Source organism: Pituophis catenifer, unplaced genomic scaffold (genome assembly GCF_029215685.1).
Source record: "Pituophis catenifer annectens isolate HBS135680 unplaced genomic scaffold, rPitCat1.0.hap2 SCAF_9, whole genome shotgun sequence".
Lineage (NCBI taxonomy): Eukaryota > Metazoa > Chordata > Lepidosauria > Squamata > Colubridae > Pituophis > Pituophis catenifer.
Window position 1 is genome coordinate 10,709,059 of NW_027256889.1, and position 241,648 is coordinate 10,950,706.

At 41.1% G+C, this 241,648-nt stretch overlaps 7 protein-coding genes and 1 long non-coding RNA gene across 12 annotated transcripts; 3 read left to right on the top strand and 5 right to left on the bottom strand.

Moving 5' to 3' along the window:
- Positions 1 to 7,130: 7,130 nt before the first annotated feature.
- ZMPSTE24 (zinc metallopeptidase STE24) lies at positions 7,131 to 18,030 on the top strand. The gene is made up of 10 exons (XM_070949504.1): positions 7,131 to 7,312; positions 7,990 to 8,136; positions 9,094 to 9,180; positions 9,604 to 9,720; positions 11,542 to 11,694; positions 12,367 to 12,508; positions 14,060 to 14,247; positions 14,959 to 15,063; positions 16,214 to 16,357; positions 17,209 to 18,030. The coding sequence occupies exons 1-10, from the start codon at positions 7,190 to 7,192 to the stop codon at positions 17,431 to 17,433; spliced, it is 1,431 nt and encodes a 476-aa protein (XP_070805605.1). The 5' UTR covers positions 7,131 to 7,189; the 3' UTR covers positions 17,434 to 18,030.
- Positions 18,031 to 22,431: 4,401 nt separating this feature from the next.
- KDM1A (lysine demethylase 1A) lies at positions 22,432 to 54,136 on the top strand. The gene is made up of 20 exons (XM_070949637.1): positions 22,432 to 22,780; positions 24,843 to 25,008; positions 32,520 to 32,579; positions 38,816 to 38,949; positions 40,998 to 41,076; positions 42,595 to 42,687; positions 43,440 to 43,546; positions 44,131 to 44,212; positions 44,824 to 44,918; positions 45,381 to 45,523; positions 45,853 to 45,943; positions 46,316 to 46,450; positions 46,595 to 46,668; positions 47,295 to 47,406; positions 48,193 to 48,325; positions 49,428 to 49,615; positions 49,863 to 49,977; positions 50,616 to 50,743; positions 51,669 to 51,815; positions 53,539 to 54,136. Exons 1-20 carry the CDS (start codon positions 22,448 to 22,450, stop codon positions 53,722 to 53,724), a joined length of 2,601 nt encoding a protein of 866 aa, XP_070805738.1. The 5' UTR covers positions 22,432 to 22,447; the 3' UTR covers positions 53,725 to 54,136.
- Positions 54,137 to 60,875: 6,739 nt separating this feature from the next.
- Positions 60,876 to 126,094, bottom strand: LUZP1 (leucine zipper protein 1). The gene is made up of 4 exons (XM_070949433.1): positions 125,841 to 126,094; positions 71,997 to 75,257; positions 63,454 to 63,629; positions 60,876 to 61,875 (listed from the first exon to the last, which is right to left on the bottom strand). The coding sequence occupies exons 2-3, from the start codon at positions 75,153 to 75,155 to the stop codon at positions 63,465 to 63,467; spliced, it is 3,324 nt and encodes a 1,107-aa protein (XP_070805534.1). The 5' UTR covers positions 75,156 to 75,257; positions 125,841 to 126,094; the 3' UTR covers positions 60,876 to 61,875; positions 63,454 to 63,464.
- Positions 126,095 to 141,703: 15,609 nt separating this feature from the next.
- On the bottom strand, positions 141,704 to 142,837 carry HTR1D (5-hydroxytryptamine receptor 1D). Its single transcript, XM_070949702.1, has one exon. It carries the CDS (start codon positions 142,835 to 142,837, stop codon positions 141,704 to 141,706), a length of 1,134 nt encoding a protein of 377 aa, XP_070805803.1.
- Positions 142,838 to 175,764: 32,927 nt separating this feature from the next.
- Positions 175,765 to 177,886, bottom strand: LOC139321153 (uncharacterized). The gene is made up of 2 exons (XR_011600756.1): positions 177,506 to 177,886; positions 175,765 to 175,988 (listed from the first exon to the last, which is right to left on the bottom strand). It is a non-coding gene; the product is annotated as an uncharacterized lncRNA (long non-coding RNA).
- Positions 177,887 to 191,007: 13,121 nt separating this feature from the next.
- HNRNPR (heterogeneous nuclear ribonucleoprotein R) lies at positions 191,008 to 211,121 on the bottom strand. Of its 5 annotated transcripts, none has more exons than XM_070949391.1 (11): positions 211,047 to 211,121; positions 204,023 to 204,188; positions 201,966 to 202,084; positions 201,511 to 201,618; positions 199,990 to 200,103; positions 198,783 to 198,959; positions 198,225 to 198,360; positions 195,514 to 195,719; positions 194,401 to 194,550; positions 192,823 to 192,944; positions 191,008 to 192,305 (listed from the first exon to the last, which is right to left on the bottom strand). In XM_070949391.1, the coding sequence occupies exons 1-11, from the start codon at positions 211,119 to 211,121 to the stop codon at positions 191,693 to 191,695; spliced, it is 1,986 nt and encodes a 661-aa protein (XP_070805492.1). In that variant the 3' UTR covers positions 191,008 to 191,692. The 5 variants fall into 5 exon arrangements, with proteins under 5 accessions (XP_070805492.1, XP_070805491.1, XP_070805493.1 ...); XM_070949390.1 differs by having other exon boundaries at positions 204,023 to 204,191; positions 211,047 to 211,102; XM_070949392.1 differs by lacking the exon at positions 211,047 to 211,121 and adding an exon at positions 210,141 to 210,770.
- Positions 211,122 to 221,673: 10,552 nt separating this feature from the next.
- ATP5IF1 (ATP synthase inhibitory factor subunit 1) lies at positions 221,674 to 223,912 on the bottom strand. Its single transcript, XM_070949692.1, has 3 exons — positions 223,782 to 223,912; positions 223,512 to 223,624; positions 221,674 to 221,923 (listed from the first exon to the last, which is right to left on the bottom strand). The coding sequence occupies exons 1-3, from the start codon at positions 223,872 to 223,874 to the stop codon at positions 221,779 to 221,781; spliced, it is 351 nt and encodes a 116-aa protein (XP_070805793.1). The 5' UTR covers positions 223,875 to 223,912; the 3' UTR covers positions 221,674 to 221,778.
- A 2,246-nt stretch (positions 223,913 to 226,158) lies between these two features.
- DNAJC8 (DnaJ heat shock protein family (Hsp40) member C8) lies at positions 226,159 to 239,551 on the top strand. Its single transcript, XM_070949495.1, has 9 exons — positions 226,159 to 226,264; positions 228,103 to 228,204; positions 229,337 to 229,393; positions 230,474 to 230,540; positions 230,744 to 230,838; positions 232,008 to 232,079; positions 233,334 to 233,425; positions 235,878 to 235,953; positions 238,775 to 239,551. The coding sequence occupies exons 1-9, from the start codon at positions 226,196 to 226,198 to the stop codon at positions 238,895 to 238,897; spliced, it is 753 nt and encodes a 250-aa protein (XP_070805596.1). The 5' UTR covers positions 226,159 to 226,195; the 3' UTR covers positions 238,898 to 239,551.
- Positions 239,552 to 241,648: the final 2,097 nt, after the last annotated feature.

Here is a 241,648-nt window from a genome sequence, read left to right on the forward strand (position 1 = left end):
TACCTAACACTGAAGAAGGAACTTAAAAAGCAAAGATGCCAATGTATATTTGCCCCAGCTGGCATTAGCCAGTCATAACCTTTGAAGACAAATGTTAGCTTTTCTTCAAGGAATTGTAACTTCTTTTGTTCAGAGCACAATGATTAATCTGCTTTCTTAATCCAAAATCTGTTCAATGTATTTGTCACAAATTACATGGCGCTTCCGGGTCCAATCCATTCATAGGAATTTACTAGCTTTAGCATAATTACTCAATATTTGGGCAACACTCTGCTTTAAACCTGATTATTTTACCTAGTATTTCTACGTAAAACTTTCCTGTTTATGAAATACTCGGCTACCAAATTACAGGTCATAAGGTTGAAAAATAATCGCCGTAGTACCAACTCCAAAGTCATCAAACTATCTTTTAAATACATTATTTCACAATGCATTCATCCGTTTACTAGATGACCTTGATCTGAATGCAAGAAGGCTTTTTCCTAGAGAAAGTTTCTTTTCTCGTCTACTTACAGCTGGTTCAACAACTGACTTTTCCCCTGAGAATTTCTGGTGTTTAAAGGTAACGTTGAACAGGCAAGATTGCACATTGGGAATTATAAAACAGAATAGTGGACTTAATATCTAGGGAATTTGACAAGAATGTTCCCAGTTATAGTCTCAAAGGTACAACTGCTGAAACGCCAACAGCTGCACTTTATATTCTTTAAAACTAATACCGACATATAAATATATCATTTGTTTAATATAGCACATAATTTTTTAAAATTTCTAAATACATAAGTAGGCATCTACTTGAAATGTGTGGATGGCAAATATCCCTGATAAAGTGTACATAATTTAAATATGGGTTTTCAAGATCTATTCTCCAATAGGCCTTTTGACAGGAGGCCAAGTTCTAACATAACTTTTAAGCAATTTTTAATTATTGTTTATAGCTGCCTTTGAAAACATCCTTCTTGCCTTATCTTATATCCTTGTCTGTAGTAACTTGTCAAAATAAATGCACTATTGGTGCTCTCTAAGCTTGGTGATTTTCTTGCAGATGTAACATTACCAAACTAGGCAACATCATCAGTGCTACTATCTCCAGTTAATTGCTTAGGATAAACTTCCACTACATTAGATGATATCCATTAAATTATAATAATTTTTTGTACTGATGTTCAGGCCTGTTGGTATACTTTTTGGTTCTCTCTATTTTGCACCTATTTTGGAAGTACTGTATTTAGAAAATAGCAGAAAGTTAACTGTGCTACTATATCATGCGACATTCTGAAGCAACTAAATAGTATTTAGTTGAAGCATGGGGCAACCCAGATTTTAAAAAGAAAAAAAAAAAGAAAATGGGGTTAAGCCAGGGAAGTATCAAGGCTACTGTATGTAAAAACGTACATAGAATGGAAGATTAATTTATTGATGTAGTGATTCATCTGGAATATGTTTTTTTTGTATTGCATAATTAACTGCTATGCAGATTGGATTTCAATATTTGTAACCTTACGGTTTTGTGAAGGTTTTTTATCTGTGCTGAAAGAAAAGGGGGCGCAAAAACTCTGGGCCTCAAATCTGTCAGAAAAATCCCATTCTGTATTCGAAGTCATTTTCTTAACCCATGATAGAGTTTCTCTTCGTAACAGGTCCTGAAGAGGTAGACCCACATCCTAGGGAGTCATCTTTCTCCTCAGTGGGGGGGATTGCTGAACCATTGTGGACATTTGTTTGAAGATCACCAATGAAAGAGAACATATCACTCCTGGCAATCCTTTCTGCTGCTTGACAGCTCAAATCTCAGTAAATTCTTCCTAATATCTAACTTGAATCTCTTTCACTGTAGCTTCAATTCGTTAGTACTGTTCCCACTTTGTATGGCAGCTACAAACAAGACTGCTTTCTTCTTTATGGGGCAACCCCTGGATCTTTTCTTCTGTAGCAAAATAGGGCCAGTTCCAGGGGTGGGCTTCAAGAAGTTTAGCAAGGGGTTCTCTGCCCGGTTGCTGAGTGGGCGTGGCCATGGTGGGCGTGGCCATGTCAGCCTCCTGCACCACGGTGTGGGACATTTTTGCCCTCCCCGGGCTCCAGAGGCTCTTCTTGAGCCTCCAGGAGGACGAAAATGGCCTTTCCAGGCTCCAGAGGCCCTCTGGAGACCCGTTTTTTGCCCTCCCCGAGCCTCTACATGTGCCCTATAGTTACCTGCATCCAAAATGGGCCACGTGGGAACTTTTGGGAGGGGAGGGGTGGGTGGGGCCAGCCAGGAGTGGGATTTGGGGGTTCTCCAAACTGCATAGAATCTTAGCTAGAGGTTCTCCTGAACTCCTGCGAACCCCCAGCAGCCCACCCCTGGCCAGTTCCTTTATCCCCATTTCAGTTTAGAGGTTGTATTCCAAGTGGGCTGAACAAGAAGAATAGGTTGAGAGAATTAACTTGTAATGTTCCGGGTTTTGTGTCTATTAATACATCCTCAAATGTATTAGCAAGCATATTTGTCTTTTTAGCAACTGCATCACAGTAATGGCTCATGCGCAACTCATAATAATCTAAGTAGAACAACATCCAGATCCATTTCTTCCTGTCAAATCAGGCCTCTCTAACCCCTCCTATCTTCATTCTCAGAGGCAGGATCTGCATTTCACCTTGATAAAATTCATCCCATTTGTTTTGGTCCTTCGCCTAAGCTTATCTAGACCTTTTGCATTCCCCTTCTAAAGGGTTAGTAGCCATTCCTAGTTTTTGCACTGATGATTCCCTCTTTCGGCCAAGTCATTCATTAAAATGTTGAACAGCCCTGAGTCCAGGGAGTAGACTCATATATGAATAATCTGAGGGTGATCATTTAGGAATTTTTGGATGCAGCTAACTGTTATAACTTAACTATATTTTACCGTTGCATTAATGGCATGTCATTGAACATTAAGGAGACTGAAATATTTAACTCTTGATCATTTTGCCCCCACCCCTTATGAAAAACTACTGCCCAGAATTGCCACTGGGAATGTCATTTTGCAGTGTTTTAATTTTATAGGGCTGACGAGATAGTGGTCTGACAGCTTTTGCTTTAAAATACTAAAATCCCAATGCCAATCATTCACAAAGCAACTCAGGATACCAACTAGGACAATATTTACATACCAGCAACTGGACTAGCAAAATAAATAAGCCAGTAATTATTTTCTCTCCGTCCTATTTCCCTAAACTTTTGCTGCTTTAACTTATAAAAGTGGTTCTATGCCTGTGGCTTATTTGGCATATATTTTCATCCTGATGCTCCAGAGTTGGGAGAGGGATCTGTGGCAAAAGATGTGCTTTATATTGTTGTCTATCCATCACGCTTCATTGAACTGAAGATATTTTTCAGAGCTTCATACTTAACTATGGCTCTTGCTTTCTGCTTTAATCTCTTTAGTATTCAAGGAAACGGAGTGCCCCGTTTTTCTGATGCAAAAATCCTGAAGATTTATAGTTGACGTAGTAAAAATGCATGTTGCCTCTTACTGCCAAAGTAGAAAAGTCTTTGAATGGAGATGCTGAAAGATTGCCTTAAAGAACCTCCGCTTTAAAAACAAATAGAAAATCATTGAGGTATAGGAGATCCTAGATTATTAGGGAATTTTTGTCTATATCAAAAACAGCTTTGTTCTACCAGAGAGTTTCCAAGTAAGTTAGTACTCATTCTAGTTACAGTTCCACCTTTGGGGATATTTCAAAGGGTAGATTTTGGGATGTATTTATGGAATGATTGATTTAAGTGCCCTCAAGTTGTTGACTCTTAGCAAACATATAGATTTTCTCTGTTGACGATCAGTCGTTAACCTGGTCCTTCAGCTCTTCCAACAGTGCCCCCCCCCACATTGCCACCATAACTGAATTCATCCAGTTGGGCTGCCCGCCCTCTTTTTTTTTTCCCTTCCACCTTTCCCAGCATTAGAGCCTTCACGAGAGCGCTAGGTTTTCTACATAATGTATCTGAAATAAGATCATTTGATCCTTTTCATTTGCACCTTGTATGACAACAACTCTGGGGTGGTTTTTTCAATGGTTTAAAATGACTTTGCACAACTCGCAAAATCATACGTCAATTAAAATCGGAATAGTTCACATGAACTAAGTGAACTACGTAATATCTGAGTGTGTTGTATAAATCATGCAATTATATATGATGAGTTTTGTATTGAGTGAATTCAGCTACTGTTGTTTGTTTTCCATGGTATGAGCCAGTGGTGAAATCCAAATTTTTTTACTACCGGTTCTGTGGGCGTGGCTTGGTGGGCTTGGTGGGCGTGGCAGGGGACAGATATTGCAAAATCCCCATTCTCCCCATTCCTGAGGGAAGGATATTGCAAAATCTCCATTCCCACCCCACTCTGGGGCCAGCCCACTCTGGGGCCAGCATTTGCCGATTCTCCGAAGTACTCAAAATTTCCGCCACCGGTTCTCCAGAACCTGTCAGAACCTGCTGGATTTCACCCCTGGTATGAGCTAAGCAATTGCTGAATATACTGAATGTTCTTTTTTTTAAAAGATATAGGCTCCCCCCACTCCCCCAGTGGATACTCTTCAGAGACTCTGGGGCTGTGAATTGTGCCTCTTATAATTCTGTTAAGTACTACTGAGTTTGTCATAATTTTGTCCAGGATAAATCTGATTTCTGTGGAAAATATCCTGATGAATAAATAACCTCTGTCTGGATAGGATGAACCAGATCCCATCCAAGACTTCCCTTCTGTTCATGCACTTCCTGTTTGGGTTTAAGTATAGTTCAGAAATATGAAAGTAAGAAATATTTCTATTTTCTTGAAGGTTCACATGTGGACTGAAAATGTCACGTGGAAAAAAAATTCAAGAAGATGGCAGGGACTCTGCCCTATCTTTCTGCAGTTAAAGCCAATGTTTTCCCCAAGAGGAAGTGAGGACGGGATAAAAAGCAAGATGCAAAAATAACAAAGTCCTTTGCTGTAAGCTCTAGGGGAGGAAATGTGGCTCAAAATAACAACAGCAGCTAGATTTTCTCTCCTGGAAATTGTTTATTCTACTCACCATAAATTAACTCTTGGTAGCCTGTAAGCTATATAGTCTTTTTAAATTGCGATTTCCCTTTTTAATTAGGAAAGCTACTCAGAGTTCTTAGGAAGTTAGCAGCCTTCCAAGTCTTTAAAAAAAAAAAAAATACATCCACCCAGGTGGCTCTCAAAATCCCAGGATCTTGGTAGGTTGAAACCATTAGGTTTCAAGACTGCCATGAACTTAATAGACGTAGTCCTCACTTATTGAAGGTAATTGAAACTGTCAACTCTTACTAAGCAACATGATTTGTAAAGTGTGATGTCACACCACTGCACCAATGACAGCAATTGGGGCAATTTCTACTCGCTATTCTTAATTTAATCCCATGCAGAGTGGCCAGCAGTTGTGAGATCCATCACTACTTGAGATACGTCACTGTTTCCCCATTGACTTTGATGGGACATCAGCAGTGAAGGTCGCAAATGATGTGACTATGCAATTTATTATTTATTTATTTATTTATTTATTTATTTATTTATTTATTTATTTATTAAATTTCTATACCGCCCTTCTCCAAAATAGGACTCAGGGCGGTGAACAGCCAAAGTAAAAAACAATACATACAAAATTTAAAAGCAGTTTAAAATAATTAAATATTTTAGCCGTAAATTAAAACAACCCAATTTAAAATCAATTTAAAATTAACTCAAGCCAGCCCAGCTAGTTGAAATAAATGGGTTTTCAGGGCTCGACAAAAAATCCGGAGGTCTGTTATTGTACGTATCTCTGGGGGGAGGTTGTTCCAGAGGGTGGGCGCCGCCACAGAGAAGGCTCTCCCCCTGGGAGTCGTCAGCCGACATTGTCTGGCGGACGGCACCCTGAGGAGGCCCACTCTGTGTGAGCGTACTGGCCGGTGGGAGGCTATTGGTGGCAGAAGGCAGTCTCGTAAGTACCCCGGCCCTAAGCCATGGAGCGCTTTAAAGGTGGTCACCAACACCTTTAAGCGCACCCGGAAGACCACTGGGAGCCAGTGCAGCTCGCGCAGGAGAGGTGTTAAATGGGAGCGCCTCGTCGCCCCCATAATCCCCCGCGCGGCTGCATTCTGGACCAGCTGGAGCCTCCGGGTGCACCCCAGGGGGAGCCCCATATAGAGAGCAATGCTACAATGTCATAATTATCACACCTAGATGACAAGAGCCTAAATTGCAGTCAGTGACTGGAAACTATATGACCACATCTACAAGCACCTGTTGCAAGTTCCTCTGGTTCAGCCCTGGATAACTTCAAAGTGTCTCATAATATTGGGGAATCCTGGGAGTGGAAATCTGCACATCTTTACAAGTTATTAAGATTGAACAGGTTTTTGGTAAAGAGCCGGTTTGGTGTAGGGCAGTGTTTCTCAACCTTGGAAGCTTGAAGATGGGTGGACTTCAACTCCCAGAATCCCAGCGCTGCTGGCTGGGGGATTCTGGGAGTTGAAGTCCACCCATCTTCAAGCTACCAAGGTTGAGAAACACTGGTGTAGGGTTTTAAGGCACCCAGTTAAAAACCAGGAGATTCTGAATTCTAGATCTTCTTTAGGCATGAAGCCAACTGGGTGACCTTGGGCCAGTCTCAGACTTTCAGCCCTAGGAAGGCAATTGGCAAACGACTTCCAAAACCTTCCCAAGGAAAGTACAGGGACTAATCCAGGCAGTCACCAGAACAAAACACTGACTTGAAGGCAATTTTTTTTTAAAAAAAATGTTTTATAAACGGCAGGCTACAAATATCTAAAATGCCACCCCAAAAAAATACTTTAAAAAATATTTAAACCTTTAAATTATTTTAACCTTTAAACTACTTTAAATTTAATATTTAAATTTAAACATTTAAATATATTTAATATTTTAATATTTAAAGATATTTAAATTTAAATATTTTTTATTTTATTTAAATTTAAAAAAAAAATACTTAAACCCCTTCCCTCTCCTCTCATTCCTCCCCTCCCCCGCACATGGCGGACTCTCTGCCTTTCCGGAGCCGGAAGTGCCGCCGACGTACAGAAGGCGCTTGCCCCGGAAGTTCTTCAAGAGGAACTTCTTCCGGAGTTTGCTCCGCTTGTGTCACTGCAGCCGGAAGCCGGCTGAGAAAGGCTCAAGCGTGCTGGCCGGCGGCTCTGTGGGAGAGCGGCGGATCGAAGCCGGAGATGGCGATGCCGCTGCTGGGCGATCTGTGGGCCGAGAGCCCCGTGGAGGACCGGATTTTCCTCTCCGTGCTGCTCTTCTCCTGGGCGGTCTACCTGTGGGAGGCCCTGCTCGCCTGGCGGCAGGTCAGATCCTTCCCGCCGAAGCCCGCGAGCGCTTGACAGCCCCGTCAGGTTTAAGGCCGGGACGAGACGAGCCGGGTCATCCCCGTCGCCTGGTGCTGCGGCGAGCGGTCCTTCCGTCTGGGGGTGCCCGGGTACCTTTGGGGACTCTGGCGGGGGATCATGGCAGGCTCGGTTTCTAAACCGGCGGGCAGCTCTCCCGAAGCCTCCGCAGGTGGCCGCCGATCTCGACGTGGGAAGCGGCGCTTTTATTTATTTATTAGTTCAATTATTATTTATTAGTTCAATTTATATGCCGGTTATACTGGTTCTACAATGCCCCTCGTCCTCTTTCCCCCCAGCAGAATTGCTAGGTGTCTTAACTTGAAGTACCTCAGAAACAAACTTTTGATTGGTTTTTCCAAATAGTTTTGCCCCTAAGCCTTAAAAGAATTGATCAGATCTATTCAATAAAAGCTATCAAGTAAACTGAGGAAGATTCTTTCTTTATCCAATAAGATAATTCATAGAACTTGGATCCATTGATTTAGAGCTGTATTTATTAGTGCTTTTGTAATCGTATCATTAAATGATCATATATTTTAAGAATCCTTGTGCTGTTGGATATTGAACTTCCAGTGGCACATGAAAACATTTTTGAAAATGCAAGCTAAATGACTGCTTATTTTTAAATATTTCAGAGGACTGTCTACAAGACAACCACCCATGTCCCGCTGGAATTAGGGCCGATCATGGACTCAGAAACGTTTGAAAAATCCCGTCTTTACCAATTAGATAAAAGTGCATTCAGCTTCTGGTCAGGACTATACTCAGAGTTAGAGGGCACGGTAGGTATCTTTCATCCTCTTTGATTTCGTGTATTTTTTTTTAGTGAGTTAGAATGTATTCTAACATTTGTGAGCATGTGTGCATGCATGCACAAGAATATTGACAAAGGAATTGTACAATAATAATGCTCCATTTCTTTCTTTCTCTCTCTCTCTCTCTCTCTACAACCTGCATACAATTGAGCTTTAGCTCAGAGGTTCCATGTCCCTCTTTTTTCTAATGCTTAGAGAATGGGAAAAAAAATCAGTGAAAGTAGTGCTCAGGTGATTAAACTGCAGTATGAAATTATTTGCTGGTACACGAATGAGCTTTGGGCTCACATTAGCTTTGGCTGTTAGTTGACTGACACCCAGAAAGGTTTACAGTTAAATAAATGCAGCTTTGAATCTGTACCTCTTTGATTTCTGGAATCCCACAATTAAAAAGGTTATATCAGGTTAGCCTTTTTCATAAAATTGTTTTTTTGTTGGTGCATTTTTACAATTAAACAAATCTTACATCTTATGCGTAACTGTGACCATTTGCATACCATAACATTCCAATTCAAATACATTCTATACATTTTTACTATACATTTTAATTCTACTTCTATTTTGTCTATTTCTTTTCCATTTTTCTGTTCTCAATCCAGTCGTACCACTTCTCCCATATTGCGTAGTAATCCGAATCTATTTGTCCTTTCAGTTCAATTGTCAACTTGTCCATTTCTGCGCAAATATTTTTTTAATTACTAAGCCTGCAGAAGGTATCTTTGTATTTCTCCAGCATTGTGCGAAAGCTATCCTTGCTGCGGTTATTATATGTAAAATGATGTATATTATTCTTTTGTCATATTTCCTTTTTAACTATCCCTAGGAGAAATAGTTCCGGAATGTATTCTATCTGAAGTCCTGTTAATTCCTGTAGCCCTCTGTGTATTTTCTTCCAGTAATAAAATTGTATTTTTATTCTTACAGGTAATTCTTCTTTGTGGAGGAATTCCTTTTCTTTGGTCTGTATCTGGAGACATTTCAAATCGTGCTGGTTTTGGACCTGAATATGAGGTAGATGTATTGGTTTGCTTGATTCAGATGATTACTAATCTGATAAAGCACCAAGTAATCCCTTAATAACATTTGTTTAAACAAACGTTTAAACTTTTAGGTATGTAAGAAAAGGTATGCTAAAACAAACCAAAGAAATATCAGGTTTAGATGGTGGAATAGTATTCCCATCTAGTCTGGATTCCCATTTAGGATCTCTCTAGCTAGCTGTGGTAGTATCTAGATTGGATAGTAATTCCCTAATCCCTTTCAAACCAATTTAAAGAGCTATGGTGGTGCATTGATTAGAATGCAGCATTGCAGGCTAACTCTGCATTTCACTATCAGGAGTTCAAGGTTGACTCAGCCTGGGGAATTCTGGGAGTTGAGCTAAGGATAATATTTATCTGTAACAATTCCCCTCTTCATTATTCTGATGCACAGATTGTCCAGTCATTGGTGTTCCTCCTGCTTGCTACACTTTTCAGTGCGGTCACAGGTCTGCCCTGGAGCCTCTATAATACTTTTGTCATTGAGGAAAAGCATGGTTTCAATCAGCAGGTATTACATCATTTCTACCTTCTCTTCTCGATAGAATGCAGTATCTTACTGTGGGTGTTTTAATGCTGCATTTGTTTGAATTCTCCTACCCATGTTTTATAGTTCCTTATTGTGGATGTTTCATGCTGTAAACTATCATGGGTCAACTTATTGAAATTAGCTGTGGAAAAATTTAATAAATAATAAGATATCCATGACTGACCACTCTGCCTAATGGCTGATGGAAACTATACTCCAGCTAATCTTGAGAAATTGCTATCCTACATCTATTAACAGACAAGAGCCCTCTCGGCCTGTAACAATAATAAGATAACCTTTATTGACATTTACCCGTATCAGTGGTGGAATTCAAAAATTTTTACTACTGGTTCTGTAGACATGGCATGGCTTGGTGGGCGTGGCAGGGGGCGTGGCAGGGGAAGGATACTGTGAAATCTTCATTCCCTCTCCACTCCAGGGGAAGGATACTGCAAAATCCCAATTTCCTTCCGATCAGCTGGGACTCGGGAGGCAAATAATAGATGGGGGCAGGGCCAGTCAGAGGTGGTATTGACCAGTTCTCCGAACTACTCAAAATTTCTGCTACCAGTTCTCCAGAACTGGTCAGAATCTGCTGAATACCCCCTCTGATCCGTATACCCTGCAGCACACATTAAAATGAAATTCCAATGCCCCGCTCTCGAAAGAAAGAATGCCACCTACCAAACAATGTCACCATCCCAAGGATAGGAAATAATAATACTATAACAGCAGCATCACCAAAAATGCTAAAAATGTCACCAAAACGTCTTATTAATCACAGTCCACTTTGAATGCATAGTGGAAAAAAGAGTCTTGAGAGTTAACACAGTTGATATTATATGGAACTGAGCTGCTACAGAATCTAGTGGTTCTGTTCCAGAGACCGCAGACTCTCCTTCCCAGAAGGCAACCATGAAAATGATTAATTGCTGAAATAGGAGCTTCATAGAGAACAATCAAAACATTTAGTGTACTTTGCCTGTAATCTCTTTAAGGAGCCCTAGGTCCTTTGCAGATATCTGTGGGCGTTGCCCATGTCTTTTTTTTTTTTCTGTTTTATTTTAGCTATTTCCTGGTTGCATGTCTAAGCACATTCTCTTTCAATGCCATCTTGACTAAACGTTTTGTGTCTTGGGTTTTTGGATGTGCTGCTTTGTCATATTTGAGAAAGCAGTAGTAGTACTTTATTGTCATTGCACCTCGTACAACGAAATTAAATGCCATCTTCAGTGTACATTATACATAAGAAAACTATAAAAATAAAACAAAAACACACATCCTTCACATTCTATGCAATTGAATTGAAAACCCCTGATATTGCATTAATATTGCACTATACAGTAGAATTCAATATAGTTACTGCTCTGGGATAGAAGCTGTTTTCCAGCCTATTTGTCCTTGTCTTTAATGTCCTGTACCGCTTGCCAGAAGTTAATAGTTAAAAAAAAAATGGGGTGCCCAGGATGAGATGGATGTTTTGAACTTTCTTAAGGCAGCAGGAGCTATAAAGCTCTTCCAAAGAGGGGAAAGGGCAACCAATGATTCTCTGGGCAATGATGTTAACCCTCTGTAGACGCTGTCCTATCTGCCGCTGTGCAATTGGCAAACCCTACGCAGCTGCAGTAAGTTAAAATAAAATGAAAGGGATGTTTTTAATGTTCTGTCCATTTTAGCTGCCTCGGCAAAATGGCTGGACAACTTTGAAATGTAACTTAGGTGCACGCAGTGTAAAATTTGTGGTATTTATGGAGTCCATTTCAGATTTCCCCCCAGCTTATTATGTATGTTTCTCTTTAATAGACCCTGGGATTCTTTTTTAAAGATGCCATCAAGAAGTTCATTGTGACACAGTGTATTCTCCTGCCGGTGACCTCACTCCTGCTTTATATCATCAAAATAGGTGGAGACTATTTCTTCATCTATGCCTGGCTTTTCACTTTAGTTGTTTCCTTGGTGAGTTCACAACAGCCGGTTGTTTTCTTTAGAATTATTCAAAAATGGTCTCCGCTGTTAAGGTTTTGCTCTTTATCCCTTTGATGATAGTGATTTTCCTTTTTATAAAAAAAAATAAAAATTGAATTTTACAATAAAAGTATGAAAAAAAATGAAAAGAAAAATGAGAAAAGAATAAGAAAAAAGTGAAAAGTGAAAAAGAAAGAAAATGTAGAATGTTGACTTCCTCCTTTCTATTTAATAAGAATCTTATTCTTTCTCCTCCCTCCTAAATCATCAGTTCAGTCTTTCATTCTTTCAGTAGAAACTCCATTATGAAGCTTCTACTTTTTAAAACAGTCTTAATTGCTTTTTCCCTATACCAAACTGGTCAGCTTTGCCATTTCTATGAGCGCCATCAATTTTATTATCCAATCTTATGCTATCTATGTTTCTTCCAACTTCGTGCATATACTACTCTTACCTCAACCACTATATAAAAAACATTGTCCCCCATGTTTTTTTTTCCTAGTTCAGCATCAACAAAATCCAATAAAATAATAATTATGACTTCACTGATAATGTCTTTCCAACTTGCTCTGTAAAAGTGCAAGCTGGATTTTTTTTTTAAGTGAACAGCAGTATCTTTATCATTGTAAGGGATTTGTGTTCTATCCTTTTGCTCCATTCTAGGTTCTTGTCACAATTTATGCTGACTATATTGCTCCGTTGTTTGACAAATTCATTCCACTTCCCGAAGGAGAGCTGAAGCAGGAGATTGAGGCAATGGCAAAGGATATAGACTTTCCACTCACCAAAGTTTACGTTGTGGAAGGTATGAGAATAGAGTGCTCAGGTTCTGATTCTGAAGACAGATAGTCCTTGTTATGTCCTACCAGCGGCCAGCAGAGCTGGCAGCAGATTCGGACAGTGTGGAGGTTGGGGAGGAACATGGGCCAGTCCTGGAGTCTGGGGAAGGCTCTGATGAGGGCTCTGCGTCGGAGACAGAGAGGGGGCCAGGGCCGTCTGACAGTTGTCAGTTGCCTTCAGAGTCAGATATCAGTGAGGCAGATGAATAGCTGGAGCCTATTCCCAGTGTGCGTATGCACAGAGTTGCCAGACGGAGGGAATAGCTAAAGAACAAGGGTCGACTTGGGAGTAAGGCCACAGGTGGACAATGAAAGGCCCCTCCCAGAGGAAATAAAAGAGGAGCGAAAGGGGAGTGGAGTTTGTAGGAGACAATTAGTTCATTACTGCATTCTTGCCAAGTACTGTGGGTCTGAAAGATATCGGCCTGGCCACACTCCAAGCCTGATAAAGGTCGGTAATTGTGTACTATCTTGAAAGACTGGGTGAGGAAAGACTTTGCTGGAGAGGAATTCACTATAAATTAAATAAAGGGGGTTTATCGGGACGAGGATTCAGCTTCGTGCTGCTGGGGAAGCCTAGGTCAGAACAGTCCTTGACTTACAACGGTGTGTTTAGCAACTGTTCAAAGTTACAACAGCACTGAAAAAAGTGACTCATTTTTCACGCGACGGTGATCATGGGATCAAAATTCACTTGGCAACTGGCATGTATTTATGACAGTTGCAGTGTCCCAGAGTGATGTGATCCCCTTCTGCGTTGGTTGTGTGGTTGGGTCACCAGCTCCGTGCATCTGAAACAAGTGAAAAGTTTCATACCCAGGCAAGTTTACTGGTTGTTGTGGCCCGCCGGCAGCCAGCGGAGGTGGTAGCAGAGTCAGACAGTGAGGAGCTTGGGGAGGAATATGAGCCAGGCCTGGGGGGCTGGGGAAAGCTCGGATGAGGGCTCTGCGTCAGAGGCAGAAAGGGAGCTAGACAGCAGTGAGGCAGAGGAACAGCTGGAGCCTGTTCCCAGTGTGTGCATGTGCAGAGCTGCCAGAAGACAAGAAGAACTAAGAAAGCAGGGTCAACTTGGGAGTAAAGCCACACCTTGGAGGTGATTGGCCCCTCCCATAGAAAACAAAAGAACGAACAAGGAGTGGGCTTTTTCAGGAAACAATTTGTTCATTCCATGACTCTGAGAGACTCTGCCAAGTTTTGCCTTGTACTGCGTTTGGAAACTAGTTACCTTGGCAGCCTTCCAAGCGAGATAAGGTCTGTGTTGATAAATATTCCTTTGAAAAACCGCTTGGACAGGCCTTGCTGACTGTGTTTGAAAGGAATTCACAGTCGTGTAAATAAAAGAGGTTTTGCCGAGATCAAGACTCTGCTTCCTGCTTTTTAAGGGAGCCTAGGTCAGAACACTGGTCTCTAACAGGAGGCACTAGCTGATGCTGAAAGCCGAATACTCTTAAGCCTCTCCCTCATAAAATCTAGAATACTGCAATGTGACTGAATTTTCCCCTACTCTTTCTCCCCAGGCTCCAAACGTTCTTCCCATAGCAATGCTTATTTCTATGGTTTCTTCAAGAACAAACGTATTGTGTTGTTTGACACGCTCCTGGAAGATTATTCCGCCCTCAACAAAGAGCCTTCCGAAGAGCCTGCTGTGGACACGCAGGTAGCCGGAGGAAATGAGGGAGGACCCGAGACAAAGGCTAAAACCAAAGTGAGCCCTGATTTATGTTATTATCGACAGACCTGATCCAAAGTTTCCGAATAACAAAGATGGGTTGCCTAAAAGGAAAGCCCAAGCAGCAATTACAGGAAAACCAGCATGCACACCCTGAATCTTTGGTTATAAAGTGATAATGAATTACCAAGAAACAAATTTCAATGTAGTTGATTATTTTTGGATATATATTTGGATATACAGGTAAAGTGTGTATGTGTGTATGGATATATAACATATCATACATATCTATATCGAGGGCGGGGGAGAGATTGATTGCTTCCTACTCTAATCCTGAGTTTAGAGAAAGTTCTTTGTGTCTATACAAGGGTAGGCAGCGTTTCTTAGTTGAAGGCTATACCTTTTGTGCCTTAGTTATGCCTTAAGATTGGTGGGAATCATAAGAGGCATGACCAATTAAAAGGCAACAGATAGATAAAGCTGAGAATTTTGGCCGGGGTTTGGGGAAGTGTAGTTTTAAGTGGTAAAATAGCTAATTCAACAGTTTTATGTACCTGTTTATTTCAACTTTCACCCATTTTTAAAGGAGCTATGAGCATCTTAGGTCTTACCCCTTTAAAATCTTTTTTAAAAATCCATCCAGACCTGGCAATCCAAACCAGAACATTGTGTCCTATCCATTTGTTTTTGTGTGTGCATGCCCGCGAGTTAAAAGAGATGGATTTATATTTTTCTCCACCCGTCTAGAGTAAGAAGCAAGGTTGCAAAAATGAAGAAGTTTTGGCTGTGCTGGGACATGAATTGGGACACTGGAAACTTGGCCACACCATTAAAAATATTGTCATTAGCCAGGTATGTAAGAAATAATTGGGTACCTATCTACTATCACTATTCACTCAGAAAATAAAGTGGTTCCATTTTTCTGCTTGCTTTCTGCTTGTATCTTGTATAATTGAAAAAAAAAATGGAATGAGGAGATATACAAGATTTGGGCAATGTTGTTAAAACAGAGTAAATGACACATGACGTAGGAAATCTGAATCTTTAACCTTTTTTTTTATAAAAAAAGGTTATAAAAGTTATAAAAGCTACCCTAGAGAAGTGTACAATAGGTATTAGTGGCCTGGATCAGAGCTGAAGAGAGAATGGTTTTATTTCTTTATGTTTTAACCTGCCTTGGTTGTCATATAGAAATAATAATAATAATAATAATAATTTTATTTCTATACCGCCCTTCTCCCGAAGGACTCAGGGCGGTGTACAGCCTATTTAAAAACACAAAAAACACGACAACAATTAAAATTTAAAATCATTAAATAATTAGGCTCCAATTAAAATCCCAGAAATTTAAAATACCCCAATTTAAAACATTATGTTAATAGCCCTGCCTGGCGGAACAACAGGGTCTTCAGAGCGCAGCGAAACACCCGGAGGTCGGAAATCTTTCGTATATGATTGCAATAGAACAACCTGAAAGATTGCTGGCTCTGAGTGAGGTGCATAGCCAAACAAAATCGAAAAAGTCCCTCTGGAGTTTGGGAATGCTTCCACATTCTATAAAATAGTATATCTTTATCCATAGAAGTGTGCATTCCAATAGGAGAGGTTCCTGTCTTTGCAGACTCAGAAAAAGCTGTGGTAGACCAGGCCAAATACTTCTCTGGTCCAGCATTCAATGCCTGTGGTAGCCAACCAGATGTTCCAGGAGTACAGTATATCCACGCAGCCAGGATATAAAGGATGTAACACCCAGTTCCCTCTTGTGTTACCCAGCATGCGATATCCAACCTTGATATGAGAAGATAAAAATGAAAGATTCGCTATTAATAATCACCCGTTCAATGCACCTTCATACCTTTGTGTACTCCACTTGCCAAAACCAAACCAATCATCTCAGCTGCAATGTGCTACTGTTGCCCAACTCATTTATTATAGATCATTTTTACTATAACATTCAAGGTGGTTAACAGTTCCTAACATCCAATGTCTTGTTTTCTCTCAGATGAACTCCTTCTTATGTTTCTTCTTATTTGCGGTGTTGATTGGTCGAAAGGAGCTTTTTGCTGCCTTTGGATTCTACGAAACCCAGCCTACCCTGATAGGCTTACTGATCATCTTTCAGTTTATTTTCTCACCTTACAATGAGGTAAACGTCCGTTTTGATTGGCACTTTGCTCAACTTATAAAAGTTTGCTCTCTCCTGGCAAAGTTGCCTGGGTTCAGGGGAGAGATTCAGCTGATTCATACCGGGTGAACCGGTAGTTGAGACCTGCGGGTGGGCCTGCCTACTCGCCCTGGCGCTATGCCGTCCTATTTAGCTGCGTTTTTTAAGCCGTGCGCATGCATGCAAGCACGCACGAGCAAAGCACATATGCAGAAGGATGCACGGAAGGCACGCATGCAAATTTTTGCTGCTGGGGCGAACCGGTTGTTAAATTATGTGAAGCCCACCTCTGCCTGGGTTCCGTGTGGAAAGTTTGGTTCCTAAATTACTGTTAGATTGTATAAATGGGTTGGATCCTAGCATCCTCCCACAAAAGGAGATGAGGAAGTGGACTTTTCTGTTCCTAGTTCTCCCTCCAGACCTTTGGTCTTCTCAGAAATGTTTCTCCCAGTACTTCCTTCCGATTAGGAAGGACGCTCACAAAAACACAGGAAGTCTTCTGCCTCTCACCTCTCTCCCAGAGGTTCTTCTCTGAGGTTTTCCAAAACCCTTCCATCTTCCATGCTATAATCCAATTCATTAAGGTGACTCCTTTCACTCTCTGTAATATTTTTTTTGGAGGGTGGCATCTGGAGCCTGACAGGAAGGAGAGAGCGCTAGTTCCTTTCTGTAAAGAAATATCTCTACTTAAAAATTAATTCCAAAATGTGGCCTACTTCCTCCTCCCTTTTAGACTTCGGAAGGTTTGATGAGATTTGGAGAAGTGGTTTTGAAAGACCGCGAAACTCATTCTGAAATTTCATCCCGTGTCATCCTCTTGTTTTCCACTGCAGGTGCTTTCCTTTTGCTTGACTGTATTAAGTCGGCGATTTGAATTTCAAGCTGATGCATTTGCCAAGAAACTCGGAAAGGCAAAAGATTTGTATTCTGCATTGATCAAGTTGAACAAAGATAACCTGGGATTCCCCGTTTCAGACTGGTTGTTTTCAATGTGGCACTATTCCCATCCACCACTGTTAGAAAGACTTCAAGCACTGAAGGAAACTAAACAGGACTGAGGGAAAAGAACTGAGGAAGCCCAGAGGAGAAAACTACTCTCTCCAAATTGAGTTTCCAGGTTTTTTTAAAAAAGAAGTATATACAGTATACCCATTTCATTCCTAAACACAACATCCTGCATAGCTCTATGCGCTGTTCACTTGATTTGAAACGATCTCCCCGAAGTCCTGTTTCTGACTAACAAATGAATTGTAATCAGGAATTGAGGGAGAAATGTAACGTGTAACATTTATCTTAATCACAAAGCCATGCTTGAAAGGAAAAATAATTTGTCACAACCGACATGTCCATGCTTGAATCTGTGAAAGCTTTGAATGTGACTTTTGTACCTTTTAAGCACTTTGTCCAGATGTTCTTAAGACAGTATGGGAAACTCTTACTCATCTGTGGCAGGGCTGGAGGATAAAGATCTGAAAAATAATTTTTGGACCATTGGGATTTGACATTTCTAAACCCAGTCGCTATCCGGATGGGAACAGTGGAACTTTCTTCCACAGTTCAAGTTCTTATCTGCAATGAAATTACACAGGTGATGAAAACACCTCTTTCCCCGAATAGGGGAAGCAGAAAATAAACAGAATAAATTACAAATTATATATACCTTAGTTATGTGTTCTATATATATATTACTATTACAATGGTTTGGAATTTGGGTTGCTTTGTCTCCTGTACCTAATTTTTCCTGGTAGCAAATAATCGCAATGTGGTTTTCTGGGTGTCCCAAATACCACATAAGGTGTTGGCATACCTACAGACGCCCCCTTGGTTTCTGTTGTCTGTCTTAGAGCAATTAATATGATCAAAGTCCTGGAGACTAAACCATATGAAGACCAGCTGCAGGTTTTGGGTCTGGCTAGTCTAAAGAAAAAAAGAATTAGGGGTGACATGATAGCAGTATTTCAGTATTTGAGGGGTTGCCACAAAGAAGAGGGGGTCAACTTATTCTCCAAAGCACCAGAGGGCAGGACAAGAAACAATGGTTGGAAACTAACCAAAGAGAGAAGCAACCTGGAATTAAGGAGAAACTTCCTAACAGTGTGGACAATTAACCAGTGGAACAGTTTACCACCAGAAGTTGTGGGCGATCCATCACTGGAGGTTTTTAAGAAGAGACTGGACAGCCAGTTGTCTGAAATGGTGTAGGGCAGTGGTCCCCAACCCCCGGTCCGCGGACCGGTGCCGGGCCGTGGAGTACCTGGCACCGGGCCGCGCAGCGGCCGGGGGACATGAACGCTGCAGCGCAAAGGCTCCTGGGCCGTGCGCAAAGGCTCCAGGGAAGAGAGCCCTGCGCAGGTACGCCCAAAGCCCCCACCCCTGCGCGCGCTCAGCGGGCCACGGTAAAATTATCAAAGGCTGATTGGTCCGCGGCGATAAAAAGGTTGGGGACCACTGGTGTAGGGTCTTCTGTTTAAGCAGAGGGTTGGGTTAGAATGTCCCTTTCAGCTCTGTTCTATTCTATCCGACTTTCCATATAAAAATGGGAAGCTGACACATTCCAGATTGAAATTTCAACCTCCCTATTGTATCTGTTTCCAAGAAAATCTCTTCAGACAGTCGAGTCTTTTTCTGTTTGGAGGCTTTTGTAATGAATCTGTTGAGGGGAAAGCGGACAGGCAAAGGTTTAATATGAGAAAGGATGTCTATTAAAGCCAAGTTTTTAATAAAAACTTTTACTGTAAGGAGTGAGTGAGTGGATGTCACCCATTCAGGACTAGTACTGTATTTCATACAGTGTTGCTGTTTTTTTCCCCGGGGGGGGGGGAACCAATCCAAAATGAATCTATTTTAACATAATCCTTAAAATGGACCAATGTAGAAAATATTTCTTAACACAAATATTTGAGAAGTATATTGTATGCTGTCTCTGGCTTCACAGTCATCCCTTTGCTACTCAAGCACTAAACCACTGTTTCTCAACCTGGACAGTAAGATAGGCATGCTGGCGGAGGAATTCTGGGAGCTGAAGCCCCATGCATCTTCAAGTCGTCAAGGTTGAGAAATACTGCACTAAAAGTCTGTAGAGATACTCAGTCATCCAGGTCATAGTTGTCCCAAAGGTGCTTTTTCAGGAGGCCACTGGACTTTTTTCTTTGAATACGTTTCGCTTCTCATCCAAGAAGCTTCTTCAGCTCTGACAGGATAGCAGCGAATGGAAGAATTTATATTCCTTGCAGACAGCTGGTCATTTGCATCCTTTTTAAAGGTCGTTGAAGCACTTGGAGGTTTATCTGTGTCCTCAGGGTCACCCGAGTAATGCTTAATGGTACCTGTGGTCTGCAACCTTTCCGAAAATCCGTTCATACTCCCACACCATTGGAAGGGTGTTCATCCCACATTGCATAGCTATTCGATAGATATGAATCCTTCCATTCCCCACTACCATCAGGTCAGAGCTGAAGAAGCTTCTTGGATGAGAAGTGAAAGGTCTTCAAAAGAAAACCAGAAAGTCCAGTTGCCTCTTGAAAAAGCACCTTCGGGACTAACTAATTTTTTTTTTTTATTATTATTATTATTGAATTTCTATATCGCCCTACTCCCGAAGGACTCAGGGCGGTGCACAGCCATGAAATAAAACACATAGATATACAAAATTTAAAATTGAATAAAATAAATTAAATAAATTTGGCTGAATTAATACCCATAATTTAAGATACCCATATTTTAAAATACATTAAAAATTTAGAATTTACACTTAAAAGGGAGAAGATTTAGGCGAGGCCAGCTTGATGAAATAAAAGCTTCTTCAACTCGCGGCGGAAGGTGCGCAGATCCGGAATCCTCCGTATCTCTGGGGGGAGCTCATTCCAGATCGTCGGTGCCCCCACAGAGAAGGCTCTCCCCCTAGGGGCCGACAGCCAACATTGTTTGGCCGACGGCACCTGGAGGAGCCCCTCTCTGTGGGAGCGTACTGGTCGGTGGGAGGCTGTTGATGGTAGTAGGCGGTCCCGTAAGTAACCAGGTCCCAAGCCATGGAGCGCTTTAAATGTAACCAGAACCTTGAAGCGCACCCGGAAGACCACCGGGAGCCAGTGCAGCTCGCGCAGGAGAGGTGTTACATGGGAGCTCCATGTTGCTCCCATAACCACCCGCGCGGCCGCACTCTGCGCCAGCTGGAGCCTCCGGGTGCACCTCAAGGGGAGCCCCATGTAGAGAGCATTACAATAGTCCAGACGAGAGGTGACGAGGGCATGAGTGACTGTGCGTAACGAGTCCCGATCTAGAAAGGGACGCAACTGGCGAATCAGGCGAACCTGATGAAAAATCCTCCCGGTCACGGCCGTCAAGTGCTCTTCTAAAGACAGCCGTGAGTCCAGGAGGAAGCCCAAGTTACAAGCCCTTTCCGTGGGGGCCAATGATTCGCTCCCAATAGCCAGCGATGGCGCCAGCTGACTATATCGGGATGTCGGAAACCACAGCCACTCGGTCTTGGATGGGTTGAGCCTGAGCCCGTTTCTCCCCATCCAGATCCATACGGCCTCCAGGCACTGGGACATCACTTCAAGGGCATCGTTGGGGTGGTCCGGGGTGGAGATGTACAGCTGGGTGTCATCAGCGTACAGATGGTACTTCACCCCGAAACCACGGATGATCTCGCCCAGCGGCTTTACATAAATGTTGAACAGAAGGGGCGAGAGAACCGATCCCTGCGGCACCCCACATATAAGGGGCCTCGGGGTCGATCTCTGCCCCCCTGTCAACACAGACTGCGACCGGTCAGAGAGAAAGGAGGAGAACCACCGTAAAACGGTGCCTCCCACCCCCAACCCTTCCAGCCGGTGCAGCATGATACCATGGTCGATGGTATCAAAAGCCGCTGAGAGGTCTAACAGGACCAGGACAGAGGAACAACCCCTGTCCCGAGCCCTCCAGAGATCATCAACCAACGCGACCAATGCCGTTTCCGTGCTGTACCCAGGCCTGAAGCCCGACTGGAACGGATCTAGATACGACGCTTCATCCAGGTACTGGGGTAGCTGTCACGCAACCACACTCTCAACAACCTTCGCAACGAAGCAAAGGTTGGAGACTGGACGATAATTAGCCAATACTGCCGGGTCCAGGGAAGGCTTCTTGAGGAGAGGCCTTACCACCGCCTCTTTCAAGGCGGCGGGAAAGACACCCTCACCCAACGAAGCATTTATAATCCCCTGGAGCCAGCCTCGCGTCACCTCCCGGGAAGCCAGCACTAACCAGGAGGGACACGGGTCCAACAAACATGTGGTCGCGTTCAATCTACCCAGAATCCTGTCCACGTCATCTGGGGTCACAGGATCAAACTCATCCCAGATAACAGTCTCAAGACCTGTCTCTGTCACCCTCGCTGGATCTATCCCGTCAGAGTCCAGACCTGCCCGAATCTGAGTGATTTTGTCATACATGTCATACATGTTAATGTTCTCAAATTACTTACATCATTTAAAATCCGAACCCAATTTTCCTAGTGATTCATTCATATTCTCTCTCACACACACTCTCTCTCTCCTGTCTCTGTCTGTCTGTCTGTCTGTTTCTCAATCTGCTGGTGGAGGAAAAAAGAATTATTTTTCCATTTGTTTTGGATTTGCTTATTTATTTATTATTCATTCATTCAATTTATATGCCGCCTTTCTCCGGAGACTCAGGGCGGCAATGCAATTAAAAAATTAAACTGCAATGCATGTAGTATCATCCCCAGCAGATGTCCAGTTGCCTCCTGAAAAAGCACCTAAATTCTTTGGTTTCCCGTCCTCATCCATCCCGGTTGCAGCGGCATTTGATGAGCCATGGCTTTTGCACGTGCTGCATTTACCTGGGACGGAGGCTACGGCGCGCGCGAAGGGACAAAAAAAAAAAAAAACCCTCCTCGTTTCGCCACTCCCGCCCGCTTCCTCGACCATTTCTCCCAGGGAAGGGAAGCAGCTTCGGGCGGGGCTTAGAAGGACGGTGACGTAGCTCGCGCCGCGGGGGGGGCGGGGCTTCCGGCGCGCCCGGCCTCCTCCGAGCGGAATCGCCTTTGTCTCTCCGGCTGAGGCGATGCTGTCGTCGAGCAAGAAAGTGGCCGCCGCGGAGGCCCCGGGGAGCGGCGCGGGGAGCGATGGCGCTTCCGAAGCGCCGGCACCCCCGCCGCCTCCGCCTCCTCCGCCGCCTCCGGCCCTCTCCGCTTCTTTGGGGGCCGCCGCCACAGCGGCGGAGGCCGGCGTCGCCTCGGAGCGCACGCCTCGTAAGAAAGAACCGCCGCGCGCCTCGCCGCCCGGGGCTTTATCCGAGCCTCCTCCCGCCGGCCCGGGCCCCGCCGTGGGCTCCGAAACGACCGGCATCGCCGAGACCCCCGAGGGCCGCAGGACCAGCCGCCGGAAACGGGCCAAGGTGGGTTGCTGCCTCTGGGCTTAGCCTGCCTGAGGGAGGCACGAAGCGGAGGTCATGGTCGCCTCAGGCGGACCTCCTCGCCAAGCGCCTTTTCCTGAAACTCCTCGAAATATAAAATTAGGATTGTGTGTGGGGGGGGGATGGGGGGGTGTACTTTGGTGACCTTCATCTTGACCTTTCAGGCAGGCCTGCATTGCAGGGGTGTTGTGAGGGCAAAAATTGGGCGGGAGAAACGGCATTTCCTCTTTGAGTCAGTCAGGCCTATATAGGGCTTTCTTAAGCCCCTGCAGATATTTTCCCTCAGAATGTATTTCTTATAAACCATTCGGTGCAAGAGGAGCGCTTTAAATAAAAGTGGCATTTCCCTTTAGACCAGAGGTCTTCAAACTTGGCAGCTTTAAGATTTGTGGACTTCAACTCCCAGAATTAGCTGGCTGGAGAATTCTGGGAGTTGAAGCCCACAAGTTTGAAGACCTCTTGCCTTAGACCAGTGTTTCTCAACCTTGGTCGCTTGAAGATGGGTGGACTTCAACTCCCAGAATCCCCCAGCCAGCAGCGCTGGCTGGGGGATTCTGGGAGTTGAAGTCCACCCATCTTCAAGCGACCAAGGTTGAGAAACCCTGCCTTGAACAGAGATAAACTTGTTTTATTTTCTTACTGTTGAAATAGTAGGAGCTCTGGTGGCTCAGCAGACTAATTAACATCCACTTACATCTGCTGCCTGCAATTACTGCAAGTTCAAATCTCACCAGGCTCAAGGTTGACTCAGCCTTCCATCCTTTCTAAGGTAGGTAAAATGAGGACCCAGATTGTGGGGGCAATAAACTGACTTTGTATAAATATACAAAAATATGAAGGCTATTGCTTAATGCATTGTAAGCCGCCCTGAGTCTCCGGAGAAGGGCGGCATATAAATCAAATTAAAAAAAAAATGCTTGAAAGCTTACGTAGCAGTAGTAAAGCTTAATATTTGAAAGCTTAGTGTTGAAAGCTGTACATGGAAAGACTTGTTTTGCAGTTTAAGTTTTCAAAGGGCTATAAACCACATTTCACCGAAAGCAAAATTTATGTTTGCTCAATATAAAAATTGTATTGCATTCTCCAAAACTATTTCTGCCTTTTGGGTTGGAGAGAGGGGCTGGCCTGCTATATACCCATTCTAAAATCCTTTAATGTCCCAAGCTCTTAAAGAGATGGACAGAGAGTAGGATTTTTTAGTTGTTGGATTCTTCTTTAACTTAATCGCTTTATGGGCGGAGTCATGATATAGTTGTTCTTCCCTTCTTCCGTTTTCTTTTTCTTTCTTTCTTTATTTTTTTTTTTCCATTTGCCATTTTTTTTTTGCCAAAATATCTTACAGAATGTTATTGGATAGAAAAAAAAAACTTGGGAGCTTCTAGAATTCTTCTCTTCTTCCTAGGAAGACAAATATGACTCTGTTTGCAAAATTACTGAAATAGTTCTGAGAAATTACATAATTCCATATTCTTTTGATATCTTGTGCTATATCTCTTATGATTTCTCACCAGTTTTCCTCTGTGCCAGGTTTGAAGGTAAAGCTTAGTTGTGAATGTGAGGTAGAATGTGTGAGAATATGACAATTGATAATATAACATGAGAAGGGAGTGACTGTGTATATTATCTTTCATAATATTAAACCCCGGTCCTAAAATTAAACTCTGTTGTTGAACATGGTTTTGAATAAATATTTCAGAATTGTATAGAATATTGAATTTGCATATAATTGTGGAATGAAATCAAATTCTATATCAAAAAACACTGGTATTGAACAGTTTTGAATTTGTAATCAAATTACGAAATTTCTCTTGCCCTGCTTTGGAATCTGTAATGACCGTGTGGATTTTTTCCGGAACACATCATAGGGTTAGATAATCTTATACAGATAACACTGACTTTTTCTATGATGTATTGCATCTTTAATTTGAAGCCTGTTCAGTTTATTCAGTACAATTTGCGTTCATTGTTTTTGGTATTAATCACCTCTCCCACAGCAATTTACTTGATTGGTCAACATTTTTTTTCTGGCCAACTCCAATTACAGGTGGAATACAGAGAAATGGATGAGAGCCTTGCTAATCTTTCTGAAGATGAGTATTACTCTGAGGAGGAAAGAAATGCTAAAGCAGAAAAAGAGAAAAAGCTACCGCCTCCCCCTCCTCCTCCACCTCCTGAGGAAGAGAATGAAAGTGAGCCGGAAGAACCATCTGGTGAGTGGAAGATCTCCATCCAGCAAGGCAACAATTATGTTACTCCTGATATATTTGTGTTTTTTTCAGGACAGCACAGAGAGGCACACACTCAAATCCTTGAGTTCACCTTAGATTATGCTGTGAAAAAAAGAAAAGAGGTTATTTCTATTGATTTCCTTTTTTCTCTTTAAATATAGTCAGCTATATCTTTTAAATACTGCACGTTATCATATTTTAGTTACTCAGCAAGATAGAATTGTTGGACATTGTTTAGTACAGGGGTCTGCAACCTTACACACGCAAAGAGCCATTTGGACCAGTTTCCCACAGAAAAAAAAAAAAACACCGGGAGCCACAAAACCTGGGTAGGGGTGGCCAACTTGATGTCACACTCCCACCCAGTCACATGACCCCTCCAGCCACGCCTACTCAGCCACAAAACCATTTTCTCTATGTCTTATCCCCCCTCCCTATCATCCCCTCTCTCACCCCCTTTTTCTGTATCTCTCTGTGTCTCTCCCTATCTTCCCCCTCTCTGCCCTCTCTATCTCTCCTCTCTCCCCCCTCTGTGTGTCTCCCTCTCTCCCTCGTATCTCTCTCCCCCTATCTTCCCCTCTCTGTGTATCACTCTGTATGTGTCTCTCTGTCTCTCTCACCCCCTCTCTGTATCTATGTCTGTCTCTCTCTCTCCCCCTCTGTGTCTCTCTCTTCCCCTCTGTCTCTGTCTCCCTCCCTCCCTCCCTCCCTCTCTCTCGGAAAGCCGCTGCTGGGCCAAGCCAGCAAGCTGCTCTTGGGGTGCTTCACTACTCCTTTTATTTCTTCTTTTTGGAAATTTGGGCTGGCTGAGGAACGATCGCTAGCAGCAGCAGAGGCTTCCCTTTGGGCGACCGTCCTCCTCTCCACCTCCTTCTCCTCTTGTGACCCTCTGGCCGGCTGTGGCTGAGCCTGGAACATGCGCACATGTGGGGAGACTCTTTTCCAGCAAGTGCCAAAGCGCAGGAAAGGCGCGTGCGGGGTGGGGGGGGGCGGTCGCTTAAGGAGGGTCTTAACAGGACACAGTTTCTCTCCTGCACTACGGCTCCAGCCATCACCTTGCCGTGCCATCCCCCACCACCGGCAGCTCTTCGGCCGAGCATGGAGGGTGCGAACTCCAACCCAAAGTGGCAGGAAGCGAAGGCTGCTTTACGCACAAATGTGACATGAAGGCAGGTATAGGGCTGCTTCACTCCTGCACTCTCCAGCGACCCTCCTCTTGTGGCCCTCTGGTCAGCTGTGGCTGAGCCAGAAGCGTGCACGCGTATGGGGAGACCCTCCTTAAGCAAGCACCAAAGTGCAGGAAAGCGCCACATTTGCCCGTAAGGTCCGCTTCCTGCTGCCTCGGGCTGGAGTTCGCCCCCTCAGTGCTCAGCCGAAGAGCTGCCGGGGGTGGGGGACGACACAGCAAGGCGATGGCTGGAGCTGTAGTGCAGGAGAGAAGCCGTGTCCTGTTGGGTCCTGTTAAAACACTCCCGCCCACCCTTTGCATGCCTTTCCTGTGCTTTGGCGCTCACTTGAGGAGAGTGTCCCCACTCATGCGCACGCTCCTGGCTCAGCCACAGCTGGCCAGAGGGTCATGGGGGGGGAGGAGGAGGAGGAGGGTCGCCCGAAGGGAAGCCTTTGCTGCAGCTGGCTATCGTTCCTCAGCCAGCCCAGATTTCCAAAAATATCCAAAAAAGAAATAAAAGGGGCGAGGGGCAGGACCAACCAGTATGGGACAGGGAGCCGCAGCAGAGGGCCCAAAGAGCCACTTGCGACTCCGGAGCCGCAGGTTGCCGACACCCAGTTTAGTATAATGGTTCACTTGTTTTGCAACTAGGACTTTTATATAGTCTTGATTTTGTAAATAAAAAGTTAAATTTTTGTGAGAACTGTTTATAATTTTTTTTCCACTGCACTCTATTAAATAATGACCAGATATTTCTGTTTCAGAGAAAGAGTCATCCTGTTTCTAGCATCTTGTTTTGCTAAGGTCCAACTACATGTACAGTATAGTGTTAACATTGTGTCGTGCCTTATGGAAAAGGCGTTGACATCTGCCTTTTTTAAAAAACACAGTTAATCTTGCATGGCACATGGTTGGTATATTTTCAATTAAGAAGATGGCATCAGGTGAAAAGGTATAATTTAGTAGATACCACAGTTTGGTTTTAGACAGCTGAATAGATCCAGGTTTAGCCATTTTTGGATTGTTGAATAGATCCACTTGGAGTAAACTTTATAAAATTAGATAACAAACCAGTTTGAGTGTATTTGAAGTTGTGTAAGTAGGTTAAATATTAGTTTTGTGTTTCTTGACTATATTATTTGTGGAAGAGACATGGCTTGGTAGCATTTCTAATCTATATATTCTCTAACTTTCAATCTTAATTTGCTGAATTGTGCTAGGATTGCTATTCTTAATTAAGAGATGCAAGCTTTGGCTTTTGCTGCTAGATATTTTTGCCAGTGTTCTCTGAACCAGAAATCATTTGTATCCTTTTTCTATTTAATACTTAAGTGCTGGGAATGTTTTCCTCTGATTCAGAAAGACAATAAAATTTGTCAATTTATAGGAGTGCAATTATAAAGATAGCAGAAATGAAAATCCAGTTATAACATGCACTTATTTGGGTGGTAGATAAATACAGTTTTCTCATATAAACATTCATTTCAGGGTCACCCAAGCTCCTTATTTCAATGTGTAATATAGGGCAGGCTATTGGGAAATAATTGAGATTCTTGCTGATCTGTTGCAAACCTATCAGATCTGTCAGTACCTCCAGATCTGTCTTATTCTCATCCATGTTCTTTGTATTCTGTGTTACATATGTAGATATTTCAGAGAGAACAAGAGGGAATACAGAGTTAAATCTGAATATTTTGAAGGTGCAGATGTATCTCCAAATTGCTTATCTAGGAAGGAATTTAACATTAGCATTATTTAATAATTTATGTACTGTATGAATCACAGAATTATACAGTTAGTTTATTTGAATTCACTTCTTTACCTGGAAATAAAAGGAGGCACCATAATTGCATAAAGCAAATAAGTTTCTGCTAATAGGAAACTTTCATTGACAGTTTAACTTAAATTTCATTAATTAGGAATTTCAATGTTGGTCTTTGAAAAATGTTTTTAACTACAGTGCATCTGGTGCCTTACTACTTTGTCATAATCTTATTTTTTTGAAAAAAATAATTTCTATTGACTGCAGAGTTAGCAAAACAGTACACTGGCTTCAATTTCAAGGCTACAAGGTATCTAGTTTTTTATCTTTATTCATTCTTTAGCATTTATTTTCAATCTATTTCTGCTGTCAGCTTGTTTATGATACATCAGTATAAATATATCTTTCAAATTTTGTCAGCATGCGTGTTCCTTTTCCAGATCCCGAGTATTTGTTTCATTGATTGCTTGCCTTTTGTTCTAGAGCTCAGGGCACTGTGCGTAGCATTTCCTTCTCTCCTTTTTCCCATAGCAACACTCCTGTGAGGTAGGTTGGATTGGGAGGCTGTGACCAGTCCAAATTCACTCAGAAAGCTTTTATGGCAATTAGTTGATTTGAATATGTATTTCTCTAGGGCTAATCCAATGCCCTAACCACAGCAAGGTCAGGTTTTATTTTCACTTCTGGAAAAGTTTTATTACTTCCCTCAGATCCATACCTCTTTTTTTCAGTTTTTTGTCACAGATATTTACGAGTTTAGTACAAGGTTTAGAATGCTTCTTGGTTGTTTTCTTTTGAATCTTTAGAAGAAGATTAAACTGTTCATTTGCCACTTTTTATAGGAAGTAACTTGATACTTACCAATCTTAACTGGTATAATCAAATTTCACTGGTCTTTATATTGGGTAGCAATTTTATTTAAAGTGCATCTTCAAGCACATTTATCTCTTCATATAAGACTTAATTGTTTTACAGATTGGTGGGACAGCAAGGATTTGATAAATTAATTTTTCATAGCAAAAATCTGCTTTTGAATTGTTCAGAAAATTGTACCAGAATATCTGAATAAAACATGTTAAATCCCCCAATTGTCATTTCTGTGATTTTTTTTTTTAGATTGCAACAAAATAAGAGGAAACCTTTCAATTAAAAGAAATTCAACAGCTTTGAATATATCTCTGACCCATAAATATTTCATGATCTCTTCCTGCACATGAACACTGGTTCAGAGAAAAAGGTTCTACTACTGTTTTATTTTTGTCAGCAAAGGAGAAGAGTGGTGGTAGGGCTACATTAAAGAATGTTGTTTTAATAATCTTGCCATAGAAAAGGGATACAAAATGAAATAGGAAGAATTACTTTCAAATATCTTGCAGTACACATCGGAGAGGTTATGAACTGCACAACACAAAAGACTACTGTTTTGAATGTATTTTGTTGAGAGTGAAAATAACAGCATGTAGAAATGTAGGAAGAGAGAGCTGAGTTCAAATGCAGTGAAATGCCCTGGTCGTGAATTAAGTAGTGTAAGTGCCGTGCAAAAACACAGTTTGAGCATTGCCCTCAACAGCAAAAGAAGGCAATTTACATGCCATTTACCCAAAAATACAGAATGAATTATATATTTTTTAATTCATCTGCAAGTGGGTTACAAAGAATCAGTACGTGTATAATTCAAAATCATAATCTTGAGAAAAAAGGGGTGTACCCATTCCTGAAGTTAAATTACCTAAAATTGTCTTACAAGGAAAAAGATGGGCAAAAGGCATAGTACAAAAGTTATTTAATTTAAAAAGAGGCTTGAGTGTCTCTTCAGCCGCAAATATTGTTCTAGCACGCATCTCTATACATTATCTGTTTAGCAATTAAATAATCTGTGTCATATTTGAAAAATATGTTTTAGTTCAATGTACTCTTAATTCTTATTTATACAGTAATCATACAGCTTTATGTTTTACTGAGGTTGCTGTAAGCTGTGAAAGGGAAATTGATATATGCTAATGTTTTTGTTTGGAGGAAGTATAAAGCTTAATTTTCTTACAGTACAGATTATCTACTAATTTGTTTTTCTACAACAGAAAGGGTTTACTCTACCAAGATTGAGAATTTCTACAACTCTCGTCATCCCTCATTGCTGGCCATGCTGATCATACAGTTATACTTAATCTACATTTAGAGGGCTGCAGAATTCCCAGCTGTGTCACATCTATCCACTAAATAATTCCATGTCTTTGTTGATAATTAGAAACCTTGCTATTGTACAACCATGTCCTTCCAGGTCTTAGCCATTCCCTCAGGTTTTTGTTCCTTTGTAGTACTGTTAATTGTGCAATCCCTCTTTCCTACACATTTCTTGCTTGCATTGTCCCTACTGTAGCACCGTATGGTGTGCATTATAGGGACATAATGTTAAAAAACGCATGCCTTATCGCATCCCGCCTTTTAGATATTATAACATACATATATAACCTTTCTGTTTTCTTCTATGTCCGTTATCTAACACTAGGTCCCTCTTCTGTACCCCAACTCCTGTTTAATAGCTATGTGAAAGTTGACTTTTTAATAGGACACAGATGAGCTTCAGTAAGCAATTCATTTTTCTATAACACTCTTAACTTCCCCTGCATCTTCAGATGAAAAAGTGTTTCATCCCATATAGGTTGCTCCTTTTTGCAGATGAAAAGAAATTGGGAAGAATTGAGGGAAGATTTCTTCAAAATAAGGCAAATTTTGAAGAAAGTTTTTCTTAATTCTCCCTTAGTAAAGAGGCTCTGCTGGTTATGTGTTCTTTAAAGTTATTTTACTCTGAGTTAGGATTCCCCCTCCCCCCCCAAAAAAAAAATCTTTACTGCTAATGAGGAAAAAGAAAGCTAATGGCACAAGAGGGAAATTATCTTTTTCTGTTTTTTGGCTTTATGGCAAAAGGAATATATTATGCCTTTTGTTTCCATTTGCTTTTTGGAAGCGGCAGTAAGAAAGTTGGTGCTGCTTGTTGAAGCTCAACTTGTTGCAGGTGGAAAAACCTCCTTTTTCTTTTATCCAATTGAGCCTATTACTTCCTGAAAAGTCCTGATGGGAAAGAAATTAACAGTTCAAGTACAAATGATTCCTCCTTCTGTTGGACATGGCATAGGTTTCTGGAAAGCATATATTTTTGGGGCTGTTATAACAAGACAAAATGAATTAACACAGTACAGTGTGGTATATTTAATGTAAGATAGTTGTTAACTATTGCTAACAGTGTTGCTCTATAGCCCTTAACTCAGCAAACATGGGCGAGGTTATATTGTGTTCTGGCTGGACCATAATCACTGGCTCAGTCCTCATAGTTTCTTGTATTTATCAAGAATGCTGTGCTTGAGTCTCTGACAAGACTGGATAGACCTTAAATTATCCATAAGGGTGGAGCTTCTAGTGTAAGACTGCTTTGATAAAGACTACTAATAAATAGCTGAATTACCTAACTATATTTGCATGGGAATTTTTTTTATTAAGGTTTATTATATTATAAAATACAAATAAAAATTTGAGAAAGTTAGAGAAGAAAAGTGCAGAAAGTTAATTATGTTATATTAATTATATTTGCAAGTCTTCTCTTCTGAAATGGGACATACGGTAGAAGAAGCAGTGCAAGTTTTTTTTTTTCAGATATACTTACAGTTTAGCCTGTGGAAAAATAGGAGGAAAGTCTGTTAGGTATGTTTGCCCCCTCCAGTTATTTATAAAAATAATAAAAATGTGATACAAATAAATAAATAGTATTCTGTCCTGCAAAGTGAAAGTCTGATTTATTGAAACAACCCAAACATTACTTCTTCAGAGTTGCTTCAACAAATTATTTCGTGAAGTATTCACCATTATTTTCTTCTGGTATTGGGGAAAAGTGGAAATGAGAGTAGAGGGAAGATTAGGACTTCCTTCAAGTGTATTTACTTCCTGCCTCTTTCTCTGAATAGGTCGAAAGATTTAACACTAGGATAATTCAGTGATGCTTGAATACGACAGCATTGTATATAATGTGAATTCTAGTAAAGGTTATGTAGCATTTAAGTACTTGAAGATGCACAAAGTCAGTCTTAGAAAGTAAGAGATTATGGGAAAGAAAAAAAGTATATCAGATTTCTGGCCCTTTAAATAATATGTTTCCAAGGACAGCCCAACCAAGACTTTAAAAATCCTTGGTGTTTCAAACCCTTGGTTAGACTACTCATCTAAATGGTCTTCCTAATTATAATGGGAAGTATATTTTTTATTTTGTCATAAACTGTTAATATACTGGTTCATGCATATTTACCCACCAGGTGCCCTGAAAATACTGTGTATATCTATCTTTTCCCTATAAGAGTCTGACAAAGGGTTCCAACAACAAGGATGAAGCCTTAGAAGACTGGAGAGTATGTGAAGCCCACGACAGATTTCAGGATTTGGAATTCTCAGAAAATGTTTTCCCTCCATTAGTTGGTGAACTTCTAAACTTGAATCGCCAACTATCAGGCCTTCCTGTCCCCAATTGACTTGAATTTATGGAGAAAGGTCCCTGAGATCTCCTCTTTCCTTCCACAGGGCAAGCAGGAGGACTTCAAGACGACAGTTCTGGAGGGTATGGAGACTGCCAAGCATCAGGTGAGGGTGGCGTTTGATGCTTGCCACTTAGTAGCAAGAGCCCCCAAATCAGGGATTGATGCTTGCAAGTGCATGTGGGTGGGTGGGCCCAGACTTAATTTGAAGTACAAGGGACATGCATTTGCCTGTTGAAAAAGAAAAGTAAAACTTTATATCCCAGCTGGTGAAGACATTGGGAAAGAAAGCATTCTGAAATTTTTAGGCAGAATTCCCAACCCTCTGCTCTTCCATGAATTCGATGGAAATCAGAGGCGTATGTTTATACAATTTAAAAGGCAGTTTCCCTCCCTCCTTTTAGAGCTGTAGGCCTTTTCCATTACATACTGTAATTCTGCATATAAGTCTCAAGCACAAACAACTCCTTAGTTAGATGCCCCACACTTTGACCAATTTGGCTTACACTTTCTGGTTATATCCCACTGAGAGTTAGACTTATTTTCAAAGAAATATACATAGAATTCTGCTTTTAATTTAGGGATTGATCACAAATCTGTCTTAGTCTCTTGCTTTGACAGCCTTTTTGAGAACTTTTGATACAAACGATAATCTCAGTTCCAGTTTATGCATTCAGGCTAGAATTTTTGTATCTAAGGACAGAAGTGGTCAGTTTAAGGTGTAGATTATTTGTCTTTGGTCTGCTTTTCAGAGCAATTTATCCTATGTTTAATTTTTTGAAACCTTACCTGTTTAAGTGAGTGGTTATTTTGGATATACATGCTGAAGAGATTAAAAGTATAGACCGTGAAATAAATTTATTTGGCATGTCTTATTATTTCAAAATATGGATTGGGTTTGAAATTATAAGCAGACAGCTCTGTTAAGTGCTGCAATGAAGAGGAGTTTTGGCAAGTCTGACAAGAATTTAAGGTCCAACTAATAAGTCTTTATGTACTAGTATTAGACATTTTGGGTTTCGGTCATCTTTTTAAAAAAAATTCAAGAAGATGGTAGGTATATATGTTCTGAAATTAATTTTATTTATCAATGGTTCTGAATTTGTGATTTTTATTTGTAATCTCTTACTTGAAATAATTGCCCAATTCTGATGCCCTCCAGATACACTGAGTAACAAATGATCCTCAGTCGTCATGGCTGTTTGGATGGTGGCTAGGAAGAATGAGACCAGTGATGAACATTTGGGTGGCATCAGTTGGGAAATATTATCTTAGACAGCGTATCTAGATTTTCCAGCCAAGCTCAGGTACTCGGGAAGCCCTTTATAGCTTAAAAAAGTGAAGTATACTTTTGTATAGTTTTCTAGGCAACTTTGGGAAGGCAAAAATTCCAGTGGTTAATATATTCTTATAGTGGGACCACAAGAGTGTCAACTTCCAATCACTATATTCAAAGTACTGTACATTTGTGTCAGGGACAGAGATGAAGGTTTTTCCCACTAAGCCCTAAATCTTCCTTTCAGCATATTTTCAGTCCACGACTGTGTTTTTATGGCCTGTATTTCCTTTGAAAAGAATACAGTTAAGCTATTAACTTGGAACCCTGACAATTACTTAATTACACTTTGAATGACTTGTGGATTATTTACAGTAATGATATTTTATTTAGCTGTCTTTCTTATACCATTAGGCGGTCATTCTCAGTTGAAATGGGAAAGCTGATCATTCTATAGGACAACATCTAGCAAAAGATGATTTGTCAGACAAATCTATTTTTATTTGTACAATTGGCAACATCTATCTTACATCCAAGCATTATGTAAATGTCACTACACTTAAATCAAATATGCAGATTTACACTCATACATATAATGCACATTTCAGTTTCTACCTTATAATTTCAAGCTTTTGTCTACAGAAGAGCTAATTATAGAAAATAACATTTGAGAGAGTCAGATTGTTACATGCTATGTCATTATTCAGCTCTTGCATTCATACTGTGGCTATACAGAGCTCTAATATTTGTAAGAATATGCATTATATCAATTGTGTTTCCTGAAGGTATAAGTTGTAGCTGAAAGTGCTGCTGGCAGACTTTTGTGAATAGGAACAATTTATAGAACAGAATGCTGGATGAATTGCTCCATGGATTTGGTCCAGCCTAAAGCTAATTTTGTTTCTATAAAAAAAAAATTCATTACCCCATCCAAACTGCATTTGGATCTCATGGTTTGTTTTAAAAACTTAAGATTTATTTGCACTTGTTATGAATATTTAATCAATTTGTAACTGCAGCATGAACATTCCAAGGGCAGTTCAGGATTTATGTTTTGCCCAAAGCAAAAATCCAGCAGGAAGAGAAACATCAGTGCCCTAATTCTCCCATTGGTTGCTGACCATAAATAACGGGTAATATTAACCCCGACCGCCATTTATGCAACCTCAAGCCTCCATTTATTCAATAATAATTGCAATTATGCACATTTGTGGACCTGTATTAGAGTTTATTATTGTTGTAGATCAAGTATCACAAATGAGCATATGTGAAACCTTAATGCTAGGATTTGTACAGAGATAGATGCTGCTTCAATATAATCCTCCTATGTTCAACTCTAGTAAGTGCTCAGGCAGAACTGTTTTCTAGTGATACATAAATCATAATTTCTGTTTGCTCCTGTTTTTCCAGTGCAACTAAAATATGAGTGGTTTTCATTCTAAAGTTCTAGAATTCCTCAAGGGTTAGAATTTAAAATATACAAGCTTATATATTAGGCATGTTGGCATCTGATATTAGAAATCTGATATTTCTTTTTCAATAATTGGGCTTAGTGGACACATTTAAAAACGTGAGAGAAGTAGCCAAAAATAGGCTTGGGTTTTTCACCCAGAAGCTAGAAGGTGGATTAAAAGTCTGATTTATATAGCACGTGAGGAGCTTGTGTGACCCTGTCTTGATTGTATCTTGCAAATTATCTTCTTGGTAGCATGCCATAGAAAGATACAATCTATATTTAAAGGGAGCAGCTGATAAAACATTTCATTCTATTTGAGTGTGGCTAATATTTTAGGCATTCCTGAAAGTAATGTTAATATGCTTTTATTTTGTAACAGTACTTTTATGTGACAATGAAATCCCAGATCTTTGCAAAACTGCCAACCTCCTCCTTGTCTCTTTTCACCAGCTTATTTTTTTTTTTAGCATGAGATTCTCCCATGCTATGTATCATATTGGTCATCAAGGGATCTCCAGTATTTTGGGAGATGTCTTCCCCTGCTTAGATTCTTGAAGTTGTCTATGAATGCTCTTCGCCATGTATTTCGAGAGTGTCCTTTGGTCATTTGACATTGGGGGGCGGTCCATCTCATTGCTATCTTGGGAATTTGGTTGTTCTCCATACGGAGTATATCACCTGCAAGTTGGCCGTTGCCCATCACAAGCCCAGATGAAAAAGGAGGAGGGTTGGAATCTCAAGAAATTTAGTCAACCAGCTTATTGGGCCAGCAGAAATTTATAGATAGTCCCCGACTGGCTTTCCCATTGACTTTGCTCATCAGAAGATTGCAGAAGTGTTCACATGACCCAGGGACACTGCAACCATCGTAAATATTAACAAGTTGCCAAGTGCCCTAATTTTGATCACATAAGCATAGGGAAGCTGCAATGATCATAAGTGTGAAAAATGTCACTTTTTTCAGTGCTGTTGTAACTTTGAACAGCATTAAATGAATCATTGTAAAATGAGGATTACCTGTAGGAGGAAAGGGAGAATTGTATGGGGAAAGAATTAGTGTCACTGTCGAAATGCTTCATCCTAAAACCCAGGCTAAATAAAGGTTCCTTATTAGGTAGGTGTGTCCTGCTGTGAAATCCGTGTCAATCAGTCAATTTTCTGTATCCTATTTGGATGTTAAATGATGTGTAATATTAAAGCATCATTATAGTTCCAAATGTCATTTATTCTTTAAAAAGAATAAAAACGGAATAACATGAGAAAAGCAAGTAGAGCTGGAACTCCATTGCATATTATATCTCATTTCCTTTTTCATCATTGGTCTAATAATGCTTGCTCGCCTCAGTATTTAGTGATCCTGAAGATGAAACCATCAATAGGAACATATTCTTGGATTTTTCAAAAGAGCATTATGGAAGACCTTTTGCTTCTGCTCCAATGAAGTCTTCTCAAGGCCAAATGCGATCAAATACAGGCAGCTAGACAATATAATTTTAGGCTCAAATCTAAGATCAGGAAACATAGGGAATTATTAGTAAAAAGAGACATGGTGGTGCAGTGGTTAGAATGCAATATTGCAGGCTAATTCTTCTCACTGCCAGCAGTTCGATTCTGACCAACTCAAGGTTGACTCAGCCTTCCATCCTTCCAAGGTCAGTAAAATGAGGAGCCAGATTGTCGGGAGGCAATATGCTGATTCTGTAAACCACTCAGAGAGGGCTGTAAAGCACTATGAAGCAGTATATATAGTAAGTATAAGTGCTATTGCTGTTGCTAAAAACGAAGGCAGAATTGGAGGCAGTAGCACCACATATATGTCTTTTATAGAAATCAATCCAGTCTCCTGATGTGACAAACATATTGGAACAAAGACTTTTAATAAGGTGTTAGAAAGTTTATAATGGGCTAATTTTCTAAAGCTGGAATCAGTGTAATTACACATCTGTGGGCCTAATAATGAGTGGCCGATTACTCTTGCTCTAGAAATTTTTATTGCAGTGGGTGCATAATTGGTGCCATTATAGTACCATAATACAAACTTACGTTTCCAAGTTTGTGGACTTGGAAAGAAAAGGTTGTTAGTTCTTTCCAAACTACTGAGGATTGAAAGAAAGTGTCCAAGTAATTTTTCAATAGAGAATACATTAATTTCCCAAGAGGAATGGCACCTGCCTGGTCTTTTTCAAGAAACAGTTTTTGTTTTGTCATAGCAATTTATGTCTTCTCACTTTATAATAGAAGGCAAATGCTTGGAAACTCTGTTTCGAGCCCACATGAGTTGTCAGGTGGATAGCCTTATCATTAGTATAAAAAAGAAACTGAATCAGGGTTACTGGCTAACTTTGGGAGGATGAAACTCAAGATTTTGTCAAGTTGAAAAATGAAAAATGAATATAGAAATTGAAAAAGGAAAGAATCTTTGTTCTACCCCTTTGTAGATGGGAACTGAAAGGGAAAGAAAATAAGCAGTGCCACAGTGGGACAGCATAAATATATTTTCGTGAAAATATTGATTAATAGAGCTGACGGCTTCCACCTTTAAATCAATAAAAACATAACATATTGAGAACCTCAAGGGTAATTGATCTAAAGGTAGTCCTCAGCGTACGACCACAATTGAGGCCAAAATTTTTCGTGCTGAGACATTTGTTAAGTGAATTTTGTCCCACTTTACGACCTTTCTTGCCACGGTTATTAAGTGAATCACTGCAGTTATTAAAACTAGTGACACAGTTGTGAAGTGAATCAGGCTTCCTCATTGACTTTGCTTGTCAGAAGGTCGCAACGGGATCACGTGACCCCGGGACATTGCGGCCATCATAAATATGAGCCACTTGCCACACATCTGAATTTTGATCACGTGACCATGGGGAGACTGCAAGTGAAAAACAATCATAAGTCACTTTTTTCACTGCTGTTGTAACTTTGAATAGTCACTAAACAAACTGTTGCAAGTCGAGGACTACCTGTAATTTTGTTTATTTATTATTTATACTTACTTATAATTTCCATTTTTAAGGCCTGTACCCAAACATGAATGTCTTTGTGAAGTATTGCCTGCTGCTTTTAGCAAGCCTCTTCACTTATTAGCAGGATCCTGAGGGATGATTGACTTGGTATACAAATACTTCATTAAGATTGCCGTGTCTGCACGGAAGCTCAGGAGTACATCTGACTAAAGATGTCTAAGACTAGACTGTATGCTGAAGTCTCAAGCTTTTTAATAAGTTTCCTGAGATAAGAATCCTGCTTCTAAGTAAAGTAGGGTAGGTGCACCCTTGCAAAAAAGTGGAATAGGATTTAGGAGGATTGTCATGCATTTAATTAACAAAACTCTGAGATATTGAATTGATTTTCATTGCTCAGATAACCTTGCAGCATTTTCCAAGGTCTCAACCAATAGTTTTAAAGAAAAAGACAAGTTGTATTTAAGAATGGGTTTCAAGTGTATTGTCAATAGTCATTAAGAGATGTTCTTTCTGTGAAAGAGCAAATAAAACATATCATCTAAGTCTGCCTATTTCTGTAGTTTTTGTACCGTGTGTGTAGCAAGATCTTGTTGTTTCCGGTACTTTTGCATACTTGTCACATGCTTGTTCTTTCATTATAGGTGTGGAAGGTGCAGCTTTCCAGAGCAGGCTTCCACACGATCGAATGACATCACAAGAAGCAGCTTGTTTTCCAGATATTATCAGTGGGCCCCAGCAAACTCAGAAGGTTTTTCTTTACATCAGAAATCGAACGGTATGCTAATTATTTCAAGCTCAAATACTTTTTTCCCTAGGATGATAAGATTTTCCAAGTACCGTATTTTTTGGAGTACAAGACACTCCGGACTATAAGATGCACCTACCTTTTTTGGGGAGGAAAACAAGAAAAAAAAATCTGCCTCTGCCTCTCAACAATTTGCCTCCTTGCAGCAAACAGCTGATTGTCGGTTGGATCGGCCTCCTGAAGATCAGCTTTTTCAGGCTGCAGGGATTGCCATTGTCTATTGCCGCCTCCGCGCACCCCATTTTCTGGGAGGCCAACTGGTGGGCAGGACTACATTCGGTGTATAAGACACACCCAAATTTCAGCCAAATTTTCAGTGGAAAAAGATGTCTCTTATACTCTTAAAAATATGGTAGTTTTGCATCTCTCAAACATGCACTTCGTAGTTTTTGTGTTTACTGGATTCAATATAAAACAGCTTTTTAAATACGAGTTCTGATGGCACATACTGAGAAATTTCCCTTTGTTAAGAGAAACCATAAAACAAGGAAATCGAAGCCATGTTTTAGCATGTAACTATTATATTCCACAAATGTAGCCACAAACATTAAAACTCCACTTCTCTTAGTCATTTTCTGTGCTCGTTCTCTTTCCACAGAGTTGAAATTATTTTCTGCTGGCAATTTTGCTTGGTTTTGGTAACACTTTGAAATGAAAAACCTACAGTTCTGTCATTTAATAATAGGGAATGAGTTTGGTCCAGTGGTTAAGGCTCTAGGCTAGAAACTGAGAGATTGTGAGATCTATCCTGCCTTAAGACATGAAAGCCAGCTTTGGGCTAGTCACTTTCTCTTAGCCCAACTTATCTCAGAAGGTTCTTGTTGTAGAAAAAATAGGAAGGAGTATTAGGTACATTTTCTGCCCCGAGTTATTTATTAAAACAATAAAGGTGGGATATAAATAAATATATAAATTCAGCTGAAGATGTGATTTGATGATTGGTGGCTCAAAAGCAAATTAGAAAAAGTATTTTCCACAATAGGGACACAGTGCTGTGGACTTTAAGGGTGCAAATAAACTTAAATTGTTGTTTAATGACGGTTTAAATAAATAAGTCCACCCCTTCTAATGTTTTCTTCCTCTTCTTTGATACTCACAACTTCCTCTTAGCCACCCGGACTTGTGCCTTGTTTGCATTTCCCTTTTTTTGGGGGGAGAGGGGGGTGTCTTAGTTTTTCTTCCAGTTTCAACTTAGGGTGCCAGCTTATATAATGTACAGTATATATTGCTTTTCTGATCAGTTGCTTTGAGAAAGAAGAGGTGAATTTATCACAAAACTGTTCAGGCTTGGTTCACATGAGCTTTCTCACAGCCCATTCAAGCTCTTTCACTGGAATGATCCTGGGTTCAGGTTAATGAATATTTGGTTTGAAGGCCAAGTTAATTTCTGCCATTGTGGGCTACATACAACCTCTACCTGAAACAACTTTTTGCAGCCTTGACTATTCTTAAGCAATTTGTTTCCACTTTTAATATTCTACAAGAATACAGGTAGTCCTCAACTTACAACAATTCATTTAGTGACTATTCAAAGTTACAACAGCCCTGAAAAAAGTGACTTGTGGCTGTTTTTCACATGCCCATTGTGGCATCCTCGTGGTCACGTGATCAAAATCCAGGCACTTGGCAACTGACTCATATTTATGACGATTGCAGTGTCCTGGGGTCATGTGATCCCCTTTTGCAACCTTCTGACAAACCAAGTCAGTGGGGAAGCCAGATTCACTTAACAGCCGTGTTACTAACTTAACAACTGCAGTGATTCACTTAACAATTGTGACAAAATGGGGCAAAACTCACTTAACAAATGTCTCACTTAGCAAGAGAAATTTTGGGCTCAATCGTGGTCGTAAGTCGAGGACTACCTGTATAGATGGATCCTCGTATTTTAAATATTTCTTTAATGTTAAATGCATGTAAAATTGTAATGCAAACTCTACATTTAAAATTGTTAACCACCTGTATTAATGTCAGCCTAGATATTGACAACAACATTTTGTGTGTGTGATTAAACACAGTTGCAGCTCTGGTTGGATAACCCAAAGATTCAGCTGACCTTTGAGTCAACACTACAGCAATTAGAAGCACCCTATAATAGTAAGTTGCTGATGTGGGGGATTTGAGTATGTCATAGATAGTTCTTTGACTGGGGGTGATAGAAATCGAAAGAGCTCAAAATAATAACAGCAGAAACACTGAAGCCAAAGAGATGTTTCATATGGCCACATCTCCATTCCAGCTTCTTTTCCTTTGTATCTTCCTCCTGCCATTTTGCCTCTTACCTTTTAACTTACTGATGTTTGTGCTTTGGGCTGTGACATGCTGCCATTTCTGTTCCTTCTATACAGGACGGTACTTATTTCATTCATGTTTTACAAAACCTCTGTGCCAAAACAAGAGATTTTTCATACTGCCTGCAACTTAACAGAGGCCAGTTCTTACATTTGTGGAACTTGTCCCATTTCTGCCAGTTATAGGAATGATCAAAGAGCAGCAATAGGTGCTAATATACTGGCTGCTGGATAGATGACAGACTCCACTTCCCCTCTCCACCCCCACCCCTACCCCCACTTTGCTCTCTGCTCTCTCCCCTTCTATGGCTTTCCTCTCATGCTGGTGTATTCTCAATATTGGTGAATTATTTTTCATTTTCTATTGTTCTATTATTTCACTTCTGTTCTGTTTACACTCTTTTCATTTCTTCCTTTTTATTGTTGTAAACTGTCTAGAATAGTCCAACAACAAGATAGGCAGCAAATAAATGTAACAAATAAATAAATACCACAAATCCCTCTATTTCTTGAGGTTTCACTGTGTCATCAGTTCATTTCCAGACGTTGCTGTTTAGCGATTCTCCGAACTACTCAAAATTTCTGCTACCAGTTCTCCAGAACTGGTCAGAACCTGCTGAAACCCACCTCTGGTTTAAACCAAATGGAAACATAAAGAATTTGCCATCGCCTTGGAACTGGCTCCCACCTGTCTGTTGTAACACTTATCAGACCCTGTGAGCCCCCTTCTTTTCATCTTTTTTTCTTTCTCAGTAAGATGATTATTCTGTTTGACATTAAGTAGTAGAAAGGCAGGAAGTAGCCCAAGGTCTATTAGTTATGAATAGATTGCATCGTCTAATTAATACTTATGAATACTTATGTCTGCATCTTTTTCCCCCTTTCCTGAAATGTATAAATATTAGTGCATTTCTTTTGTTTGCAGGAGTGACTCGATTTGGTAGGGTCTTTTTCAGTATTTACGGTTTATATAATAACCACTGCAGTGAGCCTTAATTGTTTGCTTTGGGTCTTGCGTCCTTTTCACACAGGGTTACTGGAGAAAAGGGCTGTGTTAAAAAGTAAAAGTCACGGGTGGACTGAAATATTTGCTTGTGGAGATTTTTAGGGAAAAGGGTTTCTTGGTTTGCTCTACTATGACACTTTTTTCATTAACTCAGTAAATCCCTCTGACCCTTTCTTATTTGTTGGACTTTGTATCGGCTATTAATGTGGAGCAAATGTGTAATTAGAAGCGAAGACTGGAGTGACACAGTCAAGTCCTATAGAAATACACACACACCCCTCTCCATAATGTCCATTAAAAGATATTTTGTTGTTGTAGGTGATACGGTACTTGTCCATCGAGTACATAGCTACCTGGAACGGCATGGCTTAATCAATTTTGGCATCTACAAAAGAGTGAAGCCTCTACCAAGTAAGAACTTAAATTTTTAAAAAAATTTCAAGATATATCATTTCATCTTTTAAGTTAAGGCCAAGTGATTTGTATCATGTGCAAACAGTGCTCTAAAACTGAACACTTTTTCTATATTCTTCCTTTTTTTCAAAGAAGTAGTTAGGCTCACACATCCTTCTAAGCCATGCTTGCTTTAACATGGTTTGGCACACAGTTTATATTAAATGCCAAACCATTGCCTGTAAAACACTGTAGCTAAATTTGCCTATCAGTAGCTCAGAATGAGACAAACCGTATTGCAGCCAAATGCAGTGCAGATAGCTGAAGGTTTGAAGTTTAAAAGAAAGACAGGCTATTGAATTGATAACTCTACCCACTGAACATGGTTCACTTGTCTGTCAATACTTACATCCCACTTCAAAATAACAAAACAAATATAGTATCCCAGTAGATCAAGCGGCGTGGTTGATCACTTTCGAAATCAGGGAGTGGTCAGATGGTATTAGGGAAGAACAGGGTAATGTCCAGTTCCTGGGCTTGAGTTAAGCAGCAGGATGCCAGGCTACCAGTCAGGCTGGAGAATTCAGCTCTTGTTTAGGTATATTTTATATTTTATTATGCTTTTATTGCATTCAGAGGATCAGCATTTCTGGAAATCTCTGACCCTTTCGGAAGGATGATTTGTTTAGCTCGTATTCACTCCTTTAGTCAGAAGCCAGTCTCTCTGTTCAAATGCTCCCTAACGCAATAGCACTTCTTGATGTTTCTAGCCAAGAAGACTGGCAAGGTCATCATAATTGGTTCTGGAGTTTCTGGGTTGGCAGCAGCTCGGCAGCTCCAGAGCTTTGGAATGGATGTCACACTGCTAGAAGCGCGGGTGAGTGGGCAATGCCAAAGTGTGTCAACCTTGTAAAAAGTACACTCTTATAAGCCAATTTTCTCCATTAATTGGTGGCGGTGGCGCAATGGTTAGAATGCAGTACTGCAGGCTACTTCTGCTGACTGCCAGCTGCCTGCAATCTGGCAGTTCAAATCTCACCAGGATCAAGGTTGACTCAGCCTTCCATCCTTCCGAGGTGGGTAAAATGAGGACCCAGATTGTTGGGGGCAATAGGCTGACTCTGTAAACCGCTTAGAGAGGGCTGTAAAACACTGTGAAGTGGTATATAAGTCTCAGTGCCATTGCTATTGCTATCTTGGCTGGAAGGACTCACAATGCATAAAGGAAAAGCTAAGATTTTTTGTTCCCCTGCCTAGATCTTCACTTTGCATACTAATTATGTAATTTCCAGTTTCCTTTATTTGTCTTTTACAGAAGCGTAAGAATGAGGCTAAATAACTTCCTTAAAATGGCACATATTGTATGAGGTTTTCCCCTTGCCCAAATTGTAGTATGCTGATATGTTTATAGTGAGGACCCTGAGGTTGTCAGTCTTAAACATTGTGCTTTTTTTTTTTAAGGATCGTGTGGGTGGCAGGGTTGCTACTTTTCGCAAAGGAAACTACGTTGCAGATTTAGGAGCCATGGTAGTAACAGGACTTGGTAAGTCTTACCTTGAAAATGTATGTGAATTCAATTTCCACAGTCACATACTTGTGCAAAATATAACCTTTAGGTTTGATATTGTTTTTTTTCACACAGAATTAGAAGTTGACTCTTTCTAACTTCCTCTTTCCTTGTTCTTTCTTCTCAGTCTTGTGACTTGAGATCTCTATTGCTTTCACATCTGTTCTATATAGTAATAAATCTTCCCAATAAGAAATGAACATCTTGGTTGCAAAGTCTCCCCTTTTGGGCCTGATAATTTGATTAAAGCTCAGAATGTACTGCAGCTTAGCACATGTTTTCTACAACCCCACTGCTTTTGCAGTTGTCAGAGTTCAGCTACCATTGGCCATCCTGGCTGGGATGCTAAGAGTTGCAACTTAGCATGCCTGGAATGTGCTGGTTTAGGAAAGATTAAATTAGTCAATTCTCTTACAGGAAAAAATGTGCAAAAAAGCCTAAGGAAGACATGACTATGCCACTTCGTGCCCAGTACACCACATACATGTTATCTAACTTTTGATTAAATGCTTGGCTTTGATCATTATAGCTCTAGGTACTTCCAGATTTTGAGCCCTTGTTTTGTTAAATTTATTTTTTCTCTGCAGGTGGAAATCCAATGGCTGTGGTAAGCAAGCAAGTAAACATGGAATTGGCCAAAATAAAACAAAAATGTCCACTTTATGAAGCCAATGGTCAAGCGGTAAGTCTAGTTATTTTTGGAAAGCAATATTGAGGAAATGGTTTAGTTGAAAATACTATAATCTTTTGACTGGGTGCAAGAGTCTTTGCCAAGGTGGTTTCCAGTGTTAAACTCCCTAAATTTCCATGTTGCACGCAAAGAGCAAATATTTTCCCTAATAATGTTTAAGTTTGAACTAAATGTTATTCTCATATCACATGCATTTTAGGAGCTGATATATTAAATCTGATGTTGGAAATGGCTGGGCCATAGTAACTTTCTGAACCTCAGTGATTATTTAGTCATAAAACAGAAGTTAAATCTTACGCAAGTCATTCTATTCTGAATGAGTACTAAGAATAGGTTTCTGGCAGGGTTTGAAATGTTCATTATATGGAAAATGCCCTTTTAGGTTAAGGGCTTGATTTAACTTCTCCATTTTGAACTATCTGCACCTGTTTACTTCCCCTTGCTAACCCACAGGTTCCAAAGGAAAAAGATGAAATGGTAGAGCAAGAGTTCAACCGTTTGCTAGAAGCTACCTCATACCTCAGTCACCAACTGGACTTCAATGTCCTCAACAACAAGCCTGTTTCTCTTGGTCAGGCCCTGGAAGTTGTCATACAGTAAGTAAAGCTAAATGTCACATCAAGTGACGTGCCAAGCGTTAAGTCTCCATCCAAGTGCATCCATGTTGTGGTGGTGGCACTGTGCGTTACAGCCTCGCACACAGCACATTATGGCCTAGGTGCTGATAACAGCTTCAAATTCCTCCTTTTTATGCCTCCATAGTTCATTGGCATCTTCTGTTTCATTTTATTGCACTTTTTTTTTCTACCTTGAGAAGATTGAATAACCAAACGTCTTGCACGCTCTGGAGAGAATTGGCATATTTCCGTGTAGTTTTCCTCACTGAACTATTGCTAAAGGTTGCTGACTTCTTTCCTTTCCATAGATTACAGGAGAAGCATGTCAAGGATGAACAGATAGAACATTGGAAGAAGATAGTTAAAACTCAGGAAGAACTTAAAGATCTTCTTAACAAGGTTAGCATTGTTTTGATGCATGACTTGCCACCGCTTTTTTAATGGAACTCCAAAAAAGTTAGGTTACTTTAAAAAATATTGCCAGATGGTGTTGTGCCTATACTTGTGCAAAATCCAAAGTACTTTGTTTGAAATCATCTTTGAAGTTTGCACAGTCCTAGTATTTGTGAATGCAGATTAACCAGTGCATTAAAAAATGGGCTTCAGTAAGTAAATGATTCTGCATCGTCTGTTTTTATTTGTATTTGGCTTCAGTTTAAAAAATCTTAAGATTTAAATTTTAAAAACGCTATCCTTTTCCTTAAAATTCCGCAGAGGTCAGGAAATGCTTTGCTTCTCTCCATTGACCAATGATTTCCCTCCCTGTTACAGATGGTAAACTTGAAAGAAAAAATAAAAGAGCTTCACCAACAATACAAAGAAGCTTCAGAAGTAAAACCACCTCGAGATATTACTGCAGAATTCCTTGTGAAGAGCAAACACAGAGATCTTACTGCTCTTTGTAAGGTATGAAGTAGAGGGTCTAACTGGCTATTATTGAAGTGTCTAATTTAATTTACACTATTCTGTACACTTAATAAGCAATTTCTACAAATACTCCCTTTTAATAATCATCTCCATATTTGTGTCCTTGCCTTATTTTGTGATTAGGAGTACGATGAGCTAACCGAAACACAAGTAAAACTGGAAGAGAAGCTCCAGGAACTAGAAGCAAATCCTCCAAGGTAAAATCTTACGAAGGAGACTGGATGTTTTATGCTGATGGTCAAATAGATCAATGAACTAATTGCAAAGGAAGACTACATTGATGTTTAATCTACAAGTACATTAATAAATTGTGCTACAATTATAATGCCGATAAATGCAATCAGAAGAGTTGCAGATTCCTTTGAAGAAGTTTTCACTTCAATTCAAATGCAATGAATTAGATTTTAAAAATTGATTTTTATCTCATGTGAGAACTCCCTTGTTCTGTAAAATTCTCTCCTACATGGTCATCTTGCTAGGGAATAGCAATGAAGAACTAATCCAGTACTCAGATTTCTTGCCAGTATTATTCATACTAATTCATAAAGAATAAGAAGTTTTTAATATAGGTGGCCCTCCTTTAGCAGTTGCTTCGTTTAATAATCATTCAGTTACATAACCATTTTATGGCCAATCCTCCTATTTACAATCTACAGATTAATCTCTATTGCCTTGCAAAATAATTAAGAACATTTTTTTTAGATTAGCTTTGGGTGCAGGACATTTAAGTAACACTGTTAAAAGTTTAAGGAAGAAAAAATGATGAGAGCATATACTCAGTGTTTTGTTTTGTTTGGTTTTGTTTCCTCTCAAAAATGTGCAGCGATGTGTATTTATCTTCAAGGGACAGGCAGATTCTTGATTGGCATTTTGCAAATCTTGAATTTGCAAATGCCACACCACTTTCCACTTTGTCATTGAAGCATTGGGACCAGGTAACTATTCTTTTCCCTCCCCCCCATACTAAAATTTCAATGGGGCTAAATGAATAAACACAAATGTCAGGGGAATTGAAGCATTCTCCTCCACCGAAGTGTACAAGTGATACAGCGAGTAACAAGGCTAAAGCTAAAATTCAGAAAATTCAGCCACAGGTTTGCATGTGCTGCACTAAGTTGAACTGATCTTGCACAAGCAATCCAAAAGGAAAAGTAGGAAAATGAATACTGTGATGACTTTTAAACATTAGATGTAACTGGCCTGAAGAACTATTGTCGTAGCCCCACATAGCTATTCTCCATCAGCAAATTCAAATTAGAGGCACCTGGATTATCCAGAAAAAACATCAAGTGATAAATACTATAATTTACTTGATAAATACTTCTGAATTTTTACAGGGGGGGTACAAAATTTAAAAAGAACATGGAGGGGAAGAGAAGACAAGTAGAATCACTCTCTTGTTTGCCAAAACAGGAACGACTATGCTCTTAATGATGGAAAGCTAGGGAGGAGGGATTTAATTGGGCAGTCCCCACAATTTCTGAATGTTGGGAGACTCAAGGTTGGAGAAAGTTTGACCTGGACTCTGTAACAACAGATAGATGGACTTCTTCTCCCATTGGCTGCCTATATTCAAGCAGTATCCTTTTGGCCTGTCACCCATGGAAATTACTCACTTCCTTTACCCGTAGAGAACATGGAACAATATGAGGGAGAAATTACTGACTTGTTACAAATGCTTTGTACTGATGGGTTTTCTAAATCTTCTCCCCCCATTTCAGGATGATGATTTTGAATTCACAGGCAGTCATCTGACTGTGAGGAATGGCTATTCTTGCGTGCCTGTGGCTCTGGCAGAAGGATTAGATATCAAACTGAATACAGCCGTTCGGCAGGTTCGCTATACCGCTTCAGGTAAGCAAAACTTAAGAGTTCTCTCTGATTATCCTGTTGGCTCAAATGCCTCTTTTGGTATTGTCTTCAGGCAAGAGCCCTGGCTGGATTTGAACACATGTTCACACACACACGCTCGGAGGTTGTATTTTCTGTGGTTGCAAAACTGATATACAAACCTGTTTTTCTCATGGATCTCCCAAAATAAATAAATGCAAAAAAGGGAACGGTCAGATAATGGATGCACGTATGGATGCAAAATTAATATTGAATAGACTAAAGTATTTTTATTTATGGTGAACTAATAAGTATTAGCAAAAAGTAAGAAGTCTGAAATAGGCCAACTTGTTTGCACAGGAAGTCAAGATGTGCAAGTAAAATATGGTGCACTTGCTTGGCATTATTGAAAGCTTAGTAGAAAGTAAGAGGTAGAATTAGTAGAAAATAATAAAACTTCTGAAGTGGTTTTAGACAAGGATAATCAGGGATGTAGTGGCTCAGTGGCTAAGACGCTGAGCTTGTCAACTGAAAGGTCAGCAGTTCGAATCCCTAGTGCCGCATAATGGGGTGAGCTCCCATTACTTATCCCAGCTTCTGCCAATCTAGCAGTTTGAAAGCACGTAAAAATGCAAGTAGAAAAATAGGGACCACCTTTGGTGGGCAGGTAACAGCGTTCCATGCGCCTTTGGGGTTTAGTCATGCCAGCCACATGACCACGGAGATGTCTTCGGACAGCGCTGGCTTTTCGGCTTTGAAACTGAGATGAGCAACACCCCCTAGAGTCGGGAACGACTAGCACATATGTGCATGGGGAACCTTTACCTTTACCTTAATCTGGTTCCAGTGGGACAGGCATTTTTGGCTGAAACAAGGAAATCAAATTAGGTTTAAATCTTTGCAATGCCACAGTGTTGTATTGGCCAAGTCACATGGAAAAATTTTCAACTAAAAGAACTCTAGATGGGAATCATGGCATTGAGAACTAGTAGAATTAGAAACCATTTAATTTTTAGAAGCAATGAACTGAAAACAGAGAGGCACTTAGGCACTTAATTCAGCCATTTATTCTCCCTCCATCATTTCCTCACATGACAGTCTCTTTTTTTCTCCATTGTTTCACTAGGATGTGAAGTTATAGCTGTCAATACTCGTTCTACTAGTCAGACTTTTATTTATAAGTGTGACGCCGTGTTGTGTACCCTTCCCTTGGGAGTGCTGAAGCAGCAGCCTCCAGCAGTCCAGTTCGTTCCTCCTCTTCCGGAGTGGAAGACATCAGCTGTACAGAGAATGGGATTTGGAAACCTTAACAAGGTAATATGAAAAGCATGAAGACTGTTTATTTAGCATAACTGGTCAACTTGTGCATGGTCAGCGTGACTATGCTTGTGGTCTTATCTATGAAAAAGGCAAAACACCTTTATCAATACCTGAAGTATTTCCTGCAAGAATAAAAAAGGCATACCTTTTTTGAAGTTCTGTCATCTGTTAAACCTAAACTTAAATTCCTAAAGTAGGAATACTTTAATTGCCGTTCATGTTTTCCTCCTTTGCTTAATAGGTTGTTCTGTGTTTTGATCGCGTGTTTTGGGATCCGAGTGTGAATTTGTTCGGCCATGTCGGCAGTACGACGGCGAGCAGAGGAGAGCTTTTCCTGTTTTGGAATCTTTACAAAGGTAGTTGTGTGAAGGCGTGTAACATTCTCATGTTCCAAGGAGCAAACTTGAATCCCAGAATACATAAGGTCCCATACCGGGATTCTAAACTAAGTGCTCAAAGTCCATAAAATATTAAACATTGATACTTGTTTAAAGATTGAGTACAAATTTATTGAGCTTCATTTTAAGAACTGTGGAGCCTGCAAACCTGAGAAGTTTGAAGTGGCAGTAAATTTAGGACATGCAAGGGAGGTCTTCAGGTTGCATTGGCCTCAACGGAAAGAAACAGAACTATATTAAGTGAAAAGTGGTTTCTTGATCCCTGAACAACTCTCATTGGCTCCCTGACCCTCCATAACTGGGAACGCCAATGTCAGCCAATGTTTCAGCATGCACTTTTGGCATAGTACGAGAGCTTTTCTTAAATCTTTCTTTTTTGGACAGACCTGATTGAACAAAATAGATCTAAGTTTAGCTGCTTTCAAGTCATTGGCCTATTCGGCATCATCATAAGACCATCTTAACTTCAACCGTTTACATAGCTAGGAAATCTGTTTCATTTCTCGGCTGTTTGCAAACATTCACAAGGTGGGTGGCGTTAACATCTCTTGGACTTGCTGTCTGTTAATGCCCCATTAACTTCTTTCCCTAAACAGCACCAATCCTTCTGGCTTTGGTGGCAGGAGAAGCAGCAGGAATTATGGAGAACATCAGCGATGATGTCATTGTTGGACGCTGCCTTGCTATCCTCAAGGGTATTTTTGGCAGCAGCGCTGTCCCCCAGGTATTGTATCCTTTATAATGCAGAAAGTTCTGTGTGATGCGTAGCTTAGAAGCCTTTTGCCTACATGGTTCCCCGTCTGTCCATCATAGCAAAGCACTGCAGCGTCCTTCAAGGGATATAGCAATATATACCACTTTACAGCCCTCTCTAAGTGGTTTACAGAGTCAGCCTATTGCACCCAACAATCTGGGTTCTCATTTTACTGACCTCAGAAGAATGGAAGGCTGAGTCAACCTTGAGTCTGGTGAGATTCAAACTGCCAAATTGCAGGCAGGCAGCAGAAATAGCCTGCAGTACTGCATTCTAACCACTGCGCCACCGTGGCTCATTTGCTTCATTAACACAGCCAACTTTGCATAGCCTTAATCTTCTGAGATGTATAATATAAAACAGGCAGGGACTGGTTCGAAAAAGTTATTTTGATTTCACCACCCTCTGCTATCAAGTGCAAAGAGTTCTCCGGGGCTGGGAATTCCCTTCTCTGCTTCATGTTTTATGGATCTAAAGAAAAGTCCTGGTTGTGGAATAGTCCATATTTTAAATGGTTTAATACCATCCTCATTGCTGTATGTTGTTAATTTGATCAGTTTTGAGGTCTTAGAGCAAGAGGAAAGTGAAAAATCCTAACAGTCCATGATTATGGCTTGGCAAATGTCTCCTTTCCATTTTGCATTCTTTGTGAAGGAGGTTGTTGACAGCAATCTTACCCCATTGCTTGTCCTCTCTTGGGTGTTAAGGAATCTTAAACCTTTTGTGTAGGAACCTCAGAACTTTTCAGGTTTTTGCTGCTTGCAAGACTTTTACATTTTGTTGTAAGCTTGATTTTCCTATTCATCCATTCTCACCCAACCCTTATCCCAAGGACTTCATAAAAGCCTTACTTTGGCAGCGTTCCCATTGAATTTCTCTTCTGCTTGTCTCTCAGCCCAAAGAGACGGTGGTTTCTCGATGGCGGGCTGATCCCTGGGCCCGAGGCTCTTATTCCTATGTAGCAGCTGGTTCTTCAGGAAACGATTATGATTTGATGGCTCAGCCAATTACTCCTGGACCAGCCATTCCAGGAGCTCCCCAGGTGAGTCTAAAACAACCTTTTGAAGAATAGCCAAGTGTAACCATATGTTGCTAGGATGTGACTAGCATAAGGAAGCCAGCGACTTGGGCTTAATCACTTCCAGTGATGTATTTTACTTACTTGAAATAGGTGCAGATTTGCTTCTTTACATGGCTAATGAGGGGGGATGAAGTTGCCTTTATGGTCTTACCTCAGTTTCTCTTCAGGAGAGTCCACATAGCCCTTGACTTAGGACCACAACTGAGCCCCAAATTTCTATTGCTAAGCAAGGCAGTTGTTCATTTTATTTATCAAATTTCTTGGCCACTTAAGTGAGTTTTCCCCATTTTATGACATAGTTAAGTGAGTCACTGCAATTGTTAGTGAATCATGTCATTAAGTGAATCTGGTTTCCTCCATTGACTTTGCATGTCGGAAACCAACTGGGAAGGTCACAAATGTTGAACACCAAGGCAGTGTAATTGTCATAAATACATGCCACTTGCCAAGGGCCCAGATATGATCCCGTGACCGTGGCAAGCTGCAACCGTCATGTGAAAAACAGCTATAAGTCACTTTCTGGAGTGCTTTTGTAACTTTGAATGGTCACTAAATGAAGGGTTGTAAATTGAAAACTACTTGTACTGTTTTCTACTTGAGTCCTTGGATCAACTTCCCCCTCTTCCAACCATAACAACTTTTGAGTTCATATTAATTAGATGCAGCCAAACTTAGGGTTGTCTTGTCCCTAGAAGTCATCTGTACTCTGCTCTGCAACCTTACAACACTCCACTAGAAGATAGTAAGCTGGGTAATTTCTGTGTTGGGGAAAACCCAGCCATTGCCTCATACTGTATGGATCAGGCCATCATGCTAAACAGCCGTGTTTTATGTATGTATTGCAACTGTGTTTTGTTAAGTAAGGGGGATGGGGTTTGAATGAACTCGGGCATTAAGGAATCAAGGAATTATGCCATGTGGGAACAAAGAAAGAGATTGTACTCACATGGGGCCTCTAGGAGTGCTGTGTTAGTCTATGATGGCAGAAAAATTAGGTATTTGGTGGCATCTTTTCCAACTAACAAACATTTTATTAACTGGCATCAGCTTTCATGATTTGTAACTCAAATACACAAGGTGGCTAGAGCAATATTTCTCAGCCTTGGTGACTGAAGGTACGTGAAGTTCAACTTCCAGAATTTTCCAGCCAGCATGCCGGCTGGGGAATTCTGGGAATTGAAGCCCATGCCATCTTCAAGCTGCCAAAGTTGAGAAATACTGGGCTAGACTAATGTAGAATTTAAGGCTTTGGTGTAGGGCTCTGGGTAAATTCCAGAAGGAAGATGGCAGGCTGAATGTCTGTCATCCTGTGGAGGCTGACGTTTGTTATTTGGTTTGGAAGCCAGTTATGAGTCCCCACATCTTCCAACCATGCTTTAAAAAGTTTCTGATCTCATCATGTTTCGAGGTTCACCATTATCATTTGCTAAATTTAAAATCTCATTTTTGTATCAGAGGAATATTATTTTCCTTTGCCTTCTTCATCTGTGAAATAAATGTGTGACACAACTTTGCAATTCTTATTGCTGCTTCTGCAAAATTTGCAAATTATTCTCCCATCTAGTTTCCATTTCTGGGGACTTCACTAAAAACAAAACTGCCTGACCATCTTTATTTCACCAGAGCCCCATTACCTTCCTCAGAGGGTCTCAAGTCATTGCCCACTGCTCTTTTTCCCCCCCAGCCAATTCCTCGCCTCTTCTTTGCTGGAGAACATACAATTCGTAACTACCCAGCGACAGTTCATGGAGCGCTGCTAAGTGGCCTAAGAGAAGCTGGGCGTATTGCAGACCAGTTTCTTGGTGCGATGTACACTCTCCCTCGCCAAACGACCCCTGCGGCAACAGCACAACAGACACCTCCTATGTGAAGATGCCAATGCTAGAAACGGTGCAGTGGGCTCAGAATCCTTGGCATGGACTGTTACAAGCAAGTGGAATTGTGTTCTGTAGCACTACCCCTTGGAGGGCTTAATCCAGAAGTTGGAAAACATCTGACCCAATGGAGAAGCCCTTTGAAGGTATCCATCATTTGAAAATGCTGCTCTCGATTTGCCAGCCCAATTCAGGCCCAGCAGAGTAGTGTTCATACTACTCAGAAAATAAACTGAGCCTCTCTCTCTCTCTCTCTTGAGTTGGAGCATTTTAGGTACATATGTGGTTTTGGTTAACTTTCTTCCTATGGTTCTTGTAAGATAGCTGTTAGTAATTAAGGTAAGTTCGTTTTACATGGATTTGGCTTAGAAAGCAAAAATAAAATCTTTTTAATTTTTTTTTTAAAAACTCCCAATGTGTTCTTTTTTTGTTTGAGGATGGCATGCTGTTGTGTTGTGGGGTCATTGGTGCTCTCCGAGTCTGGTTGTTTTCTTGCAAACATTTCATTATCCAATGAGCACTGATAATATTACCTAGTTGGGTAATGAAACGTCTGCAAGAAAAAAACGATCAAGCTCAGAGGGCCCCACAGTTCAACCTCGAGCTACAAATAGTCTCTTCTATTGGGTTTCCTTTGTTGGTTTAAAACGTTAAAAAAAAAAACTCCAACTATGGACCCAATATGTTACACGGAAGGAGCTGAATTTTCTTTCCCCGTGGAAGAAGCAAAAGGACTTTTCTGTCTCACAAGTTGCATTAACATACAAATAATTTTATTGATTATGTACTGCAGAACAGATAGCATTAGTCAGAAGATAACATGCGGACAAAAAAAATGTATTTAAACATAGCATGCAGACTCATTGCTCTGTGTAACCGGCAGGTTCCCACTGCCTGCTGTCCAGTGCATAGGCGAGTTTGGGAGGTGAACGAATGGGGAGCCTTTCCCCAGCCAGCATGCTAGTACTCGAGGGCTTCCTTGTGGGTCAGGGGGAGCATGACCTGGATAGTGCTGGTCATTGGCTGAGCATGTGGCGGGCTGGGAGCCGAGGCGCTCGAGTGGGCTTAAATTGCACTTGCTTTTTTTTTTTCCCTTCCCCTTCCCCTGAAAAGGCATAGAAGGCAGGCGATGCCCATCTGCCTTAGAACACATAACATTGTCTGGCTTCTGCAATCCCTTTTCCACCCCGTCCGGACATTTAGCAAATAGAAAAAATATATTTTCATCTCTTAAAAATACATTCCACAGAAGTTGAAGGATTCTCAAGTGTTTCATACGGCAGGAAGACCAACATGCCTCTCCCTTTGTGCAGGTATGGAAGGCGGATTTGGGGCTTCCAACAGCCACAAAAAAAAAAAAAAAAAAAAAGTAATTCCTTTGGTCTCTAACCAAGAAGACAAAAGAAGGGGAGAACTTCTGCACAGCAGTCTCTCCCTGCTCTTTTCCTTCGTTGGCCATCAAGTTGGGCTTTTAACTAGAGCAGCAAAACGCAGCCTCCTCGTTACGTAAATGTGAGTGGGCAAGGGAAGGGGCATCATTTCAGTGCTTCAGGGGCACTGCCCTTCTGCTGCATACATACATGCGGGGGGGGGGTCTTTCTGACCAACCCTATGGCTAAAACCCTAAGTTCTTGGCACTCAGATATCAGCATTTTATCACTAAGTCAGTCTTGCCTCTTAATGGCATACTGAAGTACGAAGCGAAGTATGCTGAGTACTGTCTACTCTGGCTGGCAGCAGCTTGCATACAGTCTCAGGAAGTCAGGACTTTGTGCATACAAAACTCTGATTGGTCAACAAAATGCCTGGCTCTCGGATCAGAGCTGCAATGTTGCTTCAGCAGTGATAGGAAAGGAGCAAGAACAGGTCATGTCCTTGTTAAGAAGCTCCTGGTGGGAGAAGTTGCATGTTTTTTAAGTTTCTTGAGTTAAAAGAAAGAGAAGAAAATTCACGTGCATCAAATACAATTACAATGCTGCATTATTTTTTGTTCCTTTTTTTAAAAAACAACCCACAATTTTTCAGCATCTGAAAGTCTGGGGGTGGGGGAGAGGGATTCCCTATGGTAGTTACATCTTACAGTTTAAAACACAAATTAATTAATTCACCCCAAACATTGGCAAAATATTTACAAATACACTTTACAGTTGTTTTTCGATAAAAGTGTGCAAGCTGAGCCAATCTTCATGAAATCCTCACTTGTGTTCACAACTACAATCAGCTCTTATTGCACCTCAGGGTTAGCCATTCTATAGGGTTTAGAATCCTGATTTTACGCAGCCATTCACTGAATAACCCTCCTTCCCCTCTCTGGCAATAAGGATTATTTATTGCTTTACATCTAGTTTAATATAAGATTATTGATGGGGAATTGCAAAACTGAGAATGGAAAGTCGATTCCCTGATATATAACAGCGAAGACATGGTCTTAATATTTAATTAGGGGAAATATATTTCTTCTGCAGAATCTGATTTCTCCCTGTCCCCCCAAAATCCCTAATAAGGATTAATACGGTAGCTATCAATTCAATGGATTTTGTAAATACAGAGAGCAGAAGAAAACAAGGACAGATTTATGTCCCAAACTGGTCTCAGAAAAACCTACTTTTCTTCCCAGCTGTTCAAGTATATGCTAAGGTAGGGGTGCCCAACCTTGACCACTTTTAAGATCTATGGACTTCAATTCCCAGAATTCCCCAATCAGCTGGCTGGGGAATTCTGGGAGTTGAAGTCCATAGGTCTTAAAAGTAGCCAACCTTGGACAACCCTTGTTCTAAAGCCTATGAAATGGAAACAGATCATACCCACACCCCCAAAATAAAGACTGCAGTAGTGAGCCAGAGCTGTTGGCAACTTGATAGAGCTAGGAAGGAAGGAAGAACTGAGAGGGTCTCTACTAGGGGTATACAAACACTTATACTGGGGCTTGGACAAGTTACCTGAAGACAGCTCATTTTTCACTAGTGAAAGCTACACAGTTGTGAGGTTACAGAGTTAACTGAAGTAATCTTGGAGGGGGAAAAGAGATTGTCTCTGCCTTGTTGAGTTAAAGATTGAAAATCAACCCTTTCAGGGGCTGTGTTTGCATGTCATAGTAAACTGACATCAACACGATGAACCTGGTTCCCGAATTAAGCTATTTTCTGCAATTGGACAATGCACTGAACCGTAATTTAATCCAGGGGTTTGCAAATGGGAGTTGAGCCAGCCCAGTAAGGAAAGGATTCACATCTTTTTAGAAAAAAGAGTTATAATCTTTTTAACAAAATCAGTCTAGCACAGGTAGACGGATTAAAATTTATTCTGCACCTTTGCTCTTCCCTTCCTCTGTATGCCGCAAAGTTTATGACTGCCTCTGATATGCGGGCTGACAATAATTCAAAGTAAGCGGAACATTTATTTCTTGCTGAACCCTACCCTCAAGTTAAATCAATTATTGGGAGAGGATCTCTCAAAAAATTCATTTATTGTTTTTAGGAAATCACTGAAAAAATGGAAAATCCCTGAACTTGGATCCAAAGAGACTTGGATCACACAACACCCTCAGCCCAACCAACCACCATCAAGTTTAAGACTAACTGAGCTTTGCATGCCACTAAATGGTGCTAAGCTTTGCATAATTGACTGGGTTAAGTTATCTAGTGGGGCTGCGGTTGATGAGGTACGAATGGAAAACGACCACATGTTAGCCTACAATGTTAGCTGATTGAGGAACAGTAACACCTGAAATTCAGTGGTTAAAAGGAATATGCTTTAGGGAAGGAATTGAAACACCCTGTAGGAACCGGAGTCCTTAGAAAGAGAGTTAAATGCTGCAATTCCCGCCTGGCACTGCAGCATCTCTGACCCAATTGAAGGAATGGCTCAAATAGCAGCAGAATCATTGCAGGTTTAATTTTCAAGTAGCCTGAGATCAAGAAGAATGGAACTGTTTAGATCATGTTTTATACGTTAAAGTGCTTTTTTTTAAATGCATGGTGGAATGGCTTCTTTTGGGAGGGATGGAGGGGTTGTTTAAAAAAAACATCCTTTTTTTTTGGGATTAATCCACAAGCCTCATCTTATTACTAGATCAGGCACACAAAGCACACACCCAAAAAAAAACCCTTATTAAAATGGCTACTACAGGTTGGTTTACCACACAGACCAAATAAGACTTTCATGTAAACTTGGCACCCATCAACGGACACAAATCGATTTAAGTTTTTTTTTTCCCCCTTCAGTCCCCACCCCCCATTCCCACAAGCTGGAAGACTAGCCAAAAATTGAAGAATTAAAAATAGTGTTACATTATGGACAACCATCCAAAAAGTGCTGGAACGTGAAATAAAGGCTTATTAGATCTTTAAAAAAGAGGGGCAAAATTTGGCAACCACTCTTTTGGTGGTACTCCATCAAAGGCTGAGCCGGTAACTTAGTAGGGATGTGACGTATAACTTCAGAATTGCCTTTAGCCGATTGAAGTAACCCTGGTTATGCAAATACAAAGCGCAGAAACGTAGTTTTGGAAGGAAGGCATTCGGTCTCTGGAGTACCTCCTCAGATTTCCCTTTATTTTGCTACAAGAACCAGCACTGACACCCTTTTTATAAGCCAAACCAGCAGTAGGTTGCCTCAGATTCAGGTCTGAATCCCTAGCAGATGGTAGCCCACAAAGGTTCCTTAACATGCCTTAGGCTTCCTAGACTTTTTGCAACAAAAACCGAAAACCTCTGCACCTCCTTTTATTCCTGTTGCACTGCAGAAAACGTGACATGCAAAACGGGAGAAGCTAGGAGCTTCCACAACGAGCATCGGTTTAGGTTCAAAATATTACAAGGTAAAGAGATAAATGCTCTTCGTGGTTCCAGAACCTGGTTAGTGTTGAAACCCTCAAAGGCTACCTAAAAGGCTGGTTTTTCAACAGAAATGAAGGAATGTCAACACTTGGTGGTGTTCCTATGACATGTGCCCCCACCTGGGGCCCCGTTCTGGTCATGCATGACTTTTTAAATAAAGTCTGATTGTGTTATTCAAATCCTTGTTTGACGTAAAGCAGAACTTTGTACATGCAGCATACTCTGGCTATAATCTCCTGTTTCTGTAAGTCTTAACATGCTAACAACTCCAGGCATGGCTGCCACAGGAAGTCCAAGCTTTTCATTAAACTCGTATGCGGTGGGAGTAAGATGGCAAGGAACACAAGCACTTATCTATGAAAGAGACACATGGAGATGTGGGCTCTTTTCTCTTGAGCAAAGATATTCCAATGGAATTTCCTCTTCTGTATGGTTGAATAGGGTGACTTAGAGCAGGGGGTCTCCAAACTTGGCAATTTTAAGATTTACAGACTTCAACACCCAGAATTTCTCAACCAGTCATGCTGGCTAAGGAATTCTGGGAGTTGAAGACCACAAGTCTTAAAGTGCCAAGCTTGGAGACCCTAGCTTAGAGCAGGGCCCCCAAACATTTTCATTCATTACCCAAAACTGCTTATCAAAAAGCCTTATCAAACTTTTGAGGACCTGTTGTAACTCCCTTCCTCCAGCACCATTGTAACTTCGAACCGTCACTGAATGAATGGTTGTAACTCGAGGACTACCAGTATTATACAAAACAATGATCACTGAATGATCATTTCAGCAAATGATTACCAATTGTAATTTTATCAACCTTCGTCTTAATAGGAATGCTTTGGGAGATTTTTTTCAAATATATTTTAGTGCATGTGGCAATCTTAAGTCAATCCAAATGTCCCTATTCTGATTGGCAATGGGGCCGTGTGTTGTTGCCCAAAGGAAAAAAACCAGTTTTGCTCAGTTTTGGGTAATGTCCTCACATTTGGGAAGCACTGGCTTAGAGGGAGGCAAATCTTGTTGAAGTGCACAGTGCTACATCCTGAGGGTTAACACCATCAGACAGCCATCAAACGATTTTGGAGGAAGAGATCGATGGTAGATGGTGACAATAGGCGATGATTGACAGTGAGGAGCTGATGGTAGGTGATAGTTGACAGTGAGGAAGCGACAACGGATACAATTCTCCCCTCTCCCCCCTCCCCAAAAGACAGCTACTACCGTGTTTCTCTGAAATGAACCTCCCCCGAAAATAAGCCCTCCCCGAAAATACTTAAACGCATGCACAGCCAGTCCCCGCCATTTCCACTGGTTAGGTTTAGGGAGACAGAGCTAGAAATCAGGTAAGACTGCAAGAAGAGCCCCGTCTTGCTCCATGCACCCCAAAATAATAAGACCTCCCCAAAAATAAGGCCAAGTGCGTATTTCAGGGTTCAAAAAAATATAAGACAGGGTCTTATTTTTGGAGAAACACGGTGTGCATCTGAAGCAGAATGACAGCAGAAGGAATGTAAGACTGTTCCTGGGTGTGGGGGGAGAGAAAGTGACCAAGTCTGAATATAAACCTGGTTTTGAATGCCAAGAACATCAACTCCATGTTTGCTTCCCAATATGTGGGTGAAAACAACTTGCAGGAGAACGCAGGAAAAGGAGAAACAAGGTACCCACAAATTCTCGCCCCTCAAAACTTCCCCATGTTTGCTCCCAGCTATCCAGACAACACAAGCTTTGCAGGTAGTAGCAGGTGAGGGAGGTGTGCAGGTGAGCAGACTCAGCAACCCACTGGCTGATTTCTCCTCCCTCGACCCCATTATTGTCATCCGAGCCACACGGACTGGCTGCCATAATAATTGCATTTTTAATTAACTCTTGGAACCCATGCATATCTCTTTGTCAAACAGCCGGAGGCTGGAGGGGTGTTAACTTGCGAGTGTGGATGACAACCCACAGCTCACATGCTCTATAGAGAGAACCTCTAGACTGGTTCTCATCATTCTAGTGCTCGGCATGATTGTACATGCGCATGAGAGAGAGAGTCCTTTAAAAAGGGAAGAGCAGCTAATTCTGATCAGTTTTTTTGAGTCCCCACCTTGGCAAAACAGGGACAGAGGCAGGAAAGAAGACTTACAATGGAGCAGCATCTGAACAAGACGCACAGAATGCGATGAAAAACAGACCTGGGGCGGTGTGTATGAGGGAGGGGGTCTGGGATGACTGTGTGAACCAAGTTCAATTTGCTGTTTCAGAGGTGGAAGAGGGCAGCCACTGGGTCTCTGGATGATCCTACGCTGGTCCTTTTGTCCAAGCAAGTGGTGAGGTAGCAGAAATAAAGGAATGTGTTGCCCGCCCCCCACAAGGATGCACTGAGGTGCTGGACAAACCCAACACCTCCCAACTGCCGGCCACTCTTAAGTCTTCTAGGGCTTAGTTCAAGTGACATCAGAATAGCCTCACCAGGCATGCTGGTCCCTTTGGATCGGGGTGCGATTTGATGGGGAGCAGAGCGGGGAGGCTTGTCGATGGGATCTGTCATTGTATCCCCCCACCCCCCAAATGTGGCTGGGTTTTACAAGGAGTGTGCTATGCCAACAGGAAAGGAAGCGGCTGTTTTGAGGCCAAAGGGAACCCACGAACCTTCGCTGCTCCGGTCCCTGCCAGTGGAGCAGGAGACGGTGGAGGAGACGCATCTCAAATTTATTGCTTCTCTAGATGGCTCAGTCAAACATCGGTATGAGCGGCCAAACGGTTGCAATGCGGGTGGAGGAGGAGGAGGAGGAGGAAAAAGAGATGCTGCTACTGATAAGCAATGGCCTGTGAAACCCTGCTAGGCTGTTCTTCAAGAGCTGTGGCCAGGAGGTGTCAGGTAAATGGCTCTCCAAAGCTGAGGACCAGCAGACCCAAGTCCAAAGTGGTTTTCCATGGGACTTTCAAGTCAAACCAAACCAAAAGCTGCTCCGGGAATGGAGTCGATTAAACACCCAAGCCAAATATCCAAAGTTCTTGGATGCTTCCAAGCAAGTTGCTAGCTGAGGGTCTCCATTGATTCGCGCTCGGTAAAGTTCCAGAGTGGGATTCCCCTGAGCAAAATCTCCACATTCCTCCTTCGTGGAGGAGAAGGAGAACGCAAAGCCACCATTAAAAGAAAAATCCATCTGAGGGGGGGGGGAGGGAAGAGGGAGAGTACTTGAGCACTGAAAGGGGGTAAAAGGTCAGGCACCGAATCAGTCCCCCATGGTGGACTGGCATCAGCAGCAGCAGGAGAACGATGCTGTTCCAGGTCTGGAAGTCATGCAAACTGCAACAGGAAATAAGCTGGGGATACAGAGAGAGAGGGAGAAAGAAAGAAAGAAAGAAAGAAAGGACAACATCAAGTATCAGTTTTAGAGCTACTTCGGTGTAATAGTTAAGATGCTGGCCTAGAAACCAGGAGACTGTGAGTTCTAATCCCGCTTTAGGCATGAAAGCCAGGTGCGTGCCTTTGGGCCAATCACCAGGAGACTGCGAGTTCTAGTCTCACTCTAGGCATAAAAGCCAGCTGGGTGACTTTGGCCAGTCATTCTCTCTCAGTCCAACCCACCTCACAGGGTAGTTGTTGTTGTGGTTGTAGGGAAAATAAAAAGGTGTAGTATGAGTTATGTTTGCTGCCTTGGATACTATACTTCAGTCACATTGGGAAAAAAAAAACCTCAAACCGACATTCTGAGGTGAATCTCTTCAAGAACTTCAGGAGGTCATTAAGTGACTTTCCTCCACACAAAATAACCTCCGTTCTGTATACAGGCCAATTCAAATGCTTACACACGAAGGTCTGAAATTTGAGAACTGTATGCAATGTAATTTCATTTTAATGTATGCCGATTAGTGTACATTCAAAGTGACAATAAAGTTATTCTAAGTCTAAATCTCTTTTTAAAGCCATATATTAAAAATTCTTTGAGGGACAATTGTGTGAGGGTAATCTAGGACGTTTTCATGTAGATCCATATGATTTATGTATCCACTGAGCTCCATCAATATGTTAAGCAACTAAATGACTGACATGATACCACCAGCAGCAGCCTGCAAGAAATCAAAATGAGCCCACCATTTGTCTAGCTTTATATCATTTTACCGTCTTAGTACACCTCCATATTTTGGTATGACTTCCAGCAATTTCCAAGTAATTAGTTTAAGAGTTAACAAGGGCAGCCCATTTCCAATCAGAATACAGCTGGAAGGGACCTTGGAGGTCTTCTAGTCCAACCCTTCCTCAAGCAGGAGACCCTATACAATTTCAGACAGGCAGCTGTCCAGTCTTAGAAACCTCCAGTGAGGAAGCACCCACAACTTCTGAAGGCAAGCTAGTTAATTGTCCTCACAGTTAGGAAGTTTCTCTTTAATTCCAGGTTGCTTCTATCCTTGATTAGTTTCCATCCATTGTTTCTTGTTTTGCCTTCTGGTGCTTTGGAAAATAAATTGAACCCGCGCCCCTCTTCTTTGTGGCAGCCCCTCAAATACTGGAACACTGCTATCATGTCACCCCTAGTCCTTCTTTTCTCTAGACTAGCCAAACCCAAATCCTGCAACCGTTCTTCATATGTTTTAGTCTCCAGGCCTTTGATCCTCTTAGTTGCTCTTCTCTGCACTTTTTCCCCCCAAAGCCTCAACATCTTTTTTTGTAAGGTGGTGACCAAAACTGGACGCAGTATTCTAAGTGTGGCCTTACTAAGGATTTAGTACCGATACTTCACGTGATTTGAGATAGTCTTCCTTCCCAATCCAACTTGCAAGGTGGTTGTGACGAAAAGGGAAGAAAGGAACACTATCTAGGCTGCCCTGAACTCCTGAACCAAAAGACAGAATGAAGCCAAGAAACAAGGTTCAACCGGTGAATGCAATTCCCAGCCTTACCCTCAGCCACTTCAGTGGGCTTCCGAGTGGTCTCTGGACCACCGCCTCCGTTCCTCAGCCCTGCTGCTCGGAAGTTGGCGGGGCAGTTCCGGCTTGACCTCTGGCCTCCTCCTTGACGTCAGTTGCTCGGAGGAAGAACTGTATGCTTTTCTCCTGGGAGCAGAATCTTTCTCTTCCTGTACCAAAAGCAGGAGGAAAGAACTTTTAACAAAGCAGTCCCTTGTGAGTCACCTATTCAGGTAGTTCTTGAAGTACGACCAAAAATTTTAGCCCAAAATTTCTTGTTGCTAAGCGAAACATTTGTTAAGTGAGTCCGCCTTGTTTTATGACCTTTTTTGCTGAAGTTGTTAAGTGAATCACTGTAGTTTTATGAAAAAAAAACCCTCAACTAACATTGTTGTAATGCTCATTTAATATATAAAAAAACAAAATTTTATATATTAAAAACAAATTACATTTTACTATTTTCTACATGCATGCACAAGGTTTCTTTTATTGGGGGGGGGGGGAAATGTCAGATAATGGTTTCCTAAATTTGGTGTGTGTGTGTCTTTGAACTAAGGAGAAAGGTGGTCTCTGATTTAATATTTCCACAGTCTGAGAGGGGAGGATGGTCCCTTGAACTCTTTTCTCCTGCTGAACAACCAAGTTTTAAAATGATATGAAAATGACAGTGAAGTTACTCCTTGGAGATCAGGTCTGGGTGTGCTTTCAAATTTAAGAGGATCAAGAGTGGGCTACAAATACAAGTTGTGCTTTAGTTGTTAAATGAGTCAAACTGTTGTTAAGTGAATCTGACTTCCCCACTGACTTTGCTTGTTGGAAAGTCGCAAAATGGATCGCGTCACCCCGGGACACTGCAACCGTCATAAATATGACTCAATTGCCAAACATCTGAATTTTGATCACATGACCGTGGGGATGCTACTACGGTTGTAAGTGTGAAAACTGGTCCTGTCACTTTTATCAGTGCCATTCTAACTTTGAACGGTCGCTAAACGAGCTGTTGTAAATCGAGGATTACCTGTAGTCAAGGGCCAACATAGCCAGAGATGGTACAGACAGAGATATAAAACTTAAAAGACATCAGACGGGAGCAATATGGGGATCAGAAGAAGCCGGGAATCTCCAATTAGACGCAAGGTTTGCTGGGTGACTGCATCAGCGTGATTTACAAAACACAGTTGTTCTGGTTTCCCACAACATTTGGAACCACAACCTATCAACTTTCTCCTTTTATCCTAGTTGAGGGTATGGTATGAATTTAACTTTTCTGTTTCTTTGCCCAGTCTAATTTGCTTCTCTGAACCATTGGGCTGGGCTAAATGTTCTCTAGAGTCCCTGATTTTAAACTAGGGGTGTCAAACTCTAGGCCCAGGGGCTGGATCCGGCCTGTGGGGTACTTAGATCTGGCCCGTGGGGCCGCCCTGGAAACAGCAAAGGACTGGCCTGCAGTGCTTCTTTCAGCAAAAACGGAGCTCATGAGGATGGCATGCAGCCCTTCTGAGCTCTATTTTCGCTTGGAGAGGGTTGCAGGACGCCATCTCAGCCGAAAACAGAGCTCGGGAGCCCATTTTCGCTGGCAGAGTGCTTGGGCTACCACAGGCGCCCCCGACATGAGTGATGTTGAGCTGGCCACGCCCACTCTGGCCCCCAGAAGTCAAACACAACCCTGATGCGACCCTCAATGAAATTGACTTTGACACCCATGTTCTAAACTGTTAAACCAAAACATTCAGGAACGTTTTGGTTTCCTTCAAATAGTTCTTTCTCTTAAGGAGCCGGTAACTCTGGAAGTTCTCTTCCTGCAGGCTTATCTTCTGAGCTGAAAACAATTTCCTCAAATCTCTGGTGGTTTTTAGCATGGAGTTTTGATTTTACTTTTAATTGTTCCACTGCTGTGTTTTAGACGGATCTACTGGCTGTGTGATTTTTAATCCATTAAATAAATAAAACCTTGCCGCACGATCCTGCACTTTCAGGCTGATGCCAGCAGAGTGCATTGCATTACAAGATCTAAATTCCTTCAAGCGTTCAAAACTATAGCTCCTTTCAAAAAAAAACAAAAAAAAAACCCTGCCCCTTTACACATTTTTTAATTGCCCCCTTTCTTGTTCCATGAGCAATGGAGGATGGGGGGGGGGGGTGAGGAGACAACCAGGCTCAGCTCTCCCTTCCACTCCTTGCCAAAAAAAAATTTGCATTTGATGGTTGTTTTGCTGAACCAAACTGCTTCCATAAATCCCTCATCCAGAGAAGTCACTCCTAAGCACCAGGGACGGAGAGTCTAGCCAGTTTCACCTGTGAAAGACGGACAGGGGGAGGGGGGGAATCCATCTGCAGAGAAAAAAGGCCTCCTGGTTGAACCTTAAGACTTTTTCAGTCAGAGAATTACATCTGCAACTCTTGTTCTCTACCCAGACTTTGCCTTTGGTGGAATGGACCGCCACCTAAATTTTTGTGTGTGTGTGTAGATAGATAGATAGATAGATAGATAGATAGATAGATAGATAGATAGATAGATAGATAGATAGATGACAGACAGACAGACATGGGACGGGACTAGACTAGACTAGACTAGACTAGATGTATAGATAATAGGTATAGATAAGGTACATATAGCAATAGCTACAGCACTTATTTATATACCGCTTCACAGTGCTTTTACAGCCCTCTCTAAGCGGTTTACAGAGTCAGCCTATTGCCCCCAACAATCTGGGTCCTCATTTTACCCACCTCGGAAGAATGGAAGGCTGAGTCAACCTTGAGCCTGGTGGATTCGAACTGCCAAATTGCAGGCAGCCGGCAGGCAGTCAACAGAAGTAGCCTGCAGTACTGCATTCTAACCACTGCGCCACCGCAGCTTATATAGAAAGATAGAGGAATGAGATGATAGATAGATATGAGAGAGAGAGAGAGAGAGAGAGAGAGAGAGAGAGAGAGAGAGAGAGAGAGAGAGAGAGAGAGAGAGAGAGAGATATGCATAGATATAATGATAAATATAGCTAGCTAGCTAGCTAGCTAGCTAGATATTGAGAGAGGGAGAGGGAGGACTGTGTAAATTACTAGTGCATCAGAAAAAGAAAACATTTTCATCAGATACCTATTGTTGGTACTTTATGGCAGGAACCAGAGTAGGGTGAGGAGAAATTTGCTTCCCAAGAGTTACCCCAAATCAATTGGTAGTCATCATCCGCAACTACATAGGTTGCAATTGATAGGTCTCTACTTCTTGATGGGTTATAAAACTAACTAGAAAGTCTACAATCGGCAGGTGGTTTCTAAAATGGCATTCTGAAGGTCAGTTTGGACCGCGGGTCTTCTTGGTTGGGTATTCTAACTTCCGAGACAAGATTTTTTCTCTGGTGGGCAGGAGGGAAGAGAGAAAAGTTGGAAAGGAACATGGTGGAACAAGAGCGCAAGCCATGACCAGCTCTAACCATCTTGTGAATTTTGAGGACAGAGTTAAGACTCTGCCAAGTGGGTTGAGATTGTGTCGCTGGTGCTCAAGACATCCTAATGGTTGGCAGGCACACCACCGGGCAGGGCCCTATCCTCCCTCAGAAGCCAACAGTCACGCTATGCCTTTTCACTGACAGTTTATCTGACTCACGCAACCATTCAGCACAAATAGAAGAGGATTTAATTTAGATCTTTCAGCATCGAAGAGGCAGCTTTCCAAATGCAATTAATAAATAAAGGCTGGAGAATTTACAGCTCATTTGGGGCAGTTTCCATTGAAAAGGTTTGGCTTGGGAGAGGCAGCGCGAAAGGGGAACAAAAATGCAAACCTGGAGACCAGATACTATGGTGGCTTGCCTAACCATGGTCTATGGGAGAATTTCTCTCAGGGTTCTTATAAGTCCCCGAGAGAAATTCACCCATGGACCATGATCAGTTGAGACATTCAGATTTGGGGTGGAAGGCAGGCCGTCCTTCATCCAAGTTTTTACAGAATCCGAAGCGCTGACACATTCTCAAGGACAGGAAAAAGGGCCAAGGAAATGCTTATTGCTGTGAGCAAGTAGCACACAATGATGTAACAGCTAACGGAGAGTTGTGGTGATTGGGGACAAGAAAATCCTCCCCCGGATTCTTGGGAAATCAGCAGGTTATAAAATGGAATAAACAAGAACCTTCCTAACAATCATGGGATTTCTCAACAGGAATTTTGCTTCCTGTAGAGCTGTGTGGGACATCCTTATATGGATTAGTGGTGAGCTGCATTGCACCACGTGCTGTGGGCCAGTGGCCTTTTGAGTGTCATGACAGGAACCCATCCTGTGAAAAGCGAACACGGCCAGGACAAAAGAGCACGGGGAAAAATAGTTTTAATTCCATTAGATTTTAATTACTTTTTTTCCCTTCTGTTCAATGGTGTCCGATTCTTGGAAACTGACTGGACTAGGCCCTTGCAATTCATTTGGCAAGGCTTTTCAGAAGTGGTTTGCCATTGCCTCTTTCCTAGGGCTGAGAGAAAGAGACTGGCCCAAAGTCACCCAGCTGCAGTGGTGGGTTGCTCCCGGTTCTGTCCGGTTCTTGCGAACTGGTAGTAAAAGCGGCAGGAGGCTCCGCCCACCCACCCAGACGTCATCATGGACGATCTGCGCATGCGCACACGTGCTCCCGTTGCAAACCAGTAGTAAAGATAAGTAGAACCCATCCCTGCCCAGCTGATTTTTCATGGAACTAGAACTCAGAGTCTCCCAGTTTCTAGCCTGATTCCTTAACCTCCACACCAAACTGGCTCTCTTTTAATTAATTAAAATACTGTACATTTAATGTGACAACTCCCAAATCTTTAAAATTTGAAAGCAGCTTCCAAGCACTCAGAAAGAGTTTCTGGAATATGGGATTGCCAGCCTGGGATGCGAGGTTGGATATATAACTGACCCCATAAGCTGAGCTGTTAGGCCTTTCTATCTGTTGCAATTTGATTCCAGTTACACAACACAAACAAAGACAGACTTCGGAATGTGCTACTTTTAGAATCCTGGCATTGTTATGTTTATCTGATTCGGCTGGTTTTCATGTAGCTTATTTTTCAAAGTCGAAGTTCTCACTGCTCTTATTTTATTTTTACCATCGTCCAGCATTAAGTCAGTAAGTTCTAGGGATCGGGAGGGAAAATAAACACTATAAAATAAGACGGCATTGGTAGGAACTCTTGAAAGAATCAAAACACATCCAATGCAGAGGGGCCAAAATAGGCAACTACAAGCATTTTGTGATGGACTTAAAAGTTAATGGATTTAAGTTATGAGCCGTGGTGGCGCAGTGGTTAGAGTGCAGTACTGCAGGCTACTTGTGCCGGCTGCCTGCAATTTGGCAGTTCAAATCTCACCAGGCTCAAGGTTGGACTCAGCCTTCCATCCTTCCGAGGTGGATAAAATGAGAACCCAGAATGTTGGGGGCAATAGGCTGACTCTGTAAACCGCTTAGAGAGGGCTGTAAAGCACTGTAAAGCGGTATATAAGTCTAAGTGCTATTGCTATTAATAAAAGTGTAAGAAATAATGGCCGTGCCTATCTTGCTTAAATTCTTCTGTGTCAGGCTTTCATCCCAATAGGGCAGTCCAGCTAAAACTTTGTCAATCTTGTGCTTCGATTTGGGGACCCCAGATATCTAACTCAACCAACCAAAGGCATTCTCTAAAGAAGATATCCTATTTTTAAAAAATGCCACATACAGTCACCCTGATCAGCCATACCATATCCCATCTCCCAGATTCTATTCCCCTTTAATTACTATTTCTAATCCCTCCCCATTTCCACATCGCACTATAAATCAGCAAGTATTCAATACTTTCTAGGCATGCTCAATTGTCCCACATGGAAATTGAAGAATCATTCCCAAAGATCCCAAAGGATCTCTCTGTCAGACACTCACATATCGTCATATTGTCACCGCTATCGGCTCGAGAGAACCGGGCCGAACCGGAAGGATCCCACCACTGATGCAAGGGCAATGCATTGTTGCAAATCCAGAGGGAAAGGGGCACTTTGGGCTGTACACCAGCTTGAACGTGGCCCCTGATGGCAACTCTTTAAAATAGCCATGATTTCCCCTGACTGCCCTCTGCAAAACCCTGAGAAAAGACACACCCTACCTTCGCACCTCCATGTGCTCTAAACCAGGGGTCTCCAACCTTGGCCACTTTAAGACTTGTGGACTTCAACTCCCAGGGTTCCTCAGCCAGCAAAGCCAAGCTGGCTGAGGAACTCTGGGAGTTGAAGTCCACAAGTCTTAAAATGGTCAAGGGTTGGAGACCCCTGCTCTAAACAATCTTTTGCCCTGAGAATCTGAAAAGCACAAGTAACGGTCCACATTCAGAAAAGAAGCTTGAGCAAACTGAAGCAAGGATGGCTGACCTATAACTCATACAAAAAGGCAGACGTTGAGTAAGATGTTCAGAGGAAACCACTGACATTTATGTACATGTGGATGTATTTATTAGTCGGAGCACAATGGGAGGGAATTTGAAGCCAAGTCATTTTTTTAGGGCTGCTTTTCTTCAACTTTTTTCTTTCTCTGGGTTTTTTTTTTCCCCCGTCGCTCTTTCGTTTTTGTTTTCTTTTTAAATGATCACGTCCGTTTATCCTTTCGATAATGACAAATAGTCGGCATATTAATATTATGTTCAGGATTTTATAAAGTTCCCCATGGAGTTGTTGTTGTTGTTTTTTTTTAAGATGATTGAATGAACTTAGTTCGACACCATCAATGAATTAATGAAAATCATGAACTTCAAATTTCATGACAATTGTAAACTTCCTTTCTGTTTACTATTTTGTTTTCTTTATCCGCTGTGTTTATTTTTATTTTTCTTCTTTTGGTAGTTATTTATTCTTTTTAATGTTTCAGTAAATGACTCGAAAAGGAAAAAAAAACTATCTAGTGCTAAAACTAGAGCCCAATCCAAATCTGTTTCCAATATGCCCTGCCATTAAAACTGAAAGAAATATGTACTGTATCAGAGATATAACAAGATCCATGGACTAATTCCTTCTGGCTCTTAATATAATTGTGGGGAAATTCCAGACTATCCATGGGAATATAGGAAGGATCCAAATATCTAGAGATGAATCAAGGGTTACTGAGATGTCAACTGTGGGGCAAACCCTTTTACTGCTATTCAGTTCTGTCCCCGTTCCAAGCACAGTGCAAGATTTAACATTTAAGGAGAGAAAAATCAGCAGTTTGCAGAAGAGTTCTGAATGAAAATTAACCACCAACTGTTGAGTTTGAGGCACAAACAAAGATGAACAGATTGTTGGAAAAGGCAAATATCTTCCCTTCCCTTTGTGGTACACAGAGATCTTGCTGCCCCAGCCCTTTTTAACTGTTCTGTGAAATTGTTGTAATTCATATTGTTGTCAAAGTTATGTTGCAGATGGAACATAAGGTATGCAAATCTAATGGATGAAATTGCAGAGTATAAAAAATAATGTTGATGTACATGGATGGCCTACATAAACACCGCCGTCAAATGCAGGGTAGATATGCCAAATCAGCAAAGCACCCAGACTCCGGGGCATGAAATGGATGCTGTTTGGGTAATTTCTATCTAATGGGAGTTGTACAGACCCATCCTAAGTATCTCTCATATACGCACATGAATTGCATTTAATCTCTCCTAGGGCAAGGGGAACCACGCTAATAGAGAAGTTGAGAAATTTATAGCGTTCAATCAGTCAGATGCATACAAGCCCATACAGGTCGTCCTCGACATACGTCCACAATAGAGACCAAAATTTTTGTTGCTAAGTGAGACATCTGTTACGTGAAACAGGTCCTGTTTTATGACCGTTTCTGCTACAGTTGTTAAGTGAATCACTATAGTTTTTAAATTAGTGACACGGTTGTTAAGTGAATCTGGCTTCCCCCATTGACTTTGCTTGTCAGAAGGTCACAACAGGCGATCCCATGACCCCCGGGACACTGCAACCATCATAAATATGAGTCCGAATTTTGATCACATGACAACAGGGATGCTGCAACAGTTGTAAGTGTGAAAAGTGGTCATATAACTCACTTTTTTCCAGTGCTGTTGTAACTTTGAACAGTCATTAAACGAACCGTTGTTAAGTCGGGGATCACCTGTATAGGTGATTAACTCTGATTATTATCAGAAAGGATGGTAGGATGGTTGTCTTGTTTAAAGCAAAGCTTCTGGCCCCAGAAAAGGATAATTTCCCCCTTTTTACCATGTTTCCCCAAAAATAAGACCCTGTCTTATATTTTTATGAACCCCAAAATAAGCGCTTGGCCTTATTTTCAGGGAGGTCTTATTATTTTGGGGCACGTGGAGCAAGATGCGGCTCCTCTTGCTGTCTTACCTGATTTCCAGCTCTGCGTTTAAATATTTTCAGGGAGGGCTTATCTTTGGGGGGAGGCTTATTTTAGCACATGCGCTCAAAAGCCCGATTGGGCTTATTATCAGGGGATGTCTTATTTTCAGGGAAACAGGGTATATAAACATATAAACTTCCGCCTTAATTTAACAATGCAGTTATTTCAGAAGAAAAGGACGTCACACTTACTGGCATTACTGTGCAATTCCAAGAGGAAACGGTCACAAGATCATTGACGCAGCTTTTCTGGTTTAGCATCTCGGATGCACTCAAGTTACTTTTGGTCCTTCTCGAGTCTAATTCTGGAGTATTCCAAGAATTCGACCCGGCACTCGCCCTTCTGGAATTCTGCTCAATCGCGTAGATGCGTGCCGTGGTCCCTTCCGGTTTAGAAGGGTCAGTAGATGACCTACATGGAGTCCGAGGATTTACATGGTCAACCTCTTTGGCTAGAGAGTCTTCCAAAGAACGCAATCCTCGCCTTGTCCGCCATGAGCTTCTTACTGTGACGTGCTTGGCCTCGGAGGAGTTTGTCGCCAGATTGCTGTGACTCTTCCAGCTGACCGTCTCCATGGGCGGTTCGCTGTTTCTTTCGGTGGCGTCCGAAGGCCTTATTGTAATACTACTTTTGGAAATGACCGTTTCTACTCTGCTTCTCAGAACAGAGTCTCCATTTTTATCGGTCTCTGGTAACTTTAAGGTTATGCTGCTCTTGGTAAGTGAGAAGTCGTTAGGAACGCTGGTTGCATCTGCTCCTGGGGACAGTTGGCTTGGAATGGCTTGAAGGGTTGCATGCAGCTGTTCCTTTGTAGGGTCCATGAGGCTGCCCCTTGGAGTCATTGGCTCAGATGGGTAAATGGTGATGCTGCTGGTCATTTTATGTGCTACTGTCTTACAGGTGGGGGGCTGTTTTTCACAGGGGGTTTCCAGACCGGAACCCACACCACCCATGACTTCCTTCACGTCTTTCTCCACAATTGCAGGTTTGATGATGGCTTTGGAGCGTAGAGCTTCCCGTGGACTAAATGGCCGTCGGGATTTCAAGCCTGACATCGCACCGGCTGGTGTCATTTTGGATGGTCGACTGAGGTCTTCTTCGCTGCTGGCATGTCTATCATTTTCAAAGGAAGACGTATGAACGGATCCCCGGGAGGTGGTGAATTCCCGGGAAGCGTTCTCTTTTCTTATTCCTAAGTCTAAAGTAGCGGAGATGTTTCCGATTTTGCTTGACCCTTCCTCAATGCCGGATTTCTCGATCCGGCTGGGATTGGCAGCTTTGGACCGTGTTGCTTTTAGGTCCAAATTGTTGCAGTTTACAGTCGAGAAAAAAGTTTGGTCTGTTTCCCCTTTTTGAGGAATTGGATGATTCTGCGAAGTACCTTCTTGGCTTTTCGGAACGAGCCAAGGCTTCGATAAAAGAGAAGGTTTTGTCGTTTCAAGTGGAAGGTCCACGGGCTCTCTATTTTGGAAGTGGACTGCCTTTTGAGAGTCCTCTTCCAAGGGCTGCCTGCGAGCTGAAAACGTAGTTTCCGTCTTCAAGCTCACCGACTCAGAAGTTGAGGTTTCTCCTGAGGGATGCTGCCCATAGGACAAAGCAGCACCATTGGGTGGCCCACCGTTAGCTTTGGAGGTGCGAGTCTCCGCTGTGAGAACCAGCGATTCTGCGGCATGCATCTTTAGTCCCTTTTCAGAAGAAGGCCCTGTGAATTCTGGTTTGCTGGGCTGGTCTTCAAGTTCATCAGGTTTAACGTGATGAGCATCGTTCAGTGGTTGGGGTCCTTTTTCAACTCTATTCTTTGTTGTATTTTCATGCTTGGGTTTTGGAGAAGCCTTCCAAGATTTATGCTCCTGGGCTGCAGGTGGATAACGGCTAAGCACTGAAGGCTGTTCCCTAGACTTCTTCACTTCAGTGGCAGAGGTGCCATTGTCTTTTGATAGAGAACTGTTCACGCCTAAGGTGGATTTGTCTTCTACCCGTTTAGCATCAGTTGATAAAGAGTCTAATACAGTATATGTGCCAGATGTTTTAGCAGCCCTTCTGCTGTTCATATTAGGGCTTGTAACTCGCTTGCTACTTTGGCCGTAACTTTCATTATTCAATTCTCGATTGCGTAGCCTCTCCCGCCGGTGTTGAGGTGAAAGTTCCCGTGACTTATGTTTAGAAACCGCTGACTCGGTTGTAACCATTCGATGCTTGGGCCGGTCATGCTTAATTCGGCTGGGCACGTTCACTTCCTCCATCTCTGCTTCACCATTCTCCAGCTCTTTCTGCTTTTTCATCTCTGTTTTTATTTCTTCCAGCTGGCCCACGAGGATCTTATTCTTATTCTGTTCGCTCAAGTAGTTGTCATGGAGGTCATTGTTTTTGGCTCTTAGGGTTTTCAGCTCCTCTTCTAAAGACTCGAAATGTTTCATTTGGGTCTTCAGCTTCTCAATTTCTTGATTGAGGTCCCTCACTTTGTTGTCTTCTTGGTTTTTATTCTTCTGGTTTTCCGATTTGTTCCGAGTTTCATTTTCCACATGTTTTAGGTAGTCCAAGCTAGCTTTTCTCCTGGTTTCTTTTGAGGATAGTGCTGAAGTTGTCAAGTCAACCTCAATCCTCAGGTCATTTCGGTCAATTATACTGTTGGATGATCTCTCCAGGAGGTTTGATGTATTGCGCGTTTGGTCAGCCCGATTGAATTTATTATTCTGTTCCAGCTTTAGGGTGAGCTCTTGTATCAGCTTTTCACTCTGCTTCTCCTTTTCAGTGAAATGTTTTCTTTCGTTGACAAAAATGAGGGCTAAAGATTTCAATTTGTCCAGTTCACTCACTAAGCTTTGCTCTGTTTTATCCAGCCGGTCTTCTGACTGTTCCAGTTCTTTCACTTTCGCCCGAAGAATTTCCAATTCTGTCGAAATCTTCTTGGTCAGGTTTTTCTCCTCATTGAGGCTGAGGCAAAGCTGAGTACAGTCGTTCTTACTCCGACCAAAAGCCTCCTCCAGTTTCTCCAGCTCAGCCATTCGCTTCTGGAGCCTCTCGATTTCAGATTTCAGTTCTCGGGTGAGGCTCTCCTCTTCTTCAAGCTTGGTCTTCATCAGGTGGCAGAGCTCCTCTGCCTTTCGGATCTCCTCGTCCTTACCTTCTATTTTCAAAACTCTCTTTCTCAAGGTTTCCACATCAGCCAACATGCTGGAGTTGCTGCCTTCCGCCTGGATCACTTTATCCTGCAAGTCTAATAACTCATCCTCTGCTTTCTGGAGATTTCTTGTTGCTTCTTCTAACTCATCAAGGCGGCGGCTGAGACTCTGAAGTTTGAAGCGCAAATGCCGATTGGAAGTCTCTTTGTAAGACGAGTAGTCGGCCATGTTTGCCGCTCAGTTTATTTCCCTTTCCTAGGTCTCAAATGAAATTTGATGGTTGGTTGGTTCTTCTCCTTGATTTCATAAGGCTTCGTAGAGAATCAGCACCTTAAAAAATAAGCAAAAGCAAAAAGTCAGTACAAAGATTGTGACTTATTTTGTTTTTTCTCTTCAAGTTCCATGATTGAGTTTGCTCTAATTGGAAGGACAGTAGCTCATCAATGGTCTCAGGAGGACAATTCATTACATTTCTAAGATACGACTGACAAAAGCTAAATCAACAGTCAACTTGATGGCCTTAAGGCAGGGATCTCCAACCTTGGCACTTTTTTTTTATTATTTATTTATTTATCTGCCGCCCTTCTCCGGAGACTCAGGGCAGCTTACAATGCGTTAAGCAATGGCCTTCATACTTTTGTATATTTATACAAAGTCAACTTATTGCCCCCACAAACTTTTAAGATTTGTGGACTTCCAGTTCCCAGAATTCCTCAGCCAGTTGGGAATGGAAGTCTACAACAATTGCTACCAACCTGCCTTCCATTGAGGACCTGTAGACTGCACGAGTCAAAAAGAGGGCTGTGAAAATATTTACAGACCCCTCACATCCTGGACATAAACTGTTTCAACTCCTACCCTCAAAAGGACGCTATAGAGCACTGCACGCCAGAACAACTAGACACAAGAACAGTTTTTTCCCAAACGCCATCACTCTGCTAAACAAATAATTCCCTCAACACTGTCAAGCTATTCACTAAGTCTGCATTACTAGTACTATTAATCTTCTCATCGTTCCTATCACCCACCTCCTCCCACTTATGACTGTATGACTGTAACTTTGTTGCTGGTATCCTTATGATTTATATTGATATTGTTTCCTGATTGCTTATTTGTTCCCTATGACTATCATTAAGTGTTGTACCTTATGATTCTTGATGAATGTATCTTTTCTTTTATGTACTCTGAGAGCGTATGCACCAAGACAAATTCCTTGTGTGTCCAATCACACTTGGCCAATAAAAAAAAATTCTATTCAAATCATAAAGTTATCAATGTTGGAAACCCCTGCAGCCTGGAGCTGCTGCAGCCTGTCCCTTTAAGATACTTCAACCCCTGGGAGGGAGGGGGTGAGGGGACTATAAAGGGAGCAGCAGCTCCGCTGTGAATGGACGGAGAAAAGTTCAGATTCTCTCTGACACAGCATTCACTATGAGCCCTTCTGGTGCTCATACACACAATTTTTCCTACCAGGTTCTGTGGGCGTGGCTTGGTGAGTGGGTGTGACTGAGTGGGCGTGGGTGTGAGTGACATTGGGTTGGCCACGCCCACTCAGTCACAGGACACCCCACCAAGCCACACCCACAGAACCGGTAGAGAAAAAATTTGAATGTCACCACTGCATAGTACCATATATTTCTCCCTAAGCTTGGGCCCAATTCTCAGAGACTTACCAAAAGGTGCTATCAAACTGACATTTGCAATACTGCAAGCGGGGAAGATTATGAAAGACACAACTGCAGAATACTCATTATAGCTGTACTTAGCTAATAAGTACATGACAAGGGCCCTGGTCTCCTCCATCAATGGGGAAAGCTCTCCTCTTCGGAACATAGCTATGGTGCTCCAAAGCAGACAGTGTGACGTATTGTGGAACAGTGTCCTTTGAGCGCATACCAGGGAAATCCCAGAGGCTTTCCATATGCAACTCCATCATGGATTGACTATATAAATAGTTTACCTTTGAACGTGTAAATAGAGCTAAATAGTTTCATATTCGCTCATTGAGAATGTAATTGTGATGTGCTTTTTAACATTTTCACCATAGGTTAAATAAATAAATGGAGTTAGCTTTGATTACTGTGATATTAAATGAAATTAGACCCAGTTTTTGTTGTGGCCCCATCCATTTTTTGGCATGGGTCCTGTGACCCACTACACAGAGTCCCAATATGGCTCCTGGCATAACCAAATAGAAGCCCAACTACTGTATTTTTTGGAGTATAAGACGCACCTTTTTCCCCCCAAAAAAGAGGGTGAAAATCTGGGTGCATCTTATACTCCGAATGTAGCCCTGGAGCATCAGAAACGAAGCTTCAAAAAAGAAGCCCCCAAAGCTTCAGAGGCTTTTTTTTCTGAAGCTCTGTTTCGGAGGTTTTTAGAGGCAGAAAAAAAAGCAAAAAAAAAAAAAAAAAAAGCAAGACACAGAGCTCACAACCAAGGATCCTGTTGCTAAAATTCACCTCTGGGAACAGCTGATTGGGGGTATTCCGGGAGGTCGATCCACCTGCCAATCAGCTTTTTTCTTATTTTCCTCTCCAAAAACTAAGGTGCGTCTTATACTCCGAAAAATATGGTAATTTACTCTGCAGCCACTGAGGTAGCATAGACACCTTACTGTGTACCAATTTATTATGTTCCAACATAAAATCCACAATGCGCATGAAGGTTCAGTGGGCCAGCATGCTGTGAGACCTCCTTGGACATGACTTACGTCATCCGTGTTGTACACTGAGCAACAATGGCAAAAAACAAAGGTCATATTAAAGCAGGGCAGGCTGTTTCCTTATAGTCCAAGACATGGCTTGCTTTCCGTTGCCTCTTGCCATGTCCAGCTGGAATTTCAAGAGACAACAGGGGGACGAGTGCACCCCATTTGGGAGAAAAAAACCCTAAAGCAGCCTGCATTCTCGGAGCACAACCTTTGTAGGGGTGAGCAAATGGTACCCTGCTATAACCCAAAGACAGAAATGATGGCGTAGTGATCCTAAGAGGGTCAAGGATGAAAACGAGAAAAAAAAATCAAGTTGATGATCTCACACACTTAAACGAGCCAAAAATATCCTTCTGTATCCTCTTCTCCTTTTTTTTTTTTTTTTTAAATTTGATTTATATGCCGCCCTTCTCTGGAGACTCAGGACGGCTTACAATGCGTTAAGCAATAGCCTTCATACTTTTGTATATTTATACAAAGTCAGCTTATTGCCCCCACAATCTGGGTCCTCATTTCACCTACCTTAGAAAGGATGGAAGGCTGAGTCAACCTTGAGCCTGGTGAGATTCGAACTTACAGTAATTGCAGACAGCTTCCTTGGGAAGCCTGTCCCTCTTCAGTTGAATCCTGATGCCAACTGGTTGCAAGGGAAAGCTCTTTATACCCCAAACCTTGTGATATCTTGTGATATGAATCGCTCACAGTACTATTAGACGGCTCCCACCCAACAGATGTCCTTTCCCAGAGAGTTAGTTCACTTCCTTTTCCTTTCCTACTGCTGAATTACTCAGCCTTGTAAAAAAAATGGGCAAAAGAGCATTTTGTAGATTTGAGACAAGGAGTCCAACATGATTTGGAGGCTGGGGCTGGTATCTCCGACAGGGGCTACCCCTAAAGAAGAGGGAGTCAAGCTATTCTCCAAAGCACCTGAGGGCAGGACAAGAAGCAATGGGTGGAAACAAATCAAGGAGAGAAGCAACTTAGAACTAAGGAGAAATTTCCTGACAGTGAAAACAATTAATCGGTGGAACAACTTGCCTTTAGAAACACTGTTCTAGATCTTCCTCATTCCATCTAGGTCTTCCTCACTATTGTGCAAAATTATCCTTCTTGGGCAAGAACTTTTTTTTTTCTTCTTTTTGATCAGCTGTTTCCACAGCTTTTTTTGCAGCCTTAGAAGGACCAGAAAATTGCACTAAAATACAAATCGTCATGCCCCACCCATTCAAGTGATGGGTTCTCCATTTTCCCCACTAACTGCATTCCAATCGCAGGGTTCCAATTGTTGCAGAAAATTTAGGGTTGAAAAGGGAACAGGGCTCCTTTTATCATAAATATTTATATGTTGCCTTCGTGTGGAGAAAAATATTTAACCCAGAAATATTCAAAATAAAAAGGAGGGCATGGAGATGATGAAAGCTCAGAGGGCAGGAACATTGTAAACAGCCTTTCCCCATTCCCTTTTTTTAGTTTTATTTTTCCGCTGCTTTTTAACATTCTTTTTTTATTGGGACAAACCAAACATCAACAAAACATTCAAGATAAAAAGGAAAAAAGGAATTGTTAAAAACAAAAGGTGGGGGGGGGGACAAGGACTAAAAGCAAACACTGGAGGGGGAAAACACAGCTGTGGGTATATGGGAACATACGAACACACATTAAGGAGACACACAAAAAATTAAACATCTGCATCCAATATTTCTATCTGGAAAGACCCTGGCACAGATGGAGTTTATCTACTAGAACGACATTATTGCAAATAATAGAAGATTTTTCTTTCCATTCCTGAGATGGTATTGCTGCTTTTAAAATCAAAATGATAGCTGAAGGTCAACCTGACTTTGCCTCTGGAGTGTTATTTAGCAGCTAAGACCATGGCCACTCCAGATGTTTTCTTCCCTTTTTAAAGGGCAGGCTTTCCTGTCAATCAGACGGGAATAGGGTTTTTTTTTCCCTCTCTCTCTCTATAAACAGCAACCACGAAAAGTAGCTTTGGGCTAAGTTAAATTAAAAATGTAAAATGGCCTCTCCCAGCTCCTTAGACCAGGAAGACTCAACATCTGATGTCCTCCAGATGTTTTGGATGACACTTCCTCCAATGCTTTGCCATAAACTATGCTGGGTTGGAGCCAATGGGGACTTCAGTCAAAAACATCTGGAAAATACCAGGTGACCTTAGAATAGTCTTCCTTACCCTGATGCTTGGAAGGTACTTCTGTAGTTTACTGAAATGTCTTTGTATTGCAAAAATGAGAAGATGGAGCAGTGAGAGGCAGTTTGGTCTAGTGGTTGAGGCGCCAGACTACCGTGTTTCCTCCAAAATAAGACCGGGTCTTATATTAATTTTTGCTCCAAAAGACGCATTGTGGCTTATTTTCTGGTTAGGTCTTATTTTGGAGGAAATACAGTACTAAACGCTTTTGTCTGCTGACAATCTTAACTCGGGCTTATTTTGGGGGTAGGGCTTATAATTACAAGCATCCTGAAAAATCATGCTAGGGCTTATTTTCCAGTTGGGTCTTATTTTCAGGGAAACAGAATAGAAACCAGGAGACTGTGAATTCTAGTCCCGCCTTAGGCATGAAAAACCCAATTGGATGTCTTTGGGCCAGTCACTCTCTGTAAGCCGAACCCAACTCACATGGTGGTTTGTTGTGGGGAAAGTAAGAAGAGGAAGGTGTGTTAGTTCCCTGCCTTAAGTTATTTGTAAATAATCAGGTGGCACACAAATAAATAAATGACTTTCTATATGGCCTAGATCAGGGTCGGCAACCTTAAACACACAAAGAGCCATTTGGACCTGTTTCCCAAAGAAAACACTGGGAGCCACAAAACCCTTCCCGTGCCTGACTATTTCCTGAGCGGCCACAAAACTTTATTAGTCCAATTTATTTATTAGTCCAATTTATATGCCGCCCTTCTCCGTAGACTCTGGGCGGCTTACAATGCATTATAACAATAGTCTGCATACTGTTATGTATATACCTGCTTATTAGGGCTTTCAGCCCCCCCTAAGCAGTGTTGTTCTATACAAAGCTGGCTTATTGCCCCCACAATCCGGGTCCTCAATTTACCTACCTCGAAAGGATGGAAGGCTGAGTCAACCTTGAGCCTGGTGAGATTTGAACTCGCACTAATTGCAGGCAGCTGGCAGCTAAGTGCTAGCATTTAACAGCACTAGCTGTTGTAGTTGAATTAAACGTTCTGTTTTCTCCTGAAACTTTTCTTTTCTTGGATTTATCCATGGTTGGCCTATCGGGGGTTGAAAAGCTTAATAAATCGTGTGCCGGCAGGTGTCGCACATTGGCAGTTGTGACGCATATTTTGAGCAAGAGGGAGCCGCAGCAGAGGGATGAAAGAGCCACATGCGGCTCCAGAATTGCGGGTTGCTGACCCCTGGCCTAGATGGGTGTTTTTCAAACTTTGCAAATTGAAGATGTGTGGACTCCCAGATTTCCATACTTTTCAAAATTGCTTCCTTTGAAAAACATTGCTCTAGGATTTAATAATATGCTAAAGGTTGAGCTAAATCTGTATTAATTATGTGAGCTTTCGTCTTTAATTTTTGTTCATTTTAATTGCTATTGTGTATTTAAACTTTTCTGGTTGTATTATCATGGTATTGTTTAAGATAGATGATAGACAGATGATAGATAGAGAGGGAGAGAGAGAGAGACAGACAGAGAGACAGACAGACAGAGATAGAGATGTAGATAGAGATATATAGATATAAAATCAGAAAATAAAAATCTAAACTCCAGATATTACACTTTTATAGGTCAATCAATGGTTGTATTAGTTACAAACTTTCTAGTGCCTTGAAAAACTTCTTCATGATAGTTTTGATTTAATTATGTTGCTTTGCTGAGTATTCTTCTAGTCCTCAAACTTATCACCCTGAATAAGAGAGTAGAGAATTTTAGGAATGTAGACATATGCAAAACTAAAGCTCCTGGGTGTTTCTGCTCTCATCACTTCCCAATTCTCTGTCCAGTAGCTTTGTTTCTCATACACTTAGCTAAATTCAATAGCTTCTGCTGACAGCATTAAGCACACAGGTTTATTAAGATTCGAGCAAATTTAGAATTCCTGATGATTTGCTGACCTTCTAAGCTCAGGGAAGCAAAACAAAGCAAATAGAAAAATAGAAAAACCATTAACACACTATGCAGATGATGTGTTCTGCTGCAGGAAGAAATTATCTTGTTTCAGCATGTCAACGTAGGCAAGAAGAATAAGGAACAGAAAAGGGGAGGGAACATTAGAGATAAAAGCTTTCTTCTTTCTATTCTACTAGTAGTAAATAAAGTTTTTATTAACCCACACATACAAATGCAGAGGACTAGAAACATGTTTCTACAGACTCTTCCTTGTGATCATTTCTTTGTTTATCTGCCTCTCTTTCACCAGTTCAAAGACTCCAAATGTCTGGAACAGGCCATATAAGGCACAGTCGTGGCCTCATGTTACCTTTGCAATGAAAAATAGCATGGGTGCTACCTAAGCAATAGATAGTGAGTTGTGGTGGTGCAGTGGTTAGAGTGCAGTACTGCAGGCTATTTCTGCTGACTGCCTGCAATTTGGCAATTCAAATCTCACCAGCTCAAGGTTGACTCAGCTTTCTATCCTTCCGAGGTGGGTAAAATGAGGACCCAGACTGTTGGGGGCAATAGGCTGACTGTGTAAACCGCTTAGAGAGGGCTCTAAAGCACTGTGAAGCGGTATATAAGTGCTATTGCTATTGCTAAGCAGAGGGAAAAACACATCAGAAAGGCTCCAAATACTCACATTAAGCTCCTTATGTCACTTTAGATTCCAAGAAGAAAACATCTTTGTATGCCATTTTTATTGAAACTCTTAAACAAGATTAAAAAAAAATACAAACGAATATAAAGTAACGAAGAAAAAAGAAATAAAAAAGCAAAAAGTGATCAAAAAGAAAAAAAAAGTTGAAGCAAAATAGAAAAGAAAAAGATATAAAGGAGTTAGGCTTCTAATATTCTTCACAACAATTAAAAGTAGAAATATATTTTAACTTCTCTCTCAAAAGTTACAACTCATTACTCTTGTTTCCATACCCTATCCTCTCCAATCCTCAGAACCATATATCAAAAGTTCTTTTTTTCCCCTCATTTTTATGCAGAAAGACCATAAGAAGCTGCCAGACGCCAATAAATGTTAAGTAATATATTTTCCTCTAATCAAAGAAGTCAATTTATCCATTTCAGCGAAGCCTGACAAGTTCATCAACCATTCCTCCATAGTGGGCAGTGCTGAATCTTTCCGCAGAGAAAAATGACAATTTCATCGCCACCAGTGGTCATTAGTCAAGTGCAACCCAGAGAGGAAAGAAAGGAAAAATTCTGGACTCTGAAAAAATGCTGACCAATCAAACTGTGAGCCAGCTCAGTCTGTGGCGGATAAATCCGTGCAAGAAGACAGCCTGAAATGAACTCTTACAGAGCCGGGTCTGTTTAGGTCACTAAGTGCAGATCTGGGGCAAAGAGAAGATTGGTCACTAAGCAGCATACCAAGAGAAGGTTGGTCATTAACCAGCATACCAAGAGAAGGTTGGTAGCTAACCAGCATACCAAGAGAAGGTTGGTCACTAACCAGCATACCAAGAGAAGGTTGGTCATTAACCAGCATACCAAGAGAAGGTTGGTCACTAACCAGCATACCAAGAGAAGGTTGGTCACTAACCAGCATACCAAGAGAAGGTTGGTCGCTAAGCAGCATAACAAGAGAAGGATGGTCATTAACCAGCATTCCAAGAGAAGGATGGTCATTAACCAGCATGCCACGAGAAGGTTGGTCACTAACCAGGATACCAAGAGGTGATCTCTAACCAGCATACCAAGAGAAGGTTGGTCATTAAACAGCATAACAAGATTTTTTTATGCAAAGCGAGGAAGAGAGAATTATCACCTGGATTTATATATTCCAATAGAAATTGGGCGATTTACACGTTAGTCCTTTCCCAGAGTCTTTGAATGAGACACAATCAACTTTTTTGTTATACAGTAAAGAATTTCCATCCAGGCCTTGCTAGGAAGCAACCACAACACACACGGTGCCCCCCACTCCCAACCCCTCCAATCGTCGCAGCATGAAACCATGGTCGATGGTATCAAAAGCCGCTGAGAGATCTAATAGGACCAGGACAGAGGAGCAACCCCTGTGCCGAGCCCTCCAGAGATCGTCAACCAATGCGACCAATGCCGTTTCCATGCTGTGCCCTGGCCTGAAGCCCGACTGGAACGGGTCAAGATAATCGGCTTCATCCAGGTACTGGGGAAGTTGTCGCGCCACCACACTCTCAACAACCTTCACCACAAAGCGAAGGTTGGAGACAGGGCGATAATTGGCTAATACAGCCGGGTCCAGGGAAGGCTTCTTGAGGAGAGGCTCTAGTAGCATCCTCACAGGATTATGGGTTACCCAGTCCTGCTCCTCTTCTGTCTCCCACTAGGCTGGCTGATTGATTTGTGTCAAAGGCCCTGCCCTCGCCTACCAAGCTCATTGCTGAATGCAGGTTGTAGCTGAGATGAAATATCAATAATGTTCCGTTTATAGACATTTATATCCACGCTAATAAAATGCAGGCTGAAATTAGCCAAGCCTTTCTGGAGAGTAACCGTTTATGCCATCAAGCTGCTTTTTCAATTTTATTGCTGAATTAGCCTGTTAATATTAATAAAACACAAACCGGATAGCCCCAGGGAAACCGAGAAGGTTAACTCTTTCATTTCCACATTGCAAAACAAACATGCACCTCTCTTTTTAAATCTGCCTTGAATTCATCTGGCTTTGGAGGGAGGGGCTGCAGACGGCTCCCCCAACCTCCTTGTTTAAAGCATCAGGACACGACCAGGTTTGTTTCCTTTTAACAAGAGGAAAAGCAACATGGGTATCAGGCACAAATAACCAGGAACACTTGCTGGGTTTCAAAGCACTAAAGCAAGGGTGTCCAATCTTGGCAATTTTAGGACTTGTGGACTCCAACTCCCAGAATTCCTCAGCTAGCAATTAATTAATAGTCAATTAATAGCCAAAACTAAATTGGAGCTAGATAAGTGTCAATGGAATGCATGGGGGGGACTGGACTTGTGTTTCTTGTGGCTGCGCAATGATTCCAAACTGATGACGTGTTTAACTCCGCCCTCCAGCTCAGCCTACTCATCTCCTACAATGGGTGTGTGAAACCTTCACTAGGTTTTAAGTCCCCTCTTTTTTTTAAAAAAAAAGAAATCAATGTCCCCAGTTTTCCTGCCCCAAACCTCCAGATGGCTGCTAAATGTTTCTTTTGCTCCCCATCTTCATTGCTGATGCTGCCACACCCACTTCGCTTCTCAAAAGTGACCCAAAGCCACCTCCTTGATCGGTGAATCTAACCCAAAACCCTGCTGAAATTCTCCCTTAAGGCAGTCCTCAACGTACGCCCACAATGGAACCCAACATTTCTGTTTCTAAAGCAAGGCAGTAGTTAAATGAGCGTTAAGTGACTCGTGCTCCATTTTACGACCTTTCATGGTTGTTAAGTGAATCTCTGCAGTGAGATCTCGTGGTCATTAAGCAAAATCTGGCTTCCCACATGGACTTGGCTGGAAAGGTTGAAAATGGGGATCCCATGGGAACAGTGCAACCGTCATAAATATATGCCAGTTGCCAGGTACCTAAATTTTGATCACATGATCTTGGGGATGCTGCAATGGACAGTAAGAAGTGTGAGAACCGATCGTGTAAGACACTTCAGTGCCATTGTAACTTTGAGTGGTCCCTAAAACGAATAGGTTCAGAATGGGCTAGGTTGGGGTCAGGGTGGATTTGATTTAAATCGAGTCGATTTACATCATGATTTTTAAAGAGCAATTGTCATCTCTGCTACTCCTTTGACCCGCTGTTGACTCACCGGTAGTCCCAGTGTTGCAGAATATACAGCCTCATGCTACATAACTAAGCTCCATTTCATGCTGAATAAACTAAATTATTTATGTATCTTAAATAGAAAACTATCTTACGATAGATTTTTACCCCAAAAGTTTTTTATTAAAATAAATTTGATAAAAATCAAAAAAATCTGATTTAAATCAAAAAAATCCGATTTAAATCAAAAAAATCAGATTTTTTTGATTTTTTTAAAAAAATCATTGATTTTTATCCACCCTGGTTGGGGTTGACATCCACTGGCTCAGGACCACAGGTGGGCTTCAAAAATTTTAGCAAGGGGTTCTCTGCCCAGTTGCTGGGTGGGCATGTCCATGGTGGGCGTGGCCTAGTCAGCCTCCTGCACCACCGGGGGGGGGGGTGTTTTTGGCCTCCCCAGGCTCTGGAAGCTTTCCTTGAGCCTCCGGGAGGGCAATATCACCCCCCCAAGCTCCAGAGGCCCTCCTGAACTTTCGGTAGGCCCGTTTTTCACCCTTCCCAACCTCCACGCCCTTACCTATATCCAAAACGGGCCGTGTGGGGACTCCTGGGAGGGGAGGAGCAGGCAGGGCCAGCCAGGAGTGGGATTTGGGGGTTCTCCGAACTGCACAGAATCTTATCTAGAGGTCCTCCCGAACCCCTGTGGACCCCCAGCAGCCCACCCCTGCTCAGGGCCCCTTGTTCCTCTTTGCCCCAGGAGTTTTGTTAAGGCCCAAGATAGGAATTGACTTTGAGTCTAAGGACAACCAGAAGTTATGACCTACAGATTAGGAAACCTTGTTTAGCAGTTAATCAGAAATGTCACCCATTTCTGCTAGGGCGGCTCTGAGTCACCTGGCAAATAGCTTCTTGCGTGAGTCCCCTTGCCTGCCTTTGCATTCCAGATTGGTGGCAGACTTTAATAATCAGCTCCGTCGAACCTTCCAACCCGTCTTTGCTTTGCACACCCCTCCGGAACCCGGCTGCTTGGCTCACAACACCGCACACTTCGAGTTATTGTTCTTGGATTTCCTCTTGGCATTCAAACTCAACTTAGGAAAACAATGCCAGGGCCCCTGGGTGAGTCAGCTGCAGGAGGCACAACATTCCATGTTGGTCCGGCTCAGGACTCACAAATATGCCAATGGGGACCATTCGGGTTAGCGCACAGGGCTCCCGGCAGCGCCACCCGACGGGAAAGCCGCAAACACTAGCTAGCGCAAAATTTAGCGCTGTGCAGTCAAGTCTTTCATTCGGGGGCGTCAGGATGTGTTCAGTTGGCTTCTCTGGGATGTCGCCAAAGAAATCCATGGAATTTTGGCATCTGGAGCAAAAGTCGGCACTCAGAAACACCCAGTTTTCCTGTTTTGCTTTGTTTCTTTGTTTCTTTTGTTTTTTTAAACTGGCTTGAAGCCTGCGCCATAATCTCTATGCCCAAAGCAAGCTCTGAATTTTATAATTCCTTTCTTCTCCAGCCTCGGAACTATCAGCAGAGTTAAGAATAGTCAACAGACATTTTGAAGCCAAGTGCTGCTTAATATGGTAAGTCCTTTGCTAGGCAGATAGACTATTCCTGCTAAGCGGGTGCTGTGTACAAAATCCAAGCCTACAGATCTGGGTTTTTTCCCCTTCTCCTGCCAAGGGTACATTCCTGTTTTAGACCCCCAAGTGCGATCACTGCAGAACCCTTGCTAACCTCCCGATTTCTTTTGTTTTCCTTCTCAACTTGTGGAAACCACGTCTATTTTGCCCACCATGTTGTGGTCCGTCTTAGGTTGCAAGCAGGCCATTTTTTTAAAAAAAAAACCCCTCCCTCCTCTCAGCCAAGCTCGGTTAAAACATGCAGTTTGAACGGGGCGACAATCTGGATTGAAGCATTTACAGATCTCGGACAAGGAGCTGTGAACAAAAATGCCGCAGATGCGCATAAAAGGCCCGACACTTCTCCTATCTAGGTTCAGAAATTCTGGAATGCAGAACAGGAAGTCTCACGCAATCCAGACAGTTCACAAATATGGACAAAAGGGAGACTATCTCATGTTTTTTTTCTATGCACATTCTCCAGAAACTGGTATTGAAGGAATGTTGTCTACAATTCCGGGGGCAATAAACAGCCAGGAGGTTGACTTACCGCTGATAGGCCAGACCTGTACAAATTTGTCCATTCTTTTTTAAAAGCCTCTCTGCAGGCATCTATCACCCTGCAAACAATGGGAACAAATTCCATTGTTTAATTTAGCATCATGTAAAGGAGGACTTTCTTGAATCTGTCCTCATTCCCTTTGCTCTTCATTCTGACTGCTGGCCTCAAGTTCTAACATTATGAGAAGCCAAAAAAAAATGTTTGTTTTTCCACTTTCCCCCATGTTTTGACATACCTCTGTCATGTCTTCTTTTAATTGCCTTCAGTCTAAGCTTAAAAGCCCCAATTGTGGTCCTCTTTCTCCATAAAAGATCTGCCTCGTCTCTCTAATCATTTCAGTTGCTTTTTTTTTCTTTTCTTTTCTTTCTTTTTTTTTTTGCAAACTTTTTAAGCTAGGTGCTCCTCTGCTGAGGAGGATGGGTTTGCAATGGCTAATCCTTAGATGCCTGGTTGAAATTTGCAATCCTAGAAAGTCTTAGAGATCCTTGGTGGCCTCTGAGCTTGGTTGTTTTCTTGCAAATGTTTCATCACTCAAATTAGGTAACATCAAAAATGCTCATGTTTGGGTAATGAAACCAAGCCCTTCATTTCACTCCTGAGCTACAAATATTCTCTTTTGTTGGTACCTAGAAAGTCTTCATAAGAACGATTTTTGCGGGGCAAAATCTCGCCAAGAGCTGAGTTGTATTTGCACAAAATTGGAAAAGTGAAGAGATCCCTACGGATGAAAATGTGATTAAGAAAATATTAGAATGTGCAGAAATGAATAGATTAACACTTGCAATTAAAGGAAAGGAGCTATCATCTGACTATTATAGTATATGGGAGTTATTTTATCACTGGCTAGAGAATAAATATGAAAGTTAGAAATAAAAGTAGAGGAGTGAAATATCGAAAATGTATCACAAAGTCAAACAAGCTAAGAAGAGAAATGTTACAATAGTAGATATGTTACGTATTAGTGTCAATGCAAGAATAGATATAAATAATGGTTATAAATTTTAATGGTTATTGCGCAAAAAAATTGTACTCAGACGGCACACTGTTTAATGAAATATGAAATGTTTGTATTAAAAGAAAATAATTTAAAAAAAAAAAGAAAAAAAAAAGAAACCCAAACTTTTCCCAACTCGTTCATTGCCTATGACCACATCACTATCTATATTTGTAAAATATACTCCCCTTCTATGTGTATTTTAATTTGGTCTCTGACCGCAATAAAAAAGCTTACTTACTTACTTACTTACACATCACTGTCTCTTGGTCCAAATACAAAGAAACCATCAACAACAATGACATCACCTTCCTAAGAACACCTAAGCTCCCAGAAGGATGGGCAGGAAAAGAACATGTCCAGAAGACTTGCAGTATAAACCCTGTATGGGTTACCCTGTAAGACTTACTTGATTAAAAACCATGAATTACTTTATCCTATGCAGTGGTTTCTTCCCCTTCATTGGAGATTTTGAAACAGAGATTGGATAGTCATCTATCGGAGATGGTGCGGCAGTAAATGCTCTAGTCCGCAATAACCTCTTAGGTCTCTTCTAATTCTATAATTAGAATAATATTTATTTAAAATTAAATCCTGACTAATCAGAACAGAAGACAGCTAGCAAGAATAAAAGCACAACACTTGTCTTTAGGACTTTCCTAAAGGGAAGCAGAGTGTGTGTGTGTGTGGGAGAGAGATTGTGGAATACCTGGGGGGGGCGGACATTCCAGAGTACGGGGTATGCCCCCAAAAGACACATTTCCTAGGTCCCACAAGGGAGCAAGGAAGGGCTATGAATTTAAGTAGCCAAGAAATTGGGGGCAAAGCCAAGGGGAATTTCTTAGCTCTGTTGTATGAATATAGCAAACCCAAAGTTCTTAGGTAAATTCAGGTGAAATCCAAATTTTTTTACTACTGGTTCTGTGGACGTGGCTTGGTGGGCGTGACATGGCTTGGTGGGCATGGCTTGGTGGGCGTGACAGGGGAAGGATACTGCAAAATCTCCATTCCCACCCCACTCCAGGGGAAAGATACTGCAAAATCCCCATTCCCTCCCCACTCCTGGGGGAAGGATATTGCAAAATCCCCATTCCCACCCCACTTTGGGGTCAGCCAGTGGTGATATTTGCCGGTTCTCCGAACTGCTCAAAATTTCCACTACCGGTTCTCCAGAACCCATCAAAACCCACTGGATTTCACCCCTGGGTAAATTGGAAGAGCTAGATCACCAGGGGAGGGGGGGGTTGCCCCCAAGCTTGGTAACTTTAAGATGTGTGGCTGGGAGAATTCTGGGATTCGGACATCTTAAAAGTTGCCAACTGAGCTGGCTTGTGGCTGGTCTTTGCCCAGGGTCCAGAAAACAGCCCTCACCGTCTGTGGGCAGAGAGAGGACAGGCTCTCCAGAAGGAGGTTACGCCTGATGCTGAGTCACTCCAGAAAAAAGCATCTTGTCTTTAGCAGGGACAGGAACTGCCTGGTTTCTGACTTGAGGCAGAACTCGTCTGCAATTATTTTCCTTCAAGTGAGGAAAGGTAGTTCTGTAGGGCGGGGCTGGACTAAGATGGGTTCCAGATCCTTAATATGCCTATGATTTTCCTACGGACAAACCCTTTCAAACGTCTTTCGTTTTTTCCCCCCCGTGATCTAATGTCATTCTCAGATCCCACCTGAAGTCATCAGGAATTGCTTCAGATGGAGAATGATTCACTTAACAACTGTGGCAAGCAAAGTCCTAAAATGGGGCAAAACTCACCTAACAAATGCCTCAGTAAAATAAATGTTTGGCTCAGAGGTGGTCATGAGTCAAGGATCACCTGTATGCCACCAGGTCATTTATTCAACAATATCAGGGTGGGAGATCCCATTTCATCATCTCCATGTTGGCTCATGTACCTCTGCTTTTCCTTTGATATTATGCCTCCTGGATTTCATACTCATTATTTCCAACAAACTTTGGTGGGATGTGTCATTAGAATTGCCCATTGCCAAAATGATGGCTTTCTTTAAATAATGGTATCAAACGTCACACAGAACTTCTGGGAATCTGCTACACTAACCTGTATCACAGGTAGCCTTTTATCCAGTCTGACAACTATGGAATCCTATGAACTCAAAAGCCAGACCTATTCAGTCAAAGGAGTTGGATTACTGCCTTAATTGGAATTGGAATATTAGAATATTCCTTATTGGCCAAGGGTGATTGAACATACAAGGAATGTGTCTCTGGTGCCTAAGCTCTCGGTGTACATAAAAACAACGAAGTGGTAAGTTGTAGATCGTAAATCATAGGATACAATCATAAATCATAAGATACCACAATGAAGTTTCTTGGTAGACCAAAATCTTTGTTGACTTTGCTTCATCAGATTTTTGCCAATTTATTTGTAACTGCTACAGAAGCTATTTTAATCTGATGTCACCTGACCCATAAAGCAATCCCAACTATTCTCACCTAATGTTTGTCTTCCTCCTCCTCTTACCAACACTAAAGAATGTCTAAAAATCTGTTAAAGAAATTTACTCCATTCATCAATGGGCTGAAAACTTAGGACAGGGGTGCAAAAAGTCATCAAACCACTCTAAGTAGCCTACCAATGTGTCATTTTTAATCTCTTGCAAGTGTGGTTTATATTTTAAGGTGTTCAGGAAATGTTTCCAGAACAAAAATAAGTATTATGTTATTATTGCATTTGCTTAAAATCCCAGAATGCTTCCCCCCCCCCCAGGCAGCGAGCATGTATCAGTATCATATAATAGTCAAGATATTGAATTGGAAGTTCTCTGGCTGATTTGGGGCCAGTCCTTCTCTCTCAGATCAACCAAAAATGAAGGAGGGAGGGCTATAAATGTTGCCTTCAACTCTTAAATGAACAGGCAGAATATCAACCTAGCAAATAAATAAATAAAGAGCACCAAACATGGGGTCCTGGCCCTGCCATCTTCTGAAATGCAATTTTTTGACATATTACATGATGCTTGAAATAAGGTCAAGATATTGGCTGGTCTTAATTTTTTTTTAAAACAAAAAAAATGACCAATCTCCCCACTCCCCCTTTGCCCTCCCCAGATCACAAACACCCACAATTCCATTACTATTTGGGTGCATTCCTGTATGCCTCCATGCTTGACAGAAGCTTTGAGTGATGTCACCGTCTTACACATCTCGCAAACACCTCCAATGGACTATTTCTCAACAGAACGACATCCATTACTGGGAGTCAAGAAGTGATGAGACATGAACACATGCATGAATCAACCCCTTAATTAAGAACAATCCAGGACATTGTTGTTAAATCAAGATGTGAGTGGGTAGAAGCCATTACTCTACTCCTTGATGGATGAAAATGGTGATCCCGCCTTCAGCTGGCATTACCCAGTTACAACACCCTTAGTGCACTCTTTACATGGATGCCATGTAGGAGGCACAGCCAAGGATGCCATGTGATTATGAATAGTATGGAGTGTCCTATATATTTTAGGGAAGGTGCCCACAATTAAAACATTTCTCTTAACCTTTTTATTGCATAAAATATGCCTCAACGTTCTACCTACAATGAACTACTTCCAGGACTTCGGTTGTGAATCATTCATTCATTCATTCGTTCCTTTATTTGTATCCTACCTTTATTATTTTTTTACAAGTAACTCGAGGCAGCGAATATATCCCACATGCCTTCCTCCTCCAATTTTCCCCACAACAACAACCCTGTGAGGTAGGTTGGGCAAAGAGGGTGACTGGCGCAAAGTCACCCAGCTGGCTTTCATGGCTAAGGGGGGACTTGAACTCATAGGCTCCTGCTTTCTAACCTGGTGCCTTACTTAACCTCTAGACTTGTGTGTTAAAAGTGGCACCATCCAGGCATAAGAGAGAAGTAGCAACAGGTAATATGGGAATGTGAAGTTGTGCAGGAAAGCCTACAGAGCATGTCCACACACCAGTGGTGGTATTCAGCCAGTTCTATCAGGTTCGGGAGAACTGGTAGCGGCAGTGGGAGGCTCCGCCCACCCGCCATCATGCCCTGTTTTTGATGCTGTGCATGGAGGTGGTGCATGCGAGCAAAGCTCTCCCATATGCAAACCGGTAGTGAAGGTAAGTGAATAACCACACACCACATTAAAATATTATATAGTTAGCATAGTTTTGGTGTACAAGTAGACTTTATGACCAGTCATTTATGACCATTCAGATTTATGATAAACGGAAAAGGTGCTTTACAGCCTGTGAAGCACTTCCGGCCATTGAAAATGATGCCGCCTCTCCCCAGTGACACATCATCAGATTTTGGGTAGTCACATGAGTAATTTGTGACTTGTTTGCTGGTTTTGGGTGTTTTTTGCCAGGCTGGCAAAAAACAACACCACCTATTTGGGACTTAGGTATCCTCAAACTTAGGACCACATGATTCAGGCTTACCACTTCATGATTCACTTAACGACCGCTTGTGAGTGCCTCGCCTTAGTGGCCATCACAACTTACAAGCAAAATTATAGTCCCAATTGTGGTCTTAAGTCAAGGACTACTTATAGGTTCTTTATAGATAGGCAGACAGACACAGGTATAGATGGAGCTAATGTGGTTCAGCAGTGAAGCTGCAGTATTGAACTAGGACTGGTGAGTCCCAAATATTCTCTCTCCCCCTCTCACACCCTCTTTCTCTCCCTCCCTCCCTCCCTCTCTTCCTCCTCCCTCTTTCTCTCTCCCTCTCCTTTTTACTTTCCCTCTCTCTCCCTCCCTCTTTCTCTCTCCGTCCCTTTCTTCCTCCTCTCTTTCCCTCTCCCGCCCTTTCTTTTTCTCTCCCTCTTTCTCTCCCTCCCTCTCTTCCTCCTCCCTCTCCCTCCCTCCTCCCTCTTTCTCTCTCTCACCCTCCCTCTCCCTCCCTTTCTTTTTCTCTCCCTCTTTCTCTCTCCCTTCCTCCCTCTTCCTCCTCCCTCTTTCTTTCTCCCTCTCTCTCCCTCTTCCTCCTCCCTCTTCCTCTCTCTCCCTCCGTCTCTTCCTCCTCCCCCTCCCTCCCCCTCTTTGTCACACACACATTCAATGCATTACTTTAGGCCACTGTTTCTCAACCTTGCCAACTTTAAGACATGTGGACTTCTTTGGAGTGGCTGGGGAATTCTGGGAATTGAAGTCCACGTGTCTTAAAAGCTACCACAGTTGAGGATCACTGTTTAGGCGGATTCTTCTTTCTCAACAAAAAGCCAGTGTGGAATAGTGATGAAGGTTGTTTAGTCTGGGAACAAGGAACCCCGCGTTTGAGTCCCTCATCATCCACAGAAGCTCCCTGGATGACAGGGTGCCAGTCTCTCTCTCTCTCAGCCCCAAGTACACCACAGGGTTATTTTCATGGAGAAAGATAGGAGGAGGGAGTTTTATGTATTCTGCCTTGAGCTCCTGAATGAAAGGCAGGATGTCAATCTGGCTAATCAATCAATCAATCAATCAAACTGCCTTTGTTCAATTTTGTTTCTTCCAACCTTAATTGAAGCTTGCCTATTGAAATGGTTACGTTTTCAATTTAGCAGCATTTTTTCATCTAAAAAGATCTCCAAGAAGCCTCCTGCCAAGCAGAGACTTTCAGCATCTTCACTAATGCAGAAAGAGGGGGAAAAAAAAACAAACAGCAGCAGCCCCAAACTGCAATGAAACCTCGATGCAAATCAGAAAATGCAGCCGATAGATTTTGCGCGAAGTGTAAAATTTCGCAGTCAGCAGTTCAGAACTCTGAGCTAAATTGCCTGATGAATATTCATGTTTTAAGAGCTGGAATGACATCACAGGAGAAGGAAAGGTGGGAGGGGGAGGAGGAGGCCTCTCTTTTGAGGGCACTCCGAAAAGGAGTTGATTGAAGGTGAAAGAATCACTCCAGTTTCTAGACACCGGAACTTCCGTGGAGTCAGAGATCTGTCCTAGGGGTTTCGGCGTTCCCCAACTTGGCAGCCTGCTGAAGTAAAGCTGAAGTCCACACATTTTGCCAAGGTTGAAAAAGACTGGGTTAGACAGTGTTTCAGCAGGATGGTGTTCTGGTTTTTCACAGTGATGACAAGCAACATTAAATTTAAATCAATAATAATAATAATAATAATAATAATAATAATAATAATAATGCACATCAGAACGCACACAAGAGCAAATGATTAAAAAAAATGGGGCGGATACACACACACTTGTGATTGTAAGGACTTGTACTCAATATAATCAATGTTAAATAATTCTTCATAAAAATATGCATGGAATATAAACAATTAAGGATCACATTTCAAAATATAAGTAAAAATATATCTTCCTTCCTTTCTTTTTCTTTTTTCTTCCTTCCTTCCTTCCTCCCCCCCCTTCCCATTTCCTCCCTATTTTTCTACTTTTAAAAATCACTGAGCCAAAACAATATATTTCAGCTTTATTCCACTTTTCCTCAACAAACCCGGCAGCTAAAACAAACCAAAAAAATAGTCCTAGAGCTGGGGGGGGGGGGGGAATGGCCAAGAAGGCCGCAGTCGAATTAACTGCTGAAGATAGCTGAGTTATTTTTCCACATACACGCACACACACCCCAAAAAAATATTCAGCTGAGCTCAATACCAACAAGAGGCATCCATCGGGTGGCAACCAACTCAACCCTATCTAGAAACGCTTCTTGAGCTTTGTGCTGGGATAATTGGAGGATTCAAAAATGGGCCGAGGAGGCGATTCAGAGTGCCCACGGCTACACAGCTCATTCCCATCAGCAAATCCTGAAAGAAACTACGCCTTCTCCTAGGCTTGTGAAGCCCGGAAGGTGTGACAGGCATGCCCACACACGCTTCCATCACCGTCCCACTTTTGAATCCAGATTGCTGCACAACCTACTGATCAGGAGCCAGCCTCTCTGTTGAAGGAGTTCAGATGAGCTCCAAAGCGTACCCCAAGTTACAGGGCGGTGCACGGTGGTGATAGGACCAGAAATGGGGAGATCCAGCTTCTATGACTACCTTCAGCTATGAAAGTCCAGTAGGAGACCCTCTACAGTAGTGGCCAAAATTGTGGAAACCTTTTGGAGAAAGTGTATTTTTGAGGTTTGATGGCTAATAACACCACTTTTGGGGAGAGGGGGGAGTTTCAAGATAATCATCTGTGGTGGCACCTACCCTATGGAACAATCTACCCCCAGAGATACGAGTGATCTCCGACGTCCGGACTTTTCGTCGGGCCCTAAAAACTTATTTTTTTCAGTTAGCCGGTCTGTCTTGATTTTAGGGTTAGATTTAAAATTTTAATATTGATTTTAATTGACAAGTTTTAAATTATGGGCCAAATTTATAAATTATTTTAACTTTATTTTTAACTGTGATGTTATGTATAGATGTTTTTATCTTGGCTGTTCACCGCCCTGAGTCCGAAAGGAGAAGGGCGGTATAGAAATTTGAATAATAAATAAATAAATAAATATTCCACTGCTGGAATGGCCTGGGAATAGCCCAGACCTTAAGCCAATTGAAAATCTAGGGAGCCGACTAAAGAAACTCAGAAGCGACCCAGCAATAAAACTCAGTTAATAGAAGCCATCCTTCAATCTTGGTTTCACATTATAACCGTTGCAGAATAAAAGACTTGGTTCACTCCATGGGAAGACGTTGTAAGGCCGTCATTCATGCTAAAGGTTACTCAACTATCAACTGACATGGTGATAATTTTTGTATATTTCGTTTTTTCCACCTGTTTCACTTTTCTTCTTTATACTGTAACCGCTATTCTAATAGCAAATCCTTCATAAAAGTTATTGCATGACATTCTTGATTCAATTATCTTCTCATTGATATATAATTTTATAGTGCTCCTCTAAAAAAAGTGGTGTTATTAGTTAGTTTTAGAAAATACACTTTTCCCAAAAGGTTTCCACAATTTTGGCCACTACTGTAGGTTAATCCCCTGGTCTTAGCCAACGTACCTCGCAAGGCAAACAAAAAACAAAAGTAGGACATGCACGAAATAGACATGTATGTCCTATTAATGGTTTTCCAGGCACCATCCAAAGACAACCTATGGGACTAAATCTTGCACGGACGTCACCAGGAGAGCAAGCGGTCACTTTAAGGGGCATTTCCCATTCCAAGATGACTGGGCCAAGTTACAAAAAACAATCAACCGCAACATTTGCAGGCTCCTCTGTCTGTTTGCCATTCTCAGCTGCAGCGCCAAATTCAGGGAATGCTTTAGCAATCTACCGCGAAATTCTTTCTCTCTCCTCCACACACACCCACACCCACACACCCACCGTGGGGTTGGGGGGGGGGAAAGGAACAGGGAGGCAGAGGAAGGCCCTATCCAAATTATTTATGGTAACAATGGAGGAAATGAAAGATGTCTTGGTTTCTTGCCTCTCTCCCTCGGTGCCTTTCACTTAGGTAGCGCATGTAAGGACAAGTTCACAAAGGCATTTCAACAGATTCCACCTCTTCTCTCCCCCCCCCCCCCCGCCCCACTCCCGGCCAGCTTTTCATGGCTGCTTTGCACACTCCTATGGGAAAGGGGGCGGGCCAGCCAGACATCAGCAAGCTAAAAAGTTCTGCATTGAAATCAGGTGACTGCCTGCCTGCCATTTCAATGTTCTGCAGTCACCCTGCCAAGGAAGTAGGTCTCTCTCTCCCCCAACTCTCTTTCCTCCTCTCTCTCTCTCTCTCTTTCTCTCTCCCACCTCCTCCCTTTCTTTCTCTCCCTCTGTTCTTCCTCCCTCCCTCTCTATCTCTCTCCATCCTCTTTCTTTCTCTCCCTCTCTTCTTCCTCCTCCCTCTTTCTCTCCCTCCTTCCCTCTCTTCTTCCTCCCTCCCTCTTTCTCTCTCCCTCCTCCCTTTCTTTCTCCCCCTCTCTTCTTCCTCCTCCCTCTTTCTCTCCCTCCTTCCCTCTTCTTCCTCCCTCCCTCTCTTTCTCTCTCCCTCCTCCCTTTCTTTCTCTCCCTCTCTTCTTCCTCCTTCCTCTTTCTCTTCCTCCTTCCCTCTCTTCTTCCTCCCTCCCTCTCTTTCTCTCCCTCCTCCCTTTCTTTCTCTTCCCTCTGTTCTTCCTCCCTCCCTCTCTATCTCTCTCCATCCTCCCTTTCTTTCTCTCCCTCTCTTCTTCCTCCTCCCTCTTTCTCTCCCTCCTTCCCTCTCTTCTTCCTCCCTCCCTTTCTCTCTCCCTCCTCCCTTTCTTTCTCCCCCTCTTCTTCCTCCTCCCTCTTTCTCTCCCTCCTTCCCTCTTCTTCCTCCCTCCCTCTCTTTCTCTCTCCCTCCTCCCTTTCTTTCTCTCCCTCTCTTCTTCCTCCTTCCTCTTTCTCTTCCTCCTTCCCTCTCTTCTTCCTCCCTCCCTCTCTTTCTCTCCCTCCTCCCTTTCTTTCTCTTCCCTCTCTTCTTCCTTCTCCCTCTTTCGTTCACTTTCTCTCCCTCCCTCCTCCCTCTTTCTTTCCCTCTCCCCCTCTCTCTTCTTCCTCCCTCTTCCTCTCTCTCTCCATCTCTCTCTTCCTCCTCCCTCTTTCCCACTCTCTACGTCCTCTTTCTTTCTTTCTTTCTTTCTTTCTTTCTTTCTTTCTTTCTTTCTTTCTTTCTTTCTTTCTTTCTCTCTCTCTCTCTCTCTCCCTCCCTCTCTTGGTCTCTCTCTCTCTCTCCCTTCCTCTCTTTCTCTCTCTCTTTCTCTCTCTCTCACACACACATCCTTCTCAAATCACAGAAGCAACTAACACTGGCAGGCATTCCTTAGGTGTTTTTTTTTTCTTTTTTTCTTTCTTTTTTCTTTTTTGTAATGGCAGAATACATTCAAAGCAGCTAATCCCACCGACTGGATCACAAAGTGGAAGGATAGAACAGGGCAGCCTCTCATCAAGCCTGCAGCGCTGCAGCAAAAACACAGAGCAAAATAAATCCCCAGCATGCTGAAGTGCAGTTCCTTAATGCAGCAAACTCCAGTAGGCTGCAAAAAATAGCCAGCAAGCCGCCACAGCCCCCAGGTCAAGCCTGATGAAGATCCTGCCCGTCATTCAATGACATTTGCTGACACAGGGTGTGTGTGTGTGTGTGTGTGTGTGTGTGTGTGTGTGTGTGTGTGTGTGCCTTCCCTGGCATCTGCCCAAGGATGCAGACCACCGTTCTAAAGCCTGGTGCTTTCCAGATGTGCTGAATTCAATAGCTCTCCCATGTCCCCAGCTGCCTGGCTAAGAATTTGGGGCATTTAGAGCTTCAAGTAGTGGAAAACCTGAGTAATGGGCACAGTATTTTCAGGCAGAGCCCAGGATCAGATCAAATCATCATGTATTAAAAGGTGACATGGGACCAAGAATGAAGACTTTTGTAGTTACTGGGAGGCAAGGAGTTTATGTGAAATATCTCCAAAGGGAAGTGTCTAGATCTAGAATAAAATCTGGCTCCTGGCAAAATCTGGTCAAGTTTCAAACCCAGCCATTATTCATTATGGATTATGGATTATGAAAACAGCTTGTTAAAACTAAACGGGGCTTCTGCAAACTTCACTCTTTGGCTCACACAACACAACAAACTGAAATTCAGCAAAAAAAAAAAAAAAAGAAGAAGAAGAAGAAGAAGAAGAAGTTAAATGCAAGCAAAGTTCTCTGGCTGGAAAAAGACCAAGTGCATCAATTAGGAAGGAAACAAACAGGGTTAAAAGAGGTGATTTATCTTGCAGGATTACAGTACTGTGGGAATGGATGCAATTCTCAACAATTTCTCTTAAAACAGGACACCTCACTGGTATTAGCCAAACAAGGCTCAACCGAATGTGGGTCATGTTTGCGGTGGAAAGAAATGAGAAGGTGACAAAAATTTGTCTGCATTGTTGTAGATTAAAAATGACGTTTCGAAAATGGCAGTAGGCAATAGATAGTCCTCAAGTTACAACCATTTGTTTAGCGACCGTGTGCCCACACCCATAATGTAATCCCCCACGCGCCCCTGCGGATGTGCGTGTGACACACACCCCCGCACCATTTTGGGCCTAGCAGGCCTCCCCGAAGCCTCCTGGAACCCCCCCACACATACGCGTTTCCCGCATGCATGGCAGAGACCCAAAAATCAGCTGGCTGGTGGGAGGCATGTGCGCATGCGCGGTGGAGCTGACCTAGGGCAACAGCTCATGTGCCCGCAGAGATGGCTCCACATGCCACCTGTGGCACGCGTGCCATAGGTTCGCCATCACGGATCTGGCATCTTGGTGCTCTTCAGCCTTTGCTGGAAATTACGGAAAGCTGCCATCAAGCAGAGTCAAGGTACAAATAATCTGAGTTGATGCAATGCATCTTCCTATGAGATTATGGGGCAACCGAAAAGGCAGGGCCCAGAAATTCCTTTCTGCTGGTCCTCCCTCATTCTTCCATTCCACTCCATAGGTCCCTGTCTTAGTTCAAGAGAAAGTTCTCCAGCCCATTTCCATTTTCCCTTTTTTATTGGCACAATAGAAAGCCTCCAAAATTTCAGCTGTAATAGAAGAAAATTCAAAGACCCAAGACACTGCAGGTAGTTCTCCACTTACGACCACAACCGAGCCCAAAATTTCTGTTGCTGAGTGAGACACTTGTTAAGTGAGTTTTCACCCCATTTTACGACCTTGCTCGCCAAAAGACGAATCACCGAAATTGTTAAGTTAGTAACAAGGTTGTTAAGTGAATCAGGTTCTCCACTGACCTTGCTTGTAAGGTCGCAAATGGGGATCGCATGACCACGGGACAGACACTGCAAAATATGAGTCAATTGAAAGCATCTGAATTTTGATCAAGTGACCGGGGGGGGGGGGGGATGCTGCAATGGTCATAAATGTGAAAAATGGTCATAAGTCACTTTTCTCAGTGCCTCTGTAACTTTGAACAGTCACTAAATGTACTGTGTTGTAAGTAAAGGACTATCTGTGCTACTTTTTTGCTGCAGTCATTAAGCGATTCATACAATTGTTAAGGAAATCCAGCTACTGCCACTGACTTTGTTGGAAGCCACCTGATAAAATTGCAACCTTAATTAATTAATTAATTATGATTAATTAATTAATCATAAGATTACTAAGGAAATCATTATATTAAGGAAATGCTTCTAATGAAAAGGCAAAAAAAAACCTTTGTAAACCCACCTAAAACCTGAGTGTAGCTCCAAGTATATAATTACAATTAAACTTTAAGCAGATTAAAATATGTGTCAGATTATGGCCTAAGCCTGAAATAGCTTATTAAAATCAATGGAGATATATTAAAAAAAGAAAGTGTAGGACTGTAAATAAGTTTATTGTTGTAACCACAGGGGAAGAATATAAAGCATGCTGTAAAACACAATAAAACAACAATAAGACGGTGAAATTATAAAATAAAGTAATAGAAGCATTAGATATAAAAAAAAAAGGTTATAGCGAAATAAAGCCAAAGAGACAGCCAAGAATTTAAGCATTTCTTTCTAAATTTAAGTGACAGCTTGGTTGCCGGCAGTTGGAACACATCTGCAAGAAGATAGTTCAATTTTTCAAGGTCAAGAAACAGTATTGACTCATATCCGCCATCCAGCTCTCAAAAAATAGCACAAATAATGCAACACAAACAGTACTTTGGTGCATACTGAACAAAGGATCCCCCCACCACACTGCCTAAGAGCCAGGAAAATGATATGCGTGATACAGAACTGGCCTCCGAAAGCCAAAGTAGAAAAGATGCAATGATACACAGAATTTTTTTTTAAAAAAAAAAGACAGGTTTAGACTAATAATCATAATACAGGTAGTCCACGGCTTATGACCACAACGGAGCCCCAAATCTCTCTTGCTAAGCCAGACGGCCGTTAAGTAAATTTTGCCCCATTTTACTTGCCACCGTTGTTAAGTGAATCGCTGCAGTTGTTAAGTTAATAACCCGGTTGTTAAGTGCATCTGGCTTCCCCACTGACTTGGCTTGCCAGAAGGTTGCAAAGGGGGATCACATGGACAACCGTCATAAATATGAAGCAGTTGCCAAGCATCTGAATTTTGATCACGTGACCGGGGGAGGGGGGATGCTGCAATGGTCATAAGGGTGGGAAATTGTCATAAATCACTTTTTGCAGCGTCGTCATAACTTCCGGTGGTCACTAAACAAATGGTTTGTAAATCCTGTATTTGACTTGGGCTGAGGAAGCTGCAGTTTAAATAATTCAATGTTTTTCAACCTTGGTAGCTTGAAGATGGGTGGACTTCAACTCCCAGAATCCCCCAGCCAGCAACGCTGGCTGGGGGATTCTGCGAGTTGAAGTCCACCCATCTTCAAGCTACCAAGGTTGAGAAACACTGAAATAACTGATCAGCCAATAAATCTGGGAAATTTAGCTGCTGATGTACTAAAGTGTAATGGCTGGTACAAGAAAATTCGGTATTATCTTTCACATCAGGGCAGCAATGCAGTCCTTGGCTTTTTAAAGAAAAGCCAAATGGTTTTGAAAGGAAAAATCTTCAGAGGTTTTAATACAAGCAATCCTTGACTTATGACTGGCCACTGAACAAACAACTTAGAAGTTATGACGACATCCCAAAAGCTACTTACCACCTAATTTTGGAGTTATGATGACCACATAACACACACTGCACTCATGAGATTGCCTTTTGGGTGCTAAGCAACCCCCACCCCAACAGCATCCTGCAGTCACATTACCATAATTCGTAATGTTTTTGGCTAGTTTCCGGCAAAAAAAAAAGATGCCCCTTGGGGAAAATTGACTTAATGATTGCCACGCAAAATGTTGGGGGAAAAAAATCAGGTCTCGCCACGTGATGTCTCGACTTACAGCTGCAAATACTTACAACCATAATTCCAGGTTGTAAACTAAGGACTACCTGTATATTAATTACCATATTTTTCGGAGTATAAGGCGCACTTCCCCCCCAAAAAAAGAGGCTAAAAGAGGCTGAAAATGTGGGTGCGTCTTATACTTTGAATGTAGCTTTTGCCTGCTCCCTCTGACTCTCAGCTGTGCTTTAGCTTTTTTCAGCCCTAACGAGGCGCTAGCGAGTGAAGTGATTGCTTTGCCTGCTTTTCTCATTGCTGCTCCCTCTCAGCTGTGCTTTAGAAGCTTTTTTTCAGCCCTCATGAGGCGCTTAGCGAGTAAAGCGATCTCCATGCTTTGCCTGCTCCCTCCGACTCTCAGCTGTGCTTTAGAAGCTTTTTTTTAGCCCTATTGAGGCGCTTAGCGAGTGAAGCGATCTCCATGCTTTGCCTGCTCCCTCCAACTCTCAGCTGTGCTTTAGAAGCTTTTTTTCAGCAAGCAGCAAAAAGCATACTTTTTATCTCCAAGCAGAGGATAAAAAGTGTGTGCGGTCTCAAAACCAGCAAACTAATGTGCTGAAGCTGACCAGACTAAGGACGCTAGCCAGATGAATACCTGGTAGGCAGATTTTTTTCCCCCCTATTTTCCTCCCAAAAAACTAAGCTGCATCTTATACTCTGGCGCGTCTTATGCTCTGAAAAATACAGTATACTAAAAATAAATAAAATTCAAGTAAATGTCACTCAACACCCCACCCCACCCCAGTTTTAATATCAGAAGAGGGTGGAGAATCCTGCCTTGCCCCCTCCAGTGATGACATAGGAACACACGGTGGGGACATGGACCTTATAATGAATAAGAATATGGGGTGGCTTACACATCACACTAGTTTAGGATAAAATGGATTTGAGGACTTTGTGGTTCAGTGCATAAGGAGAAGCCTAGCCTCATATCGCTCTGGTCTTCATATAAAGCCACCATGCAATTCATTGGGGAAGGCTTCATATGACAATGTAAAACTGCCACTATACTTTGGTTAATCCAGATTTGGGTCCAGTGTGTTTCATGATCCCAGCCTGATGTCAATCTAGCTCAGTGCTACTCTCTCTCCTACAGGTTTTGGCCCTTGCTCTGCACTAACCCTACAGACACCCTTCTTCCCATCTATTATTTGATGCTCTTAGGCAAAAATTCCAGAGACAAAACCTGACATCCATCAGCAGGTAAGGACTGAGATCCAGCAAACGGGAATCAAAGAATCTAGGATTCAACTTCTCGGCAGGATATCTAGTTAGTCCATTTTATGAACAGTACCCACTGAACTCTATAGATCCTGAATGAGCCCACCCGCCCAGTATCAGTCTGATGCAGAGCTGTTAGGATCATGCTAGGGAGCAAAAAAGGATCTAATCTAGTCACTTTTCATTCACGCACCAACAAAACACAAATTCATCTAGGGTGACTTCCATCTAGAACAATCAAGCATTCTTCCTCCACTCTGAATGAGATTGTATGTTCTAAACACTATTGTCTTTGGCCTGGAAATAGGAATGAGCTAATAAGTATATTCCTGAAAAGCTGGACTCATGAGAAGCAACCAAATAGGATGAACACCCTACACTTCAAGAAGTTCATTAATAGCACTATTGAAAATTAAAACAAGGAAAGAAGGGTGCAAAGTGTATTCAATAAACAACTGTGACTTATGAAATATTGTTTTTTGCTGTGATGACATATAAGAATATTAATTGTCACTGGAGTTGAAGGAGGGAGGACCAGAGGCAGAAATGTTAAAATAACGGAAGGGAAATAATGCAAACTCTGTTTCAAGCCCAACTCCCAAGGACTTCAACAGTTTTCTTGGCAATGTGTCAATACATATTTCCTGCCTTTGCCTTTTTCCGTAATTATTTTGGGTTTTCCAGTCTGAGTTAGTCCTGGCTTTTCTTAGTAGTCTCCCATCCAAATAGGGGTTGGTGTTTTTTTTCTGTTCAATCATGTCCCATTCTCAGAGACTGCCTGGACAAGTCCCTGCAGCTTTCTTGGCAAAGTTACTCAGGTGTGGTTTGCAATTGCCTCCTTCCAAGGGCTAAGGGAAAATGACCGGCCCAAGGTCACCCAGCCTTGGTGGGACAAGAACTCACGGTCTTACAGTTTCTAGCCAGGTGCCTGAACCATTACACCAAACTGGCTCTCATCCAACTAGTAAACAATTCTAAACCTACTTAGCTTTTGACATCGGCCAAGGTAGACCAGAAGGGACGCAGTGGCTCAGTGGCTAAAATGCTGAGCTTGTTGACCGAAAGGTCGGCAGTTCAGCAGTTCGAATCCCTAGTGCCGGGTAATGGGGTGAGCTCCCGTTACTTGTCCCAGCTTCTGCTAACCTAGCAGTTCGAAAGCACGTAAAAAATGCAAGTAGAAAAATAGGGACCATCTTTGGTGGGAAGGTAACAGCGTTCCATGTGCTTTTGGTGTTTAGTCATGCCGGCCACATGACCACGAAAACGTCTTCGGACAGCGCTGGCTCTTCAGCTTCGAAACGGAGATGAGCACCACCCCCTAGAGTCAGGAACAACTAGCACATATGTGCGAGGGGAACCTTTACCTTTAAGCTAGACCAGAGGCTGCCACCTATTTGGACATATTCATTATTCTTAATTTTAATTACATTTAAATATAATCAGAATAAATTCTTCCAAAAGTAAATCTGCCCAATTTCACCTGTTCCTGATTTCCTGGAGTGCAGCCCATTTTACTGGTGAAAAGTGTTATAAACCTTGTGTGCGGAGCCATTCAGCATAGCATGGATAAAAGCTTAGCACTATAACTCAACAACTAAACCAACAATGGTGAAGCAAGAAATGGAGAGACACATAAATCTGGACAGGACAATATCACGGAGTTGGATTCTATTGAAGTGGAATCGGTCACCAGGTGAAAGACCGCCTAGCTCAGAAAAATATTGGGACAAAACTCCTACATCACCATGAACAATCTGTATTTCGAAAAGGCTGCACATTGTGTTGACAGACACAAAAGCAAAAGCTATTAATCATCATAAACCAACCCCAGGGTCAGTTGGGCAACTGACCTCTCCAGCTTATAGTCACAGGACCAATGTACTCAGAAGCTGGGTTAATGGCCTTGACTACGAAAATGGGTGTCTTGAGCTCTGCAGATGACTTCAAGTTTGTAGGAAGTGCTACTCATAGAGAAAGGGATTGGGAAATTATTACCAAACAAAGTGAACTTGTGAATTTAAGAAAAAGATCAAAGTATTTAGAAGCCACTCCAATGTGGTGCTTGAAGATATGGGGACTTCAACTCCCACAATACCTAGGCAGTACAGGTAAGTATTCTGAGAGTTGAAGTGAGATATATGCAGGGGTGGGCTGCTGGAGGTTCACAAGGATTTGGGAGAACCTCTAGCTAAGATTCTGTGCAGTTCAGAGAACCCCCAAATCCCACTCCTGGCTGGCCCCGCCCCACCCCGCCCACCCCTCCCAGGAGTTCCCATGCAGCCTGTTTTGGATGCAGGTAAGTGCAGGGCGCGCACGGAGGCTTCGGGAGGGTGAAAAATGGGCTTACCAAACGTTCGGGTCTGTTTCCGGCCTCCAGAGGGCCTCCAGAGCCTGGGGAGGCCGTTTTTGCCCCCCCCCCCCCGAGCCTTGAGGAAAGCCTCCGGAGCCCGGGGAGGACAAAAATGCCCCCCACCTGCCACGGTGCAGGAAGCTGACTAGGCCATGCCCACCATGGCCACGCCCACCCAGCAACCGGGCAGAGAACCCTTTGCTAAAATTTTTGAAGTCCACCCCTGGATATATATTACAATCCTCGCACAGTACAATCCTTGTACAGATGGAGGTCAACACTGGGATAAGGTGGTACTCTCTGAGGGGGAAACAATAAGAGCCTTGATAGTACAGGGGTTTAGTGCACCCTGTTATTAACACAGCTGCCTGCAATTTCTGCTGGTTCGAATCTCTCCAAGGCTCAAGGTTGACTCAGCCTTCCATCCTTTCTAAGGTAGGTGAAATGAGGACCCAGTTTGTGGGGGCAATAAGCTGACTTTGTATAAAATATACAAAAGAATGAAGGCTATTGCTTAACGCATTGTAAGCCGCCCTGAGTCTCCGGAGAAGGGCGGCATATAAATCAAATTAAAAAAAAAAAAAAAAACAGCTCAGCCTGGAGCTGCCCCATATAACGTCTCAATTACAGGCCAATGTACATATGACAAGCTTGGTATGTCAAACATTTGCATGACAAACTACAGAAACAAATTCTAGAGAAAGCAAATGTGACTGCAATATAGAGAATGTGAAACAAGAGGTGTCGTATGTCAACCTAGATACACGAATACCCAAGTTCCCTGATCCATCCACTGTTTTCGAAAGAAACCATAGTTTGCTGCAGTTCACCCAGTTGGAATACAGGTACACCTCAACTTAACGTCTGTAATATCATGTTTCCCTGGAAATAAGACCACGTCTTAAATCAATTTGTGTTCCAAAAGATCCTTATTTTCCAGTTAGGTCTTATTTTCAGGGAAACATGATACTAACTGCATCCATCTGGCTGACAATCTTAACTGGGGCTTACTTTTGGGATAGGGCTTATATTTCGAGCATCCTGAAAAATCATGCTAGGTCTTATTTTCCAGTTGGGTCTTATTTTCGGGGAAACAGGTTAGAGCCTGCCCACCGCAGTCATCAATCGTGACAGTCATAAACCAGGTCATCACATGATGAACCTGATTTATGACCTTTTTTGCCACTTAAGTGTTGTTAAGTGAATCAGACTTCCCCCACTGACTTTGCTTGTTGGAAGCCAGGTGGGAAAGTCACAAACGGTGATCATATGATGCCAGATACTGCAATTGTCATAAATACATGCTGACTGACAAGGGGCTGATCCTGTGACTATGGGGACGCAGTAACGATTTTAAGTTGAGGACTACCTATAATACAACGGTATTCCCTAAACTGTGTCCTCAGGTTCTGTCTTTTTTTTTACCTGCACAGTCGCAGCAAGAAGGAGCAAACTCTGAAGCACGTAACACTTAAACTGGCAGCGCTTATTAAATCGAAGAATTTTACGTCAGCCAAGTTTTGCTTCCTGTAAAATATGAACATGATAACATCAATATGTGGCACCTGGAAAATGGGCAAGCAATCTTAATTCCGGACAGATGTTCAAATCCCGCAAGATCCATTCTGCATGGCCAAGGGACAAGAGATTATGGGAGCAGTAGTCCAAAATATGTGAAGAATTTCGAAGAATGATCAAAGGGTCTGCATTTCACAAGTTGAACTAGCGTCTTTTTAAAACATTTTTTACATTGTTGGGATAAGGTGACCTATAGTAAGCTCTATGGGCTACTTTTTCCCATGAGTGGTGGACGAGGCTGTTGTCCCACCCCCTTTGTAATGCAGTCAGCTGAGCCTGTGTGTGTGTGTGTGTGTGTGTGTGTGTGTGTGGAGGGGATAACTAAACAAACTGACATGCCTGGGAGCTAGAGAGATTGCGGACAGCGGCAGTTCCCCATTCCTAATCAAGGGGCTTGTAACTGGTTGGACCGGTCCCCCGCATCCCCCTGTTGGGAATCAGGGACCACAGGCATGCAAAACATCCTGGTTAGCATCTGCTGAAATCATTTTTCCCAGCTGCAACCTCAGTAGGCAGCATGCTGGTTTTGCATGCAGAAGATTCCAGTGCAATTCTGAACATCAAGAGCTTGCTTGCTTGCTTGCTCACGCATTCATTCATTTATTCATGGCTCGAGATTTTGGAACTTTCCCCCAATAGATGGTCCTCCAAGTTGCAGAATTAAAACCAGCATTATCCATACTGACCAGAAACATTTTTCTGTCTGGCAGATTCTAGAAAAGACTGGTCAATCAGAACAGATTTTACTAGGTTAGATTAGAATTATTGTATCTGGGCTGCTAAATTACAGATGACTGGGTTGAAAAGAATGGTTGAAAAGAAATACAGAACATTCTCACTCATTGTTGCCATCTAGTGGTTATCTGGGATTGTGCAGTCGAGATAATGTTACCCTAAATTAGATCAAGTAGCTGCACTGGAGATTTTGTTGGGCACAGCAGTGATTTCCTGAGTTAAATATCTGGATTTGGTTTTTTTTAAACTGCCAAATAGCACAAGATGTCAACCAGATCTCAAATTAAACTGTTAAAACTCTTTAAAGATCTTGTGCAATTTGGATAGTTGGGATTAACTCTTTGGGAGATTGATGGATGTTACATTTCCACTCTGATGCCATCATCATCATAAATCATCCTAAATCTATTCAATCAGTGATGAAGATAAAGTGTTGTTTCAGATGTGAGTGTTTAAGTTAGTTTGTCAGGTTATGTTCTTTTTGGGTAATGTTCAAATAATCAATTTAATTAACCCAGTTTATGGATTTGTGCAATACACTGCATCATAAACTCACTGAACAATCTGGGTTTACACATCACACAAAGCCATACAAAAAGTTAACCAAGGCTAAAACCCATGCAGCCGCTATGTTTCTAAGTGACTTGGTTGACTAAGTATGTGGTGTGGATGCAAACATGAAATTAGTTTTTCTATTATGATGTTTTTGTTCACGATCTGAATGTGGTTCCTATTATATGTATGTAGTATTTGTTTCTGAAACTTTTGTGCTCTTCTGACACGCTAACAATTTTCTCATTCCTTCTCAACTTTCAAGGATGCCTGATGTTGTAAATTATTGGATTTAATGCATTCTTTTAAAATTACAAAGCCTCCTTCCCCCCCCCTTCTCATTTCCACACAACCCCCACCCCCCTTGGCTTTCTGGTTTTCAAAAGGCATCTTGCTTACCACTGGGGGGACTATTCTAGCACATCCTAGTATTTCATCCTTTGTGCTTAGCAAATCACTAAATGCTGAATAGGTAGACTTCAATTTACGAAGGTAATTCACCCTGGAATTATAATCATAGATTGTTGAGGTCATAAGTAGAGGAATGACTTGACTAAAAACTCCAGGTTTTTAGTCTCAAAGGTGCTTTTTCAAAAGGTAATTGGACTGTTTTTTCTCTTAAGAAGACATTTCCCTTCTCATCCATCCATCTCTGTGAGAGGGATCTTGAACTCTTAGTGGACAACCAATTAAATATGATATAACAGTATGCAGTGGCAGCCAAAAAGGCCAATGCAATCCTACGCTGCATTAACAGAGGGATACAATCAAGATCAAGGGAGGTACTAATACCACCCTGTAAAGTAAGACCACAGATAGAATCCTGCATCCAGTTTTGGTCACCACATAATAAAAAAGATGTTGAGACTCTAGAACAGTGGTTCTCAACCTGTGGGTCAGGACCCCTTTGGGGGTCGAATGACCCTTTCACAGGGGTCGCCTAAGACCATCGGAAAACACATATTTTCAATGGTTTTAGGAATAATTTTATGGTTGGGGGTCACCACAACATGAGGAACTGTATTAAAAGGTCGCAGCATTAGGAAGGTTGAGAACCACTGCTCTAGAAAGAGTGCAGAGAAGAGCAACCAGGATGATTAAGGGACCGAAGGCTAAAACATACGATGAACGGTTGCAGGAACTGGACATGGCTAGTCTAGTGAAGAGAAGGACCAGGGGAGACATGATAGCAGTGTTCCAATATTTGAGGGGCTGCCACAGAGAGGAAGGGGTCAAGCTATTTTCCAAAGCACCCTAAAGACAGACAAGGAGTAATGGATGGAAACTGAACAAGGAGAGATTCAACCTGGAAATAGGGAGACATTTTCTGACAGTGAGAGCAATCAACTAATGGAACAGTTGTGGGAGCTTCATCACTGAAGCTTTCAAGAAGAGACTGGACTGCCATCTGTCAGAAATGGTGTAGGGTCTGCTTGGATGGGGGGTTGGACTAGATGATCTACAAGGTACCTTCCAACTCTGTAAATCTCTCAGTTAAATCCATCCATCCATTTTATTTATTTATTCATCCATTCATTCATTTGATTTTTTGCCGCCCCTCTCACTGCAAGGTAATTCTCTTTTATGACATTTTTTTGCATCCGTCGTTAAATGAATACCAGAAACTTGGGAGTAAACACCAAAAACCTGGCAGAAAAAACAATATTCACAAATTGCAGCAGTGTGATCACAGGATGCTGCACATTGCTATAAAGGTGAGCCAGTAGCCCAGTGCCCAAAATGCGATTACATGACCACAGGTGTGTGTGTGTGTGTGGCCATCATAACTCCAAAAACAGGTGGTAAATAGCATTGGGGAAGTGAGTCACAAGTTTGAATGGTCGTTAAGTGTCCGGTTGTAAGTTGAGGACTACAGTAATTGTACTGCAAGCATCGTCATTAGAAAGCAGATCTTCATGGAGCTAAATTATCATTTTCACCATCATCATCTGGAGCTACGTAGTCCTTGAAGTTTAGCTATTTTATCTCTGCTCTTTGATATTTTTTTGCTATCTTATCCAGCAAGATGAGGCTCATCAAAGCCATCCTTCTGAAAGTTAATTATCAGTAGAGAATGAGATGGTTCAAGATGAGTTGCTAAAATGCTGAACCAGTTACCAGTTCTGAATGCAAACATTAATAGGCTTATTACATAGTATGACTGTTCAGGCCTTAGGCCATGGTGAAAGGGCTAACACAGCCAGTGAGAGAAACAAAACTCTAAGGAAGGTTAAAGACATTTCATTATGCAGCACCTGAACAGGAGCTCCTGAAGGCCTCAATTCCAAACACAAAGCTCAGTATTAAAACGTAGGTTATTCAAGCAAAATGCCTCAGCATCTTTAAGCAGGCCTGGAAGGACTTCACCCTAAAAACCTGGATGTCTGCGGAGATGAGACCTTTGAGTCATAGTTGTCCCAAAGGTGCTTTTTTTAAAAGGCAGCTGGACTGTTTTTCCCCTTGAGGAAGAAGTTTCACTTCTCAACCAAGCAGCTTCATCGGTTCTTCATCAGTTCATCCTTCCATCACCCCCACCATCCTACCAGAACTGATGAAGTTTCTTGGATGAGAAGCAAAATGTGCTTCATTTATACCTCCAAGTGAGGCTATGAAAGATCTCTGGAGATTGTTAGTCCATGCAAATAAGTTAACCAGAGATCTGGAGATCTCACTGGTTATAAGGCTTCAAATGAAATTCCTGGCATCTCCAGTTAAACAAAAGTGGAAAGATCTACTGACACAATGGAGGAGAACCTTTTCCATTCAAACACCTCCTAGGTATGTTGGGATTATTACTCCTATATTCTCATATCCTGCTGCCCAATATGCTAAATAGCATGGGAGAATCTAATGCTAAAAATAAAAATTCTCAAACCCTGCCCATGACGGCTTGGAAATTGTCATTTCAATCCGTCTGGAAGGTGGAGGAAGATGGGCCAATATTTAATTGCTCGGTTATTAAAATATGTGCTGCCTATTGAGAAAATACAGCTAATAAAAAAAATAAGGTGTAGCAGAGTTGTATAATGTCATACAACCTGGTAATATTGTAATATAATTTTACACATTTAGAAAGATTACAATATATAGACATGTTCTCTAATTTTAATTATATGCAATACGTATTACAATTAAATTGTATAATATAGTACTGAATGTTAACAAGCTACTTTTCATAAATTTATTTCATCAAAGACAAAATAAACCATATTCCACCTTGGCATAATATGCAAATGCAGCCACTGAGTTTAATAAGACCAATTCCCAATTTGCATTCCATTTCCTGGAAGTAAGTAAGAGTTAATTCAATTCAGTTGAGAAGGAAATTGCATTTAGGAACATTTTTTTTGAAAAAAAAATCTCCTGCTTCTTTGCAATATTTCAACAGTTGCAAAAAAAAAAAAGTTGTTGTTGTAAAGGGACCTGTGGCCTACAACATCTGGCTTTAATAGTTTGTTGATACAATTTTATGCTACCAAGACAAGGTACTAACACAGATATGCTATGATTTTTCTTGCTGCCTCTCTAAATTAGCCCTCCGCAGATTATGTCTTATCTCACTGTTTTATGCTGCTGAGACTCTGAGAATCTGAAATGTTAATGTTAATAAACAGCATCATTAATCCACCCTGAATTTTTAATGAAAGGGGGAAATTAATGTCATCTGTGAAAATCCTATTCACAGCTACCCTTAAATACTTAAGCCCCACTAGGATCAATGAGACTAAGTCCCAAGTAAACAAGTAAAGGATTGCAACATTTATGGAACAGAGTGATTTGAATTACAGTGAATCTGCTCTCAAAAATATTTGTGGATCCCCCCTCCTCCCCCTCCCACAGATTAACACAGGTAGTCCTCGATTTACGACCACAATTGGGAACAAAATTTATGTGGTTAAGCAAGGCGGTTCTTAAGTGAATCATGTCTGATTTTATGAGTTTTTTTTTTTGCCATGGTTCTTAAGTGAATCACTTCAGTTGTCAAAGGAATCATTTGGTCATTAAGCGAATCCAGGCTCTCCCCCCCCCATTGGCTTTGCTTATCTAAAGCCAGCTGGGAAGTTTGTAAATGGAAACCACATGACCTCAGGATGCTGAAACTGTCGTAAAAAATATCTGACGGTGGCCAAGTGCTTCAATTTTGATCATGTGATTGTGGGGATGCTGCAATGGTTGTAAGTGTGAGGATCAGTTGTAAGTCATTTTTTCCAGAGTCATTGCAACTTTGAATAGTCACTGAATGAATAGTTATAAATTGTGGACTACCTGCATGTAATAAGATTTTACTCTTCTGATGATCCTAAGCAATTGAGTACCGCAAGTAGCATCTTTCCAGATGATTGCATTTCATTAATAAATTTGTTAGTCTAGAACAAGGGTGTCAAACTCAAGGCTCGCGGGCCACATCTAGACCGTAGGGTGCTTACATCTGGCCCACAGGGCTGCCCTGGAAGCCGTGGGCCAGCCCGCGGTGGCTCTGCCAGCGAAAATGGAGCTCGTGTTTTTGCTGGCTTTCAGGAAGCCGTCACAACTGAAAACAGAGCTCAGGAGCCCGTTTTCGCTGACAGAGCGCTTGGGCCACCACAGACGCCCCCGACACAAGTGATGTCAAGCTGGCCATTCACCCACCCTCAAGGTTAAGCACAACCCTGATGCGGCCCTCAATGAAATCGAGTTTGACACCGCTGGTCTAGCAAGATGCCACTAGATTTCTTCTGATTTTTGACTATCGAGGGCTTCCTCCTACAAAGCACTGTTATACAATTTCCTACAGTGTCTACAGTTCTGATGAGTGTTTCTTCACAGGAAATGAACTGGATCCAGGCTCAAGTCATCCTTATAAACAGGCCTACGGAAATTAATGAGTCTTAGATACTTGTGATTACCCCCAAATTTCATAATTGCAGTGATTCTTCTCCACGTACAGCTTTTGGTGTTTTAATGTTCTTACTCTGTGATGATGCACTGCAAGCTTTAAATTTGGTGCTGTTGTTTTTAGGCCCAGCGATCAATTATACCCAGTGATGTGCTATGTTTTTTAAGCTACTGGTTTTGCTTATGGTTTTAAGTCTTTTGTAAGCCACCCTTGTCTTCAAGGGCGCCTAATAATTTGGCTAATAACTTTTTTCAAAAGAAATGAGTAAGCTTGGAATGAACCCTGGTAGCTTGGATGTATCATCGGGATTTTGAAAAAGCTTAACGAACTATTCAACAATAACATTTAATCACAAGCTGGGGCTGGAGACAGAGGAAGGAGGAAATGTACAGGAATTCAACTGACTAATGCGTTCGTTCACACTGTTTTACTGAGTAGATAATTTCAGATGTCTAGCTTCTCCAAAGTTGTGGGCCACACCTCCCTGGAAATCACTTTTAAAATGTTGACCTCCTTTTCTGCATTTTAGCCAAGACATGACCCTCTTGTGGTCACTTTTATGTAATCTGGAAAGATAGCTAATTGTGAAATAATATAGCATACATCTAATTTTCCGTGCAACTTTGAGCATTTTCAACATAAGAACTTGCCCTGTGGGAGGTTTTCTTTTCTAGCCATCTTCTTTACTCAACCCTCATTCGGTCATTTCAAAGGAGGATTCTTTTTTTTTCCTAGGTTTTTTTTTTTAGGGCGGTATTCCACAAATCTTGGCATCCTTCTTCCACCCTGTCTAGTGATAATCTTTCTTTTACCTCCTAAACTGTGACATTCAGCCTGACCACAGGCAACTGACAGAAACATGAGGGGGTGGGGAGAATAATTTCAAGAGGGCTACTGTTTCCTTAAAAAAAAAAAGATTATAGGGAAATCTCCCAAAAGCATAGCTTTCTTATGCCCTATCCTTCTTCTCCCAAGGAAGTTTGCAAAAATTATAGATTTCTCTAGGGAAAGTCAATCAGGAGAACGATTCACACATGCTACCAAGCCACTAAACGGATTACTGAGTTTTGCTTTAGCATACTGCGGGCACTTAGCCAATCTTGTTGACAGATTATGGTTAAGGTTACCGTACAAATTCAACAATGACACCTTCTCCAATAAAAACAAGCTACAACTCCTGTCTTAGTCTCCACTATCACAAACTCAGAGAACAAACCTTTGTAGGTGTGAACAGGTCTACTAACTTAAGAGATATTGTCATGTGTGCAAACACGCGCACACAAAATCCGGCAACCCTATATTGTCAATGACATATTTTTTTCTGTGACACAATAAAGATAAAATGTGGTTAGTGTCAATGACACAATGAATATGAATTTGGAAAAACTCTGGAAGACAATGGACAACAAGGGGGCCTAGAGTCCTACAGTTGATGGGGTATGACTTCAGTGACAGAGCATCACGATTTAGTGATATGACTTAGTGACTGAACAACAAAGATTAAATGAAACGTTACTTTGCAACCTCTGTTGTATACATTAAAGCAGGGGTGAGCAACTATGGCAACTTTACGACCTGTGGACTTCAACTCCCAGAATTTATGAATTTCAACTCTCAGGATTTGAATCCTGGGAGTTGCAGTTTACAAATCGTAAAGTTGCCAGTTTCCTCCCCACACCTCCCAAAATTGTAAAGCATACCTTGGTGTCTTCATTGCCTTGTTTTCACCAGTTTTCATTAATCTATCTTCTCCCACACTTAATATTACAGATTATTTGATCTTCATATTTCTAAGTGGAAAATGGATAGGGTAAAGGGGGGATTAAACATTTGCTTCTAGATTTAGAAGCTGACAAAGAAAAAGTTTGAAAAGCCCAGGTATAACCGGTTGATGTTTCACCATTTTTTTAAAAAAACGGAGTTGTATTTCTCGCTAACTTCACTAATTATTATTCTTGCCCGTTCCTCTGCCTTGAACAGCTCACGTCATTTTCTCTTCATGAACTCGTTTCCCATTGATGATTCAACAGCCACGAAGCGCGAGAAGCTTTTTCTGCAAGTTCATATTGTGATTCATAACACAAACTAGAGTCCTTTTCCCATGGCTCAGCCGGGTAATGGGACCAAAATGATTACAAAAAGCTCCAGAAGATCTTGTTTAAGTGAAGGAGGGGTCAACCACACGACAGATGCGATTAATTTTAAGTATAAAATGATGCGTGCTGGAGCAAAACTCTAACACTGCACCTACAGTGATGGGGACTGTGCTACTTAGAAAAAAAAAAAACCCCAATCTATAGCTCAATGAAGACATCAAGCGAATGTAGCAGTTGTGAAAAACGTATACTGTGTTCCAGGGATAATTAGGGAAAATGAAAATGACAATGTTATATAAATCTATGATCTACTTATCTATCCATGCTGTGTACAGTTCTGGATGCCACTTTTGATTACATTAGACTAACAGATTTGGAAGGGACCTTGTAGGACACATTTAGTCCAACTCAACCTGCCCAAGCAGGAGACAATACACCATTTCTGACAAATGGCAGTCCAATCTCTTCTTGAAAGCTTCCAGGGATGAAGCTCCCACAACTTCCGAAGGTAAGCTGTTCCATTGGTTGATTGTTATCACTGTCAGAAAATGTCTCCTTATTTCTAGGTTGAATCTCTCCTTGATCAGTTTCCATCCATTATTCCTTGTCTGGCCTTTGGGTGCCTTGGAAAATAGCTTGACCCCCTCCTCTCTGTGGCAGCCCCTCAAATATTGGAACACTGCTATCATGTCTCCCCTGGTACTTCTCTTCACTAGACCAGCCATGTCCAGTTCCTGCAACCGTTCCTCATATGTTTTAGCTTCCGGTCCCCTAATCATCCTGGTTGCTCTTCTCTGCACTCTTTCTAGTCTCAACATCTTTTTTATAGTGTGGTGACCAAAATTGGATGCAGTATTCTAGGTGTGGTCTTGAAAAAGGATATAGTTGATTGGGGGGGGGGGAATCTGAAAGAGGGCCAGTTTTGTCTAGTGGTTAAGGCACCAGGCTCAAAAGCAGGAGACTGTGAGTTCTAGTTTGTCTAAGTCATGAAAGCCAGCTGGGTGACTTTGGGCCAGTCCCCCTTTCTCAGCCCAACTCACTTCACAGGGTTGTTGTTGTGGGGAAAATTAGAGGGGGGAGGTGTATTGGATATATTTGCTACTTTGAGTTATTTGTAAAAATAATAAAAGGCAAGATATAAGCAAATAAACAATAAAACCCAGACAACCAGGAAGCTTCGATACTTTCCTCACAAGAAAAGATGAGAAAGATTGAATCCCTTTAGTCTGGAGTAAGGACTCGTGAGTTAGGAATATTAAATCAAACATGTAGAAAAATGGATGTGTATTTCTCCTGCTCACAAAACACTAAAATCAGGGGGCAGTCAATGAAGCTGATTGGAAAGAGATTTAGAACTAATAAAAGCACTCCTTCTTGTAATTGGTGGGATTATCTTGACATGTGGTGACGAGGGCCACTGAAGTAGACGACTTTAGATTCAAGGAGGACGGGTCTCTCAAGGGCTGCTCTGACCTTATCTGGGTTTTTAATCTCGACAATCAAAAGAGAGTCATTATGGCATAGTGGTTAAAGTGTTGAGTTAGGAGCAGCGATCCAGGTGAAATCTATCCACAGCTACCAAAGTACATAGAAAGACCTGGGTCTCCCAGCACCCAGTCTAGCAGCTTCCCCACTAAAGTCCAAATGGGTTGAGAGAAAGGGACTGGGAACTTCCATGACTTTGAATCTGAATCTCCTTGTTCCTAGTCCAGCATCTTGCAAAATGTAGATCATTCCATAAGACAGGAGCCATCATACAGCCTCTTTCGAACGGTTGACAAGCCAAAAGACTAGACATTCCTAAAAAACTGTAAGTGTCTGGGAGATTAACATCAACAATCAAAAGACATTTAAAGATGTCTAAAGACATTAAAAGTTCTTTCATTAAAATATGTTTGTATATGTAACAAAAGCGGTCCAGTTCAATCTTTAAACAGCAGACACCGCGACTGCATGGAATCAGTCACTGTGTTCCAATGTTAATGGGTTTCTTTCTTTTTCTTTTTTGTATATATATTTTGGCTTTATTTTTCTCTTTTTGGTGTAGTTGTATGACAGCAATAAAAATAAGGCAAGAAGGAAAGGATAAAGCTCTCCTGTTGCCTGAAGATTAATGGCCTCCTCTATATTTTTAACCTTTCATCTCTCTACCTTCCCTTTTGGTACATACATAGTAGGGAAAACTGCACTAGTCCAGAAGAAGACCATCTCAGTCCAACAATCAAAATATTCACTGTTTATTCACCTTTAAAATAACAATACCAATATGATGATTTTTACTCAGGATTTTGGCTCGTCTCATCCCCAGATTCCATGATATTCTCTTCCAGCATCTTCAACATCTGGACTGTGTTAAATCCCCCAAAACAAAGAGAATCAGTTATGATACTCAATAATCATCAATACTGATGATGATCTCAGTATTTCACCTCCAATCTAGGAAATAATGTGTTTCTTCCAACACAAGTTGCTAGAGAACCCCAGCAGAAAGGAGATATGACTCTTGTGCCACCTTTGAAGACTTCCCAGAAGATAATCTAGCTGGTCTTTGAGTGAAGCACAATGCAGGATCAGATTCAGCAAAACACTGTGTACTTTCTGATAATCCAGCTACCATCATTACTAATGCCTTGAAAATGTGTCTATGGAGATTCTCAGTCATCCAGGTCATGGTTGTCCCAAAGGTGCTTTTCAAGTGGCAACTGGAACTTTCTTTGTTTTTCCTTGAAGATGTTTCACTTCTCATCCAAGAAATAAGAGAACTGAAGAAACTTCTTGGATGAGAAATGAAATGTCTGCAAGGAAAAACAAAGAAATCCCAGTTGCCTCTTGAAAAAGCACCTTTGGGAACTTCAAAATATGCCAAGATTTGCTAGAATTCCCAACCCCATGCCCAAACCGGCTAGGAACTTCAGGCAGACATCAGAAGAAGATCCAAACATGTTTGGCATGAAAAATGTAGCCTTTTCCCTTTTTTTCACAGTATAAGAATTGGGAGGAGAGTGTACCGGGTGTTAGATGAAATACCAGGAGACCTGGGACTGATACATAGATAGCTTTAAAAGTGGATTGGACAAATTCATGGAAAATGAAGTTACTACTAGTTTACTACTTTCTGGATCACAGACAGCTTTCTCAGTGAGCAGCACGGATAGAGGACAATTGTTAATTCAGTAACCACAAATTAACTCTATTGTCTGAACGTAGGCATATCCTTCAGAAGTAAATTGATTGATTCCTTGATTCTGCTTGCTATAGTTTCTGTGCCATTTCAAGCAAACTAACTTGAAGCATTTTACAAAGTCAAGATGCAGACTACCACCTGGCATCATAATATTGCCAAATAAAGCACTCCTGTGCTGCATTTTTTTTCTCCAGCATAGCTCCATCTCTTACTTTCCAAGTTCATAAATTCTCTGATTTCCTGAAACAGTCAGCACCTCTGCCCTCCACCAATTCTCATTTTTTGCCTGGCTTCCCATAAGGAACTCAACAGGCATTCTCTGCTTATATACTGTACCTTGGGCAACAGAGCAAAGAGCCAACAAGACCACGAATGATTATAGTTGGCGTCTCCTTTCCAGGGAACAAATGCAACTGGTACACCAGCTAATGCCAGTTAAGATCTTTCTAAACCAGGCTTCCATTTGCTCCAGTGGTGGGATTCTACCGGTTCAGACGAATCCAGTAGCTCCAACAATCAGCCGGGAGCGAACCGGTTCATCCAGACAATCAAATGGGCCTACCCACCCGCCCGCACTATTTTCCTACCTTTATCTCCTCAGCTGATTCGCATGGATCAATCAGCTCTGCTCTGTTACTCCTCCAAAGAAACCCAGAAGTGAAGACTTTTCAAATGGTGCACATGCATGCAGTGTGCGTTAGACACGAATGCGCAAAGCGCACAATCACCAAACCAGTTGTTAAGCAACAACCTACTAGCAAGAGTCATGAATCCAAGAGAATCCTCAAGATAGGATTTACTTTTCAGGGAAGCCCAATCTCATTTAGAGTCAAAAATCGGGACCATCTTGGAACCACAATTCCATCTTGTTTGAGTTAAGCCCAAGTTTGCCTTTCTCCACCCAAAGTATGATGGCCTCCAAATACCAGTCAAGACTTCCCCTGCACTTCCTTTCTAGCCAGAATGGAGACATATGACTGGAAACCCTTTACAAGGATTCCCCACCTCATGATGGCAGATGACATCTCAAAGGTGGCTTCATGCTAAACAAAATGGAGCAGAGGACTTCTCCAAGGTCTCCCATGTCCAAGAGAGGCCAATGTTTGAAACTAGCTAACTAACTCTGCTTGTTTCTTGAAGCAATTTATTTTATATCCATGCTTTATTATTTTTATAAACAACATATCTAATACTCCTTCCTTCCCCTATTTTCCCCACAACACAACTGTGTGAGGTGCGTTTGGGCTGAGAGAGGGGACAGGCCCATACTGGGTGTTTGCTACCTTCAGAATCACAGTGTCAGCCCAGGGGTGCTATTCAGCAGGTTCTGACAGGCTCTGGAGAACCGCTAGCAGAAATTTTGAGTAGTTCAGAGAACCAGTAGTGGAAATTTTGAGTAGTTTGAGAACCAGCGAATACCACCTCTGGCTGGCCCAAGAGTGGGGGTGAGAAAGTAGATTTTGCAATATCCTTCCCCTAGGAGTGGGGAAGGAAGGGGATTGTGCAGTATCCTTCCCCTGGAGTGGGGTGGGAATGGAGATTTTACAGTATCCTTCCCCTGGAGTGGGGTGGGAATGAAGATTTTGCAGTATCCTTCCCCTAGAGTAGGGAGGAAATGGGGATTTTGCAATATCCTTCTCCCAGGAGTGGGGAGGAAATAGGGATTTTGCAGTATCCTTCCCCTGCCACGTCCACCAAGCCACGCCCACAGAACCGATAGTAAAAAAAATTAAATTCCACCACTGTGTCAGCCCTGGAGGCCATCTTTTCAGGCAATACCTCAAAAGGGGTACCTGCTGGGGACAACAATGAAAAGGGAAGGCTGCCTGTTTTCCTGAACTTCCTGAAAGCATCTGCTCAGAGATTGTTTGTGACTCAAACATTTATTTATTGAAATTTATTGCCCGCCCAACCCCAGTGGACTCTTACATAAAGGCCAGGCTAGATAGTGATGGTTGATCCGAGAGCACTTTTCTTATCGTCTTAATACATCTGGAAGGTCACCAATTAGGGATGGCTGCTATAATTCTAGGCCCAGAATTTTTTAGAATCAGTATTCCCACCTCAATAGCACACATAGACAACAAACACGCACGCTTTTATTTTTAAATGAATTGATCAATATTTTTGAGGGGGGAAACTTGCAAGAAATGTTGCAAGTTTTCCTGAGTATAGAAATGGTATAGAAAAACTGTTCTTGGGCAGGGGGTTGGACTAGAAGACCTCCAAGGTCCCTTTCTATGACTAATGTGGACAAGGCTAACAAGAGCCGGTGTAGTGTACAGGTAGTACTCAACTTGCAACTATTCCTTTAGTGAATGGCACTGAAAAATGTGACTTACAACCAGTCCTCGCATTTACAACCAACGCCACGTCAAAAGTTTGATTCTTGGGCATCTGGCATAGTATTTCCCAATGGTTGCAGCATCCTGAGGTGACGTGATCTGCTTAAAGGCCATATGATTTACTTGAGTGGCACAAAAAAAAAAAGGTTGTTAAATTGGGTGTGACTCACTTAACAACCGCCTTGCTTAGAAATTCTGGTCTCCGTTGGGAGTTGGAAGCCGAGGACTACCAGGAGTCCACCAACACAAGTGTTATTTGTCTAGGAAAAGGCACTCTTGCTATCCAGCACGCTCATGCTTTCACACCGTGGCACAAGCAAACACAATTAATCATGAACCTTCCCTGGGTTTTCTTCCAGACAATAGGAGGGCCACAGCCAAAAGTGCTAAATTCCAGAGATCTTTAGTGAAAACAAATGCCATGTTTCCTCAGAAACTTTTAACGGGGCCTGGGCTCCCTCCACTCCGCCTTCCCCTCCCGCAGAAACAAGACTCAGCCTCTTGTCAGCTCCGAATGGACAAAAATGGACTTACAAGGCAATAAACAAGCAGAGATTCACACCAAGCCCTGCCTTTCAGCCCAAGGATGGTTTCACTTTAGGGAGGAAAAAAAAGGGGGGGATGGGGGGAGAAAGAGGAAGGAGGGGAAAATGCTGAAAAAATTCCTGAGAGTAAATTGAGCAAAAGTATTTCTACCCAGGGGGGGTGAGGGGGAGGCTGGCTGATGAATATAAAGTCTTATGGAGGGCGAGGAGTTCTCCACTTGTTATGGGGTTTAAAAATTCCCCGCTCCACCTGCACGTAGGTGGATTCCCCTCACACACGTGTGCAGGCTAAGGATTTTACACCACTATTTTAATTAACCAAGGAAGCAGCAGCAAACCGACGGACATGTTTTCTCCTGTTATGCCAACAGCATCCCATGTAAAAGGCAGCAAATACTTTTTCATCCCCTTACATCCACATCTCCATTTTGTTTTTCTTACAGGTAACTCTTTCGACTCGCAACAGTTTCTTTTAGCGACCGTTCAAAGTTACAACGGCACTGGAAAAATGTGACTTGTGACCGTTTTGTCACGCTTACGACCTCTGCAGCATCCTCACGATCACATGATCAAAATTCAGATGCATGGCAGTTGGTTCATACATACGACCGTTGTTATGTCCCAAGGTCATGTGATCCCCCCCTTTTGCGACCTTCTGATCAGCAAAGTCAATGGGGAAACCGGATTCACTTAACAACCGGGTTACTAACTTATCAACTGCAGTGATTCACTTAACTGAGGCAAGAAAGGTAAAATGAGGCAAAACTAACTTAACAAATGTCTCACTTAACAACAGAAAGATGAGAACTACCTGTCTTTATGTGATGGAAGATAACATTCCCATCCCACCTTTTCTCCAGAAAATTAAACTGACCAACTTTTTTCTCCAGATTTTCCCAACAACAACCCTGTGAGGAAGATAGGGCTGAGAGAGTGAGGGACTGGTCCAAAGTCAGCCATTTAACTTCCTCGGCTGAGGGTGGACTTGAATTTGGCTCTTTCTCTGGTCTCAATTCAACTCATTATTCAATATATCAGACTGGCTTTTTCAAAGTGAATTATATTCTACCGTGCAACCACGCTGTGAAGTAGGTTGAGCTGAATGAATGAAAGACTGGCATAGGCCCCTCAGGCAGATTCTGCAGCTCAGGCGGAACCAGAACTTCGATCTCTGCTCCTTCTTGAACATCGGATCCGTTACAGGTAGTCCTTGACTTACGACCACAATTTGAACCCAAACTTTGTTGCTAAGCAAGACAGTTGTTAAGTGAGTTTTCTCCCATTTTATAATCTTCCTTACCAATGATTAAGTGAATCATTGCATTTCTTAAACTAGTAACACGGTTGTTAAGTGAATCTGGCTTCCACACTGACCTTGCTTGTCAGAAGGCTGCAAAAGGTGATCACATGACCTCAGGACACGCAGCTGTCATAAATACATGCCAGTTGACAAGCACCCAAAATTTTTATCACGTGACCATGGGGATGCTGCAATGGTCATATGTGTGAAAAACAGTCATAAGTCACTTGTTTCAGTGCAGTAACTTCAAACAGTCACTAAAACAAATGGTTGTAAGTCAAGGACTACCTGTACACTACACCAGCTCTTATTAGCCTTGTCCACATTAATCATAGAATCATAAGGTTGGAAGGGACCTTGGAGGTCTTCTAGTCCAACCCCCTGCCCAATAACAGTTTTTCTATACTAAGAAGTATCTCTTTGCTCTAAGGTCATTCTAAACCACAATTATGGGTAAAGATAGTCAGGATCTCTAAGATGCATATACCTTATAGGTATACCTGCACAGAAGCATGGGGGGGAGAGGGGGAGAGAGAAGTGTACCATGCTGCAGTAGTGACTGCTTCCACCTGTCCTCTCTGAAAAATTTGGAGGAAGGGAGGGCCATCTACAGTTTCAGTCAACTGCATTCCCACCAATGTCCTGGGAAATAGCCAAGGATTTAACATTCACTGCAGCTAAAACCCACGAATCTTGGTCTTTAAGCCCTGCTTGACTATGATATGATACAAGCAAAGTTCACAATACGATGTGAAATTTGCCTGTTTCTAGTTTTGCACATGGCATGAACACAAATTCTGTGTCTTTAAAACCATGGTTAATAGCTCCATGTTTGAGAGGGAGCGAAGCCAGGGTATAGTCATGATCTAGCACTATAAGGAGAGGTGGGCGTTTCAGTCTCCTGCTTCAGAGAGACTTGCCATGAAGATAAAAGATTGAGGGAAAAGCCATGTCCTAGGAGGTGCTGCTCATAAAAAAGGCTTGAAAGATAATAAAATACTGCACCAGAATACTGCAGAAGGAGAAGCCACATTTAAAGAGGAAAAAAAAAAAAAGCTGTCAAAACTATACTCGGCAATGAAGATGCACACACATTTCCCCAAACTTAAACAGTCCGGGTAGCCCGAAATGCAGCTCCAAATACCAAACTGGTTAAGTTAAGAAATCTTCAGTTAGGCTTCATTCAAGCTACCTCCATATTTATTCCCAATTCTAAGGTGCAGTTTTCCCCAGCCGTCCCCAAGCCTGGAAGGCCTCCTGTTCTTTTTAAGCACTCCATAAAAGTCAGGCTGAGAGGCAAGACATTCATTCACCCGATGATTTTTTTTTTTGCAAGCCGCCACCACACTACATCAGTTGAATTTCCACCTGTCCCTGTTTTCCAACTGTTAAGTGGGAGACAAAAAAAAAAAAACTAAGTCAGGAGCAACCAGCACACACAGCTACCTCATTATAATCTAACACTTTCTCCGGCAGTAATGTTTTAACAGTCCAATGAAATACATACAAGTAATACTTTCTCCCAAGGCAGGATTTGCATTTTTTTACATATATATATATATATTTCTCTATTTATTCGGGTGTCGCAGAAGCCTCTCCAAGGCGCAGTTCTGAGGGGGGGGGGGAATAACCCTTTCAACTGCAATGGGATCACGTTCCCAAACCACTGCGGGAAAACAGCCTCAGCACACCCAGCCTACCAAAGGAAAAAAAAACCCCTACCAAGTTCGCGGAAGCCCCCTCCCCCACCCCCAGGTAAACGTCCTGAGGCCCCTCATGGTAGTCCCGCCGATATTTCTGAGGCTCCCCCCCCCCCACCCCCAGCCGCCTTCCCCGCAATTCCTGAGATGACCTTGGACTGGCTGGCTAGCCGCAATCTCCAGTCTGATCTCCCGACACGGAGGGGCCTGACTTTGACGCCAAAGCGCTTCGGAAACGCACCCCTTTTCCTTCTTTCCAGCCCCCGCTTCTTCCCGAGCGAAGCCTGGAGTCGGGAAGCAGGCTGCAAAAGGGCCGCGCTCGCCCCTCCTGCAGCAACACTGCTTTCCCCAGGGAGACCCCCCCCCCCCCCCACACACACACAAGCCACTGGTGGGACCCTCAGCAGCCGTGCACAAAAAAAAAAACCCAGCAAAAGGAAGAAGCCCCCACCCAGCCACCCAGCCCTTTCCACGTCTCCTCGGGTCCATTGCCTGGGCAGGAAAAGGGCCTGGCCGCCTGGCGTCCGAGCGGGAAGAAAAACTTGGAGATGGCTTCGGAAGTTGCAAGCGCGAGGCCGGCAGGCTTTCCTGAGCGCCTTCCTTCCTTCCTTCCTCCTTTTTCCTTCTTTCCTTCCTTCTTTTTCCTTCGTTTCCAAAGCTCTGGCCAGCCGGGAAGTGCGGGGACTCCCCCGGCTTTTTGCTGGGTTTTGGGTTTTTTTTGTTTTGTTTTGCTCCGGGCTTGTCCGCGCACACTGGCAGGCTGAACAAAGCGGATGCCTTGAATTCCTTCCCAGCCCAGCTCGGGTTTGGCAGCGCTTGGAAGCCCGGATCGGCCAGCAGGAGGAGGAGGAGGAGGAGGAGATGCAGCCCCTCGCCGACGCTTCCCCCAGCCCACCCAGTGCCCACGCTGCCCCCCACCCCCCAGCCCATGCCTTACCGGTCCTCCTCCCCAGCGCCGCCGCCGCCGCCGCCACTGCTTTCCCTTCGGCGCGGCGCGCAGGAGCCCCAGGGCGCCCCAGAGTTTCTTCTTCGCCTTCGTCTTCTCCCCTCCGCTTCCCTCCTAAAAGGCCCGGCAGGAGCCGCCGGCTCTGCCCGCCCCGGCTGCCCACACTCCGCGGCAGGGGGGGGGGGCGGCGGCCCGCTTAGAGTTGCTGATCCGGCCCCGCGGACTGACTGGCTGGCGAGCTGGGGCTTCTCCTCCCGACAATGAGAGGCGGCGAGGAGCCGAGCCGAGAGAGCCGGAGCCCCTGCGGGCGGGCCTGACGTCAGGAGGCGGAGGCAACGGCCGCGACGCCTCGCTCTCCCTGGACGCGAGCCCCCGAGACGCCTTCCGCCCGCCAAAGGAGGCGGGAGAGTCCCGGCCGGACACTCGGCGCGGCCTTCCTCTGGCAGCGGAGAGGCCGGGCAGCCTGAGGGGCCGCGGAATTTTGCGGAGGGAGCCCCGCGAGGGACGAGAGTTTGGCTCTCCCCGTGGCCGCGGAGAGGGCGCGCTCATGGCTCGGCCCTCGCTTCAAGCCCGCGTGGCCCGGCCCGTGTCCACTTGGGTGGGCGTCGTTGTGTATATATATATATTGTGTGAACGCAACGAGTTGGGTCGCTTGGATTCCCCCCCATCCGAGTTTAAGTTTAATATATATCATTAATTAATATATTTAATTATTTAATTATTATTTAATTATTTAATTATTATTTAATTATTAATTATATATTAAATGTATGATTTAATGTATGATTAAATATATAATTTAATATATAATTCGCTCAGCGACCGGATCTGTATATATTAATTATTAATTATATATTAAGTATAATTAATATATACGGATCCGGTCGCTGAGCAAACCTGGTTGGCTTAATGTTACTGCTGCTGGCTGAGTCCAGTTAGTGTAAGATTTAGGCCAGGGGTCTCCAACCTTGGCAACTGGCGGACTTCAACTCACAGAATTCCCCAGCCAGCAAAGCTGTTTAGACTGCGGATTTGAAGAACTTCCCGTCTTAGGATGGTATGGAAAAAAGTGCTCTGATTTTTCAGCCCATGTGGCCAGAGAAGAGGAAAAAGTAGGATTAGGTCAAAGGGGAGCTGATTTACCCCTGGTTTCGAAGGTTATTAAGGTATATAAACTAATGCATTAAAATTGCCTGTAGATATTTTTTTTTTATGATTCTTTATTTTATGATGCCTTTTCCTGTTTTGGGCAATACATGAAAGGCCCCACCAACTCTCTTGAGCAAGGAGTGAGGAGTGATTTACAGCAAAGGAAACATCTTAACTAAAAGATCTTGGAAGGCAGCTGATCATCAGGACAGACAACATCAGTCAGAGCAGACAAATCTGATGTAGTAATCTTTAAAAATTCGCTTCCAGAGGCCTAGGAAAAGGGGTTAAAACAACAATTATTATATTGCTCAGGTGTGTAAGCTTACTGTTTAAAAAAAACAATAACTTTTTTCCCAATTATTATTTAGACTATGCAAAAGACAGTTATATAATAAAAGCAACAAAGTTATTGTATTGTTTAGACAATTACATAGAAAGGGGTAACATAATATATTAAGGGCCTCATTTCTGGCTGTATTCCTAATTTGGCCAAATGTCTTATTCTTGTTTAATCTGGATGTTTTTAGTGTTTTTGTTTGTTTTTAGTGTTTTAATATGTTTTAGTATTTTTAATTGTAATGTATTTATTTATTGTAAAGCACCCAGTCATTGACTGAGGTAGGCAGCTATAGAAATTGAATAGATAAATAAATACTTTTCATTGCAAGAAAGTAATGGTTTGGTATTTAATTTGGTACGTAACTGGTGAACGTCATTGTATTCCTTTGCAGCCACATAGGATCACTGTTTATTAGACATTGACTAGAAAGTAGGATAGTTATTAAATAGGAGTACCTCTAAACATGTGCAGAGTTCACATGTATAGTTATTGTTTTGTAATTTTTTAAATCCTCAGGCTGATATTTAGCACATATTTTAAAAAGCATTTAAATCTTCAGGTTGACATTTAGCACACATTTTAAGAAGTCAGCATTTTCAAGACATAGATTCCGTTTTTGAAATGCTGAGCCTGTTTAATACAATACATATACTTGACATTTCTTCTTTAGAGATATTTACTTTCCTTAAGAGATCACAAGGAGGTATGCCATTGTACAAGTTGTCACTCTGCCAGTACACAAAAGGAGTTAGAATGTGGTTTTAAATACATGCTGATTAATCCCAAATAGGCAGGTATAACCCATGGTCAGAATCTAAGAAAGGGTTTTTTTCTGGTTGACTGAAAAAGGCAAAGATAACTCGATAACAAACATTAGTCTTATTAGCATCACTTTTTCCATGGCTGTTATTGACTCCGCGACTAACTTTTCCCCATGCGTTAAAAAAATTGTGTTAGGTTGTCTTGCTTTTAATCTTCTTGCGCTAACCACTAAGCATCTTCACTTTACCTACTGTAGTTCTTAGCCACCCCAGTGGGGTTCCTGATGTACAAGGAGAGGCAGAGCCTGGGGGGGGCAGAGTCAAGAGAGGAATCAGTCTGGAGTCCTTACGTTCCCACAAGCAATCTAAATTCAACCCTTTTTGAATACTTGTTACCTCTTATCTAGCGCCAATTTGGTGCTGACCGTAAGTTGACTAGATTCTTGTGTACAGGCAAGAGCAATAAATCAGCTTAACTGAAATTTAATGTGTGGTCCTGATTCACACCTGACACCGAACATCAAAAGCTTGTCCACACCTGTCCTAGAGGTGTTTCGGCACTATAATGTGTAAAGTAGTGTGTGATACATTGAGAAGGGGCATTTTACAAACTACTGTAGGAAGTTAGCACCCACCCCTCTCCTAGGAAAATGAGATATTTTAGGAAATAGTTTATAGTTTATTGGATTTCTATACCGCCCTTCTCCCAGGCGACTCAGGGCAGAATATCTCCCCTAAAAGGGAGGCAGAATATTTCCCCTAAAAGGGAGGCAGAAACTCAGCGCCCTCCGCCCGCCCCCACCTTTGTCAATGGGCCATTAAGGCCTGAGCCAGTCTATTCTACATAACAAAGATCTACCTTCTTCAGGCAGAGCCATAGTAGGAATTGCCCAAAGCCCTTTCATTACATCATCACCCAGCAAGAGTCAACCAAGCCTGGGACTCAAAAGACAACCTACAAAGTGACCCCTGCATGGCCCCATGGGAGTCTGACAACCAATCAGAACACAAGCTCAAATTCAAAGCCCAACAAAGGGTATAAAACCCAGGCACTCTCAGCATCTCTTCCCTTTTTTCTGCCCAGGATCTCAAGCCATATGACCCTGTTCATCAATAAACCTTTCCAAGCAACTTCCATGTTTTCAGTGTCTTTCTCCCCACTTGGAACTGTACCCAGATGGACATTTCTTCCAACACTATAATGCCAGCTTTTCCTCAAAGCATTCTCTTGAAGGCTTAATATAGCTGCTACACAGTCTCCTTAATGGGTATCCATGTGTGGGTGGTGGCCCAGCTTCATTAATGATTCCAGTGCAAATGTCGCCTATTTAAGTCTGAACACTTCAGATGAAAAAAAAAAGCTTGCAAGGCAATGGGATGCTTAATCTGGCAATTATCTTTCCAGATGTGAGAACTTGTCCTTTTAGATAGGTTCGGGTTGACGTTTAATTCCCATGTTCTCCAATGCTAAAAACAGGTTATATCGTATGTGGGGAAAGAATCATTTTATAAGCTCAATATTGATACAAAACGAAGAAAGCTTAAAAATCTGACTTGTGGTACAATCCTCTCACAGATTAATTCAAAACATCCTGTGCACAGCCTAGTAAATACATTTCCTGTCATCAAGGATTGGATGTTGGTGCAATCAGATTACTCTGATCCAAGTGCAGGGGTCTGCAACCTTAAGCATTCAAAGAGCCATTTGGACCCATTTCCCACAGAAAAGAAAATACCGGGAGCCACAAAACTTGGGTGGGCGTGGCCAACTCGATGTCACTCACTTCCACCAGTCACATGACCCCCCAGCCACGCCTACTCAGCCGGTCATTAGGGCAGAAAACCAGTTATTAAAAAACACCAACCCTTTTGACATATCTCTGTCTCCCCTCCCTCCCTCCCTCCCTCTCCCCCTCTCTGTATCTCTCTGTTTTTGCCCTGGCTGCTTCTCCATCCCCTGTCGCCCTTACCTTCTCAGGCCAGGCAAGGAGGGGAGGGCGAGGGGCGGGGCCAGCCAGTGGTGAGATCACCTGACAGGGAGCCACAGCAGAAGGCCCAAAGAGCCACATGTGGCTCCAGAGCCGCAGGTTGCTGATCCATGTCCAAGTGTGAAAAAGAGTTAGCAGCAGTCTTAGGATAACCTTAGGACAGGGGTGTCAAACTCAAGGCCCGGGGGCCAGATCTGACCTATGAGCAACTTAGATTTGGCCCACAGGGCCTCCCTGGAAACAGTGGACCGGCCTGTGGTGCTTCTGCCAGCTAAAACGTTTTCACTGGCAGAAGGTTGCAGGAGTCCGTGGCAGCCAAAAACAAAGCCCCCAACACGAGTGATGTCAAGTTAGCCACACCCACCCTGGCCACGCCCACTCTATCCCTCCCCTCCCCCATCAAACACAATCTTGATGCAGCCCTCAATGAAACTGAGTTTGACACCCCTGCCTTAGGATAATCATCTCACTTACAAAGCTTAATGTAACTCCAGCATTAATTTGGCTTTTATCATGCTATAGCTGACTAAGAGAGAAGGAAGGTGAAAAATCAGAGATGAAAAACCACCCGGTCAGCAGGAATCCTGCTTTTTGTCTCCACCACTGTAGGGGTCCTTCGATCGAAAAGAACGCTTCTCCGAAGCTTCAGGAAGTCCTACAACAGGGATATCCAACCTTGGCAACTTTTTTTATTTTATTGTCATTGTTTTAACTGGGTTTTAATTACGTTACCTTTTATTATTGTATGTTTTAACCTTTGTTCGCCGCCCTGAGTCCTTAGGGAGAAGGGCGGCATATAAATTTTTGGAAATAAATAAAATAAATAAATAAATAAAATCTGTGGACTTCAACTCCCAGGATTCCCTAGCCATCATGGCTGGCCAGAGAATTCTGGAAATTGAACTCCACAAGTCTTAATGTTGCCAAGGTAGAAGATTTCTGCCCTGAAATGTGCTTTTTGCATGCCTGAAAGTAAATAAACACAGCTGTATTTTAAAGCAAAAAATGAATAACACACTAATTTAAATCAACTTCTCCAGCCTTGGAGAATTTTTTTTTAAATCTCCCTCACTGCCCCAGTGTTTAATGGTTTAAGGCCTATAAACATTTGTTTTCCTTTTATCCCCTTTCGTTCTTCCCATGATCAATTCATAAACCTTCACATGTATCCACTCGCTCAGGAGCCAGCATAGAAAAAGGCAGGAAGGTTGCGGAGATTAGTGGCACATTAGCACAACAGCTGTATTCGTGCACGCAAAAAGATGCTACACACATACCTTAAGTGTTTTGCAGGGGTTTCACTGATTTCTAAATAAAAAGAAAATAGCCTATTTCCTTCCCCAGAATCTTACATTTCGAAATGCAGATTTTATTTACAATATGGTGATTTTGCTGCCTCATCTGGTTAAGTTTTTAAATTCTTGAACTAATAGAATGTATGCAGGAATGAGAAATTATGTTTGGGGGGGAAAAGAAGCATTCCTAAAATCCATGGCTCTCCTAACCACCCTTTGCTGGGTCCCATCTTTTAATATGCTAGAGGGCAGAGCAAAAATCTACTCAGTGGATTAGATAAGAAAAATTCACACCCTTTTGTGTTCAAAGCCAGCTAACCTAAACCACCTTGTGGTAGCTGCTTCAAAGCTTGCTGCCAGTGCATTATTCCTTCCTTTGCTAACTCAGCACAGAGTATGGGTTCTTTGCACGCTTCCCACCCTGATATATATAACCCATTTAATTCCTGAAGAGCTCTTAGATTCAGCCTCATCCTTTTAGTTAATAGCCCATTTCCCCTTAAGTATTCACAGTATAATATAACCCAGACTCCATCAACCAAGGACTTTCTAAGCTCATGAATGAAATGGATAGAAATTCCCAGCTGACTTGGTATTGATCAGCATCCTCCCCCATCCCAATTCAGAAAGTGCTAAATCCTGAAAATCCAATTCTCAAGCTTCCATGTAATTTTTGTACCTTTTTAAAGCTGTGATGGCAAACCTATGGCATGCGTGCCCGAGGTGGCACGTAGAGCCATCTTTCCAGGCATGCAAGCTGTTGCCCAACTTACCTGCAGCTGCGCAGGCACGCGCGCCCCAACTGGTGTTCGGGTCTCTGGTGTGCATGTATGCAATTCCAGAGACCCAGCTGGTCTTCGGAGCTCTCCTGTGCATGTGCGCATGAGTACCTGCGCACAGCATGTGCATGCGTAGATGGTGTTTGTGTACATGCATTGCACGCATGAAAATCGTGCGCATGTGCAAGTGGTTTAATTGCGCATGCAGCATACGGGGGAGCCATGCAAAAGCCACACACATGCAACTGCATCCACAGCGCACAGAGGAGCTGTGCAAAAGCCACACGCATGCGCCAATAGTGTAGTTGTGCCCACAGCGCACAGGGGGGCACGCAAAAGCCATGCGCATGTGCAGATAGTGTGGATGCACGCGCAGAGCCCAGGGGAGGAGCCACGCATAAGCGAAGCGCGTACCTGTTTGGCACTCAGTGAGTAAAAGATTCGCCACCACTGTTTTAGAGGTTCTTTGCTTTAGGAAAAAAACCCCACCAAGATTCTCTGTTCCCCTTTGGTTCATTCTAGAGCAAGGGTGTCAAACTCGGGGTATCACGTCGTCACATAACATGTCATGACTTTTCCCCCTTTGCTAAAAGGGGTGGACATGGCCAGTATGCGAGTTTGATACCCCTGTTCTAGAGCAAGCGTGTTCAACCCTAGCAATTTTAAGACTTGTGGACTTCAACTCCCAGAATTCTTCATGCAGGCTGAGGAATTCTGGGAGTTGAAGTCCACAGGTCTTAAAAGTTGCCCAGGTTGGACACCCCTGGTTTAGAGAAACCCCAGATTTAAATAGTTTCACTTAATACGAGGGATGAGAAGCATACCTCACTAGTATGAAGTAAGAATACGGAAAATCTCAGCATTTGGCTTGAGCTATTAGAAGATGGTTTGGCTCAAGAGGCAGTGTGGAGGGTTGTCAGCCTTGCCAGAGTTGAAGACAGCACCAAGACACCATGTTGTTGTTGTTGTTTGTTGCGAAATCGTGTCCAACCCATTGCGACCCCATGGACAACGTTCCTCCAGACTTTCCTGTCCTCTACCATCCTCTGGAGACCATTTAAGCTCACGCCTACTGCTTCAGTGACTCCATCCAGCCACTTCGTTCTCTATCGTCCTCTTTTTCTTTTGCCCTCCATCTTTTCCAGCATTAGGCTCTTCTCCAGTAGGTCCTTCCTTCTTATTAGGTGGCCAAAATATTTGAGTTTCATCTTCAGGATCTGGCCTTCTAAAGAGCAGTTAGGGTTGATCTCCTCTAGGACTGACCGCTTTGATTGCCTTGCAGTCCAAGGGACTCGCAGGATAATTCTCCAGCACCAGAGTTCAAAGGCCTCAGTTCTTTGGCGCTCAGCCTTCCTTATGGTCCAAATTTCACAGCCATACATTGCAACTGGGAACACCATAGCCTTGACTATACACACTTTTGTTGGCAGGGTGATGTCTCTGCTTTTTAGTAAGCTGTCTAGATTTGCCATAGCTTTCCTCCCCAGGAACAAGCATCTTTTAATTTCTTGGCTGCAGTCCCCATCTGTGGTGATCTTGGAGCCCATGAAAATAAAATTTGTCACTACCTCCATTTCTTCCCCATCTATTTGCCAGGAATTGAGAGGGCCGGATGCCATGATCAGTATGACGTGATCAGTATGACACCATACTGGGGAACATTTCCCACATATCCCATGGTTATTTTAAGCAGTCCTAAATCTAAACCCATCACTAGTACCATGGATTTCCTTAAGCACTGTTTAAGCATCGAATTAATTGCATGTAATTATGATATGGATCTTTTCCCCAATTAATTGGTGGAAAATTGGTGAAAATTGGTGGTCAGGTGTAACTGATTTTAATCATTATATCGAACGAGTATTTCTCAATCTTGGCAATTTTAACGGGCTTCAGTTTTCAGAATTCCCCAACCAGCATGCTCTGGGGAATTCTGGGAATTAAAGTCCAAACCTCTTAAAGTAGCCAAGGGTGAGAAACACTGATAAAGGTTGTTTCTTTCACTGTTTAATACTATTAAATCTTTTCCCCTCACCCCTGTGGTTTTCCTTTTGTCTTGTTTTGTAAATTTCACCAGGAAAGAAAAAACAAAGGTCGAGGGGGTGGGGGGAAAGGTTCCCATTTTGGTTATCAAACCACAAATCACTTTAAAATTTTCATTGGTTCTTTCAATTTGTATGGCTGTGCATCTCAGTGAATGACTCTGGGTGGCGAACCATCTTAAAATAAGCCATTTTCTATCATAAATACAAAAATGAAAAGACACAACAGCCAAGGAGACTGTCACAATCAGTGGTTGTTAGCACAAACAGGAAAGGGGCCCCGTCACACACTCAAGGCCTCAGGCCCAGAACCAGGTCTTCAAGGAGGGCCTTCTGAAAGGCCAAGATTTCTAATTTCTACAGGGAGAATGTTCCCCCAATCTCATTTCAAATTAGCAGAGCCCTCTGCCACTTTGGGGTTTCTACTGGATACATCAACTGCAAAAAAATCCTGTAGATGCATACGCAGAAAAACGAAGAGATGGAATCTAGAATTAGAAGGATATTTATAAGTAAACTCATTCAGCATAGCAGCCAACTGACTTTTTTCAATCTCCTTTTTTCAATTTGTTGAATATTCTCTCACTCAACAAATTGCATGGAAATAGCGCCCTCTCCTAGTAAGAGACAGTTATTTCATTCACTAACAGTTCTGGTTTAAATTGAATTGAAACATGACTTATTTTCCTTTGGGCTCCAAATGTCCAACCCAATTCATAATAAGACAAGAGTTCCTGTGTGCCTAATTTATTGCCCTGCATGCAAACAGAAAATGATCTATAGATAATCCAAGCAAACTACTTCTTCAATAAAACAGATGGTCATTTTTTTTTCTTCCCGCCAGAACTGAACATGCAGAAAAATCCTTCTCCTACACACCAACGGGGTGAGCCAGATCCAGCCAATTTGTTCAATCGTAATTAAATTTAATGCGAATGGAACCAGATGTATTGGGGGGTTTTTTTGTCTTGACCTTGACTGCTTCTTTGGTCTGGCAACTCTGGCTTCTGGGAGGATAAATCTGCCGTGCTGTCATCTCGAGATCAAACATGTCCCTTGTCTCAAAATAAGTCACACATCTCTAACCTTGGACATGCTAAGGTTGTTTTCAGACTTCTTAAGTGGAAACAGTTGTCTGTGCTGACTCTGCCTCATCCTGAAATGCTGATTTCAAGTCTTCTGGGTCTCTGTTATGTCGGGAATCAAATATTTTTCCTTCCGACTGAAGATTTGCTGATGTACAGTAAGTCCTTGTTCAGTAACTGTCTTCTTGTACACCGCCCTGAGTCCTCAGGGAGAAGGGCGGTATATAAATTGGAAATTAAATTAAATTAAATTAAATTCTTTAGCGACTGCTTGCAGTTACTTTGCTACCGATCCTCACATTTACGACCTTTGCACGTTTGTAAAGGAAAGGAAAGCTGAAGGAAGATTGCAAGCACCGTTGGGGTTTCACTTAGCAGCCACTTTGCTTAAAGACCAAGTTGCCAGTCCCAGTTGTGTGGTCGCTAAACAAGGACTTACTGGTACCAGTAGATGGGCTCCAGTATCAATGCTGGATTTAATATGTCATTGGTTTTAAAACAGAGGGTGGGGCAAAAGAGCACAATCAGCATTGTACTGTGTGCTCTGCACCATTTCAGCATCCATCCTGCTTTCTCTCTCTCTCTCTCTCTCTCTCTCTCTCTCTCTCTCTCTCTCTCTCTCTCTCACACACACACACACACACACACACACACACACAGAAAGAGAGAGAGCTTGTATCACACCAGTGCAGTGCTGCCTTCATCATTTTGATGGCAGAAACCAAAACTTTGGGTACACAATGTTGCATATTTGTAAAAAAAGAAAAAAAACTAAATAAAACAGGAAACTACATTAGGAAATTAAATTTCCAGAAGGAAATCTCTAAATCTCTCATTTTTTGTCTGGAAGTTGTCAGCAGCCATAAAGGAAGTGAGATCTGACCTTGGGGAAAGTATGAAAGGGTTGTTAAGTGGGAGAAGGAACAAACCATTAAGAAGGGATTTGGAGAAGAGATTATAGCAGAGTTTGTCCAACCTTGCCAACTTTAAGCAATAGTAACAGTCAGGGGTGGGCTTCAAAAATTTTAGCAAGGGGTTCTCTGCCTGGTTGCTGGGCGGGGGTGGCCATGGTGGGCGTGGCCTAGTCGGCCTCCTGCATCACGGGGGGGCGGAGATTTTCCTCAAGCCTCCGGGAGGGCGAAAACAGCCTCCCCAGGCTCCGGAGGCCTCTGGAGGCCAGAAATGGGCCCTTCCTGAACTTCCAGTAGGCCCGTTTTTTGCCCTCCCCGAGCCTCCGTGCACACCCAGAACTTACCTGCATTCAAAACGGGCCGCATGGGGACTCCCGGGAGGGGTGGGGTGGGGTGGGGTGGGCCAGCCAGGAGTGGGATTTGGGGAGTCTCCGAACTGCACAGAATCTTAGCTAGAGATTCTCCCAAACCCCTGCGAACCTCCAGCAGCCCACCCCTGGTAACAGTACTTAGACTTGTATACCAGTTCATAAGGCTTTACAGCCCAGTCTAAACAGTTTACAGAGTCAGCATATTGCCCCCAACAATCTTGGACCTCATTTTCCCGACCATGGAAGGATGAAAGGCTGAGACAACCTTGAGCCAATCAGAATCGAACTCCAGGCAGTAGGCAGAGTCAGTCTGCACTACTACATTCTAACCACTGTGTCACCATGGCTCCAGCTGGAATTCTGGGAATTGAAGTCCACAAATCTTAAAGTTGCCAAGGTTGGACACCCCCTGCTTTATAAGTCCTGAGAAAAAGAGAAAAAGAGGATGTGAGGTATATACTCAAAAATTACAACTTGGTTTTGTTTAGTATCAGATGGGATAGAGAGAAATTGGGAGACATTTTCGGGATCCTTTAGAATAATAGTGTTCATGTGGGGGTGACTTTATGTTAGTTTTTGATTCCTGTGGTTGCCTGGACTAGTCACTGCAGTTTTCCTAACAAAATGTGAGAAGTGGTTTTGCCATTGTCTCTTTTCTAGGGCTGAGAGAGAGTGACTGGCCCAAGGTCATCCAACTGGCTTCCTGTCGAAGGCAAAATTAGAACCCAGGGTCTCTACTCCGATCCCTTAATCCCTACACCAAACTGGCTCTCGGTAGCATTCCTGACATTCTTACATGCCTGTTCCTTGACTGTTCAGCCAGAAAGGTTAGCAGCATGTACCAAATAATTGAAATAACATTTGGATTTCTGCTGTTGGAGTGGAGGGAAAGCATCAAGATTGATTTTTAAAAAAACCAATTATTTTTCATGCTGCCTATTTTGTTGGGGCCTTGACAGCCCAGATCCAACACGTGAAAAGGTAGAGAAATCATTTCCAAACAGGACCGTTCACATTGCATTTTTTAAAAAACAAAATATTTCCATATAGAGAATTGACAATGCTCAGAAAAAAAACATGATCTGCTTTAGACTGCATGCATTACCATTTTATCCAGGATTAAACAACAGGTTTAATAGAGACACATAGAAGCACATCTGCCTTGTTTGGAAAGCTTATAACAGTTACACCAGCCTAAACCAGAAAGCAAAAGTTGAGGATTTGTTTTTGAGTTGTATGCCAATGATGGGAGACAGATGCAAAAATGGGTGTGGATGATATTGTCAGTGTCCTTCTATCCATCTAGTCCTGTAGATGAAACCAGAGATCACAGGATCCTGACCCATGTTAAAAGGTTCCTTATATACAGAATAGCTGTTTAAATGGCCATGGCTGGATGTCAGGGGTGGGCTGCTGGGGTTCGGGAAAACCTCTAGCTAAGATTCTGGGCAGTTCGGAGAACTCCCAAATCCCACTCCTGGCTGGCCCTGCCCACCCCTCCCCTCCCAGGAGTCCCCACACAGCCCATTTTGGATGCAGGTAAGTGCAGGGCGCATGCGGAGGCTCGGGGAGGGCAAAAAACAGGCCTACTGGAAGTTTGGGAAAGCCAGAAATGGGCCTGTTTCTGGCCTCCAGAGGGCCTCTGGAGCCTGGGGAGGCCATTTTCGCTCTCCCGGAGGCTCGAGGAAACCCTCCAGAGCCCAGAGAAGGCAAAAACACCCCCTCCCGAGTACCCACTGTGGTGCAGGAGGCCAACTAGGCCACACCCACCATGGCCACGCCCACCCAGCAACCGAGCAGAGAACCCCTTGCTACAATTTTTGAAGCCCACCCCTGCTGGATGTGTTAAACTAATCTCAGAAGCTAAGTATGTAGAGTCAGTCTTAATTCCTACTGACCGGGGGATTCCAGCCTGGAAGCTACATTGGAAAAGAAAATTTAGAATTTAAAAACAAAACAAAGCATAACCAAAGGAGACAATGGGAATTCTATACCAGTGCATGCTCACTGCACAGGTGAGAATAATTCAGGTGTGGCTTGTCTCTAATTTGCAGAATTACTTGAAGCCTAGCTGGTCTATTCAGATTCTCTCTAACTGATTGATATTCTAAAACAGAGGCAGGCAATGTTTTGGTAATTAAGACTCGCCTCCAGGTGAGATGGGCATCATATAGGTTGAATGAATGAATGAATGAATGAATGAATGAATATGAATATGAATATGAATATGAATATGGCCATGGTTAGTCCTAAACTGTTATACGGATGAAACCACTTCACACGAGACAAGAACTGTTGCTGTTTTTTACTTGAGATGTCCCTCTGCAAATCCAAGATGGCCAGGTACAATGCTTTCATTTTTCAGTACAAGTAGTCCTTGACTTACGACCACAACAGAGTCCAAAATGTCTGTTGCTAGACAGTGGTTAACTGTCTAACATGAGACAGTGATTACAATCCTTCTTGCCAGACTTATTAAAGTGAATCACTGCCGTTGTTAATAGATTGTGACTCCAAGAACACTGCAACCGTCATAAATACATGCCAGTTGCCAAGCGTCCGAATTTTGATCACGTGACCATGGGAATGCAGTAATAGTCGTAAGTGTGAAGAATGGTCATAAGGAGGGGTGAAATTCAGCAGGTTCTGACAGGTTCTGGAGAACCGGTAGCGGAAATTTTGAGTAGTTCAGAGAACTGGCAAATACCACCTCTGGCTGGCCCCAGAGTGGGGTGGGAATGGAGATTTTGCAGTATCTTTCCCCCAGGAGTGAGGTGGGAATGGAGATTTTGCAATATCCTTTCCCTACCACACCCACCAAGCCACACCACGCCCACCAAGCCACGCCCACAGAACTGGTAGTAAAAAAAAAAAATAATTCCACCACTGGTCATAAGTCACTTTTTTTCAGTGTCATTATAACTTCCAAATGGTCACTAAACAAATGGTTAAAAGTCAAGTACTAACTCTACTCATGATTTGAGGGTCAGAGGAAGGACGAATGACTTCTGATCTGGCTAAAAGATTGTGAGGTCCAGTTTTTAATCAAATAAAATAAAATGGGGTAGTCAGTTTGCTGTTTGATGCATTCTAGAATCTTGACCACTAATTTACCAAGTTGGATGAAGCAAGCCTCACTTCATTAAGCCACACCATGTTTTACTGTTGTAGAAACTTATTTTATACAGAGGCAGGTTTTGGCTTTAGCTGCTATGTGGAGCTAGCCTCACACACAGAGTTTTGTATGTGTCTCTTTTCAACTCCTCACCAATTAGTTCTTTGATGAATTCCCCTCACAATACTGACCACCATTTGGGGAAGTGAAACTGCTCTGTACTAATTGTGGCACAATTTTTTTGGGGGGTTGTGTAATGACCCCATAACCCCTTGAGGAGTGGAGTCGGGGCAACTGAATGGAGCTGAGTGTTTACTGGCCGGCTGCCCTTCCTGTCGCCAATGCGTAGTTCGTAGCAGATATATTCTCATTGTGTCCGGAGCGAGAAATATATGCCTCTACCTAGGATCGAACTCACAGCCTCCTGATGGTGAGGCGAGAGCTCCACCTCTAGGCCACCACACCACTCTTGTGGGACAAAGTTATAAATAGCCAGAACTCTTCAAACACTGATATATTGGAGAAAAGTTTTAGACTGTCCCTCATGACAATCTCTCTGCCAGCAAGAAAGCTGTATTTCTTCTGGGAATTTGTGTACAGTAATTGGCAAGTTGGATCCAGATTTAGTCATACTTAAGAACAGACCTGTGGGAATCCAAGAAGATTTAATTTACTTGAAAGAAATGTAAGTGCTTCCGATTCCAATGGATCTCACTCTATCTAACAAGAGTTAATTAAGAATAGCAAGATACAGGTAGTCCTCAAATTACGTGTTGTCCTCACTTAGTGACTGTTCAACAACAGACCTTTCCAAGGCTACTTACAACACAGATTTAAAGTTCTACCAAAGGACGCCCACTGGAGACAAAAAAATTGCTTAATGGCCGTAGTGTTTGCTTAACAACTACAGCGGATCACTTAATGACTGCAAAAAAAAAAAAAAAAGGTTGCAAAACCACATGAGGGTGACCTGCTTAACAACCAGCATTTTACAATCATAATTCTGGCCTTAATTCTGGACATACGTCAAGGACTACCTATATTTGCCACTGCTACTAACTGCCAAGACTAAAATAACTGTATTATATTAATTTTTGTTGCTGTTGTTTTGGTAGCTGAGTCAGTGTTGACTCCTGGAAACTGCCTGGACAAGTTTCAGAAGTTTTCTTGGAAAGATTTCAGAAAAGGCTTGCCATTGACTCCTTCCTATAGCTAAGGGAGAGGTTAATTTTTAAAAATCATCTGTTTTCATCCCAGATCTTCATCCCTGCCCCAGTTGTGCAGAAATTAACAACAACATAGACTCGTCCTTTTTAGATAAGACAGTGAATGATTGTGCTTGATAAAACTTAGTTTGGATGATCATACTTTAGGTCAATAACCCAAAACCTCATCCACATCTCAGCTAGTTCAGCCGATTCATGGTTGTCTGAATGCAGTCAATGAGATCGAAGCAACAATTAAAGTCTCCAGCCAGCAGCATCAAGCGCATGACATCTGCCTCTAATACCTCTAAGTGCTATCCACAGAATAGCAAAATGAAAATAGCCACAAACACAATATATTAAATAAATAAAATGGCCCAAACCTCAGGAATTCACTAAATCACAGGTGTCCAACCTTGGCAACTTTAAGACTTGTGGACTTCAATTCCTAGATTTCCCCAGCCAACATAGCTGGCTGGGGAATTCTGGGAGTTGAAGTCCACAGATCTTAAAAGTTGCCAAGGTTGGAGACCCCTGTGGTTTAAATCACCCAAGATTTCAATGTTTATGTGCAAGATCCTAAGCTAGAATGTAAAATAATATTGAGATTTCAGTGTTCTTATGCAAAATCATAGGAACTGCATTGCTAAAATCTCAAGAACTCTGGTATTTCATGGATTCATTGAATTATTTTTAGTGCCTGCACCTAAAATACTACCAACAGCTCCTAATCCACCCCAGAGAACTTCCACATAGAAAACTTTATGCATAGAAGTCTATGATTGGGAGCAAGGTCCAAAATCAAGGTGGCTAGAAGCAGTTTTTAAAGTGCATTATTTTCTGAAATGCCTGCTTGAAATCTTCATTGAAGACAGTATATATAATGGGGTTTATCAGCGAGTTCAGATAACCCAACCAGGTGAAAACGTCCATCAGGATATGAAGAGGCCAACAGGCTCCTTGGCAAATAGGGTTGACCAAAGACACCACAAAAAACGGCAACCAGCAAAAAATGAATGCACCCAGAATAATCCCCAGGGTCTTGGTAGCTTTCCTTTCTCGCGCAGCCAAAATCCGCTTTCTTTCAAGGACAGAATCGGCTACCTTGATCCTCACATGATTGATAACTACCGGGGAGCCCTGCGGATGGGAAGGTCCCTCGTGAAGATTAGAAGTCACGGAGCATAGAGAAGAACTCGCAGAGCCGGTGATGAGCTGGGCTGTGGTGAAACGTTTCCCGTAGAGAGAGGGGGGCTTAAGAATTCGGGATCGAGCGGTGAGGTAAATCCTGCCATACAAGATGACAAGCAACACGGTTGGGATGTAAAAGGCGCCGCAGGTAGAATAGATGGTGTAGGAGATCTGATCTGTGTTGACGGTGCAAGTGGCCAGCTCCTCGTGAGCCTTGGCTTGTCTCCAGAAAAGAGGAGGGATAGAGATGCAGATGGAGAGAACCCAAACGATAGCAATCATGATGGCAGCTCGGCCAGCCGTCCGGCGTTTGGTATATTCGAGAGCATCTGTGATGGCCCAGTACCTGTCCAAGGCGATGATACACAAATGCAGGATGGAGGCTGTGCAGCAGGTGATGTCCGAGGACAACCAGATATCGCACATGACTTGGCCAAAGGTCCAGAGGTGAGTGACCGTGTACACAATGCTGATTGGCATGACCAGGATGGACACCAGGAGGTCTGTAGCAGCCAGGGAGCCAATGAGATAATTGGCAGGAGTGTGGAGTTTTCGGGTCAGGATAATTGTGATGATGACAAAGGTGTTGAAGAGGATGGTGGCCAACGTGATCAGAACCAGAGCTGCTGCCAGTAAAATCTTTAGGCCTAGCAATGTCCCTTCGTCCCAGTCCTCTATCGCGTCACTGGCATTGAGAGATTCGTTGGCCGCTCTTGGGAAAAACAAGTCTGAAGATGAGTTGTATGGGTTCATTTTTCAGCTGTGCTGGGTCTCCTTTGTTTTTAAAATCTTTGGCTTTCTGAATTCAAACAGGCTTTCTGGACTAAAACATCAAGGACTGGGGTGAGAAGAGGCTGCTGTTAAAGAAAAATCAAAATGACAACAAAAACATTAGCTGAGCCAGAAGAATGGAACTCTAAAGAAGATGCATTCACAAGTAAAAAGAAAAGGCAACAATTTTCAGCCAAGTTTATGGACTTACAGTTATAAACACAGACAAACCAGGTTTGTTTCAAAGCGAACTGGACCACTTGAGAATCTAAACATATCAGGAAGCTACCTGAGACCTTCTGTGTTATGGACTTAAATCAGTGGTGGAATTCAGCCAGTTCGCACAACTTCAGGAGAACCGGTTGTTAACTTTCTGAGCAGTTTGGCAAACTGGTTGTTGGGAAAAATTATTAGGGCAGAGAACCGGTTGTTAAATTACTTGAATCCCACCACTGACTTAAATGGATTTAAATTTAAAATCTTCTTTATATTTTTCTCATTATTTTTCTTCTTTTCTTTTTGCTTTAAACATTTTTATTTTTCTTCTGTAATTTTTTTTCAATAAAAGTTACTTTTAAAAAATCTGGGAAGCTACCTGAATATATGGGACGGGATTTTCTAAAGAGGACAGCTTAGCTTTTACATTGTTAGAGCAGAGGTGGTATTCAGCAGGTTCTGACTAGTTCTGGAGAACCAGTAAATACCACCTCTGACTGGCCCCACCCCCATCTATTCTCTGCCTCCCGAGTCCCAGACGATCGGGAGGAAATGGGGATTTTGCAATATCCTTCCCCTGGAGTGGGGAGGGAATGGAGATTTTACCGTATCCTTCCCCTGCCATGCCCACCAAGCCACGCCCACTAAGACATGCCACGCCCACAGAACCGGTAGTAAAAAAAAATTGAATCCCGCCACTGCGTTAGAGACACCAAAGTATTCTAAAAAATAGTCTTGTCCTTAATCATATTACTGTAGGAGGTTTCTGTAATAGGTATTTTGAAGTCAGAAGAAGATTCTATGCATTGTGCAAGCTGTATCCAATTTTCTTGTGAAGTCTTGATGGGTTAAGGAAAGTGACCAAAAAAAATAAGACAAGAATAATATATTTACCTGTTGTTAAAGCTGCAGACAGACACCGGCTAACTGAATTGGCTGGAACATAAAACACAACAGATTAGATGCATATTTCATAACACCAGTAAAGCAGCAGAATAACTGTACCAGAGTAAAAAGGAGCAAAAATTAAATATATAGGGGGAATAAAATGACTCAGGCATCATTTTTGCGCTTTAAACCTGGTTGACTTAAATAAAAATGCAAAAAGGGGAGGGAGATATAAATGTTTGGTTCCACCCATTCTGAGATCATTCCCCCACTCTGGAAATCACAAACAGGATGCTGCAGGACTTCATATAATGTTTAAGGAGTCTTCCAAAAAGTCAAGATGGCAAGTCATAACCATGGGACTTAAGTTCCACTTGGGGTTTTTATGGGTGTTGTGCTGAATGGCAGCCAGTGGAAGGCTTGCAACTTTGACTTCTTTGTCATGAAAACAACTTTACTGCAGAAATATTTTGTCATCCGATGCCATCTTTTAAACTGAGTAATTCTGCTCAAAGTTCCAGCCTCAAGTATTTCTACGTTCTTAGAGACACATATAAGGAAAAAGAATGTGGTTTTTAATTTTCTCAAGGTTAAAGGCTACCCGTTAAATGGTTTTTCCCAGGCCTTGGCTAATCTTCAGAACGTTGTCCTGGTTTTCAGAGTCCAGTTAGGCATTCCTCAAGATATGCAACAGGATGAAGGAGCGGATTAAGTCAACCAAACCCAAATCCAGAAAGAAAAATCATAGTCTAGCTATTTTGCCAACTGTGAAATATGTTTCCATTTTTGTTCACATTTAGCGTAAGGGACCCAGGAATGTGTGGGAAGTCTACAAAGACCTCCATTTTTACAAATAAACTTTTAAAGAAATGTGTGTTGTTGTTTTTTTAAAAGATATGCCCAGAATCCCTTCCCCATAGTGCCAACGGCTGCTGGGAATTGCAGTTTACTACTAATAGGAAGGCTGAATTTTCTCTGTCCTAGATAAAGCGTCTAAGTGTGGCCCTTATACGGAATTAACCAAATGATAAAAATATTCCCCCCGTCATTGGGTTCTGGATGCTAGCAAAGTTGTGGCATGGATGGATGTGTCTGATGGTTTACTGAGCCACAATGCAGTTTTGGTTGGGCTTTTGTTGTTGTTCTATTAATTTTTTTATTTTGTTCATCACCTGGGCTTCTTGGATACCTGGATGGACAATACATTGAATTAATAAAAAAGCATACATACATAAATTTAACAAATGTTGTCTAAAAAGCATCTGAGCCAGTTGTGGAATTCAATTTTTTTTACTACCGGTTCTGTGGGCGTGGTTTGGTGAGCGTGATGTAGCTTGGTGGGCGTGGCTTGGTGGGCGTTGCAGGAGAAGGATATTGCAAAATCTCCATTCCCACCCCACTCTGGGGCCAGCCAGAGGTGGTATTTGCGGGTTCTCCAAACCACCCAAAATTTCCGCTACCGGTTCTCCAGAACCTGTCAGAACCTGCTGAATTTCATCCCTAATCTGAGCCATCACTTTCAAGATCTGGTCACAATGATTTCCATCTGTAAATGTTGAGTCCACTTCAATAGGGATCTGCTTTTGAGTAGCAGCTAACCAACCTGGAATGGCTCAAAAAAAAATGAAACAAGCTACTTAAGATTTAGAGGGAAAACCAGACATACCAGGATTATAAACTCAGGGTAGAAGATCATCAGAAATAAATGACGCTCTGGAGGAACGCCACCATAAACTTTCTATATTTTTGCCAAAACAAAAAGGAAAAAACCCTGCATGAATTATTTTCAGCAGTCAAGCTCATCAGACTTTATCACTGTTGAAAAGCAGATGCTTTTGAGCTGGCTTTTACTACTCAATTATTTGTGTTTTGTTTGTTGGTTGGTTTTACTTTTCAAATAAGCTACTGTCAGCCCTTTAGAGTCAAGAAACAGGCCCAGCAAGGATTCTAGGAATCCTCTTTATTATAATAAAGTAGAGTAACAAAACTTTGGAAGTCTCTCTCTGCCCCACCTGATTCTAAACAAAATCAAGGTGACATTATTTTGAGTTGCTTTCTCACGCTCTCAGGGCTGTATAATCCTTTCTCCAACTGCCCCCTTTGCAGGTCTCTCTGAATTTAACAATAAGGCCAGTCCTTCCTCATGCCCTATTCTGCAGAGGACAGATTATTTTATTGACCCATACATAATCTCTTCCCCGCTTGAACCCCAAAATGTTATCTGTTTGGCTGAAAATCGACATCAGGGGGCAGCCTTGCACTCCGTTTTCATTCAAGAGAAAGCCCAGCTTCAGTTACTCAAAGCATTCTAGTCTTACTCAAAGCCACGTAAAAGTCATGTTCGTGGATAGAAGGCCAAAATCAGGAGCAATCTGACAGCACCTTTTCAAACCAGCAAATTTTATTAGACAGCACACATTTTTTCGGTGAACTGAGGTTCTTTTCATCAGGTGCACAGAGTGCTCCTTAGCAGTTTGAAAGCATGGAGATGTGAGTAAATAAATAGGTAACAGCTCTCCGTGATGTCATGCTGGCCACATGACCACGGAAATGTCTTCGGACAGCACTGGCTCAATGGCCTTGAAAGAGAAATAGTCGGCGATGACTAGCAGAGTAAAATCCACAGAGAGCCCTTTACCTTTTCACACAGAGTGCTTGTCGACTGGCAGATCACTTAAGCTTGTGCCTCTTAATAAAACTTGTTACAGGTACAACCTACAACCATTAGTTTAGTAACTGTATAAAGTTGCAACAGCAATGAAAAATAGCAATAGCATTTTTTTTAAAAAAAATTCAAACGGAAAGTGTTTGTAGGATAATGTATAAAATTAATATTATGTGCGAAGGAAGTTATAGAGTACTAAGGGATAATGGGAGAGGAAGAATATATATATATATTATAAGGAGAATTAGGGGGGAAACGTAAACAATAGAAGAGTACCATTATGAAACTGTTGTAAAAAGGGAATATATGTTTTGTGTTTGTTATATTTTGTTGTTTTATAAATAAATAAAATTTTAGGAAAAATAGCACTTAAGATTTATATACCTTAGACTTATATGCTTCACAGTGCTTTACAGCCCTCTCTAAGCGGTTTACAGAGTCAGCCTATTGCCCCCAACAATTTGGGTCCTCATTTTACCTACCTCGGAAGGATGGAAGGCTGAGTCAACCTTGAGCCTGGTGAGATTTGAACTGCCAAATTGAAGGCAGCTGGTAGTCAGCAGAAGTAGCCTGCAGTACTGCACTCTAACCACTGCGCCACTGTGGCTCATAAAAAGCGACTTATGACAGGTTTTTCACACTTCAATTCAGTCTGTGATCAAAAATTTGGACGCTTGGCAACTGGCCATTTATGACTGTTGCGTTGTTGTGGGATCATGTGATCAACTTTTGCGACCCTCTAGCAAGCAAAGTCTACAATGTGCTTTACATGGGGCTGCCCTTGAAGAGCATCCGGAAGCTCCAGTTGATGTAAAATGCAGTGGCCCGCATGGTTTTGTGCAGACCCCGGTGTGCACATGTATCACCTCTCCTGCAGGAGCTGCATTGGTTGCCGATTTGCTTCCGGGTGCAATTCAAGGTGTTGGGTGTCACCTTTAAAGCCCTTCATGGCTTGGGACCAGGTTATCTGAGGGACCGTCTCTTGCCGGTCACATCTACTTGACCCATCAGAGCAGGGAGGCAGGGAATGTTGTGGGTCCCATCCCCGAGGGAGATACACCTGGTGGGGCCCAGAAGAAGGGCCTTCTCCGTGGTGGCTCCCTCTCTCTGGAACATCATCCCCCCAGAGATTAGAATGGCCCCCACTCTAATTCTCTTCCGGTAGGCGCTGAAGACCTGGTTCTGACAGCAGGCCTGGGGAACCAAGAGCGGGATGGAGCCCATTCAATGGCTCATGTGATCTACTGTCGCCGGGGTGGGAAGTGATTTTGTTCTATTGTACTATATTAATTTATTTGATTCTTTTTGTTAGTTTTTATTCTTTTAAATGTGGTCTGTAAGCCGCCTTGAGTCACCATGGGCGAATACTCTGCAATATAAATTAAGTAATTACATAATTAATAAATTAATTAAATTAATTAAATTAATTAAATTGCTTCAACAATCTTGCTACTGACCAAAGAACTGCAGTGATTCCCTTAGCAACTATGGCAAGAAAGGTAAAATGGGGCAAATGTCACTTAACAACTGTCTTGCTTAGGCAAAGAAAATTTGCTAAGGACTCAACTGTGGTCATAAATTAAGGACTATTTAATAAAAAAATTGTATTTCCATATTCCTAATTAAGAGTCAAAAAGTTTCCTGATTATTTGATGTTCACATGGAAATGAAGCATGACTGGAGTGGAGTAATAACTTCTGGTCATCTTTTCACATTCATTTATTCCAAAGAAGAAGAAAAATATTTTCCTGCAGCCTGTTCCAATTCTGTGGCTGTTTTTCACAGTTCAATGGCACTGACAGCTGGTGAGATGAAGGAGTCAAGGGGTCAGCCTGGCATCTGTTCAAGCCCCCCCCCTTGGCCACAGAAACCCACAAGAGACTCTTGGGCCTGTCACTCTCTCAGCCCAACTTCAAAGGGTTGTTAATTAAATAAATAGATGCCTTGGGTTCAGCAAGTACAGTTTAGGAAGACAAAGGCAAAATGAACGGCTAAATTGGCCACGCCTACCCAGTCACATGACCACCTAGCCACGCTCACCCAGTCACATGACCACCTAGCCACACTGATCCAGTTGGTCCGCTCCCCCCCAACAGTCTGAGGGACGGTGAATTGGCCCCCTACTTAAAAAGTTTGAGGACCCCTGTTATACTGGAAGGAACCTTGAGCTCCTGTATGCGTAGTGGAAGAGAAATCAAACCAGTCAGGCATATTTTTTAAAATTCAGAAGACGGGAGGTAGAGAAGATGGATAGCTGAAGTAAACTTTTAAAACATGAGCAATCTTGGAAAACCTAAGCAGGTAGACCACATCAGTACCTGAATGGGAGACCACTAGGAAACTCAAAGTTTTAAGTGAATCTGAGACATTGAAAATACATCCCAGAAGAACACAAAGGCGAAATGCACACTGTAGCCAAGAAAATTATATAGACGTCACATGAAGACTTTCCCAAAGATGGTTCCCACTAATGACTTACAGATTTCTTGCTCCATGGACTGAATTGCAGTTTATGAAAAAAGCTGTCGATAGCCTCATCTTTTATCTCTTCACCCTTGTCCTTTTGATTCCTTTTCTAGCCTCCTCACCATCTCTCATATCTAACAACTAACAGCAACAGAGTTGGAAGGGACCTTGGAGGTAATCTAGTCCAACCTGCTCATGCAGGAGAACGGTACTAGGGATTTGAACCGCCGAAGTGCTGACCTTTCTTATCGACAAGCTCAGTGTCTTAGCCACTGAGCCACCAAGTCAGGCGAATAGAATAGAATAGAATAGAATAGAATAGAATAGAATAGAATAGAATAGAATAGAATAGAATAGAATAGAATACAATACAATACAATACAATACAATACAATACAATACAATACAATACAATACAATACAATACAATTCTTTATTGGCCAAGTGTGATTGGACACACAAGGAATTTGTCTTTGGTGCATACGCTCTCAGAGTACATAAAAGAAAAGATACATTCGTCAAGACACTAGAGGATACTCTTAAGTGTCTAGTGAAGATCCTCCCTATGGCATCCAGCTATCCTGGAGCGATCTAAAATTCCTTCCCATTACTCTTATATCAATGAAACAGTGTGGCACGTCAGCTTCAGAAGATACTGTAGCAGAAAAATAAAAAACACCAGCCCCAAAATGATCAAGCTCACAAATGAACATGCAAAGAGCTAGCCAAAGGTGGGTGAGATTGGCATTGGCAACCCCAAGGTTATTGATATCCAATATCCAATATTATCCAATATTGATATTGGAGGTCAAGCTTGGAAGTTCTTGGATTTCAGCATCAGCTTCCTAGATTTTTGGGTTTCAGGGGAGGGGGAAATATGGTTGCAAAGCTGGAACTTTGGTTGCAAAGCTGGAATTGACTAGGAGGGGGGCACCATCAGCCGTGGAGCCCGGGGCTCTTAATTTGACTCAATACTGAAAACTTCACCCGGGAAGCGGGAACGAGGGGACAGATGGTTGACCCTCCGCTATTCGACAACACTGAGCAGGTTTGGTTCCAACTGGTAACACAAACACACACAAAGAGGTCTTTTTTTTAAAACAGTAACAGAGTTGGAAAGAACCTTGGAGGTCATCTAGTCCAACCCCCTGCTCAGGCAGGAGACCTGTACTAGGGATTCGAACCACCGACCTTGCTGATCGACAGCGTCTTAGCCACTGAGCCACCTAGTCAGGCAGCATTTGAGATCTGTTCCACAAGCCCCCACGCAAAAGGGGTTGAAAAGCCAACGAGGTTTATTTGACGGCATCTCAGAACGCACCGAAAAGAACCTCTCAACAGGTTTGGTGGCGGTGCACAAAGTTACCTTCCGAAAAAAAAAACACAAGCGCCCGATTTAAAGGTCGGAAAGCCAGGCGCTTGAGAGGGGGGGGGACTCTCCGCCATCGCCGCCTTCCCACTGCTAGTACGCCTTGCTCCGACACGCAAACCCACACAACCCGAAAGCTAACTTACAGAAGCCGGAGTTAGGGCGCTGTTTGCGGCAGTCGATCCGGTGTCACTTTCCGCATCTTGGAAGGCTGGGCTCCTATTTTAGACCCTTCCGCGGCTAATCGAGAAGGCAGCCAGGAAAGCTCCGACAAACTGTTCTGAACCCCCAAGGGGGCCGCCGCACCCCTCGCCCTCTTCTTCGGCTACTCTGCAGAGGAACGTGCGCCGGCTGGGAACAGCAGAACAGATTGAGCCCAGTTTCTCACCCACCGCCAGCGCGCTCCTTGGAACGCGGCAGTTCCCACTCCGGTCGGAACAGGGAAAACCCACCTCGGCTTTCCTAAAGACTTAAAAGCTTGCGCGCTCGCTGACTCCAAGGTGTAAGGTGTAGTTCTCACTCCGGTCGGAAGGTTGTGGCGGGGCGGGGGGTGGTGGGAGCCCTTCCCCACCCTCATCCTCCCTATTAACAGACTTCTCTCGCTTGAGGTTCGCGTCTATTCTAGACTAGACTAGAGTACTGTGTAGTTTTCACTCTGGTCGGATCGAAGAAACAACCTGGGACAGGGAGCTTACCCCAAATCAGGCGGGCACGAAAAGTCGCCGAACGGCAGAGAAATCGGTAGTTAGAAGGAAAAAAAAAAACAGTAACAAGAGTTGGAAGGGACTTTGGAGGTCATCTATTCCAACCCGCCCTGAGTCTTCGGAGAGGGGCGGCATATAAATTGAATTAATTAAATTAAATTAAATTAAACCCCCTGCTCAATGCAAGAGACCTGTACTAGGGATTCGAACCGCCGACCTTTCTGATCGACAAGCTCAGTTTCTTAGCCACTGAGCCACCGAATCAAAGAAAAGAGAGGGGATGATGGTACTGTATTGGTTGCCGGATCCAGTGCAAAGACGGACCTCTTGGGAGTAAGCAAGAAATTTGTAAAGTGGGGGTGGGTGCGGGGAAACTGTTTCTTCTGGTGTGGGATGATGGGGAAATTTATGCCTATTTAGATTTGAACCATCTCGTTCTGTCCGGGACGATTATCAGAGCGTATTTTCATCTAATGTTCATTCCAATACAGATTGGAAAATCACGTTTCAGAGTCTGTCTTCCTGATCCATGAAAAGAGTCCTTTTTAGTTTAGTTTAGTTGTTGCTTAACGTTTAAATGTCCAAGTGTGTAAAATGTTAGTATGAATTCCGCCCCCCCCCCTTTTTTTTTTGCCTTGGAAATTTAAAGAAATTTAAGAGGGAAGGATGAAGACAAGTAAAAAAAAATAACCTGATTGATATAAAAAATAATTATTATAATGCTGAAAAAAAAAACACCTGTGGTTTTGCTTTTCTTTTTTTTTTCTTTAGAAACCTAAAACTCAAAGAGGTGCTTCCTTGATTAGGTATTTCTAATATTAACACCATAGTCACTTTGGTGTAGTGGTTAAACTGGGAGAAGACTCAGTTCTAGTCCTGTCTTAGGCACAGTTGGGTGACATTGGGCCAGTCCCTTTCTCTCTAAGAAGCAGGCAATGACAAACCCCTTCTGAAAAACCTTGCCAAGAAAACTGGGACTTTTCCAGACAGTCTCAAGAGACAAAAATAAAATTACGATAACATGATTTTAGCATGACCCCATAAAAGATTTCCTGAGGCTAGAGATGACATGCTGGGAAACCTAGCAGTATTTCTGGTTACCATTGGAGGACAATGACTGTGCAAGTAATTTCTGCTCCTGAAAAAACAGATTCTCCCTTGAACAGAAGTTATAGATTGGAGCATCTTTTTCCAACAGACCATACCTGCTGCTGTAAAACTCAGCTTTGAACAGCAGGAACCGGCTAAGGTTGCATTTCAGTAACTCCTGTTTCTACTGCAGGGATAACTGACAGTTTGCAAATAGTTGGAGTAAATAGTAGTTTAATATTTGGTGATAGGCTTCACTCAGATTCCATGACTTACATTGCCAGTTAAACCTTACCTTCATATACTAAAATCATCCCATATAATCATCCTATAATGAACGATCTTGGTGTTCCACCTACTTTTTTTCTATTAATATATCAATTAGAAGACAGTTATTTTAACCATGACTAGAATAACTAAACTGAGATAGGCCCTCAAAACTCTTTTCTGTCAAACTAGTAGCTGTTTGTCTTTTCTATTAGAACAATTAATCAGTGGAACTGCTTGACTCCAGAAGTTGTGAGTGCTCCATTACTGGAGGTTTTAAAGAAGAAATTGGATAACCATTTGTCTGGAAAGGTATAGAGTTTTCTAACTGAGTAGGGGGAGACACAGTTGACTGTGTAAAATGGCGTTGAAATGATCCAAAAAGTGGAGCCTGCACTTGTGCAAATATGCTAGGAAGGAGGAGGAGGAGGAAAAGGAGGAGAAGAAGAAGAAGAGGAGGAAGGAGGAGGAGGAGGAGGAGGAGGAGGAGGAGGAGGAGGAGGAGGAGGAGGAGGAGTTGAGCAGGGGGTTGGAGTAGAAGACCTCCAAGGACTTTTCCAATTATGTTACTCTGTTATCTGGGCATTGTTGATAAATCCACCGATCATTTAATTCAACATAAGGCAAGTTAATTTGCAGACAAGTCAAATATTTAAACATATTGGCAGGACTAAGATATTTTCCCCCTCCCTATCTAGTTGGTCTTGTTGACAAACAGAAAAGATGGTGCTACCTCAGGAAAAGATTTTCTACCAGAAAAAGTTCCACCTGCTTCCCCTCCATCAGGGCACTGAGCCAGCTGCCCTGAGTAGAATCAATGATCCCTAACTTCTTGGGGTGACATTAATGTGTTGCCAGCAGGTGCACAGTGACAGCTCCATACGGTAGATTACCTGCTCCTCCATGGTATTTCTAGAAACCCCACTAAATTGCATTTCAAAGCAACGTTTTTGATCTTCCAAATTGCTTGGAAGTAAGATCATTAACTGCTCAGCATCCTTTCCCATCCAAAAGGCTTGGAACCCAGAGCCTAAGAACATTTAAATTCCTTTCCCTTCTTCTCCCTCTTTTCCAAATGTCTCCTCCGCAAAGCGAAGGAGACTAAAGGCAGCTTACCTTATTAAAACGCCCATCAAGCACATTCCAAAGCAGAGTTTTCAAGCGGAAAGAGATTAAGATACGGATAGGACACGGCAAAGGCGAAAGGAGCCGTTAAAGCGCTCTGCTTTTAATTTCCTCATTGCTGAGGATGACCATAGAAATGAGATTGTTTAGATGAAAGACAACCACACAGCAGGAAATTTATAGAAAAGGGGTGAAGTTATGAATGTGAGAAAATGACACCCTGGTGCAGAAAGTCTGAGTCATCCCAGAGGGGGGGAAAAAAAAAACTGCCTGAACTCGAAAGACGAAACAAATACTCGAGATGAGGTGGCTTCCCCCATCCCAAATCTCAGATTCTCTTTTTTGTGATTCCTTTTTTTTTTTAGGGACTTATTTAAAATGAAGTGTCAAAACACCTGGAAGGAAAGCAAAGCAGGAAGGCTTTTGTTTATAAACATGATGCTTATGCTGAAGTTTTATTTTTATTTTTTCGGTGCCAAGTTGCAAGTGAGCGTTGAGCATAAGAATTGCCTGGTTTAGATTTTCTTCCCTGCCTTCAATTCGCCACACGAACCAAAAAAAAAAAAAAAAAGAGGCCTACAAGCATTGATAGGAGAACGATGCACATCAGAACGGACACTTGGTGGGCTTGGATGCTATTGGGTCATGGTTCTCTTTGGCAGCCACAATATAAAAAGGATATTGAGATTCTAAGAAAGAGTGCAGAGAAGAGCAACAAAGATGATTAGGGGACTGGAGGCTGAAACATATGAAGAACGGTTGCAGGAACTGGGTATGTCTAGTTCAGGGGTCAGAAACCTGTGGCTCTGGAGCCGCATGTGGCTCTTTCACCCCTCTGCTGTGGCTCCCTGTCATTCAAAATATGTGTCACAACCGCCAATGTGTGACATCCACCAGAATGCGATTTATTGAGCTTTTCAACTCCCGGTAGGCCAACCATGGATAAATCCAAGAAAAGAAAAGTTTCAGAAGAAAACAGAACGTTTAATTCAACTACATATGCTAGTTTTGTGGCCGCTCAAGAAATAGGCATGGGATGGGTTTTGTGGCTCCCGGTGTTTTCTTTTCTGTGGGAAACCGGCCCAAATGGCTCTTAGAGTGTTTAAGGTTGCAGACCCCTGGTCTAGCTTAATGAAAAGAAGGACTAGGGGAGACATGAAAGCAGTCTTCCAATATCTCAGGGGCTGCCACAAAGAAGAGGGAGTCAAGCTATTCTCCAAAGCACCTGAGGGCAGGACAAGAAGCAATGGGTGGAAACTAATCAAGGAGAGAAGCAGCTTAGAACTAAGGAGAAATTTCCTGACAGTGAGAACAATTAATCCGTGGAACAACTTGCCTCCAGAGGTTGTGAATGCTCCAACTCTGGAGGGTTTTAAGGAGAGATTGGACAGCCATTTGTCTGAAGTGGTATAGGGTTTCTTGCTTGAGCAGGGGGTTAGACTAGAAGACCTCCAAGGTCCCCTCCAACTCTGTTATTCTCTTGATTCTCTGACTTTGGACGACAGTACAGCAGGTTGAGGCTGGTGAGATGGCGGAAGAATGGGCTACTTGACCAAATTGCAGGCATCTGTGCAGCATTTGTTCCATCCCATTTGAAACTTTCACTCAGTGTCAGCAGAGCAGAGTTGCCAATACAGCAGTAACCTTGACCCAGATATAGGAGGCAACCTATCGTATGGAGCTTTGAAACCCCCGGCAAACAGAAACTTGCAGCAGCCAAATGAAAAGTGTTTTTCTTTCAGAGAAAGTGGATGGTGCAGAGAAAATGTAGACTATTTTGTTTATTCCCAGCCATTAAGCAGGCTGCACCAGATTAAGAAAGGCTTTTATCTTCTCTTGGTCTTAAGGCTGGTGAATAATGGGAGGAAATGGTTGATCTAAAGTTGATCTGCCAGATGAGGGAAAACAGACTAAAGTTACCAGAGAGATGGACAAATTAACGAAAGCAATAAAAGAAAAGGAAGATACAGAATATTATCAAGTATGGACTAAGTGGTATGAGTGGCTCGAGATTAGGGAAAGTAAATGTGAATAAATGATGGAGTGACAAATGTGTAAAATATTGTAAATGAAGAAAATTAAAAATAAAGGGACGATAAAGATAATGATAATAAAGGATGGGAAAAATGGGGGAATGTATATAGTAGAAAGTAAGAGGAATGAAACTGATATGTAAAAAGAAACACATATCATGTGTTTGTGTTTTGTATGTTGTGTTGTGTTGTGTTGTTGTTGTAAAATCAATAAAAATAAATTTTAAAAAAAGTTACCAAAATAATTGCTACATTCATACAAAGCATATAAGACATCAGCGTTAGTTTAAAGGCCACAATAACCACCAAATATCAGCCAGTATAGCTACCCAATATCTAAGCCAAAGGGTGGCTCAGTGGCTAAGACGCTGAGCTTGTCGATCGAAAGGTCGGCAGTTCAGCGGTTCGAATCCCTAGTGCTGTGTAACGGGGTGAGCTCCCGTTACTTGTCCCAGCTTCTGCCAACCTAGCAGTTCAAAAGCACGTTAAAAAATGCAAGTAGAAAAATAAGGACCACATTTGGTGGGAAGGTAATAGCATTCCGTGCACCTTTGGCATTTAGTCATGCCAGCCACATGACCATGGAGACGTCTTTGGACAGTGCTGGCTCTTCGGCTTGAAATGGAGATGAACACCGCCCCCTAGAGTCGGGAACGACTAACACATATGTGCGAGGGGAATCTTTACCTTTACTTTATCTAAGCCAAACCAAACAAGCTATGGTTTAAGTGGGACGTGTGAACCCACCCAATGTAAAGAAAATCTCTGGAAGATAACCATCCACAAATTTGCTTCGTATAGTAGTTAACATAAATGTGAACTTTTCTCCCGAGCTAAGACAGTTCTGACCAAGCCACATAACTAATTATTATGATTTCTGCAAGCAGCTCATTTAAATGTACTTTATTTATTTTTTTGTTCCTGATTAAATCAGATAGTTTATATTCTTCGTGGTCTAGGTTGCAATTAAATGAATGCAATCTCAATTAGATACATATATGAAACCAAAGAAACAACGCCCTTTGATTTTTATTGACAAAATGGTGATATCTAACATTTGTGGTTCCGGCTTTAAGGATGTGTTTTGATAAGTGCAATACCAAAGTCAAAGGTTGGTGGAATCAGAGATTCATAGAAACCTTTGTGCTTAATAGCTGGAAATATGACCAGATGCAACATGTCAGGCTAACAACTTTTATTTGGTTGCAGAAGATCTTGAGGAAGATGCCAGAGGCAGCAAAGAAATGGGCGGCCCTGAGACAAGAGCAAAATTGGAATTGATCACGTTAAAATTAATTAAATGCAATGGACATAATCACTGTCGATGTGTTTAATGTGCTTCCTGTCACAGTACAATTCGATAACAAGCTTTGAAGAGAAGGGACATTTGTAGGCTGTATCCTGCTGTGAGATTCCATGTTATGCATCCCTTGAGAGCAGCAGGAGACACAGTCGTGACTTCCTCATCATTTGAAGCTCCAAGGTGCTTTAGTTTCTGTAAAGCAAGTAAATTAAAAAAAAAAAAATAATTATGTTAGTATGGCAATGGATTGGCACTTTAGCTGCATTAAGCCCCAAAATTAGCTCAGATGACTATCTTGATTTACATTCCTATAGTAGTCAATGTTTGTCCAAAATGTCTTTCGAAAGGAGGTAGCTCAATCAATCTGCTACGAAAAAAATATGGAAGTCACTTCAAGCTCACAAGTTTACTGCTTCTGCCCAGTGGTGGGATTCAAATAATTTAACAACCGGTTCTCTGCCCTAATGAGTGGCTGGGTGAGCGTGCCCATGGTGGGTGTGCCCAGGGGGTGTGACAGTCAGCATTCGGCATCCTACACCCCCCTGAGAGCGAAAACGGGCCACGGGGGGGCACGACACACCCTCCCGCACCCTGTTTTGGGTCTAGGAGGCCTCCCTGCACTTATCTGGGAGCCAAAATCGGGCACGTAGGGACTCCTGGAAGGGGAGGGGAGGGGCAGAGCCAGCCAGCAATTTAACTACCAGTTCGCCCAAACTGCCCGAACCAGCTGAATCTCACCACTGGGTTCACCAAAACCGGCCCGAACCGGCTAAATTCCACCACTGCTTCTGTCCACAAGTTACAGTGCCACAATTTTAAGTGTGAATACAGGTTGTATGTCACCTTTTCCAAGGCTGTCGTAACTTTGATCTGTCATTAAATGAATGGTCACAAGGGGAGGACTACCTATAACTCCTAGCTAGAAAGAGCACTTATACAAGTATTTCTATAAGCCCAGATTCTCTGGAATTCTGATTTAGTGTTAGATAGGCTCTATCAACTTAGTTGCCTTAATTATTTCTTTTTCTGAAATATTTCCCAGAAACTGAGTGATTATTTTGTTCTTCTCCAGTGGCTTTTCACCAACGCAGATGAGACTGATCGGCCTTGTCACTCTGGATAATCAACCATGGAATATTGATGCCAGTAATCTCAACTCTGTGTGAGTTTAGTCTTTTTTCCGCAGACACGATGTCACATTTCTGGATAAACAGATTTGCATAATTTTTCCTTTAATAACATTTCTTCAGGATTCTAAATTAACTACTGAGTTTCACATGATGGTCTCCTGTGTTTTATATTATAGCAAGCCATTTACAGTTGATAGACCTAGGAAATCTGATGATGGGAGAAATGAAATCAAGGCCCTATTACCTGAAATGAAATATTTGTTAATTTAATCAAATAGGATGTGAAGAACTGGATAATGAAGGCAAACAATTCAGCCATTAATGACTATACTTTATTCATACATTTCATGTCATGTGTGAACAACCAGGTCCACATGTGAAGAATTCAATTTAACTGGTTTATTACTCAAGCTTATACTTAGACATCTTCTCAGACTAACAGTAGGCACCTGGGTGAGACGAGAATCAGAATGTTCAATTGCTTTCAAGAGGGAGTCAGATTCCACCCTCTTGTGTCCACGTAGGGATTCTAGACTAAGTCCCCATTTGACTCCTCCTCCTGGCTTGACCAGTCTGCCTCCTACACTTTATGTGTTGTTGAATTCTTCTATGTCTCTATGATCTGTTTTATTGGATAACTGCATCCCTCCTTTTACTGAAATTCTGGGATGTAACTGAATGTTAAAGTTCACAATGGGTAGTTTAAAGCTCAGATAGAGCAATTGAGACAGGGACAACCACCTCTGTTGGCAGTTCTAGGCCTGCACATTAAAGGGAATAACCTTTTTGAACTACATCAGATGCATGTTGTAGCTAAACTGGTCTAGAAATAAAATTAGGATTTTGAGGTGGAAACTAAAGAAGAATGGCTATCTAATTAGGATGAGCTTAATTGTCCTTTCAAAAAAATACGGTATTTCCATTTCTGGAAATACCGTATTTTTCAGAGTATAAGACACTCCGGACTATAAGACGCACCTACCTTTTTTGGTGAGGAAAACAAGAAAAAGAAATCTGCCTCTGCTTCCCAGCAATTTTGCCTCGTTGCAGCAAACAGCAAATAGCCTGCTTTACTTTCATTTTTGTTTTCAGCATAGCTTGATTAGCACAAGAAAAAAAAAATTTGCTCCCAGCAATTTACCTCCTTGCAGCAAGCAGCAGAGGCCTGCGCAAAACAGCTGAGAGTTGGAAGGCCGATCCAACAGACAATCAACTTGTGCTAATTAGGCTGTGCTGAAGCTGAAACGAACTGTTTCTTCTTGCTGCTTGCTGCAAGGAGGTAAACTGCTGGGAGGCAGAGGCCAAAGGGTGGGGACCAGTGGGTGGGCGGGGCTACATTCGGTGTATAAGGCGCACCTAAATTTTCACCCCCTTTTAGGAGGGAAAAAGGTGCGTCTTATACTCTGAAAAATATGGTATATCTTCTGCAGCAACTGATATGGTTGATACTTCTGCTGTTCAGTTAACAGCAGTCCAGCATTGTCTTGTCACTTAATGGGTCCTAATGTGCAATTGGAAAGACACTAAAAGGAAGGAGTGGGGCAATCAGGATTTCATTAAATGACAAAAATATATCTTTCTTTCAAGATCCCTGCTGATAATGAAAGAAGTTCACATGCCCTATACTTGAACAACAAAACTCCTACTTAGCTTCCTTTTTCTATATTAATTGTTGTGGCCTGTCAGCCACTGGCCCCTCCAGCAGCCAAATCAGAAGAGGAGGTGTGGTTTAAATAAAACATGTTTTTGTGATAAACCTGTGTAACACGAAAGGTGTAATAGATGATAAGTGGGATAAAATCAAAAATAAATTGATAAAGTTTAAGATATTAAGATTTGAGGAAAAGGGTCAAGAGATTAAGACTTAGATAGAACTTTGTTTTATAAAGTGTAATTATTATTATTATTATTTATTAAATTTTTATACCGCCCCCTCTCCCGAAGGACTCGGGGCGGTGAACAGCCAAGATTAAAAAACATATAATATAAACATTAAAATACATTTAAAAGAAAATTAAATCCAAAATGGCTCCCCAATTTAAAACGCCTTACCCATAACCCTATAATTAAAACAAATTTAAAATTTCCACATTTAAAAGGGGGAAGATTTAGGCCAGGCCGGCTTGATGAAATAGAAGAGTCTTAAGCGCGCGGCGGAAGGTGCGCAGATCCGGGATCCTCTGTATCTCCGGGGGGAGCTCGTTCCAGATTGTAGGTGCCCCCACAGAGGAGGCTCTCCCCCTAGGGGCTGACAGCCGACATTGTTTGGCCGACGGCACCTGGAGGAGCCCCTCTCTATGGGAGCGTAATAAAAATGGAATTGTATTGAATTTGAAATTAAGATTTGTGGTGATAAAATTGTAAGGTAAATAATTAGAATAAGAGGTTAGATTATTGTTAAAAATTACTTTGACACTGATGGTAAAAGATACAAGGTGAAGAAGAACAAGATATAATCAGGATTGATATACAGATATAAAAATGAGCGAAAGTTAACTTAAAATTAAATTGTAGTGATATAATGGATTTGTTTAGATGAAGATGCTAGAATTTATGTTAAAATTTGTTCTTTTATGTTTTGAACTTTTATTCTTAAAAGATGTAATGGGAAATTGTGAATGGAGCTTGTTAAAGGAATGTAAGTGTGGTAACCATCTATGACCGGATCAAGACTCTGTTCTTGAAAGTTATATTTTATGTTTATGTTTGAAAAAAATAAAAAAAATATTTACAAAAAAAAAGAAGAGGAGGTGTGGGAGTCAGGATCAGCATCAAGGCAACCTGAGAGCTCCGAGGGGGAAGAGGGAATGAAGCTGTCAGAGAGAGAGAGACAGAGGCGGAGTCTGGGCCATCCGTCAGCCCTCAGATGGAGAGTCAACAACCTCCCCAGGTCTGGAGGTGGCTGATGAGGAAGAGGAGGAACAGCTGGGTCCAGTGCCTGGCATGCATATGCACAGAAGGCAGAGGAGAGGAGAGTAGTAGAAATCCGTGGGCCGATCCTTGGGAAGGAAGAGCCACCGCTACTAGCAAAGCCCCACCCTATCTCTGGGGATAAAAGGCAGGGGGCGGAGATGAATAGATGTGGCAGACAACTATTCATCTTCTGGCCAGCTGGACTTGTTAGCCTGCGTTGAGAGAGAAACTTTTTGCCAGGGCTAATGGCGCTCCTAATAAAGGAATCTTTGAGTTAACTTCAGAGGATTTGTCATGTTTGGGGAGCTGGATCAGAACATTAATATTGAAATGCTGGAGAAAGATGCCATTTTCTTCCACACAATTACAGGGGAGAGAGTTAAACCTCTCACCTTCTGCTCTGGTTTAGGTTCAACTCGTGCCTTCCTATGCTTGGTTTTTTTTAACCGAACAAAATTTGATGCAAGCCATATCACGTGTCTCCAGGACCTTAGCAGATGTTTTCTCGACAGTGGAGGAATCTGAATTGTACCCATCAATGTTTAAGGAATTTTGCTGCTTCTCAGTCTCAGTAACACATGCATATTTATAAAGAATCCTGAAGGGAAGAGCAGATGTTAAAAAAAAAAAAGTGTTGAAAGCAGAAAGTGGTCGATCAGTTTGGAGAGAAACCACAGCTGAAAAAGGAAGACTGGGCTTCTAGGCATTTCTCCAAGAGAATAGAATAGAATAGAATAGAATAGAATAGAATAGAATAGAATAGAATAGAATAGAATAGAATAGAATTCTTTATTAGCCAAGTGTGATTGGACACACAAGGAATTTGCTTTTGGTGCATATGCTCTCAGTGTACATAAAAAGACAAGATACATTCGTCAAGAATCATAAGGCACAACAGTTAATGATAGTCATAGGGTACAAATAAGCAATCAAATCATACTAAGAAACAACCAATGCAAATCGTAAGGATACCGCAACAAGTTACAGTCATAGGTGGGAAGAGATGGGTGATAGGAACGGTGAGAAGACTAATAGTAATAGTAATGCAGCCTTAGTGAATCGTTTGACAGTGTTGAGGGAATTATTTGTTTAGTAGAGTGATGGCGTTTGGGAAAAAACTGTCCTTGTGTCTAGTTGTTCTGGTGTGCAATGCTCTATAGCGTTGTTTTGAGGGTAGGAGTTGAAACAATTTATGTCCAGGATGTGAAAGGTCTGTAAATATTTTCACAGCCCTCTTTTTGACTCGTGCAGTATACAGGTCCTCAATGGAAGGCAGGTTGGTAGCAATGGTTTTTTCTGCAGTTCTAATGATCGTCTGAAGTCTGTGTCTGTCTTGTTGGGTCGCAGAACCAAACCAGACAGTTATAGAGGTGCAGATGACAAACTCAATAATTCCTCTGTAGAACTGGATCAGCAACTCCTTGGGCAGTTTGAGTTTCCTGAGTTGGCGCAGAAAGAACAAGAAAATGCCCCTACCATTTCTCAAGGACAGAATCCTTCTTCACAGTGATAGGAGCTCTGCTTTTGAGAAGTCTTGCAGAACTCAGATCCCAGAGAATCTTACTAGCAGTCTTTATTGAAAGGGAATAACCTAGCCCTAGCAATCTAACCCTAACCCTAAATCTTGCAGAAATATTGCAACTGGATATGTTTACTTGGACAATCCATTCATCTCTACATTCATTAGATCTTCTTGTTAAACATCCATTGATGCAATGAGGAAGGGCTACCCATTTTCTTGATATAAATAACTTGCAGATGTTCCAGACCGTAATATTTGGCAAATCAACATCCTAATTTCTGAGAAATCTAGTGCATCTTCATGTGAATGCCTTGGGATTTAATGTAAATGTGGAAAGCCAGGAAGGCTGCATCCTCTTGCACAACACATGCCTCTTGTCCAGCTTTATGACAGTTGCAGTGTCCTGGGATCATGTGATCCACTTTTGTGACCTTCTGGCAATCAAAGTCAATGGAGAAGCCAGATTCACTTTAACAACTATGTTACTTACTTAACAATTGCAGCGATTCCCTTAAGAACTGTGACAAGAAAGTTCATAAAATGGGCCAAAATTCACTTAACATCTTTCTTGCCTAGCAACCGAAATTTGGGGCTCAATTGTGGTCGTATGTTGAGGACACCCTGTACACGTTTTACATGATTTGTGAACCCTGCTCTACATTGTATTCCAACCAAGCTCTTCACAAATACTTATCGAAAAATTGCTTGGTTGTTCATTACAAGTTTCAGTTTTGGCCTTCTGGAACAGTTTTATTGTTTACACTTTTTAATAACTTGAAATGTAAAAATCCCAACAGCATTAACTTCGTTGCAGGTCCCCGATTTAATATGCGCCCACCGAGCACAGCTGTCCTCGTTTACCAAGTTCTTCTGACTCAAGAAGTACCACTCAGCTTTAAGTTTCTCTCACAACGCTTATTTAGATGTAAATTAATTCCAGAGTCATTTGTTTTATTGAACATCACTGTGCCCATAAGACTGAGGAGTGCAACTGAGTGGATGATATGCAAATCGGAGAAATTCCAGGTGGCTCCGTCAAGCTAAGAACAGGAGCAAACTCAAAGTTATCTTGCCATGCACGAATGAGCGACTGGCTGGTTTCCTTGGAAGTTGGGGAGCGAGAGCATGAGCCACTTTTAGCGGCAAGCAATTAAAACCATTTGAATATCATTTCCATGATTGTGTAGCAGACCAAGCCACAATTAAGGATTGCCACTTGTTATTTATCCCTCACCCCTCCACCCCCAGCTCAGTAGAGGATTCATCTGATTGACACCAGCACATGGCAGGGTAATATTCGACAGATGTGTCTTTGCACTAGCAATTTAGTTTGAGCAGTGTTTCTCAACCTCGGATGTGCGGACTTCAACACCCAGAATTCCCCAGACAGATGAATTTGAATTCATCCCATTAGAAACTAGCCAGGTTTCTCCAATCTATCTAGTGCAGGGCTCTCCAAACTTGGCAAACTTTTAAGACTTGTGGACATGCTGGCTGGGGAATTCTGGGAGTTGAAGTCCACAAGTCTTCAAGTTGCAAGTTTGGAGATTCCTGGTCTAGGGTTATGGGACTCCATTTAATGGAAGAGAAAATGTAAGAGAAAATCATTATAAACTCAAGAGCAGCCATTTTCCAGCCTATATTTTGTTTGTTTGTTTGTTTGTTTGTTCAATCAATCAATCAATCAAATCTGTGTATCTGGCCATCTTATAAAAAGCGACTCTTTCAAATGTTCAAATTAGAGGTAAATATTGTAGACAAACCAGCCGTAAAATGCCACATTCTATCTTGTGGATGCAATTTCTGATGGTTTCAGGTATGGAAGGAAGATTTCCCCTAAGTAAGGCTGCCTACATCCTGTGAAATTGGGATTGCGGTTTCTACAGAAAGAAGGGAATTATTCCGAGGGAGGCTGAGGGAGTTTTTCAAAGTTTTTCTTTAATGCATCTCCATTCCCCCTCCCCACCTTGTTCTATGTCTTAATAAGAATGCAAAAAAAAAAATCTTTAGGTCTGTGCCTGCTCATATTTGCCATGGTAACTAAACAATGCAAAATGCCAGCCTCTTCATTCTGTCCCCCAACTGCCAGGGCTTTAGGAAGCTTTTGGGGGTGCACATTTCCCAGGCTTCTTGTCTTGTTTCTGAGATTCATGCACTACTTTTTTGTCCAGAGCTCAACTGTGATTGATCTAGAGACCTTTTGTCACATTTAAAAATGGGTGCAGTTTTGATTGCATCATTGTGGTTGCCATTTTGACTTTTTTTGACGCATGTAATGTGGACACCCTTGAGCTATTCCTTTGACTGTCCCACATTGACAGACTTTTGATATAGGTTAGGCAGAGAAAGAATTATGGTCCCAAAGTCCTTCAGGAAACTTCTGGGGCTGAGTGTGAACTTGGACTGTCCCATGTCCCAGTCCTAATCCAACTTCTTTTTTTTTTTTTTTAATTTGATTTATATGCCGCCCTTCTCTGAAGACTCAGGGAGGCTTACAATGTGCTCAGCAATAGCCTTCATCCTTTTGTATATTTATACAAAGTCAGCTTATTGCCCCCACAACTGGGTCCTCATTTCACCTACCTTAGAAAGGATGGAAGGCTGAGTCAACCTTGAGCCTTGGCGAGATTCGAACCCTGCAGTAATTGCAGGCAGCTGGTCTTAAGCAGCTTAATAACAGGGTGCCTTAAACCCTTGTACTACCAAGGCTCTTCTTGACCGCTCTACAGTGCCAGATTTTCCTCTTAAAGTAAGTAAAATCTTCCTTATGTCCAGCTGAACTCTTCTAGGCTTCATGGACAACTCCATACAGTTTTCTTGGAGACCATGTTGAAGTATCAAGCCACAATGCTTTTCTGGGATTCTTTTTCAACAGTCTTTGTAATTTCCTGGTGATTTCCCATCTCCAATCATGCTTATCTTTCAAAGAGCCTTTAAACCCATCTAGATGCTGTTAGCTACTATAGTTTTCCAATAAAGAAGTGGATAGGGCCTCTGTATTATAAATTATGCATAAAAGCAGAAGTTCTGAAATTAGCTCATCTATCCAACTATGGTACTTAAAGTTAACAAGTCCTTTTGATTTTAGTTCTAGTGACTATATCTTCTTTCCATAAGTTGATGTGACAGGGACCACAAGAAGAGGCCAACCAGATCAGCCATTTAATACAGGGCTCCCTGGTCAGTTGTATCTATCTGGGACATGCATATCCCTCTTTCACTGTAACTTTCAAGGAAATGTATTTTAAGGCACGCAGCTATGCTTCAGAAGGCAATAAACCATCATCAGTTTTAATTTTTAATACATTTTTAACAGGGTCCCTCTGTGGGGGAAAATGGCTGGTTTCTAAATATGACAATTAATGGTGGACTGATCCTTCATGAAACCGTCTAATACCTTTATAAAACTATCTGAATTGGCTGCCATTATGACTGCCGACAACAGATTCCATAAGTTAATAATGTGTAGGGTGAAAAAGTATATATGAATCACGAAGTCTTTTTGGATATTTGAGGAAAGTTCCAATTCAACCAATTTTAGAAGTTACTCAGACACTGTATGAGGCCGGTGATCTAGTTTTGCTTTTTTAAAAAAAAAAAAATCATCGATTTAATTGAATTTCTATGTCTGTCTGACATATTTTTTGTTTCTCAGTCTAGCAGAATATGTGCAGCCAGCCACTGTGGCTGGTAAAGGCTTTGCATGATGCTTGAATTCTGTTAAGGCTGCCCAATTCACCGCTGGAAGGCGTTCAAGTAATTTGGCAATAATGTTCTTTTAATGCGAAGCTTGGATGATAATGAGAAAAACTGAGGAGCAGATCTGTCAATTTGCTTCTCTTGAGCAACTGCTGGTGGGAGAAGATTATTTAGTCAACATGACAAACAGCCAAAGCCCACTGTTCCATAAAGATGTCTAACTTTCTTACACAACCAGCTAAATCCAAACTTTGGTTTAACGAAACCCTCTCTCTCTCTCTCTCTCTGCTGGGGTCACATAACACGCACTGCCCCCAACATATGCCAGGGATGCATTCATGATGTACTTAACAGAAACCACAGCCTAAGTTGGCTTCACAGCCGCCAAACAACTAACCACATTTGGTATGATGTGTTCCCACTTCTTAGGCATTGTCAGGAAATTACCACTAAAGATGCTGCATCTTAGAGCCGTGGTGGTGCAGTGGTTAGGACGCAGTACTGCAGGCTACTTCTGCTGACTGCCGGCTGCCTGCAATTTGGCAGTTTGAATCTCACCAGGCTCAAGGTTGACTCAGCCTTCTATCCTTCCGAGGTAGGTAAAATGAGGGCCCAGATTGTTGGGGGCAATAGGCTGAACTGCTTAGAGAGGGCTGTAAAGCACTATAAAGCAGTATATAAATGCTATTGCTATTAGAGAACTGGTCATCACTCCCTTTTAAAGCAAAGGTACAGGTACATGCATACGATTGTCCCACTGGTGAGATTGCCAGACTGAAGCAGGAAACAAGCTTAGCAGTGGTTCCAAGGAAGAAGTAAAAGAAAGTGATGTATTTGTGAGGTGACTAGAACAGGAACCCAGAGCCATGACTTCTTAGTGGTAGCCCCACATTATGGAACATCTTGCCTACAGTTTAAACATCCCCCCACTTACCTTTTTTATACAGGCCTGAGCTGCTTTGTTAGGTAATCTTTGGTTCATTTTATGTTAATTTTTCTGTATTTTCCCCTTTTATAAATTGTCCTGAGACTGTTGGTGTGCATGCTTGTGCGTTTGTACTGTGTGAATCCAATCAGTGTTGCTTGGAAACCCTGGTTTGCAGCTTACTGCATTGTGTGACTCTGACCAATTGAGGTTTATTCAATAAGCTATAATTAAACACTTCACTATGGGAAAACCTAATGTGCAGGCAAGAGCTGGTGGATTTTTTTTTTTTTGCCTGGATATGAAAAAGTCAGATTACTGATATAAGTTATGTTAAAAGTACAGCTTCAGAAATCTACCCTGCCATCCTGTCAACAAACCACCAGGCTTTTCCAAAGTAACGGAGTATTGTCCCTCCTCTTTTGAAATATCTGTTCAGGCAGCAGCTAATAAAATCGTATCTTATCTCTGTGGAGAGAGGTATAACTTCCTCTTTCATCAAAAGGAAATGAAAAATGATGATGTTCCTGGGAGGAAGCAAGAGTCTCTGGGAAGTGTGATGAAGAGGAAACTTAGCTCTGCCCTGTTAGGATTATAACTTGGCAAATAAGGATAATGAATAGACATACTGGGGTTGGGTAAGTGGTGAGAGCTTTGGGGAAGAGGCTCAATCAATCAAATAAAACCAAGATTTAGTTCTCAGAGCAAGACCTAGAACTCTGAAGAAGTGCAGCAGTCTTTTTGCATTCAGATAATCAATAACAATAATAATAATAATAATTCCAGTTATCTTTCACACATTATTATTATCAATCCAGGGTGAGAATGTGGGACCCTCAATCTTTTGCATTCTCTTCTACCGGCTTTCAACATGTGAAGCCATTGTTTATTGAACGAATTTTCATTAGCACAACACATTCATCGTATCATCCAAAATAGGTCAAACGACATATTAAACCAAAACTAAATATATTCGTTTTATTCATTTAATTCAGTTATTCAGTTCCACATGGGCTACTTTTCAAGGCAGTTACAGTACATCTCTAAATATCTCTCTGGGTTTTTAATAATTTTTCAAGTACCTTAGAAGCTCTACCACTATTTAAAGCAGGGGTGTCAAATTGGATTTCATTGAGGGCCGCATCAGGGTTGTGTTTGACCTCGGAGGGGCCCGGGGGGGGATGAGGTGTGGCTTGGGGTGTGGCCATGGTGGGTGTGACATGGGACTTGTGTTGGGGGACCTATGGTGGCCAAGTGCTAAGGCAGGACTTCCCTGAGATTCTCCCTCACTCTCATTATAATCTCCTTCCTTCCTTCTTTCCTTTTCTTTTTCCTTCCCTCTTCATTCTCCTTTCTTCTTCCTTCCCCTCTTACCTTATTTTTCCTTCTTTGCTCTCTTCCCATCTTTTCTTTTTCTTTGTCTTTCCTCTTTCCCTTTCTCCTTTCCTGTCCCTTCTTGCATGCTCAAATGCAAAAGGTGAAACATTTCTCCTTTTGCTTTTAGTTTGAGAGCCCTCTGCCATCGAAAATGGAGCTGGGGGGGGCACATGCGTGGTCCTTCTGAGCTCCATTTTCGCTAGCAGAGGCACTGCGGGTCAGTCCTTTGCTGTTTCCAGGTCTGCGGGCCAGATCTAAGCACCCCGTGGCCCGAATCCGGCCTGCAAGCCTTCAGTTTGACACCCCGATTTAAAACATTTGAGGAATCTGATAAGAAAGTTATCTGAGATGATGACTTAAGGGGTCATAGATTGTCTAGTTATTATTTAGATTTGTATGCTATAAGCATCATAGTTAAAAAGACGACTGATTGAAAAGGGAATACAAGATCTTGTACTCAATAAATAATAGTTTAGCATAATGAATGTTCTTCCCCAATGATCAAAGGAACACTTTGATCACTTCCACTCTACCTATTGAGCATCCCCTTTAATCTAAGAATGTCTGAAACAATGGAACTGCAACCTTGAAGAGTTTCATTAGCCATTAAATTGTGGCATAATATTGTTTTATGATGTTGAAGCTGTCACACCATTTCTTGAAATATGAAATTGCTTAGGAAAGAAAACAATTAAGAGTAGCTCACATCCTCCTATTCAACTGTTTTCATGTATTGATTCAGATATCTTATATTCAAATTTAAATAACCGAGAAGGCAGGCAGGTGGTGTTATCCAGAAAACAACTTCTGACAAGGGGTTGGAGTAAAAAAAAAAAAAAAAAAACACACCTGTGTGGAGAGTTTGCTAAGAAGGCACTTTGGGTTGCAGATTTATTTCAATCACACTGCAGTGACACTATCATAAGATCTGATGAATATTTTTTGGTGGCACTGAGTGGGGGGAAGATTTTTTTTCTTATTGACAGGTGAGCTATAAACAGGTGGGAACAAATTCGCAGGGAAAACAACAGGTTCAGTTCATGCGTTTTAAAGAAACACATTAAGTGCTAAAAATACCAGTTTTATAGATTTGGGAAAATATGGCAAATTCTGAATTCTTAAGTTACCTTGTATTTAAGTTGTTGGCAAGTGTGCAAAATTCTGTATTAGTGATTACACGGGTGAAGGGAGCTGAATGTGCAACTATCTCCATAAAGTACTTGGCAAGAGCTAGTAAAATCTCAACTATGAGGTCTTATTCGCCCAGTGGTCTTAGAGAATCCTAAGCACAGGTAGATTTTCCAAGGTGTCATGTGCTATAGGTAAGAAATTTGAGTTGGAGCATGGAATCTTCTCTCATGAATTCAACATGGAAAGTTTCCCAATTTTCTCTGGGGCTCCTTTCTTATCAGGTCACGTGGACTGAACCAAATGGGCCACTGTGATCGAATGAAGATGTTCTCGGGGCTGCATGTGGCTGTAGTTTGACTATAAAACCATTTATATTCAGAAGCTTCTGCTAATGTGCAAATGGTTTCCAGAGGAAGACAGGTCATTCAGTTTATTTCTTTTTGACATATTTGGGCATCAAACTGCCTTTCATTGCATTAAGTTTCAGAGGTTTTTTGTTTTGTTTTGTTTTGAACCGAAACCTTTAATTCAAGGGCTGGGGATTTCAGCAATCTGGTATAAGAATCTGGCCCCCTGGAATACAGACACTTCAAAAATGATTGCATTTGTGGCAACTGCAGCATAAATTCTTCTAGACCAACTGCCAGGTGCTGGAAAAGAAAGGATAATTTGGCCAGAAAAGCAAGGCAGGTAAGAGACTGAAAGGGAAATTCAAGTGAGTGATTAGAAGGTAAGAAGAGAACAAAGTTAATTGTTTTTATTGGTTTGGACTAAATCCTGAACTACACATAAGCCTTGTGGGACATAGTGCTTGTCTCATTTTTGATATGAAGATCCCAAGTTGACAATATTCCTTAATTGCAACCAAAGATGTTTGGGGGAATGACACGAGCATCACACAAATGACAAATCTTACCAAGTTGTGATGCAAGCACATAACTATATGAGTTGCCATTTTGATGATGTTATGGCTTATGATTCCCTCAACACTGTTAAACTATTCACTAAGGCTGCATTACTAGTACTATTAATCTTCTCATCGTTCCTATCACCCATCTCCTCCCACTTATGATTGTATGACTGTAACTTGTTGCTGTATCCTTACGATTTATATTGATAGTTTCCTGATTGCTTATTTGTACCCTATGACTATCGTGTTGTGCCTTATGATTCTTGACGAATATATCTTGTCTTTTTACGTACACTGAGAGCGTATGCACCGAAGACAAATTCCTTGTGTGTCCAATCACACTTGGCCAATATTCTATTCTATTCTATTCTATTCTATTCTATTCTATTCTATTCTATTCTATTCTATATGATGGGTACCTGTACAATCAACCCTAATGTAACTTTCTCATCCTGTGTGTTGTGTGGTTATGTGGGAGGATAAACCATATACCCACTCATATTGTTGTGTATGCTATTTTAATTGTATGACTAAAAGCCGCCTAACCACATTTGGTGAGATGGGTGGTATAGAAGTTTAATAAAATTAAATTAAAAACTAAATATTAGTATCTATTGCAATTTTGTTAATGGGTTTGAGCAATGGGAGACAACATCTTGGTCATGACCCCCGTGAAAACTTTTAAAGGACACTAAGTTTGCAAATCTCACTTTTTAATGAAATTTGGAAATTGCTCATTAACTACTTTTAAGCCACAAGAGACCTTTGAAGTTTGAAAATGCCAGATGAAAGAACATTTTAATCATAAATTTAAGAATTAAAAAAAAATCTGAATAAATGAGATTTTGAGAAAATTATAAGCAGACTCAGTTCAAATAAAATTGGATTTTGGAATTAATTATAAAGATTGTTTTTGTTTTTTATAAGTCATAACACAAACAATGAGGGGATGGCCACATATACTCTGGATAGCTGATCCTCATGAGTAGATTATGGACTAGATTTCCATGATTTCAAAAACTGGACACTGGAGGGACAAAGGTTTTTAGGTAGAGGAAAGATTTACAAGTCTGTGAAATGTTGCAAAATTTTGTAATAGTAAAAATTACTGAAGGACTTTTGAAGAATGGAATCAGAAAATAATAGCCCAATGACAACTACATTGGTTTCTGCAAACTATATGCAAAAGATGTTGTTGAAGAAATGACAGAACAACAAATTTTACTTGACAAGAGATGATATTGAATGTGGATTTAAACTGTCAGGTTAATAACTTAAAAAAGGATGTCTCGCTGGATCTACAAAAGAAACTGGCTGAGATTTTAAAATTTTAAAGGGAAATAGAAATGACAAACCACAAGTGATCTGAATACATTTTTTCCTAGTGGATTTACTTATCAAAGTCTTGAATAACTCTGTGCAGTAGGACAAAGAAGAAATGAAACAAAATTCTACAATAATATTTGAATAAACTAAAGATTAAGATTGTTAGAAGGAAGGAATATAAAATTGGTTTATTTGATCAAGGTTAAAGAAGATATTACTTCTGGCAACTGTTAATGGGCTTTCTGCTGACACTGGGACTGAAAAGGTATTTTATGGATTTTTTTTTTATAAATAAGAAATGAGATATGGGATGAAGAGATGTTTGACAGGATGTTCACCCTGTCATCTTCTTCTACAGATATACATGCACCTTAAAATATTTTTAAACAAGACAGCATCAGAAATAAATGTTCCTTTATGTTCCACTCAACTCAAAAGCTTTACTCCAAACAATGTTTTCAAGGAGAATTCAGTGTCATTTTGCCTTTGTTCCTGTGAACACATCCATCAGCTTAATTTTGGAATTTATCAGCATGGCTCACAGTGAGCTGGTTATGTACATTTTGGGCACAGAAATTATCGTACTAAAGAAAGACAGAAAATCACACATACTGTGTTATGTTGGAACAAGATTTTTTTAAAAAAACAAAAACAAAGAGAGCTTGCTAAAAATAAAGGTTTGATGCTAAACTTGCAACTAATTCTTTTGAGGGTAGAGAAATTATCAGTCTGAATTAATCCTATCAACATTCAGTCCAGTCCAGACAATTTGATCTGAGACTTTAACAATTTTTTATCCATCACCAGACTTTTAATGTATTATTTTTGAGAAAAAAACAGCTGGTTGTTTCTTTTCACTGTTTTATTTTAAGTCTGCCATGAAAGCTTGGGAGACACAATCCCCAAATCTCAGAGATCTTACTTATCCACCATGACTGCTGAACACTGAGAGCAGTTTCCTGTCATTTTCCTACACCATCAGTACTAAAAGTTTTTTTTTAAAAAAAACAAACTTTTATGAACATTCCCTTCCTAAATCCATTGTCAGCAAATATGTAATGTGTCTATTTAAAGAGGTTCTCAGATCTGCCCTCCTCGATCACCAATATTAAATACAAACCTTATTTGAATTGACCGAACCAGAGATTAAGCAAGCCCCATGAAAGTATTAGCTTTCCATTATTTTTGTATGCCTTCTTCAGGTAAATAAATTCCATTTTTTTGTTTTAGGAAGTAGAAAGGGGAAATGGGGTTGGGGGAAGTGAATGACACAGCAACCCCCAGAAACCTGCATTTATTTTAAAAGCACCCCAAATAGCTATTTAGTACAAGATAGGTACTTTTTGACAACTGAAGATTATAAAATGAATGTTGGCAGCACCTAGCTATTTTTAACAAGTGGAAGACACCCATATCTCTTTTCTCCAAAGCTATGTGCTCAAACCACAAACACCCAGGCACACTTAGCTTTCCCTATATCATAGGCCAACAAAGCCTTTTCTGAGAAAATAGTAAGGTCAGCCGGGTTTCATTTAAGTGCTAGCTATTCTTGATTTTTCAAACGGTGATTATTCTTTACTAATATTTATCTAAAAAGCTAAGTGGCTGTGATGGCAACCCTTGACGCAAATGTTATAGAACTAGGTCAGCACATCCAATGACCTAAGGTTGATGCCCCAAATGTACTTTTCATGGCCTTCAAAGCCTCCTCTGATAATTGCCAAACATTAGTAATGAATGTTCCTGTCATTTTGAGCTAGGAAGGATGGGGAGTAGGACTAATGTGGTATAAAAGCAAAGAACAAAAATTCAAAAATCCAATTTCTCCCAATTCATTGCTCAGCTCTGCCCCATCCCACCATGATTGGCCAAATATGGTGTAAGGAAAATTCCCATTTCATCGGTGAAGGTTAAGTGCATGCAACGAGACTTTTTGGTATACACTGACACTTCACATCAGGTGAGGGGCTCATTTTAGCAGGTAGCAATTTTATAACCTGGCTGTTAACTTTAACTGTTAATTCACCCTCAGTTTAAATCAGAAGTTCTTAACCTTTTTGTGTCATGGACCTCTTTTCAGTTTAATTTTGGTTATAGGTTAGTGAAACGTTTTTTTCCCACATTCATGAAACCATCTGAAATCTACTTGTAGACCCTGGCAGACAGTTGACAGAAACTAACAGGGAGAAGTGTGCACAGATGACTATGTTTGCTTAAAAATAAAAGGCATGCTTTCAGTATGAAGATTTAGACTCCCACCATATGCAGAAATGGTTGAAAGGGATGAAGGTCCCTGAATTATTCAGGAGAAAAGCAGCATTTTATCCACACTATAATGCCACCTAGTGGCCCAAGGGATGGTACTTCTGAATGGCTACCAGTTGTTCTACCCTGTTTCCTCCCAAATAAAACATCCCGATAATAAACCCAATTGGACTTTTGAGCGCATGGCAATAAGGCCAAGCGCTTATTTCAGGGTTCAAAAAAATATAAGATAAGATCTTATTTTCAGGGAAACATGGTATATCTTTTACTTTATAGTAAAACTTCCTTATTTTGACGTCCAGAAAATGTACTGTGAAATGTTTCTGGTTTTTATCCTTGGGGAAAAAAGACTTGGTTCTTCGAAGGAGCATGCTGTTCCTTTCACACTGAACACAGAATTTGTGATATTCTCATCTTTTAGGGCAGAAAAGGACATTTCACCAACAGAAAATATCCTGCTTTCAGCTTCTGACAGCAAGTCACGAGCAATTTTGCTGCCTCAATGATCTCTGTCTCCTTTCTGCCCAATTGCACAAGAACAAAAGTCATTTTCACTCTCATCTCGAAGTCATTGTGTATTTGGTTATGGCTATTTAAAAAAAAAAACACTATCCAAAGACCTCAACAATTTTTTAATTAGGTTTTCTAAAGGACTGTAATTTAAACCAGGAACATCAGTGTCACAGTAATATGGGAATGTTTGCTTAAATAAAACAACACCCAAGGGAAAAAAAATGAATTGTATCTCTTCGGTGGCGTCACATTAGAGCTTTAAGAAAATATTCTCAGAAGGGGGAAAATTAATTCCTTTTCACCTTGTACAGAATTGTGCAAGTTCCATTACTTTTCTGAAAATTAAACTGCTCTAAAAGGAACACCCCCCCCCCCCAAATTTAACTTGCTGGAGAAACAAAATGTATTCTTACTGCATTCTCCCTAGATATGAAAAAGGAAATGAAAATCTCTCTAGTTTTGTATAGCTCAAGAGCGAGATTTCTTTGTATTTATTAGCTACTCTTCAGCTGAAGTTCCTGGAGTGGTTTCGGTGGGGATACAATGTGAGGAGAAAAAGAGAGAAATCAAATCTCAAGATGCTGGAGAAAAGGATGACAGAAACAGATGCAAAGCAATTGACATGCAATTGAACTGGCTTCTGCCTATTGACAATCTGATGAAGTGGACTACAATTCAAAAAAGTTTATACTTTAGATTAAGGTGCCACAAATTCTTGTCTCCCCATATTTTGGGGGATAATACACATAGCTATCTCCTGGCATAATTTCTGGGCTACTGCCACTTCTGTGCTTAATGTAAGCAAACTTTGTATCTTCTACCAAGAACATAGCTGAGACCCAGGCTTTAAGAGGTGATTGTACAATGGTTTTCTTTACTTCAAAAATGCCGGACATGTCACTACATCTTCCTCTTTCTCTGAGGAGTCCTCTGCACAGCTTGTTGTCGTTGTTTTTAATCCAGGAAACTTACTATGTCACAGTAACTGAGCATCAGGAGTAGAAAAACGTTGTGTACCTTTGCAATGTTCTCTGAGCAAACTCGAAGAAAGAAAAACCCACACAAACAGCATAGACATTTCAAAAACAATATTTATTTAAAGGGAAAGTAGCCATTTACAACATAAAAGAACATAAAATCAACCAATAAAAAAGCATGATGATTTCCCAAGTTACTTTCTTTGCTGTAGTTAATTCTACCTACCTGGCATTGTGGCAAACATCTATTGGGCTCTAAATTAATAGGCAACTCAAATGGTAATATGTTGAGGAAGGTCAACAGTTCAATTCTCCAACTCCTGCATTTTAAAAACAAGTTATGTGCTCTTTTTGAGCCCAAAATAAAAACAAGGGGAAAAAAATCCCTAAATAAGCTCAAGGACAAAACTTGTGGGAAGACAGTAATAGCAGTCTATCTACATAGACTGCTCCACATAATCTGTGAATCCATAAAACAGGTTCTGGCACCTACCGTATGTATCACCTCCACCATCATCATAACACATGGATCTACAAGTCTGGCAGGAGATGGCATTTGGCAAGAGAATTGTTGCTCTTTTGCAGTTGATCATAATTAACATCTAGCTGGGACTAGTGACCCAATGCTTTTCCCTTCAACTATCACAGGACACACATCTCATTCTCGGAGGACTGACTGTTCGGAAGATACATATGATAAATGATGGAGAGTGGGGATCATACCACTTTGGGGGGTAAATTCCCTTAAAAAAAGAAAAGATAAAAATGCCTTCTCTGCCTGTACAATCAGGGAGAAAAATACTTGTCTACCTCCGAGTGCTTGACTATATATGCAAGAGGGGAGTTCTCACCTTTTTACTTGGCAACATTCCAACAGGTGCAAAGCATTCTGCAACCCAAGTAGGTGGGCACATTTCCCACATTTGCAAGACACACGATTATTATTCTAACGGGAAACTGATCCTAAGAGACCATGGGTTACCTCAAACCATCCAGAATCCCAACTGCATGGTTGTATGCTGGACAACTGCAAGACGTGGATCCAAATTAGACAAAGATGCTTCACATCTGGTTTACATACCCTTGTTGTACCAGTTAGCTTAAACCTGTTAAGTTTTTCCTTCCATAAGAGCTGCATGGGTTCAGGAAAAATAGGTGTTATTTTCCTAATCTTGTTCAGCTACAGGGCAAGATCAGGAAAGTCCAAAGCCTGCTTTGGATACAAATAACATAATTTGTATGGAAAACAAATGCAATTATGCAGGATGTGCCTTTAAGCAAGGATGAGTAAGTATTCAATATATTTGCCCTCATCTGTCCACCGCTATAATGTATCAGATTAATACTGAACAGATTAGGCTTGCCAGCCTGGTGATTTCCATAAATATTGAGACCACTGAGTTAGCTGACCAAGAGTTGAAGTCCAACACATTCAGAAAACACCAGGCTGAGAAAAAATCTCTTGGACAAGGGGACTCTTACACAAGTTGTTCTTAACATCCCAATGCCCTATTTCTGTGCCTATTCTTTACCTCTAAAACAGTATTCATAAAATAATTATGAAGGCTATCTGCTACATTATTCATTTGTCTGAAGAGAGCATTCAAATGGTTTTCAACAGCAGGCTCTTGACTTTTAAGGTGGGGATTTTGCAAATTGGCTTTCGGGGGCCCTTAGCACCTGGGCATCGTAATTCTGCTGTCTCGCCACAACTAACTTTGATTTCATGGCTGGAAATGTAGCTGCTCATAGATGGATTGTCCTTGTCTCTCAGATTTCTGGACTCTATAATCAGTTAGGAAAGGGGGAAGGAGGTCAGCTGAACAGGCTAACTCACCACTGGTTTTCCCAGGTCTGGATGATGATGTCATCATTCTGGCATTGCCATTATCCCAAATGAAAGGAAGCTGTTTTCACCACAGCATCGCATCCCCAAGGGGGTCCTTCTGGCTACCCTTTTTGATACTTCTGAAATGTCAGGACATTTCACAGCATAAGTAAGAGATTATCATTGTTGTTGCCATTAAAGAAAGAAACCTGATCCAAGATCTTAATCCAATTCTATAATACAGAAAATAATTTTAACAGCCTCTCATACAACTTTAAATAAAAATGTGATGATGTTCAAAGAGCAAGAGATTTGGTTCTATTTATTTTCCAGAACGATTAGGAAAGTTAATTGGATACACTTATATTTTTGTTGTTATGTGGAAATGCAGAAAACTGCAAAACCTAAATATTTTTAACATTGGAACCTAACCTTCCAAAACGTGGATTTAAAAAAAAAATCCAGGAGAAGTACATTTAATTCCAATGAATTCTCAGTAGGAAAGCAAAATTAATGAGATTATATCACAATATTACAAAAAAAATGTTATATTGTTGAGTTTATTTTACTACATCAGAAAATGCTAATATTTTCTATTTCAATATATTTGCTAAATACCCAAGAAAGCCTGAACGGTCTGGAAAAGTTCATAGTTTTTAAAAAGTCCTCTATTTGCTACAAGAATTAAGTGCTAGCTAACTTGAAACAAATTTATATTCCACTCAACCTTCAAATATACTACTTGGAAAACATAAATAGGTAATGCAGGAACAGAAGCCAAATGCACCATATAAAGCGTCTGACTTTCTTAAATAATATTTTCTACCTTTAATAAAATGTATTTGTGCTGAATTTGCTTTATGACACATCTGTAGACTTCTCCATGTACAGACCTCTATTTGATTACATAGCACCAGGTTTGGAAGGAGTTAACCAAGACATTGCAACAATGAGCTCTATTGATCAAACATATCTCATTAGAAAGTACACGATGCTGTGCATATTGTTTCTTTATAAATAACTGACAAGGTCAATGAGCTCTATGGCCTAAATATGCCCATCTTATTTTGCAAGTCATAAAGCAATTGTGGGACATTAAAACACCACAATGTGAACCCTGCAAGTTTTCTTGAAGCTTTACCTGGCACAAGCTCTAATCCAACATTTAGGATTGTCAGAGGGTGGGAAAAGTGACAGGAACCCCAGGAGAAAACTAAGTTAACAGAAGCCAGTTGTTTAGAAAAAATGGCACTTTTCCTAAACAACTGGCTTCTGTTAACTTAATTTTGGTTGGTCAGGCAGACTGAACCTGGCTCTTATCAATTCTGTCTAAAATGGAAGTTCACCAAGGGCAAACGGAAGGGGCACGCTCTGGGTTTGAGAGGTGCGGGTGACATCCTAACACTTGCACCCTTGTCTCATTGGAGGTTTTCCCCAGCTGCCCGAGACATACCTTTGATGGAGGGACAGTTCCTACCTCCTTTTCCACCCTTCCAACAATGATGAGCATCAGGTTGGGAAAAGCTGTCATAAAACCTAGCTTGCATGGCAATGTTCTAGGGCAGGAGTGGGAAACTGTGGTCCCTTGATGACCTGTAGACTTCAACTCCCAGAATTCCTGAGCCAGCAAAAAATTCCCAGAGATCTAGAACGCACTGTTAGCCATTCTCTTGACCGGAATGGGACAACTTGACATGGCCAACTCGCCATCGGACAACTCCTCACGGAATAACTCAGCCATTTTGCTGCAAGACAATCCATGTGGGATAACTCAAATGTGTTAAATATTATCCACCACTGTTTCTTTGACATTTCCATTGACAAAAATGGAAATAATGTAGAAGAAACAGTGGCGGATAATACTTATCACATTGTTATCCCACACAGATTGTCCTGCGACAAGATGGCCACATCGAGTCGTCCTAGATCCCCTATCTTGACAGGATATTTGAAATTCTGGTTCTATGATAAAAGCTTGTGCATTTTAAAATGTGAGTTATTTTGCACGCTTTTATTTTTTTTTAAGTAGCCAGATAATAGGATAAAGTGATTGCTATCATTTAACGAGATGCCAATTTTTTTGTCTGAAACAAGCATAGAGCTCATCAGCCAGTATCTAATACTTTTCTACCATAATGTGGCAGTTCCATTAAATACAAATTTAATGCATCCCTTAATACATTACAGATTAATATATATGTGTGCACCAAAGAAAACACGAAAAGAACAAAAACCACATACCGTAATATCTCTTCTTACCTGCAAATGCTGCTCTACTTGTCCAAATCTGCAAGGCATTTACTGGGTTTTTTTCACAGCACGCAAATTCGATAGAAGTGAACTCTTTCATTAAAAATAAACTTTTATTATACAAATAACCATTACAGCAGGGAGCATAATTTTATGTGCCAAGATTCATACTTGCTTTTTTTCTTGAGTGGTATATTGGGACTAAGCTCCAAAAAACCCAGAGTAATACATTTAGTATGAATATTCACTATTTGTTTAATAATTCATTTCCCCTTCCTTACACATTAAAAAAACTAAAAGTTAATTGAAACGAAAGCAGCTTTATAATGTGAAAATTTATCATACAAAGGAAGCTCACCAAATTTGGTGTAGCAGTGAAGCCATAAGGTTAACCAGGATATTGCGAGTTCTAGTCCTGCCTTGTGGATAGATGACTTAAGCCAGGCACTTCATCAGTCCTAGGAAGGAGGCAATGGCAAACCACTTTTGAAAAACCTTGCAAAAAAAGTGCAAGGACTTGTCCAGGCAGTCTTCTTCAAGACTCAGACACAATTGAATGGGGAATTTTTTTTTTAAAATAAAAAATTCAAACCTATTCATCCTAAAATATTAGACATATTATTCAGTTAGTTGGAGAGAATAGAAATGCATACAACTGATGGTGTAAAGTATCTCATCTTGCTAACACGTTTTCTTCCTTACCAGGAAGAAAAAAATAACGCTAGACAAGAAACGCCATCAGGTCTTTCCCTGAAAGCCATGGCCATTATTTATTCTTTAGATCCTCATCAAAAGATTTGACTTGAATGAGCTAAATGGAGGAGGAAGCCTTACTCTTGATGCAGGATGAACGTATGTGTGGTATCAACCAGCTTTTAATTAAACTGTTTGCTTTCCTTTGAGAACTATTATTTTCAATCTTCCCTTCCAGATGTAAATTGTGGTGGTAATGCGATTACTCTTCACCGGTGGTTTCTATGCATTAGAAGTCAAGTCAGAAGTTGGTGAAGTGGTCAGAAATATGTTAGCTAAATTTGGGTTCCTCCAAAACTATTTCCTACCCCTTTACAAAGCTGTGTTGCAACCAACACAGCAAGGTCAAAAATATCATTCTGTGCAATGGCTTGAGAATATGAAGGAAGCCGAAAAAGAGCTAAGAGTTTCATCTGTCATGTTCTTCATATATAAAATTCCATTAAAAACAAACAAACAAACAAGTGGGTTTATACCAGATAACTGTTTTTACCTCCCAGCAGCCGCAATCATTACAGCCAATGGTAAGCGACGATGAGAGTTGTAATTCACTAACAGGTTCTGTGTGCATTGTTTTCTACTTGAGTTTAAGAACTCTACTTCTTCCCCATGGAAGCACCGCCTAACACAAAATCTATCACCCTTCTACTGTCTATTTATAATATGAAGCACAGATGCTTGAGCCTTAATGATAATGCAAGAACAGCCAGCTGGATCCAATGAACAATCCGTTTACTCCAGCTTTCCATTTCCAACAAAAGCCACCCCACTATTAATTTTGAATAAGTATCTATGAGATTCTGTTGATAATTACACTTTCCAGCTGCCTGATATTCTTAAGAAAAAAAATGCTACTCCATAAATGTGTTCTCTATAAATCTATGCGAAGGCATTCTACATATCCAATTATTTCTACCCCCTCCTAATAATTCAAAACATGGGGTTTTCCTTTTTTTATAGCTAAAACACAACAGTTTTCAAGAAGGTATCTGTTACAATCTCGTTGACTGAAGCCACCAGAATTCAATATTGAGCTAAACTAGTGTTATATCCCATTTCATTGCTCTTGCAATGGTTTTATCAGAGGAGAGAGGCTTCTGAGTCTTTAATGCATCGCTTAAGGTGAAAAATATATGCTGCTTTAATTGCATTTGTCTTTGGTTATTTTTAAATGTTTGCTCCTCCTAATCCTTACCTTGTTTTTCTTGCCTGCTTTTTCTTCCTGCTAGATTGTGTGCTTGTTACCTGTAATGTTCTGTATGTTTGTAAAAAAATGCATATCATTTATATTGAAAACATTTATACAGATAATTATAATCCAACCTCATGGGGTTGTTGTGGTGGGGAAAACAGGAAGAGGAAAGAGCATTTTGCCACATTGAGTAATTGATAAAAAATAATAAAGACAAGAAAATAAATAAATGAATAAATAAATAAATAAATATTCTGTGTCATACTACAGCTGTCTGGGAGAAAAAAAAAAACTATCTGAAACATGAGAGACAAAAGGAAGCATGAACGGTTTTTTTGTGATGACACCGAATCACACATTTTTACATGTTTTGTTTGCCTTATATATTTTTCACTTTCACTGTTACATGAATTATTATTATTAAATTTATTTACGGTCACAGACCAAAATGCAAGCATAGCTACAGAAAAACATAGGAAAAAGAACATCACGAACAGCCGGCCACCGGAAGCCCCGGCTGACTGTTACATGAATAGGAATATAAAGTACTTGAGGTAGAGTGTGTGCCCAAATGCACATACACTCACATCAATATCGGGCGGGGTGGGGTGGGGTGGGGGTAGGAGAAGAGCTCTTACACTAGGGACAATTTCTAGGACATCCTAGAATGTTGTTAAATGAAGGCAGAGAGCCATAGAAGACTGAAACTGCAATTTCATATCTCCCAATTATTGCAGGCTAATTCTGCCAACTGTCAGAGGTTTGATCCTCACCGGCTCAAGGTTGATTCAGTCTTCCATCCTTCCAAGGTCAGTAAAATGAGGACCCAGATTGTGGGGAGCAATAGGCTGACATTGTAAACCACTCAGAGAGAGTCCTGTAAAGCACTATGAAGCGGTATACAAGTCTAAGTGCTATTGCTAGTACAACAGTTACAACAGTTGCTAGTACAAGAAGACTTACAACAGTTCATTTAGTGGCCATTCAAAGTTACAATGGCACCGAAAAAAGTGACTTATGACCGTTTTACTCATTTATTTATTTTATTTTTATTTATTTGTTTCAATTTGTATACCGCCCTTCTCCAACAGGACTCAGGGCGGTGAACAGCCAGAATAAAACAGAACATACAAAATTTAAAAACAATTTAAAATAATTAAATATTTTGGCCGCAAATTTAAAACAAACCCAATTAAAATCAATTAAAATTTAACCAAACGCTATGGGATCAAGCCAGCCCGACTTATGACCATTGCAGCACCTGGTCATGTGATCAAAATTTAAGACTCTTGGCAATTGGCTCATATTTATGATGGTTGCAGTGTCCCGGGGTCATGTGATCCCATTTTGCAACCTTTTGACAAACAAAATCAATGGGGAAGCCAGATTCACTAATATAACAAGTGCAGTGATTCACTTAACAACAGTGGCAAGAAGTCTGGGGCAAAAGTCATTTAACAAATGTCTCACTTAACATAATTTTGGGCTCAATTGCAATCGTAAGTTGAGGACTACCTATATGTTGACATCCTGTTTTTTCCAACTCTGTTTGGTCTTGTTTTTTTTTTTTTTTTCTTGGTTTTTAGGGTGCATTCCAAGTAACCAGGTGCGAACACTGTATTTTATTTATAAAATATGATTGTTCCAGAAATGTAGTTTTATTCTATATGGATACTTTACTCATAAATGTTAATCATCTATGATTTGCTCAGATTTGAAAATCAGCAGCATTAATTGCCTTAGCTGAAAAGGGTTTTGATTTTTCTCACAGAAAGCTGTCGTTTGAGAATTTCAACCTGCTTATGTAAATTGCTGAAAGCAGTGAAAATTATTGACATTTAGTAGGAAAATGCCAAGCCTAATCAACTCATGGGGACTATAACCAGCAAAAACTGTATTGAGAGAATATATTCTAGGGGAAATGAAATGATACTTATTTACTTTTCCTTAAACAAAACATAACCCCACTGAATATAACCTATGAAACAAATTCTAATGAGTTTGACCTTGTGATCCACCAAAGTTTAGCATTATTTATTTAATGACTGGTGATAGTATTCTAGTATCTCAGCAGCAGTAGTTGTTTCCCGGTCCAATTAAAATCCTTTACCTATAGATACCAAAGAAAGAACCTCTAAAGACCTTTCTATTTCAGCGCTCTAAAGACCTTTCTATTTCAGCAAGCCGGCCTGGCCTGACCTTTCCCCCCTTTTAATTTTCAATTTTTCAATTTTTAAATTTAAACTGAAATTTTAAATTTGTTCTAAATTTTTGGGATGTTTTAAATTGTCTTGGGCTCAAATATTTAATTTGGTTTTAATTCTGCTCTTAACTTTTGTATCTATGTGTTTTATTTTGTGCCTGTTCACCGCCCTGAGTCCTTCGGGAGTAGGGCGGTATACAAATTTGATCAAATAAACAAACAAACAAACAAACAAACCTGAGACATAATCCCACTGAACAAGTCCTACTGAATTTGAACAACAGAAATCACTTTAAATCAGATTTGAGAGAAAAATAATTTCATTTGTTCTGGAAATATTTTAGTGGGGTTTTTTAGTAGCAGAATAAAGCATGATTTCCTTATGGTGTGTGTGTGTGATTGGCATCTTCTTCCCCATTTATCAAATCTCTTCTAGGTGCATAACATAGTTTTATAATAACTTCTTTTTACCTTTTAATATGAGGTGCTCCATTGATTTGCTGATCTCTTCCTCTCAGAGAGACCGCAACTTTGGAAACCAAGCAGCTGGAAACCAAGCAGCTAGGATGAGGTGAGTTCTTCAAGAGTTGAATTGACTCTATAAATAAATCTCAATTGGTAGAACTAAGCATAACTAAAAAGTGGCTTGTTCATGGCCATGTAAAATAGAATTTTAATGTATGCTTAATAAGGTAGTTAAACATTTGAAATTCAGAATTTGCTGACAGATTAATACACAAATGATTAATCACCAACAAAAAAAGTGTGCTGATGAAAAGATGCAATCTGTCTCTGGATATGAGAAATGCAAAAGCAATACCGCCAAGCAAACAAATCTTGTAATATTAACCATGTTTGTATTTCACAATGGACAGCACAATTAACCACATTTGGTATCACCATTAATACTATGAAGTGTCACTTTGTAGAGATGCAATCTTTTCTTGTTTTCTAATTATTGCTGGACTTCAGAAGCTTGATTAAATATTAAGATTAAACTTGCTTTACTCGGGTTTCTGTGAGCTATCCAAATTGACCCATCGTAACTAAGCATTTTGGGTTTGTTTGTTTGTTTTTTAAACCATCAGGTTCCAAAATGTAATCTATAAACTCTAGTAGCTATCAACCTAGTAAGTTTTGGAATATTAAAAATCTTAATCCTAATTCTGGATAATTACCAAAGGGGATAAGGTGTAACTGCTTTCAAAAAGGCAAACACAGGCTATATTAAAATCTTGGAAAGCTCCAGAAACTTGTATTGGATAAGAATTAAATTAGCATTGATGATACCTTCAGAATTTCCAAATATTATATGCAAAGTATTTAAGTAAGAAGGAATTAGGGAAACCATTTGCCCTGGAAATATTTCCAATAGGTAAAGAACACAATGCCAAGTGAACATGGAAATTTTAACGGCCCATTTATATATTTTTCCAGTCTTTATTAAATAAGCTGATATGAAAAGGTCAGATGAAAGGTGCTCATACAAATTGTAATTTTCAGTTTATTTGGGAGAACTTAATTAGAGGTCGCAGTTTTTAAGATGGAAAAGCCACCTGTACTTGGTCTTTCTGTTTGCATGTCTCTGATTTCTGAAGTAACCAGAAATTGTAGTTGGTAATTTAGCCATTCAGTCCATGTGCAAAGAACTTTTTAAAATAATTGCCTGAAAGTGAAAATAAAAATAGCAGAGAAAATCAAGTGATTACCCACCACCACGATAAAACAAAGCAATTTATTCCAAATTATTTAAAAAGGAAGCTGTACCATTGATTCATTCTGAAATGTGTTTATCTCCAGGATTAGGAATATGCAGTCCTCTGATATTGATAATGCAATTCATCAGCACTTGGAAAATCTCTGTTTCTTCCACCCAGATTTATCAATTGCTGCAACACCAATTTCCTACGGTTATGTAAGCATTCATTTTATTTTGGGGATAAGAGGTACTTCAATGTGTGGAAGTCAGACCAGTGATCCTCCAGAGATTTTATTTTGTTTTTGTTTTCAGATAGAACACTTGTGTCATATTACAAGTGTTTTTGAAATGCCTTAGCACAAACTTGTTCACTGGTCCCATCCCCAGAGAAGACAATTCAGGAATGTATCTGCTGAATATCTTCTGAATAGTTTTTATCCCAGAGCTATAATTGCGCTCAACAATGAACTAAAGGGCCACCATCAGTGAGCCTGTTGGACAGTATTACTTGGTCGGCTGTGTGGATGCTTGGGTGGTTGAGGGGTGGGGAATTTTTGGTGGGTGGGTGGGGTGTCTGGAGATTGTCATGTGTGTTGGGCTTGGTCTCCGGGTGTTGTGTGAATTTCGTTGTATGGGTATACTGTGTATTTACGTACAATGACAATAAACTTTATATTAAAAAAATAGCCAGAGATAAAAATATGCTACAAATGCCAAAGCTTGAACTATTTGACTCAATGGAATTATATATCATATTACAAAAATATTGATTATTTGTGACATAGGACAATTGATAAAAACAGCCACTCTGATTTGTAAATCATGGTTTATGTCCCTGAGGTAATTGATTATGCTTCATTCAATCAACTATATTTAGTAAAATCATAACTTAGTGCAATGTGAGAATGCAGCCCATCTTTCATTAGAATAAAAAGATACCTTATACGTAGACATACTCAAAATCCACTAGCCAAATATAAAGCAGCCCAACCCAACTCAAAGGGTGTTGTTGAGGGGCAAATAGGAGAGGGAAAGAGTGTTAATAAATAAAAATAAAAAACAATACTGATTTAAAAACTGTTACTATATCATTCTTGATATAATATTTTTTCCTATGGTTTGTTAAAAACCAAGGTCACTTTTGAAAAGTACAGTGTATTCATTTTATAACTGCTTTAAGACTGTTTAAATATCTAACTGAAAGTAATGGTGTTCGTGACTAAGTTATATTCAAAACATGACAAAATAAGGAGGGGGGGAGGGATAGCGGTGTTATAAGTTTGTGCAGCATTATTTCAGATGTGTTTCATATTTCTCACTATTCAAAAAGTACCATAAACAGGCTTTTCATACAGGTAGTCCTTGACTTACAAACATTTGTTTAGTGACTGGTTGAAGTTACTATGGCATTGAAAAAGGTGACTTATGACCAGTTTTCACAGTTATGACTGTTGCAGCCTCCCCTTGGTCATATGACCAAAATTCGGATGCTTGTCAACTGGTTCATATTTATGACAGCTACAGTGTCCCGGGGTCATGCGATCACTTTTTGTGACCGTCTGACAAGCAACGACAATGGAGAAGCCAGATTAATTTAACAACTGGAGTGATTCCCTTGACAACTTGTGGCAAGAAAGGTCGTAAAATGGAGGCAAAGCTCATTTAACTGTCTTGCTTAGCGATGGAAAACATTGGGGTCATTTGTGGTCATAAGTCAAAGACAACCTGTAATTGGATTTTGTGTTATTTGAACAATGGGACTATTATGAAACAATCCCACTAAGAAAAGAGGTTAATGTGATGCCAGCTCTTTTCCTACTCATGCCTCCATCGATATTTCAAAAAGATTTGGCCACTTTATTGGGGAAAGGGTAAACATCTGTCAGCACAGTGCACTTCAGGACATTTTAACTACAAATGTCAAACCTTAGCTGGGTTTTACAAAAACCAACACTTTTCACATGACGTAGAGAACCCTGAAAAATCTTCCCCTTATGCTCTTAGTCACTTACTCAAATCTATGCATCTGACATAATTGGCAGGATCATATTCAAACTCACCTCTCTCACGTACAATTAGCCAGGCATCTATAAAAAAGAAAAAGACCCCTTCCCCACAAAATTATTTTAAATCCCTGAAGGAGAGGGGAGTAGCAATACCATCACACCCCCACCCCAGGGGGCGGAAGGAGGGCAGGCTCTTATTTTGAAATAAAAATGAGAAAGAAAATTCTCTTACCGATAACTCCAATGGTTACTGTCCCTGCGAACCCCACCTAGCAAGTCGACATCGTGACATGTCAAGTCAGGGCAGCCTCAACCACGCTTCCCTGATAGTCAGGTAATAAAAGGAAGGAGTTAAAACAGAAGTTACACTAGCAGATTTCTGGATAACATTAGAAAATGTAGATAGAGCAATATATTCCGAATGGTCATTCAGAGCTTCTGGTAACCTCCTTTTTACAGTCTTAATAGTTTTTCCATTCCAACGGTATGCCTCTTGGGACAAAAATCACATGCCTCTTGATAAGCCAGTCTGTATTTGGTAAGACTATCAAATTTGTTACGTAAAACAGCTCAACATGTTTGCCCTAAGTTAAGAGAAACCTCCATTTTGAGAGAAATGAGAATCACAGCCTGTAACTCTGGCCTTACAAAACTTTTGAGGCATTAAGAATCCAATTCAGAGACAAACCTTAGTTTTGTCTATGTTAATATTTTATGAAATACTTCTTGCACGAACTGTCCAAATTTAAATCGAGAAATTATATGCAAACTTTGAAAAATTCTGGCTCATTTGTTCACAATTATAAGAAACCAAATCATGCACAGCCAAGGCAAAAAAGCCATAATGAAGTTCCAAGGTTTGTTTTTGCATAAAGACTCCAATTGTAAGATCTCCCTTGTATATGAAGATACTTTCATAATTTCCTCACTTTGCTCATTATAGCTTTACTTATAAGCATGTTTTTTAATGTTTAAAATGCAAATGAGTTCAAAGAAAGGCATACAAATGCAGAGGGTGAAAATATAAACAGGCTTTGATAAATGAGGCAGTCATTCACAGTGGATTGTTAAACTTAAATGTTCTTCCAATTCTTTTGGATTTTAACAGAAATTCTGAAGAAATATTTTCAAAACAGTTTATGTTACTAAAGTTGGTATCATCACTTAGAAAAAAAAAACACCAAATCTACCAAAGAAACTATAAGCCTAGAACAATGATTAAACCTTTAAACGTTTTTAGACATTTCCTTTCATGAAGAATGGTTCTCAGGAAATTGGTTAACTTTTGAGTTGAAACTCATTTAACAAGGCAATGTGGGATCTAAACAATTAAGAATTTGTATAAATCTTTGGATAAAAGTTTTTGAAGTACCAAAACTCTGGCATCAGGTTTTTTTTTCCAAAATCACCTTGGTGTCAATAATGACATTGAAGCAACTGCTATAAATGAGTGATCAAATATCCCATTTCATGATTCCTCCCCCATCTTGAAGACAAAAAGGCATGAGATTCTTGTATAATAGGAGTTTTCTTCCCTCGGATTGCTTTGATGAACAAAGGTCAAGACACAGATCAACAAAATATATTTTGGATTGCACTTGAATTTTTAGTTATTAGTAGAAGAGGATCTAAAATGTGCATTTCTTTAAGCCATAGTGCATGGTATATAATTGAAAAATTGAAAAGCCTTTAGAGCCTCTTGACTGAATATGGATACCACTGAAATATTTAGACAGTATACTTCTGTCTTTAAAATATAAAATGATATTTACTGGACAGGTGGAACTGCAGTTTGTGTTACCAATCAAGTTAGGCCAAGTATGTATGTTATGCTACTTGGTAAGGGCTACCAGAGGTTAAAAATACAGTACAGAAAATTGCATTTGCTTTTGAGGATTTTTACAGCTTAGCATTTTGGTAAGAATAACAAACACATCACAAGATTTCTTATTACAGAACAACATGTGTGTATTAAAAGTCCAATTCTTTCTAAATTCTGATTCAGATGTTTTCATATCAATACAAAACTGCTGCTTATTTTTCTAGAAAGTCTTTATGATCCATAATAATAATAAAAATAACTTCTAATGACTTTTTTCATTGAGGCATATATTTAAAGCTCAGAGTTTGTTTCATAGATCAGCATACCATTCAACTGGTGGGGGGGGGGGTGCTGACTGCTAAACAATTGACAAACCATTCTAAAAAAAGACTTTAAAAATTATTAAAAAGCCAGCCATGAAGCCATATAAAAGCCTCAGTATATACATCCTGTAACTTTATTCAGACAAAAATAAATACATCTATAATAGGACTAGCAGCTACAGTATTTCATTTGATCATAATATTGGTCAGTTTCTATTAGAAAAAAACCATAGATTTTTTTTTTTTAAAAAAGGCCTCCCCACTCTTAACTGGCTGGCTTTCAAAAAATAACTTTCAAAAATATTTTCTCTCAAGACAGTGAATTACAAACCCAAGAAATTATCTTCTTCACCCTCAACAAAATGTAGGAAGAAAACTACTAATTCTTCCCATCAGAAAAAGCCTGAAAGAGGGTCAGAAAAGTTTGTTTTCTCTATGATCTAATCAAATGCAAATCCATCAATAAGGGGCTATTTATTAAGAAAATTCAGGATGGCCAATCTTATAAATTTCAAATGGTTGATTTTCCCCCCCAAAAAATCCCAAATGCACAGCACAGGAACATAGAAAAGTGCAAAGACAACAGATGAAACAAGCATGAGATGAGAATCAAACGTATGTTAAAAATCAATACAAAATGGTTCACACAAAAAATGAATGGAATAGCCTGAGTAGAAAAAAACTAGCAATATCCCAAATTAATGGAAATTTGCATTTGAAATCATTCCTTTGACAAGATGTGAAATCTAACTGTTTTTAATAATATTAGTTATCTCTAGCATCAAGATTTTACATTTGTTTAAAAATTTACAACCAAATTCGTATCTTTGTTCAAATCAGTCTCTTGAAAGGTAAAATTGACCATGTTATTGTTGTTTTACAGTTGAGAATTATCCAATTGTGCTGGAGTTATTGGATATGATCCATATGAATAATGTGAGATAGGTTAAATTTATGGACTGTCTTCATACACAGTATATCTTTTGCAACTGACTGAAAAAGGGCTTAAATGCAAGTTTAAACTGTTAAGAAAGCAACCAATTCACTGTTAAATGCAACCAGATTACAGTACCAATTAATACATTTCAATTTGATTTTACTGGACCTAGCACTGACTCGCATGCCACCAATGCCAGATGTTGGAAATCGCAAGAATTTTTCATGAATTTGATCACTCACATAGGCAGTTTTTTTAAAAATGTTTCTTGCAAGGATTACCAATAAAATAATCTTTTAGGACACAATGGAATTTGAAATAGGTAATGTTTTGAATAGGTTTTTGAGTTTTATTGAAATCTTACATGAACAAGAAATTGGAAATACAATCACATCAAGGAACAAATTGCCACGGATTTGACGTTTAGGCCAAACAAATTTGTAGGGCAGATTTTCAAAAAGGTGTGAAGTCATAACAATTTAAAAACACAGTTAACCTACTTCTAGGAATGCAAAACATACAATCATGTTATTTTTCAATACAAGAAATCTTAATTTTTTTTTAATTCCTTAAAACTACGGAGACAAAAGTACTAGCTTTATTTTATGTACAGCAGAAGCCTACGTAATCTATCCCAAATCCAAAAAGAAAAGAGGGAAAAAGAAAGAAAAGAAACTGTCCAAAAACAGAAGGTTTGCAAAAATCATGATTTAACAGTGTTGCCCATCCTTGCTAATAAACTGCTAAAATGAAGCCTAAAACGATAAAAAGCATTGTTATCCCCAAACTATGTTTGGGAAATCTGCAAGCTCAGTAATGTCCAAGTGCATTTATGAGAAAAGGAGGAAAAAAAAGACTTGAATATATACATAATAGAGTGATTCTTCAGCCCAATACACATGGCAGCCAATCACTATTGAAGGATGAAACAATAAGCCAATTTTTTGGAAGGATGTAGAACTATAGCCAAATTCTTATCTTGTCAATATTCCCATGCCCTCCTTATTGGTCTTACTTCCACTGCTGCCCATATGTATCCTGATAAAATTCCTGGTTGTCATTATTGTAACCATAGTTACCGGCATAGTCTCCACCTTGTTGAAGCGGCTGCTGAGCGATAGGCTGCGAGCCCCAGTTCTGCTGGTTGTTGGTCTGACGGCGCTTGGAATCAGGTTGGTTGTACCCATCCGCTTTTCTCTTGCCTCCCACGTTGCCCCCACGATTGCCCCTGGCTCCACGAGCACCACGTCCTCTCTGCTGCTGAGCAGGGCCCCCTCTCCCGCCCCTGGCTCCTCTTGGTGGTCCCATGGGTGCCCCCCTCTGGGAATAGCCAGCTCTACCTCTTGGTGGTGGTGCTCCCCGCCCCCTAGGTGGTGGAGGTGCGCCTCGCCCACCCCTTCCTCCTCCTCCTCTTCCTCTTATAGCATAGCCATCATCATAGCCATAGTAAGGATCTTCGTAGCCACCACGGTAGTCATGATAGTCATAGCCATAATAATCATCGTAATAATCTTCATAGCCATAGTAATCTGGGGGATAGCCATAGCCGCCTCTGCCTCCACGACCTCGGCCTCTAATAGGAGGTGGCATACGAGGTGGAGGATAGTAATAATAGTCTTCATACCTAGTGAGGAGGGGGAAAAATAATAGCACATTTATTGTGTGTTTTTTTCAACAACATCGGTCTCAAGTCTTTTTCTAGTTTAAAGAATCCAGTTTAGAAAGAGAATAACTTTTCGGAATTAAGCGGATGAAGACAAAGGAAAAGGATCCCGGCCTACTGCTTTCTCCACTGAACTTCCCAGGAAGACCACACTAGATTTGCTATGGGAGCGATTATTTTTAAACATACTGTCGGGTTTGCTCTAAGCCATCCGCAGCTCTAAGCCATCTGACAAAATTGGCCTCCACGTCTCCAGCCCATGGGAGGAGCAGTAAGTGTGGATATTTTTGTTCTTGTTGGCACTGACATATACCAATTAGTACACCTTAATTTGTACCATTCTCCGGCCTTGTTACAAGTAAGAATAAATTTCAGTAGATGGGACTGAGCAAATTAAGTGTTCCATCTGGAGGAAGGAATAATAATCTGATTGTGCCTTTACAGCTACATTTCAGTTTACTGAAATTTCAACACTTACGCAGTGCTTCTAGAGGCTTGTCTGGCAGCTTGGCGTTCTTTTCTTTTCTTATCTGGAGGCTTGGCTAACACTATTTCAATTTCTTCCCCCTCTATCTCTTTTCCGTTCATTTCATTCATGGCCTGTTTTGAGAGGGGGGGGGGGAAAAAGACATTTAAATTGTATTTGAGAACATAATGTCACTTCAGCGTTTCCCACCTTTCAGTTCCCAAGTCCAAATATTTTCCAACCTATACAATCCCAACTTTTACGTACTGCATTTCTCATTTTAGTTCTTTTGTTTCAAAATAAGACGGCAAACCTTTCCTGGAAAGAAAATGCAATACATGGGCCCTTGTAAGAAACAATGCAACAGGAAAGTCTGCAATTCTTGCCTTGCCTTTTGGGAGCATACAAGGATGAGAGGAAAGAGAAACTTTGGGGTAGACAGACAAGCAGTAAAGGAGATGGAAGCCTTCTCCTAGAATTTGAAGTTGCAAGGCTCTAAATGCTATTTTGCAGCTGTAACATTTACTTTATAAAATTTTTAAAACATATTGTGAGAAAGAATAGTTTTTAAAAACAAAGAAACAGAAACCTGTAATATTAATGTATTCCACATTCCATATAGGTGCTCAATATCTCTCCCTGATTCCCCCCCCCCCAAACAGTCATAAACTCTAAATGTCCGTCTGAGCTTCTGTAGATTTAAATCTGGGGCTCCCCAAAAGTATTACCACTGTAATATCTTTTAATGCACGAAGAATTTAAAATAGATTGTTCGTCCTTTCTTCCCAAATTAGCCCCTACATGTCCCCCAGCACCTGTAGAAGGGAGTGGCAAAACCTGGAGATGGAGTTAAAAGAGGGATCAGCCTCAAATCCCTATGTTGCCATAAGTGAATTAAATCCAACCTTCCTTGAATTCTGTTGACCCTTATCTAATTTTAAGCAGGTGCTAACTGTTAGTTAAGGAGATTCCTGTGCCTAGACATGATTAGTAATAATTTACTTTAATTGAACTTTCCAGAACCTGATCTTTCACTACTGACAGAGCCCCCACCCACCCAAGAGGGGAATTAGCAAACATTAATCTGCAATGAAAGGGAGGAATCATGAAATCCAGAGTTATCTTAATCCATTAATATATTTTTTTCTATCAGTACAATACAGAAGTCAGTTATTACTTTGATTATTGAAATAAAAATGGAAGATGAAAGTTGCCAAAAGACCATTACTATGTAACCATATAGTATATTTTGTCATAATAAATCTGAGTTCAATGCAGGAAGTGGATAGAAGTTACCCTTGGAGAAACTTTTCTTACTAAGCAAGTAAAGAAAGTCTCAGGCTGCTTCATAGGAAGATCTATGGACCATAACTATTTTTGCAATAAAGACAAAACAGTAGTAGAAGCATGTTTCTTGTTTAGAAAGTCAATGAATAAATCATAGGAACGGATAGGAAATGGTAGCACAACTACGTACAAGAGGACACCTAATTATAACTCACTCCATATTACGAGAAAAAAGTCTGCTTTTGAGAAGATATTCTGTAAATTCTGGGTGAACTAATTTTGCTTAATAACAGTGTTACCTACCTTAACTGCTGCTCCCCTATCTTCAAAATGAACAAAAGCATAATCTTTTAATTTCTTCACTCTTTCCAGTTTTCCAAACTCTGAAAATGATTTCTCCAATATTTCCTCTGTCACTGTAGTGGCCAAATTCCTCACAAATAGAACTTTCACCTGTCAAGAAAACTGGCATTTATTTAAAATATTTTTAAGCTGTCTGTAAGGCCAAATCCCCCTTGTGCTTGAGATTATCCTTAGACAAAACAGTCAAGACACAATTATTAAACTACAGAAACCAAAGCAACTTTTGCAGTGCAATAAACTGTTTTGAGGTTACTGTCTCATTAGTGAGGATTGACAGCTTTTTCTAAGCTATAGGATACCAGAGGAAAAAAACTTGCTCCCTTTCTACCTTGTTCAGGTGGGAAGAAGTCATGGGAGCCTTAAAAAAACTCCTGGATAATGGTTTCCAGTCACGCTGCTCTGGAAAACAATCTCCACATTATCTATTCAGTCATGCAAAATTGCCCAGAGAACACTACGGCCTAAAGAAAGATTTTTAGCTACCTCGATCATAAAGAGTTTTTTCAACTCTTTATCTTTACCTTCATTATGAACAGTGGCAACTAAAAGAATAGTTAACAAACTATGTTTACTCTATAGAAATTATTCAGTAAAACACTTCACTCCTCCCTCTTGAGATTCCATTTGGAAGATAACAATATTTCCTTTTTCCTCAATTTTAACAACCGATTTCTAAACAATAGGCAAATACTCTACTTTCTAACTCAGCTATCAAACTATTGGAAAACATAGACTGCTGCTGAAACGGTGTGCTTCAGAATGTAATTCAGAGAAAAAGGATCCATGATGGTAAGAATAATCATCTTTGAAAACACCTAGAAATTCCTTTTTACGAGATACAAATCTTATATTGTTTATATGCATAAAAACACACATATACATAATGGCACTCTTGTAAGTTTATCCCTTCTGAGTGCAAAATGGTCTAACCAGCCTCCCATCTCCCCCCAAGCAAGGTAAACAGGTATTCTTAGAGATAATCAGAAAGGAAAAAAATAAATCTGTTGGTGAAGTTTAATTTAGATCATGCCAATTTAGCTACTACTTTACTACCTTTGCCATGACTTCTGGATCTGGCTCCTCTACCGGGTCAGCCCATTCAACCGTCACAACATTTCCCCAGACTTTCACTTTCCCGCTCATCAACCGGCGTCGAGCTTGAGCTGCTGATTTGTGATCTTCATATTCAAGGAAGCAGAACCCCCGATTCTTCTTTTTATCATCAGGTTGATGATACAGGATTACGTCAACTAAACCCTCTGTTAAGAACAAAACATCTGATAAATTACGGAAGACTTAAAACTTTTCTCATTTGAAAAGCTAATTAAAAAAAGAGGTTTCAAGATAGACTACTAAGTATGCTGGAGACTTAATTTGCTTAACTAATGCACTGTGAAAATACACCTTTTGGGGAGCATAAAGGAAATTCTTAAGATTCTACAAAATTGCTCTTTTTACTCTATTTACTGTTGCAATACAACATTTGCTTCTGGCAGGTGATGCTCCCTGATTCAGCACAGAAATGGAAAAATCATAGCTCATGACTGTCATTTTTATAAAGTGGCACACAGACTCATAGCCTTAACTACTACCTAACCGATATCAGGTATTCAGAATAAGGAAATATTCTTCTGAATCACTGGTAGGAATTCTACTTCAAGTGGCCTGGCTAGATTTTGATATATTATTTTGAACTATTTTTCCAAGCTTTTCTGCTACAGGAAATATGAAAACATTACTGATCTCATCACTATTTATTTCATGTACCTCATGAAAGATGCAATTGCTTGCAGTTCTGGTGCAATGTATCAATTCTTTGAGAAATGGAGCTGCTGTCCTTGCTCTTTCCATCTACCATAAACAACTAAAGTGTCTTAAATTAAAAGCGTGAAAAGCGTCTCTAGTTCAAAAACTGTGCCATGTTTTTCAGAGTAAACCTTGATAGTTTATAAAGATTTTCAATTACAGAAAAGAACCTCAAAGCAAACTAGGCGTTCAAAGCTACAGAAAATGTGTATGTTGCAAGGGTTTCCGACACTTGTTGCGTCGGAAGGACCTACTGGTTGAGCCCCGGAATGGACCTCTCTCAGAAAACCATTGTCCTGTCTTGTCTTTAAATCCAGCTCTGTCTGGCTGATGGGTCTGGCCGTATGTTCTGCTGGTGACCAAAACTGGCATCTGTGACCGGAAAGGGCTGCCTGCGTGTATAGCAGTGGTTCTCAACCTGTGGGTCGGGACCCCTTTGTGGGTCGAACGACCCTTTCACAGGGGTCGCCTAAGACCATTGGAAAACATATTTTCAATGGTCTTAGGAACAATTTTATGGTTGGGGGTCACCACAACATGAGGAACTGTATTAAAGGGTCGCGGCATTAGGAAGATTGAGAACCACTGGTGTATAGGATGAAGAGCACCGCTGGATGCGCCCATATATTTTAGGCAAAATTTTTCTCTTGTCCCTGGTTTCCACCAGTATAGATTCTATGGACTCGCCAAACAGCTTGTTCCCCTTGACTGGGGCAGAAGCTAGCTTCCATTTATGCTTTACATCCGTCTGCCAATGGCGGAGCCAAACCAAGTATCTTACAGCTACCGAAGCTGCAATGGCTTTGGAAGTGTACTTAGCACCATTGAGATCAAAAGTATGATCCTGTTCTGATATTCTCTCAACGTCTACAGGACTGGTCTGATCCTCTTGCTTAGACATGACCTACGTTAAAGCCTCTGATATCAGAGCTTTCATCTTATTCATCAGTGCAGGTGATCTAGCTCCTGCAGTTCTGGGAGTGTATATAGCCACCGGCGCCAGTCTCCTTCTCTGTGGATGAGGTTCCCACTGATTTCCAAAGTCCTGAAACTTTCCTTGCAATTCAGACAAGGATTCATCCTCTCCCAAGCAAAGGATTGTTTGGTTTGATTGCTCACCAGCTCCCTCTGGTGTTTCAGCTCTGGCACTAATTCCTTGCTGCTTCATCTCTATTGGCTGAAATACTGAGGCGCGGGAAATTCCATTCTGCTCCGCCTCCTTTTCAGCTTTTGCAAAGCTTTTATCAATGGCTTTCTGCCTCCTCAAAGCGTCTTTCTCCTCAGCTTTGGAGGACTTGTTGGAAAATAGAGGCTTTCCTCTCATCTCAAGTGTTGCTCCTCTTGTAGCCGCTCTGGGCCCCTCTGAGCTTATGAAGGTTTCATGCTTATTTAGCATTTCATTATTTTTAGACATGATTTAAGTTGTTATAGTCTAGTGTATTATTTTCCTGTCGACCAGATTTCTTTTTTAGATACATATTTTTATTGGCATTTTTTTTATCTGTAAACCTCCCGCAGTCACCGGGAAATCTGGTGGCCTCTAATTTTAGAAATTAAGCTACATTAAAAGTGACGTGGTAGCTCAGAGGCTAAGACGCTGAGCTTGTCGATCGAAAGGTTGGCAGTTCAACGGTTCGAATCCCTAGTGCTGCATAACAGGGTGAACTCCTGTTACTTGTCCCAGCTTCTGCCAACCTAGCAGTTCGAAAGCACGCAAAAAAAATGCAAGTAGAAAAATAGGTGGGAAGATAACAGTGTTCTGTGCACTTTTGGCGTTTAGTCATACTGGTCACATGACCATGGAGACGTCTTCGGACAGTGCTGGCTCTTCGGCTTTGAAACGGATAGGCACTGCCCCCTAGAGTCGGGAAGGACTAGCACATATGTGCAAGGGGAACCTTTACCTTTACCTAAAGTGAAGCCATTTTTTACAGAAGCACATGCCCGCATCTCCTTACCTGTGACTTTGCTGAATTCTTCTAGTATATTCTCCTTTGTTTTGTTTTTTGGAATTGATCCAACAAATAGCCTATTATTTGCCACTGAGATGCATACACCAAGGTGTTTTCCTGGCCGGATTTCATAGTTATCACACTGAAAGAAAAATAATTGAACATTTCCCATGAACTTTCAGCTTATTAAAATACAGATACCAGCAAACTCTACTGGCCTATATTGATTAAATGACTAAATGTTTACATTATTTAGTAGCATTTCCATCTTTGCATGCCCAAACTAGAGTTTTAGAAACTCTAAGATTTAAAGTTTCCAATAAAATATATTTTGCTATTTATTTAAAATTTGCATGCCACCCAGCTCACCATCAAGCAACTTATATATTGCAGCCAATATTATCTATAAATACAAAAAACACCCAAGCAGGATCAGTTTTAACTGAGAAAAAATAGGGAGAAAAGTGAGACTATACAGTGTATCTTACTCTAAGTTTCTAAATTGTAAGGTGAACACTTACTTTTTAATTTGCACCATACTTGGTCTTATGGCAGAACACTCACCAACTTAACAGCTTCCTGTGCTGCATCTTTGGTACAAAATGTGATGAAAGCATAGCCTCGGTTCTGTCCAGAAAGTGGATCCATCATGAGTCGCAAGTCCCAAATGGGGCCTGCCTTTTCAAAGAGTGGCACCAGTTCATCTTCGTATAAGTCTCTAGGAATTTTTCCAACAAAAACCTGAAGGAGAATTAATACTTATTAACAAGAACTAAAAGGTACTTTAGAGCTTTTAATCTGGTCATGAATATGCAGTTTTATAAACATTATAATGAGTTAATTAGAGGTAGTTAATATGAGTTTCTCTCTCTTCAATTGCTAATTTATTCCTCCTATCGAATTACACATAATTTGGGGTGCCCTGGGAGCTGCAGTCAGGCTTTCATAGGCCATATGCAGTACATCCAGTATCACAGTATAGTCCTCATTATGAATCTTGCACCTTTGCACAGAAACGTAACTGAAAACAATCATAAATATGAACTGCTTCAAGTATCATAAACCATAGTCTTACAAGAGAAAAGAGCTTTTGAAAACACTTCTATCACTACATCACACATACTTTAACTCTGATAATCACTACTGCTAAAAGCAGGTTATTACTATTCAACAATCCACCTCCACCTCCTAGAGAAAACTATTTTGCAATTTCCATCAGTCTTAGTAACTTTAAAGTTAGTAATGGTATCTTTGATGAAGCTAAATTTAACTTAATGATTTACTTGTCTCTTAATTTATGAAATACAGGTAGTTCTCAACTTATAGCCATTTGTTTAGTGACTGTTCAACATTACACCACCACTGAAAAAAGTGACTTATGACCAGTTTTTGCGCTTAAGACTGTTGCAGTGCCTCAGTGATCACATGATCAAAATTTGGGCACTTGGCAACTGGCATGTGTTTATTTCAGTTGTAGTATCCCAGGATCACGTATCGCCATTTGCGACCTTCCCAGCTGGCTTCTGATGAGCAAAATCAATGGGGAAAACCAGATTCACTTAATGACCACGATTCATTTAACTACCACAGTGATTCAGAAGCTGTAAAAATGGGACACAACTTGCTTAACAACTGTCTTGCTTAGCAACAGACATCTGGGGCTCCATTGTAGTTGTAAATTGAGGACTATCTGTAATCATTCCAATTTGTTTATTTAGTATAATTAAGGTCAAAATAATCTTATTTAGACATATAAACTGCATATGCAAACCTCTGTTCCAATGCCAGGCTGAGATCCTGAGTAGACAGTATCTGGAGGAGGGCCACCATATTTCCGTTGTCCTGTGGTCACATCCAAAGTATAACTAGTTCGTTCTAACAAAGCCTGAATTTTTAAAAGAAAAAAAAAAAAAAGAGAGAGAGCAAGAGGCTTTTAATGTCAATAGGGGAAAAACAACACTTCACCTCAAGGAACTCTTTCAACAGAACATTTTCCCCACTGCTTCATATTCTAGAACGGGGTCTCCAACTTTCAACTCCCAGAGAGGAATTCTGGGAGTTGAAGTTGGAGACCCCTGTTCTAGAACTCATTTGCAAAATTTAATTGCTTGCAAGAGAAACGCAGAACATCAACTAAGGATGGTAAAACCCGTCATTTTTGCTACTGACAGAATTATATCTGTCTGATAAATTTCTTCGTAACATGCCACTGAAGAGTTTCTAACATGCTAACATCACAATCATGCTTAGTGGGGTTGCATTTCATGTCTTATTTCATTCATTCATTCATTTGTTCGTTCGTTCGTTCATTCATATTTCTTAACTGCTCATCTCCCTCAGAGAAAGGCTCTGTGCAGTGTACAATATAATTAATAAAATTAAGATTTAAATCAGCGTATTTTCAGATTTTAAAAAATTAAGGTTTTAAAGATAACATTATAAAATTTCAAAAAGTGAAAACTTCCCAAGACAGAGAGGTTAGCAGTTAATACACATGGGGTGGGGGTGTCTCATGGGGCTGGCCAGTCCTACGGTTGTGTGGGCCTCTGTGTCTCCCATGCAAGGCTTTACAGTCAAGTTTTGACCCCTTTGCAGGCCTTTCATTTCCCACTGCAACAAGAATACAGTAATGATAGCAAAGCCAAGTAAATAAAAGGAATTAATGCTGAATGTGAACAAAATCCTTTTCTAATGTTCTTTGGCCAACTTTGTGGCCTTTGTGAGATCAGTTATGGGGTGCCAGATGCTACTCCCCCAGTGCCTCCAAGGTGCAGTATTTAGTATTTTCTATTAAGCTTGCCAGTTATTTCTCTGTGGCAGGCTGAAACTTTACTTCTATCATATGCACTTTGCTGAAGACACAAAATCTTTACTAAGGGGAAGGTGGCTAACAATGGGCAAGAAACTGTCTTAGTATAGTAAATAGCCTTGTCATGCTCTCCAAATTGGAAAAATTTTGAAGACAGGGGATTTCCAATCTTTATTATCAGGCACTAAAATAGTGCATGCAATAGAACAGCTACATATGCTATGCTAAATATACAGCTGCTAGAAACTGAAAATCTTCTCAGCACCCATTTTTTCCCCTATAAAATCTTAAAATTTGCAAAATTTATGTTAGAAGGCAACATTGTCTTATATTTTAGATATTTCTGCCAATCTACATTTGTAATAGTAACAGTTCATTATAAAAGGAACTAATGGAGGAATTCATTTTGTGATACAGTTCTTTACTCCTGAGAATAAGTTCCACTTTTATTTGCTTTCCTATTAATACCTGTGTATATATTACCTTAATTTTTGCTTCGTCTGGCCCTTTTGTTGATTCTTGTACTTTGCTTCCTTGTTTCTCTCTCTGTCTATAAGTCTTCATAACTCCACATAAAAATGCACTTTTGTTCTGTGGATATAATTAATGAAAGAAGTGAAGCAGAAGGCATTAAAAATAATCTGAAGTCACTGAGGCTTAATAACGCTTAGTTGTGTCCTGAGAACCAACCAGTATCTTGAACATAATGTCACTTGATATATTAATATTAAAACAAACCAGCAGTTCAATTACCAGGCTAATACGAGGCACTAATATTCACATGCAATGCTATATTTTACTTTTAATATTTGAATGGAAACACAGTCTTGCTGTGGAAAAAAAAAATTAAATCTGAATTCAGGCACGTTTGTTCATATTTGTTGCGCCACACTACACTGTGGGCTTATTTGTTCACACCACAGAAGCTCTTACCTTACCTGTACATGCGACAGGTCACTTTCCTTAAATTGCTGTAATACAGAGAGGGCGCCTTCTTCGTTAAATTCCCTGAGAGCATCTATTGCTCTCTCATCAAGATCAACATAAGATACCAATCCTAAAAAAATTAAAAATAGAAAAACATTACAGGTTCCTATTTAACTATATAAAGACAAGTTAGTTTCAAAAAACCTACTGTGCTTTGCTAAAATCAAAATAATATTAATTAACTAATTAATAATGTCATACTACAGGTTAAAAGTTATTTTCCCACAAATTTTGGAATACTTTTGGAAGCAAAATAATCTTACATATCAGGGTTTGAAATAACAGGCTCTAGCTCAGATTTCTAAAACAAAATCGGTTTTCAGAGCTTTTAAGTTTTTTTCCCCTTTCGAATGGAGCCATTACAAGTCATAGATAAGGAAACAATTCTATCATTTCACCACAATGTGCTGCACCACTTACTTGGAATAATTTGTAAAGCCCACTTCCCACTCTTCATCAGAAAATGTCCCCCCCCCCCCCCGTGTTTACAAAAAGTAGGTATTACAATTACTATTTTTTGTTTTTGCCATCCCTTTCCTCTCCATTATTTCGAGCCCTGTTATGCACTTTCAATACCTTAATTTTAAGCGCATAGGTACAGACCTACAGTTACAGTAGGTACAGGTACAGTAGTACTAGCCCTGATACACATACACTGAAAGCTTTGGATACGGTTTCTTCTCTATAATGAAAGACTTAGAAGTACATATTATAAAAATGTAGAGCATTGCAAGTTCCATTAAATTTGCATTTAAATGGTGAAATGTCAGATATTGGCACAATCTTTCAAGAAATATAATGTACGTGTTTTTAATATTTAAAGTTTTTAATACTGAAACACCCTACTCTAAAGCACAAAATATAGCAGCAGAGTCATGAGATTGCAATTTCAGAGTTGTTCTTGCATGGTGGAAAGCCCCTGCATCACTTATACATGGACAAAACTCAGATGATTAAAAATCATGAAAATATTTTTAATTATCTAGGCATGAAATGAGAAGTATCCAACTGCATTAACAGACCCAAGTGGGTTAAAATGTTAAATTTTACACATGAAGATACATCTCTACGAATATATTGAAGCCAGGCAGTAAAGTTTTAGTATGAACTTGTATCTTTACATTCCCTTTTCGAACAACTATACTCAAGCCACTATGTGAATATCAGCTTAGTTCAACCCTAGAGAAGTATCTCTCTAAGGAGACAGCACTACCGTATCAGACATTCATTGGCACTGTCTTTGAAGACAGATTACCACCTGAGTCAAAATACCATCATAATAAAGACGGACATGGTATTCTTTTGAATTATCTTAAACTTGCAAAAAACATTCTAGGACTTTAGAAAAAGAAGACAGGTTAAATCTTCTCTATGAAATATTTGAGGCAAGGGAATGAAGGAATTCTATTTACTTATCTAACTATATTCGCCACACACAAACTAAAGAAGAGAAATTGTCTCTTTTCACAGCAAAAGGGTAGGTGCATCCTAAAATTCTTTTGTGTTCTCTCTTTTTAAAATACACAAGCCACTTGCTCCAAGTAAGATAAATATGATTCAAGCAATTATCAAAAAACTGAATACTTCAGTATGATGACTTAAATAAATTAAAACTATTCACTAGGCTATAGACAAACATATAGACTCAAAGCAAGCCAAGCAAGCTACTTCCCCTCCTTAAACCACCTACTGAAATACTATGTTTAGCCCAAGTACCATAAATTGGTGATGGTAGCAAAGTAGAAGCAAATTATTATAATGTTGAAAAAAAAATTACAGTTCAGTAGGCAGCAAAGTCCTCTTTTACTTGGGAGAGTCTATGAAACAGTTACAGTGTCCTAAAGACCTATGGTACTGTTGATATATTCAACCTCAAAGTGAAAGCAGCAGTACATTCATAGCTACACAGTGCAAAATATAGCAGTTTTCATCTTTAAAGCCTAAAAATTTTGATTTTTTTTTGCCTTCACTTTTATAACCAATCAGAAACAAGAAATGCATATTATACCTGTCTGAAATATTTCATCAAGTCTTTCTGCCACCTTCTGTGGGAGGCCTGCCTCTATCAGTGTCTTGTAGTGTTCTGTGTGAGTAACACTGGAAGTATCCATTGGTTCTTCCTCTTCTTTTAACTGTACCGCATTACCATTCACCTGATTAGCCATTTTATTATGCTGCTGGAAAAAATTCAGGAGCTATATTACATAAAGCCAGAAATAACTAATTTGAAGGACAATGCATTTATCTAAACTAACTGTAAACATACTGCCAGTGACTTGCATTAACTCTTTATTTAAAGCCTTTATAATACAACTCGCCTAATTTCAACAGAAAATACAGTCCTGAAATACTGTGGAGTATGTACACAGAAAAATGAACAATTTTAAGTGTACTTCATGAAGTACACTTCATGTACAAAGAATCTACTTTTTATTTTTGTGTGATTAATTTGTATTATCGTTAAGGGGGGAAGGATACTGGAATGCACAAATATCTGCCATTATTCCCTTGGCCTCACAGAAATTTTTGATCCGTTTATTCAATACAAAGTTCTACAAGGCCAGCTAAATATACAAATGTCAATCAATACTTGCTTTCCATCTTTCCCATATTTTTCTGGCTTCCTTCCATACTCAAAATCAATTTTTTGTTACATAAGAGACACCATACAGCTTCAACACACTGATTTCCATAACTTTTTTTTTGAAAAAAAGAATATGCCACATTAAGTTTGCACAAGTAGAACAGTCAATAAACAAATTGCACATCACATACCAACAAGATGAACGTGTATTAAACTCTGCATGTCACATATTAGAGATTAAAGGAAAGACTGCACCTTCAATTTTTAGTATCAATAGGAAAGATTTGATGCACAGGTCAGTAAGATGGCAAATATCAATTTTTAAAAAAACACTATCTTTTCAAATGATTTTTGTGGATTTTTCTAATTCCTATTTGATGGTATTATCTGGAGTTTGTTATTCGGCCACAACAGACAGGCAATATAAACCCTGCTAAGATAAAGATTGACTGTGTCATATTAGCAGAAAGATAAACAACCTTGAATTTACTGAAACATTCAATTCAATTTAAGATATATAGAATGAAGGTTATGACTTTTAAATTATGAATACTATAACTAGCTCTTCATATACTTCATGCAACTTAAAGATCCCTCCAAGCAGAAGCATTCATTATAATTAGAAGCAAGTCAAAATAAAAACCCATACTCCAGCTTGCTTTAAAACAATCACTACATCAATGTCAAAAAACCATTTAGCAAGCCATAATCATAAAACTGCAGAACTTGCATTACAATATGAATTTTGGTTGCAGATATCAGTATACTATACTACGAGCATATTAAATACCATTAATTTCTACTATTTTTGCAAAATGTCCAATAAATCTTACATTTCTTTCAAACTGCAGCATTAAGTTTTAAATCACAGCCCTAATTTATAATACTTCATGTCACCCAAAATCAGTGTATTTAGACAACAAAAGCTGTACTGAGTGGCAGGGTTCCAAGTAACACCCCCAATGAAATACCAACGGTATATAAACCGGTCTTATACCAAGCACCCCGAACTTGATGCTTTCCAGATGTGTTGGAATACAATTCCTATCACTTCCTAAGAGAACATCTGTATCCCATTAGTTTGAGGGTATCTAACAATGAAAAACAATTTCTCACAAATAATTAAGGTTATTTCTTGTAACAGCACAGTAATAGGGATATGCAAAGGATGGATACCCTCTTGGGTACCCAGAGAGAACAGAGGCATGAGGTCTTCCATAGTGGGGGAAAAGCAAGGCCATCAACAGCAGCTATGGGGAAAGAAATATGGGGAGAAAGCAAGATACACTGGCTGTGCTTAAATTCAAGCCAAGTGGCAACTACTCAAAACGAAGGAGAAGAAGGGAAGAGAGGTTTTGCCTTATTCACTTCATAATATATCTCTGCATTTTTTTTCTAAATTAAAACACAGAACAATCAAAATGATCTAATTTTGAGCTTGGATGAGGCTGGACCACATCCTATCCAGGAATGTCCCTTAATTCCCACATTACAAGGTGTTTGTCTCATAAATAGAACATATTTTCTGTTTTGTGCCTACTTCTACTCAGTAGCACTGTACCCTCTTATGGTACTATTGCCTTAATAGAAGCTTTTCCAAACCTTCTGACAGAATTACTTTGATTTATAACTTGCGTACGGCTTCACGTACCTTAAATGAGGAACATAATTTAAGATGAACAAAAATTAAATAGTTTTATAGCGATAACAGCAAGACTATTATCCAACAAAGACTGATGTGCATTTGATCAACTTAAACAATACACATTTCTTCTAGATATTTTTGTTCTTCTAATGACAGAAATGCCCTTTAAAATCTCTTCCAAAACAAAATGGCAATGCTACCAAAGTAAAGGTAATCTCTGAAGAAAATATTTGGAGAACGAAAAAGAACAAGAGAAAGTACTTATTCTAAAACAATCTTCATCAAACTGCTGCTGTCTAGTTATGAAGTACAATTCCCATTATGACAGAAATGAGTTTTTCCCAACTAATAAGTACCAAAAGATTATTGGTGCACTCAATTCACATTACACTTCCTCAATGTAAAAAGATTTAGAAGATTCTTTATTCAAATAAGTCTACAAAGTTTTATTGGTATGAAGGGTTACAATATGAATACAGGTTTACCAAGAAATAACTCAAGATCCCACTACTCTCGCTATAAAAACATTCTTTTAAATGGGAAAAACCAATATCTAAATAAATAATCAAAGCAAACTTGCACAGAATTATCAGCAATAAGCAACTCAAGAAAGGTCTCTAACAAATATGCATTATCTTCATCATTATACTGTATTAGCAAAACCTTATATGTTTAACTGATATCTCACTTTTTGTCACAGAAGCTCCAGGCAATGAACACAGTCCCTTCTGCTATTTTTCCCAACAAGTCTGTGAAGTAAATGGGGCTGAATGAAAATGTCTGGCCCAAATCACTCAGCTTCTTTGACTGAGGGTGGACTAGAAGCCTCCCACCCGTAGTCCACCATCTTAACCTGGTGTTTCTCAACATTGGCAACTTTAACATGGATGGACTTCAACTCCCAGAATTGCCCACACATCTTAAAGTTGTCAAAATTGAGAAACACTATCTTAATGGCATAATACACTAGTTCTCATGGTGACAGAAGGTGCCAAAGATCTAAGGTTCACTGAATTATCAGTTTCACACAGAACTTTAGTGTTCTCCATATGTAGGAATTCACTATCACTTTGGCTTATATTAGAAAATACAATTTGTCTTCAAGTACAATGAGAGTGCCAATTTGATGTGGTGGTTAAGGCATTAGGATAGAAACTGGGAGACTGCCTTTTCTAATCCGGCCTTAGGCACAAAGCCAGTTGGGTGACCTTGGGCCAGTCCCTTTCTCTCAGTTCTAGGAAGGAGACTACTTCTGAAAACTTTGCCAAGAAAACTGCAGGGATTTGTCCAGCAGTCTCTGAGAATAGGACACAACTGAATGGAAGGAAAAAAAAAGAGATAACTAAGAGTATTCTTCAAACATTTAAATTGCGGTGCTGTTTCCATAAATATAGCCCAGATTATTTGTGTTTTGTAACAGAACATTTTTGATACATTATTCTTAGACATAACCAAGACCTCATGTAGCCCCAGTGATTGCAGAGGAATAATATTAATTCTATTTAATTTTAAAGAAATGCAAATGTAGGGAAATCAAGTTTAATTTTTGTCTGTGCCATTGGAATTGATCTGTAATATGCCATTAAAAGCCACGTAAACGTCTTGAATCACTCTGCCAATTAATATGTCCCTCCACTAATAGATATTAAATAAACTAAGTCCACACACTATGCTTAATAATAATCATGGTTCACAAGCTACTGTACCTGGATTTATACAGCATGCTATGCCAACACTAAAGAAATATTGATTAGTGCATCAAGTTAACCCATCAGAAATAAATAATCTCATTCAACAAAGATCTAGAGAAGCTGCAGATATACACATACAATAGTTTTTCAGCCTTCTACTATGGAAGAACAGGGCTTGCACCACCTACAGCAGTTGTTATCAGACCTCATATTACTTTCTGTTATCATGCTTGTGCCTCGTCCATAAACTTTTGACTTCACACTATGCTTTTGGCAACACCCAAGACAAGTAGCTAGAGGATGATCTGGTTTTTCACTCCCAAGTCTGGAAACTAGGCAAGATGCAGACAAGACCTCTGACTTTTCTTTCACTTCATTTGACAGGAACTATTTTGCCTCTCATGTCTCACCTAAGTTCTAAACTTAATTACTGCACTTTGTGCCACACTTGACAGAGTACTTAAAAGAGTACAGTGCAATGTCAGAAATGACATGCATAAGCAGGACACTGAAGAAGCCTGAGAATGCTTCATTTATAATACCAAACTCTACATTTCTTTCACTTCTGCAAACTAATCAGCAAACTAATCCTATCCTCCAGACTGACTAGTTGTCATTCTGCTTTCCATTTCTGTTTCTGCATTTGCACTTATTACAATCCTTCAGCAAAATCTATGTGCTACTATATCCTACAAAATTGGTGGTATAGTGAAGAGATGTTTGCAAGATGAATTCTGTTTTGCGAGGCCACCTGAAAGATCTATTATTAAAGAATGTCTTCTGTACTTTATTGTTACATGAAGAATGGCAACTCACCCTAAAAGATTGATGCTTTAGCCACACTATTTCAGTTGTACAAGTGCAGCCTGATTGCTTGTCCTGTTGTAAGAACAGGGATTCTGACTGCATCCATGAAAGACTGTATAACCATATCTATTCAAAATACATTCTCAATTATCTGAACTACAGCCCTAATTGCTATCTTATCCAGCTCAACTGCTTCTTGGCATGGCTCTATTTTGATTTTAAAAAACAAATGCATGTCCTAAAACAACGGAAGTAAGACAAAGTTTATTTTTTTAAAAGCTAGCAACAGCTCTACTACATTAAATTACCTCAAAATTTAATCAACAGCATTAAAGTCAATAAAGTTGCAACATACCACAAGTCCTTATTTTGTCCACAGAATGCCAAATAGCTATCAATCAATACTAATTTTAAAAATCATGATTTAATTTATCCTCATAAGACAACAAAGTTTGAAGAAATGATGAAGGAAATTTAAATTAAAAATGGAACTGCTGCAGCTTTGCCAACACACATAAAATTTCCAAATAAGATGTACTGTATATGCTATTAACTGCAGAAGCATAAGCTATATTGCCAAAAAAAATACATATGGAATATTTTGGCAGCAGAAAGTTATTCAGTTATTCAAATTTCCCAAATGGAAAGTTTAGAACCCAAAAGAATACTGCATAATTCAAGATTTACAGAGGGTCTTAAAATTTCAAGTTGACAAGAATTTCAAAAACTATGCATTATACTCTGCTTTGAAATGGCAGGATTAGACAGTAAAGGTATGGAAACGCTGATCAAACCGTTTACTGAGGTGTAATCTGATTTCCTGCAAATATACAGCCTTCAAAGCATTCTACGGTACCATCTTTAACCTCTACAGTACCACTAACCTGAGTGAAATAGGAATGTAAACTTAGAACATCCAACACTTCTTAATGTACCACAGTGGTGCAATATTACACACAGAAGAAACTTAACTCACGCACAAATTCCTATGCCAAATAGCGCTGCTCTGCCCCAATGAGAAGCATCAGCTTTCCATTTTTTTGGAAACAACTTTCAAGCTTATTAGTAAGTATTATTAGTAAGCTTGACTTTCACTAAGTGTTCTATCTTTTTATTCTTGATGAACGTATTTTATTCTCCTTATGTACACTGAGAGCATGTGCACCGAAGACAAATTCCTTGTGTGTCCAATCACACTTGGCCAATTAAGAATTCTATTCTATTCTATTCTATTCTTCTATTCTGTTCTATTCTTCTATTTTATTCTATTCTATTCTACCTCACCGTTTCAAGAACCAGAATTATCATCCCTTCGCCTTCTGTCCATTCTCAATTTGACAGCATTAAAAAAAAAAACAAACACCACCACCCACTGAAATAACTTCAGATTATTCATTACCAGAGATGGGCGTGTAGAAAAGTAACTGGAAAATTATATCCCGCAGCCTTTTTTTTTTAAAAAAATGTGAAAGCCGCATCAGAGATTCCAACAGGGGAAGAAAAAAAAAATAGCAGGTTGCAGCCACTGTTTATTTTTGTATAGGATTTTTTTTTTCGGAAATCAGTGCTTCAACGCCGTCGTCCTACAGGCCGCTCCACACCGCAGGTTTACCGGCCAGCGAGCCCCACCGATCTCAAGCCCGGCGCCTACAAGCCTTGCCATCGTACCCGTCCATCCCTCGCGTGTTTATGATTTACGGTTCGGCCCGCTGATTTTCCACCCGGGCTTCCTCCTTAGGAAGGAAAGCGATCCGGTTTAAGTGCAGCCTCCGGGCGGGCAAGGCTTCAACCTGGCCTTTCACCCGCGCGAAAGGAGAACGAGGGGCAAAGAGCCGAGGGTTGCTTTTTCCCCGGCGGTTAAACGGGACGGGCCCCGCCAGAAGCAAGTGCCTCAAACGTGGTGCGGAGTCGCCCCGCTTCCTCCGATCGAGGGGAAGAGCCGGGTGAGGCCCAGGCGGGAAGGAGGCCGGCCGTTCATTCTCTCTTCGCTCCCCGGTCGCAGCCAAGGCCCAGCGCGCGAGGAATCAAGCCGACCGACCTTCAGCGGCCCCCCCGGCGAAAACGGGGCCTTTCCTCTCACCAGGCGATGCGGCCACAAAAGGCTCCTGGAGCGCCGTCGCAGCGCCGCCTGGGCCTCGCCCTGCCGGCTGCTTCCCCGCCCACCCTCCTCCTCCTCTCCTCCTCCTCCCCATCCGACGCAAGACACACGCGCGGCTGCCGTCGCTGCTGCTGCCACCGCCTCCTCCTCCGCCTCCGTCGCCGCCGCCGGGTTGGCTCGGCCGGGCGCGTCCTTGGCAAGACTCACCGGAGCGGGACCTGCGCGGCGCGGCTGGAGCAGCGGCTGCAAATGGCGCGCGCTCCTCCTCTTCCCTCCCCTCATGGAAGGCCGGAGCGATCCCGGCAACGCGAGGGGTTTCCCGGAACTGTTTCCAGGGACTGAGTTCGGCGGGCCAATCGGAACGCAGGGTTTCAGAAGGACAGAAGCAGCTTTCCTATCGGCGCCGGGAGGCTGGACCCGACCGTGGTTTTTCTAGCCAATCGGGCCGAGGGCGACCCGTCTGGCCAATCCGCTCAAGCGAGAGAACTATGGCGCGCCGGTAAGGTCGAAACGGAGAGAAGGAAAGAAAAAGCCGGGATTTCCAAACACCCCCCCCTTTTTTTTTTCCATTGTCCCGCGCCGAATGTAGCTGAATTCGTACCTGAGGGTACCCGGGATTAACCGCTTCAGCCTTAATTGGCTACCAAAATGTCTCCTTCAAGGGAGAAAGCTAGCCTCTCACGGCCAAAACTAGACCGAGAGTTCTTGACAAGCTAGTTTTCTATTTGCAGAGAAGACGTAATACCAAATTTTTTAAAAAATACTTCTATTCTGTGCAGCTGAAGTAATAGTCTCTCATTTGGCAAGGGAATCCTGCGTTTTTATTCTCGAAAAACATTCAAATTGAAACTTATTTATTTTATTTATTTTATTTTTGATTTATATGCCGCCCTTCTCCGGAGACTCAGGACGGCTTACAATGCGTTAAGCAATAGCCTTCATACTTTTGTATATTTTATACAAAGTCAGCTTATTGCCCCCACAAACTGGGTCCTCATTTCACCTACCTTAGAAAGGATGGAAGGCTGAGTCAACCTTGAGCCTTGGGGAGATTCGAACCTGCCATATCCGTCATCTGATCATGTTGGTAATCCTATTTTTGCCAACAGCCGTATGAAAAAGTGCTGCTGAGTTTTGTCCAAACCAGTCCCTTAGGTTTTGAAGCCATGTAATTCTTCTTCTGCCTGGACCTCGTTTGCCTTCAATATTTCCCTGGAGGATTAAGTGAAGGGTGCCGTATTTTTCTGGGTGTCGCATCACATGTCCAAAATATTCTAACTTTAGCTTTTTAATGGCTTTGATGATTTCCCTTGGCTTATTCAGGCGGCTTATCACCTCATTTGTGATTTTATTACCCCCGTTTAAATTGAAACTGCAGTCCTAAATACATTTATTAGGAAGTAAACTGTGGGAATGCGGTGGCCATAAAACATGTTTAAACCAGTTTAACTGGTTGGACACTTGTATGGAGCTTAGCACCGAAATAACCAGACAATGAAAAGCGGGTTCACAAGGATACTATATGAAGGGCCCTATTCATTCTCTCATTGTTTTTAACATAGGATGTGCCTGCAAAAGTAAAGATATCTCCTTGTATAAACATCCTGGGATACAAAGTAAAAATATCTCTTATCTCCTTCCTGAGAATCACATTCCTGAGAAGCAGATAACGGAGATGGGCCTCTCGCCTAATAATATCTGAGAATTGTAAAAAGCCAGAGTTAAAGTTCCGCTTTGCATCATTACTATTGTTTTCCCATCTCTTGTACGTAATGTGAGATGTGTAGTCATAATAACGCCTTCTGATGACGCTGTATTTTGGTACCTAATAAAAGAGATTGTAGCCTTTTGTTTGGTGCTCTCTCATCCCGAGAAAACACTTGTCCTGTGTTTTTTCTAAACTGGAATCCACATGAGAAGCCCGCCAGGATGAATTCCACATCTGGTGTCCCCGACGTGATCTCGTGAAACAGATACGTCTCGACGTGATAACCCGCTGAGGCTATACGTTTCTTGGAACCCCTGTTCTCACCGCCTGGAAGAGGCTGTGCACCTCGATTTCGTCTGAAACACGACGACAATCTTTCGTGAGTATGGGGGGGGGTCTTACCAAGCAGCAAACGAAGCATTTGCAAGAGCTTGGTGAGATATCCAAGACTAATATTACTATTTTAAAAGATAAAGGGAAAGTCCTGCCCATGATATCAAAAGAGAATTTGGTCTACCTTCTAAAATATGTTTGGCAAAATTACCCGGCTTATCCGGAAAAGGGCTCTTTAAAAGTAAAGACGTGGAAACACATGGGAAATTGTCTCCACGAATCTCCTCAAGCCCCTGAAAAAATTCTGACACTCTGGAGATTGGTATTAGAGTGTTTAATGATACATGAAAAAAGCCTCCAGGACACTGAAAAGTCTCCCGAACTTCCGCCGCCATATGACGGCTCTTCTCCTAAACCTAACCCCTCTCCATCTAAATCTCCTGTTCCTCCTACAGCCCCCGCTTCCCCCTCCCCTGAGATGTTTCCTTTGTCTATTCCTGATCCCCCTGCTTCCGCATCTCCCCCCTGTGCTGTAGGTGCTGTGCAGTCTGCTATAGTAAGAGCCTATAGAGATGGAGAATTAGAAGATGATGAAATGATTTCAGCCTTTCCCTTGGTATTTGTAAATCAGGGAGGAGCACAAATTCCGCAATGGGAACCGCTCCCTATTAAATTGATAAGGGACATTAAACAATCCTGCATAATGTATGGTATCCAAGCCCCTTACACCCAAGGCTTGTTGAGAACCATGGCAAATGCCTACCTCATGATTCCGGCTGATTGGAAGAATTTGTTTAATATGATTCTAACAGGGACTCAGTATGTTGTTTGGCAATCAGAATTCCAACGCCATGCAATCTCCTTAGCAGCTAGGAATCCCCCCGTCACGGTTGAGGAAATCTGTGGCGAGGGACAGTTTCTGCCTCCTACCACTCAATACGTTTTACCAATTCCTACTCTTAATTTAACTTCTCAAGCTGCTCTTGAGGCTCTTATTCGAGTGGATGACCCTGGAACCTCCAAACAATCTTTTGCAAAAATTGTTCAGGGTTCAAATGAGCCCTATTCAGACTTTGTTGAGAGACTGCAAGTTGCGCTCTCACGTCAAATCACCAATACAGATGCACGGAATGAAATTATAATGAAATTGGCCTTTGAAAATGCAAACAATGATTGTCGTGCCTTGCTCTCCCCATTAGTTAATACACCAGGCGTCACACTGGCTCAATATCTGACCGCCTGTCGTGCCGTTGGCACGCAAGCTTATCATGCTGAACTTATTGCTTCAGCAATACAAAAGGGGAATGAGAAAAAAGCATCTGGTAATTGCTTTAACTGTGGAAGACCTGGTCATTTTAAATCTCAATGCCGAGCACCTGGTGGTGGAGCGGCACGTAATTCAAATTCAAATCGCAGAGAAAAGCCAAAAACAATCTGCCCAAAATGCAAAAAGGGTTTTCATTGGGCAAATCAATGTCGAACAAAACTCTCTGACCAGGGAAACTAGGTTTGGGGCCAGCAACCAGCCCCGTCCCAAAGGTTGCGCAGGATCAACCAACCTCTGCACCATTAACAATTCAATATCCAATTTCCTTTGATCTACCGTATGCGTTGTGTACTGTCTTTGTTATACCTTCTTTGCATTTTGATGATAGTGTCTCTGTTCTGATTGAATCTCACCCGAATGCCCAACTAAAAGGCATTTCGGTTTTTCCTACTATTTTCTCTTCACCATTTCCCTCGCAATTCCAACTTCACCTATCTTCCACCTTGCCTCAAAATCTATCAGCTGGGGATGTAGTCGCAAAAATGATACTTGTATCAAAAGACTTAGATAACACAGAAATTTTAGCTGTTACCACCTCTATAACTGAAACTAAGCCTACACTAAAGGTAGTCATTAAGGGAAAAACCTTTTCTGGCCTTCTAGATTCCGGTGCTGATGTTTCGGTGATCAGAGCGGAGGAGTGGCCCCCCTCTTGGCCAACTGAAAATTCTCCATCCGTAAGAGGAGTGGGTGGAATCCAACCGGCTCGTATAAGTAAAAATTGGCTTCGAGTGTCTGCAGCAAATGTTGCAGGCATAGCTAACATCAAACCTTTGATCTTACCCCTGCATACAAATTTGTGGGGTAGAGACCTTCTTTCTCAATTTAATGCAAAGTTGCTTTTAGAATGACTACTATCCCTCCGCTTAAGCTTTCCTTGTCCACTGACGCCCCCGTGTGGGTGGACCAGTGGCCACTAACTTCTGAAAAACTCCTTGCGTTACATTCTTTAGTACAGGAGCAGCTCTCCCTGGAGCATATAGAACCTTCGCTAAGTCCTTACAACACCCCTGTATTTGTTATAAGAAAAAAATCAGGAAAATGGAGACTCCTTTGCGATCTTCGCTCTGTGAATGCTGTAATTCGACCTATGGGACCCCTCCAATGCGGGATGCCCAATCCAAATTTAATCCCTCGAGATTTCGATCTGATTGTCATAGATTTGGCTGATTGTTTTTTCTCTATTCCACTCCATAAGGAGGACAGACAATTATTTGCATTCACCATTCCGGAACCTAACAACATTAAGCCCACCAAACGGTTTCAATGGAAGGTATTACCACAGGGAATGTTAAATAGCCCTACTATGTGCCAATACTATGTGGACAAGGTTCTAGCTCCAATTCGACAGCTTTATAAACACTTTCTTATTTACCATTATATGGATGATATTTTGATTGCAGCCCCGGGCCCTATGGGCACGGTGGCGCAAAAATTACCAACAATAATGAACCATTTAAAGGTGTATGGTTTAAATGTGGCTCCAGAAAAAATCCAAACTCATTCACCCTTTAAATACTTAGGTCATAAACTACTCTCTTCTCATGCTGCTCCCCTTACTCCTGTGCTAAAGCTTCCCTCTGAGACTACTCTTGTGCAATTACAACAATACTTAGGTGCCATCAATTGGACTCGTCCGTTTTTTGGTATCTCTACTTCTGCACTTTCGCCTCTTTTTGATGCCCTGAAAAAAGGAAAGCAACCAGGAGACAGGATTAAATTAGGCCAAGAGCAATTGAATGTGGTAGAGTTAATACAAAAAACCATGGAACAGCAATGGGTGGATCGTTGTGAGAAAGACACACCTATTGCTTTAATAATTATTAACACTCTAAATTTACCCACTGCAGTACTCGCTCAAAAAACTGACAAACTTCTAATTATTGAATGGCTCCATTTACCGCACACACCTCGAAAAACAATCACTACAAAACCATCTCAATTTGCTCAGCTAATCCAAAAAGGACGTCTTCGTTCTAAAGCCCTTATGGCAATAGAACCCAGCACCCTATATCTTCCCTGTTCATTAGTAGATTGGGAAGTAATGTACATTAATTCGGATCCCTTACAAAATTCTTTGGCACAATGGCCGGGGGAAATTTCCTGTCATCCCCCTTCTGATCCACGACTGGCTCTTCTAAAAGCAGTCCCGTTTGTGTGGCAATCTCCCATGGCAACCCAGCCGATTCCAGATACACTTACGGTATTTGCAGATGGTAGCAAAACATATGGTGCTTGTGCCTGGAACATTGATGGGCAATGGCACACAAAAATTACCTCACCCCAAACATCTGCGCAGCGGGCTGAGCTTGCCGCTGCTATATTGGCCTTTCAGCACTTTGCTCACACGCCCTTCAATTTGATTTTAGACAGTCTGTATGTTACTCAAATTATAAAACAAATTTATTATTCCTATTTGTCTCCTGCATTGGATTCTGATCTGTTAACCTTAATGCTTACTTTACAGAAATTGATTTCAGATAGAACTCAGCCATTCTTTGTGGCCCATATAAGAAGTCATCAGCCCTTCCCGGGCCCCCTCCAGGAGGGAAATGACAAAGCTGATGCTGCTGCAACTGCGCTCATGGTAATATCTCCTATTACACCATGGGACAGTCATGCCTATTTTCATCAAAATAAAAAAGCATTAGTGAAACAATTTGGTCTCACGGCAGCCGAAGCGACTGCCATCATACAACAATGTCCTACCTGTAGTCAACAATCTCATTCTATCCCTATGGGTGTTAACCCCAGAGGGCTTAAAACTTGTGAAATCTGGCAAATGGATGTAACTCAATACCCATCCTTTGCCCCATGGAAATATTTGCATGTTTCCGTGGACACTTATTCAGGATTTATTATGGCATCTCCACAAAGAGGAGAAGCAACCAAACATGTAATAAATCATTGTATTCGGACCTTTGCATCGATGGGACGCCCAATTGAACTCAAAACTGATAATGGATCCGCGTACACCAGTACTGCCTTTGCAGACTTTTGTAACAAATGGTCCATCAAACACAAATTTGGCTTGCCCTACAATTCTCAAGGCCAGGCAATTGTAGAAAGATTTAATCAGACCCTCAAAAACGCCCTGGATAAATTGAAAGAGGAAAAATGCCTCGGCCTCCCATCCATGCAAAACAAACTCAATCTTTGTTTATATACTTTGAACTTTCTTAACCTGACTGGACAGCCTCCCACGTCGGCTGCAACCCGTCATTTTTCTGCTTCTCCATCAGCTACTCCAAAACCAAAGGTATATTTCCGCCAACTACCTGATCCAGCATGGAGAGGGCCCGCTGACCTTATTACCTGGGGCCGTGGATACGCTGCTGTCCAGCATAACGATCGCATCATTTGGGTCCCCGGAAGACACGTAAGACCATTTCATTTACAACAAAAAGAAGGAGAAACCCTTGGTGCTGAGACAGCAACAGACTTTTAACGCACGGTGGTGATCATCAGCTTTGCAGGACTACACCGGAAGCTAGTCCCCTGCGCACAGCGGAAGATTCATCAGGAGGAAACTTCATATTGTACATATACATTTTAACACTTTCTTATACATACTAATGTTAGTAGAATTGTTTTTCTGATTTTGCTAGTAATTTTGTTTCACACGTATAAGTAACTATGATTTGTTTATGGCTTTTTATATTGTTAGCTATGGGACTCTCAGGTGACCATGCAAGGAACATCAAATCCCCACATACATACAATTCAAGTCAAGTACGCTCTCGCCAAAAACGTATTGTCTATGCACGAGGCCCTTACTTTCTACCTAAGTCTACTTCACCACCTAAGGTTCCCATATTGACATTTCCAATTAAAGAGGGAATGAATAAGGACAATGGGCCTCTGCAACAATTGCATAAAGGAAATTATATATCACGGATTCTGGAATTAAGTCAAGATCTTGTTAATCAGCATAACCCTACCTTAGGTGAGAAATGCTGGTTATGCTTATCTGCTGACCCTGCATCTTATCATGCTATTCCTGTAAAACCACAACTTTGGGTAAAAACAAAGGCAACAATTCTCCTTGAAAGGGATAGTAGAAATAAAAAACCCGTCTCACCAATTCAAGGAGATTTTTATGAAGCATTCAAACGATTGGGAAAAAGTCATCTTCCTATCACAGGCCCAATTGCTACAGGTGTAGACCTCATAGGAACACCTTCTTTATGTGTAAAGAGACATCAGAAACTCGGTAGGCCTGTAGGATCCCTGACAGACGAACAATGTCACTCAGCAATATATATAGGCCCAAAAATAAATTTGGTGGACATAAAATTAACAAAGGGAGTTTTTCCCTCTGCTTACCGCAAATTTCAACAAAAGGTTACTTTCTCAACTCCACCAGAACTACACTTTAGAAAGGACAGGTGGGGTGGATGGAATATGTCTGTGGAAAGCTGTCCAAAACCATTTCACCCTCCAGGATTTCCCATTTGGTTCAATTTAAAATCCAAGGCAGATATATGTATCCTTTTTCCACCGGGAAATACTACCTCTCGATATATTTTTGAAGGACCGATTCTCAGAGATAAACAGAAGGACCTATCACTAGAAATCCCATTACAACCTTTAGCGGGAATGTTTGTAGCAGGCACTATGGGAGTCTGGACTAATGAAAACAACCGTAGACTCCATGCCTTCTCCATGAACATCGGAACATGTGTGGAAGAAAAAGGAGTGTTTTTTTTGTGTGGAACAAATGCATATCTGTGTTTGCCAGCAAACTGGACAGGAGTGTGTACATTAGCCCACCTTTTTCCTAAAGTGGGTGTTGTCAGTGCTGAGCACTCTATCCCTGTTCCCCTTTTGGGACATGTTCAAAAGAGGGTTCCCATTCTCATCCCACTATTAGCACTTCTAGGGATGGGAACAGCTGTTGGAACAGGAGTAGCCGGCGTCACGCACTCTGTAATCCAGTTTAAACAGATATCAGAGGAGTTGCAGGGAAGTTTGAATCAAATAGCTGGCACTTTGATTGAGGTCCAAAATCAAATAGACTCCCTGGCTGCTGTGGTATTACAAAACCGACGTGCCTTAGACCTCCTGACAGCAGAAAAAGGAGGAACATGTATATTTTTAGGTGAAGATTGTTGTTTTTACATGAACAAATCAGGTGTGGTCAGAGAAGGTGCTCGGGAATTACAGGATAGGGCTTCCAAGATAACTCAGAGGTTACAAACTCCTGACATGTGGTTTTCTTGGGTGCCTGGATCCGGATGGATTAAGCAAATGATATTTTTGTTCATATGCGCAATAGCTGGTTTAACGTTCATCCCATGTGTGATACCAATCATTAGACAATTATCTATCAGAGCGGTAAAAGAGATTCAAGTTGAGAAGGAACTAGCTTTGACAGAACATCTTCTTGATCAACTTGGTCCCTGCCCTATGGAAGAACTTACAGATTCTGAGTTAGATTCATATGTGGTAATGGGATCAGGGGAATAAAGGAGACAATCTCCCTATGACTTAAGAAACTAACTATAATAACATGTATAACCATTTGTATGCCTTTCTTATTGCTTTGCTTATTTTTGTATGTATTCAATATATTCCTGCTTTGTTTGCTATGATGATAGACATGTTTCCCAGGCATAAAGAGAACATCATAATAACAACACAGCTGAACCCTGTTGCAAAAAACAAAAACAGAGGAAATGTGGGAATGCGGTGGCCATAAAACATGTTTAAACCAGTTTAACTGGTTGGACACTTGTATGGAGCTTAGCACCGAAATAACCAGACAATGAAAAGCGGGTTCACAAGGATACTATATGAAGGGCCCTATTCATTCTCTCATTGTTTTTAACATAGGATGTGCCTGCAAAAGTAAAGATATCTCCTTGTATAAACATCCTGGGATACAAAGTAAAAATATCTCTTATCTCCTTCCTGAGAATCACATTCCTGAGAAGCAGATAACGGAGATGGGCCTCTCGCCTAATAATATCTGAGAATTGTAAAAAGCCAGAGTTAAAGTTCCGCTTTGCATCATTACTATTGTTTTCCCATCTCTTGTACGTAATGTGAGATGTGTAGTCATAATAACGCCTTCTGATGACGCTGTATTTTGGTACCTAATAAAAGAGATTGTAGCCTTTTGTTTGGTGCTCTCTCATCCCGAGAAAACACTTGTCCTGTGTTTTTTCTAAACTGGAATCCACATGAGAAGCCCGCCAGGATGAATTCCACAGTAAACCCCACTGGACAGTCTTGATGTATTGGTGGAGGTGCTGACCAAAATGCCAGATTGAATTTTAGGCTTCCCATGAAAACCAGTTGGGAATTATCTCAGTCCAACCTAGTTTAAAAAGTTGTTGTGGGAAAATTTAAAGCAGGATTATTAAATACTGTATGTTTACTGCTTCGAGTTATATGTATACTTTGTGTGTGTGTGTGTGTGTAGGGTGGAATAAAATCTAAGACGCTGCAATGTAATCTTGGTATTTTTCCTCAATGATGCTGTGTTCATTGGTGTATCCTAATGACAGATTAGATCCATATTTTAATTTATTATATATTGAATATATTAAAATATTATTTCTGATCAATTTTTCATAATCACTGTGCATTTTGTTAACCGTTTCATCTGTAAAATAAACAAGTCTTATCTGTAGCCTTCATTTTGGATTATCATTTTTCCAGATTTTTGGCTTTAAAATATAAGATATTGTAGTTAATTTTTCCTCTGAATTTATTTAGATATTAGATTTTTGTGCTGTCCATCTTGTCTAGAAACCTTAGACTTTTCATCACCTTTCTTCTCTTTGGAGTCACACTACGAGAAGGACACATTTTTTTCCTCATTTCTTAACCTCTAGGTTGATAAACTGCTAATAATGCTTGAAGGTTATTCTGCCCCAATAAATGATTACTATTTCCACATATACAAATAATAGCTTCTGTAACATGAAAGATCACTTTGCTTCTAGAATTATACAGCCTTCAAGATGATAGTTAAATGTGCTCAAAAGTCACTCTTAAAATTCGGATTTGCTAACAAAATATTGTCAAATATTTTTATCAGAACAGAATAGCCAAGAATATTTTTAAGTTTTACTTTGTACATGAACTAGATTAGTATAAAAAATCATTATATCAGATGGTTAAACTATCTGCCATTTTTGTTAGATTACGACATCATTCTCTAGTTCTCAAGGAAATTCCTAAAGAACTAGAAAAAAGTTTATGTAATTCTCCCCACCCACCCCAATCTCTCAATTCCTTCAACTTGCTTTGGATAAGAACAATTATCTATCTTTGGGGAGAAGACACTAAGAATATACTTTCAAGCAATAGGAAAAAATAGTGGCCCTTCTGAAACTTAGCTGGCAAATTTTTAATCACACATTTCTTCCTCTCAAAAATTGTGATTCAAGAAATACATATCCATAATTATTACGTAAGTATTAAATAATTTCTAGAGAAGACACTGACTATGAAGATAGAGTGAATTGTTTATTTCACACTATGGTAGGAACCAAATCCTCAATATCCACAGGGACCATTTTCAAAACAAGGCCAGATACCACATCAATAATTGCAGCAACTTAATCATCATCATCTTTAAGATTCTTGATCTTGTACTTATGACGTTCAATTTCTTTCTGCAGACGCTCTATTTCTTTCTTATGGTGACTTATTTCCTCTTCATGATGTTTTCTTAGATGTGACAACTGTTCTCTCTCTTTCTCCCTGCAAAAATAATAGGATAAATAATATATATTATTGTCATTCATTCAAACCTCAACTAAAATGTCATGAAAAATGGCAGAATTCTTCATGTCAAATTGCAGTCCTTACAACATTTATTAATAACTATCTACCTCACAAGTTATCCCATTGCTAATCAGCAAACACATTAATATAAAAGTGGCCTGGCTCATTTAGAAAGGTAATAACTTGATTTAAGTGATTTGCTATTGAATCTTTCCTTTTACAAACTCAAGGTTTATTTCCCCCATTCCTCATAATTTAGGCTTGCAAAACATTTTGGTTCAAGTTTGCTGTTCAAAATTCCATGAAATATTCTGCTTTAAGTAGAATTGCTTTTTCAGCATAACAAGCATTCAAGGATTTAGCTGGGGGAATATCTGGCCGGATGGACATGAAATGCAATAATTGGAGCATGAGACTACCTCCAAATCTATATAACACTAAATTTGTATGAGATACCAGCTATATTGCCTCTGAATGAGCAAGGGAGAAACAAATGGGGGAAATATGTTCCCATTTGATAAAGTAGAATGAATAGTTAATAATTACTTCTCTTTAGATCTTTCACTGTGTTCAGGTGTTTAAAGCAGTTCACATGCGTGTTTTAGATTTTATCCTTAAAATAAATCCAAATAATACAAATAAATTGCTATCTTTCATATTACAGAAATGAGTATTGGGAATAAGATGCCTACAACTTTTTATAGCAGAAACCAGATTCAGGATTAGTGAGATTTATGAGTTTAGGTACCATAATTACAGGAATAATTGATTTTTTTTCTCCCAAAAGATGAAGCCAGTCTATATATCTCCCAATTCTAATTTTATCACAACTCTGAGATAGGGTTGATTGGAAGATGTTTGGCTCCAAAATAAAGTCCAGTGTCCCCTTGAGATGAATTATCAGTTGGCTACCTGGACACATCCATATTTTCTTGGCAACAACATGGAATTAGTTTGCGTACTCTTTATTTACTGTTTCAGAGCTAATCTTTCTCAGTTCAGAGCCAAAGCCATAGCTGTATCTGCATATCACCATTACTAAAGGAAGACAGACCTAACTTGACTTTGGATCCAGCATCTTCCAACTTGCCTTGTCACTCATAATATTTATATAACAGATTCTTGTGCAACGTGAGAGGGGAAATGCAGTTGTGGAGAAAGGGATAGAGACCCGGGTTCAAATGTGCTATCAGCCACAGAAGCATCCCTGAGTCAGTTTGGGACACACACTTTCTCACCTTCCCCCACACAATCCTTTATCACTAAGGAAAATCAGAAGTGGAAATGCATTGCATAACATCTTGAATTTCTAAAAGAAAAGCAGGTCAGAAATTGAAAATGTGTCACTAAATCTTTTTTAAAAAAAGGGGGCACTAAAATACAGTATGGGTGAATCTGCAGAATAGCTAGATGAGGGTAAAATGAAAGCCCAACCATCGTTTCAGCCCGTGTGGAACTAGAGTCTTATGTTCAACCCCGATCTGTTTTCCTTGTTCTGACGTGACATTCCACGCTAACTCGTGCCTAAATTCGGTGTAACGTGTGAATCCAGGCATAACCATACTTGAAGTAGCGCTCCTCCGCAGCCGCTTCCCGTTTTCCAAACGCGCCGCCAGCTTCACGGATGGTTCCACCGCCACCCCCGCCTTTTCCAGCACCTTTGCCGAGCTCACCCAGCTCAGGAATGGGGGAAAAAAAGGCCTACGTTAGACGCCTCCGCCTTCGCCTCCAGCGCCAATGCAGACCCGCCCGCCTCCCCTTCTCAGCGAAGACCTTCCACAGGGCCTGGCTGCCCCGGAGGCCCTGCAGCCGGACCACCGATGCCCGACGGTACCTGATCGGAGCCGGAGCTCCAGGCCCGCTGCTGCTGAGGTAAAGCCATCGCTCCCCGCAACCCAGACCTGAATATCGCACCGACAGCAGCCATCTCACTTCTGTCCTTGGAGGTGGATGGGTGGGTGTGTCTGGCTGCTGGAGGAAAAGGAGGGGCGAAGTGAAGCGCAGACCAATCGGAGGAGAAGAGGGAAAGAAAGAGTCCAATCAGAGCCACGCAGGAACTATAGAGGCCAGGTCGTTCACATTTAGAACTTCCGTCGTCCCAGGGAGCTGCTCTAGCGCAAGTTTGTCTATGGAGAGGCGTGACCTAAAATGTTCCGCCCCCTATTCTTGGCTTCTCTGGGATAATTGTCTGACATTGACTGTAAAGATAGACATATGTAACGTGTGGACTTAAACTTACTAATCAGTAGCTCTGAGTATTTTTTTCCCCCCTATTAGAGAATCTTAATCTTTCCTCGTTTTTGATGAGATTGTTTTCAATCCTTGAAAAATAATAAAATTAGGCTTGGGCGGTCTGCTTGCAAGGGGTTGTCTTTCTGTTAGCAAGTCGATCTTTATTCGTTTTTGGGGTCCTGCGGTTTTTACCAAGCATTAAAGGAAAAACTGAAGCCGTGGCTGAGATACAATGCAACAGACTGAGCTACAAGTGCATCAAGCACTTTTTAGCTTATTATGTGGCGAGAATCTGTATGGCTAGTTTATGGATCAGTGTTATGCATCTGGAAAATTGGGATAATCTGATCAAACAGCTGAATTAACTATAGTCAGTGGGTAAGCATATGGTGCAAAAAAAAAAAAAAAAGCCCGAGAGGGATATTGATGAGTGTATATCAAATGGTTTATCACAACTGTCTCATAATTTGCTTTTATTTTATTTTTTTCAGGGTTGTCTCTGTGCATAGAGTAAGTACACCAGACAAGCCGGCTGCATTATACCCCAGCCTGGAAGACTACAAGATTTAAGCCAGTTTTTTCAACAATCCACGCTGCTGAAATGGTTTTTTCCCCCAATAAATAATGGGTCATCAGTCCATGTCAATATACACCTAGCATAGGTTTTCAGTAATATAACAGGAGCACTATACAGACTGCTGTTTTTTAAACTGCAAAATGCAGATTGAAAATATTCTGCGTGCAGTGGTGTTTATATTGAACAACAATACGTTTGAGGTTTTTTTTAACCAAAGAGATCCAGCTTGAAATTCTTGCCTAGTTAAACTGGGAGGGGGGGAGAGAAATTAACACAACAGTTTCCCCCCCAACCCCATCATCACCCTGCTAAACAAATAATTCCCTCAACACTGTCAAATTATTTACTAAATCTGCATTACTAGTACTATTAGTCGTCTCATCGTTCCTATCACCCAACCCCTCCCACTTATGACTATATGACTGTAACTTTGTTGCTGGTATCCTTAAGATTTATATTGATATTGTTTCCTAGTATGATTTGATTGCTTATTTGTACCCTATGACTATCATGAAGTGTTGTACCTTATGATAACGAATGTATCTTGTCTTTTTATGTACTCCGAAAGAGTATGCACCAAAAACAAATTCCTTATGTCCAATCATACTTGGCCAATAAAGAATTCTATTCTATTCTATTAAATTTACCCCACCCCACAGGATTGTGTAGAACAGAGTTTCTCAACCACAGCATCTTTAAACTGTGTGTCTGCGGAGATCCCCAATCATCCCAGGTCACGGTTGTCCCAGAAATGCTTTTTCAAAAGGCAACTGGCCTTTTTTGTTTTTCCTTGAACTCCGAAACACGGTATTCCGGGAATTGGAGTCCACACAGCTCAAAGTTGAGGAGGTTTGGGAAACACCAGCGCGGAGGCTAAAAGAAGAGAAGGGAAATGACTAAGAGTCCTTGTGAGAAATATTTCATTTTTCCAAAAAAAAAAAAAAGCGATGAAAAATTAAAAAACAACAACCCAGAAATGGTTCCGTTGTGCCTAAAGTGAGCGGGAGTAGAACTATAGGAAACATCTGTAGTAGGAAAACTCTGTAGTCTGTAGAACTACTGCCTTCCGTCCCTGTCCTGCTGTCCCCATTTATTCGTACCCATTTCCTGTATTAATATCTATGTTTATACTTATTCCCGTTATCTCGTACATGTGTGACAAAATAAACAAATAAATAAAATAAAATAAAATATAAAATAAAATAAATAATAAAATAAAATAATAAAATAAATAAAATAATATAATAAAATAAAATAAAATAAACAAACAAACGACGTCGGGCCAAGAAGCATCCCAGCCTCGGCGCTCTGGCCCTTTAAGAGATCCCTCCCCCGGCACCAAACGAAAAGGCAGACGTTGTGGGTCACGTGACGGTGGCCAGGCGGAGTCGGTCCCGATCAGGTGGAAAGGGCGCGCGGCGGGTCACGTGGTACCAAAAATGGCGGCTCCGGGCGAGCGAGAAGCGGAGGGCTCGGCTGAGGCGGCGTTTCTCACCTTCTACACGGAGGTATCGCGAGCCCGTCTCCGTCCCTGGAACCCGAAGGGACGGCCTTGTCCTTCTGGCCCGCTTCGGCATTTCCCAGAAGGCTGGGGCTGTAGTGGGTTTCCTTTAGCTCGGGCTGGGCTTCTCCCTTCGGGTCGATTGCTTGTCTAGATGCCGGTTGTCTGCCGGTCCTTCCTTCCTTCCTTCTCCGCTCGGCTCTTCTTTTCCGGCCCCTTCGGATGGAGAGAAGCGTTGAGCTTGCTTGCACGCGGAGACGTGGTGGGGGTGAAGGAGCCTTTCAAGGCGCGGTCTTTTGCCGGGCCCGAACAAGCTGCCTTGTCCACCTTTCAGGGGTTTTGCCTTTTTAACAGTAACACCGTTGGAAGAGACCTTGGAGGTCATCTAGTCCAACCCTCCCTGCCCCTTCCTTCCTGCCCCTCGTCGCCATTCGTTAGCCTGACTGGGGCGGATGGAAGTTGTAGTCTGAAGGGCGCTGGGGGCCGATCCCTGCCGTGATTGCAGTTGGCGGGGAGCCTATTTTAATGGAAAACGAGAAAGGGACAAGGGAGTCCCGTCACTTGAGTACTGTAGGTAGGGGAGGAACAGAGCACTGCTTGCCAGCCAGTTTTCTTATTTTACATCCAATTCTTTTCTTGGAGCCACAGGTTTAATTCTGATCCCTAATTCTTTCATTGCACGTAAGACAGGCATTCGATCGGAAATATATAAGTCACATATATGTGATGACACATTAACATTTGCCTCTGCAGTAGACACCTGTGGAAGTTCTGCTGTGTCCTGGGCACTTCGGCCCAAACCACTGTGGTCTGTAATGTTTTCAGTGGTTCCCAACTGCATAATACTTTCAGACTCTTTTCTTTGGTCCTGATCTTCCTGCTCCTTCACTTCTTCCTTTTCTGTTTTCTGCTCATCTGTCACACATCCTTTTGTGTTGGTATTGGTTCCGTTTTTCTTTCAAATCAAATCTCAGTTGATAGGTAGTAGAACTTTAGGATTATAATATCTTGTAATTTAGGCTTGTAATTTAATCACTCCATTGACTATTACAGCGACGGTAGTAAGGGAACAGTGTCCAGGTTGTTTGCTTTTGAGATAGCTTCCCATTCTGAAAAAATGGGGGATTTTCAAATCTTGGAAAGTGTGCATGGGGCTAAATTAAATCCACCTTTCTGTTACACTTTGCCCTATCTTCTTTGTGTTTCTTTGTATTAAACATTATATCAAGTTCAACGGGCATGGCCTCTAAGAGAACTTCAGAAGAGGAGAAAGTCCACAACTGTAATAACCAACATATTTTATCCTGTTGCATATATGATCATAACTGGGTTTGGAAACCAATAGATGGTAGCAAAGAGTTAGGTTATCTGCCCCTCTGCTGCCATCTAGTGATTCTCTGATATAGATAATGACATCCATATTGAAATGCGAAATAAATTGAAAATAATATAATTGGACACATATAATGCTATGTTATGTTTATTCAACAATTTAATTCAGTTGGGTTTATTCAGCATATTTAATTCATTGAGTCACTCTCAATGAAGTGTACATCATAGTCTTCCCAAACAGTGTCTTCCAAATGGGTTGAGCAATAGCTCCTATTATTCCCAACATTTTCCTATGCAGTTTTAGCTGTTTATGTCAATATTGTGCCCTAATCTAGCTGACTTTAGCTCAGTTCGCAAGATATATTGTCACAATTAATTGAGGCTTTTTGGATTAACCAAATTATTAATATTTTTTATATCCCACCTTTATTACCCAACACATCTTCCGCCTCCTATTTTCCCCACAATTATCTGGTACAGTTCTGGTTATTAATGATGTGCTAATTTCTACAGGTAAAGCAAATTGAAAGGCGAGATTCTGTTTTAACTTCAAAAAATCAGATTGAAAGGCTCACTAGGCCTGGATCCTCCTATTTTAATCTGAATCCCTTTGAGGTATGTTTAAATTTTTTTTTCTTTTTTCATTGTCCTATCACTGCAGGTTTTTTTGTATAGATCCAGTTACTTGAAAGAGATATGCAAACTAGTGTGGTCCATCTCTGGAACATTCTGGATATGTACCATTTGGTTTTGCACACAACTAATTATTTGCTTGTGTCATAACAGTCACGTGTGATAAACTTTTATATTGGTATGTTTTAGTTGCTTGCTGTCATAGTGGATCGTTTCTTTAAAATATTTGAGAATCCGATAACATTTTCTTTTTGAACCTATGGTTTACTCGTTCTTTTATACTACAAATGGTATACTATCAAGAGCCTTGGTAGTACAGTGATCTAAGGCACCCTGTTATTAAGCTGGTTATTAAGACTAGCTGCCTGCAATTACTGCAGGTTCGAATCTCGCCAAGGCTCAAGTTTGACTCAGCCTTCCATCCTTTCTAAGGTAGGTAAATTGAGGACCCAGTTGTGGGGGCAATAAGCTGATTTTGTATAAATATACAAAAGGATGAAGGCTATTGCTGAGCACATTGTAAGCTGCCCTGAGTCTCCGGAGAAGGGCGGCATATAAATCAAAATTAAAAAAAAAAAAATGGCACCAGTCTTATTCCCCTTTAAAAATGAATCAGTGAACTAGCAAGAAGTAAACCTAGTTATTTAGGCATTCACTCTAGATATGAAGTATGTTTTGCTGCAGAATAAGAATCCACACCACCCATTTAAATTCATACACACTTGCATTTGTGTCTTGCTGGTTCACTACATTTATTTTTCAGTTGCTAAGTCTGCTGGAAGGACACATGGAATTGTAAGAAGTGGCAGTATAAAATGATACTTTTCAAAGTGCCAAGAACCATGTTCTCCAGTCCTTTATCCTTTTTGCTAGTTTTCCATCTCATTTCAGCATTCGATAACCACTGAGCATGCCTAATTGTTGCTGAGTAGCTTTTTGAGATTACTCCCTGAAGAATTTCCCTAATGAAGGATTTTGGCTTTCTACTTTCTTGATGATCTTAAAGTTTCTGGAGCATGGAGATAACTCGTTTCATGAATAGTGCTGTTTTGTGTGTTTTCTAAGCAGTACCTTTATAATTAAAAAAAAAAAAATCACTTTTGGGCTTTTCCAGGTATTGCAATTGGATCCTGAAATCACTGATGAAGAAATAAAGAAAAGGTTCCGTCAGGTATGTGGCTTCTACAGTTTGCTAAACATGGAAGAGACCCTCTTGGCAGTTGTAGGGATTGATACATTTATTTGAGAACTGCAGCTCACTGTTTCATTGAACATATGCAGCATGCTAACTAAGTTTACAAAGTGCTTTGTAATGTTATATAAAAATACATGTATTTGGAGTTCTCCCCAATTACTCTTATTTGAGGGATTAAATTGTTTCATTACTTTAAAAGATCATTCAGTAGTCAATGCAGTATCACTAGGCAGAAGGTTAGGTAGATAAGCATCAAGCATATAATAAAAGAGGAAACCAAAAAATAATTCACCAGGTTATGACTTGGCAAAGAATTATGTTTGGTAACTATGTTGCAGAGTTTTTGTTTGTTTCTGTTGTATTTTTACTGTGTATTTTATAAAATTCCCGAAGTAGCAACCAATTGGAGCGGCCTATAAATAAATATTCTATTCAATTCAATCTTTATTATGGTCACAGACCAGCACAAAAAATAAATATGCACACCCCCCCCAACTTCTCATTCCATTTCCCAGTTAGCAATACTGTTCTGATAGTTTTCTTGAGATATTTGTTTTTGTTGACAAAATTTCCTCCACAGCCATGCAGTCTAGAAACTTGTGTCTGAATTTGAATATTTTTACTGAATTTGGATATTTTGAAATCAAAAATATGAGCACCTAAATACATTTTATAGGTTGGTGTTTTTATCACTGTGTTTTTAATCACCTTAAAATGATTGCTACATTGCTAGAATCTAGCATTTATCACTTTAAAATGATTGCTACATTGCTAGAATATTCATATTATACTATTGAATAAATCACACAGATGACCAAAATTTTTGTGCCCGTTTAAGAAATTAGCATGATATCAGTATCTCTGAAAAATACTTGCTATGCTTTCCTAGCTATATAGCATTGAAGAAATTGGCACAATGAGACTGAGAATTTAGGGAGGTCTTGTCCCAGAAAGAAGTAGGTAACTAGCAATGTTTGTTTATTACAACTGCAAGTAAGGGCTTGGTTTATGTGATTATTTCATATATTTTGATGTCTGTGTTCTTTAATTATACAGTTATCCATATTGGTCCATCCTGACAAAAACCAAGATGATCCTGAGAGAGCGCAAAAGGCCTTTGAAGGTACTTCCCTGTTTTTTTCTGGGTTCAAGATTTCAGGCATTAGCAGTGTATCCAATAGGTAATAGGCAATTCTGATGTTAGCAGGTAAAGATAAATTACATGTTGCCTTTTTTGCTAGATCCCTAAAAACAAATATGTTTTCTCTAGTAGTATAGATTTTTCAAATTGTATGAATGTGCTGATAGAAATGTTTTGTTTGTCAGCTGTTGACAAAGCATACAAGCTATTGCTAGACCAGGAGCAAAAGAAGAGAGCCTTGGACGTGATACAGGCTGGAAAGGAATACGTGGAGCACGTTGTAAGTATCGCACGTGGCAGCCAGCCTGTGATCCAGGGGGAGAGGTGTGATCTACTGCAGTTGGCATCTGTCTGCGTATTGCTTAGACTGAAAATTATATATATTTAAATTATTCCACAGCTTACGTATATTTTATTGCACCACAACTTTGATGAAGATTAACTGTGATTAGAAAGAGAATTACACATTGTAAAGAATATGTTGTGAATGTTAATATCTGCTTCTAAACTTTCAGAATTCGGTGAATTTAGATTGGAAGACATCTGAAGGATTCATAAAGTAATTGGCCTAATAATATAAACTTATTCAAAGCTTTCTCTTAAAATTCTGCTAAGAAAGAAATGGAGCTGGGAATGTTGAAGAAAATAAATAGATTTTCAGAGTTTTAATATATTTCACACAAACTATTAATCTTGGAAGTTGTTAAATGTTTATATATCTGTAGCTTCAGTTTGGCTTGCCTGCATCTTTTTGTTGGTGTTGTTTCCAGCAACACTGTTCACTTTCTTGCTATTCACATGGAAGAAATAAAGCTACTGGTCTTCCAGTGCTGCCTTGTTTGCATCCCTTTTCCATTTGTGAAAAATGACAATTGATGTTACACTGAGGCAGATGTCTTCATTATCTTCCAAAGCCTTCAATAACCCAAAGATGTCCTTATAGCTGGAGGAGTGGTTAAAACAATAAACAAATGACACAAAACTTGATGCTTTTTTACTTCAGATTTTAAGTTGCATACTTATATCATATATACATGTAAGTATGAATATATATCAGGATGTCAAACTCGTGGCCCACAGGCCAGATGTGTCACGTGCTGGCCACGCCCACCCCTGGTTTAGGGAAGGGGGGGAAGTTGCTATATGTCACGTGACAACAACGTGATGCTGCAAGTTTGACACCCTTGATATACATACACTTCTGGGTAGAATTAAGTTTCACCAAGAATCTCTTTTTCTTGTAATACTAGGAAATGACCATGGAATGTATTTATTTCTACAGGCATTCAGATCCTAGCAAGTAAATAGACTAGCAAAAATCATGCTTGTGAGAGTAGCAGTGATTTGACCAAGCCTTTTGCTGTTAGAATGAGCCAGCACAATACTGTACTATGACATTCTCACATGCTCTGCAGCTTCTATGTTCCTTATTTGTGAAATCTCTTTTAGGTAAAAGAGAAAAAGAAACAGTTAAAGAAAGATGGCAAGACAACCAATGTAGAAGAAGATGATCCACAAGTAGTAAGTTGACCAGTTCACCTTCCCAAGAATGAAATTCACCTAGTCCTAGACAATACCTTCCTTTATTTGGATCAATATCTGCACCACATTTTGAGGAGTTTTGGTTTGATTCCAGACCCATAAATATATCTGTTACTCCCCCTCTCTTGCATTCTTTGTATTATATTAGATTACACATTTAGTTATCAGTGCCAAACTAGAACACATTTGTATTCTTAATATTAACAATCCTGCAAATATTTATACAATATATCAGTTATTTTGCGATGTGCTAGTGATATAACATCCCAAGCTTCTTGAATGAGAAGCAAAATGTCTTTAAGAAAAAACAAGTCCAGTTGCCTTTTGGAAAATGTTCTGCCCCAGCTACGGACCCCAAAGAACACAGCACACACAAAGTCTGTACAAACCTTAGTTTACTAAATTAAATCAGTCTTTTTCAAATAAAGGCTGTTAATTAACTTTCTTAACAGCCTACAAGAATCCAAAGAATAAATAATCGTAATCTTACTATGGTTGGCAGAAAACCCAGAAGCAATTTGCAGGAAACTGATAAGAGAACTAAGATCAGGATGCGAAGGAGAGTGAACGAAGTTGTTCCCTGCAAATTGCCTCAGTCGTCCTTAAATAGGCTAAGGGAGTGCCAATTAGCCCCAAGCCTTACTCTCGAGGAGACCTCCTCCTGAGGAACTACTCCTGCCTTTTGGCAGCTCTGCGCGCCCATGCATCGAGAAGAGGCTCCTCCTCTTCTTCCTCTTCACTTATGGGAGCTTCTGGAGGTTCTGAAGGCCCTGGCTGAATCCCCACCTCTGGCACCATATCTTCTCCAGCCTCCTCATTGTCTGACTCAAGTGCCAGCTGCACAGGCTGCTGCCGCAGCACCACACCAGCCTCCTCACTGTTGGAATCAGCTACTAGCTGCACAGGCCACTGATGGGCCACAACAGAAAAGCATCTTTGGGACAACCATGTCCTGGATGACTGAGAATCTCCATAGACATTTAGTGACACAATGTCATAGTAATATCATAAGGGCATAGCTGTGGTGCTCTAGACTTACTCTAGCATTCCCAGCTGCTTCATGGTAGTTTGACTACATCTAGTATATAACTTCAAGCACAGCTTCTGGATTAGTATTAGTTTACTGTGATGTGTTCCTGGAAACAGCTGGTCTTTTTAATTAGCCTCAGGATTAAAGTTTTATTGAACTGTAGCTGAGCCGCAAGATTGGTGCTGAATCTCTGTTTCTTACAGTTCAAGCAGGCAGTGTACAAACAGACAATGAAACTCTTCGCAGAGCTTGAAATTAAAAGGAAAGAAAGGGAAGCAAAGGAAATGCACGAAAGGTAGGAAACAATGCTGGATTCTTGCGGCTTATATTGAAAACTTTGAGGTTAGATCTTCTGGTGTACATAAAAAGGCTTGATTATCGACAGTGAAAGAAAACCGCTTAAATGGAATTCTTTATCATAATGCTAAAACATAAACCTACACAGTGAAGTATCTGGGGAGGCAGTCTCTTATTTGTTCTGACCTAGGCTTCCTTAGAAATTAAACAGCACAGTAAACCTCTTTAATTCATACGGCTGTAAATTACTTTCATTTAAAGTCTGCAAGGCTTGATAAAACATTCTTTCAGAGGAAGTTTATCAACACCCACCTATCTCATGTGGAATGCTGCCAAAGAGCTAATTACCAGACGCAGGGCAAGGCCAAACTTGGCACAGAGTCACAAACAGAATTTTCAAACCTTGAATCGGCCAGATGAACTAATTGCTTCCTGCAAAAGCTCACGTCCCATTCGCTTCTCTTTTATGTCTTATGGGAGGGGCCAATCCTCTCCAAGCCTTACTCCCAAGTTGACCCTGTTTCCTTAATTGTTCCTGTCTCCTAGCAGCTCTGCGCATGCGCACACTGGGAACAAGCTCACGCTTTTCTTCTGCCTTGCTGATCTCAGATTCTGGAGACTCTGGAGGCAGCAAAGAACTACCAGATGGCCTTGGCCCCCTCTCTGCCTCCAACTCAGAGCCATCGTCCGAGTCTTCCCCAGACTCCAGGACTGTCCCACGTTCCTCTCACACCTCCTCACTGTCCGAATCTGTTGTCAGCTCTGCTGGCTGCTGGCGGGCCACAACACTACTGAGGGCTTGGGGCTGGGAGGGAACAAGCTGTGAATGGCTTGGATTGGGGTCTACTGTCACTAAGCAATGTCACGTGACATTATACTTTACAACTGTATCACTTAGTGATGGAAAATTCTGGTCCCAATACCTTCGTAACCATGAGGTCTACTTATATTCACTTTCTAGAGCATGTGAGAAATGTTGTGACCCAGGTCCAAGTAAGTAGTAGGAAAATCAGTCAGTGAAAAAACAAACTTTATTCGAACAGCTGAGAATTACTTCATTCCCAGTGTCGTTCAACTAAATTAAAGTAAATTCCTCCCAACACAAATTCCTCACTCCTATCGCAAACCTTGATCCAATTAGGCAAACTGCCAAAGGCCTTTCTTGGCAAACGTTTAGAAGTCACAGATACAAAAATAAATACAAGACATAGACGAAGAAGAAGAAGAAGAAGCTACCAACGTTGTTTTCTGGCAAAGCCCAAACGCCGTTGCTGGTCTGTTTTAAGCCTTATGGGAGGGGCCAGTCATCTCTTGGCCCTACTCCTGAGTTGTCCTTTTTGCTTGAGCTGCTCTTGCCTTCTGGCAGCTCTTCTCATGCGTGCATTAGGAACAGGCTCCTCCTGTTCCTCTGCCTCACTCCTATCAGTCTCTGGAGGCTCTGGAGTCCGCACCTGACTCCCAGATGGCCCTGGCCCCATCTCTGCCTCTGACGCAGAGCCCTCATCCGGGCCTTCCCCAGCCTCCAGGACTGACCCATGTCCGACTGTCCGCTGTCCGACTCCACTGCCAGCTCACAACAAGAAATTCTTCTAGGTCAAACTTGAAACTGCCAGAATCAAGCCACCTTCCTAGCTTCATAGCAAGCAGTGAGATCAAATAGCTACAAAGTGCCAGATAAACAAAGTGACCATTTACATTACAGTAAGAATAAATATAGCACAGTGTTGCCAGCTCACTTGTGTAACACAAAGATTGTGATCATTTATTGCTGATACATTGTGAGTGAGAAATGTAGTTGTATAGATTCTCTCTCGGGCAGGTTTGTGTATAGTATTGTGCCTTTTTTGCGTGTCGTAAGATGTTTGGTAATACGCTTTACAGATTTCCTTCCTTTATTGTGGGCAAATTCTGTCTTAAGGAATTTATTGAGGTTTAAGGCAACCTAAGGCTATTTCATTTGTGTTATGCAAGTTCCTTTAAAGAGTAGAAACTTTCTTTAGAACCCACTGACCAAGGGCTTGGAAATGTAAATTGAATTGTGGTCTCCTCTATTTTTAAGCCATAGCTGTATGTTGAAAAATATAGTAATAACAGCTGAGGGAGGGATGAATAGGAGAAAAATACTTTTGTTAAATGTGTTCACATTGCAGTATCTAAATATCGGCTCCAGGGGGTGATCTGTGTCTTTAGCCCTGGGAGGAGAGAATTCTTAGTTTCAGTTCACAAAACCCTTGTTTTATGCTCTTCTTAAATTCTTAGTTTATCCTGTCTTCTTTGGCCAAAACCAACCAGGGAAGCCCAAAAAGCCATTATCTGTCAGCTAACGTGACAGTTGTAATTTAAAACATGGGCACCATATTAGGGGACACTAGATTAAATTGACTTGTGATGTCTTCTGCTCTGTCCAACAAACATAATGCTAACTTTTTCTCCCTGGGCTTTTGTTCTAGAAAAAGACAGAGAGAAGAGGAAATAGAGGCCCAGGAGAAAGCCAAGCGTGAAAGAGAGTGGCAGAAAAATTTTGAGGTAACTACAGCTGTGCATCCTTTGGGGTTCAAATTGGAGTTTCAGCAGTCTAATTTTAAAACATATAGAGTGGTACCTCAGTCTCCATCGGGAACCATGTGACCTGCTATTTTGGCTGGAAGAAATAGCGAGTCAAGAGGCAGCTGACATCAGCAGGTTCTTCCTTGCCCATCAACTACCGGGAGAAAGACAAACGCCGGGACAAGATTTCGGCTTCAAAATGCATTGAATACCAAATTCAACAAGTTTTGAAGCAATTGAGTACCGAACAATGACTGCGTTTTGTAATAAGTGTCACACTTTGCCTGAGTAAAATGGGCTTAGGTGATTGAGGTTCCCAAAACTTGGGGATCATTATGCATATTTTCAGTTATGATCGTGCATTGCCAGCTCACATCGGGAAGTGGGGATTGCTCATCTTTTGCACAGTCAGTCAGCCACAAACATCCTGATTGCAAAAGCCAGTCTGGTAAGGAGTTGCCTTATACAGAGATGTGTGGCATAAAAATGTAACAAATAAAAATAAAGATAAAAGAAAAGTGATAGGTCCAGGAATTTAATGCAAAGCAGAAGCAGGTCCTGAATTACATGGCAATTTTCTTTCATAAGCTGGTAAGGTTGAGAAAACCCAGCCATAAGTGCAGTGGTAGCATCTGAAGCAGAAATGTCAAAGCACTTACCGTATTTTTCTGACTATAAGATGCACCTAAATTTAGAAGAGGAAAACAACAACAAAAACTTTTTGGCGTACCTTTTTTCAGGCCTTTTCCAGTCTTTTTTCAGCCTGTTTCTGGGGCTTTTTTTTTTTTTTTTGGCCCGTTTTCAAGGCTTTTTTCAGCCCGTTTTTTTTCTGAAAAAATGGGCCAAGACCCCAAAAACGGGCCAAAAAACAGGCCAAAAAAGCCCCAAAAACAGGGCATGTGGAGGCAAAAAAAATGACTGGCGGATGGGCAGGGCTTCAGCAATATTTGGTCTATAAGACGCACAGACATTTTCGTCCCCTTTTAGAAGACAAAAAAGTGCATCTTATAGTCTGAAAAATATGGTACTTTGACTCAGCATGGATGCTCTTGGTAATACTAACTGGCAATTTTTGCAGCAGCAGCAGCAGTGGCAGTGGGAAATGTCAGGTTAGTTCTTAATGGAAGAATCTTAACAGAAGCTTCTGCAGCTATCCAGCTATCTCCAGCTCACATTGAACATTTTAAACAAAGTGCTGGAGGTCTAATGTATCCTTAACCTTGTGGAAAAGGTTAAGAAAATTGGTTGTCAGGCTTGGTATGTAAAGAGAAGGCTTATAGACTAGTGCTACTCAGTTGTTATTTCAGGAGAAAGTTAACTGATACGAATGGAGTGATTTTAAACAGATGTGGAGAAAATGGGCAGAGTATTGATTGTCTCAGGGACTTGTCCATTTTGAGACAAGAGGTCAAAAGTAGTAATTTAATTCTGGGGATATAGGAATTTTCTTGTTACTTGTTACTAAGGTAGACAAAAACATCTCTTCACTCTCTAATATTATTTTGTGGTTCACAAGGAGTACAAGTAGTCCTCGACTTACAACTATTCATTTAGTGACCGAAGTTTACAACAGCACTGAAAAAAAAATGACGCATGACCGTTTTTCACACTTGCGAACGTCGCAGCATCCCCATGGTCATGTGATCAAAATTTGGGTGCTTGGCAACTGGTTCATATTTATGAAGATTGCAGGGTCCTAGAGTCTTGTGATCCCCTTTTGCGACCTCCTGACAAGCAAAGTCGGTGGGGAAGCCAGAATCACTTAACAACCATGTTACTAACTTAACAGTTGCAGTGATTTGCTGAATAACTATGTCAAGAAAGATTGCAAAATGGGGCAAAACTGACTTAACAACAGCCTCACTTAGCAACAGAAATTTTGGGCTTAATTGTGGTTGCAAGTCGAGGACTACCGGTACTTTTGAACCAGAGAAAGGATACATGACACTAAAACACAGATTTGTTTTGGGTTACAGTCCCTCTAAATATATGCGAGTAGATATGTGATTGGGAGTAAAGGTATTTAATTGGAGAAGAAAACTTGTGCCTGTCTAATGATATAAAGGTAAAGGTAAAGGTTCCCCTCGCACATATGTGCTAGTCGTTCCCGACTCTAGGGGGCAGTGCTCATCTCCGTTTCAAAGCTGAAGAGCCAGCGCTGTCCGAAGACGTCTCCGTGGTCATGTGGCCGGCATGACTAAACGCCAAAGGCGCAGGGAACGCTGTTACCTTCCCACCAAAGTGGTCCCTATTTTCCTACTTGCATTTTTTATGTGCTTTCGAACTGCTAGGTTGGCAGAAGCTGGGACAAGTAATGGGAGCTCACCCCCATTACGTGGCATTAAGGATTCGAACCACTGAACTGCTGACCTTTTGATCTACAAAGCTCAGGGTCTTAGCCACTGAGCCACAGTGTCCCCTTCTAGTGATATAGGAGAGGCAATTAGACTAACTACGTATAATGGGGCAGGACTATAAAGATAAAAGTGTTTTCAAAGAATAAAGAGGCACCATGAAACTAATTTCTCTCTAGAGAATTACTTCGTGTTGCTTTCACAGAGCTCTGCTTATCTCCCAATAGTTTATCAACTTTCCTTGGCGCCTGAATTTTTATGGCTGAACTGACAGTTTCCCTGGGGAAGCAGAGTTGGTTTAGGTGCTTTTAATTTGAACTCCTGCCCCCTCCTCCCACCATATTCTTCTTGCAGAGACATTTTCTGTTAGGATATCGACAGGAAGTAATAGCTGTGCTCTCATTGTTGCTCTTGACTGTCTTCCTGCTTGTCATCTTCGTATCCAGGAGAGTCGGGATGGACGAGTGGACAGCTGGAGGAACTTTCAGGCAAACACAAAAGGGAAGAAAGAGAAGAAAAATAGGACCTTTTTGAGACCACCCAAAGTGAAGATGGAGCAGCGTGAATGAGTTGGCTATTCTAGGCTCCTGTGGACACTTGTGTATTACCATGTTTAAGTCTCTCCTTGCTTTTCCAGTAGAATCTTTGTTTTCAGTACGATTGATTGAAGATCAGAATATTCTAACCTCTGCTTGATTCCCTGAGGTTCGTGGTTGAATTTCCAGGCGAAACCTCCCGCTGCTTTTAGAATCCTTGGCTAACTTAGAAAGAGATGCCACCATCACACGTACTTGTAATCCCCGTAATTTAATGTTCTGTATTTCAAGGGTATTGCTGTTCAAATTGCCACCAGGCCTGTAGTTTGTGGGCGCATCCGTTCAGTATCTCCCTAAGGCAAATACTGAAGCTGGGCCTGGTGTCTCTTCCTGCTCACCTCATCCAGCAGACCATTTTTTCATCTCTTTCTCCACTTGCTAGTGGTGAAGTCTGGAACCTAGAACTGAGTTGCCTAGTTAAGCTTCACGAGAGGTCCTCGAAGTCAGCTGCATGGAGCTGATGTTTTCCCCCCAGCTCTAATTTCCAACTGTGATCCAGGATTGCAACTTGGTGAGCAGATAGCCTGATTACTAGAAACCCCCCCCCCCCGCCCTCTGTAAATAAAGTAATGAATATCTTGCATTGTATATGCAGTTAGTGGCAATGTTCTCTATGTAAAATAAATTTTTACCCAAACATTTTTTCATGACGGTGGCTCAATTATTCAAAAAACTTGGCAGTCCATCTTTCTGGTTGAAAGAAGCGTGTTTCCTCTGTATCTCAGCATGCCGTGTTTTGTTTATTCTTGTCAGAAGCATCACAGTTAAAATAAGGCATACTATATGACATAAAATATAAAATACAAGATTGAAGTATATAAAAATAAAATCCAGAAACTAGCAACATTGTGTTGCTGCGCTATGTTAATTATTAATTATGTAGGTTAATATCATTTGTATAGCTTTAACTGCATCACATACCAACTACCAGTATAAATAAGTCTCTTAGTCTTTGATCTATCATCACAACACAGCAAATTAAGAATAATACATATTTGTTGATTGATACCCATTTTGGCATACATGGCTTCTGTGATGGCCTCGCAGTGAACCTTTCCTGGGGGTGCCACCTGTTTTAACCTTGTAAAATAAAACCAGGGCAAACCAAGCTTTCCTTATTCTGAATAAATCCTCAATCTCAGATAGGCAGCAAGACTGATCTTTTGGCCACGCTAGCCTCCCATTGTGTCCAGAAGCTGGAATAGAATTAGGATGAAGTTCCTATCTGAGTCTGGATGTCACAAAAAACAAGGTTTATAAGGTTTTATAAAATAAAGTCACAAACTATGACCTTAATTACAGTTTGATCTATGGTCTACTCTGTGATATTCCCACTACAAGAACACGATTTGTTCAGGCAACACAAAGACGCTTAATTCTCAAATGCTTATTCTAAAAATTGCTGTTCTGATGAGGATATACTGATTGAATATTGATGCTTTTCAGGATGAAAACAACGTTTGCTGGAATTCTAGTTTGTATCACACTTCAAGCTCTCAATAGTAAGGCAAATGTCGAGAGTCGCCATCAGACCAACAATAGAATGCTAAAGCATATCTAAAAATAGCTGCCAAGTATTTATGGGCTGATCATGCTTTCTTGGAATACCACAGTTCTCTTGGCCACTAACCAACATGCCACAAGAGAGCCGCCTTTTGCAAGCATCTGAAGTATCTAGAAGAGGCTGGAAGTTACATATGATTCACTCATTACCATTTGGTAGACTTGGGGGATTTTCATTTTCTGCTAATACGACAAGGGACATAATGTGGCTATATAAGATTTCAGAGCAAGATAATGAGCTGTCTGCCAATCTGGAGGAAGGAGTAGGAGGAATCCGTCTGCACCCTTATTTTACGTGGTAACTAGAAAAGTGAGTTTGCACAACACCCTGAGCCACAAACTACCAAGTCACATTTTAGCCAGCATTTTGTGCAGTCCAATGCCTATGGTTCAGTGTGTCATAATAACACAGTTAAGGATGTTGCTGTTTTTCCACACTGCTCTATCTAGGATAAATCAGATTTCAATGGGGAGGGGAACCCAGGTTGCCATCAATAGGTTTGCCAGTTCTGCTTAGCTGTCCACCCGATTTGAATGGATTCCGAGTCATCAGCTTATGCTGTGGCTTGGTTAATTCTGACTGACTAAATCACAACTGACTGTGTTTTGCACAACATGCTAAGCCACAATGTTCTAAGACTCACCACTGTAATTTTCAAACCGCATGGCTTTTTGAGAAGTTACAACTCAAGCTTCCCTTTTTTTTCTAGTCTTAAAAGAAGGCTTTCCTGTCCAACTCCTGATTTCTCTGTCCGCAGCCTCTGCACCATTTTGTCTTTTTAATGTAATGTTATTTATAAAGGGGTTGGTGGAACTTTTCTTTTACAACATCACTTGACAGCTTGCAAAAAGACACACGGACAAAACTTTGTTTTTTTTATAAGTCTGAAGAAATTCTGCTGTCACTATGGGGAAATAGAACTCTTGTTTTTCTACTGACAATAAAGTCAGGAATAGTTTAGCCTTTTGAGGATTTCTTCATATGATCTCAAATCACTCTTAACAAGGTGATGCATTCAACATACCTTATTATGTATCAAAGGGTAGGTAAAGGGGATCTTTTCTGGGTTGCTCCAAAGTGCAATCTAAAATCTATAACCACTGAATTGCTCTGATCTTTTCCAACCTACTCCTTATTGAAAATACCTGTTTTTCCATTTT

Coding starts and splice junctions, on each gene's coding strand:
- KDM1A (XM_070949637.1), top strand. CDS start 22,448: ATGCTGTCGTCGAGCAAGAAAGTGGCCGCCGCGGAGGCCCCGGGGAGC. Junction 45,944..46,315: donor TTAAAGATCTTCTTAACAAG/GTTAGCATTGTT, acceptor TCCCTGTTACAG/ATGGTAAACTTGAAAGAAAA. Junction 51,816..53,538: donor CCATTCCAGGAGCTCCCCAG/GTGAGTCTAAAA, acceptor TTTCCCCCCCAG/CCAATTCCTCGCCTCTTCTT.
- ZMPSTE24 (XM_070949504.1), top strand. CDS start 7,190: ATGGCGATGCCGCTGCTGGGCGATCTGTGGGCCGAGAGCCCCGTGGAG. Junction 15,064..16,213: donor AAAATATTGTCATTAGCCAG/GTATGTAAGAAA, acceptor GTTTTCTCTCAG/ATGAACTCCTTCTTATGTTT. Junction 16,358..17,208: donor TTTTCTCACCTTACAATGAG/GTAAACGTCCGT, acceptor TTTCCACTGCAG/GTGCTTTCCTTTTGCTTGAC.
- LUZP1 (XM_070949433.1), bottom strand. CDS start 75,155: ATGGCCGACTACTCGTCTTACAAAGAGACTTCCAATCGGCATTTGCGC. Junction 63,630..71,996: donor GGAATTGCACAGTAATGCCA/GTAAGTGTGACG, acceptor CTTTTGGTACAG/GAAGAGAAAGATTCTGCTCC.
- HTR1D (XM_070949702.1), bottom strand. CDS start 142,837: ATGAACCCATACAACTCATCTTCAGACTTGTTTTTCCCAAGAGCGGCC.
- HNRNPR (XM_070949391.1), bottom strand. CDS start 211,121: ATGAGGGGAGGGAAGAGGAGGAGCGCGCGCCATTTGCAGCCGCTGCTC. Junction 200,104..201,510: donor CAGACGAAGCAAAAATTAAG/GTAATATATACA, acceptor TTAAAAATTCAG/GCTTTGTTAGAACGAACTAG. Junction 198,960..199,989: donor AGCCTGGCATTGGAACAGAG/GTTTGCATATGC, acceptor ATTCTCCTTCAG/GTTTTTGTTGGAAAAATTCC.
- ATP5IF1 (XM_070949692.1), bottom strand. CDS start 223,874: ATGGCTGCTGTCGGTGCGATATTCAGGTCTGGGTTGCGGGGAGCGATG. Junction 223,625..223,781: donor GGAGCTCCGGCTCCGATCAG/GTACCGTCGGGC, acceptor CCCATTCCTGAG/CTGGGTGAGCTCGGCAAAGG. Junction 221,924..223,511: donor GCGGAGGAGCGCTACTTCAA/GTATGGTTATGC, acceptor TTATTTTTGCAG/GGAGAAAGAGAGAGAACAGT.
- DNAJC8 (XM_070949495.1), top strand. CDS start 226,196: ATGGCGGCTCCGGGCGAGCGAGAAGCGGAGGGCTCGGCTGAGGCGGCG. Junction 228,205..229,336: donor TTAATCTGAATCCCTTTGAG/GTATGTTTAAAT, acceptor GGGCTTTTCCAG/GTATTGCAATTGGATCCTGA. Junction 229,394..230,473: donor TAAAGAAAAGGTTCCGTCAG/GTATGTGGCTTC, acceptor TTAATTATACAG/TTATCCATATTGGTCCATCC.